This window comes from Zingiber officinale, chromosome 5B (genome assembly GCF_018446385.1).
Source record: "Zingiber officinale cultivar Zhangliang chromosome 5B, Zo_v1.1, whole genome shotgun sequence".
NCBI classification, from domain to species: Eukaryota; Viridiplantae; Streptophyta; class Magnoliopsida; order Zingiberales; family Zingiberaceae; genus Zingiber; species Zingiber officinale.
In genome coordinates, this window is record NC_055995.1 from 58397886 (window position 1) to 58686243 (window position 288358).

Consider the following 288358-nt stretch of genomic DNA (forward strand, 5'->3'; position numbering starts at 1 on the left):
TGTAGATCTACACGGCCTGCACTACCTCTGCCTTTGGAAACCTCACACAGTCGTGTGGTGCAGACGGCCAGGGTCTTCTTGGCCTCTGGAAACCTTGCACGGCCATGTTGATCTACACGGCCTGGTAAGACTTCAGCTTTGGATGGCTAGCATGGTCGTGTAGTGTACACGACCATGGTCTTTCTGGCTTCAAATCTTAGCACGGTCGTGTGAGGTTCACACGGCCGTGGCAACTTCCACCCCTGCTGCAGCCACACGGCCAGGGATCTCCACACGGCCTGGGCAACCCCCCTTGGCAGGGCCGTGTGAGGTTAAGGAATGGCGCATTCCTCTCTAGCTTCGCTTGCAGATTTGGCCTCAAACAAGAATCCTTCACCAAATTCGACCCCTGTGTACAGAAAATGCACAAAAGCATATCTCCGGACAAAAAGTGTAAAAATGCTAAAAGGAAAGCTGGAAGTACGAAAATACGTAGACAAAGCAAGTGCAAAGTATGTGAATGTGCGTCAAAACATGCTAAACAAAGGTATATAATCTACGCACATCACACGCACCCGCATCGGGCATATCCAACAGTGGTATCAAAGTCTGATTATGCTTCGACATGATCATAAAATTATTTTACGATTCAAAATTAGTGTTGTAATTAATTTTGAAATTTTTTGGAATTATTAATGCTTTTTCTATTTTTAGAAGATTCCTAAATTATTAGGAAATTCTATTTTTAAAAAGTTTCTGATATAATTTAAGAAAATTAAATTTAGAAATATTTTATTAATATATAAATTTTCATTTCTAGAATTTTTTGAAATTTTAAGAAATATTCTATTTTAAAAAATTTCCTAATTTGTTAGGTAATCAAATATGGAAAGATTTTGAAATTATAAGAAAATTCATATATGAGATATTCTAAATTAAATTATAGAATTAATCTTTTCTGAAAGTTTAGATTTATTAAAATATTCTATTTTTGGAAAGTTTTCTAAATTGTTAGAAAATATCAAATTTGGAATCATTTAAAAAATCATTAAATATTTATATTTGAGATATTCTAAATTAAATTATAGAATTAATCTTTTCTGTTGGAGCAATCCCAATGGTTCATGGGACCATGTGTTTTGGTGTTTGGGCAAAGGGTTTAAGTTAGATTTACCCTTGTTATTTGATATGTGTACTTGAGTTGTGCAGGACTACAGGTGACACATGTGACTCAGGTTGACAGCTTCGGGTCCGGTGAAGGATGGAGCATCCGAGGGACCATGGACAAGGCAACAAGGACAATGGCCGAGGGAAGCGACTTCGAGGCATACGCGAAGGATGGCATTGGAGACAAGCCGCGGGCTTGGATGCATCCGAGGGACGAGAGCCAAAGGAAGTAGGCTTGAAGGCAAGAGGCCAAGGCTGCAAAGAAGAGTCAAATGAGTCGTGAGGGTACTAGTGCATGAGAGATTGTACTCGGAGTAAAATCCTAGTTTTAGGGTTTTATTGTAGCGACACTGTAGCAGTTACTGTAGCATACTGTAGCAGTCGACTGGTGTATGTACCAGTCGACTGATGCACTATAGCAGATAGCCGTTGAGAGAGTCGTTGGACTGGCATCAGTCGACTGGTGCAAGGACCAGTCGACTGGTAACGGGCAAATCAAGTTCTGATTTGTTCCAAGCTTTATAAGAAGGAGCTTGGTATGGCCGGCCAAGGCGACGAAATTAGACTTGGTTAAAGCCTAATTAGTAGTCACCAAAGTGCTCAAGGTTCCCTTGTGTCCAAGTGTTGTTGGTGAGTGTTGTGGTGAGGTTTCTCCACCCACAAGGAGGTTGAGCTAGCCGGAGTTTGCCGGGGACTAATCCACCGACGGATTGAGGGATCGTCCACCTTACGGACACGCCGTGGAGTAGGAGCAAGTTATCTCCGAACCACGTAAACGAACGTGTTAGCGGTTTGCATTTCCATTCTTGTATTTGGTGTTTAGCTTTCTATTTGTGTTCGTTTGTATTCTGCTGCGCTAACATCGTAGGAAGCAAGGATTTGGGGGCGCCGTCTATCCAATCCCCCTTCAAGCCGACCACCGATCATCCAACAAGTGGTATCAGAGCGAGGGCGCACTTCATCGGACTAACCGCCGAGAAGAGCAACGCATAAGAAGATGGTCGGGTTGATTGTCCCTCCAAAGTTCGAAGGAGGAAGCCTTGGGGACATCACCTATTGGATGATGAAGATGGAGATCTTCTTCAATACGGATTGGGACATAATGATTGTGGTCAAAGAGCCATTCAAAGTCCCAAAGGACAAGAAAGGAAAGAAGCTCCGAACACGACATTGGACGGAAGAGCAAACCTCACGATCGGAGGCAAACTCAAAGGTAATAGCAATTTTAATTGATTTATTGCCTCCTAATGTGATAAGTGATGTAGGTAAATATGAGAACGCCCATGATTTGTGGAGCAAGGTGAAGATGGTTCTACGGGAAGAACCTAAACCTACACAAGAAGAAGAAGAACCCAAGGAGATGGGTTTAATTGCTCAAGTTGAGGACGAGCAAACGGAAGTTGAGCCATGCTCAACATCCGAGGAGGAGAAGGAAGATGTAGCATCATCGACATCCTCAAGGGTTGAAGAAGAATCCAAGACGGATGAAGAAGAGGTCTTGGAGGTCAACCTAGTGAGCACCTCCACCGAAGCTAAGTCAAAGGACCACATTGTGTGTGAGATCTCGGAAAATTTAAATAAATAGGGTTATTTCATAAATAGCCTTATAGAATTTTTCCAGAATTTTTAGAAATTTTCTGGGAATTTTTTGGAACTCGTACGACGAGGTTTGAGGGGATTAATTCCGGGTTCAGATAAAGCCTATTTGGGATACCGTTTAATTGAGGAAATGTTTTATTTATAAAACCTTTTCCCTTTTATTTCTTTCCCCAAACGGCGACCCCGATCCTCTCCTCACCCGAACCTTCTCCTCCTTCCCCGATCATTTCTTCTCCCCTTCCTCTATTTTCTCTTGCGGACGAAGCAAAGCCTAGGGTTCCGGCGAGTGTCGACCTCAACGGAAACCAGTGGAGTCACCGGAGCTTGTTGGAGCACGACGGGACTGGTGGAGTACAGATCTTCTTCGGTCGAGGGGTTGTGGCTCGGTGGATTCAGCGACCGATCGTCGGCGATACGGTGGCTAGGGCATGGTGAGGAACGAGATTCGCTTCGTCTTCCAACCTATCGACTCCCTCATACGTCTTCCTCAAGCTTTCCTCCCGGTTCTACTGATCCTTTCTTCCTCGATTCGATGCCCTAGGTCGATCCTTTGCCATTCAATCGCCGGCTTGAAGATGCCCTAGGGTTTCGAGGGTAAGCAACCGAAACACTTCTTTCCTCTTGAGTCAATTGTTAGGTTCTTGTTGATTCACGGATTGGGACCTTTTTCTGGTTAATCCTTCTTGTTTGATCTTGGATCTCCTCTGCCTTGCTGTTGATTAGGGCTACGGGATTGAAGAGAAGGAGGGAGGTTTGTTCTGCTTGTTCTGATCGAGAGGTGAATCCAACAGTGAGGTTCTGGTTTGATCAGTGAGGTGTGCTCGGGATCTCAACAAGGTTGAGTGCTGAGGATTAACAAGCATGGCTGTGAGCTAAGAGGCACTGTCTTAGGGATGTAGATCTTGGGTTGATCTTGCCGGCAGCATTCAAACCAGCATCATCAGTGGCTTTGGATCAAGAACAGAGGTTTGAATTTAAGGATTAGGTGTTGTAGATCATGTTTTGAATTTGGATATTTGTTAGATGATTAGGTATGATCTTGATACCTATTGATGATTAATCATCATTAGGTTGTGTAGATTAATTAGGTTATATGGATTTAGGTTTTGGATTTCTATCTAAAGGGTTGTTTGGGGTTAAGGTAATTAACCCTAATTAACCGTTATAAAAGTTGAGGGATATCGTTTAGGGTTTATCCCTAAATTTCTATTTAGGATTTATTTAGCTATTTGTTTGTATTCTAGCTAAATAAAAGTAAATGTATTTGTTTGACACAGGACTCTGATTCGAGATAGACGTCTCGACGTTGGATTTGGCGTGATACTGTACCTTCTATTTGAGGCGGGTACCCTTTGACTTATCTTTTGATAATGTCTTATGATATCTATAGCTTATATATATTTACTAGTGGTAGATAGTAGATTATTTCTTCCCTGGTCTTAGCTAGTTGATACCTATCACATGCTTCATCTGCTAGTTGCTTTACTTCAGGATTGGATATTTTATCTCTTGCCATGTGTATATATGTTCATAGAGATGCATATCTATAGTGCTCTACTCTACTGGATTAGTTGCTTTACATGTGTGATACATGCTCTTGGATTCATGATACTTACATCATTGTTATATGTGATGTCTTTGGATTTATACTGTTTATATCATGGTTATATATATGCGTTTACCTTTTGGGCACACACATATATGGAGGAGGCTATGTTCAGGTATGACATACTGTAGCCGCATGCACCATATTGCATGATTGCATGCTGGGCGATTAACGACTCCATTATTGTTGAGCTCGTCGGCTGGCTACATGGACCCGCACACAATGTGTTCACTACATGGGTAGTGGCACAGCACTCAGGGTGTGTAGGGTAGATTGCCCGGTAGTGCTCTGCTAGGACGCTCATGGGTAGCGTGACAGGAGCGTGGTAGCACACCGGGGTCCCTCCCCGTCATTGCGTACCGGGAGATGAGAGCGTTACGCTCCCTCACTATGTTTGAGGCAGGAGGATAGGTGTACTCCGACAGCATCCCGTCCACTCGGTCACTCATCAGGGGTAGTGACGGCAGAGTGCACGGTTGTCACAGCCCTACCCACTCGGTCTCACCATTGTGTGTGAGACGGCTGAGCATGGCAGTAGGGGTGGCCAGGACATGTCATTTGCATTATATGCACAGATTGCATTATTTATGATTGATGCATTTTGGTGATTGCATATGATTGACATACATACAGGTTATATGCTTTTGCTCTGACAATTTTTATCTGTGTATGTTCACAGTCAGTTGCACAAGCCTCGCAGGTGAGTACAGTTTATTTCAGTTATGCATTTTCTTATTCTTCATGCTATAGACTGTACTTTATGCCTATTGCGGGTTATTACAGTTTATTTCAGCTATGCATATCTGTTATACTGTTAGGAGACTGTACCGTAGGTTGTACTGTTAGGAAACTGTAGTGTAGGTTGTATGATTAGAGAACTGTACTATTGATCCTATGGTTTAGGAGACTGTACCTTAGGTTTTTACTGGTGAATATATATTGTTGTACATGTCTATTGGTTTACATGCTGAGTTCTTGAACTCACCCCGTTGTTACTATTTTTCAAGTTGAGGCCGTCAGGAGAGATTCCAGTCGCTAGCCCCTTGGTCGCGAGGATTTCTAGATATCATTTTCTGTATTCGCTTTTATACGTATACTTGTGATGTGGGTTTGTATTGTGGACTTTATGACGCACATTGGGTTACTACTTTTATTTTCCGCTGCAAATATTTCATTACTTCGTGGATTTCGTTTCTTCGTTGTAGTGGAGTAGGGTGTGTACGTATATCTTCGTTGATTTCTATATCATCTTTTCTTTATATAACTGCGTGGATTGTTCATATTATATCTGTGTAGAAATGTTGAATATAACTGCGTGGATTGTTTACTATTTGTATGTATTGTTCCGGCCGAATGTGGCCGAGGTATAGATATATGTATACTGAGCTTCATATTGTCACCCGTACAGGGGAGATGCTGCCGAAATTTCTTCGGACAGGGACTACCTGGGGCTTGACATTGTGTGCTTCGGGTGCAATAAAAAGGGACACTACAAGAGTAGGTGTCCAATGGGTAAGAAGAAGGTATCTCCTAAACTCAATTCAATCTCTTTAGAATCTAATTTGAGTTGTAGGAAGAAGAAGCAGAAGAAGCACATTAGATGCTTCACGTGTGGAGAACTTGGACATTACCACACAAGATACTCGAGGAAGGGAGAGTTCAAGAAGTTGGAGCATCTAAAGAAGTGGGAGAAGAAGAAGAGGAGCTCAAGTCAAGGGGGAGCTTCAAGGGTAAGGGAGGTATACCCTAATTTGAAGTATAATTCAAATTCAAATTCTTATGTTCCCATGCATGCTAGGAAAAATAATGATTATCATTATGTAGTAATACAATATTTTGGTTTCAAATATCATGATCGGAATAGGGTAAATGTAGATCATAACCCTAGGAAATCTATGCATGAAAAACCTAGAAATTGTAGACCTAAGGAGACCCAAGGTATTAATCCCAAGAAGGGGAGACACATGCCTAGAAAGGGTAGAACTAGGAATGTCCAAGGTGTACATGTTGACTCTAGGGTTAGGAACCTAGAATGGGAGAATCAAGCTTTGAAGGCAAAGCTTGATGGTTTAGAGAAATTCCTTAAGAGATTCACTATTGGATCTAAGGGATTAAGTATGGTGTTGGGGAGTCAAAAACCCAACAATGATAGATCGGGTTTGGGATACCGATCTAGTCCCTCCAAGGCCAAAAGGAGACCATGTGATAGGGTGGCACATGATAAGGGCAAGGGAGAGTCATCTAAAGCCAATGAGAAGAAATATGCTAGGGTTGCATATGATTATGGCAAGGATGATGTGTCCAAGGTGCACCACTGTGGTTTAGCCATAATGGAGAAAGCATCTAAGAAGATGGCTAAGGTTAAGAGCTCTAGGGGGAGTTCAAAGAGTCAAATTGGGACCCATGGCCAATGGATCTTAGGTGGGTTCTACTTGGGGGGTCTAGAGGAGCCATGGAGTGTGCCAAATGGTTTAGAGACGGACTTGAGTCTCAAACCTAGGAATTTGGCACACATGGATTATGTTTCATGCAAGGAAATATGACATTAAGGGTCATATTACATGATAATTGATTTTGGATGTATAGATGCCATATAAACCAATGCTAGGGATGCATTGTGGGTTGGTATGGGCAAATACATCAAAAGGAAGCCAAAACTAGGACTTTAGGTCAAGGTTCAATTGAACCATTTAGCTAGTTTTGAATTTTGTGTCAATCTTGGGATTGGTGATAGATACATTTTGTAATGTATTTTTCCCAAGTAGACAAGGGTACAATAGACCTCTCCACAAAATTTGGAAATTTTTGGAGGTCTAAGGAATTTCTGGTGCATTTCTGAAGTTGGCCTAAAAAGGCTAATTTTTTCAGAAATAGGGTACCAATCGACTGGTACAGATACCAGTCGACTGGTAACAATGTTTTTTAGCATAGAATGGTTCTGTAAGCTCATTTTGACGAGGGCAGTCGACTGGTACCGACACCAGTCGACTGGTAACAGTAGATTTCGACCACAGAATGCTTCTGTAAAGTTCTGTCGAAGGGGGCAGTCGACTGGCACTTGGGGCAGTCGACTGATACCAGTCTGAAACTGTTTTCAGCATTGGTTTGTGACCATGTCAACTCACTTAGATGTATGGGATCCAAGGGGGATTAATACATGAGTTTAGGGTCAGTTTGGATGAGAAATTTTCAATAATTGGGATATTGTTGGAGAACTTTTTGGATGTTAGGCAAAGGGGGAGAATTAAGGTTTAGTTGGGAAAACCTTTAGTGCATTTACGTAGGGGGAGCCTTGGGATTGGTTCTTAAAAAGCCATGTGATAAAATCCTAGCTCAATGGGCAGCGTAGGTGTAGGGAGAGCCTTGTGATAGGTTCCAATGCATGTTTGCATTTTGTTTCGGCGGAGTAAGTCCAAGTGTGTAGCCTTGGCATCGTAAGTCCATTGTATTAGCATGTTTATTTGCTATTTATTTTCCCTAACTTAAACGTATTGCCAAACACCAAAAAGGGGGAGATTGTTGGAGCAATCCCAATGGTTCATGGGACCATGTGTTTTAGTGTTTGGGCAAAGAGTTTAAGTTAGGTTACCCTTGTTATTTGATATGTGTACTTGAGTTGTGCAGGACTGCAGGTGACACATGTGACTCAGGTTGACAGCTTCGGGTCCGTTGAAGGATGGAGCATCCGAGGGACCATGGAAAAGGCAGCAAGGACAATGGTCGAGGGAAGCGACTTCGAGGCATACGCGAAGTATGGCATTGGAGACAAGACGCGAGCTTGGATGCATCCGAGGGACGAGAGCCAAAGGAAGTAGGCTTGAAGGCAAGAGGTCAAGGCTGCAAAGAAGAGTCAAATGAGTCGTGAGGGTACGAGTGCATGAGAGATTGTACTCGGAGTAAAATCCTAGTTTTAGGGTTTTACTGTAGCTGCACTATAGCAGTTACTGTAGCGCACTGTAGCAGTTACTGTAGCGTACTGTAGCAGTCGATTGGTGTATGTACCAGTCGACTGATGCACTGTAGCAGATAGCCGTTGAGAGAGCCGTTGGGCTGGCATCAGTCGACTGGTAACGGGCAAATCAGGTTCTGATTTGTTCCAAGCTCTATAAGAAGGAGCTTGGTATGGCCGGCCAAGGCGACGAAATTAGACTTGGTTAAAGCCTAATTAGTAGTCACCAAAGTGCTCAAGGTTCCCTTGTGTCCAAGTGTTGTTGGTGAGTGTTATGGTGAGGTTTCTCCACCCACAAGGAGGTTGAGCTAGCCGGAGTTTGCCGGGGACTAATCCACCGACGGATTGAGGGATCGTCCACCTTACGGACACGCCGTGGAGTAGGAGCAAGTTATCTCCGAACCACGTAAACGAACGTGTTATTGGTTTGCATTTCCATTCTTGTATTTGGTGTTTAGCTTTCTATTTGTGTTCGTTTGTATTTCGCTGCACTAACATCGTAGGAAGCAAGGATTTGGAGGCGCCGTCTATCCAACCCCCCTTCAAGCCGGCCACCGATCATCCAACATAGAATTTTTGAATTTATTAAAATATTCTATTTTTGAAAAGTTTTGGAAAGATTTAGAAAATTATAAAAAATCCATATTTGAATTATTCTGTAATAAATTAAGAAATATTAATTATTTATTTCCTAAATTGTTAGAAAATTAATTCAAAAATTTATTTCCAAAATAATTAAAGATTATTTATTGATAGAAAGATTCTAGATGAAATATGCTAATTAAATTTAGAAATTAGTTTCCTAATGATTAGATAAATCTTGATTTATTAAAATTAGATTTATAACATATTTTTATTTCCAAAATAGAATTATAACATATGTAAATTTATGTCTTATTTATACCATATTGTATGTCATGTAGATGCATTAATTATGATATGATAATTTATGTCATGTGTGTGACGTGTCATGTCATCATTTATGCTATGCGTGTAATATCATGTAGATAGAATATTTGCATGATGTAGATGAGACCAAATCCTTTACTCAATATTAAAACCTACAAATTTCGTTAATATGTTAAGAATCACCAAAGTCAAGCTCAAACTTTAAATTAAATATGTTCAAATCATAGAGACACAATCTCATGATTAATGGGCCGATTTTAAACTTGAAGCGTTGATTTGTTGTGCCAAATCCATGATCAATGTGGATAGATGTGAAGTTGGGTGATATGCATTTGATATATACTTGTTAATGTATTAACAACCCGATGTTTATGCCAAGATCAATCAGTTCCTAGTATAATGTGATAGTTGCATATAAGTGATATGCAATTGGTAAACTTGTTACCTACCGCTATAGCTAAGAATGACTTGTTGGCCAAAGTCAAGATTATTTTTATCTGTAGTAGATATCAACCCACTTGGAGAAAACCTATTATCTCCCGAATTCAAAAATAAGGGTATTTGAATTTGATAAATAATTGGGCTTTTATGTAAATTATTTACATAAATAATATCATGTCTCTCATACATTCTCATTTTTATATTTCTAGGTTAACCATTTAATTATGACTTCTATTAATCTGCATTTGATTTTGGATTTGAATAAACTAACTGAGCCGAACTTCTTAGACTAATTTCGAAATTTGAGAATTGTTCTCAAAGCTGAAAAACTAGTTTATGTCCTTGATCAGCCTCTTCTCACAAGTCTTGATGTCAATGCAACTCCAGACCAATTGTTGGCTCTTTAGAAATATAAGGATGATTCTATACTTGCAAGTTGAATCATGCTAGTTGCTATGACTCCTGAACTATAGAAACAACATGAGCATTTGGATGCTTATGATATTGTCTATCATCTAAATGAGTTATTTGATGAGTAAGCTAGATCCAAAAGGTTCGTGGTCTCTAAGCTTCTCTTTTTCTCAATGATACTGGAGGGTTCTGTTGGAGTGTATACTGAAAGCCTAAGCTTTGTAAACATTCATTATGAATAAAGAATCACATTTGGTCTAATTATCTACATTTGTTTGTAGTTGTTCATTTAATTTATATTGTAGATAACATAGTATGTGGTGTCACATACAGAAGATGATGTTATCAGTACCTTATAAATTATAAACAGTAGCTCACGACCAGAATGGATAGGAACAAACCATTAGAAGGTCGTAGTGTAATTAGGTATTAGTTTATCTTGACTATATAATTACACTAGTACACTCAGAGTGTATTGAGTAGGACCATTTGAGGTCGTTCCTTTTATACTGACTTTATAAAGGAACAAAGACCTCAGTTATTATGGAAGTGTGTGCTCTTAATCCTAATATAATAACAAGCACATATATTTGATATTTATTTCTTTAATTTATCAATGGGTGAGATTTAGTTCGATGAATCAATAAACCCGATAAGTTGGGAAATGGTATCACTTAAAGTGTGTGTTGTTGATTGTAGAAGGAAACTGTGTCCTAGAGATACTAGGTTGATAATGTCCCCAAAAGGAGCTCAAAAGGATTGTCATGTTAAACCCTGCAGGTGGACTTAGTCCGACATGACGATAAGGTTGAGTGGTACTACTTTTGGACTTAGATATTAATTAAATGAGTTGTCAGTAACTCACTTAATTAGTGGACATTCGATATCTTAAACACAGGGAGACTGACACACTCATAATAAGAAGGAGCCCAAAAATGTAATTTGGGATTGGTGCGGTAGTTCAATGATAGTTCTCTAGTGGAATGAATTATCATTGATAAAATTAAGTTGTGTGTTCGGGGCGAACACGGGATGCTTAATTTTATCGGGAGACCAAAACCAATTCCTCCTCTCGGTCCCTATCGTAGCCTCTTATTTATAGAGTACTATACCCACCTATATCCACCTTCTATACCCACCAATAGGGGGCCGGCCAAGCTGGCTTGGGAATCAAGCTAGAATCCAAGCTAGTAGGGCCGGCCAAGTAAATTTAAAAGGGATTTTAATTTTAGTTTTTATTATGTGGAAGAAATAATTAAAGAGAATTAAAATTAAAATATCTCTCTTGTAAAAGATCTACAAAAGATTAAGAAAGAGATTAAATCTCTTTCCTAATTTGTAGATTGGTAAGATATTTTATTTTCTCTTTAAAATTATCCACATGATTGATAAAATTAAAATTATAGAAATTTCCTTTTATTAACCATGAAGAGATTTTAAAGAGAAATTTTATTTTTTAAAAATTTCCGGAAACAAATTAGGAAGTTTTAATTGTTGATTGAAACTTGTCCTAATTGGCTTCCAATGATGTGGCCGGCCACTTGAAGTTAATTGGGGAAATTTTGTTTTATTTTTCTCAATTAAATCAAGTCAAGGAAATTAAGGAAAATTTATTGTAATTAAATTTCCTAATTTACCTAGGCCAAGGAATATAAAAGAAGGGGTGAGGGTGCCTTCACAAGACACAACATCTATTATTCCTCTCCCTCTTTTGTTCCTTGGTGTGGCCGGCCATCATCTTCTTCTCTTCCTCTTGTGGTGGCCGAACCTCTCCCTCTCCCTTGGAGTTCTTGTGGTGGCCGGATACTACTTGGAGAAGAAGAAGAAGAAGGAGAGAAAGCTAGCATCTCTTGGAGCTTGGTTAGTATTTTGATTTTCTTCTTTGGTAAAGTTCTTCCTTTGTGGCCGAACCTTGCTTGGAGGAGAAGAAGGTGGTTGGTGGTTTCTCATCTTGGAAGATCGTTGCCCACACAACGTCCGAGGTTAGAAGAGGAATACGGTAGAAGATCAAGAGGTTTTTCTACAAGGTATAACTAGTAATTTCTATTTCCGCATCATGCTAGTTATTTATGGAAATAATACCAAATACAAGAGGCTTACGTTCTAGTATTTCGAATATGGTTTTCGAAGTTGTGTTCTTTTGTTTCTTTCTTTTCCTTGTGATTTGATTGTTCTCTTTGGTTAACCTAAAGTTATTTTAGGAAATTAAATATTAGCTTTCTATTAAAGGTTTTGTCTAGTCGGTGGTGGTTGCTCCCATATCCAAGAAGGCCATGTGCCTCGCCACGTCAATATCGGGAACCTTTTATGGAAATTAATATTTAATGGAATTAATAACTTAAGGAGACTTGGGTCGAACGTGTTAAGTTCCGCAGGAGATCCAAGTCAAAACCTAAAAGAACAAATAGATTAAGTTTTGGATCAAACGTGTTAAGTTCCGCAGGAGATCCAAAATTTAATTTAAAAGAACACATGGTAGCTAGGAAAAGGTTCAGACCTTTGTACAAAATTTTTGTACAGTGGAACCTATAGGCTTTCCGAGTAGCAACCAACAGTAAGATAGCCTCTGTGTATTTGGTATTTAGTTTAATTATGCACATGTCATACATAATTTAGGCAGGATAATAGTAGGATGTGCTAACTTTGTGGATGCAGGATCCAACTATTATGGCTTTTAGTTAATTATGTGTGTGATTGGACCCTTGGACATGTCAAGGGCAATTTATATGTGTGTGCATGATTGTATTAAAATACAGCAGGAGCTGTATTTAGTTTTATTAGGATTTTATTTTTGATCTAGATACATGTACATTCCTTTTATGGAATATAGGATCAAAATGTAAAATTCTATTTATGTCGCGGATCGAATCTTGCAAAGCGTGGAACCTTCTAAGGACCAGAGGCGCAGCGGAACTAGGAGCAAGATGGATGCGACTGCTAGACCCGTGGCGGTGGCCAAATATGGCAGCAGCTTGGGATGACAACACACGGAGGACAATTAAAGATAAAAGCCATAATAGTTGAAAATTAGATTTTCTATTTATTGCTTTTATATTGTGTGTGCATGTTAGTTTACAAGTTTAGTAGGCTAGCATAGTTAAAATTCCTCATTTGTAAATAACTAAGTGGGAGAGGATTTTAAGTAAATTCCATGGTCTCCATTACTGGTTTGTAAGTGATGCAAACAAGCTTGCGTTGGCTCGAGTGCCTTCCTCCATAACGGATGAGCTTGTTTGCGGATCACTAGAATAGACTTCCATTTATGGATGACTATAGGAAGTTAATTAAGAGCGTGTGATCTTCCCCAACGGAAGGGGCATAATCTTATTAATGGACTTAGTGTCAAGTAATGGTATACACTTAGACACGTCTAATAGTATCCTCCCCAACGGAGTCACTGCTATTAGTTGTGTGACCAAATGATACCAACTATTAATTTTATTTGTCAAAAAGTTAGGTTGACAAGATAATAAAATTAATGGGTTAAAACCCTCTTTTTACAAATGTTGAATTTGTATACGTCCACACTAACGTGGCATACAAAATTCACGGTGTTATGAAGTGTTGGTTAATTTTAAATAGTATTGTTTGAGGAATCAATATTATTCTAAATTTAAAGTTCTGACCAAAAGTTGTTTGTGATTCTTAGGATGACTTTCAACCCACTGTCCATCATACTTCAACAAAATAGACTTACTGGACCTAACTACATAGATTGGAAAAGGAACCTGGACATTGTTCATCACCAAAGCTATAAATTTGATCGACTGAGCATTGCCTGATGCACTCATGGTGAATCTACCCAAGAGGAGATTGAATATCATAGGAAATGGGTAAGCAGATGAGATGGCGCGGTGTTACATTTTGGCTTCAATGTCAAATGTATTGCAACATCAACATCAAGATTTACCAACGACCTATGATATCATGAACAATCTCAAGGAACTCTTTGGTCATCGGGATAGGGCTTCTAGGCAAGAAGCCATGAGAAAGATAATGACGACCACCATGCAAGAAGGTACTCGTAAGGGATCATATTCTAAAGATGATGGCTTATCCGAACGAAATACGATACTTGGAGGAGAAATTGATGGGAAACCCGGATCGATATGATCCTCCAAACGCTACCTAGAAGTTTTGAGCGGTCCACTGAACTATAATATGAATAAAAGGATTTATTCATTAGGGAAACTACTGAAGAAGCAGAAGGATTATTTCGTCACAATGCTCAAATTCACTATGCTGAAAATGGTTCTACTTCTAAACCGAAAGGAAAGAAGAAGAAGAAACAAGATGGTTCAGCAAAGAAAGTGAATAAATCTCAGAGTACGGGATTTAAAGCTGGAATGAAGAAGCCGAAGGGCAAGTGCTTCATCTGCAAGCAGGCAGGACATTGGAAGGCGGACTGTCCTCGTAAGAACCAAAACAAAGGTATATCTCATACTCTAGTTGTTGAAACATGTTTAGCGGTGTTATCTACCAGCACCTGGTGTGTAGATACGGGAGCCACTGATCATGTCTGCAATTCCTTGCAGGGGTTCCAGGAAACCCGACGACTATCTGAAGGGGAGATTACCGTCTACATGGGCAATGCTACTAAGGTGGCAGCTGTTGCAGTGGGAGACGTCTACTTGTCTTTTAGTAGAAATAGAAATTTGGTTTTAAGAAATTGTCTTTATGTACCCAGTTTTAGAAAGAATTTAATTTCAGTTTCTAAACTGTTTTTAGATGGATATTCAGTTTCTTTCAGTAACGATGTAGTTATTAAAAGAAATAAAGTGATTATCTGTTCTGGTACATTGGTTGGCAATTTGTATACTTTAAATCCAAATTCTTCCACAAAGCAAAACATGGAAATTTATAACTCATCTTCTAATTCTAATAAGAGAAAAGAACCTTCAGAAATGAATCAAGCATATCTTTGGCATCTAAGGCTTGGTCATATTAACTTAAGTAGGATTCAGAGGCTTATAGCCGATGGACTTTTGAGTTCATTAGAGTTGGAAAATTTTCCAACTTGTGAATCTTGCTTAGAAGGTAAAATGACCAAAAGGCCGTTCAAGGCCAAGGGGTATAGAGCCAAAGAAGTGTTAGAGTTGGTTCACTCTGATTTATGTGGTCCTATGTCTGTCCAGGCAAGAGGAGGTTTTGAATATTTTGTCTCTTTCATAGATGATTATTCAAGATATGGATACATTTACCTAATGCGCCGCAAGTCCGAGTGCTTTGACAAGTTCAGAGAATACAAGGCTGATGTGGAGAAACGATTAGGTAAAAGTATCAAGACACTACGATCAGATCGTGGTGGCGAATACCTCTTAGGAGAGTTTAGGAATTACTTATCAGAGGCTGGGATTCAATCCCAATTGTCTGCACCTGGAACACCCCAACAGAATGGTGTAGCAGAACGAAGGAATAGGACTCTTATGGAAATGGTTAGATCGATGATGAGTTATTCAGAATTACCAAATTCGTTTTGGGGATATGCTCTGGAAACAGCAGTATACGTTCTGAACTTAGTACCTTCTAAATCAGTTTCTTCTACTCCCATAGAATTGTGGAATGGGCGAAAACCCAGTCTAAGACATATTCGGATTTGGGGTAGTCCAGCACATGTGCTGAAACCAGATGCTGATAAGTTAGAATCTCGTACAGAAGTTCGCGTGTTTGTAGGATATCCCAAAGGAACGAAAGGTGGTTTATTTTATAGTCCTAAGACCGTAAGGTCATTGTTAGCACCAATGCCCGCTTTTAGAAGAAGACTATATAATGGATCACAAGCCCAGAGTAAAGTTGTTTTAGAAGAACTTAGAGAGGACATGTCTACTTCAGCAACAAGACAAGATGAAGTACCACAAGAGACTGCAACACGTGTCACACATGATACACAACCACGGATGCCTCGTCGTAGTGGGAGGGTTGTGAGGCACTGAAGATTCATGTTTTGGGAGAGTCTTGGACTTGATCCCGGTAAACATGAACCTGATCCCCATACATGAAGCACTCCAAGATACAGATGCAGATCTTGGCAAAAGGCAATGAATTCAAATAGAGTCCATGTACTCTAATAAGGTTTGGGAGCTTGTAGAACCACGATGGTGTAAAAGCCGTTGGATGCAAGTGGATCTACAAAAGGAAAAGAGGGATGACGGGAAGGTAGAAACCTTCAAAGCTAGGCTTGTTGCGAAAGGCACTCGTAAAGAGGGAATCGACTATGAGGAGACCTTTTCACCGGTAGCCATGCTTAAGTCTATCCGGATACTCTTATCCATTGCTGCTCATATGGATTATGAGATTTGGAAAATGGATGTCAAGACAGCTTTCCTTAATGGAAGTCTTGAAGAGAACATCCATATGAAGCAACCAGAAGGGTTTATTGAAAAAGGCAAAGAGCATCTAGTGTGCAAGCACAATCGGTCCATTTATGGACTGAAGCAAGCTTCAAGGTCTTGGAACATCCAGTTTAATGAAGTAATCCAGTCATATGGATTTATTCAGTGTCCGGATGAGTCTTGTGTATACAAGAAGTGTAACAGAATCGTGGTGGTATTTCTTGTACTATACGTAGATGATATTTTGTTAATTGGCAACAATGTCAAGGTATTATCAGACGTAAGGGTATGGTTGTCCAAACAATTTGATATGAAGGACTTAGGAGATTGTGCACACATTCTTGGGATCAAAGTCATAAGGGATCGTAAGAAAAGAATGTTGTGTCTGTCCCAAGCTTCATATATAGATACAATCCTTGCTCGTTTTAGCATGCAAGATTCCAAGAAAGGTTTCTTACCTTTTAGGCATGGAGTAGCTCTATCTAAAGAGATGTCTCCAAAGACATCAAAGGAGATAGAGGACATGAAAGCAGTTCCTTATGCTTCGGCTGTAGGAAGCCTAATGTATGCAATGCTATGTACGAGACCTGATATCTGTTTTGCCGTGGGCATGGTCAGCAGATATCAGAGTAATCCTGGACAAGGACATTGGACTGCGGTAAAGCATATATTAAAATACCTGAGAAGGACTAGAGATTATATGCTAGTTTACCAAGCAGACGATTTGCTCCCAGTGGGTTACACGGATTCAGATTTCCAATCAGATAGGGACAATAGTAAGTCTACATCAGGCTATGTGTTTACTTTAGGAGGTGGAGCCATTTCATGGAGGAGTGTTAAGCAGAAATGCGTATCGGACTCAACCATGGAAGCTGAGTATGTAGCAGCCTCTTAGGCAGCTAAAGAAGCAGTATGGCTCAGGAACTTTCTAATGGACTTAGATGTAATTCCTGGTTTGCCCAAAATCATCACAATTTATTGTGATAATAGTGGAGCAGTTGCAAACTCGAAGGAACCACGAGCTCATAAGGCAAGTAAACATATAGAGCGCAAGTACCACCTGATACGAGATATCGTGAAGTGAGGAGAAGTTGTCATCGCCAAGATTGCATCAGCGGATAACCTGGCAGATCCTTTCACTAAGGCCCTTCCGGCGAAAGCTTTCGATCGGCATGTGGAGGGAATGGGAATCAGATGTATGGTAGAAGATATGGCAGCTTAGTCATTAGTATAAGTGGGAGATTGTTGGAGTGTATACTGAAAGCCTAAGCTTTGTAAACATTCATTATGAATAAAGAATCACATTTGGTCTAATTATCTACATTTGTTTGTAGTTGTTCATTTAATTTATATTGTAGATAACATAGTATGTGGTGTCACATACAGAAGATGATGTTATCAGTACCTTATAAATTATAAACAGTAGCTCACGACCAGAATGGATAGGAACAAACCATTAGAAGGTCGTAGTGTAATTAGGTATTAGTTTATCTTGACTATATAATTACACTAGTACACTCAGAGTGTATTGAGTAGGACCATTTGAGGTCGTTCCTTTTATACTGACTTTATAAAGGAACAAAGACCTCAGTTATTATGGAAATGTGTGCTCTTAATCCTAATATAATAACAAGCACATATATTTGATATTTATTTCTTTAATTTATCAATGGGTGAGATTTAGTTCGATGAATCAATAAACCCGATAAGTTGGGAAATGGTATCACTTAAAGTGTGTGTTGTTGATTGTAGAAGGAAACTGTGTCCTAGAGATACTAGGTTGATAATGTCCCCAAAAGGAGCTCAAAAGGATTGTCATGTTAAACCCTGCAGGTGGACTTAGTCCGACATGACGATAAGGTTGAGTGGTACTACTTTTGGACTTAGATATTAATTAAATGAGTTGTCAGTAACTCACTTAATTAGTGGACATTCGATATCTTAAACACAGGGAGACTGACACACTCATAATAAGAAGGAGCCCAAAAATGTAATTTGGGATTGGTGCGGTAGTTCAATGATAGTTCTCTAGTGGAATGAATTATCATTGATAAAATTAAGTTGTGTGTTCGGGGCGAACACGGGATGCTTAATTTTATCGGGAGACCAAAACCAATTCCTCCTCTCGGTCCCTATCGTAGCCTCTTATTTATAGAGTACTATACCCACCTATACCCACCTTCTATACCCACCCAAAGGGGGCCGGCCAAGCTAGCTTGGGAATCAAGCTAGGGCCGGCCTAGGTATACTTTGGGGTGGCCGGCCCTAGCTTGAATCCAAGCTAGTAGGGCCGGCCAAGTAAATTTAAAAGGGATTTTAATTTTAGTTTTTATTATGTGGAAGAAATAATTAAAGAGAATTAAAATTAAAATATCTCTCTTGTAAAAGATCTACAAAAGATTAAGAAAGAGATTAAATCTCTTTCCTAATTTGTAGATTGGTAAGATATTTTATTTTCTCTTTAAAATTATCCACATGATTGATAAAATTAAAATTATAGAAATTTCCTTTTATTAACCATGAAGAGATTTTAAAGAGAAATTTTATTTTTTAAAAATTTCCGGAAACAAATTAGGAAGTTTTAATTGTTGATTGAAACTTGTCCTAATTGGCTTCCAATGATGTGGCCGGCCACTTGAAGTTAATTGGGGAAATTTTGTTTTATTTTTCTCAATTAAATCAAGTCAAGGAAATTAAGGAAAATTTATTGTAATTAAATTTCCTAATTTACCTAGGCCAAGGAATATAAAAGAAGGGGTGAGGGTGCCTTCACAAGACACAACATCTATTATTCCTCTCCCTCTTTTGTTCCTTGGTGTGGCCGGCCATCATCTTCTTCTCTTCCTCTTGTGGTGGCCGAACCTCTCCCTCTCCCTTGGAGTTCTTGTGGTGGCCGGATACTACTTGGAGAAGAAGAAGAAGAAGGAGAGAAAGTTAGCATCTCTTGGAGCTTGGTTAGTATTTTGATTTTCTTCTTTGGTAAAGTTCTTCCTTTGTGGCCGAACCTTGCTTGGAGGAGAAGAAGGTGGTTGGTGGTTTCTCATCTTGGAAGATCGTTGCCCACACAACGTCCGAGGTTAGAAGAGGAATACGGTAGAAGATCAAGAGGTTTTTCTACAAGGTATAACTAGTAATTTCTATTTCCGCATCATGCTAGTTATTTATGGAAATAATACCAAATACAAGAGGCTTACGTTCTAGTATTTCGAATATGGTTTTTCGAAGTTGTGTTCTTTTGTTTCTTTCTTTTCCTTGTGATTTGATTGTTCTCTTTGGTTAACCTAAAGTTATTTTAGGAAATTAAATATTAGCTTTCTATTAAAGGTTTTGTCTAGTCGGTGGTGGTTGCTCCCATATCCAAGAAGGCCATGTGCCTCGCCACGTCAGTACTGGGAACCTTTTATGGAAATTAATATTTAATGGAATTAATAACTTAAGGAGACTTGGGTCGAACGTGTTAAGTTCCGCAGGAGATCCAAGTCAAAACCTAAAAGAACAAATAGATTAAGTTTTGGATCAAACGTGTTAAGTTCCGCAGGAGATCCAAAATTTAATTTAAAAGAACACATGGTAGCTAGGAAAAGGTTCAGACCTTTGTACAAAATTTTTGTACAGTGGAACCTATAGGCTTTCCGAGTAGCAACCAACAGGTTCATCCACAGTACAATATGTAATAAAGATGAATGACTATATAGAGCATTTAGCATCATTCAGTTTTACAACGGATCATGAGTTAAGTATTGACGTAATTCTACATAGTTTACCGAAAAGTCATTCACAATTTGTGATGAACTATCGGATGAACAATTTGGAGTTGATCATTCCAAAGATGACTAATATGCTTAAGACTGTAGAGTCTTCTATTAAAGGTGAACAGAGAACTATGATGTTAGTAGACTTCTCCAAGAAAGATTCTAAAAGGAAACCAAAACATCAGGCTATGGGGAAGAGCAAAAGGCCAAGACAGTAGAACCAGTACAAAAGGGTTCATGCCATCATTGTGGAAAGATAGGACACTAGTGAAGAAATTGCATGATCTATCTTAAGTCTGTGAAGAAGAATAAGGCATCTAATGCTCCATCCTCTTTAGGTATTTTCATTATTGATTGTCATGTTATTTCCTCAGACACTTGAATTTTGGTTACTGGCTATGGCTCACATATATGTAATGACATACAGGGGCTAAAAATAGCAGAAGAATCTTCAAGGGAGAAACAAGTTTGTGAGTTGGGAATGGAGCAAAGGTTACTACAATTGTCATCGGAACACACTTGTTACAACTTCCTAGTGGACTTGTCTTAGAACTAGATAATTGTCATTTTGTTCCCGCATTAATAAAGAACACAGTTTCTATTTCTTGCTTAAAAAGAAAAGGTTTTCATTTGATTTTTAGTAATAATTGTTGTTATATAGCATTAAATGGTATTCTTTATGGCACTGGAACTTTATGCAATAATATATATGTGTTAGATACATCAAGCGACTCATTTAATATTGATACTAGCAATAAACGTGCCCGATTAAATAATCAATTAACCGCTTACTTGTGGCATTGTTGCCTTGACCATATAAGCAAGAAATGTATGTCCTAATTGCAAAATATTGTAGTTCTCAAATCATTTGAATTAGATACATTTGATACATGCAATTCATGTTTAAAAGGTAAGATGACAAAGTTACCTTTTTGGAAAGGGTGATGAGTTGATGAGTTGCTTGGGCTCGTACATACTGATGTATGTGGATTAATATCAACTCATGCATTAGGAGGTTATAGCTACTTTATTACTTTTATTGATGATCACTCTCATTCTGGGTATGTGTATCTAATGAAACACAAGTTAGAAGCCTTTGAAAAGTTTAGAGAATTCAGAAATGAAGTAGAGAAATAACTTGGTAAAAATATTAAGATACTTCAATCCGATCGAGGTGGTGAGTATTTAAGCCAAGAGTTTCAATATTATCTAAGGGACAATGATATATTGTCTCAATGGACTCCGCCATATACGCCACAGCATAATAGTGTATTGGAAAGGCGTAACCGAACATTGTTGGACATGGTTAGGTCAATGATAGATCATGCAAATCTTCCCAAAAATTTTTGGGGTTATACACTCATGACAACTGTTTACTTGCTAAACAGAGTCCCGACAAAGGCAATCTCAACTACTTCATATGAAGTATAGACTAGTAAGATGTTGGGACCGAATTCAAAATTTGGTGATCATGTTTCTACACTCCTATGTACAGTGAAAAGTTAAAATTTTATTTGTGATTTAACAACTAAATAAAAGGAGTGTTTGTATGGTTTTTAAAATAAACATAAGCATGATCTTTATCTAAGCATACATTATAATCTAATTATATTAGTAAGATCCTAAAAGCATAAGAAACATACACTATTATGTGATTGATTTATATAATGTTAATTTAATTATTATATTTATACATGCTAAACTATCTAAAATAAACATATTAGATCATTTAAATATAACATAAATAAAACTATTAACATGCATTAACATACATATGAATCATAGTACAAGCATAAACATACATTCCAAACGGTCTGTGTTTGGGGATGCCTCCAACTATTCTGGTTGTAGCGAAATAACTCTTTGTTGTTGTCACGAGTTCATACTTCCTTCATCTAATCCGGTCCACAATCGAAGCCCTCTTTCCAACACTTGATCACACTAGAGATCAAGTATCGTTTTTTGTTGAGACGGTCGAAACATCTTCCTCATAGATGATCAGGAAGGGGTTGCACACTTATTCCTTCACAAGGGAATATCTAATAGCTCTCAAAAAGGGGCTACATCTTCTAAAATTCTACAAGAAGGTGGGTGGCAACAATGATTCTTGAAGAGGAGAAGCAATGACAAGGAGATGAAACTTTTCGATGGAAGAGAGTGAAGAAGATCTCTATCTTCTGCTTTGGAAGTGGCGGCCGAAATTCTCAAGAAGAAGATGAAGATGTGGCTGTCAAAACTCCCAAGAAAGGAAAAATGATTGCTATCCGAATTTTGCAAGCACTGAACAAATTTGTTTCTACCGTATCTCTCATCAAAGACGAAACTCAACACTACCGAAGACCCTTGCCGTCCAAATTCACCAAAATTGATGCTACCGTATTTTTCAAGGAAAGGAAGAACAATACTCCACCCAAGACCAATCTCTATTCGTTCTTATCCAAAAAGAAAAGAAACAAACGTGGAGTTCATTCATGTGTTAGTGGAATTAATGGGTGAGTGGGAAAGTGGAGGATAAGGGAAAAAAGAAAAACAAAATTTTCTTTTCCTTTTCATATCACGTTGAAAACCAAATCCCATTTGCTTTTTTTTAAATTTATTTCATGATGCAATATTTAATGTATTGTATTTTCTATTGAGTTTGAATTTTCATGGTCCAATATCTCTTCCATTTTAGTCTATTAGATTTTTAGAATTTTTTTAGAATCTAATAATACAAATTCATTGTAATCATATCAATAATCCAATATCGTTGATATGGCAAATGTATTTACTCGTTATTACAATAATATAAATCTAATTTATAGACTTTGTGTGGAACTCTTTCACTCTCCTTATTTCTATTGATTGGAAATCAATCTAACATTTGTTCCTATCAAATTTTGTCTGTCAACTCACAATTTGATCATATCAAACTTTATTCACCATATTCAACTCCTTGAATTTGACTTTCTCAACGGGAAATAGAGAAACCAATACTTGTTTGACCTTCAATGGATCAAGGATACGGCTAGCCGTGGGTTCAAAACTCTTTGTGATTCAGGACTATACTTGTCTTTTATTCGGGTATATCCTTAATAGCATTATCCTATAATTAACTCAATTATAGGATGTCAGAATTAATTCTAATTAACACCCAACGAATCATGTTAAGAGCGTCTAGCAGCACCGCCTCATGATTCCCTAGGTATCACTGAATAGGGTCTGCAAGAACCAGTCGATCATGGTTAACGTACAGTCCGGTCCCTTCATCTCATATATCCCGGTCAAATCTACAACCATTGGTACATCAAGGATTGTATATTAATTCGATAATCATGTGATATATCTTATAGTGATATTGCATGTGTAATTAGGAAACTCCTTTCCTAAAATACATCTTACAACTCTGATCAGAGACTTCATTCACTATAAAATAATATATTACATAGGATATCCACACCTGTGGGTGTGTGGTGAATCCCTGACTACAATACACTGACTCCTATATGTTTCGTTACTACACCCAATCTCACCTCCTGATGACCATAATAGAGTCAACAAATGAGTTAAAATGTAGCCCCAGCATATAAAGTCTCAATGTTGTCTCAGATCATAAGGACTACTAGTGTACAACTACAATCAAAGAATTTTCCACTCGATAAATGATAACCACTTAGAAAGTCTGTGTGAGGGATGTTCGATGAACTCATCATATGATCACTCATCTGTATGTTTGAACATTTCTATGTCCTTACCAATAAAACATGGTATACTACATCACAGATGCTAGTCTCTAACTTAAGCAGTCTTTTATCCTTATTTATTAGGCGACCCAATTAACTAGGAACAAATTTAAAATATATAGTAAATATTGATGTATTTCATGATGATCATCATATGTACCACCACATCTCACTATAGTATATTCAAGGACTTTATCTATGCATAACTGAATTGAATTATATTAAAATAAAGGTTGTTTATTTACAAGAGTCAATAAAGCCCTAACCAACAGTTGACTTTACATGGCACCTACTCTAACATAAGAAACGCCTCATATCTTATTTGAAGACATAGGGATTGTTAGTTAGAGCCCTAGAGCCAATCATATGATGATTGTTGTATGGACTCATTGTATCATATTCCTATGTATATAAAGCATTTGTTTTGGATATTATACTTACTTGTAATAGTGCCAAATAACTAAGTATAATAGCATCCTTGAATAGAAGATTCTTATCTATATCAATCAATTGGTTGAATCGATAGTGAGATGATATAGAGAACACTACTCTTAATCATTCATAGTCAAGTATTAACATTCAGGGACAATGTTAAAGAAATGAGACAAGCATGTAGGTCAACTCGATGACTTGATCTCACAAGTCATGGATATAGAGATATCAAGTTGACACATGGGTATGCATTGGAGAATGTATACTGAATGACCCTCCATGAGAAAGTATCATGGATCGTTAGATGAGTGTCATATACTTTCTCATGTGGCTATTAGTATGACTATTAGTCCTTGGACCTGAAGTCACCATGGATCCCTACATAAGGAGTTATGTACTTTAGTTTCGTCAAACGTCACCCGTAACTGGGTGGACTATAAAGGCGATTACTGGGTATATAACGAATTATGTAGAGGGATGTGAGTGATGTAGATGGAATCTATCCCTCCCATATGACGGGAGCGACATCGGTATTCTTGATAGAGTAAGACCACTAAGTGCATGGCCATGCCCAAATGAGTCAACATTAGAGTCGACATCGGTATGTAACAAATTATGCGGAGGGATGTGAGTGATGTAGATGGGATCTATCCCTCCTATATAACGGGAGTGACATCGTTATTCTTGATAGAGTGAGACCACTAAGTGCATGGTTATGCCCAAATGAGTCAATATAAGATATTGAGCTTATTTGATTATAGTGAGTCTACTTGAAATTCAAGATTTAGATTGATCAGAGGATGACACCGTCTATGCCTCAAATTGATTAATCTAGATGTCAAGGATAGAAGGACATTATCATATATTGTGAAGGGTCACAATTAGTAGTCACAAGGTGATGTTGGATCTCAGCATTCTTGTAACTTGGGTAGTAATAATGTGTTGCTAGATACCGCTCATTACTTATGCTTCTAAATGGTTTTAGGAGCATTGCCAACGTTACAAGAACCTATAAGGTCACACACACAAAGGGCAATTAGATCGAGATTATGTTCATTTGATGAACCAAGAGGATTAGGTTCATGTGATGAACCAAATTGGATTAAGAGTAATCCTAATTAAACCAATTGAGTTGGACTCAATTTGGTTCGTGTGTTAAATGAGTTAATTAGATTTGGATTCATTGAGTCAATTTAATTCAATGGATATAGATTCATTAAATTAAATTAGTTTGAATCAAATGGTTAGATTTGATCAACCATGGGAGAGAAGAGGTCAAGTTTGACTTGACTTGAGAAGGGAAGATGAAAAGTCAAGTTTGACTTGACCAATGCCACCTCATTTGTGAGTTGGCATAGAGTGGGCTAATGATGATGTTCCACATCATCAAGGATAGTACATGTGTGTGCCACCTCATGACGGAGATCAAGAGTTGTGACTCTTGGTATTCCATGAAGTTTAAAAACCCCTCTTGAAGTGGCCGACCACTTTAAGTGGTGTTGAATGTTTTGTGTGCTCATTCACTCCTTCTTCTTCCTCCTCTCATCTTCTTCTCTCCCTCTCCTCCACCCTGGCCAAAACCTTCAAGAGTGCTAGCACACTCTAAGGTTTCTTCTCCATTTCTTTGCTCGTGTGGATACACACAGAGGAATGTTCACTTGACACCCTTGAGATCCGGCAAATTTTGGATGAGCGGGATAAGCGAAGGGCTTCGCATCAAAGGTATAACTTCTCTACCATGTAGATCTAGGATTAGAAAATATGTACATGAAAATTTTAATCTTCGCACGGATCTGGTGACATGGAACTTCGGGGTTTCTGCAACGCAAAAAGCGATTTTTGCGGCCCAAAGTCCCAACAGTGGTATCAGAGTCACGTGCGAAGTGTGTACTTGTTTTAATTTTAATTTTTATGAAAAATTATAGTTCTGTAAGTTTCTGTGATTTTATTAATTTTATGGATTTTAAGAGTATTTTTCTCATAGAAGCGAAGCAACAAGTGTTTGAACACTTGTAGGCTTCGACTACTAAGAAACACCTTCCGTAACGGTAAGGTCTCGCCCAAAATGTTTTGGGACAGCAGCTAAAGGTGTTGTAAGATCATCGTGTGACACTCGTGAGACTCATTTTACGAGAATAGACACTGCCCCTAACCCCGCAAGGGGCATTGTCCTGCGATTGCGCCCGAAAATCGCTAAACGGGACCGCCGAGAAGTTGCGACTCATAAAATCATAAAAACAGTAATAAAATTATAGAAATTTATATAAAATACATAATTTAGAATTATGTATGATTTGTGATGGTCATGGCCCAAAAAAAAACCCCAATTGGATTGGTTACATGTGTTGTAATTCATAATATGGCCTGCGCGCCATTTTTGTGTGATTGTGCGTGTTATATATGTGATACGCGACCTGCGCGTCATGCCTTTCTATTTTATTTCCTGTTGTAAAATAGTTTAGACTCGAATATAACTTGAGTTACATCTTTGTAATGTACAAAATGGAGCTGTGGAAGGTCCACTCGAGGAGGAGTTACGAGGAGGGTGCGAGCAACACATGGTTGTCAAAGGGAGGATCTTGGAGAAGTTGTTAACCTTAGGTTGACCGTCCAATCTTCTCATTGGCTTGAGAAGATCGTAGTAGGATCATGACCTAATCACAGTTTAATTAATTGCTTGTGTGTGTGTATGTGATGCATGCTAGAGTAGAGTAATTAATTAGTGTCTTGACGATTAGATTAGATCTTAATCGCGTATATGATACACATCAACGATTAGATTAGATCTTAATCGCGTCAACTCAAAATGCCTACCATGTCGTGATACCCATCACTACCTCGATCACATGTTGTTGTTGAATCTGCCAAAGCAGAACAACGCATATTATCTTGGTAGGGTGCGGAGGGACAATCTTGGTCCCGCCTATCAACGCCTGGGTGAGTACAAACTCAATCAGATTGAGTAAAACTCGTTAACCTCAATTGGATTGGGTTTAACTATAGGCATTTTCCAATATTTGGTAGATAGGTCAAAATCACATTTATATTAACACTTGGGAGATTTAACCAAAGCTAACTCAAGTTTTAATATACATGCGGATCTTGATCCTATAAACAAGAGTTGCATAGAGATGTAATTGGTAATTAGTTATCTACCGATCATACTAAGTCTTGGGTGATTTAGCCAAAGCTAACTCAAGGCGTAGTATGATGTAGATCTTGTCCCACAAGAATTATAGCTAGTTGGTTAGAATCTAGTAGGTGTGGTTTGACCACATCCATGACTTGATTCTACAAAAGTTCTATAATTCAGTGGGAGCATCATTTAGTTAAAGGCCTAATTAAATTATTAGTGGAATATGATATTTATTTTCTGCATTTTCTGTTGTAGATTGTCATGTCGTCAAACACGAATAGCTTCTCCCTGCGTTCTGTCCTTGATAAGGATAAGCTCAATGGAGCTAATTTCCTGGACTGGTACAGGAACGAATTGTTCTCACTCAGGAAAGGAAACTGTACATCCTGGAGACACCCATTCCCGAGGCACCTCCTACCATTGCCACGCGAGCTGATCGTGATGCTTATAAGAAGTATCAAGATGACGCATTAGATGTGTCCTGTCTCATACTCGCGACCATGAACTCTGAACTTCAGAAGCAACACGAGTTGATGGGTGCTTATGATATGGTTGAACATCTTCGTCAACTATATCAAGGACAGGCTAGGCATGAGAGATTCGAGATCTCTAAGGCACTGTTTCAGTGCAAGATGCAAGACGGGACTCCTGTAAGTCCATATATACTCAAGATGATTGGATACATAGAAAACCTATAGAGGTTGGGATTTTTCCTTGGCCAAGAGCTGGCCACTGACTTGATCTTGCAATCCTTGCCAGAGAGCTACAGTCAATTTGTCATGAATTACAACATGAACGAAATTGGCAAGCCACTGCCCGAGCTGCATAGCATGTTGAGAACTGCTGAGCTCAACCTTAAGAAGGTTAAGCCCAATTCCATTTTGATGGTACAAAAACATAAGGGCAAGGGCAAGCCTAAAGGTAAGGGAAAGTTCCAAGCCAAGGGCAAAGGCAAGGCACTGAAACCCAAAGGAGGGGTTGCCAAGGATGCTACTTGCTGTTGGTGCAGTAAGCATCCGACGATCGAACCTCAGTTTTGATAATGACAAAGGGATTCAAAGTTAAGACTCCTTGTTATCTAACGTGGTTAAATAAGGTTTCAGGAAAGTCCTAACTGCGGTTAGGCAAGAGAAAATCCTAGGGGGTGGTAACCCTAGGTGAAGGAAAATCCTAAGGGGGGGTAACCTTAGGTCCTAGGGGGTGGTAACCCTAGGTGAAGGAAAATCCTAAGGGGCGGCAACCTTAGGACCTTAGGTCCTAGGGGGCGGTAACCCTAGGTGGAGGAAAACCCTAAGGGGTGGCAACCTTAGGTCCTAGAGGGCGGTAACCCTAGGTGGAGAAAAACCCTAGGGGGTGGTAACCCTAGGTCCTAGGGGGTGGTAACCCTAGGCGGAAAGTCCAGTCGGTCTGGAGGACCGGACTGGCAACAGGTAAATCTCCTGAGTGGAGTAGGTGAGGACGCGTTCCCCGTAGAGGGAACAATAGGCGTCGGGTCGACCTAGGGTTTCCGGTTGGAAACCTGAAGTCAGACCCGGACAGTTCGAATGCTGTCAAAACCTTTATTATCATTCATTATGTTTCTGTGCTAACTTTGTTTTGCAGGGTATGTGTTTGGGACTAACACATTTTGCAGGAACAAAGGAGCAAGTTACAACTCGGATGAACAGTGTCCGAGGCGCCTCCATGGAGCTTGGAGGCGCCTCGAGTGCGAACCAGGAAAAGCCAGCGCAGAAGGTTGGAGGCGCCTTAGATGAAGTTCAAGGCGCCTTGGGTCGAAGGTTGAAGGTGCCTTGGGTATGCTGAAGGCGCCTTGAACTGGATGAAGTTCGACCAAGCGGGTGACTCGGCCTGTTTAAGGCGCCTTGAAGGGCTTCAAGGCGCCTTAAACATCCTTTATAAGGGGTCTCGAGCAGCAGCACCAGAACAACGAATTCCAAGTCTTCTCTCTTCAACGTGCTGCTCCGAAAGACGCCCGGAAGTGCTGCAACAAGTCTCCGACGACCCGAAGCTTCAATATTCTACTGTTGTCGTCGGTATAACTAGTTTTTCCAGTTACTTGTACTTCATCTTGTAATCATTTTATCGAGCTTATAGTTGTTGCCCACCGGAAGCGATCAAGGATCGCGGGCCTTCGAGTAGGAGTCGATCAAGGCTCCGAACGAAGTAAAAATCCTCCTGTCTCTGTGTGTTTGTTTTGTTTTATTCCGCTGCTTAATTACTCTGATAATTCTTACGTTTCCGATAATCGAAAAACGATTTAGCCACGAGTGCTATTCACCCCCCCCCCCTCTAGCACGTCTCGATCCAACACTTGCTTCCACTGCGGTTAGACCGGGCACTGGAAGAGGAACTGCAAAGTGTACTTGGAAGATCTTAAAAAGAAGAGAAGTGAGACTTCTACTCCATGTATATATGTTATAGAAGTTAATCTCTCTATTTCTTTATCATGGGTTTTAGATACCGGATGTGCTTCTCACATTTGTACTAATGTGCATGCGTTGAGAAATAGCAGGGCATTGACGAAGGGCGAGGTGGACCTACGAGGAAGCAATGGAGCACGGGTTGCTGCTATTGCTATAGGGACTTACTATCTATCTCTACCCTCTGGGCTTGTACTAGAACTAGATGAATGTTGTTATGTGTCTGCTCTTACTAAGAACATAATTTCAGTTTCTTGTTTGGACAAGAAAGGTTTTTCTTTTATAAGAAAGAACAAATGTTGTTCAGTTTATTTAAATGATATGTTCTATTGTAGTACACCTCTGATGAACGGAATCTACATTCTAGACTTAGAGAACCCCATCTATAACATAAATACCAAGAGGTTCAAATCAAATAAAATGAACCAAACCTATCTCTAGCACTGTCGCTTAGGTCATATAAATGGCAAATGCTTATCCCAGCTCCATAAAGATGGTTTGCTGGACTTATTTGATTTTGAATCATATGAGACATGCGATTCATGCCTACTAGGCAAGATGACCAATACTCCCTTTAGTGGACACAGCGAAAGAGCGACTGACTTGTTAGGACTTATGCATAGTGATGTATGTGGCCCTTTCAATGTCGCTGCCAGAGGTGGTTATAGGTACTTCATTACCTTTACTGATGACTTCAATAGATATGGTTATGTGTATTTGATGACACATAAGTCAGAATCCTTTGAAAAGTTCAAACAATTCAAGAATGAAGTACAAAACCAGCTTGGCAAGAGTATTAAGATACTACGATCAGATCAAGGTAGTGAATACCTTAGCCATAAGTTTCATGACTATCTAGCTCAGTATGGGATTCTATCCCAACTCACTCCTCCTGGAACACCATAGTGGAATGGTGTATCTGAAAGGAGGAATTGTACCCTATTAGATATGGTACTATCTATGATGAGTCACAAAGATCTTTCTATATCTCTTTGGGGCTATGCTCTGGACACAGCAGCCTTCATACTCAACCGTGTTCCATCCAAGGCTGTGATAAAGACACCATATAGGATATGAACTGGGAGAGATGCCTAGGTGTCTTTTATGAGGATTTGGGGTTGTGAGACTTACGTTCGACATCAAGTCTCAGACAAACTGGGACCCAAATCTGATAAGTGTTATTTTATAGGATATCCCAAGGAAACGAAGGGATATTACTTCTACATTCCCAGTCAGCACAAAGTAGTTGTGACTAAGACTGGGTATTTCTAGAAAGGGACTTTGTTTCTAGAAAAACTAGTGGGAGTACGTTCAATCTTGAAGAAGTTCAAGATATAGACCATAGCACTGAAACCTTGATGGAAGTTGAACTGGAACTACAAAGTGTTGTGAATGATGAGATTGTTCCACAAGGAGTTGAGGAACAACAACCAGTTCAAGTAGACATACCTCTTCGCAGTTCTGATAGGGTACGTCGTCAACCTGAGAGATACTCATTTCTTTTGTCTGACCATGATGACGTTATGCTCGTTGAGAATGAGCCTACCTCCTATCAGGAAGCTGTGATAAGACCAGATTCTGAGAAATGGCTAGAGGCCATGAGATCCGAGATGGAATCCATGTACACCAACCAAGTATGGACTTTGGTTGATCCACCTGAAGGGGTCAAACCCATTGGGTATAAGTGGGTCTTTAAAAGAAAGACTGACATGGATGGACTTATATATAAGGGTCGTCTAGTAGCTAAAAGTTTCAAACAAATTCATGGTATAGACTATAATGAAACCTTTTCTCCAGTAGCGATGTTTAAGTCCATTCGGATCATGCTTGCTATTGCAGCATACCATGATTATGAGATCTGGCAGATGGATGTCAAAACCATGTTTCTGAATGGAAACTTGCTCGAGGATGTGTACATGACACAACCTGAGAGTTTTGTAGATCCATAGCATATTGGCAGAGTATGCAAGTTGCATAAGTCAATTTATGGACTAAAGCAAGCTTCTCGGAGCTGGAATCTTCGATTCGATGATGTGATCAAACAGTTTGGTTTCATCAAGAATGAAGATGAACCCTGTCTACAAGAAGGTTGTTGAGAACACAGTTGTCTTCCTTATATTATATGTGGATGACATACTACTCATTGGGAATGACATTCCTTTGCTGCAGTCTGTCAAGACTTGGCTGGGGAATTGTTTCTCAATGAAGGACTTAGGTGAAGCAGCCTGCATTCTAGGCATAAAGATCTATAGAGATAGATCTAAGAGATTACTTGGCTTAAGTCAAAGTACATACATTGATAAGGTATTACTATGGTTTGCCATGCAGAAATCCAAGAAAGGTTTTCTGCCAATGTCACATGGTGTGAGTCTTTCGAAGACTCAAAGTCCCTCTTCTAGAGAGGAGAGAGACCGCATGGATAAGATCCCTTATACTTCAGCCATAGGATCTATCATGTACGCCATGCTATGTACTCGTCCTGATGTTTCGTATGCTTTGAGCATGATGAGCAGATACTAGTCAGATCCAGGTGAAAGTCAATGGATAGCAGTCAAGAATATTCTTAAGTATTTAAGAAGGACTAAAGAATATTTCTTAATATATGGAGGCGATGATGAGCTAGCTGTAAAGGGTTACAATGATGTTAGCTTCCAAACTGACCAGGATGATTATAGATCGCAGTCTGGGTTCGTGTTTTGCTTGAATGGTGGTGCTGTGAGCTGGAAGAGTTCGAAGCAGGACACAGTTGCTGATTATACAACAGAGGCTGAGTATATTGCTGCATCAGAAGCAGCAAAGGAGGCAGTTTGGATCCGCATACTGAGCTTGGGGTGGTTCCTAGCATTGCAGATCCTATTGAGCTATATTGTGACAACAATGGAGCAATTGAGCAGGTTAAGGAACCTCGCTCACACCAGCGGACAAAACACATACTACGGCGGTTCCATCTCATTCGAGAGATCATCGATAGAGGAGATGTGAAGTTTAGCAGAGTACCTACAAAGGCTAACATTGTTGATCCCTTGACCAAGGCTTTGGCACAGAGAAAGCATGATGGTCACACTAGGTCATTGGTCCTTAGAGTCTACACTGATTGGCACTAGTGCTAGTGGGAGATTGTTAGTTAGAGCCCTAAAGCCAATCATATGATGATTTTTGTATGGACTCATTGTACCATATTCCTATGTATATAAAGGCATTTATTTTGGTTATTATACTTACTTGTATTGGTGCCAAATAACTAAGTATAATAGCATCCTTGAGTAGAAGGTTCTTATCTATATCAATCGATTGGTTGAATCGATGGTGAGATGATATAGAGAACACTACTCTTAATCATTCCTAGTCAAGTATTAACATTCAGGGATAATGTTAATGTGACAAGACTAGCATGTAGGTCAACTCGATGACTTGATCTCACAAGTCATGGATATAGAGATATCAAGTTGACAAATGAGTATGCATTGGAGAATGTATACTGAATGACCCGCCATGAGAAAGTTGTTAGCTAGAGCCCTAAAGCCAATCATTTGATGATTGTATTATGGACTTGTTGTATCATATTCTATATAAATAAAGGCATTTAGTTTTTGGTTATTATACTTACTTGTATTGGTGCCAAATAAACTAAGTATAATAATGTCCTTGAGTAGAAGGTTCTTACCTATATCAATCGGTTAGCTGAACCGATAGTGAGATGATATAGGAAACACTACTGTTAATCATTCCTAGTCGAGTATTAACATTCAGGAACAATGTTAATGCAATAAGACTAACATGTAGGTCAACTCGATGACTTGATCTCACAAGTCATGGATATAGAGATATCAAGTTGACACATGGGTATACATTAGAGAATGTATACTGAATGACCCGCCATGAGAAAGTATCATGGATCGTTATATAAGTGTCATATACTTTCTCATGTGGCTATTAGTATGACTGCTAGTCCTTAGACCTGAAGTCACCATGGATCCCTACATAAGGAGTTATGTACTTTGATTTCGTCAAACGTCACCCGTAACTGGGTGGACTATAAAGGTGATTACTGGGTATGTAACGAATTATGCAGAGGGATGTGAGTGATGTAGATGGGATCTATCCCTCCTATATGACGGGAGTGACATCGATATTCTTGATAGAGTGAGACCACGAAGTGCATGGCCATGCCCAAATGAGTCAATATAGGATATTGAGCTCATTTGATTTAGTGAGTCTACTTGGAGTTCAAGATTTAGATTGATTAGAGGATGACACGGTCTATGCCTCATATTGATCAATCTAGATGTCTAGGATAGAAGAACACTTGTCATATTTTGTGAGGAGTCACAATTAGTAGTCACAAGGTGATGTTGGATCTCAACATTCTTGTAACTTGGGTAGTAATGATGTGTTGTTAGATACCGCTCATTACTTATGCTCCTAAATAGGTTTAGGGGCATTGCCAACATTACAAGAACCTATAGGGTCACACACTAAGGATAATTATATGGAGATTAGGTTAATATGATGAACCAAGAGGATTAGATTCATTTGATGAATCAAATTGGATTAAGAGTAATCCTAATTGGGCTAACTTGAGTTGGACTCAAGTTGATTCATGTGTTCAATGAGTATAATTTAGATTATGACTCATTGAATCAATTTAATTAAATGAATTAGATTCATTATATTAAATTGGCTTGAATTAAATGGTTAGATTAGATCAACCATGAGAGAGATTAAGTCAAGTTTTGACTTGACTTGAGAGGAAGAGAAAGAGTCAAGTTTGACTTGACTTTTTGCCACATCATTAGTGAGATGACAAGATGTGGACCAATGATGATGCTCCACATCATCATGATTAATTAAGTGAGATGCCACCTCATGGAGGTTACAATTTTTCACTTTAATGGCTACACAATAATTGCACTTAATGAAAAATGGGAGTTACATTCTTTTGAATGTGGCGGACCACTATGGTGTGGTGTGGAATGAATTTTTCATTCATGTGTGCATTCACTCTCTCTTCTTCCTCTCAAGCTCTCCCTCTCCCTCTTCTCCTCTCTTGCCGTGACCTATCAAGGTGCTAGCACACCTTCGTTTAGGTCTTCTCCACCTAATTAGTTCGTGTGGATACTTCTAGAGGAGTATCTATTTTTGATACTCTTGAGATCCGGCACCGTTTGGACGAGCGGGAAAGCGAAGGGCTTCGCTTCAAAGGTATAACCCTTTTTCATGTAGATCTAGGAGTAGATCTCGGTAGAAACTCGTATTCATAGTTTTTCAAAAATTTTCTTTGCACGGATCCGTTGGCTTTGGGGCTTTCGGGGTTTCCGTGACGCGAAAACGCGGTTTTCGCGGCCCGAAAAACCCAACAGTGGTATCAGAGCCACGTGCAAAGATGAATACGAGTTTATTTTGTGTTTTATGAAAACTTTTCAGTTCTGTAATATTCTGTAAATTTATGTTTTTTATAGTTTTTATGGGTATTTTTCTCGTAGAAGCGAAGCACAAGTGTTTCGATACTTGTAGGTTTTGACTACCGAGAAGAATTTTCCAAAACGGCCATGTTTCGCCCCAAAACTTTTTGGGACAGCGGGCTAAGGCGCTGTTAGATCGCAATGGAACCCTCGCGATGGTTAGATCGCGGGTAGGGGCGCTGCCCCTGGCCCCGCAAGGGGATTCGTTCCGCGATTGCGCCCGAAAATCGCTAAACGGAACCGCCGGGAAATTATACTCGTAAAAATTATAAAAATTATAGAAAAATTACAGAAAATTATCAAAATATATAATTTTGAATTATATATTATTTTTGTGATAGTCATGACCCAAAGACCCAATTCGATTGGATAATTCGTGTTGTAATTCATAATACGGCCTGCGTGCCGTGATGTGATGTGCGTGTTCTTGCGCGTCGTGCCTTTCTCTTTTATTCTTGTTGTAAATTAGATTTAGACTCGAATGTAACTCGAGTTTCAAAATGTAATGTAAATTTTGAGGTGGTGGAAGGTCCACTCAAGACGGAGTTACGAGGAGGGCGCAAGCAACACGAGGTGGTCAAAGGAAGGAGCTTGAGAAGCTGTTGACCTTAGGTTGACTATCCGATCTTCTCATTGGCTTGAGAAGATCGTAGTAGGGTCATGACATAATCACAAAATTATTTAATTAATTGCTTTTGTGTGTATGTGATGCATGCTAGTCAATTAAGTAATTAATTAGTGTCTAACGATTAGATTAGATCTAAGTCGTGCACATGATGCACCCTTCGATTAGATTAGATCTATCGAGTATATGATACGCATCATCGTTTAGATTAGATCTAAATCGCGTCAACTCGTAATGCCTACTATGCCGTGATACGTACCACTACCTCGATCGCATGTTGTTGTTGAATCTGCCAAAGCAGAGCAACACATACTATCTTGGTAGGGTACGGAGGGACAATTTTGGTCCCGCCTATCAATGCATGGGTGAGTACAACTCAATTAGATTGAGTAACTAGTGAACTCAATTGGATCGAGTTTAACTATAGGCATTATCCAATGGTTGGTAGATAGGTCAAAATCACGTTTATATTAACTCTTGGGCGTATTAGCCAAAGCTAACTCGAGTTTTAATATAAATGCGGATTTTGATCCTATAAACAACAGTTACATAGAGATGTAATTGGTAATCGTTACCTACCGATCATACTAAGTCTTGGGCGTATTAGCCAAAACTAACTCAAGGGTTAGTATAATGTGGATCTTGTCCCACATGAATTATAGAATTCAGTGGGAGCATCATTTAGTTAAAGGCCTAATTAAATGATTAAAAATATGATACTTATTTCTGCATTTATTTCTGTTGTAGATTACCATGACGTCGAATACGAACACCTTCTCCCTGCGATCTGTCCTCGAGAAGGATAAGATCAACGGAGCAAACTTCTTGGACTGGTACAGGAACCTGAGAATAGTTTTCACCCAAGAACGTAAACTGTACGTTCTGGAGCAGCCCATTCCGGAGGCTCCTCCTGCCACTGCCCCGTGAGCTGACCGAGATGCTTTCAAGAAGAATCAAGATGACACATTAGATGTGTCTTGTCTAATGCTCGCGACCATGAACTCTGAGCTTCAGAAGCAACACGAGTTAATGGGCGCTTATGATATGGTTTAACATCTTCGTCAACTGTATCAAGGACAAGCGAGGCATGAGAGATTTGAGATCTCAAGGGCACTGTTTCAGTGCAAGATGTCAGATGGGGCTCCTGTAGGCCCATATGTACTCAAAATGATTGGGTACATAGAGAACCTACAAAGGTTGGGGTTCCCACTTGGCCAAGAGCTGGCCACTGACCTGATCTTGCAATCCTTGCCGGATAGCTATAGTCAATTCGTTCTAAACTACAATATGAATGAGATTGACAAGCCACTGCCCGAGCTGCTTAGTATGTTGCGAACTGCTGAGCTGAACCTTAAGAAGGCTAAGCCCAACACTGTTCTGATGGTTCAGAAACATAAGGGCAAGGGCAAGCCCAAAGGTAAGGGAAAGTCCCAAGCCAAGGGCAAAGGTAAGGCACTGAAGCATAAAGGAGGGGTCACCAAGGATGCTACCTGCTTCCACTGCGGTCAGACCGGGCACTGGAAGAGGAACTGCAAGGTATATTTGGAGGATCTTAAGAAGAAGCGAAGTGAGACTTCCACTTCAGGTATATATGTTATAGAAGTCAATCTATCTTTTTCTACATCATGGGTATTAGATACTGGATGTGCTTCTCACATTTGTACTGATGTGCAGGCGCTGAGAATAGTAGGGCATTGACAAAGGGCGAGGTGGACCTACGAGTAGGCAATGGAGCACGGGTTGCTGCTGTTGCTGTAGAAACTTACTTTCTATCTCTGCCCTCTGGGCTTGTACTAGAGTTAGTCGATTGTTGTTATGTGCCTGCATTAACTAAGAACATTATATTAGTTTCTTGTTTGGACAAGAAAGGTTTCTCGTTTACAATAAAGAACAAATGTTGTTCCGTCTATTTAAACAATATGTTCTATTGTAGTGCACCTCTGATAAACGGACTCTATATTCTAGACCTTAAGAGCCCTATCTATAACATAAATACCAAGAGGTTCAAGTAAAATGACATGAACCAAACCTACCTCTGGCACTGTCGCTTAGGTCATATAAATGACAAGCGCTTATCCCAGCTCCATAAGGATGGTTTGCTGGACTCATTTGATTTTGAATCATATGAGATATGTGAGTCATGCCTACAAGGCAAGATGACCAAGACTCCCTTTAGTGGGCACAGCAAAAGAGCGACTGATTTGTTAGGACTCATACATAGTGATGTATGTGGCCCTTTCAATGTCGCTGCTAGAGGTGGTTATAGATACTTCATCACATTTACTGATGACTTCAGTAGATATGGTTATGTGTACTTGATGACACATAAGTCTAAATCCTTTGAAAAGTTCAAAGAATTCAAGAATGAAGTACAAAACCAGCTTGGCAAGAGTATTAAGATACTTCGATCAGATCGAGGTGGTGAATACTTTAGCCATGAGTTTCGTGACTACCTAGCTGAGTGTGGGATTCTATCCCAACTCACTCCTCCTGGAATACCACAGTGGAATGGTGTATCCGAAAGGAGGAATCGTACCCTATTAGATATGGTACGATCTATGATGAGTCACACAGATCTTCCGACATACCTTTGGGGCAATGCTCTAGACACGGCAGCTTTTATACTCAACTGAGTTCCATCCAAGGCCGTGATAAAAACACCATATAGGATATGACTGGGAGAGATGCTCAGGTGTCTTTCATGAGGATTTGGGGTTGTGAGGCTTACGTTCGACATCAAGTCTCAGACAAGTTAGGACCCAAATCCGACAAGTGCTACTTTATTGGATATCCCAAGGAAACTAAGGGATATTACTTCTACATTCCCAGTCAGCACAAGGTAGTTGTGGCAAAGACTGGGTCTTTCTAGAAAGGGACTTTGTTTCTAGAAAGACTAGTGGGAGCGCATTCGATCTTGAAGAAGTTCAAGATGCGTACAATAGCACTGAAGCCTCGATGGAAGTTGAACTGGAACCACAAAATGTTGTGGATGATGTTGTTCCACAAAGAGTTGAGGAACGACAACCAGTTCAAGTAGACATACCTCTTCGCAGGTCTGATAGGGTACGTCATCAGCCTGAGAGATACTCATTTCTCTTGTCTGACCATGATGACATTGTGCTCATAGAGGATGAGCCTACCACCTATCAGGAAGCTGTGATGAGACCAGATTCCAAGAAATGGCTAGAGGCCATGAGATTCGAGATGGAATCCTTGTACACCAACCAAGTATGGACTTTGGTTGATCCACCTGAAGGGGTAAAACCCATTGGGTGTAAGTGGGTCTTTAAGAGAAAAACTGACATGGATGGACTTATCTATAAGGGTGACTTGGTAGCTAAAGGTTTCAAACAGATTCATGGTATTGACTATGATGAAACCTTTTCTCCAGTAGCGATGTTTAAATCCATTCGAATCATGCTTGCTATTACAGCCTACCATGACTATGAGATATGGCAAATGGATGTCAAAATCGCGTTTCTAAATGGGAACCTACTCGAGGATGTGTACATGACACAACCTGAGAGTTTTGTAGATCCACAGCATACTAGCAGAGTATGCAAGCTGCATAGGTCCATTTATGGACTAAAGCAAGCTTCTCGGAGCTGGAATCTTTGATTTGATGATGCAATCAAACAGTTTGGTTTCATCAAGAACGAAGATGAGCTGTGTGTCTACAAGAAGGTTGTAGGGGATATAGTTGTCTTCCTCATATTGTATGTGGATGACATACTACTCATTGGGAAGGACATCCCTATGCTTCAGTCTGTCAAGACCTGACTAGGGAGTTGCTTCTCGATGAAGGACTTAGGTGAGGCATCCCACATTCTAGGGATACAGATCTATAGAGATAGATCTAAGAGATTGCTTGGCCTAAGTCAGAGTACATACATTGACAAGGTACTCCTACGGTTTGCCATGCAGAACTCCAAGAAGGGATTTCTGCCGATGTCACATGGTGTGAGTCTTTCGAAGACTCAAGGTCCCTCTTCTAGAGAGGAGAGAGACTGCATGGATCAGATCCCTTATGCCTCAGCCATAGGATCGATCATGTACGCCATGTTATGTACTCGACCTGATGTCTCGTATGCTTTGAGTATAACGAGCAGATACCAGTTAGATCCAGGTGAAAGTCATTGGATAGCGGTCAAGAATATTCTTAAGTACTTAAGAAGGACTAAAGAATATTTCTTGATATATGGAGGCGATGATGAGCTAGCTGTAAAGGGTTATAGTGATGCTAGCTTCCAGACCGACCAGGATGACTATAGATCACAGTTGGGGTTCGTATTTTGCATTAATGGTGGTGCTGTCAGCTGAAAGAATTCGAAGCAGGACACAGTAGCTGATTCTACAATAGAAGCCGAGTACATTGCTGCATCAGAGGCAGCAAAGGAGGCAGTTTGGATTCGCAAGTTCATCACTGAACTTGGGGTGGTTCCTAGCATTGCTGACCCCATTGAGCTCTATTGTGACAACAATGGAGCTATAGCACAGGCGAAGGAACCTCGCTCACACCAGCGGACGAAACACATACTACGGCGCTTCCATCTCATTCGAGAGATCATCGAGAGAGGAGATGTGAAGATTTACAGAGTACCTACAGAGGCTAACATCGCAAATCCCTTGACCAAGGCTTTGGCACAGAGGAAGCATGAAGGTCACACTAGGTCATTAGGGCTTAGAGCCTACACTGATTGGCACTAGTGCTAGTGGGAGATTGTTAGCTTGAGCCCTAGAGCCAATCATTTGATGATTGTATTATGGACTTGTTGTATCATATTCTATATAAATAAAGGCATTTGGTTTTTTGGTTATTATGCTTACTTGTATTGGTGCCAAATAAACTAAGTATAATAACGTCTTTGAATAGAAGGTTCTTACCTATATCAATCGGTTAGCTGAACCGATAGTGAGATGATATAGGGAACACTACTCTTAATCATTCCTGGTCGAGTATTAACATTCAGGGACAATGTTAATGAAATAAGACTAGCATGTAGGTCAACTCGATGACTTGATTTCACAAGTCATGGATATAGAGATATCAAGTTGACACATGGGTATACATTAGAGAATGTATACTGAATGACCCCACCATGAGAAAGTATTGTAACACCCACGAAATTATAAGATAGGTGTATGAATATTATTTTTCCTTAGAGCATAGAAATGAAAAGAATAAGAGCAAATGGAAAATAAAGACAAAAAGAAGAAATATAGAATAAGAAGAGGTGAGGTCAAGGATTGAACCTTGAACCTCCCACAAATGATGGAGATAGATTTATGAATGATAACCATTAGGATAAGAAGAAATAATTGGAATGAAAGGAATGAAAAATTTAGTTAAAGGAGAAAAGAAAACTAAGCAAAAGAGCAAGAGAAAACCAAGTTGCTTACCTCCTTTTTCCCTCTTGGTTAAGAAAAGAGAGCAAGCAAAAGAAGGATTGACTACTTCCCTTCCCCTCTCTATTTTCATGGGAATTAATGGAGTGAGGGAAAAGAGGAGTTGGGGGGAAGAATAGGGACATGTCTCATTGGCAAGGGATAAATAGGATTAGAGAAGAAAACAAAGGGATTTAATTCATTTTCTTCTTCCTCCTTCTTCCTTCTCCATTCTCACCGAACCAAGAAACTCCTTTCCTCTCCTCATACCAATTTCTAAGTTAAGTTCTTCTCCAAGAAAGCTAACTACTGAGAAGGAAACTTCAAGTTCTAGCCCTTACAAGCAAAGGAAACAAGAGAAGATACAAGAAGAAGAAGCTTCCACCTTCCTTATCACTAGAACACCTTTTTCTCTAAGGAAAACCACAAGCGAAAGGATGTAAGTTCCCCTCACCTGTGGTACAATAGCTCTTATTTTGCTATGAAGATTCGGTTGCATATAAAAAGAAAGAGAAAGCTAAGGAAACATCATGAAGGAATTCTAACCAAGATAAGATCAAAGGAAGGATATAGAGAATGAAAGGATCTAGATTAATATGTTTGAATAATTCTCTTGTAGCATGTATTTTATGGTAAGGACTTATCTATGTTAAAAATGTTTGGTAAAACCTAGATCCATGAGTATTCGGCCATGGTAAAAACTAAGGGCCTAGGAGAACTTTAAGTTAAAACTAAGTATGCCAAGATCTCCTTAAGATAAGTCATGAAACTATTATGATATGCCATGATTATATGTTTAGTTAAACTCTATTTATGTCCATGAAGGTTCGGTTATGTTTGGATTTTTTTTAAAAGCCTAGGAGAATTTAAAGCAAAATCTAAGATGCTCATGATCTCCTTGATGAAATGTTATGTAGCTAATCTAGTGGGCTCATGTTACTCCTTGATATATATGCTATGAAAGTTGTTTAAGATTTCCATGCTTTTAGGACACTTGAACCCAAATTTTTAGTCCTATAGTATTCGGCCATTACATGATGTATAACTTAGGAAACCTAGAACCTAACTCAATTATGCTCATGTTATTCCTTAATATTTTTGCTATGAAAGTTGTTTAGGGTTCTCATGTTTTTAGGGCACTTGAACCCTAATTTTAAACCCTACATGTTTCGGCCACATCAAGATCTAGGGCTTAGGGAACTTAGAACCTAACCCAACTATACTCATGTTATTCCTTGATATATATGCTATGAAAGTTGTTTAAGGTTTCCATGCTTTTAGGACACTTGAACCTAAATTTTTAATCCTATAGTATTCGGCCATGTCATGATGAAGGACTTAGGGAACCTAGAACCTAACTCAACTATGCTCATGTTATTTCTTGATATTTTTGCTATGAAAGTTATTTAAGATTCTCATGTTTTTAGGGCACTTGAACCCTAATTCTAAACCCTACATGTTTCGGCCACATCAAGATCTAGGGCTTAGGGAACTTAGAACCTAACCCAACTATGCTCATGTTATTCCTTAATATATATGCTATGAAAGTTGTTTAGGGTTTCCATGCTTTTAGGGCACTTGAACCCTAATTTCAAACCCAACAAGTTTCGGCCAATACATGATGAAGGACTTAGGAAACTTAGAACCTAACTCAACCATGCTCATATTATTCCTTGAAATGTTTGCTATGGAAGTTGTTTAGGGTTCACAAGCTTGAATGATAGTCTTTAACCCAATGCATGCTTGATAAGGTTCGGCCATGATAAGTTGTAAGTCTAAGTAACCTAGAACTCTACCTAAACTTGCTTATGATAGTTCTTATGGTATAAGAAGTGATGCTTGCTTAGGGTTCACATGTTGGGATGAAGTTTTCACCATAAACCCAACCTATATGGTTCGGCCACAAAGAGACATTAGGGTTAGAGATCTAATTATGTTTTCCATGTATCTTATATGCCATGATTTTAAGTTTTCCATGCTTCTATGTTTAATTATGCACACTTATGATCTATACATGATGGAAACCCTTATGCTATGGTGTGTATTATTTATGATGAAGCTATGTGCAAAAATTTATGCATGAAATATATGATGTGTTGTGTGCCCAATTTATGCATGAAATATATGATGTGATGTGTGCCCAATTTATGCATAAAATATATGATGTGCTGTGTGCCCAAATCTTTACATACCATTAAGATGAGCTGTGTGCCCAAAAGTCTATATGGTATGATATGATAAGTGACACGATGTACAAGAAGAGATAAGAACCATGATATGTAAGAACATGCTATTTTACTTTATGTATGGCTTGTACCAAGGGTGGGCTCCATAAGCGCCCCGGGGTCGATGGACTAAGAAACGGGCCTCGTTAGGGATGGGCTCCTAAGTGCCCCTAGGTCGATGGACTAAGAAACGGGCCTAGTATGTATGCCTTGTAGGGTTCAAGACTTGCTACCTTGGATCTACATAGGACGCGCGCATTTATGTATGTGGTATAAGCCAGGGCCCTAATCATGTTAAGATTATGTTTAAGTATGTATAGTATAAGTTTTCAAAGGACATATTGCATATGTTTTCATGATACATGGTTAGGAATTTACCTTGCATATACCTTATGATTATGCCATGATATTTATGATGATGTTATGATATGTCAGGGTGAAATTGATGATTATGTTATGTTATGCCATGATACCTTACGCTTATGTTATGATATGCTATGATATGCTGCATGATATAATGAATTGCCTTCATGTGTTATGTCTTGTGATTTTGATATATGTCATACGGTTTTTGTGAGTAGGAAAGGAACTTACTGAGCCATGAGTGCTCACAGCTTACTTTCTTGTACCACAGATAAAGGCAAGGAATGGATGAACTAGGGGAGCAGCAGGAGGGGCTGGAAGGATGTGTGTGGTAATGTCCTGGCTAAAGGAGAAAGAACTGCGCTTTTTGTTTAATAAGAACCATGCCTAGTTATATTACTGCTTTATGATTCCATGACATTTAATTTTGTGCTTGGGCATTATGACTTACAAATCATGTTAAGTATGCTATGTGATTTCTATATGTCCAGGTGATTAGTCATGTTGATTCATATAGGGAAAAAAAAAAAGAAATGTTTCTAACCTTTATAAATAAGACTTCCGCTGTAGTAAGTAGGTATGTATATGTATGTGTAAGTAACCCCCGTCTCCTTAGCAGGAGGGGTGGGGCGTTACAAGTATCATGGATCATTATATGAGTGTCATATACTTTCTCATGTGGCTATTAGTATGACTACTAGTCCTTAGACCTGAAATCACCATGGATCCCTACATAAGGAGTTATGTACTTTGGTTTCGTCAAACGTCACCCGTAACTGGGTGGACTATAAAGGCGATTACTGGGTATGTAACTAATTATGTAGAGGGATGTGAGTGATGTAGATGGGATCTATCCCTCCTATATGACGGGAGTGACATCGATATTCTTGATAGAGTGAGACCATGAAGTGCATGGTCATGCCCAAATGAGTCAATATAGGGTATTGAGCTCATTTGATTTAGTGAGTCTACTTGGAGTTCAAGATTTAGATTGATTAGAGGATGACACGGTCTATGCCTCATATTGATCAATCTAGATGTCTAGGATAGAAGGACACTTGTCATATTTTGTGAGGAGTCACAATTAGTAGTCACAAGGTGATGTTGGATCTCAACATTCTTGTAACTTGGGTAGTAATGATGTGTTGCTAGATATCGCTCATTACTTATGCTCCTAAATAGGTTTAGGGGCATTGCCAACATTACAAGAACCTATAGGATCACACACTAAGGACAATTAGATGGAGATTAGGTTCATATGATGAACCAAGAGGATTAGATTCATTTGATGAATCAAATTGGATTAAGAGTAATCCTAATTGGGCTAACTTGAGTTGGACTCAAGTTGATTCATGTGTTCAATAAGTCTAATTTAGATTATGACTCATTGAGTCAATTTAATTAAATGAATTAGATTTATTATATTAAATTGGCTTGAATTAAATGGTTGGATTAGATCAACCATGAGAGAGATTAAGTCAAGTTTTGACTTGACTTGAGAGGAAGAGAAAGAGTCAAGTTTGACTTGACTTTTTGCTACATCATTAGTGAGATGGCAAGATGTGGACCAATGATGATGCTCCACATCATCATGATTAATTAAGTGAGATGCCACCTCATGGAGGTTACAATTCTTCACTTTAATGGCTACACATTAATTGCACTTAATGCAAAATGAGAGTTACATTCTTTTGAATATGGTCAGCCACTATGGTGTTTTGTGAAATGAATTTTTCATTCATGTGTGCATTCACTCTCTCTTCTTCCTCTCAAGCTCTCCCTCTCCCTCTTCTCCTCTCTTGCCGTGACCTATCAAGGTGCTAGCACACCTTCGTTTAGGTCTTCTCCACCTACTTAGTTTGTGTGGATACTTCTAGAGGAGTATCTATTTTTGATACTCTTGAGATCCGGCACCGTTTGGACGAGCGGGAACGCGAAGGGCTTCGCTTCAAAGGTATAACCCTTTTTCATGTAGATCTAGGAGTATATCTCGGTAGAAACTCGTATTTGTAGTTTTTTAAAAAATTTCTTTGCACGGATCCGTTGGCTTTGGGGCTTTCGGGGTTTCCGCGACGCGAAAACGCGATTTTCACAGCCCGAAAAACCCAACAAAAGTATCATGGATTGTTATATGAGTGTCATATACTTTCTCATGTCGCTATTAGTATGACTATTAGTCCTTGGACCTGAAGTCACCATGGTTCCCTACATAAGGAGTTGCATACTTTGGCTTCGTCAAACGTCACCCGTAACTGGGTGGACTATAAAGGCGATTACTAGTTATGTAACAAATTATGCGGAGGGATGTGAGTGATGTAGATGGGATCTATCCCTCCGATATAATGGGAGTGAAATCGTTATTCTTGATAGAGTGAGACCACTAAGTGCATGGTCATGCCCAAATGAGTCAATATAAGATATTGAGCTCATTTAATTATAGTGAGTCTACTTGGAGTTCAAGATTTAGATTGACCAGAGGATGGCACCGTCTATGCCTCAAATTGATCAATCTAGATGTCAAGGATAGAAGGGCATTATCATATATTGTGAAGGGTCACAATTATTAGTCACAAGGTGATGTTGGATCTCAACATTCTTGTAACTTGGATAGTAATGATGTGTTGCTAGATACCGCCCATTACTTATGCTTATAAATGAGTTTTGGAGCATTGCCAACGTTACAAGAACCTATAGGACCACACACAAAGGGCAATTAGATGGAGATTAGGTTCATTTGATGAACCAAGAGGATTAGGTTCATGTGATGAACCAAATTGGATTAAGAGTAATCCTAATTAAACCAATTGAGTTGGACTCAATTTAGTTCGTGTGTTAAATGAGTCTAATTAGATTTGGATTCATTGAGTCAATTTAATTCAATGGATATAGATTCATTAAATTAAATTAGTTTGAATCAAATGGTTAGATCTGATCAACCATGGGAGCGAAGAGGTCAAGTTTGACTTGACTTGAGAAGGGAAGATGAAATGTCAAGTTTGACTTGACCAATGCCACCTCATTTGTGAGTTGGCATAGAGTGGGCCAATGATGATGTTCCACATCATCAAGGATAGTACATGTGTGTGCCACCTCATGAGGGAGATCAAGAGTTGTGACTCTTGGTATTCCATGGAGTTTAAAAACCCCTCTTGAAGTGACCGGCCACTTTAAGTGGTGTTGAATGTTTTGTGTGCTCATTCACTCCTTCTTCTTCCTCCTCTCATCTTCTTCTCTCCCTCTCCTCCACCTTGGCCGAAACCTTCGAGAGTGCTAGCACACTCTAAGGTTTCTTCTCTATTTCTTTGCTCGTGTGGATACACATAGAGGGGTGTTCACTTGACACCCTTGAGATCCGGCAAATTTTGGACGAGCGGGATAAGCGAAGGGCTTCGCATCAAAGGTATAACTTCTCTACCATGTAGATCTAGTGTAGATCTGGGATTAGAAAACATGTACACGAAAATTTTAATCTTCACACGGATCCGGTGGCATGGAACTTCAGGGTTTTCGCAACGCAAAAAGCGGTTTTTGCGGCCCGAAAGTCCCAACAGGGATGTCCTGCTTTTGTGAAGAGGACTATATCAGATAAGTTGGATGCTAAGTCTGATAAGTGTTTATTTATTGGATATCCTAAGGAAACTAAGGATTACCCATTCTATCACCCCTTGGAACAAAAGGTGTTTGTTTCAAAGCATGCTACCCTCCTAAAGAATGAATTTCTCTTACAAGAAGCAAGTGGCAGTATGGTTGAACTTGATGAAGTTCAAGAGACTTCAATAAACACTAACGAGATGTCTAGTCAAGAAACACAACCAATGATGACACAACATCCTTGCAGATCAGGTAGGACACGCAATATTTCTAAGAGATATGGATCTCTTGTAAAAGAATTGAATGATGTGTTACTCATTGAAGATGAGGAACCTACTAATTAAAAAGAGGCTCTGAATAGTTCAAAAAGGACAAATGGCTTATAGCCATGAAATTAGAAATGGATTCCATGTACGAAAACTAAATTTGGATTTTGGTGGACCCACCTGAAAATATAATACCTATAGGGTGCAAGTGGGTTTTCAAAAAGAAACTGACATGGGTGGTAATGTAATTACTTGGCATGGTTGGTAGCAAAAGGCTATCCTCAAAGGTAAGGCATTGACTATAATGAAACTTTCTCATCTGTAGACATGCTTAAATCCATTCAGATACTCTTGTCCATATCAGCTCATCATGATTATGAGATATGGAAAATGGATGTGAAAAAGCTTTCCTTAATAGAAATCTGCTTGAGGACATGTATATAACACAACCCAAAGGTTTCACATCTGTTAACAGAAATAAAGTATACATCTTCAACGATCTATTTATGAACTGAAGCAAGCATCCAGGAGTTGGAATATCCATTTTAATAAGGTGATCAAAGAATTTGATTTCTCACAAAATCTAAATGAACATTGTGTGTATCAAAAGATTAGTAGAAGTGTGGTCGTATTCCTAATATTATATGTTAATGACATATTGCTCATAGGAAATGATGTGCCAATTTTATAGTTAGTTAAAGTTTTGTTGTCCAAAATATTCTCCATGAAAGATATGGAAGAAGCAACTTACATCCTCAGGATGAAAATCTATAGAGATAGATCAAAAATGTTGCTTGGTCTTTCACAATTAACATATATAGACAGAGTGCTAAAACGATTTAGCATGTTTAAATCCAAAAAAGGTTTTATACTAATGAGGCATAGAATTCACCTTTTGAATTCTATGTGCATGGATAAGATACCTTATGTGTCCGCAATATAATCTATCATGTAGGCTATACTATGTACAAGGCCTGATGTATCGTATGCTCCGAGTGTTATGAGCAGATACCAATTAGATTCAGGATTAGATCATTGGACGACTATCAAGATGATCCTTAAGTGCTTAAAAGAACTAAGGATATGTTCTTAGTTTATGAAGATGGTGATATGATCATACGCAGATATACGGATGCTAATTTCTAGATGGACAAGGATGATTCCAAGTCCCAGTCTAGATTCATATTCATATTAAAGGGAGATCGTTAGTAGGAAAAAAATACAACTCGAGAAAATTCCCATCGAAAGGAACCTAGTGGATCCTTTGACAAAGATTCTACCACAAAGTAAGTTTGAGAGTCACGTTTATTCTTACGGTTTAGGACACCGTAGTGATTGGCATTAGGCCAAGTGAAAGTATTAGATTTTGGGGATGTCCTAAGCCAATCGCCTTACGATTTTTATTAAATATAGATTCACTATTTGAGTGCATATTATATGTTTGATTGCCTTAAACTCATTCACTGAATGTGTACAATACAATTCTTAGCATAAGAGAAATTGTGATTGGATCACAACTAGTGATTATCTCTGCATGTGTAATTATGAACGTATTGGAATTTCCCTAGTCGTCGAATTGATACATTTGGACATCATCAATTCTATAAGACTAGCATGGGTTATACTCCTTAGTTGCCAAAAAGTTATTTTCTCACTAGCTTGGGACATTGGGGGTGTCAAGAGTTAAACGTGAATGCTAGTTATGGTAACTAGTTTATTGGAGTGACTCGCTTTAAGACTTTATATGGTTATCTACATATATGGATTTGTTTGTGAAGCTCTTACTATAGCTCGAGTGTAAGTTTCCTTCAACTTGAGGTATATAAGTCATCTTGGTCATGGAGACTTATACTTTGACATCTTAAGCAAGCACCTCATTGAGGTATGGACCCGGGATGACTGGGTGTAAGTCAAAATGCCCGAAGATGTTTGCATAGCCCACAAAGAATTCATCGCTCCTTGCGAGGAGACGTATACCCTATGACCACTCGTTAGAATTATTATTCAAAGTCTTTGGTCAAAGCATCACATGTTAAGAGTACGAGACTCTTATACACATATATAAGTAATTTGAATCAATAGAACGAGGAAGTATTACTTAGGCTAGGTATGATGTAGTCAGTCTATTAGCGATTGACACATAGACCATGTCCTAAACTAAGTGGGTATAAGATGAGTGAAAGGAACAAAGCACGACTCACTGTATCTGCTGAAGGGTTTAGAATTAGTTTTAAGATTAACTATGATTTTCCATCTAATTGGAGATCATAATATACTACTAGGTGACACTCATGATCATTCTATAATTAAGTAGTAAATTATTTGCAGCCAAGATAAATCAGAAACATATTGGGTCACACGCACTACAAGTCTCTAAAAGATGTAAAACAAGTTAAAAAATAGGATTCTTAGATCAAGATATAAATGTTTGGTTGGACCATACATAAGATAAACATAAAAATATTTGTCATGATGGAAGTGCAGATGGGCTACATCTCTTATGGTAGAGTTGAACCATATTTGGTTTAATCATGAATTAGTCATGAACCAATTTGGCTTAGTTGTGAACCAAACCAATGGGTTAATGGGCTAATTTTTAGTTAAGAGATAATGGATTGGATTTGGGCTTTCTAATCCAACTCATTAATGAGGATAATATATAGATGTAATTAGGAGACAAGTAGACACAAGTTTCATTATTTGATTTATTGTCTTTTGGAAACTCAATCCTCCTCTCCCTCTCCTCTCTCTCCCATCGTCAACAAGAGTCGTGACCACCACAAGGGAGAAAAACTCTTCCTTGTGTGCTTCTCTTCTTCTTCCTCTTGATCCCTCTTCTTCGCTCGTGGCTAGTAACTTCTAAATGAGAGGCATGTACTCAAGGAGTTGTCTTGAGGAGATCGGCGTAGATACGAATAGAGGTGACGTTCGACAATGTCACTACGGTTGATGCCCTTCTCATTACAGGTCATCCGTAAGGTATACCTAGTATAAATTTAATTCTCATAAAATTTTAATTATGTGATAATATTTGACATGTTGTATCCTTGTATACGTGTGATGTGTGTGATGTAATAATTAGAAATTATTATTATTATTTTATTTTCTATTGAGAATGTTTATAAAATGTGTTCTAGCAGACAACCGCATTGAGCATATCCCAACACAATCATCTCTATTTGTTAAGTGTAAATAGAGGTAAGACTGTTACTTATGGGACAACTTATGTAGTTGTGAATAGAGACATATCTATAAGTTAAGGTCACCTTGATAATTATGTCAAAATGAGATCATTTATGTAATGATCAGAGTAAATGTACCCACCATTTACTGAATTTACTTAAGACCATATTGGACTTCATATGTTGAATTCAGGATTAGATATTAGGTATGTCTAAATTGAAATTTGTACAATGTAAAATTTAAGAAAAATATATGCTCTTTTTAGTAAAGAGAATAATATCGTAACATGTGATTCATATTACATGTGCTATGGCGATAAGAAGGGTAGTAGGAGAATGGATCCCTGCTTCTCTACTATGTGAGACCCTTGTGATTATAAGTAAATCTTAATTTTACTCTAAGTGACCATTTAGCTGTCTACTTGAAGTTATAATTAGTGTTCGCTACTTTAGCATGTTTCCTATTGCCTATGGATGATTCAGTCTATAGAGCATAACTAGGAAAATGACTAATTAGAATGAATATATTCTAGCTAAAAAGGAAGATTAAATAGATTTATATATTTTTTTATGTTATTCACTAATCTATCCATTTCTGTTAAGTATAGAAATGATTGCGAATATTGAATATGGAATATGCTCTTGATATAATAGTCATTATGAGGGATCAAATGTAACACCCACGAATTTCTTAAGCTAAGTATGTGAAGATTTTCTCTTAGAATAAAAGGAAAAGATAGAGCTAAAAATATATATAAAAGAAAAAGAATTGGTCAAGGATTGAACCTTGAACCTCTTTAAGCTAAGGATTATGGATTGACCACTAGGCCATCATAAATTATTGTTGATAGAGAATGGAAATTGTAGATAAAGGTAAAAATATGATTAAGAGAAGGAAGCAAGAAAACATCAAGTAGCTTTCTTCCTCCTTCTCATGATTAAGAAGAAAGCTAGCAAAAGACAAGTTGTCTTTCCCCTCTTCCTTCTCTTCCATTTTCGTGGAGATGCATGAGGAATGAGATGAGAGGAATTAAGGGAATGAATGGGGGCATACTTCATCATTAAGAAAATAAGAAATGAGTTAATAAGGAAGGGAAAGCAAAACTTATCTTTGTTTCTTCCTCCCACTTAGCATAAGAGAGAAAAAGAGAAAGGAATTTTATTTTCTTCTTCCTTTCCTCACCATTGCCGAACCTAGAGCCTTCCCTCTCCCAAATTTTCGAGATCCAATCTTAGTTTTCTCCCTAAGGAAAACTAAACCTCAAGAAGAAAGCCTCAAGACCTACTTCTTACAAGCAAGAGAAGCGAAGGAAATACTAGAAGGAGGAGCTCTCTTCTTCTTCTTCTCAAGGGTATTTTTATCTTAAGAAAAGACCAAGCAAGAGGATGTAAGTATCCCCTCACCTGTGGTACAAGTTGTTATGTGGTTTTTCTTCAAGTATAGATGGCTTAAAAACCTAGGGTTTCTCTTGAAACTTTCGGCCATGATGAATTGTAAGACTTATGAAAGCTTAAAATCAAAACCAACATGCTTAGGGTTTCTCTCATGATATGGTATGAATAATTCCTTGATGTTTCATGATTTTTGTTGCTTAGAACTAAGTGAATCCTCACCTTAGGGATCGTCCATGAAGAGATTAAAAACCCTAGGAAAGCTCAACTTCAAAACTAGCATGCTTATGATTTTTTTTCTCATGATATGTTATGAATGTTTCTTTGATGTTTCATGCTTGTATGGTGTTTAGAACTAGGTGAACCTTACTTAAGAGTTTCGGCCATGAAAGGAATAAGAACCCTAGAGAAGCTTAAAACTCAAACTAACATGCTTATAATCTTTCTCATGATATGTTATGAATGTTTTCTTTATGATTGCATGCTTGTATGTTGTTTGGAACTAGGTGAACATTACCTTAGGGTTTCGGCCATGAAAGGATTAAAAACCCTAATGAGGCTCAAACTTAATTCTAAGTTTCTTATGATCTTCCTCATGATATAGTATGAAGATAACTTGATGTACTTAAGATTTCATGTTGTTTAGAATTAGGTTTCCATCTTGGAAACTTTCGGCCAAGCAAGAATTTAAGGTTTAGGCAAGCTCAAACTCAACTCTAACATGCTTATGTCTTTCCCCTTGATATGATATGAAATTAACATGATGTTCTTATGCTTGTGTTTGGTTGAGAACCTAGCTTCACATTTAGGACATTCGGCCACTTATGGTTTGTAGACCTAGGAAACTTGAAACCTAAATTCAATATGCTCATGTTGTTGCTTAGAATAAATGTTATGAAAATTGTTTAGGGTTCACATGTGATTATGCTATTTGTAACCTAAACCTAGGCCTTGCATGTTTCCCCCACATTATGAAGTTTAGACCTAGGAAGCTTAGAACCAAAAATTTAATATGCTTATGATGTTCCTTAGGATAAATGCTATGAAATGGATTTAGGGTTTGTATGCTATTATGATTGCTTGCAACCTAGGTGGACCCTTACATGTTTCGGCCACCTTTAGTAGGTTGATATTGAGACCCAATTTTTGACTCTCTATGTGCTTCACTTTGCCATGATATGAATTAGGGATGCTACCTTATGTTCCATGCATTCTTATGTTTTCCATGTTACGTTCAATGCTCATTTATGTATGCTTATGAATCATGCATGAAAATGTCTTCTATGATATGTAAAATGTTCAAGTATGTATGCTTTATGAAATGAAAAGAAAAGGCCTAAGAGATGCTTCCCTGTTGTTGGGACTAAGAGCACTCTTTATGACAAGCTAAGTGAAAGGCCTAAGAGTTGCTTCCCTATCAAGTGGGACTAAGAGCACTCTCCATGTTATGAAAAGTTATGAATGACATATACATGATATGTTTGAATGACATGAATATGATATGTTATGAATGACATGTACATGATATATATGAATGACATGAATATGATATGTTATGAATGACATGTATATGATATGCTATGAATGACATGAATATGATATGCTATGATATGATATGTATATGACATAATATTTTACTTTGTATGGCTTGTACCAAAAGGGTGGGCTCCTTATGCGCCCCTAGGTCGATAGACTAAGAAACGGGTCTAGTAAAGGGTGGGCTCCTTACGTGCACCTTGGTCGAGCTACGGGCCTAGTTTCCTAGTAGGTTCAAGACTAGTTACCTTGGGTCTACTTAGGATGCGCGCATTTATGTATGTATGTGGTACTAAGCCGGGCCCCCTCATGTTGAGATTATTTTTTAAGTACTATATGATATTGTTTTTAAGACATTGGCACATGACATGAAGCATGTTTTTGAAAAGCATCTTGCTCATGACATCATCCATGATTTAAAGGACATCTTGCATTTATGTTTATGATATGGAACGATATGATATGTTGCTTACTCACATGCTATGATAGGATGTTCTTCATACGATGATAAGATATGTCATGATGCTTATTCTTTTTACGATATGACATGATATGTTATGATGCTTACTTTACATTATGATATGAATGCCATTTATGCCATGATAAGTTTAGGTCATGATATGATGTTTACTTTATGCTTGATATGATAAGTTTATGCCAAGATATGATGCTTACCTTATGCCATGATATGATTGTTATTTATGCCATGCTATGATTTCCATTTATGTCATGATATGAGTTTCATTCATGCTATGATACTGATATGATTACCTTTACATTATATGTACAGTTTTTTGAGTAGGAAAGGATCTTACTGAGCCTTGTGTGCTCATAGCTTACTTTCCTTGTACCACAGATAAAGGTAAAGGATGGATAAACTAAAGGAGCAGCAGGAGGGGCAAAAGATGTGTGTGGTGGTGGCTTGGCTAAAAGGAATAAATGACCTGCTTATGCTTATTTTATGTTGATGACTTGAATGATTATTTTTACATACGCTTATGTTAGAAATGGATGATTATGATTCCTTAAGTTTATAACCATGCTGAGCATATTGGTATGATTAGTTATGATTTAAATACTTCCGCTGTTTTGAAAAGAAAAAAAGTGAAAAGAAAACTATTTGTACGTAGGCTATGTAAAGTAGTTAAGAAAGTAACCCCGTCCTCGCTAGGCAGGAGCAGAAGGGCGGGCGTTACAGGTTGGTATCAGAGCCAGGTTAGTCATCTCACTACGCACACATCAAGCCTCTACCATGCCGCTCCAAGTAAGAATTTCTATGCTTACTTTATTCCTTTTATGCATGATAAGTAATGTTTTAATCTAATAGTGCACGTTTATTTTTATTTTTTTTTATTTTTTATTTTTTATGATGATTCACCGTTTTAGTCTAGGGATACATGAAGGTAGGATAGAATTACTATAACATAGGTTAGGACTTGTTAAGAATAATAATCACCTTAGGTTAGTCTGGTTAGAAACTATGATGACTTATGCTAGCCTTGTTGTCATTTATGAAGATAAACATGGCTACTAGAAGATGCGGTAACAGGACCGAGGAGACAGTGCCTCCACCAGATCTGACCCAAGTGGTTACAGACCTCCAACGTCAGATTACGGAACAACAATAAGTGATCACTGCTCTGATGAATCAACAAGGAAATCCGGTCACCCCACCGACAAACCCGAATACACCACCTGTCATACCTGCAGCTGCACCAGTACTACCGATAGCCCCTGCCCCAGTGGTCCGACAAGAAACCTACTTGATACAGTGGCTAAGGCTGAAGCCGGAAAATTTTTCGGGGACTTACGAACCATGGGACGCCCAGGCCTGGTTCAAGACAGTGGAAAATATCGTAGAGCTGCTGGATTGGCCGATATTAGAAAAGATCATGTGTGTATCATTCTGTTTCTCCGGAGATGCACAAATGTGGTGGGAAAGAGTTAAGACTAAAAGACAAGTCAACCTAATGAATTGAGCAGATTTTGAAGCAGAATTCTTGGAGGAGTATTTCCATATGCAAGTGACGAATCGACATTACGACGAGTTCACCGAGTTCCGGCAAGGTGACTTATCTGTCAACGAAGCAGTAAAATGCTTCAACCGCCTCGCACGCCTATGTCCAGAGTTGGTCAGCACAGAAAGAGAACGGGTCAGACTAATGTTGAAGATGCTCCGACCTGAGATAGCTTTGAATGTGGCCAGCGGAGTTAATAGACCACAAACCACAGAAGAGCTAGTCAGCAGTGCCTTGATCACCGAACATTATCAGAAGGCGATGAACGAGGGAAAGAATCCGGCACAGACGGAAGGACAGAAACCGCAGAGTACCAAGACGAACTGGAAAGGAAACTCCACTGGAAAGAGAAAACAATGGAACAACACTAAAAGTGGTCCAGCAAATAAGTAGCCGGGGTACCCTCTGTGTACCACTTGTGGAAAGCAACATTCCGGAGTATGCCACCAGGGTACGAGAAAGTGCTACAATTGCGGACAGGAAGGACATATGGTCAGAGACTGCCCTACCCAGTTCCAGGTACCATCTCAGCAGTATGATCAGAATAGGAGTACCCCCGCACAGTTACATCAGATGCAAACGGCTCTGGAAGGGACTTCGATTAGCCAAGGGAGATTAGAAGCCCCACCAGTGACGACGAATGCCAGGGTTTTCTCTCTCACCAAGGAGGACGTGGCGAGTGCTTCTACAGTTGTCACAGGTCAGCTATCTATTTTCAGTCAGTATGCTACTGTGTTATTTGATACTGGAGCAACTCACTCGTTTATCTCCACACCCTTCACGAAAAAGTTAGAAGTGCCACCACAAGTTGTAAATGGCAAATTCTTAACAACCTTGCCTTCGGGAGAAGTGATGTCATCCGATCAGATGCTGCAAGTCGTGCCTATCCGAATCGCAGACAGAGAACTCTACTGCGATCTGATAATATTCGACATGCAGGATTTTGATATTATACTAGGCATGGATTTCCTGAGCAAGTACAGCGCTTCGATCGAGTGCCGTAAAAGAAAAGTAGTCTTCCAATCGGAAGCCGAACTAAAGTTCGAGTTTATTGGGGAGCAACGGGAAAAGATGTGTTACAGGGTCGGAATTATTTCAGAAAGGCTCTCTACTCTGATGATAGCACCAACGCTGTTTGACAACATATTAGAGAAGCAAGGTCACGACCCGAGCACCCAAAAGATCAAGCAGGAGGTCCTAGAAGGAAAGGATAATGGGTTTCGTATCGCTGATAATGGAGTACTCTATCTCCGAGATCGGTTATGTATTCCCGAGGACCCAGAGTTGCGGAAAAGTATATTTGCAGAATCTCACGCAACACCTTATGCGATGCATCCGGGATCCACCAAAATGTACCAAGATTTGAAGAAGAAATTCTGGTGGTTTGGTATGAAAAGAGATGTGGCTCAATATGTCAGTTCTTGCCTGACTTGCCAGAAGGTCAAAGCAGAACATCAGAGACCTGGAGGGTTACTACAGCCAATTCAGATTCCTGAATGGAAATGGGAAGACATTTCTATGGATTTCATCTCGGGACTACCCAAGACAACAAATGGGTATGATGCTATATGGGTAATCGTGGACCGACTGACGAAGTCCGCACATTTCTTAGCAATCAAGATGACTTATTCAACGGAGCAATTGGCCCAATTATATGTTAAGGAAGTCATCATATTGCATGGGATTCCTAAGACCATTATTTCTGACAGGGATGGTCGCTTTATCTCACATTTTTGGGAATGTGTTCAGAAGGCTCTTGGCACAAGGCTATTGTTCAGTACTGCCTTCCACCCTCAGACTGACGGACAAACAAAAAGGGTGAACCAAGTGCTAGAAGACATGTTACGAGCTTGCGCTTTAGATTTCAAAGGAAGTTGGTGCCGATATTTATGTTTGGCAGAATTCGCTTATAATAATAGCTACCAAACTACCATAGGAATGGCGCCTTACGAAGCTCTGTATGGAAGGAAATGTAGGTCACCTATATGTTGGTACGAAGGTGGTGAAAAGAAAGAAATGGGGCTCCGAACGGATTTTATCGATGACACCACCCGAGCTATACAGAATATTCGTCAGAGAATAGAAACTGCTCAGAGCCGAAAAAAGAGCTATGCCGACAAACGACGTAGGCCGTTAGAGTTCAGTATCGGAGACTCGGTATTTCTCAAGGTAGCTCCGATGAAAGGAATAATGAGATTCGGGAAGAAGGGCAAGCTAAGTCCGCGATATGTGGGACCATATCGGATACTGAAAAGAGTGGGCCAAGTGGCGTACGAGTTAGAACTGCCTAAAGAGATGGCGGCTATTCACAACGTATTCCACGTCTCAATGCTCAAGAAGTGTATCTCCAGTACAGATCAAGTGATTGAGCCACAGACAGTACAAGTTCAGGAGGACCTAAGTTATGAAAGTAAACCCATCCAAATACTGGATAGAGGAGTCAAGAGATTAAGCAACAAAGAAGTACCTTTAGTAAAAGTTCTATGGCAAAACCAACGATTCGAAGAGCCAACCTGGGAACGTGAGAACGATATGAGACAAAAGTACCCAGAGCTATTCTAAAGTTCAAGGACAAACTTTCTATGAGGTATGGGGTACTGTAACACCCATAAATTTCTTAAGCTAAGTATGTGAAGATTTTCTCTTAGAATAAAAGGAAAAGATAGAGGTAAAAATATATATAAAAGAAAAAGAATTGGTCAAGGATTGAACCTTGAACCTCTTTAAGCTAAGGATTATGGATTGACCACTAGGCCATCATAAATTATTGTTGAATAGAGAATGGAAATTGTAGATAAAGGTAAAAATATGATTAAGAGAAGGAAGCAAGAAAACATCAAGTAGCTTTCTTCCTCCTTCTCATGATTAAGAAGAAAGCTAGCAAAAGACAATTTATCTTTCCCCTCTTCCTTCTCTTCCATTTTCATGGAGATGCATGAGGAATGAGATGAGAGGAATTAAGGGAATGAATGGGGACATACTTCATCATTAAGAAAATAAGAAATGAGTTAATAAGGAAGGGAAAGCAAAACTTATCTTTGTTTCTTCCTCCCACTTAGCATAAGAGAGAAAAAGAGAAAGGAATTTTATTTTCTTCTTCCTTTCCTCACCATTGCCGAACCTAGAGCCTTCCCTCTCCCAAATTTTTGAGATCCAATCTTAGTTTTCTCCCTAAGGAAAACTAAACCTCAAGAAGAAAGCCTCAAGACCTACTTCTTACAAGCAAGAGAAGCGAAGGAAATACTAGAAGGAGGAGCTCTCTTCTTCTTCTTCTCAAGGGTATTTTTATCTTAAGAAAAGACCAAGCAAGAGGATGTAAGTATCCCCTCACCTGTGGTACAAGTTGTTATGTGGTTTTTCTTCAAGTATAGATGGCTTAAAAACCTAGGGTTTCTCTTGAAACTTTCGGCCATGATGAATTGTAAGACTTATGAAAGCTTAAAACCAAAACCAACATGCTTAGGGTTTCTCTCATGATATGGTATGAATAATTCCTTGATGTTTCATGATTGTTTGTTGCTTAGAACTAAGTGAATCCTCACCTTAGGGTTCGGCCATGAAGAGATTAAAAACCCTAGGAAAGCACAACTTCAAAACTAGCATGCTTATGATTTTTTTTCTCATGATATGTTATGAATGTTTCTTTGATGTTTCATGCTTGTATGGTGTTTAGAACTAGGTGAACCTTAAGAGTTTCGGCCATGAAAGGAATAAGAACCCTAGAGAAGCTTAAAACTCAAACTAACATGCTTATAATCTTTCTCATGATATGTTATGAATGTTTTCTTTATGATTGCATGCTTGTATGTTGTTTGGAACTAGGTGAACCTTACCTTAGGGTTTCGGCCATGAACGGATTAAAAACCCTAATGAGGCTCAAACTCAATTCTTAGTTGCTTATGATCTTCCTCATGATATAGTATGAAGATAACTTGATGTACTTAAGATTTCATATTGTTTAGAACTAGGTTTCCACCTTGGAAACTTGCGGCCAAGCTAGAATTTAAGGCTTAGGCAAGCTCAAACTCAACTCTAACATGCTTATGTCTTTCCCCTTGATATGATATGAAATTAACATGATGTTCTTATGCTTGTGTTTGGTTGAGAACCTAGCTTCACATTTAGGACATTCGGCCACTTATGGTTTGTAGACCTTGGAAACTTGAAACCTAAATTCAATATGCTCATGTTGTTGCTTAGAATAAATGTTATGAAAATTGTTTAGGGTTCACATGTGATTATGCTATTTGTAACCTAAACCTAGGCCTTGCATGTTTCTTCCACATTATGAAGTTTAGACCAAGGAAGCTTAGAACCAAAAATTTAATATGCTTATGATGTTCCTTAGGATAAATGCTATGAAATGGATTTAGGGTTTGTATGCTATTATGATTGCTTGCAACCTAGGTGGACCCTTACATGTTTCGGCCACCTTTAGTAGGTTGATATTTAGACCCAATTTTTGACTCTCTATGTGCTTCACTTTGCCATGATATGAATTAGGGATGCTACCTTATGTTCCATGCATTCTTATGTTTTCCATGTTATGTTCAATGCTCATTTATGTATGCTTATGAATCATGCATGAAAATGTCTTCTATGATATGTAAAATGTTCAAGTATGTATGCTTTATGAAATGAAAAGAAAAGGCCTAAGAGATGATTCCCTATTGTTGGGACTAAGAGCACTCTTTATGACAAGCTAAGTGAAAGGCCTAAGAGTTGCTTCCCTATCAAGTGGGACTAAGAGCACTCTCCATGTTATGAAAAATTATGAATGACATGTACATGATATGTATGAATGACATGAATATGATATGCTATGAATGACATGTACATGATATGTATGAATGACATGAATATGATATGTTATGAATGACATGTATATGATATGCTATGAATGACATGAATATGATATGCTATGATATGAAATGTATATGACATAATATTTTACTTTGTATGGCTTGTACCAAAAGGGTGGGCTCCTTATGCGCCCCTAGGTCGATGGACTAAGAAACGGGCCTAGTAAAGGGTGGGCTCCTTACGTGCCTCTAGGTCGAGCTACGGGCCTAGTTTCCTAGTAGGTTCAAGACTAGCTACCTTGGGTCTACTTAGGATGCGCGTATTTATGTATGTATGTGGCACTAAGCGGGGCCCCCTCATGTTGAGATTATTTTTTAAGTACTATATGATATTGTTTTTAAGACATTGGCACATGACATGAAGCATGTTTTTGAAAAGCATCTTGCACATGACATCATCCATGATTTAAAGGACATCTTGCATTTATGTTTATGATATGGAACGATATGATATGTTGCTTACTCACATGCTATGATAGGATGTTCTTCATACGATGATAAGATATGTCATGATGCTTATTCTTTTTACGATATGACATGATATGTTATGATGCTTACTTTACATTATGATATGAATGCCATTTATGCCATGATAAGTTTAGGTCATGATATGATGTTTACTTTATGCTTGATATGATAAGTTTATGCCAAGATATGATGCTTACCTTATGCCATGATATGATTGTTATTTATGCCATGCTATGATTTCCATTTATGCCATGATATGAGTTTCATTCATGCTATGATACTGATATGATTACCTTTACATTATATGTACGATTTTTGTGAGTAGGAAAGGATCTTACTGAGCCTTGTGTGCTCATAGCTTACTTTCCTTGTACCATAGATAAAGGTAAAGGATGGATAAACTAAAGGAGCAGCAAGAGGGGCAAAAGATGTGTGTGGTGGTGGCTTGGCTAAAAGGAATAAATGACCTGCTTATGCTTATTTTATGTTGATGACTTGAATGACTATTTTTACTTACGCTTATGTTAGAAATGGATGATTATGATTCCTTAAGTTTATAACCATGCTGAGCATATTGGTATGATTAGTTATGATTTAAATACTTCCGCTATTTTGAAAAGAAAAAAATGAAAAGAAAACTATTTGTACGTACGCTATGTAAAGTAGTTAAGAAAGTAACCCCGTCCTCGCTAGGCAGGAGCAGAAGGGTTGGCGTTACATCAGATATGTTCATATTGATGTAAATGAAGATTATTTAATCTAGGTAAATAGTAACACATGGATATCTATAAGATAATAGTTGTGTGTCATTGAGAGATTGGATATTTTCTATATAACAGATATGTACCGCCAGGAGAGAGGCTATGTGTCATTATGAGAATATCTCTGATTCATTCTATAGAGTAGCTATATAAGGCGTAATGATCTTCTTAGCAATAATTACTCAGTGTGCTTGTTGTTGCATGAATCATTTTCCCTAGAGTATGGATTGGATGTTCTTATTTGGTCTTGTGACTAACTAGTGTTTTGCTCTATTCTTTATGACTTGATTATAATATAGTGTATGTGACTTACATGGTCTTTATGACTAGATGACCTTTAGGGATTAACTTGGACGAGTAGGAGATGTTGGTGTTAAGAAGGTGACAGGGTGTCCTTCCCCTTCATCTTCCAACCCTTTCACCTTCCTCCATTAGTTAAAGGAAGAGTCATCTTCCTCTATAAAAGAGCGTCCTAGGCAATTGGTGCAAGAGAGAAAGAGGGGTGCATGCATCAGGGAAAGGTTACTGCGTTATGTACGCAGATGAGATCGAAGCACAACAGAAATGCTACTGGAATGTTGCCAAGACTATGTCTTGTAGAGAATAAGAACATCTTAGGCTTGGGATTTGGTTCATGAAATCATGAAGAGCTTTTTGATTCGTTCATGATCGCTTTTCCTATGGCAAGTTATTCTCGATATCTTCCCCGATCTTCTTCTCCGAGCATCACTGTGAGTTTTTTCGTTTTGTACGAAAAGCAAAGATTGAGATCTACTACTGGAGATCACTATGAGTTTTATAGTTTTTATATTTATGTATTTTTCATGCTTTAGAACTATTAACAAATTGAACCGGACTTGGGTACAAGGCTAGACATCGATTTAAATCTTACTTGTTTTTAGCGAATCAATCAACTAAGAACCTAATCCAAGCATGGGTCCCCAAGTATAACTTGGTTAATCAAGTTGGACTTAATTGATATTAGATTCCTAAGGATCAAATTCACTAGCTTAATAGACATCATCGAGGCTATGATCTAGGGAGAGTCAATAGAAAAACTATTTTCATTAGATAAACCTGATTAATGCTTGATTTATTGCTTTTTCTTATTAATGCTTAGATTAGGATAGATAAGGAATTAGGCTTGATCGACACTTGATTAGTTAGACTAAGGATTTTCTGAAAGAAAATTAAATATTTAATTTCTTTAAAAGATTTTGTGTAGAAGTAGTTGTTACTCCAATAACCAAGAAGGTCTAGTGCCTCGCTATAGCATGAAAGTCAATTATTAAAATGGATGTTTAATTGACTAACTATTAAATCTTAGTCTAACTCAAATATAAATCAATCCTTAGAATTTTATCTAAATTGGAGATAAAATATAATTAACCATCTCACAAAACAGATAAAGTTTTCTGAGATGGATTTATATTTAAAATTAGTTAATAAAACATAACTAAATTTAAATTTAATCAAACTAAACCAAACTTAAACTGAATCAAATTAAACTTAATTAAATCTTCAGAACTTATTTTCAAATCATAATTAATTTTTAAATTTTAATTAATTTCAAAATCTTAATTATTTTCAAATGTTAATTAATTTTTAAATTTTAATTAATTTTTAAATTTTAATTAATTTTTAAATTTTACTTATTTTCAATGCAAATTAAATTTTAAATATTAATTATTTTCAAATCTTGATTAAAAGTTTCAAAATTCAAACTTAAATATTTTTTTAATTCAAATTTTAAATTAAAATTTAAATATTTTTTAATTCAAACTTAATTTTTGTTAGCTTAAATATATCAAAATTTAATCTTAAATATTTTCAATTTTCAAACTTAAATTTTTTCAAAATTGAAATGTAAATATTCAAATTTAAATAATTTTTAAAATTCAAAATTAAATATTTTTCAAATTATGAGATAATATTCTCAAACTTAAAAATCAACTTCAAAAAATTAACTTCATCTCACACAAACTCATAATCTTAATATGTTTGATAACTTAGAAAGGGTTAGAAGGAAAATTAGAAAAATAGATATGTTTTTGTTACTCATGCTTAGACCCTAGGGTTATATTGTTAGTCTTGCCTATTTTAAAAAAAAAAATTGGGTTTTTTTTTAAAAAAAAAAAGAGAGAGAAAGAGGTTTTCAAAAGTTAAGTCTTTTGAGAACTATGTTTTTTCTTACAAATTAAAAAAAATAAACAAAACTAATTTCACTTTAAGCTCTTAGGTATTTACAAGCTAAGTTATTTTTCGAAGCTTTTTTGAAAATACTAAGTATTTTTAAAAGATAGTTCATTTGAGACCTAATTTGTTTCTTCAAGCAAGTTTTTTTAAAATAAAACTAAGTACTCTAGTTAAACTTTCTACTTAAAAATTTTTTGGTCCTTCTCAAAATCTTTCAAAGTAAAATTCTACTATTTTAAAAAGAGAGTTTGTTTCAAATTATTTTTTCAAAGAATAAGTTTTTTCAAGTTTAATTTTGAAAAACTTGAAAATATTTAATTTTCAAATTAAGAAATTATTTTTTTCTCCCTAAATTATATTTGATAAATGGAAAAGGGGGAGTTTTTAATCAAAAGTTGAGGAGAGAAAGTTAAGAAGGAGTGATAAATTAAATGGGAGCTAAATTGAAAAGATTATTTTCATAATCTTTCCTTTAAAATTTACTGTAACACTCAAACTTATAAGATTTTTGTTTAAATTGATTTAGTATTAAATTACTATATTTTTTCCTTGAACTGCTATATTGTTTTACTTAACTTTTGAACCAAATTGTTATAATAAAAAAGGGAGAGATTGTAAGTATAGGGAACGATCGAACCTGTGTTTTGATAGTGGCAAAGGGGTTAAAAGTTAAGTTGTCTTATAATCTAACAAGTGTGACTGAATTTGCAAGAAAATCCTAAGTGATCTTAGGCAAAGGAAAAATCCTAGTTGAGGCTAGATAGATGGAAAGTCCTAGCTGTGGTTAGACAATGAAATCTTGGTCTAGGGGACTGAGCAAAGTCTTGGTGGGTCGAGGACTTTGGTTGAAATTCTAGAGACGAGGACTCTAGATGAAAATCCTGGGGGTCGTAGACATCAAGTGGAAGACTTGACAGGTCGTGGATCAAACGTTAAGCATAAAGTCCTAAAATCTCTGACGTTAAGCAAAAGTCTAGATGGTTTGGAAGACCGGTCTGGCAAGAGGTAAACTCTCCTAAGAGGAGTAAGTGAGGACGCGTTCCCCGAAGAGGGAACAGTGGGTGTCGGTTCGACCTAGAGTTTCAACGATACTTAAAGTCAGGACTGGATAGCCTAGAGGCTGTCAAAATCATACTTTATATATATTGTTTATTGCTTGGACTAACTCTTTTTTGTAGGAAAACTTGCCTGGACTAACTCTTTTCCACAGGAAAAGAGTTGCTGGAAAAAGTGGTCTGGGCGCCCGAGAGGGCTCCAAGCACTCGCAAGTGGTCCGGGCACCCGAGAGTAGTTTGGGGCACCCCGAATGGAACTGATCAGGCGCCTTCAACGGTGAGATGGTGCACTCCAGTTGGTTGGGCTATATCATGGTCCAGGCACTCGAGGGTGATCTGGGCGCCCAAAGGTTGATAAGTTTTGCCAAATCGAGTTTCGATAAGAGCATACCATGTTAGTCCCGTGGGGGCGTCCGGAGAAGGTTCTAGGCACCCGGAGTGAGATATAAAAGAAGGATTCAACCAGTACCTTAGACATAATATTATGAACATCTTCTAATTCTGTGTACTACTCTGAAAAGGTCTCTATGATACCCAAAAGTTGCTTCGACGACGACTATATTAAAGATCTGATTCTCCAAGTCGTTATTGCTTTTATTAAACACTTGCACTAAAATTGTAATTATTCTTGTAATTTTTGGATTGATTAGTATTTGTCCACTGAAAGAACTCTCATATGCAGGTCTTGGAATAGGGGTCGTCATAGACTCCGAACCAAGTAAATCTTAGTCATGTTAGCATTGTTTCTTTCTTTATGTCTTTATTCCACTCCCTTATTCTTGAGTTTTAAAATGAATGTGAAAGTCACAAGTACTATTCATCCCTCTCCCACTACAACGATCCTACAATTAGTTTCTACACTTAGTTCATGGATATTTTCATGAAATCTGTGTAACAAAGCATAGATTTTAATTATTCACAATTAAATTAAATTTTAGTCAGCTCCTGTTGAATTGGCAAGCGCATGTAGCCCAGCAAATCAATTAGAATTGATAGGAATAGAAATGTATTATGAATTAATCTCAATTAAACCATTCTATAATTTGTCATACATGTATTTTATGTTTTATTTAGGTCATTGATATCGTACGAAAAAAAAAATCCCCCTTCTCTCTAGTTTTTGTGTTCCTCTGCGCACTGTTTAACTTGTATAAGTTTCCAAACGATGCCTTCCTTCATGTCAACATCTAGGGAATGACAACAAAGAAAAAATTATCCACATTATGACAGCGACCAAAATTTTAAACGGCTATGTAAAACTCTTCCTCAGGACCATTATGTATCTAGTTACTTAAAATCACTCAATATTGATTTGACAGTCATGAAGCTTCCCTTGTCTTTTTATGTCATGCTTCAAACAATTAATGGGCTTTGTCTCATATGACTCCAACTCTGAACACCTGCGTGACCGCACCAATACCCATAAAATAATGGCTTAAGGATAAAGCCACCTTAGATCTTGCTTTACATATTAACAATACGTGTTAACGAGTGCCTGCACATGGAACTCTTGAATGTTATATATATATATATATATATATATAGATAATTTAAAATTTGAGATTCATTGAGATAAATATTTTCTTCGTGTATTAGTCATTATTTCAATAATTAATAATTATTCATGATTTATTTATTCCACCTTGATCACATTCATCTTTTACCAACTATATAAGTTAATTAATGTGACAACTAATTTAGTTAGCAATTATAATGAGATTTTTTTTTTTTGGATTTATTCCTTCAAGATTTAACTCACTTGTTTGGATGAATTAAAGAGATTAAAATAGCAGGAAAAGATCAATAAAAGTTTATCTAGCTAACAAGTCCTTTTCATAACTAAATTGACACACGAGACAAGTGATCATATGTATTATGCCCAAAGAAATTCTCTCTTAAGAGGATCCTGCGCAATGTTGCCGGAGGATGAGGAGGAGGAGCCAAAGTTCATCATCTGAGGCACGGCACCAAGATTGTCGTTAACGACAAAAGGATTGTTATGATCGGCGTCCACCATCTGTTGGTCGCTAGCCAAGGTGGGTGGCTCTTGCTGCATTTGGATACAGAGGATCTCAGTTTGCGCCACTGCAAGCTGCATCTGCAGCTGCGACACCTGATTCTGCAGGTAAGAGATGGCCCCAACACACCCATACACTGGATCCCTCATCCTCGCAGTGGCCTCATACACAAGGCTGCTCACTGCGTCTGCCCTTTGATGAGCCGGAAGCTCCTGTTTGATTCAGAAACAAGGAAGAAGCTAAGCGAAATTATCATATGCGAGGTGCAATTAAAGTTCCCTGAGAATTGAACCCCAAGTACAGGAGTGAGTTAGTCGGGGACCTGCAGCATCTTGCTAACGTTGCTAGCACCGAACACTTTGTGGACGATCGCAAACTTGTGGGGATCGTCGGAGGGGAAATAGGGAGCAAAGATACAGTCCTTGGTGCAGCGCCTCCTCAGCAGCTTGCATGAGGCGCAAGGTGAGTTGCCACCCATTACCTTCCTAATTAAAGAGGGGAAGACAGCTAAGTGTGGCAAGAGCGCGCAGTAAGGCCGATGAATGAGAGCGTGGCTATTTAAAGCAGTAACAGGGAGTGGTTTTAGTAGAGGGAAGAAATGAAAAATGAGCTTTATCGTTGACTCAGAGAAGAAACAAAGCCTGATAACATCGTGGAATTCATCATTAGGAATCTTAGCTCCAACTCAAACCTTGAGTCGAGTTTCATCAATCGCATTTTAAATCAAATGTTGCAGTGTCTGTGCCTGTACCTCAAAACACGTGACCATGTGATGGCATTACAAACAATATGCATGCTTTAATTGCTATTTACCCATGAATGTCTCCGCAACTGCACTGCCACAGTGACCTAAAGAAAACTTAGGTGTGTATATATATATATATATATAATCCATCTAGAACCATCATTTGAATCTTGGCAGAAAGTTTAGATTCTTCACTCGATCTTAGCCCAAAGGGCAACAGAAGCTCAGGTTGATAATTGCTAGGTTATGAAGATCATGAATTATAGCTGCTCAAGCTACGTACCATAGCATGTCATAAATTAACGAGACCATACAATGACCAAGAAGATGAATATTTTGCCAGATAACGTATTGATTCAAATTTGTTCATGACCATTTAATTTCTAAGCATCAAACAACGATAACTTTTAGTCATCAATAGTCAAATCTTTTTTGGATTCAAATTCATGCGAGATATACATATGGCTACCTATCTGTTTATGTTATGAAATTTCAGATATGCAGCATATTGACTCATATGTAATACTGAATCTGGAATACGGCAGATGTAATAAATGAGTCTATTGCCATTGCTCTTGAGATGTCTTACTTGTAAATTACATTCTGATCTAGAGGTCTAACGTATAACATCCGTTAGGGCTGGTTATCTGTCGATTGTATGATCTTACAAAATATTGTTGGGGGGTTATGTGTGTAGGATTGGATAGGAAGGGAGAAAGTGATAGCAGAACGTAGATTCTGTAGAGCTGCTGCACCTACAACTACCAGGAGTATTATTTTTTCTCAAAACTTTTCACTTGCTTCCTTTTTTAGTTCTCATTAATATGAAATGTCTACACGTCCCTTATTTATAGGGAGGAGTAAGAAAATCAAAAGACAATAGAAACCGACATATTCAATGACAGATTTAATAGCCTGCTTTAATAACCCACTTAAATGACTTTTCCGCTACTAAATTTAACAACCATTAATGATGATCATAAATTACCTTCAACACCCCTTCTTAATTTATGATCTTCAAGAAGTCTTTGAATGTCTCGAACTTTTCAGAAGGCACTGCCTTTGTAAGAACATCTGCGGGTTGATCATGGGTGTTGATGAATTCTAGAAGAATCCCCTTCTGCAAAACCATCTCTCTGATGAAATGATGACGAAGTTCTATATGCTTCGATCTTGCATGGAAAACTGGATTCTTGGTCATAGCAATTGCAGATTGGTTATCACAGAAGACTGTTGTTGGCTCATCCATCTTCTGTTGTAACTCTAGAAGTAATCTTCAGAGCTAGACAACTTCTCTTGTTGCTTCATTTGCTGCGATGTACTCAGCTTCTGCAAATGAGAGTGCAACAGTGTTTTGCTTCTTTGAACTCCATGAAATAGGCTTTGTTCCAATGCAGAACAAGTATCCTGATGTGCTTCTACGATCATCCAAGCTTCCTGCCCAAGCACTATCTACATAACCCACTAGATCATCCTTCTGCTCTTTTGTATACTTCAGTCCAACCTTCTGTGTGCCTTTTAGATAGCGTAGAACTCTTTTTGCTGCTGTGAAATGAGTCCTGCTGGGGTTGCTCATGAATCTAGACAGCAAACTCATAGAATGAACAATATCAGTTCTAGTGTGAGTGAGATAAATAAGAGAACCAACTAGGCTTCTGTAGATCTTCGAATCAAAGCCTTCTGTAGAATCCTCCTTCTGTAACTTCTCATTGAGTGACATTGGAGTAGAAATTGACTTCGCACTCTCCATACGAAACTTCTTCAATAAATCTGCTATGTACTTTTCTTGAGAAATGAAAATCTCTCCTTTCTTCTGCTTCACTTGAAATCCGAGAAAGTACTTCATTAAGCCAAGATCTGTCATCTCAAACTCTTCCATCATTGCTTCCTTGAACTTCTGCAGCAAGCTTCTGCTGGTGCTAGTGTAGATCAAATCATCCACGTAAAGACATGCTATTAGAAAATCAAGACCAACCTTCTGTATGTATAACGAAGGTTCTACTGAGCTTCTAGAGAATCCTTTCTTTTGTAGATAGGAATCAATTCTGCAATTCCACGCTCTTGGTGCTTGCTTCAACCCATATAGAGCCTTATGTAGTCTGTAGACTTTGTCTTCTGTGTCTTTCATCACGAATCCTTGTGGTTGTTCTACGTAGACTTCTTCTTCTAGTACTCCATTAAGAAATGTTGACTTGACATCAAGCTGAAATACTTCAAGCTCCTTCTGTGCTGCAATGGCTAGAACAGTACGGATTGTCTCCATCCTTGCTACAGGAGCAAAAGTTTCTGTAAAATCAACTCCAGGCTTCTGTGAATAGCCTTTTGCTATGATGCGAGCTTTATGCTTCTCCACACTTCCATCTTCATTATACTTGGTCTTATAGACCCATTTCAAGCCGATAGCTTCTTTTCCTTCTGGGAGATCGACCAATGACCACGTGTCATTCTTCTCTATAGAAGTCATCTCCTCTTTCATGGCATTTCTCCATTTTTCTTCTTTGGCTACCTCCACAAAGTTCTGTGGCTCAAATGTAGCAAGGGCAAAATTAGCTTGCTCATAAATTTCAGTGAATGATCGATACCTCCTTGGTGGTGTATCTCCAATAGGACCCTTTTCTTTTGGAATGGTTTTAGAGGAACTAGCTTCTGTTGTTCCGATGGGATTTTGTACTGTAACTTCTGCTGTTGTTTCTGTATATTGGAACATCTGAGTCATAGAAGAATCTTCCTGCCACTTCCAAGTTGTATGTTCATCAAAGATAACATCTCTCGACAAAACTAACTTGTCAGTATTCGGATTATACAAACGATATCCCTTCGATTCATCACTATATCCGATGAAAATCAATTTCCCACCTTTCTCATCAAATTTGTCTCTTCCTTGATAAGGTGTAAGTGCATATCCAATACACCCAAATACTTTCAAATGATTTACCACGGGCTTCCTTCTGTGTCATGCTTCATATGGTGTTTTGTCCCTAACTGCTTTTGTAGGGGATCTGTTCAGAAGGTAGGCAGATGTGTTAACAGCTTCTGCCCAAAACTTGTTGGGTAGACCTTTGCCTTACAGCATGCTTCTGGCCATCTCCACTATGGTTCTGTTCTTTCTTTCTGCGACTTCATTTTGCTGTGGAGAATACTGCACAGTCAACTACCTCTGTATCCCCTTCTGTTAACAATAGTCCAAGAATGGTCTCGACAGAAACTCTCCTCCGCGATCTGTCCTCAAGGTCTTAATCCAACATCCACTTTGATTCTCTGCAAGTGCTTTGAACTTCATAAAGGTGGTGAAAGCATCTGATTTCTTCTCAAGAAAATAAATCCAAATCATTCTAGTATAGTCATCTACGATCAACAGAAAGTATCTTCTGTTACCGAGAAACAGAGTCTGAGTCGGTCCACAAATATCAACATGAACCAGCTCAAGAGGGGCTTGAGCTCTCCATGATGTGTTTGGAAATGGAAGACGATGATGCTTTCCGAAGACACATCCTTCACAGACGTCACCTTCTACAACTTGTATAGAAGGTAGTCCTACCACCATACTCTTCTGCTTCAGTAGAGCTAGACCTTTCCTGTTCAAATGTCCATACCTGAGATGCCAAAGATGAGAATCATCTACAACCTCAGTTTTGAGAACCACATTGCTGTAAGGAGTCATCTTTAACGGGAACAAATTGTTGGACGTCATCTTCACGATCGCGACTTTTTGTCCGTTTCTGTATGTTATCTCATATTGACCTTCTGCAAAAACCAACTTGTAGCCATTTTTCATCATCTGTCCCACACTTAGTAGGTTCTGTGCAATTTCTGGAGTGTAGAAGACGTCGTGCATCCTCTTCTGTTGACCTTCTGCACTGAAAACTGAAACAACACCTTTACCTTCTATCTTTAACTTCTTTCTAGCTCCAAGTTTCAAGAGAGAGTTGTAATTCTCATCAAGCTCCACAAAGTTTTTCTTGATCCCTGTGACATGGTTACTACACCCACTATCGAGGAACCATATCTCATTCATATCTTGCACGGTGTTAGAGGAAGAATAGAAAACTTTAGAAGGTTCATCTTCCTTAGAGAAATTTACCGAGCTTCTGTCCTCCTGCTTCTGCTCTTTATTTTTTTACCAGCAATCACGATCTGAATGAGTTGGGAACTTGCATCTCCTGCATCGAAAATGACAATATTTTGTTTCATGATTATTCTTTCTGCAGATGCGACATCCTGCTTCTGCTTCTCCATGACCGCTTCTGTGTTGACCTTTTGGTCGTCCTTCTGCATAGCTTCTATCTCTGCCACGAGACCTGCTTCCACGTCCTCTGCCATAGGACCTTCTGTTGTTTTCAGAACGTTCTTGCTTTTGCTCAAAAACATTCAACTTCGCTTGAAATGCTTGCTCTACCGGGGTTGTATACTTGCTGACCCGCTTCTCATGAGCTTCTAGGGAACCCATCAATTCATAGATGGAAACTTCTGCAAGATCCTTCATCTCTTCAATCACGGTTACCACATGTTCAAACTTCTGTGGCAAACTTCTGAGGATTTTCTCCATGATTTTTCGATCCGAGACGACTTCTCCGCAACTCTTCAATTGATTGAGGATCTCCATGATCCTTGAGAAGTAGTCTTTGACGTTTTCTGTGTCTTTCATGTCTATATTGTCGAAGTCTCTCCAAAGGTTCTGCAGCTTTATAGAGATCACCTTCTGTGACCCTTTGAACTCCTTCTTTAGGACCTCCCATGCCTCATTCACCTTCTTCAGCCTGAATATCCTTGGGTAGATGGTTTTGCTCACAGACTGTTGCAGAATCCGCAGAGCCATGGCATTCTTCATGATGTTCTCCTTGTACGCCTTCTGCTCATCTTTTGTGGGATTGATGACACCTTATGCGGAAGTGTTGTCACCTTCTGGGAGAGAGATTCCTTCTGGAACTTCTTCGTAGCCTTCCTCCACAAGTTTCCATAGATCTTGCGAAAGGAAAATGGTCTCCATTTGAGAACTCCAATAGTCGAAGTGCTCACCGTCGAAGATGGGGATTTGGTTGGGAGAAAAAGTGAAGAACATGTTGCCAGCGGATGCAGACATGACCTTCTCTGCTCTGATACCAAATTTGTTTGGGGGTTATGTGTGTAGGATTGGATAGGAAGGGAGAAAGTGATAGCAGAACGTAGATTCTGTAGAGCTGCTGCACCTACAACTGCAAGGAGTATTTTTTTTTTCTCAAAACTTTTCACTTGCTTCCTTTTTTTCTTCTCATTAATATGAAATGTCTACACGTCCCTTATTTATAGGGAGGAGTAAGAAAATCAAAAGACAATAGAAACCGACATATTCAATGACAGATTTAATAGCCTAATTTAATAACCCACTTAAATGACTTTTCCGCTACTAAATTTAATAACCATTAATCTTGATCATAAATTACCTTCAACAAATAATACAACGAAAATAAAGACTAAGAAAATAATTATTTAAATATTTAAAATTATTGTTTTTAACGCATGTTAGTTAGTAAGAGAAACTTATCTCATGAACAATTACCCATATTATTTATTTATTTATTTATTTTAATTTTGATTATGAGGTGGTTTTTCTACTAGGATGGCAATTTTCCCCGCGGGTTCGAGGCCCCGCGGGGAAAATTCGAAATGGGGATAGGGATCCTCAATTTTTTCGAGGATAGGACGAGTTTGGGACGGGTATGGGAATACTATCCCCATCCCTGAACCCGCCTCGAATATTATTATTATTATTATTATTAATAAATAATAATAAGATTTTTTAAAAATATTAATAATAGTGTTAATATTAATATTAAATTTTTGAAAATATTAATAATATTATTATTATTAATATTGATATTAATATTAATATTATCATTAATAACAATGATAAAATAATAATAATAATAATAATAATAATAATAATAATAATAATAATATAAATTAAATTTGGGGATGGGACGGGGATCGAGATTTGATCCCCGTGAGTTCGGGTTCGGGGAATCCCCGAACCCGAAAAAAAGAGGATGGGGTGGGGATGGGGATGACAAACCCGCTCCCACCCCACCCTATTGTCATCTCTATTTCCTACTATATTGGATTGAGGTTATGCTCTATTCAATATGAGACCTACATGGTTAAGCTCCTCCTAATAGAGTCATCATATATTCATAGTTGCTCCTAAGGGCGTAATGCAATTGGTACTCGGATGATGATTTATCACATTAGAATGAGAGATCAATTCTCGTAGGATTCATTGCCCATAAGAAAAAAATTTTCATCCACCTAGAAGCTAAGACCGTTGCATACCTTAATTTACATGCCTATATTTTGATGTGGGACTAGTGATACAGGATCACCTTGGGTGACTGGATTACTTTTTTTATGCCACATGATATATTCATAGTTAAACTTTTGAATATTTAGAAGAATCCCTTTGGATTTTTAAGACAGTTAAAGTATTTTGATAACTTAAGTAAAGAGTTTAAGTTAAATTTGTAGTTGTGTATAACTTGTGTGACAAGTTGCATAGGATTTACAGTACATACAAGTTGACTTAGCATGACCAAGATGTTTGATGACTCAATGGCTAGACTACCCCTATAGACTAGTGAAGGATGACATATCTGAGAGATCAAAAATGAGGAGTATTGAAGCATGTCGGTTGAAGTATTGGACTGTGTAAGCAAAGACATGAAGGATGTCATGAGAAAGAGTCAAGAACTCAAAACATTTGAGGGATGCAACTTGATGTAAGAGTACCTCAAGATTTTGTAGGTCTCGTATGATCGATAAGAGGAGAGTAAGTTGCCCTGTAAGGAATTTTAAAACTTTATTTTGCTTTCTTATTTAGCAAAGATGAACACAAGTTAAGTAATTAGAAAAATAAAAATAAATTAAAGAATAAGAAGTAGAAAACTTACTTGGTTTACAACCATGGAAGTTGCTAATCCAAGGCAAAATAAGATTACTAAATGACTCATTCGGTGAAGGATAGCCTCTTACAAATATTGAAAGCTTAGAAAAGTAACTATAAAGAAAGAAATTGATAGTACAATGTTCGTTGTGAAGTCGTGTACTAAACTAAGAGGACCAGAGCTTTATTTATAGTCTACTGGTTAAAATAGTTGTTTTAATGATATGGCATCTCCGGGTGCCTAGATGGGGATCTGGGCGCCTCCAATGTGGCGGTTTATCCATTATGCAATGACTCGAGGATAAAATTTTATCCCCTCCCTGGTGCCTGGACCGATTCGAGCACCTGGACTAGTTCGGGTGCTTGGATCGTTGCTGATGTGGACCCAAAAGTGATCTACGCTGCAACAGCCTGAAAGGGCGGCTAGCTAGTGCCAATGCGGTCTAGGCACCCAGACTATTTTGGGCGCATAGACGTCTAGGCTCTTGGATTTTGTCCAGGCGCCCAGACAAGTCAGCTTCATGTTGACTCATCCGGCTTCTTCTCTAGTTGCTCTAGTGATCCTCTAGCCATCCAGAGTTTAACTCACCCTAAACCCAACTTCGGCCTTCTCCTCGAGCAGTCTTCCATCCAACTTCTCGTCCCTTGAAAGCGCCGCACACATCTTTCTCGTCCTTCGATATACTCTTCCACAGCATCTCGTCTCTTGGATGCACCGAGCCCGTCGACTTCCTTTTTGTTCCATCATTCTTGTTAGTTGCGTCTTCCACTCAACATCTTGTATTCCTAAGTTCTTGTACACTTAGACACAATGATCGAATATAATATGACCTAATTTAACCTGATTGATCACATCAAAACTCAACCAGGGTACTTACAATCTCTTCTTTTTTGGTGTGAATCAACTCAAATTAAAGTTAGAGTAAAATAAACATACAATTTTTTTGAAAAATAAATTGACAAGAATAATGTAATTTAGTATAACTAAGATATTGCAAATAATTGACTCCACTTTAATCCCCTAAATTTTTCTCTCCCTCTGACCACATAAAAAATTAGGGGTAAATCTCGAAAAAAATCTAAAAAAATTCTAAGGGTGATTAAATAATACCCAAATATTCGAAAATTTTTTAAGAATTATTTTTTGAATATTCAAATTTATAAGAATTAAAAATCGGATTTACAAAAATAATTTAAAAATTATTTTAAAGTGTAAAAAATTCATTAAAATTTTTGTAAAAAATAATCATCATAATTTGAAACCATAATAAATATTTCAAGTATAAAATATTTTTAAGTTAACTGAAAAAAATTAAACTAGATTGAGTCATTTTCAATAAAATGAAATTTAAAAATAGTTTTCAATGTCTAAAAATCTGGCTAATTTTTTTTTTATCAATATTCATTATACAATGATAATTCTTCAAAAATAAAAAAACTTTCAAAATTAGTACCTGAAGAAATTTTAAAATTTAAATTATGTTTTAAATTAAAGATTCATACAAAAATATATAAAAGTTAAAAATTCCAAAAAATTTTATACTAATATATATTATCATTGTTTAATAAAAAATAAATTTTAATCAATTTAAACATGTTTTGAAACCCACAATAAGTTCTTCCTACTAGATTTATTAGAAGTTTTTGTGGTATATAATTTTTAGAAAATTTTCTAATTTGGCTCTTGTAAAATCTAAAATACCAATTTAGTTCTTGAAAATTTCTTGAATTCACATTTGAACATGCATTGTTCCTTTTCAATTTTTCTAGTTGATCTTTTAATTTTCCCTTTTCATTCTTAAGTTTGTTAAGATTTTCTTGTAGGCATTCAAATTCTTCCTTTGATTTTAGATATTTAGATCTAGTTTTACACAAATATCTACTTAGTATTTTAATACACTCAAACAATTGACCTGGAGGAAGCTTACATACCTGACTTATCATATCGCATTCGTCGATAAATGCTCCCCCATCATCAATGCTCTCCTCGAAAGTGGCTTCATCTTTGAGTAGGTATTCGGCTATTAGTACTATGTCGGTAATCTCTTCGATCTCAGATTCCTCTGACGACGAGATGATGCCCATTGAAGAGTCAGATAACGAAGCGATGTCCATCGAAGAGTCAGATTCTTCTTTTCTTGATTCTTCATGGAGTTCCAAGAACTTTTTTTAAAGTTCTTTTGCATATTTGTAGGGGTCAATTCTTCCAAGTTCTTGAGTAGGTAGCATACTCACAAGATGAACTCAGCCTTAACATTTGCCAAAATTTCTTCCCTTTGCTTATTTGTCCAATAATGTTCTTCAAGTTCTTTTCCTCTTTGCTTTTGAGCACTTCAAAATCAAATTTAATTGTTAATAAAATATCGAAGTCTTTTTTGAAAAATATCTCCATGTGTCTCTTCCAAAAAGTGGACTCCCCCTTGAACACTGGTGGATAGATGCTAGATTCGGTCATTTCTTATTGCTTTAGTTGGCGGTTAGTTCTTTTGAAGCGTCTTCGCTCTGATACCAACTGTAGGTCCCATATGACCAGCAAGAGGAGGTGAATTACCCTATAAAGAATTTTAAAACTTTCTTTTGCTTTCTTGTTTAGCAAAGACGAACACAAGTTAAGTAGTTAGAGAAATAAACATAAATTAAAGAATAAGAGGCAGAAGAGTTATTTGGTTCACAAACAGGGAGGTTGATAATCCAAGGCAAAGTAAGCTCACAAAATGACTCCTTTGGTGAAATCAGAGTAGCTTCTTATAAACATTGAAAGCTCAGAAAAGAAACTATAGAGTAATAAATTAATAGTACAGTGTTCATTGTCAAGTTTTGTACTGAAATAAGAGGACCAGAGCTCTATTTATAGTACACTAGTCAAAATAACTATTTTGGTGATGTGGCATCTCCGAGCGCCTGGATGGGGATATGGGTGCCTCCAGTGTGGCGGTTTATCCACTGTGCAATGGCTACACAATGGTGTGGGGATAAAATTGAAGGATCGAAAGATGCGATAAAGGGGGGAGGGGGTGAATATCGCACGTTAATTTTTTGTTTGAATTGTTGAAACAAGAGTAGTGCAGCATAAAATAAATAACTCGATTCGGTTACTTGGTTCAGAGCCTAGGTCGACTCCTACTCCAAAACCAGCGATCCTTGATCACACCGTTGGATAATCCACTAAAACTCTTCATTTTGAAATCTTTGGAAGAAACAATGCTTACAATATGAAGACGGTAAGATATATATGACTACTGTCTTTTGGAAATTAAAATAATGCAAGCTTAAACAAAAGTTATTATGATACTAGTTAGAAGCTGAAGTTTGGTCAACACTTCTGGATGGAGTAGCTTGCTTTGTGAAGGTGAAGCACATAGTAGTAGAATGAATAAGATCTTGGCACAATGTTGACTTGAAAATCGATACCTTACCTCGAACCTTGAGCTCTGCTTATATAAGTCTTGATCGGTCGATAGATAAATAGTTCTATCAACTGATCCATTCGGTTGACTGAACCTCCTATCGGTCGATCGAACTCGTGCCCTTCCTTCTTTGCTCAGATCCGATCTTCGCACATTTATGAGCATTAATGGTTCAGTTGACCGATTACCTTGTTAAGTCGACTGAATAGTAAACTGTCCCTGTTCACCAAGATTCACACTTAATTCACCATTGATGAGGTGATCGTTTGGTCGACTAATCTCTGGGTTCGGTTGACCGATCAGACTACCTTCCTTCTTTGCTTTGGCTTGATCTGATGTATGCTTAGTGTCATATCATCAAGGTTTGGTTGACTGATCTACTAGTTTGATCGACTAATCATGCTTTGATCAGACCCCACTTTATTCTGCTCTAGTCTGATCTTTGGTCTGAGTCGATCGACTCCTATAAAATAGAGTTAAACAGTATATATATCCCTGTAAAATAAATGTTAGCATAGTTATATGATGCATGAGTAGTATTTGACAGTAATACTATCTTGATCTCAACTTGAAAACCTTCCTGGTTTCTTTAGTTGGATTAGTGACCTAGGGTTTGTTCCTTTATGAAACACGACCTCACTATCGCTCCTCTCCGGTTACTTACCTCACCCTACCTATCAAACATTGGTCCTCTAAACCTGTTTGGACTTTGGCTCTTGGCATCAAATTGACTCACCATGACTTTCCGTCGATCTTTAGTCCTCCAGACTTATCAAGCTTCCCTGCCAAGTGTTGGGTCCTCTCGACCAACTTGGACTTTTTGCCTGACTTCCACGATTTGCTAAGACTTTTTCAATTGAGAAAACATCCTGTACACTCAGTCAACTTATTAGATCACAACATGACTTAATTAACTTGAACCTTTGACAATATCAAAACTCAAGTTCGATTCTGGTGCACCCTACACTAACAAAAATTTTATCTCTTCTCGGGTATCTAGATCGTTCTGGGAGACCGAACCATTGTTGACGTGGATCCAAAAGTGATATGTGTTGCAATGTCCTGAAAGGGCGCCTAGCTGGTGCCAAGGCAGTCTGGGTTCCCTGATGAGTCAACTTCGTGCTGACTCATCTATATTCTTCTCTAATTGCTCCGGTGATCCTCTAGCCATCCAAAGTTGAGCTCACCCTAAACCCAACTCTGGCCTTCTCCTCGAGTAGTCTTCCACTTGCAGCTTCTCATCCCTTGGAAGCGTCGTGCACGTCCTTCTCATCCGCTGGTGTACTCTTCTGCAGCACCTCATCCCTCAGATGCATCAAACCCGTCAACTCACTTTTTATGTCATCCTTCTCGTTAGCTAAGTCTTCCGCTCAACTTCTTGTATTTTTAAGTTCCTGCACACTTAAACACAAGGATCAACACACAATAGGACATAACTTAATCTGGTTGATCACATCAAAACTCACCTAGAGTACTTACAAGTTTGAGAGAAAAACTTCATAAGAGATGTGAGTGAAGCGATCTATATACATGGGAAGAAAATATATAACAACTTAGTATTAGTGTAAATCCTAAGAGCCAATCAAGAGTTGATTGACTTAGGACATATCGTATTATATTTATCAATAAAATATAATGTTATGGTTATTATATCTACTTCAAATATATGCTAGATGAATAAGTATAATAATGTCCTAGGATAGTAGGTTCTAGTCTACAATATATCAATTAGTTAAATTGATAGTGGAAAGCTGTAAATATATATAGAATACTACTTTAAACTATTTCTAGTCAAATATTAATATATAAGGACAATATTAATGCATTGAGATTAGCATGTAGATCAATTGATAAATAATCTCATAAGTCATGAATATAAAATATCAAGTTAACACATGAGTATATATTAGAGAATATGTACTGAATTGACCCGCTATAAACATATTTCATGGATTGTTATATAAGTGTTATAAACATTCTTATAGTGACTGATCCTATTTGAAGGCTAGCGAGATATCGCACTAGCTCTGGTGGATAATTTGTTGACAGGAAGAAGACTTATTTAGCTTAGAACGAAACATTCCTCCGATCCTGTACATAGTCAAATGATTTGTTGTCAGGGAAGGGATCCCTGACAAGGCCCTTCGATGGCTAAGTTAGCACACTTTCTGGTGTGTGGGAAAAGAAGAAGAAGAACAGTAGAGGATATGCATCAGAGTAAGGTCTAGATGATGCAAATTGCATATCTTACCATTGGAGAGGATCCCCCTTTATATACCACCTCTCATAACCTTCATGATCATGAGGTGACCCCTTGTGTCAGAGTTTGTTATATGATAGAAAGAGTACAATCTGAGTGATTGACAATGATAGTCCAAGGAATCTTTTTTCTATCAACAAATGTACCTCTTTTGTCACTTATGCATTAGTCCTTTGATGAGGTTGTTGAGATATACTATTGTAACAGATCAATTAGTGAGGAAATCCCCAAGGAATATTCTTCGACAACTTTGACAGCCTATCAGAATGTTGTCTACTACTTGTCTGCTAAATATATCTCGGTCGGTCTTTAAACCAATCACTTAATTGGAATGCCTTTTATTGAATCTATTTCAGGCTAATCTTTTATTTGGCAGGGCATTTATAGTAAACCCTATGAAACGAAGCACCTTTAACTTGCATTGGTATCAATTTACTCTGTTGTGTGCTAAATACTACAAAGATTTATTCAGAGACTAGTATGATACCCATAGCATGCCAAAGATCTATTCAAGGAACCATATGATAACTTAAACTCAGCTAACCTTTGCTCGGTTGACCTTTGCCCAGTCGACCATATATGTAGAATTTTTTAAGGATAAGTGTCTTTAAGCTCGCCCGGTCTTTGACCAATCGGGTGTACACATAGAACTTTTTGTTCGACCAACCTTTATCCGACCGATCTAGTTTAAAGATATTTGTAAGGCTAAGTGTCTTTAATCCCTCCTGTCTTTATCCGGCTGAGCATACACATAGAGCCTTATGTTCAACCAGCCTTTATTCGGCCAATCATATATTAAGACCTTTGTGAGGCTGTGCCTTTGAGCTTGAACAGACTTTGCTCAAGCGAGCATACATAGAGAGCCTTATGTTTGACTGGACTTTATCCGGCATATCGTATATTAAGATCTTTGTGAAGCTAAATGTCTTTGAGCCCAGCCAAACTTTTGTTGGTGTGAGAAGCATTCGACGATCGAACCCAAGTTTTGATAATGGCAAAGGGATTCAATGTTAAGGTTATTTGTTATCTGATATGTTGAATGAGTTTGCAGGAAAATCCTAACTGCGGTTAGGCAGTTGGAAAACCCTAAGGGGCGAGAACCTTAGGTCCTAGGGGGTGGTAACCCTAGGTGGAGGAAAACCCTAAGGGGCGGCAACCTTAGGTCCTAGGGGGTGGTAACCCTTGGTGGTGAAAAACCCTAACGGGTGGCAACCTTAGGTCCTAGGGGTTGGTAACCCTAGGTGGAGGAAGTCCTAAGGGGGGGGGGGGGTAACCTTAGGTCCTTGGGGGAGGTAACCCTAGGTGGCGAAAAACCCTAGGGGGTGGTAACCCTAGGAGAAAAGTCCAGTTGGTTTAGAGGACTGGACTGCCATCAGGTATGCTCTCCTAAGTAGAGTAGGTGAGGGTGCATTCCCCGAAAGAGGGAACAGTAGGCGTCGGTTTGACCTAGGGTTTCTGATTGGAAATCCGAAGTCAAAATCGGACAGTTCGGAGACTGTCAAAACTTTCATATTATTATGTTTATTATATGTGCTAACTTTGTTTTACAGGTTATGTGGTTGTGTTGTGGACTAACATGTTGTGTAGGGACAAAGGAGCAAGATTAGCCTCGGATGAACAGTACCCAAGGCGCCCTAATGGAGCTTAAGGCGCCTTGGGTGCAAAGGTGAGATGGCTGCGCAGCGGGCCTGGAGGCGCCCTCAGAGATAGCTGAGGCACCCTAGACGCTTGGTTGGAGGCACCCTCAGTGGTTGATTGAGGCGCCTCCAGGCGGATAATGGGCAGGCAGCGAAGACTCATTGCAGCGCTCAAATCGGGATAAAACTTCACCTTTGAGGCGCCTCCATGAGGACTTGGAGGCGCCCTCAACAGCCTATTTAAGGCTTCTTCAACTAGCAGCTAACAACAACAAATTCCATGTGATCTTCTTCGTGTTGCTGATCAAAGAAACGTTTCGAGAAAGCCTCAACCTGACGCAGATGACTTGGAGCTTCGAGACTGCTATTTCTAGTTTGTCGTTGGTATATTTTACTACTGTCGATTGTACTTTGTTTATAAACACTTTAACACTATTATAGTTGTTGCCCAACGTAAACGCTTAACGAGCGTGGGCCTTGGAGTAAGAGTCGCCCTAGGCTCCGAACCAAGTAAATAACTTGTATTCGCGATTGTAAATAAACTCAACCCTTTCTTGACTTATAGCTTAATTATGTAACTTGTATTAAGAATTAAGAGACTAATTAAAAAGATAAAGACACAAAGAGAATTACTTGGTTAGCAATCAGAAGATTGCTAATCCAAGAAAAATGAAACAAACTTATGAAGATCTCTTTCGGGCAAAGAAGCCTCTTTATAGATATGGACGCATAGAAAAAAATGAAGCTAAACTAACAAAGAGAAGCGTACAAGTGTTGTTTATCAAAATTCTTGTTGTTCTAGCTTCTGAGATCAAGGTTGTATTTATAGCCTTAGTCAAGGCGCCTGGAAGGGTTCCAAGCGCCTGGAGTGGGATAGAATTCTATCCCCAACGCGTCGGCCAAAGCCCACGTCGATGGAGATACAATTTAGGTTCCGGGCACCCGGACTCTGGGAGCCCGGGCCCACAAAGTCAGCACGGTTGACTTTTTCATTCCAGACCCTTTGCTCCGGTTCTACTCGCCTCAGTCCGGGTCTTCCGCTCCAGCTCCGCTCGTTTGGATGATTTCGGCCACCGGAATAGTGCTCACCCGAACTCAACTTCTGATCTTCTCGAGTAGTCTTCCACCCCGGCTTCTCATCCCTCAGAAACGTCGCACGCTTCCTTCTTGTCCGCCAGCGTACTCTTCTGTAACACCTCGTCCCTTGGACGTATTGAGCCCGTCGGCTCTCTCCCATGTCGTCCTTCTCGCTAGCTGTGTATTTCACTCGACTTCTTGTGCTCCTAAGTTCCTACACACTTAGACATAAGGCATCAAATAATAATAGGACCTAACTTGACTCGGTTGATCACATCGAAATCTCCACGGGGTACTTGTAATCTTCCCCTTTTTGATATGAATCAACTCTAGTTAAGTTAGGGTAAAATAAGACATGAAATTAAAGACATGAAATAAATATTCAAATTTTAAGAGTTTTAGATATGTAATAGTTTGAAAAATATACCTCCCCCTTAAACTTAACTTCTAATTCTCTCCCTTTGATCACATTCAAAATAGGGGTAAGCTTAAAATGACTAAAAAAATTTACATTTAAGTCTAGTTGGTGAAAAATTCAATTAATTATGAGAACGATTAATCAGAGTCATTCAAACATAGTGATAAAATTTACACGAGAATATAAAACAAATTTAAGTGGTAAAAAAATTAGAGGTTTAAATAAATTTATAGGTTAAAAAAACAAAATTAAGTTAAATTATTTTTTAAGTTAAAATAAATTTTAAGTAGTCATGCAGAAAAAACTTTCAGAAGCTTAGTGATCGAGAATTTTAAATATTAAAAATTGGCATGGGTATAAAAAATTCACAAAATTTTGAAATTATTTTTCTTGGAACAAAAACAATGAGTTTTTTTTAAAAAAAATAGTATAGAAAAATATTTTTAAATTAAAAAATATGATTTTTGTTCAGAAATTCATAGAAAAAGTAAACAAAAACAACTTTAACTTTTGTCGATGCTGTGTAATGAAATCTTATTTTTCAGAAAATTAAATTCTAACAGAACACATGCTAAGAAATTTATTTCACACTAAAAAAAATTAGAGCATGCGAATAATTTAATTTAGACATGATTTTGAAACCCAATATAGGTCTCTACTTACTAGGTTAATTAAGTATTTCTAGGGATATAAGTTTTTGTCACTTTTCTGATTTGACCTTTGTGAAATCTATAGTACCAATTTAATCCTTTATAGTTTCTAACATTTAAAACTGAAATATTTGAACATGTAGAATTTTTTAAGTTTTCTATTTGTTCCTTTAATTTAGCATTTTCAAGTTTTACTTTTTCAAAATCTTCTATTAGACCTGATTTTGCTAAAATTCTTTTTATTTCTAAGTTTTTATTTTTTTTAATTTATCATTTTTACTTTTTAACTTGCACATTGATTTTTCCATAGATTTAATACAAAAATAAAGTTGATTGGGAAGTAAGAGGCATACCTCACTTACCATATCAGACTTGAAGCCTGAGTCTCCCCCTTCTTCACTACATTCATCTGAAGTCGCTCTCCCTTCATCGATGCTGACTTCTGAGATGCTTTGCTCTTCATGGCTCGCCATCAGTACTAGTCTGGCATATTCTTATATTTCTGACTCAGATGATGAGCTTTTGTCCCAAGTAGCTTTTAGATTCTTGCGCTTGTTTTGCTTGGGCATCTTGTCTTTTTCCTTTTTGAGTTCTCGGTAGTCCTTTTTATGTGTCCTTCCTTTTGACACTGGTAGCATCGAACCCTTCTTCTATTTCTTGAATTTTTCCTGTTCTGCATTTCTTTAAATTTGTTAGATCTAAAGAATTTTCTAAATTTTCTTACCATATAAGCTTCTTGATCTTTTTCTGAGTCTGACTCGGGTTCATCCTTCTTGGTTGCATTTAGTGCTAGAATCTAGCTTGACCCTTTTATTGTACCTGCATATCTAATTTAATGTAATTCTAAAGTAGAAAAGAGTTCCTCTAGGGTACTTACCTCCAGGTCCTTTAAGATGTAATAGGCATCGATTATCGAGGTCTATTCTAGAGTCCCGGGAAAGGCATTAAGTGTGTAGCATACCGAGTCCCGGTTGATTACCGTTTCACCAAGGTTTTCGAGTCCGGTGATAAGTTCTTTGACCTTCGTGTGTAGATCAGCTACCTTCTCAAATCTTTCTAGAAGGATATTCGTCAGTTTATTCTGAAGTATGTCTCATCTTGTGAGCTTGACTTCGGATGTGCCTTCATGGAGTTCTAGGAATTTTTCCCAGAGTTCTTTGGACGACGAGTAGCTTCCGATACAGTTGACTTCTTGAGGTGACAACACACTCAGCAAGTGATACTCTGCTCTGTTATTTGCAATGGAATCATTTTGTTCTTTCTTTGTCCAAAAACTCTCCTCCTTCTCCTCTCCATTTTGATTCATAGGAACTACAAAACCATACTTGATTATTAAACAAATCTCAAAGTTAATTTTTAGAAATACCTCATTCGGCGTTTCCAGTGTACGAATTCTCCCTCGAATTTTGGTGGAACGATGCTTGGTCTGGCCATTGGTTTCTTTGCTTCGGTCATCGGTTAGTCCTTCTGAAGCGTCCTCGCTCTAATATCAATTGTAGGTCCCTTGATTGCTGGTAACAGGGGGGGGTGAATTGTCCTACAAAAACAAACTCAACCCTTTCTCGACTTATGGCTTAATTATGAATACTCGTATTAAGAATTAAGAGACTAATTAAAAAGATAGAGACACAAAGAGAATTACTTGGTTTACAATCAGAAGATTGCTAATTCAAGGAAAATTAAATGCACTTATGAAAATCTTCTTTGGGCGGAGAAGCCTCTTTACAGAAATTAATGCACAGAAAAAAATGAAGCTAAATTAACAAAGAGAAGTGCACAAGTGTTGTTTATCAAAATTCTTGTTGTTCTAGTTTCTAAGACCAAGGTTGTATTTATAGCCTTGGTCGGGGCGCCTGGAAGGATTCCAGGAGCTTGGCGTGGAATATATTTCTACCCCCGATGCGTCAGTCAAAGTCCACGTCGATGGTGATAAAATTTAGGTTTCGAGCGCCCGGAATGGGTCCGGGCGCCCTGACCCACAAAGTCAACATAGTTGACTTTTTTGGTCCGGCCCTCTGCTCTGGTTATGCTCGTCTCGGTCTGGGTCTTCAACTCCAGTTTTGCTCGCTTGGGTGATTTCCTCCATCCGGAATAGGGCTCACCCGAACTCAACTTCTGACCTTCTCGAGCATTCTTCCACTTCAGCTTCTCGTCCATCAGAAACGTCGCACGCTTCCTTCTTGTCCGCCAGCGTACTCTTCCATAGCACTTCATCCCTTGGACGCACTGAGCTCGTCGGCTCTCTCCCATGTTGTCCTTCTCACTAGTTGTGTCTTTCACTCGACTTCTTATGCTACTAAGTTCCTGCACACTTAGACACAAGACATCAAATAACAATAGGGCCTAACCTGACTCGGTTGATCACATCAAAACCTCCACGGGGTACTTACACCCATGTGTGTTCCTTATGAAATATAAATTAGTCTGTATAAAAGACTAGGCGAGGCAACAACACCAAGTAGAATAACCTAGCTAAGTAGATAAATGGCATTATAAGGGATTCTTGGACTGAATACATTGCAGAGCGAATTATTCATGCCAAGATGAATAGTCAAGCTGAACAATAGTATCTTCCATATATTGCCATGTATTTTTCATAATGAATTCTCAGACGAGATAATAGTCCGGTCAAGCACACAATGCTGAGCAAAATAAATAGACCAGACCTTTATAAAAAATTTTCATAATGAATTCCTGGACGAAATAATGGGTCAATCAAGCACATAATGCCGAGCGAAATAAATAAACTAGAGCTTTATAAGAAATTTTTATAATGAATTCTTAGAAGGAATAATGGGTCGGTCGAGCACATAATGCCGAACGAAATAAATAGGTCGGATATTCATAAACAACTTTCATAAAATATTCTCGGACTGAATAATGAGCCAGACGAGCATATAATGCCAAACAAAATAAACATGCTAGATATTCATAAACAACTTTTATAAAGTATTCCTGAACTGAATAATGAGCTAGATGAGCACATAATGCCGAGTGAAATAAATAGGTCAGATATTCATAAACAACTTTCATAAAGTATTCCTAGACTAAATAATGAGTCAGATGAGCACATAATGTTGAACGAAATAAACAGACCGGATACTCATACTTGGGTTTAAAATCACTGTTTGATTGTATAGAGTGTTAAGTCACAGTTTGACTATATAGAGTTTAAAGTCATCATTTGACTGTATAGAGTTTAAAGTCGCCACTCGATTGTATAAAGTTTAAAGTCACAATTCGATTGTATATAGTTTAAAGTCTTCATTTGATTGTATAGAGTTTAAAGTCGTCATTTGACTGTATATGGTTTAAAGTCACAGTTTGATTGTATAGAGTTTAAAGTCATAATTCGACCATATAGAGTTTAAAGTTATAGTTTGATTGTATAGAATTTAAAGTTTCCACTTGACTATATAGAGTTTAAAGTCGTAGTTCGATTTTATAGAGTTTAAATCGTAGTTCGACTATATAGAGTTGAAAGTCGCAGTTCAACTGTATAGAACAGATCCAATTACTCGGGATGCTAAATAAATTTCTCAGATGAATCTTCCTGCATTTTCATTAAGTATATAAAAAGTTAAACAAAATACAAGAGTAAGTTACAAGTGTACTTATCAAGATCTATAAGGCTGGAGATGGTTGACGCTCCAAGGTCTTTCTAATTTTCATCCCTCTGTATCTTGGAGATAATAAGAGCCTGAGGTGAGTTTTTGTATCATCTTGTATGGTCCTTCCCACTGCGGCTCTAGTTTATTAACATTTCCAACCGACTTGATGCATTTTCAGACCAGATTGCTCATCTGAAAAATCTAGGGATAACTCTTCTATTATAATTTTGTCTCATTCTTTGGTGATATGATATAAGCAGAGTTGTTGCCTTGTCCCACACTTCTTCTATTAAGTCGAGCTTCATAAGACGTCGATCGACATTATCCTCATCATATAAGCATCTTCGGTTAGATTCCATGCCAATTTCGACTGGGACCACTGCTTTACCATTATAAACTAGATGAAAAGGAATTATACCTGTTGATTCTCGGGGAGTTGTATGATATACCCATAACACACTGGGTAATTCGTCTATCCAACTACTTCCAACATGATCTAATTTAGTCTTAAGCCCTTTGATAATTTCTCTGTTTGTTACTTCAACATGATCGTTGCTCTGTGGATAAGCCATAGAAGTAAAGGCTTGCTTGATACCATATCCCAAACACCATTCTTAAATCCTTCTGCCTTGGAACTATCTTCCATTGCCGGAAACCAGCTTATATGTAATACCAAATTTGTAGATAATGTGTTGCCATAAGCATTTGAAAACCATTTGCTCAGTTATTTTAGCTAAGGGCATGGCTTCCACCCATTTTTAAAAATAATCCATAGCTATCAATACAAATCTCTTTTGAGCAGGTACTAAGGGAAAAGGCCCTACTATGTCTATATCCTATCGATCGAACGGGCAAGAAATAATAGAGCTTTTAAGCAACTCTGAAGGATGATGTAGGATATTCTAATGCTTTTAACAAGATAAACAAGTCCTTACTAGTTGAGCTACATCAGTCTGTAAAGTAGGCCAAAAAACCCTACCAATAATATTTTACAAGCAAATGATTGGCCTCCTACTTATTTCCACAAGAACCTTGATGCTCTTTCTGTAAAATGTGGCCCAATACACTTGAGTAAAGGGTAGGAGAAGGCTCTCCTATAAAACTGATCTTCAATCATAGTGAACAACCTGCCAACCCTTTCTTGAAAAAATGTGCTTGTTCCCCGTCAATTGGTAGAGTACCTTGCTGTAAGAATAAGATTATTAGCGTTCTCCGGTCACTTTGGAGCTCTAGATCAGCTTGTCACTCAATGCAAGATACTAATAGTGTTTGCTCAACTGGCTTATCCAAATTGCAGAGAATTATGATGGAGGCTAATTTAGCTAACTCATTTGTTGTTTGATTGTCGAAATGAGGAATCTTCTATATAATTACTTCCTGAAATTCAACCTTCAATTTATCAAATGCCTTTGTATATAATTTGAGTTGTTTATTGTTGATCTCAAAATTACTGGATAGTTGTTGAGCTGCTAGCTAAGAATCTGAATAGATTAAGACTCAGGCAGCTCCCACGTGTCGAACAACTTGTAATCCAGCTATTAATGCCTCAAACTCTGCTTCATTATTAGTGGCCTAATAATTTAACCAAACAGATAATTACATTCGATCCTCCCTGGGTGATATAACAAGAATGCCTATCCCACTACCCTGCTAGATAGAGGATCCATCAACATATATCTTCCAAGTCTCCTCAGTTTCAGGACCTTGCACTTCTATGATGAAATCGACTAGGGCCTATGCTTTGATGGCTGCTCAAGGTTGATATTGTATGTCATACTCACTTAGTTCAGTTATCCATTTAATCAATCTTCTAGACGTCTCAAGGTTGATAAGCACATGATCCAAAGTGCCATTAGTTAATGTAACGCCCGCCCTTTTCACCACTCAGAAAGGGGGAAAGGACGGGGTTACTTGAAACATACATACATGCATATAAGGCAGCGGAAGTAAATAAGTCTTTTTTTTTCTTTTTTTTTTCCTTTGAAACAAATTAAACTAACTAAAGCATATGATCATGTTATCATAGAAGCATGTTCATTATAATAGAGCACATATCCAAACATATCATGTGAACCATGTATTAACATTCATAACTTGATCTAACATCTACTACTTGCTACGTGATGCATGACATTTTACTTGAATAAAGCATACTATCAGGGAACATGAAAATATAAATTCATAGTGAGTAAACACCAAAAAATATCATCCATCAAATGTTATGTAGCAAAATGAGATCACACGTAAAATTTTAGAACATAGAAGCAATAAGCAGATCTATTCCACCATGCCACTGCCACACACATTCATGCCCTTCCTACTGCTCCCTTTTAGTTCAACCATTCTTTTCCTTTGTCTGCAGTACAAGGGAAATAAAACTACAAGCACATAGGCTTAGTAAGATTCTTTCCTACTCACAAAACATAAATCATGCATCTAAACATAAAGTGGTGACATGTTCATTTAACCAAACATCTAGATATAAATTTGCATGCTAGCATAAAGTAGAGTCATACTCATGTAAGCAAATCATAACATAGCATGTGAGAGCTCATACATAAAGTAGTAGCATGATCATCTAGGCATCATACACATATTTTTTTCAAAAATAAACATCTTACTAAAACATAAAGAAAACATTTAGCATGAATAAACATATGCAAGATGTCCTTTGAAAACAAGTATCGTGAAATGAGTATATGCAAGATGTCCTTTGAAAACATATATATCATATAAATACTTAAACATAATCTCATCATGAGGGACCGACTTTGTACCACATACATGAATTTGTGTGCATCCTAAATAGATCCAAGGTAGCTAATCCCGAACATATTAGGAACTAGGCCCGTTTCCTTGACCATCGACCTAGGGGCACTTAGGAGCCCATCCCTTACTAGGCCCGTTTCTTTGACCATCGACTTAGGGGCAACTTAGGAGCCCATCCCCGGTACAAGTCATACAAAGTAAAATAACATATCATGTTTCATATCATATCATAGCATATCATGTTCTTATCATATCATGGCATATCATATTCTTGTCATATCATGAAGAGTGCTCTTAGTCCCAACTTAAGGGAAGCATCTCTTAGGCTTTTTCATCATACATAAGCCTTGCATAACATAATGACATAAAGTGCACATAACATATAGCATTTCCTAGAGAAAACATGCATGATGGCATAAGTGCACATAACATTTATCATATCATGGAGAAAACATAACATGATGGCACAAGTATACATAACATATAACATGGCGACATAAAATCCATATCGCATCATAATAAGTCATTATCATGCATGTTTGGGGTTTTGATCTTCCTACAAAACCTAAATCATAACTTAACTGAAACCTAGAGGTAGGATTCTAGGTTTTTAACCCAACATGAAGAATGGAAACTTAAACTAACCATATATCAAGAATCATACATCATGAGGAAACATAAACAAGCATAGTTAGGTTTTAAAACTTTTCCCTAAACCTTTCATTCAATCCTGGCCGAACCCTAAGGGTAAGGTTCTCAAACTTTTAATACAACAAGAAGCATGAAAACTTAAACTAACCATATTAAAGGATCATACATCATGAGGAAGCATAAACAAGCATGGTTAGATTTCAAGACGTTGCTCTAAGCCTTATATTCAATCTTGGCCGAAACCTAAAGGTAAGGTTCTAAGTTTTTTTTATACAATATGTAGCATGAAAACTTAAACTAACAACATAAAAGAGATCATACATCATGAAGAAGCATAAACAAGTATGATTAGATTTCAAAACTTTGCTCTAAGCCTTATATTCCATCTTGGCCAAAACCTAAAGGTAGGGGTCTAAACTTTTTAATACAACATGTAGCATGAAAACTTAAACTAACAACATATAAGAGATCATACATCATGAAGAAGCATAACAAGCATGATTAGGTTTTAAAACTTATCCCTAAACCTTGTATCCATCCTTGGCCGAAACCTAAAGGTAAGGTTCTAAACTTTTTATACCACATGTAGCATGAAAATTTAAACTAATCACATATAAGAGATCATACATCATGAAGAAGCATAACAAGCATGATTAGGTTTTAAAACTTATCCCTAAACCTTGTATCCATCCTTAGTCGAAACCTAAAGGTAAGGTTCTAAACTTTTTATACCACATGTAGCATGAAAATTTAAACTAATCACATATAAGAGATCATACATCATGAAGAGGCATAAACAAGCATGGTTAGATTTCAAAACTTTGCTCCAAGCCTTATATTCAATCTTGGCCGAAAACTCAAGGGTGAGATTCTAGACTTTTTAATACTACATGAAGCATAAATTGAAAACTTGACAACCATAAGTGACCACAAATCCTTATCTTGGCCGAAACTTGCAAGGAAATCCCTAAGTTTTTCAAACAACCTTTAAACATAAAGCATACGAGAACTACTTGTACTACAGATGAGGAAATACTTACATACACTCGCTTGTTTTACTAAGAGAAGGGACCTTGCTTGTGAAGTTTTCCTAAAGAGAAAGCCCTTAGCTTGGATTCGGCAAAATGAAGAGGAGAGCTTTAGGGTTAGGTGGAGGAAGGAAGGAGGAGGAAGAGAGAAGACAAAATGAAAATTTTCCTTCCTTTCTCTTATTTATGCCAAAATAAAGGAAGAAGGCAAAACCATTTTCTCATTGGGAAGGAAGAAGAAAACTCAAACTTCTCCTTCTAAGTCTCCTTCTAAGTGAAAGGGCCTTCACCTTAACTATAATCTCCCTTCTTTTCCTAACAGCATACCCCTGCTGGGGCTACTGGTTATCACATACATGCATCTAACAAGAGGTCCAAGGTTCAAACCTTGATTATGCCTCTTTTTGGTTCTATTTCCTTTATTTTCAAAAATCTACATAAAGCCTATTTTAATCATGGGAAAATAATTCATAAAATTACTAGGGTTCCTATGGGCGTTACAATCCCCCATACCTCATAAAAGTTCGTCCTCGAACTTAAAATAACTCCGGGTACTTTTGGGTTGGGATAATACCTATAGTGATATTAAGGCGGCACAGGACTTCCTGCTGAGCGCATTGGCCACTTTGTTGGCTTTTCCCGGATGGTTGAAGATTTCGCAATCATAGTCCTTGACTAGTTCGAGCCATCTGCGTTGTCTCATGTTCAGGTCTTTCTGTGTGAAGAAGTATTTCAGACTCTGGTGATCTGTATAAATCTTACACTGAGCTCCATATAGGTAATGTCTCCATATTTTAAGAGCGAAGACCATGGCAGCTAGCTCTAGATCGTGAGTGGGATAATTTTTTTCATGCTCCTTGAGTTGCCTAGAGGCATAGGCAATGACCTTGCCATCCTGCATGAGTATAGCTCCGAGTCCTAATCTGGAAGCGTCACTGTACATATCGAAGCTTTTGTTACTTTCTGGAAGAGTGAGAATTGGAGCACTGGTCAGTCTCTATTTCAACTCCATGAAACTCTTCTCACAGTCGTCGGTCCATTCGTACTTCTTATTCTTCCTGGTGAGAACGGTCATTAGGGCTGCAATTCTAGAGAACCCCTCCACAAATTTCCTGTAATAACCTGCTAACCCAAGAAAACTTCTGACTTCACTAGCATTCTTTGGCCTGTTCCAGTTACTCACATCTTCGATCTTTATTGGGTCCACCATCACTCCATCCTTGGAGATAATATGACCCAAGAATGATACTTGATCGAGCCAGAACTCGCATTTGGAGAATTTCACATATAGCTGCTTCTCCCGAAGAATCTGTAATACCATATTCAGGTGCTCGACGTGCTCGTCTTGGTTTCTCGAATAGATAAGGATATCGTCAATAAAGACGATTACGAATTTGTCGAGGAATGCCGAGAATACCCGATTCATCAGATCCATAAACAAAGCAGGAGCATTCGTCACTCCGAAGGGCATAACTACGAACTCATAGTGTCCATATCTTGTTCGAAAAGCTGTCTTTGGTATATCATCCTGTTTCACTTTTACTTGATGATATCCAGATCTCAGGTCAATCTTAGAGAAGACGGTGGCACCTTTTAACTGGTCAAACAGGTCGTCAATCCGTGGTAGCGGGTACCTGTTCTTGATCGTCACTTTATTTAACGCTCGGTAGTCTATGCACATTCGCATAGACCCATCTTTCTTCTTTACAAATAGTGCCGGAGCTCCCCATGGAGAGTGACTAGGGCGTATAAGTCCCTTGTTGAGCAACTCCCGTAGCTATTCCTGAAGTTCCTTCAATTCCGCTGCCGCCATACGGTACGGTGCTTTAAAGATCGGTTTAGTACTAGGAATCAGTTCGATCTCAAATTCCACTTCTCTATCGGGGGCTAACCCAGGTAGTTCCTCGGGGAATACCTTTGGGTAGTCGCATACAACTCTGACATCTTCTCGCTTTTGGTCCTCTGCTTGACTGGTATCGACTACATGTGCTAGAAATCCAGTGCATCCGCGGTCTATCATCTTTTGTGCTTTTAAGGCTGACAAGAATTCCTTAGTCTCCTTCCTTGGTTCTCCCATAAACTCAAATGTCGGTTCTACTTCGGGCTGAAAAATCACTTTTCTTTTATCGCACTCGATCGAAGCACCGTATTTGCTCAAGAAATCCATGCCCAATATCACGTCATAATCCTGCATGTTGAGCACTATCAGATCACAATAGAGTTCTCTGTCTGTAATTCTGATAGGTGCGTGGCTCGCAGCATATGAGTAGAAGGCATCACTTCTCTCGAAGGCAGGGTTGTTAAGAACTTGCAATTTAAAACTTGCGGTGGCATGTCTATCTTCCTTGTGAAAGGTGTAGAGACGAACGAGTGTGTTGCCCCAGTATCAAATAATACAGTAGCATGCTGACTGAAAATAAATATCTGACCTGTGACAACCGTAGAAGCATTCACCACGTCTTCCTTCGTGAGGGAGAAAATCCTAGCATTTGTTGTAACTAGTGGGACTTCCAATCTCCCTTGGCTTATCTGAGGGCCTTCTATCGCAGCTTGCATCTGATGTAGCTGTGGGGAACACCCTTATTCTGGACGTACTGCTGGGGAGGTGTCTGAACTTGAGTAGGGCAGTCTCTGGCTCTATGCCCTTCCAGTCCACAATTGTAACACCTATTTGTGCCCATTCAGCATACTCCAGGATACTTCTTTCCACATATAGTACACTGAGGGTACATCGGTTGCTTGTTCGCTGGCCCACTCTTGGTGTCGTTCCATTGTTTTCTCTTGCCACTATTGTTTCCTTTCCAGCTGGCTCAGGTGCTTTGAGATTTCTGTCCTCCCGACTGGGCTTGACTCTTGCCCTCGTTCAGCGCCTTCAAATAGTGCTCGGTGATCAGGGCACTGCTGATTAGATCTTCGGAGGTCTGCGGTCTATTAACTCCGCCGACCACATTCAGAGCTATCTCGGGTCTGAGCATTTTCAATATAAGTCTGACCCTTTTTCTTTCTGTACTGACCAGCTCTGGGAATAGGCGCGATAATCGGTTAAACCTCTTCATAGCTTCATTGACTGATAGGTCACCTTGCCGGAACTCGGTGAACTCGTCATAGTGCTTGTTTGTCACACGTATGTGGAAGAATTCTTCAAAAAAATCTGTTTCGAAGTCCGTCCATCGCATTTGATTCACTTGTCGTTTTGCTTTAACTTTGTCCCACCACATTCTGGCATCTCCCGTAAGGCAGAACGATGCACACTTGATTTCTCGTGTTCAGGCCAGTCTAATAGCTCTACTATACTTTCTACAGTCTTGAACCAGGCTTGAGCGTCCCATGGTTCACAATTACCAGAGAAGGCTTTCGGCTTCAATCTTTGCCACTGAATCAGGTACACCTCCTGTCTAACCACTAGAGCAGGGCCCATGGGTGGTACGGGTGCTGGTGGTACTGGCACAGCCGTAGGTACGACTGGCATCGTATTCTGATTTCCTGGTGGGGTAGCAGGGTTCCCCTACTGATTCATCAGAGCATTAATCACCTGCTGTTGTTCTGTAACCAGACGCTAGAGCTCGGTAACTACATACATCAAATCAGGTGGGGGTACTGTCTCATCAGTTCTGGTATTGCATCTTCTAGACATTCCTTATCTTCATCAACAACAACAAGGCTAGCATAAGATCACCACTCTAACCTATATCCATGCATACTTAGACTAAAGTATTTCTTATCATAATTAAAGAAGAGAGTAAGCTTGCATACTTATACTAAAGCATTCCTTATCATAATTAAAATAAATAGGGTAGGCATAGAAATTCTTACTTGGAGTGGAAGGATGGAGACTTGATATGTGTGCAGTGGAAAGGCAAACCTGCTCTGATACCAAACTGTAACGCCCGCCCTTTCCACCACTCAGAAAGGGGGAAAGGACGGGGTTACTTGAAACATACAAACATGCATATAAGGCAGCGGAAGTAAATAAATCTTTTTTTTTCTTTTTTTTTTCCTTTGAAACAAATTAGACTAACTAAAGCATATGATCATGTTATCATAGAAGCATGTTCATTATCATAGAGCACATATCTAAACATATCATGTGAACCATGTATTAACATTCATAACTTGATCTAACATCTACTACTTGCTACGTGATGCATGACATTTTACTTGAATAAAGCATACTATCAGGGAACATGAAAATATCAATTCATAGTGAGTAAACACCAATAAATATCATCCATCAAACGTTATGTAGAAAAATGAGATCACACGTAAAGTTTTAGAACATAGAAGCAATAATCAGATCTATTCCACCATGCCACTGCCACACACATTCATGCCCTTCCTGTTGCTCCCTTTTAGTTCAACCATTCTTTTCCTTTGTCTGCAGTACAAGGGAAAATAAACTATAAGCACATAGGCTTAGTAAGATTCTTTCATACTCACAAAACATAAATCATGCATCTAAACATAAAGTGGTGACATGTTCATTTAACCAAACATCTAGATATAAATTTGCATGCTAGCATAAAATAGAGTCATACTCATGTAAGCTAATCATAACATAGCATGTGAGAGCTCATACATAAAGTAGTAGCATGATCATCTAGGCATCATAGACATATTTTTTTTCAAAAATAAACATCTTACTAAAACATAAAGAAAACATTTACAATGAATAAGCATATGCAAGATGTCCTTTGAAAACATGTATCGTGAAATGAGTATATGCAAGATGTCCTTTGAAAACATATATATCATATAAATACTTAAACATAATCTCATCATGAGGGCCCGACTTTGTACCACATACATGAATTTACGCGCATCCTAAATAGATCCGAGGTAGTCAATCCCGAACCTATTAGGAACTAGGCTCGTTTCCTTGACCATCGACCTAGGGGCACTTAGGAGCCCATCCCTTACTAGGCCCTTTTCTTTGACCATCGACCTAGGGGCAACTTAGGAGCCCATCACCGTTACAAGCTATACAAAGTAAAATAACATATCATGTTTCATATCATATCATAGCATATCATGTTCTTGTCATATCATGGCATATCATATTCTTGTCATATCATGAAGAGTGCTCTTAGTCCCAACTTAAGGGAAGCATCTCTTAGGTTTTTTCATCATACATAAGCCTTGCATAACATAATGACATAAAGTGCACATAACATATAGCATTTCCTAGAGAAAACATACATGATGGCATAAGTGCACATAATATTTAGCATATCATGGAGAAAACATAACATGATGGCACAAGTATACATAACATATAACATGGTGACATAAAATCCATATCACATCATAATAATTCATTATCATGCATGTTTGGGGTTTTGATCTTCCAACAAAACATAAATCATAACTTAACCGAAACCTAGAGGTAGGATTCTAGGTTTTTAACCCAACATGAAGCATGAAACTTAAACTAACCCTATATCAAGAATCATACATTATGAGGAAACATAAACAAGCATAGTTAGGTTTTAAAACTTGTCCCTAAACCTTTCATTCAATCTTGGCCGAACCCTAAGGGTAAGGTTCTCAAACTTTTAATACAACAAGAAGCATGAAAACTTAAACTAACCATATTAAAGGATCATACATCATGAGGAAGCATAAACAAGCATGGTTAGATTTCAAGACCTTGCTCTAAGCCTTATATTCAATCTTGGCAGAAACCTAAAGGCAAGGTTCTAAGTTTTTTTTTTATACAATATGTAGCATGAAAACTTAAACTAACAACATATAAGAGATCATACATCATGAAGAAGCATAAACAAGTATGATTAGATTTGAAAACTTTGCTCTAAGTCTTATATTCCATCTTGGCCGAAACCTAAAGGTAGGGGTCTAAACTTTTTAATACAACATGTAGCATGAAAACTTAAACTAACAACATATAAGAGATCATACATCATGAAGAAGCATAACAAGCATGATTAGATTTTAAAACTTATCCCTAAACCTTGTATCCATCCTTAGCAGAAACCTAAAGGTAAGGTTCTAAACTTTTTATACCACATGTAGCAGGAAAATTTAAACTAATCACATATAAGAGATCATACACCATGAAGAAGCATAACAAGCATGATTTGGTTTTAAAACTTATCCCTAAACCTTGTATCCATCCTTGGCCGAAACCTAAAGGTAAGGTTCTAAACTTTTTATACCACATGTAGCATGAAAATTTAAACTAATCACATATAAGAGATCATACATCTTGAAGAGGCATAAACAAGCATGGTTAGATTTCAAAACTTTACTCCAAGCCTTATATTCAATCTTGGCCGAAAACTCAAGGGTGAGATTCTAGACTTTTTAATACTACATGAAGCATAAATTGAAAACTTGACAACCATATGTGACCACAAATCCTTATCTTGGCCGAAACTTGCAAGGAAATCCCTAAGTTTTTCAAACAACCTTTAAACATAAAGCATACAAGAATTACTTGTACTACAGGTGAGGGAATACTTACATCCTCTCGCTTGATTTACTAAGAGAAGGGACCTTGCTTGTGAAGTTTTCCTAAAGAGAAAGCCCTTAGCTTGGATTCGGCAAAATGAAGAGGAGAGCTTTAGGGTTCGGTGGAGGAAGGAAGGAGGAGGAAGAGAGAAGACAAAATTAAAATTTTCCTTCCTTTCTCTTATTTATGCCAAAATGAAGGAAGAAGGCAAAACCATCTTCTCATTGGGAAGGAAGAAGAAAACTCAAACTTCTCCTTCTAAGTCTCCTTCTAAGTGAAAGGGCCTTCACCTTAACTACAATCTTCCTTCTTTACCTAATAGCACACCCTTGCTGGGGCTACTGGTTATCACATACATGCATCTAACAAGAGGTCCAAGGTTCAAACCTTGATTATGCCTCTTTTTGGTTCTATTTCCTTTATTTTTGAAAAATCTACATAAAGCCTATTTTAATCATGGGAAAATAATTCATAAAATTACTAGGGATCCTATGGGTGTTACAGTTAACATGATGATTGAATGCAATAAAAAATAAGGACGTAACCTTCGAGCAGCTAAGACCAATCCATATACTAATTTCTCGAGTGCGGTGTAATGACCCTCTGCTCCTTTTAATAAATGACTCAAAAAGTATACAGGTTGTTGCTCTTTTCCCTCCTGTCTCACCAACACTGAACCAATAGCATGCTCATTAGCTGATAAATAAACCCATAAAGTTTCACCCACTATTGGTTTAGCTAATATGGGCAAAACAGCTGGATAATTCTTCATCTCCTTGAACATCTTATCACAATCAGCATCCCATTGAAACTTGGTCACTCGACGAAGTATCTTAAAGAAGGTCAAACTCTGATCTACTGATCAAGAGATGAAATGAGACAGAGCGGTGATTCAACTGGGCAGTCTTTGTACCTCATTCATATTGAGTAGGGGAGCCACATTCTGTAGATCTTGTACTTTCCTAGGATTGGTTTTGATCCCTCGCTCGGTGACTATGTAGCCCAGAAATCTTCTACTCCTGACCCCGAATAAGCATTTACAGGGATTAAGCTTGAACCCGTACTGTCTCAAAGTTTTGTAGGTTTCTTTTATGTCTGCGTACAAGTATGCAACTCAAAGAAATTTGATGAGGATGTCATCCATGTAGACTTCCATATTTCTTTTGATTTGCTTTTGAAAGATCTTGTTCATAAGTCATTGGTAGGTAGCCCCTGCATTCTTTAGTCTGAACAACAAAACATTATAATAATAAATACCCTCAGTGGTTATGAAGTTGACCTTTTCTTGGTCCTTATTGGAGAGCGACACTTGGTGGTATCCTTGATAAGCATCAAGCAAACAAATGAATTCATAGCCGGTAGTGGAATCAACTGCTTGATCGATCTAGGGTAGAGGATAAAAATCCTTCTGATAGGCCTTGTTGAGATCCTTGAAATTAATGCAAACCTACCATTTGTTTAGATACCAGGATGACATTGGCCAGCCAACTAAGGGAATTGAACCTCCCAAATATAGCCTGCCTCTAGTAACTTATCCACCTCCTCCTTGATGATCTTGTTCTAGTTGGCCCTGAAGTCTCGCTTCCTTTGCTTGACCGAACAAGTATTGGGGTATACATGGAGTACATGCTCCATGATTGTTAGAGACATGTCCATTACTTCTTTGGGCATCTAGGCAAACACATCAATGTTGCGTATCAGACATTCCATCAGCTTGGCCTTAAGCTCAGGAGCCAGGTAGGCGGCTATCAAAGTGGTGGCTTCTAGCCGACTGACTTGAATTTTTAATTCTTCTTTCTCTTCATATACTAGGATGGGTGACTTCTCTTGAATAGTATTGATCTCCATCCTTTGAATTTTCTAAGCGGCATTGGCCTCTGTCTTACCTATCTCTACGTAGCATTTGCGTGCTACCCATTGATCGCCTTTAACTTCCCCTACTTAATCATCCATGGGGAATTTTATTTTCTGATAGAAGGTTCAGATGACCGCCTGGAATTTATTTAGGGTTGGTCGGCCCAAAATAACGTTGTAAGCGGAGGGGGCATCCACAACTATAAAGATTGATCGACGCATTATCATAAGAGGCTAATATGGCCAACTTTATTTGGCTAAGCGACCGAACTTTGTTGCTAGTGAACTCGTACAATAGAGTCACCATGGGCAGAAGCTCACTCAGGTCTATTTGTAGCTGTTAGAATGCTTGCTTGAAGATATTATTAATTAAGCTATCTGTATCGATAAAAGTGAGAGCAATGTTATAATTAGTCATAACAACCTTTATTATTAAAACATCATCATGGGGGACCTCCACCCCCTCTAAATATTTGGGCCCAAAACTAACCTTGGATCCTTGTACCTTCTCTCGGTTGTAGCCAACCTTATGGATTTTCAGCCTGTGAGCATGTGACTTCCTTGCTCGGTTAGAATCCCCATTAGTCGACCCTCCGACGATCATGCCGATATGGCCCCAAGGTGCATTGTTATGATTCTTCTCTTACTGAGTTAGCAGTTGCTCTTGTTGAACTCTGGTGGGTGCTTGAGCTTACTTAGCCTGGGGTTGAAGTGCTCCCTGTTGCGGCTTAGTTGCTCGGTACTCAATCCTGAGTGGACTATTTTGTTGCTGATTCAGTCAGTGATTTGAAATTAGAGAATGCCGACGGTATTTTGGGTTTTCATTTTATTGATTTCGTAGAGTATAACAATCCTCAATATTATGAGTAGATATCCAATGGTATGTGCACCACCTTTGGGGAGCTTTCCGATGAACTTCCACATGCTTCACGGCTTGAAGCCGTGGTTATGGATGATTGTATTGAGAACCTACCCGGGGTCCTTTAGGTGGAGGGGTAGGTAATGCTGGGCACTCGGTGGCTAGAGTGGGAGTAGGTGTGGTGCCTCCTTCTTTCGGGTAGCATGTGCTTCTTCAATATTGATGAATTGAGTTGCCTGCTCAATCAACAGGTCAAAGTTTGTTGGAGGTTTTCTAACTAAATCAATAAAAAAATTATTGTCGATGAGCCCTTGACAAAAGACACTCACTAAAATCTCTATGGTAACCACGGGGGCATCCATAGCCACCTAATTATACCTCTTCATGTATTCCCAAAGTGTCTCTTTGGGCCCTTGTTTGAGCGAAGAGAGGCTCCAAGGGGTTTTGTAGTAGCATCGGTTACTGGAGAAGTGATGAAGAAATACTTTACGAAAGTCCTTGAAGCGGCGAATGGAGTTGTCTGGCAACCGTTTAAACCATCGCTGGGCTACCCCGCCGAACGTGGTGAGTAACATTCGACATTTCACATCGTTTGTAAATTGTTGGAGAAGGGAAACATTCTCAAATTTGAGGAGATAATCCTCCAGGTCAGTTGTCCCCAAATACTCTCCTATGTTCAGACTTTGATAGTGCTTTGACAATGGATCGCCCAACACCCGTTGAGAGAATGGGGTGACAATTCGCTCAGGAGAACTATCACTGGCTATGACTTTTCCTTTGCGCCTGTCCTGGACAGGTGCCTCTCCAGAAGATTCTTAGAGTACTCCTCCTTGGCTCAACTACTTTGGTTATGTGTGAAAGAGTACTCAAGGGCATTGGATTGGTGAAAGAGGCGTAGGAAGCAAACGAGCAAGGCATTTCTCTTGAACTCCTCTTTCTCTTTGATGTGTTGTCGTCGATGCCACAGGATTTGGCGGTGGTAGCTACTTGGCATTTGTCGTTGTTGCAATACTTTTTGCACTCGAGCCTCAACAATCATCTTGAATTCCTCCAGCGTTAAAGCAACAGTTATGAGTTTTCCAGCCTCTTCCATCTTAAAGCTTAAAATTTAGGTGAAGATTCCCACAGACGACGCCACATTTGATCTAGTATGAAGGCTAGAGAGATGGTGCGCTGGCTTTGGTGGATAATTTGTTGATAGGTAGAAGACTTCTTTAGCTTAGAATGGAACCTTCCTCTGATCTTGCACATAGTTAGATGATTCGACAAAGGGTTAGTGACCAAAGACTAGGGAAGGGATCACTGGCAAGGCCCTCCAACGCTCAAGTCAGTACACTTTCCGATGAGTGGGTGAAGAAGAAGAAAAACAGTAGAGGATATGCGTTAGCGTAAAGTCTAGATGATGTAAATTGTGTACCTTGTCAACGAAGAGGATCTCCGTTTATATACTACCTCTCACAACCTCCATGATGGTGAGGTGGCCCCTTGTGATATACTATTGTAACAGATCAATTAGTGAGGAAATCCCCAAGGAATATTCTTCGACAACTTTGATAGCCTGTCATAATGTTGTCTACTGCTTGTTATTTAAATATATCTCGGTTCGTCTTTAAGTCGGCCGCTTAACTAGAATGCCTTTCATTGAATCTATTTCAGGCTGACCTTTCATCTGGCTGAGCATTTAGATTAAACCCTATGAAATAAAGCACCTTTAACCTGTATTAGTATCAATCTACTCTATCTTGTCCTAAATATAGGGGTGTAAATGAACCAAGCTGCTCATGAGTTATTCAAGGCTCTATTCGATAAAAGCTCATTTGACTTCGTTTAACGAGACTCATTAAGATAAATAAACCAAACTCAAGCTTTACAATATTCGGCTCGTTAGCTCGTGAACATGTTCGTTAAGCTCATGACTCAATTTTTAAATAAAAAAATAATAGTTTTAATATTAAATTTATAGATTTTATACTCTACTTATGAAATATATAGACAAATATATTAAATTTATTTATTAGAATAAAATTATAAATTTTAATAAGAATATTATAATTTTCTTTAAATATATAATTTAGTTTTTAATGAATATTTAAAATTATAATTTATATTTATTAAGCTCGTTTAGGCTTGATAAAAGCTCAAATAAGCTTGTGAGCCATGAATATATTCATTAAATAAAGCTCGAGCTCGACTCGATTATAAACGAGCCAAACTCAAATATTCAAGAGTTCAGCTCGGCTCGGCTCGATTACACCTCAACCTAAAAACTACAAAGATCTGTAGAGACTAGTATGATACCCATAGCATACCAAAGATCTAATCAATGAACCATATGATAAATTACGTATGTTAGAGTCTTTATTTTAGGAACAATATAACATTATGTAACTTAAACCCAGTCGGACTTTGCTCGGTTAACCATATATGTAGAATTTTCTAAGGATAAGTGTCTTTAAGCCTGCTTGATCTTTGACCGGTTGGGCGTACACATAGAGCCTTTTGTTCGACCAACCTTTATCGAGTCGATCTAGTATAAAGAGATTTATGAGGTTAAGTATCTTTAAGCCCGCCAGGTCTTTGCCCGGCCAGACATACATATAGAGCCTTTTGTTCGACAAGCCATTACCTAACCGATCGTATATTAAGATCTTTGTGAGGCTAAATGTCCTTGAGCCTGGCCAGACTTTGCCAGGCCAGGCGTACACAGAGAGCCTTATGTACGACCAGCCTTTATCCTGCCGATTGTATATTAAGATCTTTGTGAGGCTAAGTGTCTTTGAGCCCGGCCGAACTTTGCCTGGCCAAGCATACATAGAGAGCCTTATGTTTGACCGAGCTTTATCTGATTAATCGTGTATTAAGATCTTTGTGAGGCTAAGTGTCTTTGATCCCGGTCAGACTTTGGTCGGTCGGATGTACACAGAGAGCCTTATGTTCAACCAGCCTTTATCCGATCGATCGTATATTAAGATCTTTATGAGGCTAAGTGTCTTTGAACTCGGCCGACCTTTTCCCGACAGGGCGTACGCATAGAGGCTTATGTTCAACCGGCCTTTATTCGGTCGATCATATATTAAGGCTTAGTGAGGCTTAGTGTCTTTGAGCCTGGTCGAACTTTACCTAGCCGGGCGTACATAGAGAGCTTTATGTTCGACTGATCTTTATCCGGTCGATCGTATATTAAGATCTTTGTGAGGCTAAGTGTCTTTAAGTTCGATTGGACTTCGCCCAGCCGGGCGTACACAGGAAGCCTTATATTTCTACCGGCCTTCATCTAGCCGATCGTATATTAAGATCTTTTTGAGACTAAATTTCTTTGAGCCCGACCGGGTGTACACAGAAAGCCTTATCACTACAAGAATTTTTGCATTCAACAACACCCAATAGACAACGCTTTTTAATAAAAACGTTGTCGTTCTTTGTTTTACAACGCTTTTAGTGAAAAGCGTTGTCTATGGTATTTACTTTTTACTAAAGACAACGGTTTTTAATGAAGTGTTGTTTTTAGTGTTGTTGTTTATGGTCAAAGACAACATTTTTTTAAAAAACGTTTTTTAAAGTGTTGTGTATGTTTCCCCTAAACTCACTTAAAATAAATTCGCAGCCCTCGCTTTGCTAAACTCTAAACCCTCAACGCGCGCGCGCCTTCTCCTCACCACTCCTCTCCACGAGTTCTCCTCTCCACTCCTCTCCACGAGTGCCTTCTCCTCTCCTTCTCCTCTCCACGAGTGCCTTCTCCTCTCCTTCTCCTCTCCACGAGCGCCTTCTCCTCTCCACTCCTCTCCACGAGCGCCTTCTCCTCTCCTTGCCGCGTGATCTCCTCTGAACCCTAATCTCGACCCAAACTCCTCACGCAAAACTCCTCACGCCGGCCCAACTCCTCCAAGTCGAGATCCCTAATCTCGCATTTCCCCATCTCCTCAATCAAAGTCAGCTTACCCTTCCTAATCTTCTCACGGCTCCTCAACTCCTCTGAACCCTTCGATCTTAGTTCCTTCCTCGCAGAGCAGATTCGAGAGTAGGAGGAACGGAAGAAAGAAAGGTAAAATTTCTTCCATCCCTCTAGAATAAGATTTTGTTTATTTTTGATTATTTTCCGAACTAGCCATTTTGCCGGATTCATACTGCATCAATTTTCCCCCTCCCCTGATTGTATTTTCTCATGATTTAATCTGGAATTTTTAAACGTTTAGCTATAGACTTTGGCAGTAGGTATTAATCCTTAAAAATAGCATGAAGCATATAACATGCTATCCTTTTTTCTCAAATTCAGTGTGAAGTTGTTGGCCAAGTTGCAGATATTATTCACATTCCAACCTTTCTTTGTCGTCAGGTATAATGTGCAACTTGAAATTAATCAATCTCTAGTGTTATTCTACTATTATTTTTATTGTGTACCCTTAATGCGCAGAGAATATCTCTCATTTTTATTGTATCTAAAACTTGTGTTCTGCATTATCTCATCTTAATTCTGGGCAGTGACTTGTGCCTACTCAGTTTGTTGAATTTATATCAACTACTATTGTTATATTTATGTCACTTGCCTTCTAAGAGCTTAATGGCTTAAGTATGATTTAATACATCATGCACTATTGCATTGAGTTGCTTATGTTGATGTCCCTTTGAGGAAGTTGCAGATTCTCAAGTGCTAAAGAAACAAAGTTGCTTATTATAAGTTATAATTCAAGCATTTTCCTGGAATGGTTTCATTTTTCAACTAAAGGTTAACATGTTTCAATAGAGAATATGTTTTGGTGAATGCTCCAATATTATATGACTCTACAATTTATACCAAGGCAAAAGTACCTAACTACCTATACGTAGACTCTAACAAACATGTACATATGGATAATATAGATAACTAGGTTATCTCCCCAAGTGAGAAATTTGCTATTGGGATTGCATTTTGATGAGAAACCTGTATGGTCAAAAATTTTCAGGTAGAAATACAATTTTGATTAATTGTTTAAATATTTTGTTATAGTTTCACACTATTGTTTGTGTTAATATTTTTAGGTATTAGCTCATTGTTGATTGATTAGTTATAAAGAATGGACAAAGATTGGATGTCAAAGGATAGACTATCACGTGAATATGAGAATGGAGTTGAGTCTTTCTTGCAATTTGCAATGGAAAACACTAATGATCCGAATATGGGAATATCTTGCCCATGTGCAAAATGTGGCAATCTAAAGAAGAAAAATATACAAACTATCAGGGCACATCTGTATTGTAACGGTATAGATATGACATATCATACATGGATATGGCACGACGAAAGATCTACGATAGGGATTTCACAAAATGAAAGTGACCAAGTAGGGCCAAATGAATATGTTCGTGAGGAACCAATAAATATGGTTCATGATGCATATGATAGTTATGCTGAGAATCCAACCCAATTCAATAAGCTTCTTGAAGATGTCGAGACACCTTTATATCCGGGATGCACTAAATTTATAAGGTTATCTGCAATTGTGAAATTATTCAACTTGAAGGCCAAATATAGTTGGAGTGATAAAAGTTTCACTGACCTACTCAGTTTGTTAGGAGAAATACTTCCAGATGACAATAAATTGCCTTTATCTCTGTATGATGCAAAGAAAAGCTTATCTGCATTAGGGATGGATTATGTAAAAATTCACGCTTGTCCTAATGATTGTATCTTATACCGGAAGGAGTATGAGGATTTAACTAATTGCCCTACTTGCGGGATGTCAAGGTGGAAGTTGGGAAAAAAAATAGTATGTCGGGTAAGCATACTATTTTTAAACTAATTGCCCTAATTGCCCTATCTGGTATGTTTAATATGCAAGACTGTTCATAGTAAGTTCTCATGTATGGATGTTACTATCATCAGCCATAACTTAGTGTTATGAGTGATCATTATTTTTTCCAACTTATTATGAGTGTTTTGTATCTAAATTTTATTATTTAGTATCTAAATATTTTTTTTCTTTGCAATGATAGGTGTCTGTATAAAAAGATGGTGAAAGATACCAAGACAAAGAAATTCAGATTTATGAATCCTCACAAACTCCCATATCTGGCAAAAACGGCACAAGACAAATCAGTTAAGCTTGAAACCCTGAATCAAAGGGCAACTCTTTTAGCAGATAAGCTGACAAGTGCATCAACAGATCAACTAGTGTTAGTGCCATGTAATGTCGGGTAAGCAAGAAGTAAAACATCACTTTCAATTGCTTCCTTTCGATAATTTATTCAATTTTATGATCTAATCCTATGTATTTGCCTAGTTTCCATTGGAATCTTAGTGTTATTGAACCTTACAAGGATGCTATTTACTTTTGGATTCCCTAAGTTGCCGCATTCGCGATGATGATTCAAAATACGTAATGGAAATGTGAGTTCAGATTTCTTTTAGTAAATATTTATTATAATAAAAATCTTATTTAACAAATATTCTTAACGTATGAAGGGCCTTAAAATTGTTTAATTCAACCAAGGGAAGGAAAGGTAGGAAAAATGTTAAGTGGGAAGTAGTTAAGGTATGTGTACTTTTGTTTAACATATATTGTAATGTGTATAATTTTCATTAACAATTTGACTCTAATTACTATATATAGGCTCCTCAACAACCGGATGTGAAACAATGTGGTTTTTTTGTGATGCGATTTATGAGAGAAATTATTGAAGAAGTTGAGACTATTGAGAGAGATTCGCTGCAATCAATAGTAACATTATTTAGCTTATCTCAAATTATTTGACATAAACTATTTAAAATTGCAAAGTGATCAGTGTTGATTATTTTTTCCATTAACATAAATTGTGTATGCTCACAGTTCACAAAAATAGGGTACTCTCGTGAACAAATTGATGAGGTTCGGTCCGAGTTGGCGGAGTGCATACAAGATCATATTTATGAATAGGTATGGAATGATAGTTGCCATAATTCTATTTAGATTTAAGTTCATGGAATGGTGGTTTTTTTGGTGGAATCATAGTTAATGCCAATTTTTTTGATGCAGTGCATAGTTACCAGATCGACCTTGAGCAGTTGACCCCAAAGAAAAGTTGTCACTGAAGTTTAAAAACTTGTGAAAATTTTTAGTGAATGATGATGTTTTGTGAATGATGATGTTTTGGAAAAATTGTCACTTAGGTGAAAGGATGTTTTCTGGATTAATATGCAAGTACAAAGCACTGTATTATATGTTATTCTGTAAAGTTCTGTCCGTGTAAATTATCTAGTTTCTTTATCTAGCTTTTGTTCCACTATTGGGTTTGTTTTTCTAATAATTACTCGTGCAGCAAAATACTGAGCAAGAAGCTGTAGATCTTATAATCAGGTAAAGTAGAAAAAGTTAACTACTTCATTATGCTTTCATCTTAGTATTTGTATATTTGATTTGTCTTCTTTGAACCAACTTCAAGTCAAAAAGCCAGATCCTCTAGATAGCTGTTAAAAATAAGGTATTATTTGGTTTGTCAGTGATCTTAATATTTGGTAATATTTGGTCTTTGATGCTCACGACAGAGTTCCAACGCTGCATGATTACCTTGTTCAAGCAGATTGCTCGCTGCCTCAGTAGCTCGCATTTTCAGGTTTGTTTCATCATTGATATTCCTTCTTTTTAGTGTTCTATATTAAAAGGAAATACTAACTGTCGATGAGATTGTTATCCTCTTGCTTGAACATGAACCAAAGTATATAAATTTGACCTTTTGATCTGAAAGTATAAAAAAAGTTAATTGGATACTAGTTTTTTATTTTTTTTTGCAGTTGCATTTGTTGTATTTTCATATGTTTCTCAGTGAACTTCTAAACAATTCTTTTTTCATTAATTTATTAAGGCTTATTATAAGTTTCAGTTTGATGGTGCAAATTGTTTTCTTTTGTAATCCATCTGTTTCTTCTTTGGTTTAGGAAAGTTGAAGTGAATCCCTTGATAGCTGTTTCATAGGTTTGTTCCATTATTTTCCAGTACGTACTGGAATCACTATCAATAGCCCTCAAGGACTGTTTACAACCTTGCAATCAAATTAATTGGACTTATAATCTAATGTATGGTCATCTGGAGCATGAATATTGGAGGATTCATGAATGACTCTTCGGATGATGAATGTATGTCATTTAATATTGGTTCATGTATTTATTTAGATACATCTTGAGTATTCCTATAAATACCCTATGTATTTAACAATTCAAAGATGAAGAAAATCAGAAGTAGTTGAACACTAACACTTGGACGCCAACATTTTTGAGTTGGCGCCTAGATTTGACCATCTAACAGACACGGCTAAAGGATCAACTTCTATGAACACCCTTAATAACTTATACAGATATTTGTGAACAATTAGGTTGGTGGCTATCATTTATCCTCCCTTTTTGTTGTTTTTTCCATGTACCCAATGCAGCTTTCATTTCAAAGGTTCCAAGCTGATGAACAAGGATGGGTGGACACAATCAAGTCAGTGCGATTTGGAGGAGCTGTCAGGATTAGTACCATGGATTGGCTTGGGCAATCTCAATATTTGCGTCAAACTGTCTTCTGGCCTTCCCTATCATCTGCAGTATCTGAGGTATACTATGCACATTTACCGTGAATTTTCCTTATTGAGCTTGGGCTAGTGACGGTTACGAATGTATTTTATTTCAAGAACCGTATAAGCAAGTGTTCGTGCATCTAGTTTTATAACAATGCACTTCGTATCTTTGATCTAAAAAGCTTCTGAAACAAGTCATCTTCTCCAAGCATGCCCTGGTCAACATGCTAGTCACCTACTGGAGTCATTTCCTCGATGGCAAGGATGAATACCTGAAATCCATCCTCTACTGCACCATTCTTTGCCACTCCTCAAGCCGAAACAACTGCAAAGGTAGAGTCAACATCAAGTATTACATTGTGCCTGGCTACAAGAAGACCGGGGCCGCAAAATCCAATAAAGACAGGTCAAACATTAATATGCTTGGTTAATATATCCATCTACAGCACTCCCGCTTTTTCCTCTAAATATGTTTTTCATTTAGCACAGAACTAATGCCAATTTTTTTATTTTGATGCAGTGTTTAAAGAGCTTGAGTAGAAGTTGGCCCTAAAGAAAACTTGTCAGTTACGATATAAACACACTTACGGTATGAATTACATGTATATATAACATTGACATATTATTTAGTACGAGATTTACATGTATGAAAGTTTTCATACAAAATTTCTTGATTGCCTACAACCCCAGGTGTGCTGATGACAAGTTGAAGAAGATGGCTCTAAGAGTGATAGCTGAAAGCCTTTCAGAAGAAGAGATTGCTGGACTTAAAGAAGCAATTCCAGGCGATGGACACCAACAACAGCGGTTAGTCAATGATGAGGTTTTGTAAAACTTGTGTGTTTGAAAAATTATTGTCATGAAGTTAAGGATAACTTGTATGATACAAATTTAATTTGTGGATCAATATGTATACATTTTGTTTGTATAATATAAAGTTTTATTTATTTGTTAAATAGTCTTATTATAAAAATGATTGTGGTTGTGGATATTCAATTATATGTAAATTTTGAGTATTTTTATAATTTTGCTATTTAATTAAGAAAAACACTATTTTTTATAAATTTAAAAAGACAACGTTTTTAAGTAATAAAAGACAACGCTTAAAAAACAATATCTTTGAGACCAACCACAACGCTTTTAAAGCGTTGTCTTTGATATGTGCATTTTTACAACAGCATCTTTAACAACGCTTTTTAAGAACGAATAGACAACGCTTAAAAAGCGTTGTCTTTGTGACCAACCACAACGCTTTTAAAGCGTTGTCTTTGATATGTGCATTTTTACAACAGCATCTATAACAACGCTTTTTAAGAACGAAAAGACAACGCTTAAAAAGCGTTGTCTTTGTGACCAACCACAACGCTTTTAAAGCGTTGTCTTTGATATGACTTTCTACAACACCATCTACAACATCACTTTTTAAGTACATACGACAACGCCAAAAAAGCGTTGTTGTTTAGCTTTTTTCTTGTAGTGTATGTTCGACCTACCCTTATTCGGCCGATCGTGTATTAAAATCTTTATGAGGCTCAAATGCCTAGAGTCCGGATAGTCTTTCATCTGGCCGCGCTCCTTTGAACCCGGTAAGCTATTTACTGACCTAGCACATTATTTCTTCAGTTTCAGAGTAAAACTCTAGAGTTCTTATACTTAACCGAATGTATACCAGGCCAGCCTTATCCGAACACCATGCTTCTGAGCTGTACAGGCAGGACCTGAGAATTTTCAGGCTAGGTGATCTACAGGACCAAATGTAGAATGCCCCTCTATCCTGACTTTGATCGCCACATCACCTTGACTTTGACTACCACGTAATCTTCTGGATTCGCTCGCTATAACCCATATCAGTGACTATTGGTTTGAATAGTCCTTAGACCTGAAGTTACTACAGTTCCCAACATAAGAAGTTGTGCACTTTGCTATCAGTAAACATCACCTGTAATAAAGTGGACTATAAAGTCGATCACTAGTATACAATAAGTTATGCGGAGGAATGTGAGTGATGAAGATGTGATCTATCCTTTCAAATAATAGAAGTGATATCTATGAGCCCCTTGATTAAGTATGACTACTAAAATGCATGGTCATGCTCAAATAAGTCAATATGAAATATTGAGTTCATTTGGTTAAGTGAGTCTACTTGAAGATCAAGAAATACAAAGATTCATAAGAGGATGACACGGTTTATGCCTCATTGATCAATCTAGGCATTGAAGATAGAAGGACCAAACTATACAATATAATAAACACAAAGATGTTAAGTTGGATCTCGACATTTATTGGTTAGTCCTAGGAAGATCGTACCGGTTCTACTGTATAAAAATTTTGTACAAGTGTCGAACCTTTCCTAAACAACCTATTGTGTTCTTTAGAAGTTAAATTAGGAATCGCAAACGGAACTTAACATTATTGATTCCAAATTTAACTTATCTGTTCTTAATGGTTTAGACTTGGATTGCAAGCGGAACTTAACACTATTGATCCAAATCAACCTATGTTATAAATTCAATTAAATATTAATTTCTAAAATTAGCTTCTAGGACTGCATGGTGAGGCACATGACCTTCTTGGGTATGGGAGCATCCACCACCGCCTAGACAAAGCCTTTTAAGGAAAGCTAATATTTAATTTCCTTATATAACTCTAGGTTTAACCAAAAAGAACAATCGAATCATAAATTCAAAAAATAAAACAAAAGAAACAAATCTGAAAACTCTAGAATCATATGCCTCTTGTGTTTGGTATTTCTAAAAATAACTATACAAAGAAAATTAGTATGATGCGGAAAATAATTACTAGTTATATCTTTCTTTGTAAGCAAATAACCTCTTGATCTACTACCGTATTCCTCTTCTAATCTCGGACGTTGTGTGGGCAACGATCTTCCGAGATGAGAACCACCCAAGCCCTTCTTCTCTAAGCAAGTTTCGGCCACCACAAAAACTCCAAGTGATGTGAGGTTCGGCCACCACCACCAAGCTCCAAGGGATGCTAGAAACAAAGCCTCCTTTCTCTCATTCTTCTCCTAGCTAGAACCGGCCACCATCAAAAGCTCCAAGAGAAGGATGAAACCGGCCACTAAAGAAGAAGAGAAGAGGAGAGGGAAAACCTCTAGGGCCAACCACAACCAAGGAAGAAAAGAGAGGAAGAAAATAGAATAGAGTCGTTCTCATGAAGGCACCTCTACCCCCTTTTTATAATCCTTGGTCTTGGCAAATAAGGAAATTTAAATAAAAACTTTCTTAATTCTTTTGCCATGAAAAGGAAAATTTAATTAATTAAAATTAAAATTAAAATTAAAATCCTTTTCTTAAACCATATGGCCGGCCACTTTTAAATCCGGAGAGTTTTAATTAACACAAGAATTAAAACTTCCTAATTTTTTCTCAGAAATTTATAAAAATTTCTCCAATAATTTTTCCCTTCATGGTGGATTGTAAAAGGAAATTTTATAAATTAAAATCTTTCTTTTAAACATGTGGATGATTTCCAAAAAGGAAAGTTATCTCTAAAAATTAAAATCTCCTTTCAATCTACAAATAAGGAAAGATATCAAATCTTTTCTTAATCTTTTGTAGAAACTTATAAAAGAAATATTTAATTTTTAAACTCACTTTTAAATCATGAACATGGTTAAAAAAGAAAAGTTTTCTTAAAATTAAAATCCACCTTTCAATCTACAAATAAGGAAAGATTTTAAATCTTTTCGTAATCTTTTGTAGAAAGATATAAATGGAAAGATTTAAATTTTAACTTCTCTTTTAAAACCATGATATCCACATTAAGAAAAGATTAAAAATAGAATCCCTTTTAATATGATGTGGCCGACCACACCAAGCTTGGGTTCAAGCTAGGGTCGGCCACACCAACTCAACTCAACTTATTTACTTGGCCGACCCAAGCTTGGGTTCCAAGCTTGCTTGGCCGGCCCATTAGGATGGGTATAAAGGTGGATAAGAAGTGGGTATATGGTGGGTATAAATCTCTATATACAAGAGGCTACGATAGGGACCGAGAGGAGGAATTGATTTTGGTCTCCCGATGAAATTAAGCTTCCTGTGTTCGCCCCGAACACACAACTTAACTTCATCAATAATAATTCATACCACTAAAGAATTATTATTGAACTACCGCACCAATCCCAAATTACATTTTGGGCTCCTTCTTATTATGAGTGTGTTAGTCTCCCTGTGTTTAAGATGTCGGATGTCCACTAATTAATTGAGTTACTGACAACTCATTTTAATTAATATCTCAGTCCAAGAGTTGTACCACTCAACTTTATCGTCATGTCGGACTAAGTCCACCTGCATGGTTTAACATGACAAACCTTATGAGCTCCTCTCAACCTAGATTACTAGGATACAGTTTCCTTCTATAATCAACAACACACACTATAAATATCATTTCCCAACTTATCGAGCTTATTGATTTATCAAGCTAAATCTCACCCTTTGATAAGTTAAAGAAATAAATATTAAATATATGTGCTTGTTATTATATTAGGATTAAGAGCACACACTTCCATAATAACTAAGGAGTTGTTCTTTTATTAAGTCAGTATAAAAAGAACTTTCCTTAAATGATCCTACTCAATACACATAGAGTGTACTAGTGTAATTTATTAGTCAAGATAAACTAATACCTAATTACACTACGACTATTCCAATGGTTTGTTCCTTTCCATCTTAGTCATGAGCTACTGTTTATAATTTATAAAGAACTGATAACACGATCAACAATATAAATTAATTGAACGACTACACTCAGTATATATAAATGTAGACACTTGACCAATGTGATTATTATTTCTAAATAAATGTTTATACAAAAAACTAGGCTTTTAGTATACACTCTAACAATATTCTCATCAATTGGGTAGTAATGATATATTGTAAGATGTCACTCATTGCTTATGTATCTAAAATATTATTTTAGAGACTTTGTCAACATTATAAGAACTTATTGGATCATACACAAAGAACATGTTGGTTTGGAAATGAGTATATTTTTGTTTGACTAAAATATGATGGAATCTAAGGTTATAAGGTTAAGTCTAATCTGAATTAGACTTATTGAATTAGACTCATATGAATCCAACCATTGGATTATTGGATTGAGTCTAATCTGAATTAGATTCATTGGATTAAACTCGACCACTAAAGAGAATTTGATTTATTAGGATTAATGTCCATTAAAGAGATTAATGGAACACTAATGAGAGGAAGACCAATGGGCAAAAACCTTTTGTATTCATTGGATGAATACAAAAGGCCTTTGACATTGCATTTTCAATGATGAATTGGATCCTCTTCTTCTTCTCTTGGCCGAATAATCTAAGTAGCTAGCACCACGAAGGTGATTTTTTTCCGAAGTCTGAGTTCGTGAGACGAATGAAGGACATATTCATGTGGATATCAAAGAGGCATGTCCACTCTGATCGTGCTGGGAACCAACGAATCACAATTGTTGTCAGGATTGTACCATTCATAGAAGAAAGATAACTATTCTATCTTGATAGAGTAAAATAACATATATATAATCTTCACTTGAATCTATGGAGAAATCATTTTTCTGCTACGTATATTATTATTATTATTATTATTATTATTTTTTTATTTTTTTTTTTTTTATTTATGTAAAAGATCCTTACACTTAGATGCACTCAACTATCGGTGTAGTTGAAATCAGAGGAATTAATTAACTGGTGTTGGGATCAAGCTGATTGGTGGTTGAAAAACTCACACCTCAAATATTAGAGTTTTATGATTTAACTAGTTGACTAATAGTTATTGGTCAAATAGTAGTCGAGAGAGTCAATAGTTGATTGGAGAATTATGAGCCGTATTAAATAATATTCTAATTTAATTTTTATATTTTCTAATATATATATATATATATATATATAAGAATTATGAACCGTATTAAATAATATTCTAATTTAATTTTTATATTTTCTAATATATATATATATATATATATATATATTAGAAAAATATAAAAATTAAATTAGAATATTATTTAATACGGCTCATAATTCTCCAATCAACTATTGAGAATATGAACAATGCAAGTTGAAAATGGTAATTCACCCTTCACACTCAATCCAATACTCAACTATCAAATTTAGAGATTATGTAAGAGAAAAAGAAAGTTAAATCATTAAGTACTAAAACCAACCAATATAATTAACTTTAATAAACAGGAGCGGGCATAAAGGGGCAAGGGGGGTCATGCCCCCCACCCCCTCATTTTTTTGAAAAATAATTATTAGTGTCGCCTTAAAAATAAAACCCTATTTTGAATCCTTTTCACATAACCTCTTGCCTTCTTTTTATAACCGACAACCTCTTTTTACTTCTTGTGATTTATGAAGGTATCACATTTTCTTTTATTTTCCTCTCCTTTTTGACCTTTCAATTTTGATCTTTTAAAAATATATATTATATTTATTTATTGTTTTTTTGTTAATTGTTAATTTGATGCTTTTGAGTTTTCATCTATTTTGATAATATGAATTTTAAATCTTTTCTATTGTTTTGAAGTATTGATTTTAAATATTTGTTAGTTTCATCATTTAGAATTGATTCTAAGTATTCTTATTTCTTGATATATGCCTTGATTTTTTTTTTTTTAGAAAAATATATAATCTGTTAAGTTATATTTCAAGAAAATTAAATGTTCAAGAATCATCATCTTCAAAAAAAAAAAAAAAAATATTGATCAGTCTACTAAAAAAGTACTTATTAAGGTTGTGTTGAAAAAAAGTTTGAAGGATTTTCTGATAAACTTTATATTAGCTTATATGTAATTGATCTTCCTCGGATCTAAGATTAAGATTTAGGATTATGGATTATGAACATAATATCCATGAAAGATTTGAATAAAGTATTATCTAAGAGGTCTATGTCAATATTTTAACTTCTTTGCTTGTTTTTAGTTAATATAAATTATATTTTATGATTTTATATAAATTGGGTCCCTAAGTAAAATTCCTGGGTCCGCTCCGGTTAATAAGATTGTTAAATCTCCGAGACTCAAGAGGCAATTATGAAAAATGGATAAAGTTGGTAAACATCACGTGTCCCCGTGAGATAATTTGACAAGATACATAACAATTTAGAATAATGGAAATGAAATGTTATAAGCATCATGAAACAAACAAAGGGAAGATAAATAGTTTTAAAGAGAATTGAGAATAGGACTGATAGAATCAAGTAAAAACATAGATCAGCATTGTTAATTACTGTTGAAACCCAAATCATGCCTGCATGTGTGTAAGGTGAGTCCACAGCATTACAGTGTTATCTCAAATCCTAATAGCGACTGACAAGAACGGTTCATGTTAATACTGGTAGACGGAGTAACAGTGCTACGTACAATGGGTGTTATCTTTTATTTGATAAATTATTTAAACAATTCAAGTGGAGATTTTTTTTTAAAAAAAGAGAGGATATATCAAATACGGTAGCTAGTTACTTGTGCATATACTTTTTCTTCTATAAATTATGATCAGGTGATAAACTATACATTGATATAATATTCTTAAATGCAGTGGGAGGTGTTGACAACCACCGAGGCTCTGAGAGCCCTAATGTTCTACCTTTATGTTGCAAAGCATTGTTCTCTTTAATCTATTGTCACGTAGATTGAGAGATGGGAATCTCAATTAATGACAACGTCCAAGCGATGCCGGAAAAAACCCTAACCCTAGAAACATAGAGGGCTCTACGTGAATGTTTGTTGGCAGACATTCACGTGGCAAAAGTCTACTTCCCCTTACTTCAAGTGTGCACCATTCCTCTCCACAACAATGTACAGTGTTCTATTAATACTTTAGTTATCAAGAATGATCGATCTACTACTGGAACAGCAAATAAATATAGCTAGGATACGATCCATTGACAATGTGTTACGGTTTCACTTAAAAAATATATAATTTTAATAATTGCTACACCTCGCGAATCACGTCATCTCTATTAATTATAATGACCAATCAATTAATTGAAGAATCTATCATAACACGAGCTCTGCAGTGGCATGAGCAAGGTCTTCTACTTGTTGGAATACAAGGTAATGCTCTTAAAAGTAAACATTAGAAATAGTCAGTTTATTAGTCATGTAACAAAACTTTTTGTTTCTAAAAATGAGAGAAATCTTAAGAAATATGTGTTAAAATTTCCAACTGGCCTGAAAACTTGCCCAATAAATGGAGATTAAAGGGAAATTAAACTAAGAAATAGAAATACATCCGGCAATGTCAAGATAAAATAAAGAATTAATACATACAATAATATATATAAGAAACATTGTGTAGATGAGAAGTGACAAGTAACAACGGAGCTAGCAAATTAATTGCACGCACAGCGTTTAGAGAATCCGCACAAGAGAAAACAAGAGCAAACTACGAGTTTGATTAAAAAAGAAGCAAAAGAGAATAGTTTAGATGAGAGCATATGAATCCTGACGTGTATATATATATATATTAAGATGGTTAGAGAAAGTTGAAATAACAAGTTACGCTAAACCCAAGTCATACGCCCAATATCCATGCATTTAATGCTCTCACATGACTGCCTTCAAAAATACTCTTCTTCGTCCTTGTCATGTTCTTCCTCTATAGTATGAACTCTTGCACTAAAAAAATTATTATACTAATGGGACTGCAACATAAATGAGACTGAGACTTGGTTTCTTTTGTAATGTTGCAGTTATAAACACAAGGAAGAAGGGTCCAACAAAAGAGAGCAACAGACATCTTGCTCCTGATTGCTTAGAGGAAAAGAAATCATACGATCACCGATGTAGCATTTAATGCAGTCGTTGCTGGGAGATTCGTTTTGAATGAAGCGCGCAACCACTTGTTTTTGTGAGCTTCGGTTCAGGTTTGTGCAATATTGGGAGTTGAACTGCAAATTATATTATATTGAAGTTGTTTGATTGCTGGCCTTTTGTAAATCAGCTACTTGAGCTCCGGCATGTAATTAAGTTTAAATATATAGATGTAGCTAGGTAAGAAGAATTTCTCAAAAAATAATGTTATTGTTGTTATGGTGGCAACCTTTATGCATTATAATCATCATATATTTATTATTGTTCTTTTATTTAGTTATTTATTTTGGTTTGTTAGGAAAATTTAAAATTGATGCACACTAATTGATTCAAAAGATGGGCGTATAACAGAAGACTTTGAGGACTACCTTGGACATAAAATTTGTAATTTTAAGTTTGCATTTATATATATATGACTCAACTCAAAGATTATGAGCTCATATTGTAGTTAAATTGGAGGTAATATGGTTGAATAATCAAGATCACACCATATTAACCTTGTGTTTTGGTCGATTTTGATTTATTTTAAGTGTGATAGAAATGTATCTCACTTAATTATCTTATCCTTCTTACACAAACTAGCTATTCCTGTTTCGTGTTTTTCAATCCTTTGTGGTTCCTCCTTCATCTCCTCCAACCCTACAAGGGTCCAATAATTCCTTTTGGAGTTTTTAGGAAAAAGAGCTGAAGTAACATGGGATTACTAATACAACTTCTAAAATTTTTAACCCTCCAACATGCATCAAATCTTTTTGATCACTCTAATTTCCCAGAACATAGAGTTTATCACACCAATTGGAATAATTTTGAAATCACATCTAAACTACGTCATGTAAGTCAAATATTAAGTTGAATATCTTTTATGAAGGTGAATACTTTCATGTCTCTTAAGTAAGGTGGATTCCTTCATCGTTACCCCTTTCATTCATCTTAGTGTATTTTAAGTAAGAAGACAAATTTTCTTTTGTGGTTGTCATATTCATTGTAGTATCAAAAATTATCTTGTCGATTACTTAATCTTTTTCCATCAAATATCAATTTGGTATTAGAGCCTAGATTGGAATGGCTAAGAATCATGCTCTTGACACCAACCTTTTTCACTAATCATTAATGCAATTTAGGTGACGCAGAAATAGTGGCACTAAGAAGAAAAGTTGAGCTACTCCAAGAGTTCCAAGCAAGCAAAGAGAGTTTGAGACACGATAATTTTGAACAACTTTTTTAGAACATGCAGATCAAAGTATTGAAGATAAGGAGGTTAACTCCATCTATGGTCCTTGAAATCAAGCATAGAGCAATGAACACTACTAGAAAAACTGCATTTAACAATGAAATATTAACGAAACTGTTAGGACCGATGGTCGTGGCTAGAGAGGGGGGGGGGTGTGAATAGCCGACCCCAAATCGTTCGTTTCTTCCTACGAATTAGGTTAGCGCAGCAGAAATAAACAATAGAAACGAAAATGAGAAAGACAAACCTCAAACAAACCGATGTAACGAGGTTCGGAGATGATGCTCCTACTCCTCGGCGTGTCCGTAAGGTGGACGAAGCCTATCAATCCGTCGGTGGATGAAACCCCGGAAAACCGGCTAATGAAAACTCCTTCTGGGTGGAGAAACCTCACCACAAATCCTTTGCAACAGCAATAAGGAGTACAACAAAATAAAACAAGAAGAACAAGACTAACAGAAATGTGAACAACACTTGCTTGCCTTCTCGTCGGAGTTTGTTGATGAAGCAGTAGCTTCACGACTCCTAGAATCGCTAGAAAACCAGCACGAAAGCTCACCCGAAGCTTCAGCACAATGAGAGCTCAGCAAAGCTCTAGAGAAACAGTAGCAGCAACCAGGAACGAAGAGGAAGAAGAAGTCACTGTAGAAACCCTTGAACTCCTTTTATAACCTAGAAGACACAGAAACTAGCCGTTGCTACACATCGGCTAGGACTCGACCGATCTGATCGGTCCAAACTCTGGACCGATCGGGCATGCTCCGATCGGTCCGGCTCATCCTGATCGGTCGGGGACTGATCGAGCTTTCGACCGGTCCTGATCATCCCTTCCTTTCTCCCGAGCTTTTGCCTTCGATCGTTGTTTCGATCGGTGCGGACCGATCGATAACACTCGATGAGGCTCTTGTTTATCACCGATCGGTCACCGATCGATCCGATACCAGTATCCGGATCGATCCATTGATCGATCCGAGCTTGGTTTTTGCCCAAATCAAGTCCCAAGCCTTCCAAACCAATATCCGGTCAACCTTGACCTATTGGTATCTCATGCTTAGCATCTGGTCACTCCCTTGACCTGCTAAGACTCCCTACCAAGTGTCCGGTCAATCCCTTTGACCCACTTGGACTTTTCTCTTCGTGTCAAGTATCCGGTCACTCCCTTGACCTACTTGACCTTCTCAACACCAGATGCCCGATCACCCTTGATCCATCTGGATTTTCCCTTGCCCGGCTTCACTCACCAGGACTTTCACCTAGCTTCTCTCACTAGGGTTTTCACAACTGCCTGGCTTCACTCACCAGGACTTTCCCGTCTGCCTGGCTTCACTCACCAAGACTTTCCCGTCTGCCTGGCTTCACTCACCAGGACTTTCCACATCCGGTTCAGAGAACGAGCTACCGAGCCCTCTCTGACCTCAGTTCGGAGAACGAGCTACCGAGCCCTCTCCGACTTCCATCCGGTCCAGAGAACGAGCTCCCGAGCCCTCTCTGACCACAGTCCGGAGAACAAGCTACCGAGCCCTCTCCGACTTCCCATGTGCCAAGCTTCCATACTTGGACTTCTTCGTGCCAAGTCTCCATACATGGACTTTTCCCATGCCAAGCTCCCTGCTTGGACTTTTCCCGTGCCAAGCTCCCTACTTGGACTTTTCCGAGGCAGGTCAACTCACCTCGGGTCAACCTTGACCACGGGTTGCACCCACAATCTCCCAAGCTTGTATCCTTGTCAAACATCAAGATACAACCATTGTCAAACACAACTCGTCAAACATCAAAACACAACTCGAGTCAAATCAACTCGAGTCTGGTCAACCAGGTCAACCTTGACCTAAGGTTGCACCAACAATCTCCCCCTTTTTGATGTTTGACAAAACCCATAATCAAGTTAGGTTAACCCGATAACCTAACTTAGGTTTTCCAATGTTCTTCCCTGAACATTCTCTAGACATTCTCCATTCTCCTTTCTACTCTCCCCCTTTTTGACACACATCAACAAGAGTGAATCAAGGTCAAGAGTTTCTTCTTAATGAAAGTCCCATACCTTTCATTGAAACTCTTAATCTCCCCTTGACACTAGAGTTAATAATTAACTTAGTGATAATCTCATATCACTCAAGTATTTTAGGAGTAAAAACTCCCCTAAAAGTCAACTCCCCCTTGACTAATAGGTAAAACTCCCCCTAAAGGTTAACTCCCCCTTGACCATTGCACCAATAATGTCTTGGTGAGTTTCAAACCTTTAGAAATCCAAAACACCAACTCCCAGCTGAAATTTTGGACAAAACAGTCGAAAAATCAGCATTTGGCACGCCCTGATCGGTCACCAGACCGATCAGGGATTCCCTGGATCGGTCAGAGTGACCGATCCATCCTTCCCTGGATCGGTCCAGTGACCGATCCAGCCTTGGACAGACTCGAGTTCTGATTTCCTTCTCCCGAAATTCAGAAACTCACAACAAATTCCAGAAAATTCCAAAAATTGTGAAATTTTGAGGGTACATCCCTCATAACATATACTATCATGGAGAAATAGTTTTCTATGAAAATAACTTCCATTTTTCAAACTTTGAAATAGTTTAAGTTTAACTCAACTTTGTATCACAATGTTCAATGATGAATGCAATCACTAAGATGGCTTCATCAAGGTTTTCCAAATCAATTTCAAAATGATTTTAAACCTTTTAATTTAGGACCATAATCTTAGGGCTAAATGTACATGACTTGTACACAAGCTTTCCCTATGATCCTCCATTTCTTGAATTAGGCTCATCTAGGTACAAGAACTATGCACCTTGATCCTAATTCATGATCCTAATATCTCACACACATCTAAAGTGTATCAAACACATCCATGGCAATTTTGATGTGAGATATGAGTTTAGGTATCTTAGACTAAGGTCTCATGCATTTTCTAAACACAAATTTGATCTCAATATCAAAATGTGTTTTTCATCCTTAAATCAATTCAATTGATTATTAATGCAAGAGATGATGACATGGCATAAAATGGTATCATAAATGAAAACATGTGCCAACGTCATGATGTCATGGCATAAAGTTTGAAACTTAAATAAACATGACATAAAAACTAGCCTGAGCATTATCATGACATTTCAAATGATAATAAAACTAAACATGATGTCATGACATGTGAGGACAAACAATCATGGCAAGATTTAGCATAAATAAATATACCTAGATTACCTATCTAAGTATCCTTAACCACTTGGCTAACTTCAAATTTAATCCTAGATTGCCCCAAAATGCCAAAATCCTAATTTTGACACTTCTTGAACTCTAGATTAATTTATGCCACTTAAAGATCAAATTTATCCTCAAAAATTGGCATGTTTCATTTTTTTTTCTTCGAGAGTTCTCTAGATTTTCCCAAATTGTGCCAATTGAGATTAAAAATGAAATTTCCAATCTTTAGGCACATTTAACTCTTCAAAGGAGTAAATGATAATTCCATTTCATTTTCAAAAGTTCTCAAAACCTTGAAAATGCTCCTTGAGTGTCAATTTCCTCAAAGTTGGGTTAACTACCCTTCTAATCGGAGTTGGCACTTTCTAACCCATCTATGGGGTAGAGAAGATGCTCCTAGGAACCCAATACCTATTAGAGCTCATTGGGTTCACTAAATATTCACTAGGGATAACTTCCCTAGCAACCCTCCTAATGACCCTCTTAGGCTTTAAAGCCTTGGTCATTTGGGTCTCATCAAGGTCAACTATAGGGGTGACTCCCCTTGTGACCTTGGTAATGGTCTTCATAGCCCTAGGTTTTGTTCCATAATCGAATGAAACATTATGATAAGTGGGCTTGACCAATTGGGACTTAGGTTTGTGACCCAAACCTTTCTTGTCCTTGGACTTGGGTTTTTGACCCCTAGACCCTAGAGTCAAATCCTTAAGAGCCTTTTCTAGAGAGTCAAGTCTTGACCTCAAGACTTGATTTTCTTTCTCTAATACCTCAAGTTTTGATTTATCATTTTTCTTTGAGGTATTCCTAGGCATGTGTCTAGATGATTTGGGATTTCTATCTAGATTTTCCTTAGCCTTAGATGAGTTAATTCTAGGGTTAGCATTTCTAGAATTGTTCTTATCTAGGCTAACATGCTTGGCTCCTAAGCACATGTATCGATTTCTAGTGTTAACATGCTTATCATTATTGACAATGGCAATAAGACTACTAGCATGCATCCTACTAGAATTGCAAGAATGAGCTTTAAATGTTACCTTAGGGTTTGCCTTAGCTCTCCCTTTACACGTGTTTGGCCTCTTGTCCTTGTGAGGTTGCCTCCCCCTTGGACATTGACTCCTATAGTGTCCCCGTTGCTTGTATTGGAAGCACACCACGTGCTTCTTTCTCTTGCATGTCGGGACTCCGGCTTCCTTGACCTTTGGTGCCGGTGGAGTCTTTCTAACCCTCTTTGGACACTTACTCTTGTAGTGCCCAAACTTCCTACACTCAAAACACATTATGTGTAATTTGCTTGAAATCATAGTGTTTGAGTTACCTAGGGTTGTGGATGTAGATGAGCTTTCTTCTTCATCCCTTCCGGAGGTAGATGCCTCTTCTTGCTCCGATCTTGAACAAGAGCTCTCCTCCTCTTCTTCCTTGGATGTTGAGTAACCCTCAACTCCCAATTCGCTTCCTCCATGATGTGAGCTACTTGGCTCACTAGGCTCCTCTTCATGGAATTTTGCCAAATTGTTCCACAATTCCTTGGCGTTGTTGTACCTATCTATCTTGCACAAAACATTATTAGGTAAAGCAAATTCAATAATTTTTGTTACCTCGTCATTGATTTCGGATTGTCGGATTTGCTCTTTCGTCCACTCCTTCTTCTTGATAGGTTTTCCTTCCTCATCCATCGGAGGGGAAAACCCTTCTTGTACACAAAACCAATTTAACATATTAGTCCTAAGAAAATACATCATCCTTACCTTCCAATATGTGAAGTTGTCGTGAGACTCGTAGAAGGGTTGAATCGTGACATCTTCTCCATAGAGATCCATCTCTAGCCCGTGCTCCCCCGGGTGTTGATCCGTCGAAGAGCGGCCTCGCTCTGATACCACTTGTTAGGACCGATGGTCGCGGCTAGAGAGGGGGGGGGGTGTGAATAGCCGACCCCAAATCGTTCGTTTCTTCCTACGAATTAGGTTAGCGCAGCGGAAATAAACAATAGAAACGAAAATGAGAAAGACAAACCTCAAACAAACCGATGTAACGAGGTTCGGAGATGATGCTCCTACTCCTCGGCGTGTCCGTAAGGTGGACGAAGCCTATCAATCCGTCGGTGGATGAAACCCCGGAAAACCGGCTAATGAAAACTCCTTCTGGGTGGAGAAACCTCACCACAAATCCTTTGCAACAGCAATAAGGAGTACAACAAAATAGAACAAGAAGAACAAGACTAACAGAAATGTGAACAACACTTGCTTGCCTTCTCGTCGGAGTTTGTTGATGAAGCAGCAGCTTCACGACTCCTAGAATCGCTAGAAAACCAGCACGAAAGCTCACCCGAAGCTTCAGCACAATGAGAGCTCAGCAAAGCTCTAGAGAAACAGTAGCAGCAACCAGGAACAAAGAGGAAGAAGAAGGCACTGTAGAAACCCTTGAACTCCTTTTATAACCTGCGAAGAAGACACAGCAGAAACTAGCCGTTGCTACGCAACGGCTAGGACCTGGACCGATCAGGCTTCAGCCTGATCGGTCCACAGAGCTCCTGGACCGATCAGGCATGCTCCTGATCGGTCCAGCTTCATCCTGATCGGTCCTGGGGACCGATCAGAGCTTTCTCTGATCGGTCCAGGGACCGATCCCCTTCCTTTTCTCCCGAGCTTTTTGCCTTCTGATCGTTGTTTCCTGATCGGTCTGCAGACCGATCAGATAACACTCAGTAGGCTACTGTTTGGTCACTGATCGGTCACCAGACCGATCCAGATACCCAGCGTATCACTGGATCGATCCACTGATCGATCCAGAGCTTGGTTTTTTTGCCCAAATCAAGTCCCAAGCCTTCCAAACCAATATCCGGTCAACCTTGACCTATTGGTATCTCATGCTTAGCATCTGGTCACTCCCTTGACCTGCTAAGACTCCCTACCAAGTGTCCGGTCAATCCCTTTGACCCACTTGGACTATTCTCTTCGTGTCAAGTATCCGGTCACTCCCTTGACCTACTTGACCTTCTCAACACCAGATGCCCGATCACCCTTGATCCATCTGGATTTTCCCTTGCCCGGCTTCACTCACCAGGACTTTCACCTAGCTTCTCTCACTAGGGTTTTCACAACTGCCTGGCTTCACTCACCAGGACTTTCCCGTCTGCCTGGCTTCACTCACCAAGACTTTCCCGTCTGCCTGGCTTCACTCACCAGGACTTTCCACATCCGGTCCAGAGAACGAGCTACCGAGCCCTCTCTGACCTCAGTTCGGAGAACGAGCTACCGAGCCCTCTTCGACTTCCATCCGGTCCAGAGAACGAGCTCCCGAGCCCTCTCTGACCACAGTCCGGAGAACAAGCTACCGAGCCCTCTCCGACTTCCCATGTGCCAAGCTTCTATACTTGGACTTCTCCGTGCCAAGTCTCCATACTTGGACTTTTCCCATGCCAAGCTCCCTGCTTGGACTTTTCCCGTGCCAAGCTCCCTACTTGGACTTTTCCGAGTCAGGTCAACTCACCTCGGGTCAACCTTGACCACGGGTTGCACCCACAATCTCCCAAGCTTGTATCCTTGTCAAACATCAAGATACAACCATTGTCAAACACAACTCGTCAAACATCAAAACACAACTCGAGTCAAATCAACTCGAGTCTGGTCAACCAGGTCAACCTTGACCTAAGGTTGCACCAACAGAAACATCAAATATCGTCGTTATTGGTGGTTCAATAGTGACTGGATTTAGTGTCCATCGTTGATATATACACATTAACGATGGTATTTTCTCCTATCGTTGATGCTTTATCATTAGCGACTGTGTGTTATGTTTCGGTCGTTAATGTCATGCCTTTAACGATGAAATTTTCTCCCATCGTTATTACAAGACTTTCAACGGCATTTTTTTTTCTATCGTTGTTACTTTTTAAATTTTTTCACTACTAGAAAATAAAACTATCGAGATATTTTCTTATGGACAATTTGTTTACAAATATCATTATAAATATCTTAGAATGACATTTATTAAAAAAAATATTAATTTCAAAATTTAAAATTATATTAGGCTATCTATACGGGCAATTTTAATAAATGCCATAATTTCTATAAGTCAATTAATTTTTCCCTTAATCTTATTAACCTTTTTTTTCTTTTAACTTCAAATCCCTTTCCCTTTAGTCGTTAACCTATGTTAGAGTGTCCCTTTTCCACAAAATCACTTTCCAACCTCTAGATAGCCTAATCTCATAATTCCTTGAGATTTTCTCATCGATGACGCCATCAAGACTTGCGACCTCGAATGCTCTACCACTCGTGGCATCATGTGTGCCACTTGTGGCCTAGCTTGCGCCACTCATGGCCACACGAGTGTTGTAGCCTGTTGCTCGAGGCCTCGCGTGCTCTGTTGCTCGAGGCCTCGCGTGCTCTATTGCTCGAGGCATCGTGAGCGCTGTTACTTGTGAGACAACCACTCATGAGTCTGCTAGCATTAGTCCTTAGAGTCAATTATGAAATAGTTGATATGAGAATTTTTATATCATATTTCATTAATAAAAAATAGAGTTTATAGTTATTATATTACTTCAGATCTGTGCTAGATGAATAAGTTTAATAATGTCTTAGGATAGTTGGTTCTAGTTTACAACATATCAATTGGTTGAATTGAGTATATATATAGAACACTATATTTAACTATTCTTGATCAAGTATTAATATATAAGGGAAATATTAATGCGTTGAGACTAGCATATAGGTTAATTGATGACTTAATATCACAAATCATGGATATAAGATATCAATTGACACATGCATATATATTATAGAATATATACTAAATTGACCTGTCATAAGAATGTTTCATGGATCGTTATATGAGTGTTATAAACATTCTTATAGTGACTATTTGAATGAATAGTCCTTAGACCTGAAGTCACTTCGGTTTCCTATATAAGGAGTTGTATACTTTGGTATTGGCAAACATCACCTATAATAAAGTGGACTATAAAGACGATCACTGGGTATGCAATAAATTATGCGGAGAAATGTGAGCGATATAGATGAGGTCTATCCCTTCCATATGACATAAGTGATATTTGTAGGTTCCTTGATTAAGTAGGACTACTAAAATGCATGGTTATGCTTAAATAAGTCAATATGAGATATTGAGCTCATTTGGTTAAGTGAGTCTACTTGGAGATTATGAAACACAAAGATTGATAAGAGGATAATACGGTCTATGCCTTATGGATCAATTTAGATATCGATGATAAAAGGACCAAGTTATACAAGGTAATAGATACAGAAAGGTTAGGTCGGATCTTGATATTCTCGTCACTTGGGTAGCAATAATGTATTACTAAATATCACTCATTACTTATGTATCTAAAATATTATTTTAGAGACATTGCCAATGTTATGAGAACCTATTGGGTAACACACAAAGAATATATTGATTTGGAGATGTATTTATGTTAGTTTGAATAAAATATGATGGACCCTAAAATTATAAGGTTAAGTCTAGTCTGAATTTTACTCATTAAGTTAGACTCAAATGAATTTAGATTAGACTCATTGGATTAATAGGTTAGACTCATTAGCTTATTAGGTTAATGGCTTATTGGGTTAATGGCTAATCCAATAGATTAAAATCCAACTCATTAAGAAGATTAATGGAAATAATTCATCATTAATGGAAGAAAACTAAAAGGCAAACCCTTGATATTTATTGAAGGAATATAAAAGGTCTTTTGAGTGAAATTTATTGGTGTAGAGTGCACCAGAATTCAACTTAAGTTTTGATGTTGTCAAAGGCTCAAGTTAAGTCTTGTTGTGATCTAACAAGTTGACTAAGTGTGCATGCTATTTACTAACCAGTGAAAGCCTTAGTCGTGGCTAGGCAAGGAAAGTCCTAGCAGATCGTGGAAGCCAGGCAGGAAGCCCAAGTGGGTCTAGAGGACCCGAAACTTGGTAGGGAAGCTCGATAGGTCTGGAGGACCGAAGATCGAGATGATGTCCTGTGAGCCAATCCGATGCTAAGCGGGAAAGTCCAAACAAGTCTGGAGGACCAATGTTGGTAGGTAGGTTGAGATATGTAACTAGAGAGGAGCGACAGTAAGGTCATGTTCCGGAAAGGAACAAACCCTAGGTCACTACTGAAGAAACTCAGAAGGTTCCAAGTTGAGATAAAGACAGTTTACTATCATTTATGACTCATGCATCTTATAATTGTGTTAACCTTGTTTTGCAGGAGCATTTGTTCTAACACTGTTTTGCAGGAATCGAAGGGATCGGTCGACCAAACCCATAGATTGATTGACCTAACCAATTAGTACATAACAAATAAGATCGAGCTAATGCAAAAATGGAAGCAAGGCCGATCAGTCGACCGAACCTAGGGATCAGTCGACTGAACGATTACTACATTAATGAAGACTTAATGGTGAATCTCGGCGAACATGGAAACTACACTGTTCGGTTGACTGAACAAGGTGACTAGTCGATCGAACAATTAATGCCCATAAATGTGTCAAGATCAAAACTCAACAAAGAAGGAAAGCATAAGGTTCAGTCGACTGATAGGAGGATCAGTTGATCGAATGACTTTTTGGTCGACCGAACCATGCTTATAAAAGGGGAGCTCAAGGTCTGAGGCAAAGAATTAGTTTTCGGTTCATCTGTGTTCATAGTCTCTGTTCGTGCTACTGCTCTGCTACTCATCATCAAGCAATCTACTGCTCCGACCAAGTGCCAATGATCTTCATCGATATTCTTTTCGGTATATTTACATTTATCTTTACTATAACAAAAAAGCTAATAGAAAATATATTTTATCCATTGCCTTTGTCCTTCCAAAATCATTGTAAATGATGGTATTGTTAAAGATCCCCTTCAATGACAACTATTTTTAAACCGTTATCTTTTAATACTAACAACAATAGTTTTACAACGTTTAAAAATCGTTGTCCTTTAAATGCAAGAGATAATAGTTCTGCAATGATTTTAAACTATTGTATTTCAATACCATAGACAAATAGAAGATGAATGAAAATAAAATATACTTTAATCAATAACATATTATTAAATAAACAACCAATATAAGTATATAAATTATCATCCTTACACTTCTATAACAAATATAATTATTCGCACACAAAGAAATTTTAATTAGAAGACACTCAAAACTAATCCTCTCGACTACATCTTATTGTATAAACTTAAAGGATCTTGGTAAATGCTATTTATCCTCTTGCCTTGATTGTTTTTTGCTTATTGGCATTAACCATCTTCTTGTTAAATCCCAAAGCTTTCTTGCTAGTTTTTCATACTTGGCGTGGTTACTCGTATCCTCCTCATTGCAATCGCCAAATTACTTGCCATTCACACCCTTAAGGTTAGATGCAATCCTTCATGTCAACTCCATTATAGCCAGTGCACTCAGTAAGTTTCTTTCTCTACAAATTAAAGAGAGTTTAGTTCTTGACACAATATAATTATGACATAGATCTATCTCAAATAGTACCCCAAGGATTGCTTTTTGCATCAATGGTGTATCTAGAAACAAAGACAACTAAAGAAGCAGCTAGAGACGACAAGAATATGAGACATCCATAATCTTGCAAGCTCAACTAGAAAATGTCCTAGAACAAGGAACTAGATGATTATTACAGTCAACTAGCTGTGATTTAGAAGTATCAAAAGAAATGCAATATAAATCAAACATTTGTATCCATAAATAATAATTATTCATAATAAAAATACACATTACACCTCAACCAATCGGAGAGTAACAAGGAACAAGTTCAACATAATCTTAAGCATTAATGTGAACTTGTGGAGTACATATTGTTTGAAGGAATGTATAATGAGTTAAAAATGTAAGAAATTCCAATAAGAATGAAATGTTAGCTAAAAAATATAGTTTATTTAGAAATTACGTTTGAATGGGAAAAATGATTACTATCTGTATAAAGCATTGAAGATCATCTTTCTATGTGGTAGCAGTTTTGATAATGCCTTTAGCACACCTGAATTCCAAATCCTTGCCTTTAGGAAGATCTGAGCTTAAGATTTAATTAATTGAGAAGATCAGTGATAAGATTTTTGATATATAAAATACCTTCATAAACTTTTTCAAAAACCCTATGAACCCCAGTGAAGAGAGTTGGCTCCAGCTCCATAAGGTCATCCCTCAAAGCATGTATATCATTGCATTGAAAGTCCATCAACATAATAATCAATCAAAAGGAATATACAAAAATATATTTCCATACCTCTTGATAATAGTCAACAGAAGCCCGATGGTGAAAAAAATATACTTCAATTGCTTGGTCAAGAATGTGAGCAAGGGGAAGAAAGGAGAGGTAGACATCATCTGTTATCATCTATAACATACAAATCAAGACATATATCATAACTTATACTTAAGCACCATTAGTAATAAACTAAACAACAGATATGAATAAAGGAAAGAATATTACCTTATCTTCAAATTGATTTAGGAATAGGTCAGTTCCCATTACATATGTTGCGATGCATTCATGAGTCAATACAACACCTTTCGGATCTCCTCTCGTCCCTCTCGTGTACATTATCGTGCATATATCAAGAGGTTTAGGAGGTAATGGATCTGATGTGTTCTCTTTCCCCTAAAAAGCAATATATAATTATTAAGCTAACAATCTGACATGTATGTTTTCATTAACTTAGTAATAAACTAACCATCTCAAGAATTTCATCCAAAGAGTACAGTTTCATTCCGATGTTGGCAGCAGTAGCATTTTATTCTACAGTAGTAGAACCCAATGAAACAATTACTGCATAATCAAGCAACACTATGAGTGAAAGTTAAATATTGGAACACTTAAAAGATGATCATCCCCACCTTTGAGATGCACAGCAGATGTGTAGTTGGAGGGCAGGATCTGCAAAATGAAAGACACATATTATATATGCTAAACTTAAACTTGACTTCCATTAAATTAAGTCCATTTAAACTTCCCTTCACTCTTTTTATTTTCATCTCCTAGACAAAAGCAACAATAATTTCATCATGGTCTATGCCGTAACGAACAACTTCTTCACTTGTTAACATATCATATAACTCACATATCATATGCATATTACGTTTTAAAACTCCAAAGGTCATTTACATACCTAGTGTATCATAGAGTGGAACACAAACATAACTGTATCCATTGCAAGCCTGTGCACAAATTCCTTACAGAGGATCAAGTTTACATAGTTGAAAAAATGCAAGCAATTTGAAGTACATCTTCTGGCAGCGGAGTTCGCGAGAGGCGAGTAATCACTTCCTTAACAGAGATGGCGAGCAGCGACGACAAGGGAGAGGAGAGGCGGAGGGGCTTAGAGTTAGAGGAGCAAAGCACGCCATTACGAGGAGCGCCATCAGGGCAAAGCGAAGGAAGGTGAAGGTAGATCAACTGACCGTGAGAGGAGTCTCGTCAGTGTTGGGGCCAAGAAGTCAAAGAATGTGAGAGGAGTCACGGTGAAGGGTTGAATGCCTAACTGTCGATTTATCGGAGAAGCGTCGGGGGCGATGGAGACAAGTCTTTGATAAAGGAGGCAGGTCTTTGATGAAGGAAGGGAGGGTCTTTTTAGTGTCGAGACTTTGTGAAATATTTAGCTTTAAGAAAATTAATATTTTAACCAAAATATCTATTGTCTTGAAACCTAAAATGGAGGAAAAAGACAACGGCCGAGAAAACTATTGTCATAGCCCTTGTAATAGTTGTTAAACACAACAATTTCAAAAATCTGTTGTCATAGCCCCTCCAAACAATGCTAAAAGACAACGGTTTTTCAAAAACTATTGTCTTTGTTAAAAAAGTGCAAAAAGACAATGGTTTTTGTTAAAACCGTTATCTTTTAACTGTTGTTGATTGCAAATTTTCTTGTAGTGCTCGCACTTGTTGATAGTTCTAAAGTATGAAAAATACATAAATACAAAAACTATAAAACTCACAAGGATCTCCCTTAGTAGATCTTGGTCTTCGCTTTTTGTATAAAACGAAAAAACTCACAGCGATGCTCAGAGAAGAAGATATAAGAAGATATCGAAAACTAACTTTCCATAGGAAGAACAATCACGAATGAATCGGAAAGCTCTTCATGATTCCATGAACCAAATCCTAAGCTTCAAATGTTATTCTTCTCTGCAAGATATACAGTCTCGGTGGAATTCTGATAGCACTTCTGTTGTGCTTCGATCTTATCTGTGTACACAACGTAGCAACCTTTTTCGAAAGCATGCACCCCTCTTTCTCTTCTTGCACCAATTGTCTTGGACACTCCTTTATAGAGGAAGATGGCTCTTCCTCTATCTCCATTAATGGAGAAAGGTGAAAGGGTTGGAAGATGAAGGGGAAGAGGCACCCTTTCACCTTCTTAACACCAACATTTCCCACTCGTCCAAGTCAATCCTTAAAGGTTGACTAGTCACAAAGACCATGTAAGTCCCATAGACTATTGATGTGTGTAGATTATATACACTCGTTTAGCATGTTTTGACGCACATTCACATATTTTACGCAGGCTTTGTCTATGCACTTTTATACTCTTTGCCTTAGTTTTAGCATAAATACTCTTCTTTATTCGGAGATCTGCTCTTGTGTATTTTCTGTCTTCAGGAGTTGAATTTGGAGAAGAAATGATGTTCGTGGTTGATCCAGCCAACAAGTAAAGGAAGACAACACTGGCCATGTGAGCCACACGACCAAGCCAAAGGAGCAGGGAGGAAAATGACCTTAGTCGTGTAGAGCAGGCAAGCCGTGTAGCTTCAGCAGAGGAGGAGCTTGACATGGCCGTGTGGAGCAGGTAGGTTGTGTAGCTTCAGTAAAGGAGGAGCTTGACATGGCCTTGTGGATCAACACGGCCGTGTCACCCCAGTAGCATGACACCATGTAGATCTACACGGCCTAAGCAGCATCTCCAAATGGTTGTGCAACATTTCCAGAGAAGAGGCAAGCCCTAATCGTGTGGCACACACGACCGTGTAAGGTAGTCTGAGCAGAAGATTTGCCAAGCCATGTGCCACACACCGACCGTGTGAGCTAGCCAGTGGTAGAGCAGTGCATGGCCGTGTGAAGGCCACACGATCGTGTAACCTTGGTTGAGAGTAAAACAGTTGGGGCCGTGTGTGCCACACGGCCATAGCACGGGTCGTGTGGTGCTCGTGCCCTGCTCTATATAAGGGGGCTTCTCCCCCTTTCAAAGGGGAGGAGGCTCTCCCTGTTGGTTCTACTCGGAATTCCATTCTGTTTCCCCTGTATAAAAATTTGTACAAGCACAGAATTTTTCCTAGCAACACATGTGGTTATCAGAAGTTAAACTTGGATTGCAAATGAAACTTAACATTATTAATCCAAGTTCAACTCATGTGTTCATCAGAAGTTAAATCATATTACAGAAGTTTATTAAATATCTATTTCAAGGATTGACTTCTAGGTCGTTGGCGAGGCACTCGGCCTTCTTGGGTATAGGATCATCCACTACTTGCTAGACAAAGTCTTTCAAAGAAATTAAATATTTAAACTCCTTACAGGAACCTTCGGTTTAACTAAAGAGACCACAATCTAAGCACAAGATCATTGGCCTCCTGTGTGGGTATTTCAGGATCCATACAAAGAAAATAAACTAACTAATATGCAGCAGAATAATTAACTAGTTGTGCCTTTCCTTTGTTTCAATAGACCTCTTGATCTTCTACTGTATTCCTCTCCTCCTCTTGGACATCGTGTGGGCGATGATCTTCCAGGACAACACCAGCCGAACCAATTCTTTGCCTCCAAGACTTTCGACCACCAAGGGATGCTAGAATATGGAGCCTCTTGATGCCGCCATCCCTTGGTAAAGGCAACAAGGGGAGAATAGAAAGGGAAGAGGGCTAGCCAAAACAAGGATTAAAAGAAGAGACTTAGGTTGTGTTGTTCCATAAGGCATAATCTACCTTTCTTTTATAATCCTTGGTGAATACAAAAAAGGAAAGATTTAAAATTTAAAACTTCCTTTTAATTCCTATTATGTGTGGCCGACCCTTATTTGGGCAATAATTAAGGAAAAATTTTAAATTAAAATCTTTCTTTTAAACCATTGTGGATGGCTACAAAAAAGGAAAGATTTTAAAATTAAAATATTTCTTTTAAATCTCTTTTATAACGCCCGCCCTCCCTGCTACCCAAAGGGACGGGGCTACGATACTCTACGTATAAATTTTTCTTTTTAAAACAGCGGAAGACTTAAAATAATTTTCATAGTTTTAATAAAAACTTTTCTTTTAAATTTCTTTTGAACTATACTATCACATGGAATCAAAATCATAACATCAAATCCAGTGGAACCATAATGTCCAGCCACACATGTTTAGGTATCACAAGTCATAAAATACCAATGCATAGTTCTTTAAAGAAACTTTAAGCAGGTTCTTAATTAGTTGCCTAGCCACCGCCACACACATCTTCGTTGCCCCTCCTGCTGCTCCTTTAGCTCATCCAGCTTTTCCCTTTATCTGTGGTACAAGGAAAGTAAGCTGTGAGCACTCATGGCTCAGTAAGTTCCTTTCCTACTCACTAAAGCCAAAAATCAGCACATACTCAAGAATGCATCAACAAGTCATAATCTCAACTAATCATGGCATAACATAGCATTCTATTCAAGCATATCATGCATCATAATATAATCACAACTAGTCATAGCATATCAAGCATCACCATGGCCGAAACATATACATAGTGCATTGCATAAAACATAGCTAGACATGGCATAACAAACAAGTATCATGGTATATCAAAGCATGGCCGAAACATGTATATCAAAGCATCATACTATGGCCGAAACATGTACATCAAGGCATCATCATATCTATGGCCAAAATCTATATATCAGGCATCAACAAATCCATGGCCGAAACATGTCTATAAGGTATAGCATGAACATAACATAATCATACCTTATCATGGCATATCATAATCAAGAGCATAACATGAAACATAGCATAATCATAAGGTGTATGCAATATGATTTTGGAAAACATGTATCCGAAAAATATGTGTATGTCTCATGATCTTTAAAACCATTTTCTTTTACATATATACTTGAAAGTAATCTCAACATAAGGGGGATCCCGGCTATGTACCACTTACATATTGCGCGCAACCTTGTAGGTCCAAGGTAGCAAGTCTTGAACCCTACGAGGCAAACATACTAGGCCCTTAGTCCTAGGGGCACTTAGGAGCCCATCCCTAACGAGGTCCTTAGTCCCCGGGGCGCTTATGGAGCCCACCCTTGGTACAAGCCACTCACATATAAAGTAAAGTACATGTCATACATATCATGTATCATAAAAGCATGCATCACTTAGGCACACATCATATCGTAAAAGTATGCATCACTTAGGCATACATCATGTCATAAAAGTATGCATCACTTAGGCATACATCACATCATAAAAGTATGCATCACTTAGGCATACATCACATCATAAAAGTATGCATCACTTAGGAATACATCACTTCATAAAAGTATGCATCACTTAGGCATACATTACAGCATCAAATCATGCATTTTTAACCACATATCATAACATAAAGCATGCATTCTTTTAAACACTTAGCATATCATCAAAGCATGCATATATTAACCACATATCACATTCTAAAGCATGCACATTTTTAAGCACTTAACATATCATCAAAGCATGCATATATTAACCACATATCACATTTTAAAGCATGCACATTTTTAAGCACTTAACATATCATCAAGCATGCATATATTAACCACATATCACATTTTAAAGCATGCACATTTTTAAGCACTTAACATATCATCAAGGCATGCATATATTAACCACATATCACATTTTAAAGCATGCACATTTTTAAGCACTTAACATATCATCAAGCATGCATATATTAACCACATATCACATTTTAAAGCATGCACATTTTTAAGCACTTAACATATCATCAAGCATGCATATATTAACCACATATCACATTTTAAAGCATGCACATTTTTAAGCACTTAACATATCATCAAGGCATGCATTTTTAACCACATATCATATCATAAAACATGCATGTCTCTAAGCACGTATCATATCATAAAAGCATGCATATTTCTTAAGCACATATCATATCATGAAAGCATGCATATCTCATATCATAAGTCATAAGTCACAAGCATACATATTAAGCATAAAGGTGTATCTTGTGAATATCCTATCATAGGAAACATGGTATCATATTTATCTTGGTTGTAAGCTTCCTAAACCCTTGTGGCCGAAACCCTTTAGAGCTCAATTTAGGTTAAACACAACATCCAAGCATGTGGCACCTAAATTATCATCATAACATTTTCATAGGAAGCATTATAACCATGATTAACTTAATTTCTAAGTTCCTCAAGTCCCTAATTTCATATGGCCGAAACCTTAAGGTGTGAAACAAGGTTCCATATGACATAAAAGCATGGACAACTTTAAATCATATTTATAACATTTTTACCAAGGAACAAGGTAAACACATTTGACACATTTGAATTAGTTCCTAAGTTCTTTAAGCCCTTAACATATGTCATGGCCGAAATTTAACAAGTTCTCATTAGGGCTACAAACAAGCATACAAGCATGTGAACTTGGACTAACATTATGTATAAATTCATACAAGGCATCATACAATAGTTATGGCCGAAACATACCCTAGCATCATTTTAGGTCAAAAAACAACATATAGCAATTGAACCTTGGCTTTCTACTTATCATATTTCATGTAGAGTGACATGAGCATATTTAATTTAAGTCCTAGGGTTTCTAGGGCATCTAAACCTTCATGACCGAAACATTCAAGGGTTCATTTAGGTCATGGAAAAATCATACAAGCATGTGAAACAATCAACACATTATCCTATTTTCATAAGAAGTACTTTTAACACATTTGGTTTCATTTCTAAGGCCTCTAGGTCTTTTTAACCCTACTTGGCCGAAACTCACAGAATATAAACTTGTTTCAAATAGCCTAAAAGCATGAGAATTTATACAAGTTTTCATAGCATGTATAAGGACAAGCATAATGAGTATACATATGAATTGTGTCTTAGGCTTTCTAGGTTTCTTTTTCTCTTTTTCTTTTATTTTCTTCTCATGGCCGAAACCTACCATTCTTTAGCTAGGTTCTTAAGTGGCCTAAAGCATGAAAAACCTAAGTAAATTTCATGGCAAAAGTTACTAAAAAAAAACATATATACAAATTGGTTCATGAATAAGCTAGGACCCCTTGTGGTCATACATGTTATATGTCATGCAACTAATTTTTCTACACCCTAATCAAGCATGAGGGTATTAAACAACTTTCATATCTAAATAGTACAGAGGTCTTGAGCACATTAAAATTTTGTTTAAGCTTTTCTAAGCTATCCATCTCATCATGGCCGAAAAACCCTAAGAAGGAGTTCATGAAATTCTAGCAATATTCAAGCATACAAATCCTTTAAGATCTTTGTATTCTATCACATGAGCATGGTTATTTAAATTTAAAGGTCTTCCTAACCCCAAACCATTTCTTGGCCGAAACATATAAGAGGTTTTCTTTTAGTTTCAAATATCTTTTAAGCAAGAAAACTAATACGAGATCCTTAATATTTCATAGGGAGAATCTTGTACTAATTTGGTAAAACAATAATTTCCCTAGCCTCCTTAAAATATTTTTGGCCGAAATTCTAGGGTTAAGTACCCCACTGATCAAGTATCATATAGGTATAAAAACATGAAGAAAAACCCTTCTACATAGCATAGAAAATCTATCATGAAATGAAGACTAGTTTTAAACATCACTAGATTTTGAAAGCTCTTCTTGGACGAATTTTCTCAAACTTGTTTCTAGGTTTTAAAATCCTCATAAAATCCGAAAAGCACATAAAAGCCTTGTACCACAGGTGAGGGGAAGCTTACATCCTTTTCGCTTGTGGATCTAAGGTATGGTGAAGAAGAAGTAGCCTCTTCTTCTAGTTCCTTTCCCTTGATTCCCTTGCTAAGTCCTCCTTGTATCTTAGGTTTTCTTAGGAGAAAACCTTGGCTTGGGGCCGAAAATGGAGGAGAGGGGGAACTGAGGTTTCGGTGAGGGAGAGGGAGAATGAGAAAATGAGAGAAAATAGAATTTTCCCTTTACATATTCTCTTTTATGTTAAGGGGAAGAGGTAGCAAACTTAGTTTTGCTTTCCTTCTCCCTTAGCCTTTTTCTTCTATTTTATTTTTATTTTTATTTGTTTATTTATCCTCATCATTCATGGTGAAATAAGGGGGAATGAATCCCCTTAATTAACCTCTTTTATTTTCGGCAAGAGAAGAGAGAAAGAGGGAGAGAAAGGGAGGAAGGCAAGTTGCCTTTCTCTTGCTCTTTTCTTATTTTCTTTTGGTTAGCTTTTACTCTTACCTTTATCATAAGTTTCCCTCCTTTGCTATCAATATCTTCTCTCTATCCCAATTGGTTTCTACTAATTAATTCTATGAATTATCATATAAGAGGTTCAAGGTTCAATCCTTGACCTCTCCCTATTTTTATTTCTTTTTATTTCCTTTTTGGTTCAACTCACTTCCTATTATTTCCTAAGGCAAAATCCCACATTCATATATTTATCCTACAAGCTTAGTGGGTATTACATCTTTGTGGATGGCTATAAAAGGAAAGTTTTAAAAATTAAAATCTCTTTTTTAAATCCTTTGGAGGATGGCTATTGTAACGACCCAACCTCTCTACTACTCATTAGAGGTGGACGCTACTTAACTACTAACTCTACTTAACTGGTATGATCACAACCCAGAGAAGTCCCTACCGAAAAAATTCTGACAGCATCTCCCCTGTACCAGTGACCATAAACTTTAATACATACACAGTATACATCAGCCACAGGTGGCTGGAATATATATCAAACACCCACGCAGTTAAATGGAAGAATTTTAAAGCATAAAAACATTCTATGAACACATCAGCAACATAAAAGGATAATTCCAACAATACAAGTAGGACTTAATCCACCTAATTTCACTAACAATCTAAATACAAAAATCTTAATGAAATTCTTAGCAAATCCCCAGATCTCTCTCTATAGTCTAGGCATCACACACTTCTCATGCATCTCCTTGTCGCCTTCCTTCTGGCTATAGCTTTCCTTTACCTTTATCTGCAGTAGGAGGAAATGCAAACTATAAGCGAATCGCTTAGTAGGCGCTATCTAACTCACAAAACTAAAAAGTGCATGTAAATACAAAAGATACTGAAACTGAAATGCTAAAAAGAAGGCTACTCATGCTCATCTAATAATAAAGAACTAGAAATAAGAATCTATACTGCTCATGCTAGAATCAATAGCAAATGGAATAGAACTAAGAACTCAATACTGCTCATGCTCGAAATAGCAAAGAAAAGCTTAACAAGAAAGGAAAGACTAAACAACAAAGGAAAGTCTAAACAGCATAGGGAAGTCTAAACAGCATGCTAGAAATAAGACTAATCATGCTCAATAAACTAATAAGGGAAACAAATAAAACTAATACTGAATGCTTAGAATTCTAAAGAACTAAACTTACTGATTCTAAGCATCTTTGAAGCTTGTTTCATTTGTTCCAAGAACTTATACTTTAATACTTCAAAATAATAATAAACTTCTTCTTGGGCCCAGGCGTAGTACCATCTTATGCTCGCTCCCTAATAGAGACTGTGGTAGCTAGTCACCAGTCCTACGAGGGTAAAGACCTTGGTCTTACCAGGGCCAAGACCTTGGAATTGGTCACCTGAATTTGTTTAACGACAACCTTGGAAGTCGGGTACTAGCCTCTTCAAAGTAAAATATCTTAATTACTTCTTCTTTAAATGTCTTGACATTTTAACAAGCACCTTGTGTGCCAAAATCCCTAAAGTCTTGATTTTGGGATCTACTTAAGGCCTTGGCATTTTTCTTTCTTTTCTTTATCTTTCTTATACTTTTCTTAAACTCAAAATACTGTTAGGGTATTTTTCCATATGCATTTATAAGTGAAATCAACTAGGTAACATACAATCATGCATATTTAAGGGAAATCTAAAGCCTTGTTCTACAATGCTATCCATAAACTATCTATTAGCAAATCTGCGCTACTAAAGAAACTAAATACTTAAAGCAAATCTACACTACAATGCTTAAGAAAATTCTGTACTACAATGCTTAACAGAAATCTGCATTGCAATGTTAAATAAAAATCTGCACACTAATGCTTAATAAAATATGCACACTAATACTTAATAAAAATCTGCACTAAAATGCTGCACTACAAGGAGATCTAAACTGTACTAAAATTCTACACTAGAAGGAGATTTCAACTGCATTAAAATTCTGCACTTCAAGGAGATCTAAACTGTAGTAAAATTCTCACATGGCAATTATAAACCTAGAATTTCATATTCTAGTAACCGGCTGAGACCAAATGGAATCCTTGATATTGACACATCCAAGTTCTTTAATTTTGAACATTAATTATGCCATTAAACTTATGGCCAAAAAGGAATTCTTAGTATAAAATCTATATTGATCAACATATAAATCTCTTTTCTCATCTTCTAAACTAAACTTTTACTCTGAACTTACTACTTGCATATCTAAATTACTCACATACTTCTCACCTGTTAAATTCATTACATCAATTCAAATCATCTTTAGTCTTAATACATGTTACTCACCAAAACAACATATTACATATGCTCATCTTCACTCTTTCATCCACACTTCTGCACTAAAGAGATTACACTACCTACTTCATCATAAAATAAACCAAAATCACTGCCGGATCAACCTCCAATTAGACTAATAAACCAATACTTAATCCAAGCCATTCTATGTTCATTGCCTAATAGCAGAACAATGGGAAACTAAAATCTTAAAGAAAAATCTGTTGGAGCAATCCCAATGGTCCGTGCGACCATGTGTTTTGGTGTTTGGGCAAAGTGTTTAAGTTAGGTTCACCCTTGTATTTGATATGTGTACTTGAGTTGTGCAGGACTGCAGGATACACATGTGACTTAGGTTGATGGCTTCGGATCCGGTGAAGGATGGAGCATCCAAGGGACCGTGGACAAGGCAGCGACGACAAGGGCCGAGGGAAGCGACTTCGAGGCATACGCGAAGGATGGCATTGGGTACGAGCCACGGGATTGAATGCATCCGAGGGACGAGAGCCAAAGGAAGTAGGCTTGAAGGCAAAATGTCAAAGCTGCAAAGGAAGCGTCAAATGAGTCATAAGGGTGAGGGTACGAGTGCATGAGAGATTGTACTCGGAGTAAAATCCTAGTTTTAGGGTTTTACTTTAGCAGTACTGTAGCGTTACTGTAGCGCTACTGTAGTAGTACTGTAGCAGTCGACTGTATGTTTTAGCAGTCGACTGGTGCAGTCGATTGGGGCAGTCGACTGCCAGTGTGGAATCGAGCCGTTGGGATGTAACGGTCGAATTTCTATAGAGGGCAGTCGACTGCATGTTTTAGCAGTCGATTGGTAGGCGGGATTTTCCAACCCGCGACCTATATAATCAAGGCTTGGAAGCTTGGTTATCCCTGACGAAATTAGACTTGGTTAAGGTCTAATTAGTAGTCTACAAGTGCTCAAGAGTTTCCCTTGTGTCCAAGAGGTCTTGGTGAGTTTGTGGTGAGGTTTCTCCACCCACAAGGAGGTTTGAGCTAGCCGGAGATCTTCCGGGGAGTAATCCACCGACGGATAGGGATCGTCCACCTTACGGACACGCTGTGGAGTAGGAGCTTTATCTCCGAACCACGTAAATGATCGTGTAGCTTGGTTTGCATTCTTTCCTTTAGTATTTAGCTTTCTACTTGCTTTGTTTGCATTTCCGCTTGCGCACTAACGTTGTAGAAAGAAGCGATTATTTGGGGGTGCCGTCTATCCAACCCCCCTTCAAGCCGGCCACCGATCCCCAACAAAATCTAACTATATACTTGGAATAAAAGGCAGTTCATTGCATAGATATATATATAAACTCAAACTGAAAATCTACATCAGAAATGTTTTCATGAAATCTGAAACTAACATGCTAAACTTAAAACTATAACTGCAGGTTAAAGGATCACTAACAAAGAATCTAGTAGCATGTTAAATAATTGATAACAAAAGGGTCTAATTAAGCCATAGGGAACCAACAGAGCACTCCCAAAGGTAAAGCTATTCATGCCTTTTGCATAACACGACTCAAAGCTCAAAACTCCTGTTCAGTGCCACTGTAAGAAAACAAAAAGGAACCGAGAAGGCTACATACTCAAACAACTATACCCTTCCATCTTAAAATCCCAAACCTACTAATCTGGATTAGGTTTTCATGGCAACAAACTCCAAACAAACTGAACCACTACTCTTCCTCCCTTAACTGATCAGTGCCACGCAAGGAAACCAAACAAGGAACTGGATACTACACTACATACAATGACTCCAAACCGTATGTATAAGGAGACTAATAACAAAAGATAACCATATTTCAAACTAAGCCATCCCCTTTCATTTCCTTCATGAAACTCACGGCAGTAAGCACAACATCTTTACTGCATGCTTCAAAATCAAGAAGAAAGCAAAACCCGAAATAATACGAGGCTACATAGACTAAACTAAAGCACTTCCATAATTGAAACATGCACCTTTCATTAAAATTGAAATATCTTAACAAGGAAACAAACTTAAATCCCTTCAAGCTTCCAATTCTTTAAGCATGCTACTGCCGAATTAAAAAGGAGAAAGTAAATCTCAGAATTTCTCTTAAATCCCTAGCAACAATTCTTAAAGCATGCTACTGCCGAACGCAAGGAAGAAAAACCAAAACCACAACTAATTCTCTTATTCTATGCCACGGCAAGGAAACCAAAAGGAACCAAAACTAGTCGAAAACCAATCGAAGGAACTACTCTTATTGCAGGTGAGAGCACTTACCTTGCGTTCTTGAACTCACAGCCGAACAAGAAGCTTCTAGGGTTTCGGGTGAGCTCCAAAACTCGGCGATTCCTCTGTGTTCGCGTGTTCTCTTCGACGGGAGGGCTCGTATCTGAGAAGAGCTTGTGGAGAAGTCCCTTTGGCAGGCCACCGGAGAGGCCCTTGCTTCCCTCTTTTCATTTTCGCCCAAGCAGCCGTCGCCGACGCCGTTCGTGAGGGAGAGGAGAGAAAATTAGGTCACGACAATTAACACCTAAGTTCTCCTTTTAATACTCTAATGTTTCTGTTAACTAGTACTACTTAAATATATTTTGCTCTCTATTTAATCAGCACCGCCTGCTTGGGCTCCTGGTCAGCTGAGACAACTTAAGGCTTTGCTTAACCGGAGGTCTCCGGTTCGAATCTCGGCTGAACCTCTTTATTTTTTTTAAACTTCTTCCTTTTGGTAAAAATACCAAACGAACTCCAAAAATTATGTAAAAATACTCTAAAAATTTCTAAAAATCTCTACAATATTTCTATGGCATTTCTAAGTTTTTATAAGCACGTTTAAAACTCCAAATGATGAAATTTGGGGTGTTACAATTCTCCCTACCTTATAAAAAGTTCGTCCTTGAACTTAGAATAATTCTGGACATTTCTGTCTCATGTTGTCCTCATGCTCCCAAGTAACTTCCTCGTGCTTCTGGTTCTGTCAGATGACCTTCACTAGTGGCACTTTTCTATTTCTTAGTCTCTTAACTTCTCTGTCCACTATCTGTGTAAGTCTACTCTCATAGCTAAGGCGCCTTTTTATTATAACGACCCGACCCATTTGGCGACCCTCGGGTCGTCGACCGTCGACCATCGGCCGTGCCATTACTCCTTGGTCTATTTTAGAGAAACTATTGCCCCTTTTAGCTGATCAAATAGATCATCTATCCTGGAAAGAGGGTACTTGTCCTTAACTGTTACTTTGCTCAGCACTCTAAAATCTATGCACATCAACATAGATCCGTCTTTCTTCTTAACGAACAACTCTGGAGCTCCCCAGGGTGAATGACTAGGGCGGATGAAACTCTTGTCAAGTAGCTCCTAAAGTTGTTCTTGTAACTCTTTTAGCTCCGCTGGAGACATTCGGTACAGAGCTTTTTGAAATTGGACTAGTGCCAGGAACTAACTCAATTTCAAACTCCACTTCTATGTTGGGAGGTAGTCCAGGTAGCCCTTCTGGAAATACTTTTGGATACTCACTGACTACCCAAACATCTTCCTGCTTGGGTCTTTCTTGTTATCTTTGTCCTCCCAGTTCCGATTACTTGACTGGGGTCTCTGTCTCCCCACTGTCTTGTCTTCTATCTTGACTGGCTTGTGTTGCATTTGTTGTGCCTTGATGCTGTTCAGATAGTGCTCAACGACTAATGCCCTGCTGACCAGCTCTTCAACAATCTGTGGTCGATGAGTTTCACTACTCACATTAAGTGCTATTTCTGGTCTCAGCATTCGGAGCATCAGTCTGACTCGTTCTTTCTCTGTACTTACTAACTCTAGGCAAAGACGAGAGCTAGCCTGTTGAATCTTTTGACCGCTTCTCCTACTGGTAGGTCACCTTGTCTGAATTCTATAAACTCCTCATAATGTTTATTAGTGATCCGTTGATGGAAAAATTCTTCGTAAAACTCTGTCTCAAAGTCAACCCAGCTCATCTGGTTGACTACTCTCTTACTCTTAACTCTCTCCCACCACATACGAGCATCTCCAGATAAGCAGAAAGAGGCACACTTAACCTTCTCGACTTCTGGCCAGTCAAGAAGCTCCATTGTGCTCTCTAGTGTCTTGAACCAAGCTTGGGCATCCCAGGGCTCAGTCGTGCCTGAGAAGCTTTCTGGCTTCAGCTTCAGCCACTGTATGAGATAAGCTTCTTGTCTCTGAGGTGATGTGACACCTCCCAGGGCAGCTGGTGGAACCTTGGTTACCACTGGGGTCTCCACAGTTACTATTGGAGGAGTGGAAGGAACTGGTTGTTGATTTGCCATCAGATTGGCAATCACTTGTTGTTGCTCTTCTACTTGTTTCTGGAGTTGAGCCACAACTTTAGAGAGATTGAGCTCAGTTGATCTAAACCCTTCGTTCTCCTGATCTTGGTTCTCAGTACGAATGGTACGGGGACGCCCTCTTCTTGACTTCTAGTTATGCAGAGAAAAAGACTTGATATCTTCTCTATCCTTTCTAAACATACTTATGTATATAAATAAAAGAGAAACGAAACATCTATCTTACTAAAGCGCATATAAGCAATTACTCCATACTGCAAATAATAAGGAAAGCATAAAAGGAAAAACTTAAATACTTTCTTACTTGAAGACGGCAAGGCTGATGCTGATGTGTGTGTGATGCTGGAGAATGGGAACTGCTTTGATACCAACTGTAACAACCCAACCTCTTTACTACTCTCTAGAGGTGGACGCTACTTAACTACTAACTCTACTTATCTGGTATGATCACAACCCAGAGAAGTCCCTACCGAAAAAATTCTGGCAGCATCTCCCCTGTACCAGTGACCATAAACTTTAATACATACACAGTATATATCAACCACAGGTGGCCGGAATATATATCAAACACCCACGCAGTTAAATGGAAGAATTTTAAAGCATAAAAACATTCTATGAACACATCAGCAACATAAAAGGATAATTCCAACAATGCAAGTAGGACTTAATCCACCTAATTTCACTAACAATCTAAATACAAAAATCTTAATGAACTTCTTAGCAAATCCCCAGATCTCTCTCCATAGTCCAGGCATCACACACTTCTCTTGCATCTCCTTGTCGCTTTCCTTCTGGCTATAGCTTTCCTTTACCTTTATCTGCAGTAGGAGGAAATGCAAACTATAAGCGAATTGCTTAGTAAGCGCTATCTAACTCACAAAACTCGAAAGTGCATGTAAATACAAAAGATACTGAAACTGAAATGCTAAAAAGAAGGCTACTCATGCTCATCTAATAACAAAGAACTAGAAATAAGTATCTATACTGCTCATGCTACTCATGCTAGAATCAATAGCAAATGGAATAGAACTAAGAACTCAATACTGCTCATGCTCGAAATAGCAAAGAAAAGCCTAACAAGAAGGGAAAGACTAAACAACAAAGGAAAGTCTAAACAGCATAGGGAAGTCTAAACAACATGCTAGAAATAAGACTAATCATGCTCAATAAACTAATAAGGGAAATAAATAAAACTAATACTGAATACTTAGAATTCTAAAGAACTAAACTTACTGATTCTAAGCATCTTTGAAGCTTGTTTCATTTGTTCCAAAAACTTATACTTTAATACTTCAAAATAATAATAAACTTCTTCTTGGGCCCAGGCGTAGTACCATCTTATACGCGCTCCCTAATAGAGACTGTGGTAGATAGTCACCAGTCCTACGAGGGTAAAGACCTTGGTCTTACCAGGGCCAAGACCTTGGAATTGGTCACCTGAATTTGTTTAACGACAACCTTGGAAGTCGGGTACTAGCCTCTTCAAAGTAAAATATCTTAATTACTTCTTCCTTAAATGTCTTGACATTTTAACAAGCACCTTGTGTGTCAAAATCCCTAAAGTCTTGATTTTGGGATCTACTTAAGGCCTTGGCATTTTTCTTTCTTTTCTTTATCTTTCTTATACTTTTCTTAAACTCAAAATACTATTAGGGTATTTTTCTATATGCATCTATAAGTGAAATCAACTAGGTAACACACAATCATGCATATTTAAGGGAAATCTAAAGCCTTATTCTACAATGCTATCCGTAAACTATCTATTAGCAAATCTGCACTACTAAAGAAACTAAATACTTAAAGCAAATCTACACTACAATGCTTAATAAAATTTTGTACTACAATGCTTAATAGAAATCTGCATTGCAATGTTAAATAAAAATTTGCACACTAATGCTTAATAAAATTTACACACTAATACTTAATAAAAATCTGCACTAAAATGCTGTACTACAAGGAGATCTAAACTGCACTAAAATTCTGCACTACAAGGAGATTTCAACTGTATTAAAATTCTGCACTTCAAGGAGATCTAAATTGCACTAAAATTCTCACATGGTAATTATAAACCTAGAATTTTAGATTCTAGTAACCGGCTGAGATCAAATGGAATCCTTGATATTGACACATCCAAGTACTTTAATTCTGAACATTAATTATGCCATTAAACTTATGGTCAGAAAGGAATTCTCAGTATAAAATCTATATTGATCAACATATAAATCTCTTTTCTCATCTTCTAAACTAAACTTCTACTCTGAACTTACTACTTGCATATCTAAATTACTCACATACTTCTCACCTGTTAAATTCATTACATCAATTCAAATCATCTTTAGTCTTAATACATGATACTCACCAAAACAACATATTACATATGCTCATCTTCACTCTTTCATCCATACTTATGCTCTAAAGAGATTACACTACCTACTTCATCATAAAATAAACCAAAATCACTGCCGGATCAACCTCTAATTAGCCAAATAAACCAATACTTAATCCAAGCCATTCTATGTTCATTGCCTAATAGTAGAACAAAGGGAAACTAAAAGCTTAAAGAAAAATCTAACTATATACTTGGAATAAAAGGAAATTCGTTGCATAGATATATATATAAACTAAAACTGAAAATCTACATCTGAAATGTTTTCATGAAATCTGAAACTAACATGCTAAACTTAAAACTATAACTGCAGGTTAAAGGATCACTAACAAAGAATCTAGTAGCATGTTAAACAATTGATAACAAAAGGGTCTAATTAAGCCACAGGGAACCAACAGAGCACTCCCAAAGGTAAAGCTATTCATGCCTTTTGCATAACACGACTCAAAGCTTAAAACTCCTATTCAGTGCCACTGTAAGAAAACAAAAAGGAACCGAGAAGGCTACATACTCAAACAACTATACCCTTCCATGTTAAAATCCCAAACCTACTAATCTGGATTAGGTTTTCATGGCAACAAACTCCAAACAAACCGAACCACTACTCTTCCTCCCTTAACTGATCAGTGCCATGCAAGGAAACCAAACAAGGAATCAGATACTACACCACATACAATGACTCCAAACCGTATGTATAAGGAGACTAAGAACAAAAGATAACCATATTTCAAACTAAGCCATCCCCTTTCATTTCCTTCATGAAACTCACGGCAGTAAGCACAACATCTTTACTGCATGCTTCAAAATCAAGAAGAAAGAAAAATCTGAAATAATACGAGGCTACATAGACTAAACTAAAGCACTTCCATAATTGAAACATGCACCTTTCATTAAAATCGAAATATCTTAACAAGGAAACAAACCTAAATCCCTTCAAGCTTCCAATTCTTTAAGCATGCTACTGTCGAATTAAAAAGGAGAAAGCAAATCTCAGAATTTCTCTTAAATCCCTAGCAACAATTCTTAAAGCATGCTACTGCCGAACGCAAGGAAGAAAAACCAAAACCACAACTAATTCTCCTGTTCTGTGCCACCGCAAGGTAACCAAAAGGAACCAAAACTAGTCGAAAACCAATCGAAGGAACTACTATTACCGCAGGTGAGAGCACTTACCTTGCGTTCTTGAACTCACAGCCAAACAAGAAGCTTCTAGGGTTTCGGGTGAGCTCCAAAACTCAGCGATTCCTCTGTGTCCGCGTGTTCTCTTCGACAGGAGGGCTCGGATCCGAGAAGAGCTTGTGGAGAAGTCCCTTTGGCCGGCCGCCGGAGAGGCCCTTGCTTCCCTCTTTTCATTTTCGCCCAAGCAATCGTCGCCGACGCCGTTCGTGAGGGAGAGGAGAGAAAATTAGGTCATGACAATTAACACCTAAGTTCTCCTTTTAATACTCTAATGTTTCTGTTAACTAGTACTACTTAAATATATTTCGCTCTCTATTTAATCAGCACCGCCTGCTTGGGCTCCTGGTCAGCTGAGACAACTTAAGGCTTTGCTTAACCGGAGGTCTTCGGTTCGAATCTCAGCTGAACCTCTTTATTTTTTTTAAACTTTTTCTTTTTGGTAAAAATACCAAACGAACTCCAAAAATTGCGTAAAAATACTCTAAAAATTTCTAAAAATCTCTACAATATTTCTATGACATTTCTAAGTTTTTATAAGCACGTTTAAAACTCCAAATGATGAAATTTGGGGTGTTATAGCTATAAAAGGAAAGATTTTAAAATTAAAATCTCTCTTTTAAATCCCTTGAAGGATCGCTATAAAAGGAAAGATTTTAAAAATTAAAACTCTCTTTTAATTCATTGTGGATGACTATAAAAGGAAAGTTTTAAAAATTAAAATCTTTCTTTTAAATCCTTTGGAGGATGACTATAAAAGGAAAGATTTTAAAAATTAAAACTCTCTTTTAATTCCTTGTGGTCGGCCCCTTGCTTGGGCACCAAGCAAGGCTTGGCCGACCACCTCTTGGGCTCTAAGCAAAGCTTGGCCGGCCCTTGCTTGGGCACCAAGCAAAGATGTGGCTGGCCCATTACTTGGGTAAGAAATGGACTTGGTTGGATACAAGGTTTTTTTTTTATAAAGAGGCTACAACAGGGACCTAGAGGAGGAATTGGTTTTGGACTCCTGATGGACTTGGGCTTCCCGTGCTTACTCCGAACACCTAACTCAAGTCCATCAATACTAACTCATACCACTAAAGGGTTATAATTGAACTACCGCACCAATCCCATATTACAATATGGGCTCCTTCTTATCATGAGTGTGTTAATCTCCCTGTGTTTAAGATATCGTATGTCCATTAATTAAATGAGTTACTAACAACTCACTTAATTAACATCTAACTCCAAGAATAGTGCCACTCAACTTCATTGTCATGTCGGAACTAAGTCCACCTGCAGGGTTTATATGACAATTCTTATGAGCTCCTTAAGGGGACATCATCATCCTAATAAATATGACACAGTTTTCTTCTATAATCAATAACACAGCATATAAATAATATTATTTCCAACTTATCGGGCCTGTTGATTTAATGAATAAATCTCACCCATTGATAAATTAAAGAAATAAATATTAAGTATATGTGATTGTTATTATATCGGGATTAAGAGTATGCACATTCATAATAACAGAGGTTCTGTTCTTTTATGCAGTTAGTATAAAAGGAACAACCTCAAATGGTCCTGCTCAATACACACATAGTGTACTAGTGTAATTTTATAGTCAAGATAAACTAATACCAAATTACACTACAACCATTCCAATGGTTTGTCTCAATCTATCTTGGTTGTGAGCTACTATTTATAATTTATAAGGAACTGATAATATGATTTTCTGTGTGACATCACACACCATGTTATCTACAATATAAATTAAATAATAACTGTATTTAACTAAATGCAGACATTTGACCAATGTGATTCTTATTTCAAAATAAATATTTCTACAAAAAGCTAGGCTTTTAGTATACATTTTAACAATCTCTCACTTATACTAAAAGACTATGCTGTCATATATGCTACCATACATCTGATCCCCATCCCCTCAATATGCCCATCAAAAGCTCTCACCAGAAGGGCTTTAGTGAAAGGATCTGCCAGGTTATCTTCTGATGCAATGTTGGCGACAACAACTTCTCCTCGCTTTACGATGTCTCGTATCAGGTGGTACTTACACTCAACGTGTTTACTTGCCTTATGGGCTCGTGGTTCCTTCGAGTTTGCTACTGCACCACTATTATCACAATAAATTGTGATAATTTTGGGCAAACCAGGAATCACATCTAAGTCCATCAAGAAGTTTCTAAGCCATACAACTTCTTTGGCTACCTCAGAGGCTACCGCATACTCAGCTTCCATGGTGGAGTCCGAAATGTATTTCTGCTTAACACTCCTCCATGTTATGGCTCCACCTCCTAAAGTAAATGTTAGTTAGAGCCCTAGAGCCAATCATTTGATGATTGTATGGACTCATTGTATCATATTCTTGTATATTAATAAAGGCATTTGTTTGGTTATTATACTTATTTGTATTAGTGCCAAATAGACTAAGTATAATAGCGTCCTTGAGTAGAAGGTTCATACCTATATCAATCGATTAGTTGAATCGATAGTGAGATGATATAGGGAATACTACTCTAAATCATTCCTAGTCGAGTATTAACATTCATGAACAATGTTAATGCAATAAGACTAGCATGTAGGTCAACTCGATGACTTGATCTCACAAGTCTTGGATATGGAGATATCAAGTTGACACATGGGTATGCATTGGAGAATGTATACTGAATGACCCGCCATGAGAAAGTATCATGGATCGTTATATGAGTGTCATATACTTTCTCATGTGGCTATTAGTATGACTATTAGTCCTTGGACCTGAAGTCACCATGGATCCCTACATAAGGAGTTATGTACTTTGGTTTCGTCAAACATCACCCGTAACAGGGTGGACTATAAAGGCGATAACTGGGTATGTAACAAATTATGCAGAGGGATGTGAGTGATGTAGATGTGATCTATCCCTCCCATATGACGGGAGTGACATCAATATTCTTGATAGAGTTAGACCATGAAGTGCATGGCCAGGCCCAAATGAGTCAACATTAGATGTTGAGCTCATTTGATCGAGTGAGTCTACTTGGAGTTCAAGATTTAGATTGATTAGAGGATGACACGGTCTATGCCTCATATTGATCAATCTAGATGTCTAGGATAGAAGGACAATGTCACATATTGTGAGGAGTCACAATTAGTAGTCACAAGGTGATGTTGGATCTCAACATTTCTTGTAACTTGGGTAGCAATGATGTATTGCTAGATGCCGCTTATTGCTTATGTTTCTAAAGGAGTTTAGAAACATTGCCATCGTTACAAGAACCTATTGGGTCACACACAAAGAACAAGTGGATGGAGATTAGGTTCATATGATGAACCAATTGGATTAGGTTCATATGGTGCACCAAAGATTGGATTCAAATTAGACTTATTGAGTTAGACTCAATTAGATTCAATTGTTGAATGAGTCTAATTTAAATTTGATTCATTGAGTCAATTTATATTAATGAATTGAGATTCATTAAATTGAAATTGACTTGAATCAAAGGTTGGATTTAACTCAACAAGGAAGAAAATTGGTCAATTTTGACTTGACCAAATAGATGTTGAAACATCAAGTTTGACTTGATGTATTGCCACATCATAAGGATGACTCATCCTTGCCACATCACATGCCACCTCATGGAGGTTACAACACCTCCCATTCCATTTAATGTGGCCGGCCACATTAAATGAGGGAGTTATGTGTGTGGCCGGCCACACTAAAGGATGAAAGGTTTTCATTTAGTGTGGAATTGATGTGTGGTAATTAGTTCTTCTTCTTCCTTGCTTCTTCCCTCTCTTGGCTGGTAGTTGCCGTGACTTTTCATGGAGGAGAAGATGGTTGAGTGAATCTAAGAGCAAAGGAAGAGTGAAGGTCACAAAGGAAGGATACTACTAGTGAGTGTATAAGATTTTATTTATACCATCTTCTTTTCTTCCTTTCCAATCCCATTCGAGAGCTCTAGAAAGTGCTAGCACACTTGGGGCTCTCTTCTCCATCTTTTGAGTGTGGGAGACACTCCTTGTTCGTGTGGATATCATTAGAGGAGTGTCTACGTTGACACTCTCGAGATCCGGCGTACCTTGGACAAACGGGATTCGCGAAGGGCACGCTTCAAGGGTAAAATTCTATACATGTAGATCTAGGAGTAGATCTAAAATTTTTTAAACTCGTACTCATAATTTCATTCGGTTTTTCTTGCACGGATCTACGGTTTTTGGGTGATTCGGGATTTCCGCGATGCAAAAAGCGGTTTTCGCGGCCCGAAAAACCCAACAGTGGTATCAGAGCCACGTGCAAGGCTTGTACGAGTTTAATTTTTGGTTTTATGAAAACTAAAGTTTCTGTAATTTTCTGTAAAATTATGATTTTATAGTTTTTATGGGTAATTTTTCCGTAGAAGCGAAGCACAAGTGTCTTCGCACTTGTAGGCTTCGGCTACCGGAAAGATTTTTCCAAAACTGCTTCGTTTTGCCCCAAATCCGTTTGGGACAGTGGGCTTGGGTGCCATTAGATCGTAAAGGAGCAACTCACGATGGTTAGATCATGGGTAGGGGTATTTCCCCTAACCCCACAAGGGGATTTGCTCCGTGATTGCACCCGAAATCGGTAAAAACGAACCCGCCGGGAAGATTTTTCCGAAACGGCAATGTCTCGGCCCAAATCGTTTTGGGACAGCGGGTTTAGGCGCTGTTGGATCGCAAAGGAACCCTCGCGATGGTTAGATCGCGGGTAGGGGCGCTGCCCCTGGGCCCCGCAAGGGGATCCGTTCCGCGATTGCGCCCGAAACCGCTAAACGGGACCGCCGGGAAATTTTACTCATAAAAATTGTAAAAATTAATTTTAAAATTATAGAAAAATTATGAAAATATATAATTTTGAATTATATATTAATTTTGTGATAGTCATGGCCCAAAACCCAATATGATTGGTTGTGTTATAATTCATAATACGGCCTGCGTGCCGTTACGTGTTTGCGAGTGTTGTATTATATTCGCGACCTGCGCGTCGTGCCTTCTCTTATATTCTTGTTGTAAATTAGATTTAGACTAGAATGTAACTCGAGTTTCAAATTGTAATGTAAAAATTGGAGCGGTGGAGGGTCCACACGAGACGGAGTTCTGAGGCGGGCACGAGCAACACAAGGTGGTCAAAGGGAGGAGCTTGGAGAAGCTATTGACCCTAGGTTGACCAATCGATCTTCTCATTGGCTTGAGAAGATCGTAGTAGGGCCATGACTAAATCACAAATAGATTAATTAATTGCTTGTGTATGTGATGCATATTTAAAAAGTAGTTAATTAATTAGTGCCTTACGATTAGATTGGATCTAAGTCGTGCACATGATGCACCCTTGCGATTAATTAGATCTATGTCGTGCACAAGATGCATCCCTTTCGATTAGATTAGATCTTAATCGACTCAACTCTAATGCCTAACCGTGCCGTGATACCTATCACTACCTCGATCACATGTATTGTTGAATCTGCCAAAGCAGAGCAATACATATTATCTTGGTAGGGTACGGAGGGACAATCTTGGTCCCGCCTATCAACGCATGGGTGAATACAAACTCAATTAGATTGAGTATTCCTAGTTACTCGGTTGGATCGAGTCAACTATAGGCATTCTTCCAATAGTTGGAAAGGTAGGACAAAATCACGTTTATATTAACTCTCGGGCGTATTAGCCAAAGCTAACTCAAGTTTTAATATAAATGCGGATATTGATTCTATAAATAAGAGTTGCATAGAGATGTAATTGGTAATCGTTACCTACCGATCATACTAAGCCTTGGGCGTATTAGCCAAAGCTAATCAAGGGTTAGTATGATGTGGATCTTGTCCCACAAGAATTATAGAATTCAGTGGGAGCATCATTTAATTAAAGGCCTAATTAAATGATTTTAAGAATATGATATTTATTTCTGCAAATTTTCTGTTGTAGATAACCATGACGTCGAATACGAACTCTTTCTCCCTGCGTTCTGTCCTTAAGAAGGACAAGCTCAACGGAGCAAATTTCCTGGACTGGTACAGGAACCTGAGAATTGTTCTCACTCAGGAACGTAAACTGTATGTTCTGGAGCAGCCCATTCTAGAGGCTCCTCCTGCCACTGCCACGCGAGCAGACCGAGATGCTTACAAGAAGCATCAAGATGACGCATTAGATGTGTCCTGTCTTATGCTCGCGACCATGAACTCTGAGCTTAAGAAGGAACATGAGTTGATGGGCGCTTACGATATGGTTGCGCATCTTTGTCACCTATATCAAGGACAAGCAAGGCACTGGAAGAGGAACTCCAAAGAATACCTGGAAGATCTTAAGAAGAAGAGAAATAAGATTTCTACTTCAGGTATACATGTTATAGAAGTCAACCTCTCTATTTCTTCATCGTGGGTATTAGATACCGGATGTGCTTCGTACAATGTACAAGCGCTGAGAAATAGTAGGGCATTGATGAAGGGTGAGATAGACCTACGAGTAGGCAATGGAGCACGAGTTGCTGCTATTGCTGTAGGAACTTATCATCTATCTCTTCCCTCTGGGCTTGTACTAGAATTAGATGATTGTTGTTATGTGCCTGCCTTGACTAAGAACATTATATCAGTTTCTTGTTTGGACAAGAAAGGATTCTCGTTTATAATAAAGAACAAATGTTGTTCTGTCTATTTAAACGATATGTTCTATTGTAGTGCACCTCTGATAAACGTACTCTATATTCTAGATCTAGAGAGCCCTATCTATAACGTTAGTACCAAGAGGTTCAAATCGAACGATATGAACCACACCTATCTCTGGCACTATCGCTTAGGTCATATAAATGACAAGCGCTTATCCCAACTCCATAAGGATGGTTTGCTGGACTCATTTTATTTTGAATCATATGAGATATGCGAGTCATGCCTACGAGGCAAGATGACCAAGACTCCCTTTAGTGGGCACAGCGAGAGAGCGACTGATCTGTTAGGACTCATACATAGTGATGTATGTGGCCCTTTCAATGTTGCAGCTAGAGGCGGTTATAGATACTTCATCACATTTACTGATGACTTCAATAGATATGGTTATGTGTATTTGATGACACATAAATCTGAATCCTTTGAAAAGTTCAAAGAATTCAAGAATGAAGTACAGAACTATCTTGGCAAGAGTATTAAGGTACTTCGATCAGATCGAGGTGGAGAATACTTAAGCCATGAGTTTCGTGACTACTTAGCTGAGTGTGGGATTTTATCTCAACTCACTCCTCCTGGAACACCACAGTGGAATGGTGTATCCGAAAGGAGGAATCGTACCCTATTAGATATGGTATGGTCTATGATGAGTCACACAGATTTTCCGACATATCTATGGGGATATGCTCTAGACACGACAGCTTTCATTCTCAACCGAGTTCCATCCAAGGACGTGATAAAGACACCATATAGGATATGGACTGGGAGAGATGCCCAGGTGTCTTTCATGAGGATTTGGGGTTGTGAGGCTTACGTACGACGTCAAGTCTCAGACAAATTAGGACCCAAATCCGACAAGTGTTATTTCATCGGATATCCCAAGGAAACTAAGGGATATTACTTCTACATTCCTAGTCAGCACAAGGTAGTTGTGGCAAAGACTGGGGTCTTTCTAGAAAGGGACTTTGTTTCTAGAAAGTCTAGTGGGAGCGCGTTCGATCTTGAAGAAGTTCAAGATGCGAATAATAGTACTGATGCCTCGATGGAAATTGAACTAGAACCACAAAGTGTTGTGGATGATGTTGTTCCACAAGGAGTTGAGGAACAACAACCGGTTCAAGTAGACATACCTCTTCGCAGGTCTGATAGGGTACGTCGTCAGCCTGAGAGATACTCATTTCTCTTGTCTGACCATGATGACGTTATGCTCATAGAGGATGAGCCTACCACCTATCAAGAAGTTGTGATGAGACCAGATTCCGAGAAATGGCTAGAGGCCATGAGATCCGAAATGGAATCCATGTACACCAACCAAGTATGGACTTTGGTTGATCCACCTGAAGGGGTAAAACCCATTGGGTGTAAGTGGGTCTTTAAGAGAAAGACTGACATGGATGGATGTAACGCCCACCCTTGTTACCCTAGGGCGGCGCTACGTTCGTACATGCTTCAGTTATACTATGGCAGCGGAAGAACAAAATTTTTTTTTTCTTTTTAAACATTCATTTTATAAGCATGATATCACAGATTAAATGTGCATATGTTGATTCTATAACTAATCATATTAATTTGTCCGGATCGTTCTTTGCCGAGCCACCACCACACACATCACTATCTGCTCCTCCTGTTGCTCCTCTAGCTCATCCAGCTTCTTTATCTGCGGTACAAGGAAAGTAAGCTGTGAGCACTCATGGCTCAGTAAGTTCCTTTCCTACTCACTAAAACCGAAAATCATCGTATATTAATATCATGCGTAGTATCATAAGCATACGACATACAAGGGTATCATATTCATATCATGACATTATATCATCAGATAATTCAAGCACATATGTAGGCAATGCATCATGAATTTGAAAGCTTATACTTATAAGTACTTGAAATTCATATCATCATTAGAGGGGATCCCGGTTTGTACCACATACATAATGCGCGCGCTTCTTAAGTAGGTCCAAGGTAGCAAGTCTTGAACCCTACCATACATACATACTAGGTCCGAGTCTTACTCCATCGACCTAGGGCATTCAGAAGCCCATTTCTGACGAGGCCCGAGTCTTATTCCATCGACCCCGGGGCGTTTACGGAGCCCACCCTTGGTACAAACCATACAAAAATAATTTATCATGCATAACTATCATATCATATCCCTAACAATCTTTCATGCATTTCATTTTTCATTTCTTTTCATTATGTATAGCATTTCCTATGCTATCACATATCATGGCATTTACATAACATAAATTTCATTCTTTTCTCATTATGTATAGCATTTCCTATGCTAACACATATCATGGCATATACATAACATAAATTTCATTCTTTTCTCATTATGTATAGCATTTCCTATGCTATCACATATCATGACATATACATAATATAAATTTCATTCTTTTCTCATTATGTATAGCATTTCCTATGCTATCACATATCATGGCATATACATAGCATAAATTTCATTCTTTCTCATTATGTATAACACTTCCTAGGTTCCTTTCCCTTTTTTTTTTCTTTTATTTTCAATTATCTTCTAAACAAGAAAACAAATACATGATCCTTAACATTTCATAGGGAGAACCTCGTACTAGTTGGGTAAAACAATAATTTCCCTAGCCTCTTAAAACTATTTTTGGCCAAAATTCTAGGGTTAAGTACTCCTTTGATCAAGCATCATATAGGTGTAAAAACATGAAGAAGATCCCTTTTCCATGGCATAGAAAATCTATCATGTAGTGTAGACTTAGTTAAACCTCACTAGATTTCGAAAGCTCTTCTTAACCGAATTTTCTCAAACTTGTTTCTAGGTTTTAAAATCCTCATAAAATCTGAAAAATATATAAAAAGCCTTGTACCACAGGTGAGGGGAAGCTTACCTTCTTCGCTTAAGTTTCCTAGAGTTGAGAACTTGCTTGGACCTTTCTTCCTTGCTTGCTTTGCTCGGCACCAATGGAGGAGAGGAGTGGCTAGGTCTTTTGGTGGAGAGGAGGAGGAAGAAGAGGCTTCTCTTTCCTCTTGTGTTGCTCGGCAACAACAAGAGAGAAAGAGGGAGAGAGTGAAGAGGAAGAAGAGGTTCTTCCTCTTGTGTTGCTCGGCAACAAGAAGAAGAAGAGAGGAAGGGTGAGTCTCGGCACAAAGGGAGGAGAGGAGGAGAATGAGTGGGGATGAAGTTGAAGTCACCCTCCATGCCTATTTATACTAAAATGAGGGAGGAAACTTGACTTGATTCATCCTCCTATTCATTTCTCCCTTAAATGACAAGAATATTCTAGAGAAATGCCTTTTGAGTTCTCTCTTTTCTTTCCTTTAATTTCTCTCTTTTCTCTCCTTTAATTAAAATTCCTATCTCTCCTCTTACAATATCCTCTCCTATCCCACTTGGTTAACACATGCATGCATCCACAAGAGAACCAAGGATCAAAACTTGTTTATGTATATTTTTATTTCTTTTACTTCCTTTTCCTTTTAAGTAGAAAGAATCCTTTCTTATTCTTAACTACTTAATCCTTTCTCTCCTTATCAATAATTCTCCTATCCCCTTTGGTATCCTATACATGTTCCTTACAAGAGATCCAAGGTTCAATCTCTCTTCTAACATTTTATTTTCTTTTGTACATAATAATTCGTATATTACTATATTATGCATTATGCATAAATATTTCATACATATATATATTATCTCATATTTCTTCCTTTTGTCCATATTAATTCCATACATTTTAAATCATGCATAGATGATTTATATTCTCAACTTTATTTTTCTTTCATAAAGTTTTAATCATCTAAATCCATCTTAATATTTAACTTAGAATATTTACACATTCTTTTCATTCGTACTCTCATTATCCTTACTTTCTTATCTAGGCTTTCTAGGGGTGTTACAATGGACTTATCTATAAGGGTCGCTTGGTAGCTAAAGGTTTCAAGCAGATTCATGGAATTGACTATGATGAAACCTTTTCTCCAGTAGCGATGTTTAAGTCCATTCGGATCATGCTTGCTATTGAAGCCTACCATGACTATGAGATATGGCAGATGGATGTCAAAATCACGTTTCTGAATGGAAACCTACTCGAGGATGTGTACATGACACAACCTGAGGGTTTTGTAGATCCACAGCATACTAGTAGAGTATGCAAGCTGCATAGGTCCATTTATGGACTAAAGCAAGTTTCTCGGAGCTGGAATCTTCGATTCGATGATGCGATCAAACAGTTTGGTTTCATCAAGAATGAAGATGAGCCTTGTGTCTACAAGAAGGTTGTAGGGTGTTGGAGGATCGGTGGCCGGCTTGAAGGGGGGTTGGATAGCTAGGCCACCCCCAAATCGATTTCAGAATACAAATGCTAACACGCTCGATGTAACGTGGTTCGGAGATTGCTTGCTCCTACTCCACGACGTGTCCTTGAGGTGGACGAGCCCTTGATCCTTTGGTGGATCAATCCCCGGCAATCTCCGACTAAAGCTTCTCCTTCTCGGTGGAGCAAACCTCTCACAAGATGGAGTTAGAATTAGGAGGAAGAGAATTGTCTTGGGAGCTTTGGGCAAGATTCAGAAGGTTTACAATGAGTATGAGTGTCCTACTCAATGCCCCAAAGCTCCCCTTAAATAAGAGGAAAGAGTTGATCATCAATCAACTCAAACCCTGACACCAGTCGACTGGTCCATGCACCAGTCGACTGGTGCTAGCCGTTAGGCAACACCAACGGCTCTCTTTAGAGCCCGTTTTCTGCCAACGGTCATGTACCAGTCGACTGGTCTTAGGACCAGTCGACTGGTCCCCTTAGTCGACAAGCACAGAATGCTTCTGTGCATTCTGTGAAGCTGGATCAGTCGACTGGTCCCATGACCAGTCGACTGGTCCCATGACCAGTCGACTGGTCCCAGTACATTCACTCCTCTCATCCTTTCCGGAGTTGCCTTTGAAGTCCTCTTCCTCGGCCTTCATCCCTCAGATGCACCCGAGCCCGCGGCTCCTCTCCGTGCCATCCTTCACGCTGCCTTGAAGTCCACTTCCTTCGGCCCCACTCCATTGCTCCTCGTCCGCGCGGTCCCTCGGATGTCTTCCACACCATCCTTCACCGACTCAACGATCCGAGCCCTTGGATGAGCTTCCCACACTTGGCCGCACCAAGTTCTCATGTGTTCCACAAAGTCCTGCAAGACTCAAACACATATCAAATACATATGAAAGCCTAACTTAAACTCTTTGACACACACATCAAAACCTAGGTCGATTGCACCAACAATCTCCCCCTTTTTGATGTGTGGCAATATGTTTAAGTTAGGCATAAATAACAACTTTGAAAATTTTGAAGCAATATGTAAACATGAAGCATAAAACCCAAGCTCCCCCTTAACACATGCTCTCAACCTTAATTTTCAAAGATTTGTACACAAGTAAACCAAGTAGATTTCTAACTTAAACCTACCCAATTCTCCCCCTTTGACACCATCAAAAATATTGTACCAGACACGTACACATACTATGGTATCAGTTATAACCAAATTTGAACCGAAAATTTGATTTTAAAGACCAACAGAATGCTGAAAGGCTGGTACCAGTCGACTGGTATCTGCACCAGTCGACTGGCACAAACTGAACATCAATTTCAGCCTATGGCAGCCAACTTCAGAAATCCATAAAAAATTCCAGAAAATTCGAAAAATCATGAAATTTTGAACACATATTTCTTATAATATTCTTTAACTAAGAAAAATATGTTTTCATGAAAAGTCAACCTATTTTAAAAATTTTGACCAAGTTTCAAAAATATCGAAAACATGCAAGTTTGTATCAATTTCAAGCTCAGTTTTGAAATAATATGTTTTAAAATAGCTAGACCACAGTAAATAAAATATAGAATTGTTTTCAAAACATTTGAAATGTCCAACTATGATCTATGGGCAAGATGTCCATTAATTAAACATTTGCTTTCCCCATAATTGGTCTATGATCACTAAAAATTGATACATTTCATAACTCATCAAAATGCCATAAGCATATGTGAATTATTTGTATCATCCTAGTATCTCACATTTATTGTTAGAAAATAATGCAAATCATTGTGACATAAAGGTAATCTCTACTTAGCCCTTTTTATCATGAATTTCTATCAAGGCTAAGTACTCCCCCTTAAGGTCTCAAGTCAACCAAAAAAAATTGGAATTATTATTTCTATGGTTGACTTGACCTAAAATCCTCTAACCCTTGAGGATTGATTTTGGCACCCAATAGAAGTTCTCTCTAATTGGGTTGACCAAGTACTCCTTAGGGATCCATTTCCTATCTATGGTCTTTCTCTTTGATTTCCCCCTAGCAAGTAGACAATGATAAGTCTTTTCATTATTGGGTTCATTGTATCCTAGCCCATTTTTCTTAAAACTTGCCCTTTGGCTCCCAATAATCATGTTTAAGGTATTTGAGCCAATTTCAAATTTTCTAAGGGCATTGGTAAGGTATTCTACCTTTTCCCTTAATTTCCTATTTTCCTCTTCTAAACATGAATCATTTGAACTTGTAGAGGAAGCATGCAAATCATCATCCCTAATAGGCATGGATTCTAATTTTTCTTTAAGCATGCAAATGTCATGTTTCAAAGACTTGTTTTTCCTTTTTGCCTTGAACAAGTCATCATTTGTGCTTGAAATAATTTTAACTAAGATATGGGAAGGAAGATTATGTACCTCACTTACCGAGAAGTCCGAATCCGAAGTTTGACCTCCCCCTTCACTTGAGCTCCCCTCTTCATCTTCACTTGAGCTCCTTCCTTCTTCTTGTTCGGATGAGGTGGAGGCTACATCATCAATCCCCATGAGAGCAAAATTGACTATGTGATGCTCTTCTTCCTCCGATGATGATGAAGGATCATCCCATGTTGCTTTTAGGTTTTGAGCCTTCTTCCCCTTTTCTTTTGTCTTCTCCTTCTTCTTCTTTCCTTCCTTCTTTTTCAAGAGAGGACAATCATCTCTTATGTGTCCTTCTCCTTGGCAATTGTAGCAAATTATCTTCCTTGTCCTACTTTTGCTTCTTGAGCTTCTCCTAGCATGAGATTTGTTAGATGAAAATTTTCTAAAAGCTCTTCTCATTTTCCTTACCATATACGCCTCTTGATCACTATCCATTGAGGCGCTTGATTCTTCGGAGTCGGAGGATGGTGGGGATGAAGACTTCTTCTTCTTACCCTTTCCCTTGTTTGCCACAAGGGCTACTCCTCTCGATCTATTTGCTTCTCCCTCTAATCCTTCAACCCTTGTTTCATGAAGCTCCATGGTTGAGAAGAATTCATCTAGAGAGCTCTTCTCTAGATCCTTTGAAATGTAGAATGAATCTATAATGGAGCTCCATGTCGAGGATCTTGGGAAAGCATTGATAGCTTTCATTATGATGTCCCGGTTGGAGAGTTTCTCACCTACACTTGTTAGTCCACTTAAGATTTCTTTAAATTTAGCATGAAGTGTAGATACCTTATCTCCCTTCTCAAGCTTTACATTGTTGAGTTGAGTTCGGAGGAGATCTCTTCTTGCCAATTTAGCCTCCGATGTGCCTTCATGAAGCTCCACTAGCTTCTCCCACAACTCCTTGGCACTTGAGTAGGTTCCAACTCTTGTTACTTCTTGTTGGGGAAGAACATGTAGTAGATGATGGATGGCTCTCGAATTTGCTAGATGTTCTTCCCTTTGTTTCTTGCTCCACCTTGTTTTCTCAAGTATCTTGTTGTCTTGATCCCTAGGTACTTCGAAACCATTTTCCATGATTAGCATAATATCAAAATCGGTTTCGAAGAATACCTCCATTTTCTTCTTCCACCAAGAGAAGTCTCCTTCGAATTGGGGTGGATGAATGTTTGAGCCGGCCATTTGATGATTTCGTTCTTCTTGGCGATTAGTCCGTTGAAGAGCTTCCTTGCTCTGATACCAATTGTTGGAGGATCGGTGGCCGGCTTGAAGGGGGGTTGGATAGCTAGGCCACCCCCAAATCGATTTCAGAATACAAATGATAACACGCTCGATGTAACGTGGTTCGGAGATTGCTTGCTCCTACTCCACGACGTGTCCTTGAGGTGGACGAGCCCTTGATCCTTTGGTGGATCAGTCCCCGGCAATCTCCGACTAAAGCTTCTCCTTCTCGGTGGAGCAAACCTCTCACAAGATGGAGTTAGAATTAGGAGGAAGAGAATTGTCTTGGGAGCTTTGGGCAAGATTCAGAAGGTTTACAATGAGTATGAGTGTCCTACTCAATGCCCCAAAGCTCCCCTTAAATAAGAGGAAAGAGTTTATCATCAATCAACTCAAACCCTGACACCAGTCGACTGGTCCATGCACCAGTCGACTGGTGCTAGCCGTTAGGCAACACCAACGGCTCTCTTTAGAGCCCGTTTTCTGCCAACGGTCATGTACCAGTCGACTGGTCTTAGGACCAGTCGACTGGTCCCCTTAGTCGACAAGCACAGAATGCTTCTGTGCATTCTGTGAAGCTGGATCAGTCGACTGGTCCCATGACCAGTCGACTGGTCCCAGTACATTCACTCCTCTCATCCTTTCCGGAGTTGCCTTTGAAGTCCTCTTCCTCGGCCTTCGTCCCTCAGATGCACCCGAGCCCGCGGCTCCTCTCCGTGCCATCCTTCACGCTGCCTTGAAGTCCACTTCCTTCAGCCCCACTCCATTGCTCCTCGTCCGCGCGGTCCCTCGGATGTCTTCCACACCATCCTTCACCGACTCAACGATCCGAGCCCTTGGATGAGCTTCCCACACTTGGCCGCACCAAGTTCTCATGTGTTCCACAAAGTCCTGCAAGACTCAAACACATATCAAATACATATGAAAGCCTAACTTAAACTCTTTGACACACACATCAAAACCTAGGTCGATTACACCAACATAGGGGACATAGTTGTCTTCCTCATATTGTATGTGGATGACATACTACTCATTGGGAAGGACATCCCTATGCTTCAGTCTGTCAAGACCTGGCTAGGGAGTTGCTTCTCAATGAAGGACTTAGGTGAGGCATCCCGTATTCTAGGGATACAGATCTATAGAGATAGATCTAAGAGATTGCTTGGCCTAAGTCAGAGTACATACATTGACAAGGTACTCCTTCGGTTTGCCATGCAGAATTCCAAGAAGGGATTTCTGCCGATGTCACATGGCGTGAGTCTTTCGAAGACTCAAGGCCCCTCTTCTAGAGAGGAGAGAGATCGCATGGATCAGATCCCTTATGCCTCAGCCATAGGATCGATCATGTACGCCATGCTATGTACTCGACCTGATGTCTCGATGCTTTGAGCATGACGAGCAGATACCAGTCAGATCCAGGTGAAAGTCACTGGATAGCGGTCAAGAATATTCTTAAGTACTTACGAAGGACTAAAGAATATTTCTTGATATATGGAGGCAATGATGAGCTAACTGTAAAGGGTTACAGTGATGCTAGCTTCCAGACCGACCAGGATGACTATAGATCGCAGTCGGGGTTCGTATTTTGCATTAATGGTGGTGCTGTCAGCTGGAAGAGTTCGAAGCAGGATACAGTAGCTGATTCTACAACAGAAGCCGAGTACATTGCTGCATCAGAGGCAGCAAAGGAGGCAGTTTGGATCTGTAAGTTCATCACTGAACTTGGGGTGGTTCCCAGCATTGCTGACCCCATTGAGCTCTATTGTGACAACAATGGAGCTATAGCACAAGTGAAGGAACCTCGCTCACACCAGCGGACCAAGCATATACTACGGCGCTTCCATCTCATTCGAGAGATTATTGATAGAGGAGATGTGAAGATTTGCAGAGTACCTACAGAGGCTAACATCGTAGATCCCTTGACCAAGGCTTTGGCACAGAGGAAGCATGATGGTCACACTAGGTCATTAGGCCTTAGAGCCTATACTGATTGGCACTAGTGCTAGTGGGAGATTGTTAGTTAGAGCTCTAGAGCCAATCATTTGATGATTGTATGGACTCATTGTATCATATTCTTGTATATTAATAAAGGCATTTGTTTGGTTATTATACTTATTTGTATTATTGCCAAATAGACTAAGTATAATAGCGTCCTTGAGTAGAAGGTTCATACCTATATCAATCGATTAGTTGAATCGATAGTGAGATGATATAGGGAACACTACTCTAAATCATTCCTAGTCGAGTATTAACATTCAGGGACAATGTTAATGCAATAAGACTAGAATGTAGGTCAACTCGATGACTTGATCTCACAAGTCATGGATATGGAGATATCAAGTTGACACATGGGTATGCATTGGAGAATGTATACTGAATGACCCGCCATGAGAAAGTATCATGGATCGTTATATGAGTGTCATATACTTTCTCATGTGGCTATTATTATGACTATTAGTCCTTGGACCTGAAGTCACCATGGATCCCTACATAAGGAGTTATGTACTTTGGTTTCGTCAAACGTCACCCGTAACAGGGTGGACTATAAAGGCAATAACTGGGTATGTAACAAATTATGCAAAGGGATGTGAGTGATGTAGATGGGATCTATCCCTCCCATATGACGGGAGTGACATCAATATTCTTGATAGAGTTAGACCACGAAGTGCATGGCCATGCCCAAATGAGTCAACATTAGATGTTGAGCTCATTTGATCGAGTGAGTCTACTTGGAGTTCAAGATTTAGATTGATTAGAGGATGACATGGTCTATGCCTCATATTGATCAATCTAGATGTCTAGGATACAAGGACAATGTCACATATTGTGAGGAGTCACAATTAGTAGTCACAAGGTGATGTTGGATCTCAACATTTCTTGTAACTTGGGTAGCAATGATGTATTGCTAGATGCCGCTCATTGCTTATATTTCTAAAGGAGTTTAGAAACATTGCCAACGTTACAAGAACCTATTGGGTCACACACAAAGAATAAGTGGATGGAGATTAGGTTCATATGATGAACCAATTGGATTAGGTTCATATGATGCACCAAAGATTGGATTCAAATTAGACTTATTGAGTTAGACTCAATTAGATTCAATTGTTGAATGAGTCTAATTTAAATTTGATTCATTGAGTCAATTTATATTAATGAATTGAGATTCATTAAATTGAAATTGACTTGAATCAAAGGTTGGATTTAACTCAACAAGGAAGAAAATTGGTCAATTTTGACTTGACCAAATAGATGTTGAAACATCAAGTTTGACTTGATGTATTGCCACATCATAAGGATGACTCATCCTTGCCACATCACATGCCACCTCATGGAGGTTACAACACCTCCCATTCCATTTAATGTGGCCGGCCACATTAAATGAGGGAGTTATGTGTGTGGCCGGCCACACTAAAGGATGAAAGGTTTTCATTTAGTGTGGAATTGATGTGTGGTAATTAGTTCTTCTTCTTCCTTGCTTCTTCCCTCTCTTGGCTGGTAGTTGCCGTGACTTTTCATGGAGGAGAAGATGGTTGAGTGAATCTAAGAGCAAAGGAAGAGTGAAGGTCACAAAGGAAGGATACTACTAGTGAGTGTATAAGATTTCTTTTATACCTTCTTCTTTTCTTCCTTTCCAATCCCATTCGAGAGCTCTAGAAAGTGCTACACACTTGGGGCTCTCTTCTCCATCTTTTGAGTGTGGGAGACACTCCTTGTTCGTGTGGATATCATTAGAGGAGTGTCTACGTTGACACTCTCGAGATCCGGCTTACCTTGGACAAACGGGATTCGCGAAGGGCACGCTTCAAGGGTAAAATTCTTTACATGTAGATCTAGGAGTAGATCTAAAATTTTTTAAACTCGTACTCATAATTTCATTCGGGTTTTCTTGCACTGATCTACATTTTTTGGGTGATTCGGGGTTTTCGCGACGCGAAAAGCGGTTTTCGCGGCCCGAAAAACCCAACAGTAAACACATACCCTGAGGTTGACTTACTATTGTCCCTATGTGATTGAAAATTCGAATCCGTGTAACCCACAGGGAGCAAATCATCTACCTGGTAAACCAGCATATAATCTCTAATCCTTCTCAGGTACTTCAATATATGCTTTACGACAATCTAATGCCCCTATCCTGGATTACTTTGATATCTGCTAACCATGCCCACGGTAAAACAGATATCTGGTCTCATATATAGCACAACATACATTAGGCTTCCTACAGCCGAAGCATAAGCAACTGCCTTCATGTCCTCTATTTCCTTTAATATTTTAGGAGACATCTCTTTAGATAAAGGTACTCCATGCCGAAAAGGTAGAAAACCTTTCTTGGAGTTTTGCATGCTAAAACGAGGTAGAATAGTATTGATGTATAAAGCTTGGGATAAGCACAACATTCTTTTCTTGTGATCCCTTATTACTTTGATCCCAAGAATATGTTCACATTCTCCCAAATCCTTCATATCAAACTGCTTAGATAACCATACCCTTACATCTGACAACACTTTGACATTGTTGCCAAAGAATAAAATGTCATCTACGTATAGTACAAGAAATACCACCACATTTCCGTCACTCTTCTTGTATACACAAGACTCATCCGGACACTGAATAAATCCATAAGACTGGATCACTTCATTAAACCAGATGTTCCAAGATCTTGAAGCTTGCTTCAGTCCATAGATAGACTGATTAAGCTTACATACAAGATGCTCTTTTCCCTTCGCAATGAATCCCTCTAGTTGCTTCATATGAATATTTTCTTCAAGACTTCCATTAAGGAAAGCTATCTTGACATCCATTTGACAAACCTCATAATCTATATGGGCAGCAATAGATAAAAGAATCTGGATAGACTTGAACATGGCTACCTGTGAAAAGGTTTCCTCATAATCGATTTCCTCTTTTTGAGTATACCCTTTTGCAACAAGCCTTGCTTTGAAGGTTTCCACCTTCCCATCTATCCCTCTTTTTCTTTTGTAGACCCATTTACATCCAATGGCGTTTACACCATTTAGTGGATCTATAAGCTCCCAGACCTGATTAGAGTACATAGATTCAATTTCAGAGTTCATTACAATTTGCCAAGATGCTGCATCTTTATCTTGGAGTGCTTCATCATATGTCTAGGGATCAGGTTCATGTTCACCAGGGATCAAGTTCGAAGATTCTCCCAAAAATATGAATCTTTCAGGTTGCCTAACATCCCTCCCACTACGACGAGGCACTACTTGCAATTGTGCATCATGTTGGTTGCTACTTGGAAAGCCTAATGGTTCCACTGCACAAAAATTTTGTACAAATGTCTGAACCTTTTCCTAGCTACCATGTGTTCTTTTAAATTAAACTAGGATCGCCTGCGGAACTTAACACGTTTGATCCAAAGTTTAATCTATTTGTTCTTTTAGGTTTAGACTTGAATCTCCTACGGAACTTAACACGTTCGATCCAAATCACCTAGGTTATTAATTCCATTAAATATTAATTTCCAAAATTAGCTTCCTGGACTGCATGGCGAGGCACATGGCCTTCTTGGATATGGGGACAACCACCACCGCCTAGACAAAGCCTTTTAAGGAAAGCTAATATTTAATTTCCTTAAATTACTTTAGGTCAACCGAAAAGAACAATCAAATCACAAGGAAAAGAAAAAACAAAGAACACAACATCGAAAACAAATTCGAAATACTAGAATCACATGGCTCTTGTATTTGGTATTTTTATATAAAGATAAAACTAGTATGATGCGGAAATTAAATACTAGTATACCTTTTCTTTTGCAAACAAAAACCTCTAGGTCTTCTACCATATTCCTCTTCTAACCTCGGACGTTGTGTGGGCAACGATCTTCCGAGATGAGAAACCACCAAAGCACCTTCTCCTCCACCTTGCAAGGTTCGGCCACAATCAAGAGCACCTCCAAGGATGAAGAGAAAACACCAACCAACCTCCAAGGGATTAAAGCTTTCTCTCCTTCTTCTCCAAGCTAGAAACCGGCCACAAATTATTCTCCAAGAGCAAGAGGAATTTCGGCCACAAAGATGGAGAGAAGAGAAAAGATGAGGCCGGCCACACCAAGGAAGAAAAGAGGGAGAAGAATAATAGAAGTTGTGTGTCATGAAGGCACCCCAACCCCCTCTTTTATAATCCTTAGCTTTGGTAAATTAGGAAATTTAATTACAATAAAATTTCCTTAACTTTCCTTGACATGAATTAATTAAGAAAAACTAAACAAAATTTCCTTAACCTCCATGTCATGGCCGGCCACATCAATAAGAGCAAACAAGGAAATTTCAATCAACAACTTAAAATTCCTTATTTGTCTTCAGAAATTTTAAAAAATAAAATTTCCCTTTAAAATCCCTTCATTGTTGATAAAAAGAAATTTCTATAATTTTAATTTTTCAATATGTGAATAATTTACAAAGAAGAAAAATAAAATATCTTTCCAATCTACAAATAAGGAAAGAGATCTAATCTCTTTCTTTAATCTTTTGTAGATCCTTTTAAGAGATATTTTAATTTTTAATTTCTCCAATTAAATTATATCTTTCACATAAGAAAAATTTTTAAATTAAAATTCTTTTTAATTTAATGGGGGCCGGCCACCTAAGCTTGGGTTTAAGATAGGGCCGGCCACCCATGAACCAAGGCTTGGCCGGCCCTAGCTTGATCCACAAGCTAGCTTGGCCGGCCCCTACATCATGGGTATGAAGGTGGGTATAGGTGGGTATAGTACTCTATAAATAAGAGGCTATGATAGGGACCGAGAGGAGGAATTGGTTTTGGTCTCCCGATAAAATTAAGCATCTCGTGTTCGCCCCAACACACAACTTAATTTTATCAATAATAATTCATTCCACTAGAGAACTATTATTGAACTACCGCACCAATCCCAAATTATATTTTTGGGCTCCTTCTTATTATGAGTGTGTTAGTCTCCCTGTGTTTAAGATGTCAAATGTCCACTAATTAAGTGAGTTACGACAACTCATTTAATTAATATCTTCATCCAAGAATAGTACCACTCAACCTAATCATCATGTCGGACTAAGTTCACCTGCAGGGTTTAACATGACAATCTTTATGAGCTCATATTGGGGACATTATCAACCTAGATTACTAGGACACAGTTTCCTTCTATAATCAACAACACACACTATAAGTGATATCATTTCCCAACTTATCGGGCTTATTGATTTATCGAACTAAATCTCACCCATTGATAAATTAAAGAAATAAATATCAAATATATGTGCTTGTTATTATATTAGGATTAAGAGCACACATTTCCATAATAACTGAGGTCTATGTTCATTTATAAAGTCAGTATAAAAGAAAATGACCTCTGATGGTCCTACTCAATACACTCTAAGTGTACTAGTGTAATTATATAGTTAAGATAAACTAATACCTAATTACACTAAGACCTTCCAATGGTTTATTCCTTTCCATTTTGATCATGAGCTACTGTTTATAATTTATAAGGTACTGATAACATCATCTTCTGTATATGACACCACATACTATGTTATCTACAATATAAATTAATTGAACAACTACAAATGGATGTAGATAATTTGACCAAATGTGATTCTTTATTCAAAATAAATGTTTACAAAAGCTTAGGCTTTCAGTGTACACTCTAACACATCATTTGTAACACGTGTTGCAGTTTCTTATAGTATCTCATCTTGTACCGTTGGTACTAAAGTAGACGTGTCTTCTCTTATTTCCTCAATAATAATTTTACTCATGGGCTTGTGGTTCATTACATAGTCCTCTTCTAAAAATCGGGCATTTGTGCTAACAATGACCTTCTAATCTTTAGGACTATAAAATAAACCACCTTTCGTTCCTTTAGGATAACCCACAAACAAGTGAACTTTTATACGTGATTCCAACTTATCAGCATCTCCCTTCAGCACATGTGCTGGACTACCCCAAATCCGAATATGTTTCATACTAGGCTTACGCCCATTCCACAATTCTACGGAAGTAGAGGTTACTGACTTAGAAGGTACCAAGTTCAGAATGTACAATGTCGTTTCTAGAGCATATCCCCAAAATGAATTTGGTAATTCTGAATAAGTCATCATTGATCTAATCATTTCCATAAGAGTCCTATTCCTTCGTTCTGCCACACCATTCTGTTGGGGTGTACCAGGTGCAGACAGTTGGGATTGAATCCCAACCTCCGATAAGTAACTCCTAAACTCTCTTAAGAACTACTCGCCACCATGATCAGACCATAGTGTCTTGATACCATGACGTTTCTCCACATCAGCCTTGTATTCTTTGAACTTATCAAAGCACTCAGACTTATGGCGCATCAAGTAAATGCACCCGTATCTCGAATAGTCTTCTATAAAATAGACAAAATATTCAAAATCACCTCTTGCCTGGATAGTCATAGATCCACACAAATCAGAATAAACCAATTCCAACACATCTTTGGCTCTATATCCCTTTGCCTTAAAAGGTCTCTTGGTCATTTTTCCTTCCAAGTAAGATTCGCAGGTTGAAAAATTTTCCACCACTAATGAACCCAAAGGTCCATCAGCTATTAGCCTTTGAATCCTACTCAAGTTAATATGATTAAGCCTTAGATGCCAAAGATATGTTTGGTTTATTTTCGAAGGTTGCTTTCTCTTATTAGAATTAGAAGATGTGTTATTAATTTCCCTTTGTTGTATCATGGGAGTTATTGGATTAAGAGTATACAAATTGCCAACCAATATACCAGAACAGATAACTACCCTATTTTTCTTGACCACTACTTTGTCATCAAAAGAAACAAAATATCCATCCATAAATAGTTAGAAACTGAAATCAAGTTCTTTCTAAAACATGGTACATAAAGATAATTTCTCAAAATCAATGTTTTATTTCTATCAAAAGATAAATAAACATCTCCCACTGCAACAACCACCACTTTTGTAGCATTGCCCATGAGACGGTAATCTCCCCTTCATGTAGTCATCGAGTTTCCTGGAACCCTTGCAATGAATTGTAGACATGATCAGTGACTCCCGTATCTACACACCAGGTACCGGTAGATAACACTACTAAACATGTTTCAACCACTAGAGAATAAGATATACCTTTATTGTTTTCCTTTCTGCGAGGACAGTCCACTTTCTAATGTCCGGACTGCTTGCATGTGAAGCACTTGCCCTTCAACTTCTTCACACCTGCATGCGACCCAGTTCCTAGAGATCGATTCACTTTCTTTGCTGAACCAACTTGTTTCTTTTTCTTCTTTCTGCCTTTCGACATAGAAGCAGAAACATTTTCAGCAATGTGAATTTGAGAACTTTGATGAAATAGCCCTTCTGCTGCTTGAAGTTCTGTCAGAAGTTCCGCCAATGAATAAACCCTTTTGTTCCTCAAAACTTTTAGGCAGCGTTTGGAGAATAATATCGACCTAGGTTTCCCCATCGATTTCTGCTCCAAGGACTTCCATCTCATTCAAAAGAGCCATCATTTTGAGGATATGATCCCTTATGGGTGTTTCCTCAGTCATGGTGGCTGTCATCAAGTTTCTCATAGCTTTCTGCCTAGCAGCCCTATTCTGGTGTTCGAAGAGTTCCTTGAGATTGCGTATCATGTCATAAGCGGTAAGCATGGCCTGATGTTGATGTTGCAGCACATTTGACATAGAAGTCAAAATGTAACACCGCACCATCTAATCTGCCCTGACCGATTTCTTATGATACTCAATCTCCTCTTCACTAGAATCACTATTATGTAGGCTTGGATAGATCTTAAAAAGTACGAACTTGTAACCTTCAGCAGTTAAGACAATGTCCAAGTTTCATTTCCAATCAATGTAATTGGGACCAGTAAGTTTATTTTCTTTCAATATAACATCAAGAGGATTGAAAGTCATTTGAAATCCTAAGAATCACAAAATATTTGGTCAAAACTTTAGAATTTGAAATAATATTGATTCCTTAAATAATATCATTTAAATTTACCAACACCTCAAAACACCGTGAATTTTATATGCTACGATAGTGTGGACGTATACAAATTCAACCATTTGTAAGAGGGGGTATTCCCCATTAATTTTATTATCTTGTCAACCTAACTTTATGACAAATAAAATTAATAGTTGATTTTTCTTCGGTCACACAAATAATAACAGTGATTCCGATGGGGAGGATACTATTAAATGCGCTTAAGTGTATACCATTATTTGATACTTAGTCCATTAAATAGGATTGTGCCCCTTCAGATGGAGAAGATCATACAAAACTAAATAATTTCCTATAATCATCCATAAAGGGAGTTTGATCTAGTGATCCGCAAACAAACTTATCCGATGTGGAGGAAGGCACTCAAAGCCAACGCGCAAGTTTGAATGCATCACTTACAAACCAGTAATGGAGACCACGAAATTTAAATAATTCCTCTCCCACTTAGTTATTTAAAATGAAGAATTTTAATATGCACACACACACATAACACATATAAATAGCATAAAAGGCAATAAATATAATTTTCTAACTACTATGGCCTCATCCATAGCTGTCTTCCGTGTGCCCCCAACCCTAGCCGCCGCCAACGGGTCATGTCATCGCATCTATCTTGCTTCCTTTTCCGCTACACCTCTAGTCCTCAAATAGCACCAAGCCTCGCATGGATACAATCCACGACAAAAATAAAATTTTACATTTATTGAACCTATATTCCACAAGGGAATGCACATGTAATTGTTGGTTTCTACTCGGAAAACCTAATGGTTCCACTGTACAAAAATTTTGTACAAAGGTCTGAACCTTTCCTAGCTACCATGTGATCTTTTAAATTAAACTTGGATCGCCTGCGGAACTTAACACGTTTGATCCAAAGTTTAATTTACTTGTTCTTTTAGGTTTAGACTTGGATCTCCTGAGGAACTTAACACGTTTGATCCAAATCACCTAGGTTATTAATTCCATTAAATATTAATTTCCAGAATTGGCTTCCAGGACTGCATGGCGAGGCACATGACCTTCTTGGATATGGGAACAACCACCACCGCCTAGGCAAAGCCTTTTAAGGAAACTAATATTTAATTTCCTTAAATAACTTTAGGTCAACCAAAAAGAACAATCAAATCACAAGGAAAAGAAAAATAAAAGAACACAACATCAAAAACAAATTCGAACTACTAGAATCGCATGCCTCTTGTATTTGATATTTTTACATGAAGATAAAACTAGTATGATGCGGAAATTAAATACTAGTATACCTTTTCTTTTGCAAGCAAAAACCTCTAGGTCTTCTACCGTATTCCTCTTCTAACCTCGGACGTTGTGTGGGAAACGATCTTCCGAGATGAGAAACCACCAAAGCACCTTCTTCTCCTCCTTGCAAGGTTCGTCCACAACAAGAGCACCTCCAAGGATGAAGAGATTCAACCAACCAAGCTCCAAGGGATGCAAGCTTTCTCTCCTTCTTCTCCAAGCTAGAAACTGGCCACCACTTGATCTCCAAGGGGGACGAAAGGTTCGGCCACAAAGATGGAGAGAAGAGAAAGGGAAGAGGCCGACCACACCAAGGAAGAAAAGAGGGAGAAAATAATAGAGGTTGTTCACCTTGAAGGCTCTCAAAACCCCCTCTTTTATAATCCTTAGCTTTGGCAAATAAGGAAATTTAATTACAATAAAACTTCCTTAACTTTCCTTGACATGAATTAATTAATAAAAATTAAACAAAATTTCCTAATCCCTCATGTCATGGCCGGCCACCTCATGGAGAGCAAACAAGGTAATTTTCAATTAACAATTAAAATTCCTTATTTGTCTTCGGAAATTTTAAAAAATAAAATTTGTCTTTAAAATCCCTTCATGGTTGATAAAAAGAAATTTCTATAATTTTAATTTTTCAACATGTGAATAATTTACAAAGAAGAAAAATAAAATATCCTTCCAATCTACAAATAAGGAAAGAGATTTAATCTCTTTCTTTAATCTTTTGTAGAGACTTATAAAAGAGATATTTTAATTTTTAATCTCTCTAATAAACTATATCTTTCACATAAGAAAATTTTAAAATTAAAATTCTTTTTTAATTTTATAGGGCCGGCCACCTAAGCTTGGGTTCAAGCTAGGGCCGGCCACCCATGAACCAATGGTATGGCCGGCCCTAGCTTGATCCACAAGATAGCTTGGCCGACCCCTACACTATGGGTATGAAGGTGGGTATAGTACTCTATAAATAAGAGGCTACGATAGGGACCGAGAGGAGGAATTGGTTTTGGTCTCCCGATAAAATTAAGCATCCCGTGTTCGCCCCGAACACACAGCTTAATTTTATCAATAATAATTCATTCCACTAGAGAACTATTATTGAACTACCGCACCAATCCCAAATTACATTTTTGGGCTCCTTCTTATAATGAGTGTGTTAGTCTTCCTGTGTTTAAGATGTCGAATGTCCTCTAATTAAGTGAGTTACTGACAACTCATTTGATTAATATCTTCATCCAAGAATAGTACCACACAACTTTATCATCATGTCGGACTAAGTCCACCTACAGGGTTTAACATGACAATCCTTATGAGCTCTTCTTGGGGACATTATCAACCTAGATCACTAGGACACAGTTTCCTTCTATAATCAACAACACACACTATAAGTGATATCATTTCCCAACTTATCATGCTTATTGATTTATCAAACTAAATCTCACCCATTGATAAATTAAAGAAATAAATATCAAATATATGTGCTTGTTATTATATTAGGATTAAGAGCGCACACTTCCATAATAACTGAGGTTTTTGTTCCTTAATAAAGTCAGTATAAAAGAAACGACCTCTGATGGTCCTACTCAATACACTCTAAGTGTACTAGTGTAATTATATAGTTAAGATTAACTAATACCTAATTACACTACGACCTTCCAATGATTTGTTCCTTTTCATTTTGGTCGTGAGCTACTGTTTATAATTTACAAGGTACTGATAACATTATCTTCTGTATGTGACACCACATACTATGTTATCTACAATATAAATTAATTGAACAACTACAAACAAATGTAGATAATTTGACCAAATTTGATTCTGTATTCAAAATAAATGTTTACAAAAGCTTAGGCTTTCAGTATACACTCTAACAATCTCCCACTTATACTAATGACTAAGCTGCCATATCTGCTGCCATACATCTGATTCCCATTCCCTCCACATGCTGATCGAAAGCTTTTGCTGGAAGGGCCATAGTGGAAGGATCTGCCAGGTTATCTGCTGATGCAATCTTGGCGATGACAACTTCTCCTCGCTTCACGATATCTCGTATCAGGTGGTACTTGCGCTCTATATGTTTACTTGCCTTATGGGCTCGTGGTTCCTTCGAGTTTGCAACTGCACTGCTATTATCACAATAAATTGTGATGATTTTAGGCAAACCAGGAATCACATCTAAGTCCATTAGAAAGTTCCTGAGCCATACTACTTCTTTAGCTGCTCCATACTCAGCTTCCATGGTTGAGTCTGAAACGCATTTCTGCTTAACACTCATCCATGCAATGGCTCCACCTCCTAAAGTAAACACATAGCCTGATGTAGACTTACTGTTGTCCCTATCTGATTGGAAATCTGAATCCGTGTAACCCACAGGGAGCAAATCGTCTGCTTGGTAAATTAGCATATAATCTCTAGTCCTTCTCAGGTACTTTAATATATGTTTTACCGCAGTCCAATGTCCTTGTCCAGGGTTACTCTGATATATGCTAACCATGCCCACGGCAAAACAGATATCAGGTCTCGTACACAACATTACATACATAAAGCTTCCTACTACCGAAGCATAAGGAACTGCTTTCATGTCCTCTATCTCCTTTGATGTCTTTGGAGACATCTCTTTAGATAGAGCTACTCCATGCCTAAAAGGTAAGAAACCTTTCTTGGAATTCTGCATGCTAAAATGAGTAAGGATTATATCTATATATGAAGCTTGGGATAGACACAACATTCTTTTCTTGCGATCCCTTATAACTTTGATCCCAAGAATGTGTGCACAATCTCCTAAGTCCTTCATATCAAATTGTTTGGACAACCATACCCTTACGTCCGATAATACTTTGACATTGTTGCCAATTAACAAAATATCATCTACGTATAGTACATGAAATACCACCATGTTTTCGTTACACTTCTTGTATACACAAGACTCATCCGGACACTGAATAAATCCATATGACTGGATTACTTCATTAAACCGGATGTTCCAAGACCTTGAAGCTTGCTTCTGTCCATAAATGGACCGATTGAGCTTGCACACTAGATGCTCTTTGCCTTTTTCAATGAACCCTTCTGGTTGCTTCATATGGATGTTTTCTTTAAGACTTCCATTAAGGAAAGCTGTCTTGACATCCATTTACCAAATCTCATAATCCATATGAGCGGCAATGGATAAGAGTATCCGGATAGACTTAAGCATGACTACCGGTGAAAAGGTCTCCTCATAATCGATTCCCTCTTTTTGAGTGTACCCTTTCGCAACAAGCCTAGCTTTGAAGGTTTCTACCTTCCCGTCTGTCCCTCTTTTCCTTTTGTAGATCCACTTGCATCCAACAGCTTTTACACCATCAAGTGGTTCTACTAGCTCCCAGACCTTATTAGAGTACATAGACTCTATTTCGTAATTCATTGCCTTTTGCCAAGATACTGCATCTATATCTTGGAGTGCTTCGTCATATGTTTGGGGATCAGGTTCATGTTTACCCAGGATCAAGTCTGAAAACTCTCCCTAAAACATGAATCTCTCTGGTTCCCTCACAACTCTCCCACTACGATGATGCACTGCAGTCTCTTGTGGTACTTCATCTTGTACTGTTGGTACTAAAGTAGACGTGTCCTCTCTAAGTTCTTCTAGAACAACTTTGCTACTGGGCTTGTGATCCATTATATAGTCTTCTTCTAAAAACTGGGCATTGGTGCTAACAATGACCTTCTGGTCTTTAGGACTATAAAATAAACCACCTTTCATTCCTCTGGGATAACCTACAAACACGCGAACTTCTATACGAGATTCTAACTTATCAACATCTTGTTTCAGCACATGTGCTGGACTACCCCAAATTCGAATATGTCTTAGACTGGGTTTTTGCCCATTCCATAATTCTGTGGGAGTAGAAGAAACTGATTTAGAAGGTACTAAGTTCAGAATGTACACTGTCGTTTCCAGAGCGTATCCCCAAAACGAATTGGTAATTCTGAATAACTCATCATCGATCTAACCATCTCCATAAGAGTCCTATTTCTTCGTTCTGCCACACCATTCTGTTGGGGTGTACCAAGTGCGGACAGTTGGGATTGAATCCCGGCCTCTGATAAGTAATTCCTAAACTCTCCTAAGAGGTATTCACCACCATGATCAGACCGTAGTGTCTTGATACTTTTACCTAGTCGTTTCTCCACATCAGCCTTGTACTCTTTGAACTTATCAAAGCACTCGGACTTACAGCGCATTAGGTAAATATATTCGTATCTTGAATAATCATCTATAAAAGAGACAAAATATTCAAAACCACCTCTCGCCTGGATAGACATAGGACCACACAAATCAGAATGAACCAATTCTAACACTTCTTTGGCTCTATACTCCTTGGCCTTAAAAGACCTTTTGGTCATTTTACCTTCCATGCAAGATTCACAAGTTGGAAAATTTTCCAACTCTAATGAACCCCAAGAGTCCATCGGCAATAAGCCTTTGAATCCTACTTAAGTTAATATGACCAAGCCTTAGATGCCAAAGATATGCTTGGTTCATTTCCGAAGGTTGTTTTCTCTTATTAGTGTTAGAAGATGTGTTATAAATTTCCATATTTTGCTTTCTGGGAGAAATTGGATTTAAAGTATATAAATTGCCAAATAATGCACCAAAACATATAATCACTTTATTTCTCTTTATAACTACATTGTTATTAAAGGATACAAAATATCCATCCAAAAACAGTTTAGAAACTGAAATTAAATTCTTTCTAAAACTGGGTGCATAAAGATAATTTCTTAAAACCAATTTTCTATTTCTATCAAAAGATAAGTAGACGTCTCCCACTGCAACAGCCGCCACCTTAGTAGCATTGCCCATGTAGACAGTTATCTCTCCTTCATATAGTCGTCGGGTTTCCTGGAACCCCTGCAAAGAATTGCAGACATGATCAGTGGCTCCTGTATCTACACACCAGGTGCTGGTAGATAACACCGCTAAACATGTTTCAGCAACTAGAGCATGAGATATACCTTTGTTGTTTTGATTCCTACGAGGACAGTCCGCCTTTCAATGCCTGACTGCTTGCAGATGAAGCACTTGCCGTTCGGCTTCTTCATTCCAGCTTTAGGTCCTGTACTCTGAGATTTATTCACCTTCTTTGCTGAGCTAACTTGTTTCTTCTTCTTCTTTCCTTTCGGTTTAGAAATAGAACCATTTTCAGCATAGTGAATCTGAGAACTATGATGAAACAAACCTTCTGCTACCTGAAGTTCTGTCAGTAGTTCCGCCAATGAATATACCCTTTTATTCATGTTGCAATTCAGATGGAATTGCTCAAAACTTCTAGGTAGCGTTTGGAGGATCATATCGATCTGGGTTTCCCCATCAATTTCTCCAAGGATTTGTATTTCATTTAGATAAGCCATCATCTTTAGGATATGATCCCTCACGGGAGTACCCTCTTGCATGGTGGTCGTCATTATCTTTCTCATGACTTTTTGCCTAGAGGCCCGATCCTGGTGACCAAAGAGTTCCTTGAGATTGTTCATAATATCATAGGTTGTTGGTAAATCTTGATGCTGATGTTGCAATACATTTGACATTGAAGCCAAAATGTAACACCACGTCATCTCATATGCTTTTACCCATTTCCTATGATACTCAATCTCCTCTTGGGTAGATTCACCATTGGGTGTATCAGGGCAAGGTTCAGTCAGTATAAACTTATAGCTTTCAGCAGTAAGAACAATGTCCAGGTTCCTTTTCCAATCTATGTAGTTAGGACCAGTAAGTCTGTTCTCTTTTAGTATGATGGCCAGTGGGTTGAAAGTCATCCTAAAAATCACAAATAACTTTTGGTCAGAACTCTAAATTTAGAATAATATTGATTCCTCAAACAATATTATTTTAAATTAACCAACACCTCAAAACACCGTGAATTTTGTATGCCACGATAGTGTGGACGTATACAAATTCAACATTTGTAAAAGGAGGGTTTAACCCATTAATTTTATTATCTTGTCAACTTAACTTTTTGACAAATAAAATTAATAGTTGGTTTCCTTTGGTCACATGAATAATAGCAGTGACTCCGATGGGGAGGATACTATTAGACGTGCCTAAGTGTATACCATTACTTGAAACTAAGTTCATTAATAAGATTGTGCCCCTTCCGATGGATAAGATCACACGCTCTTAATTAACTTCCTATAGTCATCCTAAATGGAAGTTTGTTCTAGTGATCCACAAACAAACTCATCCGATATGGAGGAAGACACTCAGAGCCAATGCGCAAGTTTGTTTGCATCACTTACAAACCAGTAATGGAGACCATGGGATTTATTTAAAATCTCTCTCCCACTTAGTTATTTAAAATGAGGAATTTTGACTATGCTAGCCTACTAAACATGTATACTAACATGCACACACAACACAATATAAAAGCAATAAATAGAAAAACTAATTTTTAACTATTATGACTTTTATCTATTGTTGTCCTCCGTGTGTTGTCATCCCTAGCTGCTACCATCTTTGGCCACTGCCACCAGGTCTAGTTGTCGCATCCATCTTGCTCCTTGTTCCGCTATGCCTCTGGTCCTCAAAAGGTTCCACGCCTCGCAAGATTCGATCCACGACATAAATAAAATTTTACATTTTTCGATCCTATATTCCTCGAAGGAATGTACATGTAAACTAGATCGAACATAAAATAAAATTTACATCCATCGATCCTATATTCCATAAAAGGAATGTACATGTAACTAGATCAAAAATAAAATCCAAATAAAACTAAATACAGCTCCTGCTGTATTTTATAATATAATCATGCACACACAATAAAATGCCCTTGACATGTCCAAGGGTCCAATCACACACATAATAACTATAAGCCATAATAGTTGGATCCTGCATCCACAAAGTTAGCACATCCTACTATTAACCTGCCTAAATTATGTATGACATGTGCATAATTAAACTAATACCAAATAAACAGAGGCAAAACCCTAGCTCTGATACCAATTGTTGGTTTCTACTCGAAAAATCTAATGGTTCCACTGTACAAAAATTTTGTACAAAGGTCTAAACCTTTCCTAGCTACCATGTGTTCTTTTAAATTAAACTTGGATCGCCTGCAGAACTTAACACGTTTGATCCAAAGTTTAATTTACTTGTTCTTTTAGGTTTAGACTTGGATCTCCTGCGGAACTTAACACGTTTGATCCAAATCACCTAGGTTATTAATTCCATTAAATATTAATTTCCAGAATTGACTTCCAGGACTGCATGGCGAGGCACATGACCTTCTTGGATATGGGAACAACCACCACCGCCTAGGCAAAGCCTTTTAAGGAAAGCTAATATTTAATTTCCTTAAATAACTTTAGGTTAACCAAAAAGAACAATCAAATCACAAGGAAAAGAAAAATAAAAGAACACAAGATCGAAAACAAATTTGAAATACTAGAATCGCATGCCTCTTGTATTTGGTATTTTTACATGAAGATAAAACTAGTATGATGTGGAAATTAAATACTAGTATACCTTTTCTTTTGCAAGCAAAAACCTCTAGGTCTTCTACTATATTCCTCTTTTAACCTCGGTCGTTGTGTGGGCAACGATCTTCCGAGATGAGAAACCACCAAAGCACCTTCTTCTCCTCCTTGCAAGGTTCGGCCACAACAAGAGAACCTCCAAGGATGAAGAGATTCAACCAACCAAGCTCCAAGGGATGAAAGCTTTCTCTACTTCTTCTCCAAGCTAGAAACCGGCCACCACTTGATCTCCAAGGAGGATGAAAGGTTCGGCCACAAAGATGGAGAGAAGAGAAAGGGAAGAGGCCGACCACACCAAGGAAGAAAAGAGGGAGAAAATAATAGAGGTTGTTCACCTTGAAGGCTCTCAAAACCCCCTCTTTTATAATCCTTAGCTTTGGCAAATAAGGAAATTTAATTACAATAAAACTTCCTTAACTTTCCTTGACATGAATTAATTAAGAAAAATTAAATAAAATTTCCTAATCCCTCATGTCATGGCCGACCACCTCATGGAGAGCAAACAAGGTAATTTTCAATCAACAATTAAAATTCCATATTTGTCTTCGGAAATTTTAAAAAATAAAATTTCCCTTAGGGATAAAAATAAATTTCTATAATTTTAATTTTTCAACATGTGAATAATTTACAAAGAAGAAAAATAAAATATCCTTCCAATGTACAAATAAGGAAAGAGATTTAATCTCTTTCTTTAATCTTTTGTAGAGACTTATAAAAGAGATATTTTAATTTTTAATCTCTCTAATAAATTATATCTTTCACATAAGAAAAATTTAAAATTAAAATTCTTTTTTAATTTTATAGGGCCGGCCACCTAAGCTTGGGTTCAAGCTAGGGCCGGCCACCCATGAACCAATGGTTTGGCCGACCCTAGCTTGATCCACAAGATAGCTTGGCCGACCCCTACAATATGGGTATGAAGGTGGGTATAGGTGGGTATAGTACTCTATAAATAAGAGGCTACGATAGGGACCGAGAGGAGGAATTGGTTTTGGTCTCCCGATAAAATTAAGCATCCCGTGTTCGCCCCGAACACACAGCGTAATTTTATCAATAATAATTCATTCCACTAGAGAACTATTATTGAACTACCGCACCAATCCCAAATTACATTTTTGGGCTCCTTCTTATAATGAGTGTGTTAGTCTTCCTGTGTTTAAGATGTCGAATGTCCACTAATTAAGTGAGTTACTGACAACTCATTTAATTAATATCTTAGTCCAAGAATAGTACCACTCAACTTTATCATCATGTCAGACTAAGTCCACCTGCAGGGTTTAACATGACAATCCTTATGAGCTCGTCTTGGGGACATTATCAACCTAGATCACTAGGACACAGTTTCCTTCTATAATCAACAACACACACTATAAGTGATATCATTTCCCAACTTATCGGGCTTATTGATTTATCAAACTAAATCTCACCCATTGATAAATTAAAGAAATAAATATCAAATATATGTGCTTGTTATTATATTAGGATTAAGAGCACACACTTCCATAATAACTGAGGTCTTTGTTCCTTTATAAAGTCAGTATAAAAGAAACGACTTCTGATGGTCCTACTCAATACACTCTAAGTGTACTAGTGTAATTATATAGTTAAGATAAACTAATACCTAATTACACTACGACCTTCTAATGGTTTGTTCCTTTCCATTTTGATCGTGAGCTACTGTTTATAATTTACAAGGTACTGATAATATTATCTTCTTTATGTGACACCACATACTATGTTATCTACAATATAAATTAATTGAACAACTACAAACAAATGTAGATAATTTGACCAAATGTGATTCTTTATTCAAAATAAATGTTTACAAAAGCTTAGGCTTTCAGTATACACTCTTACAGTAATCTAGATCGAACAGAATGTAAAATCCTAAAACTAATATATCTCCTGCTGTATTTAATAATTACAATCATGCACACACATTAAATTCCCTCGACATGCCCGAGGGTCCAAATCACACACAAACACAATAGGGCCATAATAGTTGGAACTAGGATGCCTACAACCACAGAGTTAATATATTTGCACATCCTACTATTATCCTACCGAAATTTATGTATGAAAAGTGCATAATTTAAATGAAAACCAAACACATAGAGGCAAAAGAAACTAGCTCTGATACTAATTGTTGGCGCTACTCAGAATTCCGTTCTGTTTCCCCTGTACAAAAATTTGTACAAGCACAGAACTTTTCCTAGCAACCCATGTGCTTTTTAGAAGTTAAACTTGGATTGCAAATGAAACTTAACATTATTAATCCAAGTTCAACCCATGTGTTCATTAGAAGTTAAGCCATATTATAGAAGTTGATTAAATATCTATTTCAAGGATTGGCTTCCAGGTCATTGGCGAGGCACTCAGCCTTCTTGGGTATGGAATCACCCACCACTTACTAGACAAAGTTTTTCAAAGAAATTGAATATTTAAACTCCTTACAGTAACCTTAGGTTTAACTACAGAGACCATAATCGAAGCACAAGATCATTGGCCTCTTGTGTGGGTATTTCAGGATCTATACAAAGAAAATAAACTAACTAATATGCAGCGGAATAATTAACTAGTTGTACCTTTCCTTTGTTTCAATAGACCTCTTGATCTTCTGCTGTATTCCTCTCCTCCTTTTGGACGTCGTGTGGGCGATGATCTTCCAGGACAACACCAACCGAACCACTTCTTTGCCTCCAAGACTTTCGGCCACCAAGGGATGCTAGAATAGGGAGCCTCCTTCTCTTCTTCTTCTCCTCCAAGTAACCGACCACAAGAAGATGGAGCCTCTTGATGCCGCCGGCCCTTTGTAAAGGAAACAAGGGGAGAATAGATAGGGAAGAGGGTCGGCCAAAACAAGGATTAAAAGAATAGACTTAGTTTGTGTTGTTCCATAAGGCACCATCTACCTCTCTTTTATAATCCTTGGTGAATGCAAAAGAGGAAAGATTTAAAATTAAAACGTTCTTTTTAAATCTTATTATGTGTGGCCAACCCTTATTTGGGCAACAATTAAGGAAAAATTTTAAATTAAAATCTTTCTTTTAAACCATTGTGGATGGCTACAAAAAAGGAAAGATTTTAAAATTAAAATATCTTTTTTAAATCCCTTTGTGGATGACTATAAAAGGAAAGTTTTAAAATTAAAATATCTCTTTTAAATCCTTTGGAGGATGGCTATAAAAGGAAAGATTTTAAAATTAAAATCTCTCTTATAAATCCCTTGGAGGATGGCTATAAAAGGAAAGATTTTAAAAATTAAAACTCTCTTTTAATTCCTTGTGGATGGCTATAAAAGAAAAGTTTTAAAAATTAAAATCTCTCTTTTAAATCCTTTGGAGGTTGGCTATAAAAGGAAAGATTTTAAAAATTAAAACTCTCTTTTAATTCCTTGTGGCCGACCCCTTGCTTGGGCACCAAGCAAGGCTTGGCCGACCTCCTCTTGGGCACCAACCAAAGCTTGGGCGACCCTTGCTTGGGCACGAAGCAAGGATGTGGCCGACCCATTACTTGGGTAAGAAGTGGACTTGGTTGGATACAAGGTTTTTTTTATAATGAGGCTGCAATAGGGACCTAGTGGAGGAATTGGTTTTGGCCTCCTGATGGACTTGGGCTTCCCGTGCTCATCCCGAACACCTAACTCAAGTCCATCAATAATAACCCATATCACTAAAGGGTTATTATTGAACTACTACACCAATCCCATATTACAATATGGGCTCCTTCTTATCATGAGTGCGTTAATCTCCCTGTATTTAAGATATCGTATGCCCATTAATTAAATAAGTTACTGATAACTCACTTAATTAACATCTAACTCCAAGAGTAGTACCACTCAACTTCATTGTCATGCTAGAACTAAGTGTTTGTGCGGTTAGCACTAACGATTTAACCCAGGTTTTGATGAATGACAAATCAGGTTAAGTTAGTTTGTTGTTGTCTGACACTTTGATCGAGTGTGCAGGAGAAGTCCAGATAGGTCGACGGGCTGACCGGATGTCTGGCACGAAGCCCAGCTAGGTCGACGGGCTGACCGGATAGCTGGCACGAAGTCCAAGCGGGTCGACGGGCTGACCGAACGCTTAGGCATGAAGTCCAGCTAGGTCGACGGGCTGACCGGATAGCTGGCACGAAGTCCAGACGGGTCGACGGGCTGACCGAACGTCTGGCAGGTAAGTAAGGTAAGTCACTGGAGGGGAGTGACTGCGAGGACGCGTTCCCAGGAAGGGAACATTAGGCGTCGATTCGGCTTAGATCCATTTCGGATATCTAAGTCGAGATCGTGACTAGATTCCGGTCTCAGAAAGATGGAATCTAAGTCATACTCCTTTTTGCTAATTCATACTCACTTTGCTTTTGCTAACAATCTGTGTTGCAGGGTAAATTTGCCTCCGGACTAACGTTTGTCTTGCAGGACGGATTTTGCGGGAAAACAGGGTCCGGGCGCCCGGAAGGGATCCGGGCGCCCAGGAGACAAGTTTTATCCCGATTGCGCGTCGCCACGTGAAGCTCACTGGTTGGACCTGCCACGTCTCACCAGGGTGCCTGGAAGGGATCCGGGGCGCCCTGAGCTTCATATAAAAGAAGGGGCAAGGGTAGAGCTTCTATATGAACTTAGAATCCAAGATCTGCTGCTCTGTGCTCTTGCGACGCCACGAAAAGCTCTCCGACTCAGTGCTGGTTTTGTTTTAATTCTATTGTCGGTATTTTATTTATCTGTCAATTCTTGTACTTAACTCTGTAATATTTGAATTGATAGTGATTGCCCAACGAAAGTACTCACGGAGTACGGGCCTTCGAGTAGGAGTCGTCACAGGCTCCGAACGAAGTAAAATTCATTGTGTCCAATTTTTATTCCGCTGCGTTTATACTCACTGTTTTTCGAATCGATATTCACCCCCCCTCTATCGCTGTTAGAACTAAGTCCACCTGCAGGGTTTACATGACAATCCTTATGAGCTCCTCAAGGGGGCATCATCATCCTAATAAATAAGACACAATTCCTTCTATAATCAACAACACACCTTATAAATAATATTATTGTTGGAACCCCAATATTGTTTTGGTGTGATCAACAAGTTAAGTTAGGTCTTGTGTGTTTTTAACCTGGTGTCTAAGTGTGCAGGAGCTTAGGAGCACAGGTAGTCGAGCGGAAGACGCAGCTAGCAAGAAGGACGACACGCGGGGCGCCCAAGGGATGAGGCGTTGCGGAAGAGTACACCAGCGGACGAGAAGGAAGCATGCGGTGGTTCCGAGGGATGAGAAGCCTGAGCGGAAGACTGCTCGAGGAGCAAGAGACGCAGCTAGCGAGAAGGTCGGCACGGGTACGACCGAGAGACGAAGATTGCGGATGAGTATGAGGAAGCACGCGGCGATTCCAAGGGACGAGAAGCTGGAGCGGAAGCTTGCTCGAGAAGACTGGAAGTTGGGTTCGGGTGAGCCCTATTCCGGATGGCAGAGATCATCGAAGCGAGCGGAAGACTCGGTTTGAGGTAAACGGAGACGGAGCAAAAGACCCAAGTTGGAAAAAGTCAACGGGGTTAACTTTTCCCTCCAGGGCGCCTGGAACTGTCTGGGGTGCTCGGACCCCTCCGGGGTGCCCGAAACCCTTTCGGGCACCCGGAGTTGACTTTTTGACCAGATCACATCAAACACGATCTGAACATTGGGGGATAAAGTTTTATCCCCCTTAGGGCGCTCGAAATCCCTTCGGGGCATCCCGACCAAGGCTATAAATATAACTTTGGTCCAGAAGCTTTTCAACAATTCCAAGCAATTCATTTCAGACACTTGCGCACTTCTTTTTAGAGTTAAACTTCTGTTTTTTGTACGTGAACGCTGTAAGATGCTTCTCCGCCTAGAGGAGATTTGTTAGTACGCTTTTCATCTTCCTTGGATTAACATCCTCTCCGATTGTAACCAAGTAAATTGTGAGCCTCGTCCTTTCTGTTTTATTTACTTATTCTTTATATGCAAGTATTAGTTTAAGAAGTCGAGAAAGTTTTTCCTTTTGTTTTTGCAGGCTATTCAACCCCCCTTCTAGCCGGCTGCCGCGATCCAACAAGTGGTATCGGAGCCAAGGCCCTTTAGGAGGACTAACTGCCAATCAAAGCAAAGATAATGGCCGGATCAAGTATCTACCCATTGAAATTTGAAGGAGATTTCTCTACCCTGAAAAAGCGAATGCAGGTATTTTTTACAACAGATTTTGAGTTAATTCTAATAATGGAATTTGGTTTTGTATCTGCAGAGGGCAAAGAAAAATACTAATAGATGAAAAAGGAGTAGGCCGACTACGTGGCGAATGGAAAATCAGAATACCATCTGCTAAGCATTCTTCCGCCACAAGAAGTCAACCGAATCGGCAACTACAACTCCACAAAGGAACTTTGGGAGAAGTTCCTCGAACTTAACGAAGGGGCATCCGAAGCCAAGCTCACTAGATGAGATCTACTTCGCAATCAACTCACCACCCTGCGACTTGGGGAAGACGAGACAATTGCACATCTACACTCGAGAATTAAAGAAATCATCACCGGACTTTCAAATCTTAGAGAAAAGGTAAGTAACTGAGATTCACTCAGGTACGCATTAAATTCTTTTCCAAGAAATTCAAAATGGGCATCACTAGTAGATGCCTTTTACATTTCGAAAGATTTAGAAAAAATTTCATTAGAAGAATTCTTTTCTACATTTGAAGTGCACGAATCAAGATGTGCAGGTATGAAGGAGCCCAAGAACAACGTCGCCCTCAAAGTATCAAGAGACGAACCTGAGTCGGAGTCTTCTCTCGACGACGAGGAAATGATAATGATGGTAAGATGATTTAAGAATCTTTGTAAATCTAGGAAATCTAACCATCCGTAGGTGAAAAAGAAAAAAACCATCCGCTGCTACCACTACGATGAAGAAGGGCACGTCAAGGACAACTACCCCAAGCTAAAGAACAAGGATAAGGATAAAGGTAAGAAGCCTGTTCAAAAGCGCAAGGCCCTAAAGGCGGCGTGGGACGATACGTTGTCTGAATCAAAAGTCGAGGCATTCTCCGGGCTTGCATTAATGGCAAGTCATCAAGACGACGACTGCGATTCAAGCTCTTCCAAAATGAGCATCAAGAGCATTGATGAAGGAGGAGCTACGTCAGAAGAAAGCAGCAGTTCAGGGGGGGACACGGACAATGAGATCGACAAGGTAAGTCAGGTACGATCTCTTCCTCCCGATAAACTCTTTAAATTTGTTAAATTGTAAACAAAAGATTGCTGCAAATTAGAAAAAGAAAATAAAAGTAGAAAAGTAATACTAGCTAAATCTTGCCCTCTAGAAAATTTAGACAAATCAAAATTAGAAAATGAAAAATTGAAATCAGAAAATAAAAATCTGAAAATTCAAGTAGATAACTTGAAAACCGTGCATGCTCAACTAATACAAATTTTAGAAGATTTAATAATTTAAATTGGTATTTTTGATATCATAAGGGACAGATTAGAAATATTTCAGAGAAATAAGTACCTAAGAAATTTTTAGTCAATCTAGTAGGCTGGAACCTATATTAGGTTCCAAAGTCCTGTCTGACTTGAACTTGAATTAATCAGATTTAGATCTTTCAGCGAGAAAATTAGACATTAAAATTTTTTTATGAGGCTTTGTCTAAAGAAGTGGTTGTTGCTCCAATAACCAAGAAGGCCTAGTGTCTCACCACGACCTGGAAGCCAAAATATTGAAATAAAATATTTAATTAAATTTCTAATAAAAGCATTAAGGTGGAAACTTAATAATGCTTTAAAAAGATTTTTTAAATATTTTTTTAAAAAGTTTTCAAATTTTTTTTACTTAGAATTTTTTTCATAAAACTTTTACATAAAAGTTAAAAGTTTTTTCTGAAATTTTTGCTTAAAATCTTTACTTAGAAAAAATTTCAAAAATTTTTTAAGTCAGAATTTTTTTAAAAATTCTCTTACTTAAAGCTTTACTTAGAAGTTTTTTTTACTTAGAAAATTTTCTTACCTAAAAAGTTTTACTTAGAAACTGTTTAACTTAGAATATTTTTTGCCTAAGTTAAAAATTTCTTCTGAAAATTATATATTGGTTCGAAAAATTTTTTTTGTTAGAATTTTTTTTTCAAAAGTATTTTTTTTGCATATTCTCTAACTTAGAGCTTATTCAACTTAGAATTTTTTAAGAAAGTTAGAAATTTTTTTTAACCTTAGACTTTTTCGGAACCCTATTTTTTTTTTGTGATCAAATGGGGAGAAGGAAAATTATAAGTTTAGGGGGAGGTAGATCAAAATTTAAATTTTTTATCTTTTTGTACTTTATTGCAAAAATAGTTAGTTTATTTTATTATGTCTATTTACCATAGCTTAACTTAGGTTGCTCACATCAAAAGGGGGGAGATTGTTGGAACCTCAAGGTTGTTTTGGTATGATCAACAAGTTAAGTTTGGTCCTGTGTGTTTTTAACCTTGTGTCTAAGTGTGCAGGAGCTTAGGAGCACAGGTAGTCGAGCGGAAGACGCAGCTAGCGAGAAGAACGGCACGCGGCGTGTCCGAGAGATGAGACACTGTGGAAGAGTACACCGGCGGACGAGAAGGAAGCGTGCGGTGGTTTCGAGGGATGAGAAGCCGGAGCTTAAGACTGCTCGAGGAGTAAGAGACGCAGCTAGCGAGAAGGTCGGCACGGGGTGCGACTGAGGGATGAAGACTGCGGATGAGAGCGCTGGCGGACGAGAAGGAAGCACGCGACGATTCCGAGGGACGAGAAGCCAGAGCGGAAGCCTGCTCAAGAGGACCGGAAGTTAGGTTTGGGTGAGCCCTATTCCGGATGGCAGAGATCACCCAAGCGAGCAGAAGACTTGGTCTGAGGCAAACGGAGCCGGAGCAGATGACCGGGCTAGGAAAAGTCAATGAGGTTGACTTTTCCCTCCGGGGCGCCCAGAACAATCCGAGGCGCCCAGAACCTTCCCTCCGGGGCGCCCGGAACCTTCCAGGGCACCCGGAGTTGACTTTTTGACCATATCACGTCAAACATGATCTGAACATTAGGGGATAAAGTTTTATCCCCCCAGGCCGCCCGGAATCCCTTCGAGGTGGCCCGACCAAGGCTATAAATATAGCCTTGGTCCAGAAGCTTTTCAACAATTCCAGGTAATTCATTTCATACACTTGTGCGCTTCTTTTTAGAGTTAAGCTTCTGTTTTTTTTTACAACAATGCTGTAAGAGGCTTCTCCGCCTAGAGGAGATTTGTTAGTACGCTTTTCATCTGGCTTGGATTAACAACCTCCCCGATTGTAACCAACTAAATTGTGAGCCTCGTCCTTTTTGTTTTTTTACTTACTCTTTATATGCAAGTGTTAGTTTAAGAAGTCGAGAAAGATTTTCCTTTTGTTTTTCTAGGCTATTCAACTCCCCTTCTAGCCGGCCACTGCGATCCAACAAGTTCCCAACTTTTTGGGCCTGTTGATTTAACGAATAAATCTCACCCATTGATAAATTAAAGAAATAAATACTAAGTATATGTAATTGTTATTATATCGGGATTAAGAGTACGCACATCCATAATAACAGAGGTTCTATTCATTTATGCAGTCAGTATAAAAGGAATAACCTCAAATGGTCCTACTCAATACACACAGTGTACTAGTGTAATTTTATAGTCAAGATAAACTAATACCAAATTGCACTATAACCATTCCAATGGTTTGTCCCAATCCATCTTGGCTTTGAGCTACTATTTATAATTTATAAGGAACTGATAACATGATCTTCTGTATGACACAACACACCATGTTATCTATAATATAAATTAAATGGGCAACTACATTTAACTAAATACAGACATTTGACCAATGTGATTCTCATTTCAAAATAAATGTTTATACAAAAAAACTAAGCTTTTAGTATACATTCTAACAATCCCTTTTGGAGAGATCAAGTTTGGAGCCAACCTTCACCTTTCACAACCTTGATCTAGCGTTCCAAAGCCATTTCCATCTCCGATTCAACTTCAGAAGCTACGGATTGGTTCCAAAGACCACTTCTTGTTGCTAGATAAGTATTTCTAATCTCTTCTCTTGATTGGGATTGAAATGTTTGTGATCTCTTTGTCTTCGGATCTCTATCCTTATATTATGGAGTAGATTCATTGTTCTAGCACTAAGGGAGTATTTGTGGTGTGATTTGATATAAAAATCTCATGGATATGCCAATTTCCTATCTCAATGATGTTGTTATGTTTTGTATCTATTTGATATTGTGTGGATTGTTATGTTTGCATCTAATTACCATGCTTGATTGGATGTTTGTGATACTTGTGGATCTTGTAGGGGGATTCCCTAGATCGTATGACTGAGGGGCACTAGTGACAAGCTGCCCTACTAACGGACATCTAGGGGATCACCTTGAAAGGTGAAGCTAGTCTCTACAAGGAGGTGGAATAGTTGAGAGCATTTATCACCTATGCCTTTATGTGGATTAAATGGTGATGTGTTTCTATGTTGTATGATCGAGGGGAGTTGGTGACAGGCTGCCCCACTAACGGACTTCATAGGGATCATGACTATTAAATTACTAGAGGTATAGATAAAAGTTCCTTGCTGGTTGACTTATCCAGGAGAAAACCGGTAACTTCTTGCAAATGCATGGCAATTAAGGATAAGAATTGGTAGATCATTTTACATTGATAAATATCACAATGAAATCAAACTCCTAGAACTCTCATAAAACCCAAGTTCTTACATTTGCATTTCTATTTCTATTTCGAGTTGCTACTTAGTATATTCGCTTCCTTTGTCAATTGTTTAGCTAATTCGTTAAGATATATCTTTATTGTTTATAATCAGCCCCTGTGGGATCGATAATCTTTTTATTACTGATGATGAAACTGTGCACTTATGGTTGTGTAATAAGTTTTTGGCGCCATTGCCGGGGACTGCGTTTATAACATTAGACATAATCATTTGAGTTAGACTAGACTTTTCTTTTCTATTACATGTAACTAATCTTAAAAATTCTGTTTCCTCAATCTTATCTTTTATTTTTGATTACTTTTCCTACAATTTATCTTGGTGAAATTTAAATTTTGCATTTTATATTTTCATAATTTTAGTTCAATTTTTCCTTGCCTTTCAGGCAAAGAGAAAATTGTGTTACTTGTGATCTTGTTCTTTGCATGCGAAGATCTAACCTTGCAGGAATTTTGTTACCTCTTGATCTAGAGATTGATAGAACTTTTCATAGGAGGAAGATCTTGCGAAGAAATCAAGAAGAACAAGAACATTCTAATATGGCAAACAAACCATTGAAAGATTATGCAACACCGTATGCCAGAGGGCTTCATTCTAGTATCACAAGACTATCTATTGAAGCCAACAATTTTGAGATCAAGCATGCAATAATCACTATGGTACAACAAAATCAGTATGGAGGTGGATCACACGAAGACCCAAATCAACATCTTGAAACTTTCTATGAAATTTGCAGCACCATGAAGATGAACGGTGTTCCATCAGAAGCAGTGAGATTATTATTATTTGGGTTTTCTTTAAGAGATAGAGCAAAATAATGGTTGAACTCTTTACCAACTAATAGCATAACCACTTGGGAGCAATGCGAGCAACAATTCCTTGATAAATTCTATCCTCCAAGTAAGACTGATCATATGAGAAATCTAATTGTAAGCTTCAGACAATCAGACTCAGAATCTTTATTTGAAGCAAGGGATAGATACAACAATATGCTCAGACAATGCCCACATCATGAGTTATAAAAATGGCTAGTTCTACATACTTTTTATAACGACATCAACTATCATACTAAGGTGTCTTTAGATTCTACAGCTGGAGGAGTACTTATGAATAAAAGTTTAGATGAGGCCGAGGACATTATTGAGAGTGTAGTGCAAAGCTATCATCAATAGGCAATAGAAAGAAGTGGAGGCTATTCCTATCCAAACCCAGTTAAAGCATCAAGAAAATTTGATGTAGATGCAATTACTTTGATGTCTTAAAAATTAGATGCTCTTACTAAAAAATTGGAAAATATGGGAACAAATTCTGCATCAGTCAATGCTATAGTATGTGTTTGTGAAACCTGTGGAAACTCGGATCATTCTCAAGACTCATGTCTTTTAGGAGCTATTTCTACACAAATGAATCAATTAGAACAATGTGATGCTATCATGAGTTACAATCAGAAACAGAATAATCCATACTCCAACACATACAACCCTGGTTAGAAGAATCATCCAAGTTTCTCTTATAGAAATAGACAAGAACAAGGACCATCCACGGGGGTTAGACCGATCTATCAGCCTGGACAACAAGGCTATCAAAGACAATCTTCTCAAGGCTATCAATTTTCTAAATTGGAGAAAATGATTGAAGAAGTTATTTCCAATCAAAATGAAATGAAGCAAGAGATTAAGCTACTCACTCAGAGAATGGATAATGAAGAGAAGCTCTAGGAAATATAAGATAGCCAAATTGCCTAGATAGCTTCATCACCTTCAAGAGCATTAGGACAATTCCCAGGTAAACCTGATGTCAACCCAATGGAACACTGCAATAGAATTGAACTAAGGAGCGGACGGACCTTGGGAGATCCTCAAGTGACTACTCCAAAAGGGATTAATATTCAAGAAGAGATCTCTCCTCCAACACTTGAACAAATTCAGATTCAAGATGAAGAGGAGAGTCCAAGAAGGTTGAAGAGACTCTTCCACTTTACCCTCAAAGTTAAGTAATCCCTTTTCCTCAAAGATTAGTCATGATGAAGAAAGATGAAGAGTTCGGTAGATTTCTGGATAAAGATAAAGATATTTGTGTTGAGGTACCTCTGATTGATGCAATTCAACAAATACCAAAGTTTGCCAAAATTTTATGGATATTATGTCCAACAAAAGAAAAAAAAAAGGAGACATTGAGACCGTAGCTCTTACTGAAGAATGTAGCGATTTATTGGAGAAGAACACTTCCCCAAAGCTCCAAGATCCAAGAAGCTTTTATATACCTTGCACTATAGGAGCTGAATTTATAGAAAGGCTTTTTGTGATTTGGGGGTAAGTGTTAGCTCCATTCCATACTAAATTTGTAATAAGCTAGGGCTCAAAAACTTTAAACTTACTACCATGGCACTGCAATTAGCTGATCATTCTTGCAGGCACCCTATGGATATTGTGGAAGATGTGCTAGTAGAGGTTGGTGGGAGCATTGTTCCCACAGATTTTGTGGTACTTGACATGGAAGAAGACTCAAAAATTCCAATCATGTTGGGAAGACCCTTCCTTGCAACAGCTGGAGCAATAATTGATGTGAAAAACCATAAACTTTCATTGGTAATAGGTAAGGAAAGGTTGGAATACAGTCTATCTAATTCTTCTAACCATGTCTCTTCTTTTCTAGTGAGTGTTTGTAGCAGGGCAGATGCTTATAGATTTGAGGATTGGAACTTCCATCCTCATGGGAGGCTGCTAGACGAAGAACATGATCCGACAGGCATTGGGAGAAGGCCTCCCTTTAAAAATGAAAAGTGCATCTGCCCTCCGAGGGCAAGAATGAGGGAAGAAGGAGCACACTTAACCCTAGGAGAGAAATCCGTATCTCCTTGTGTATAGCCGTAAAAATGGAAATGGGGTCGAGCTAATAACCTTAAACAAGCGCTTCTTGGGAGGCAACCCAAGGGTTCTTTTATTAGATTCAATTTTGAGTTTTCTTTTTCATTAGTTAGTGTTTTTAATCCATTGTTGTTTTTGTCTTTAGGTTGAACATTACTTCCATAAGCTGTCCATGATTATTTCATGGGCATGGAGGCATTGGAGAAGTCAGAAAAGAGGAAATGTAGCATTTTTTGGTTTTGACAGAGCCCTACCATGTACCGAACATGACCATGTGACATTTCTAGAGAAGGAGGAGAACTCGTACGTGTGACATGCACGGTCATGTGACACTTACAGAGGTGGAGATGCACAAGGCCATGTGACTCACACTGTCCATGTGAGTTCACCTGAGAAGAAAAATGACATGGTCGTGTTATTCTACACGGGCATGTGAAAATTCTAGAGGAGGAGAAGAAGGAGGCCGTGTGAAGCACACGACCGTGTGAGGAAGACAGAGATGAAAATGAATATGGTAATACGACACACATCGGCCATGTGAGCCCAGCCGAGGAAGAGATGACACTGCCTGTGCCATTTAGCACGACCGTGTGAATCTGACTAAAAGGAGGATTGCTTGGGCTAGGTAGATCTACATGGTCGTGTGGAGCATCTCAACCTAGCTATGTCTATAAGACACGAGTAACTTACAGGACAGAAGTTACCCTTTTCTGTATATCTAAATTTCAACATCCTTACCTATTATATGCTGCTCAGCCCATAGATATATTCTAACTTGTTACGACTGGTGGGACATGACTTGGAGCCAAGCAGAGCCTAAAGGGAGTCTAAAGCTTCTAACGGGCCTGGATCATGTGGCCCTGACAGGTAGTGTACTCCCAGCTGGCACAGGGCACGACCGTGTGAGGGTCGCACGGTCATGACCCTTGGCAGAGGAGAGGAGGGGCATGGCCATGTGAACCCACACGATGTCACTTTGGCTGAGAGGAAGAGAGACACGGCCGTGTGGAAGCACACGGGCGTATAGCTTTGGCAGAGAGGAAGAGGTGCACGACCATGTAATTCCACACAACCGTGTGATTCCACACGGTCGTGTCACCAAGGCCGAGAGGAGGAAGTGCACGGCCGGGTGCTTCCACACGACCGTATCACCTTGGCCGAGAGTAGGCAGTGGAAGGCCGTGTGAACCTGCACGACCGTGCCACGGGCCGTGTGAACCCGCACGGCCATGCCACGGGTCGTGTGAACCCGCACGGCCGTGCCACGGGCCGTGCGAAGGGTCACCCCCTACTCTACCAAAGAGCTTGTTCTCCCCTTTTCCACATATCCTTGCTATTCTAAATCCTGCCAAACTGATAAATTCATCCTAAACAACTAGTGACAGTATTTTATGTAAAGAGGAGAGGAGAAAATACTCAAGTTCTAACATGTTCCCCACAATAACAACTTCTCTGATCTCCTTCCATTGTTCCATCACACACACACACAAACACTGCTCCTGCTGCCTCCTCCTACTCAAGCTTTCATTTTCCTTTATCTGTAGTATAAGGTGTTGGATCGAGAAGCGCTAGAGGGGGGGTGAATAGCGCTCGCGGCTATTTCTTTCGATTATCGGAATCATAAAACAATCGTCGAGCAATTAATGCAGAGGAAATGAAATAGAGAAAACACAGACACGAAGGATTTACTTCGTTCGGAGCCTAAGGCGACTCCTACTCGAAGGCCCGCGATCCTTGATCGCTTTCGGTGGGCAACAACTATAAGTTCGAAATAATTACAAACTAAAGTACAATAATTGACAATAATTAATTATACCGACGGCAATTAAGAAATGAAGATTCGGAGCTCCGGGTCGTCGGGTGGTTGTCGCAGCACTTCTGAAGCAATACTTTAGCAGAACACAGCACGAGGAAGCTTTTTCTTTCGTTGTTAATTGTTGTTTCTAAGTGCTGCTCGAACCCTGCTTTTAAACAGAGTTTAAGGCGCCTTAAACCCCTCCAAGGCGCCTCCAGGCTGGCCGCGTCACCCGCGTGGATCAGAACTGACCTGGTCAAACTTTATCTTGTTTAAGGCGCCTTCAACCTCTCCAAGGCGCCTTCATTAACTTGTTCAAGGCGCCTTCAGCCTATCCAAGGCGCCTTGAAGCTTGCTTCGCAGCCAGCTCAGGTTTTGCACCCGAGGCGCCTCCAAGCTCCATGGAGGCGCCTTGGACACTGTTCATCCGAGGTTAATCTTTGCACTTTGGTCCCTGCAAGATACATTAATCCCAAATATACCCTGCAGCACAAAGTTAGCACAAAAAACATAATAGAAGTGATAATGACAGTCTCCGGACTGTCCGAGTCTGACTTTGGGTTTCCAACCGGAAACCCTAGGTCGACCCGACGCCTATTGTTCCCTCTACAGGGAACGCGTCCTCACCTACTCCACTCAGGAGATTTACCTGCTGCCAGTGCGATCCTCCAGATCGACTGGACTTTTGCTCAGCACTTGACGCTTCCGGACTTTCTGCTGGACATCCGCTTCCCGGCTAGTCCAGTCTTTCATCTAGTTCGCGACACCAGGACTTTCCACCTAGGGTTACCACTCCCTAGGACTTTTGCCTGAAGCCATCGACCTGCCAAGACTTTTCGCATAGGGTTACCGCCCCCTATGACCTAGGGTTACCACCCCTTAGGGTTTTCCCTTTTCCTAACCGCAGCTAGGACTTTTCTCCACCTAGGGTTACCGCCCCCTAGGACCTAGGGTTACCACCCCCTAGGGTTTTCACCTGCCTAACCGCAGTTAGTACTTTCCTGAAACACTCATTCAACATGTTAGATAACAACAAGACTTAACTTTGAACCCTTTGCCATTATCAAAACTTGGGTTCGATCGTCGGATGCTTCCCGCACCAATATAAGGAAATGAAAATCTATAAGCGATTGCTTAGTAAGTACCGTCTACTCACAAAACAATACATTAAAAGAGGATATGCTTTTTAAAATTTCTTGTCGAAAATGCCACAATGTAAACATGCTTTTAAAACTATGTAGGGAAAACACAAACATGCACTTGACAGTAACTCACGCTAAAACTATTCTTCAGAAATATGTACATGACATGTATTTTTAAACCAGTTTATCGTGTAAACCATCAACTTAAAAATCATGCTAGTAATGTAAGGAACACATGATTCTTGGCATATCATAGAGTTCATCAATGCTACACAATATAACTTAAATTCCCCACTTAGGAAACTTCCACTAAGACAAACCATGAAGTTTGAAAACTCTATATTACATAATTAGTGAAAATAATAATCATCTTGCTTTGGGCCCGACATTGTACCACTTTGCGCGCATCCTTAATAAGATCTGAGGTAGCTAATTCCGAATCTATCAAGGTACTAGTAGGCGGTCTAGGAGCCTAGGGGCAATCTAGGAGACCACTCATGGACCTTATGTCCAGTACATGCCTTTCTAAAGAAAAATACTTTCTTGTACTTGCACTTGCTTGCCATTTAACGAAATACCTTATGTGCGCTTAATCCCCTTACACTTATAGGGAAGCACTTTCAGGCACTTGAATATGCTTCTTAGCCCCAAAACTAAATGGGAAGCAACTCAAGACACACTAAACATGCTCTTAGTCCCCAAAACTTTAGAGGTCATCATACATTTCATAATGTGCATCTTCTTTAACATGCATAAACATAACATCTTATTTATGTGCGTAAAAACATGATATCTTCTTTACATGCATAAAACAATAACACAAGATGCATCATCGAACAACTTATACTGCAGGTGAGTAGTACTTACATCTTCACGCTAGGTCTTACTATGATAAGGTGTAGGGAGCACAACCTCCCTCTTGCATGCCTTAATTCCCCAAAACTTTGCCCACGCGTACAACCTCCTTGGGAGGAACCCTCCCCTTAGATTCCCTCCTTGAAAAGCTTTAAGACTTGGAGCCCTATGATTCTTGGCCGAAACTTGAAAGAAGGAAGAAGAAGTTTCGGCTAGAGGAGAAGAGAAAGATGAAATTTAGGTTTTGATCTCATCCATCCCCTTTTATACTAAGTGGAAATTGAAGCATCTCTTCGCATATAATCTACGTATAATGAATTGTTTCATATTGCTCATGTGATGCTTTACCACCACCTAATGGCTACTTAAACCAATCTCAACTAAGAGGTCTCGGGTTCGAATCCTAGCCCGGACCATTTATAAATATTTTTTTTTCTTTTCTTCTATTCCTCTTTGCTCTTTTTTGGAAGAAAGGAAATTTATGGGTGTTACAATGCCCATACCTTATAAAAAGTTCATCCTTGAACTTAGAATTTCGTCTCATATCATCCTCGCATTCCCATGTTGCTTCTTCATATTGTTGACTTTGCCACAACACTTTTACTAACTGTGTCTCTTTGTTCCTCAACTTCTTAACTCCTTGATCTATTATCTGAATAGGTCAACTTTCCTAACTGAGGTCCTCTTGAACTTATACCATCTATGGCTCAATCACTTGATTTGTATCGGGAACATGCTTCTTCAGCATTGAGACGTGGAATACATTATGGATAGCTGACATTTCCTGAGATAGTTCCAGCTCATAGGCTGTAACACCCATAGGGTCCTTAGCAAAATTCTAGAATATTCTATCGTGAATAAAGAAAAATATATATGCTTTAGTTGAATTTTGCTCCTAGCCGAACACTTAAACAAACAAAATAGAAATAAAAAAAAATACATAAGATCTAGGACTTGAACTCTAGATCTCTCATTAGATGCCTGAATAAGATAACCACTAGACCAAGAGAAATTATTATTAGGAAATAGAGGGAAACCATAATTAAATATAAGAAGAAAAGACTCTTCTCTTAGAAGGAGAAGTAAGAGTTGTCTTCTCCCTCTCTAATGAAGAGATGCTCTAGAATATTCCTTTCTTACTCACCAAGAAGGGATGTATCTAGACTTTCTCTTAATTATGAGGAGAGTAAAAGAAAGGAGGAAGAAAAATATATTTTCCTTCCTCCTCTCATAATGAATAAAAGGGAGAAATTAAAGATGAGTTGTCATTTTTGCTCTCATTCTCCTCCTACTCTCCCTCACCGTGACCTCTCTCTCCCTCTCATCCTCTTGCCAAGACCAAGGAGCAAGGAAGCTCTCCTCTAGGAAGGATTCACAAGCAAGGTTCCCTCCGTAGAGAATTTAGCGAAGGATGTGAGTATTCCCCCCACTGCAGTACAAGTTGTTGTCGAATCGATCGTTAAGTTTTTTTTCAAGAGTTTTCAAAACCGTAAAATTTTCTTGTGGGTTTTGATGGATGATCTTTTAGGGTCAACAAGTTTCAAGTTATGTTTTATGAAAAAAAAAAAAGAAGAAATCTAAACCCTCACTATGAATATTTCGGCCAAGAGACAAAAGAGGGTTAAAGCTAGGTTCTTTTTCTTGTGAGAACATGCTTGATTTCATACTTATATAATATGTGAATTTTATGTGTTGATAGTTAAGTTCTCATTCTTCATGTTGTGACAAAAACAAGGAGATTTCTATACATATGTTTCGGCCAAGTTGAGATAAATAGGTTAGGTTTAAAGTTTTGAACTCAAATAGGCTTATTCATGAAGTATAATGCCTTGTATATGCTTGTATAGTGTCTTGTATATGCTTAGATCAAATTTGCATGTTATATGGTTAAGTTGTATGCTTCATATGGAATGAAAGGATATGAAACCCTACTGATATGTTTTGGCCAAATTGAGATAAATAGGTTAAAGTTAGAGTTTTGAACTCAAATAGGCTTATTCATGAATTATAGTGCCTTGTATATGCTTGTATAGTGCCTTGTATATGCTTAGATCAAATTTGCATGTTATATGTTTAAGTTGTATGCTTCATATGGGATAAAATGATATGAAACCCTACTGATATGTTTCGGCCAAATTGAAATAAATGGGTTAGGGTTAGAGTTTTGAACTCAAACATGCTTATTCATGAAGTATAATGCCTTGTATGTGCTTAGGTCAAGTTTACATGTTATGTGGATAAGTTTTATGCTTCATATGGAACCAAATGATATAAGAACCCTACTGATGTGTTTCGGCCAAATTGAAATAAATGGGTTAGGGTTAGAGTTTTGTGCTCAAACATGCTTATTCATGAAGTATAATGCCTTGTATGTGCTTAGGTCAAGTTTACATGTTATGTGGATAAGTTTTATGCTTCATATGGAACCAAATGATATAAGAACCCTACTGATATGTTTCGGCCAAATTGAGATAAATGAATTAAGGTTAGAGTTTTGAACTCAAACATGCTTATTCATGAAGTATAATGCCTTGTATGTGTTTAGATCAAGTTTACATGTTATGTGGGTAAGTTCTATGCTTAATATGGAATGAAATGAGGATGAAACCTACTGATGTGGTTCGGCCAAGATGGATTAATTGGGTTAGGAAAGATTTTAAACCTAACTAAACATGTTATGTATTCTCATGATATGTAGCCTTTGATATATGAGTAGATTAAGCTTTCATGCTTCATGATATGATGAAAATATGCCTTATGATATGTTGCATTGTTATGTCTTATGATATGATATGCCATGTTCATGATATGATATGATAGACTTATGACATGATATGCCATGTTAATGATATGATATGCTAGACTCATGATATGATATGCCATGTGCATGATATGTATGCTAAGTTCATGAAATGATATGCCATGTTTGATGATATGAAAATGACATGTTATACTTTATGTTATGATAAGAACATGTTATGTTTCATAATGCATGTATGAATGGCTTATGTAAGAAGAAAAGCCTAAAGAGTTGCTTCCCTTAAGCTGGGACCAAGAGCACTCTTCATGTTATGGAAAAGAGTTGCTTCCCTTAAGTTGGGATCAAGAGCACTCTTCATGCTATGGTAAAGAGATGCTTCCCTTAAGTTGGGATCAAGAGCTCTCTTAATGATATGACAAGAATTATGACATGTATGATATGATGAGATATGATATGCATGATATTTTACTTTGTATGGCTTGTACCAAGGGTGGGCTCCATAAGCTCCCCGGGGTCGACGGACTATGAACGGACCTCGTTAAGGGATGGGCTCCTCAGTACGCCCCTAGGTCGACGGACTATGAACGGACCTAGATCCCTAGTAGGTTCGGGGCTAGCTACCCTGTCCTAGGGATTGCGCGCATTTATGTTTACATGTGGTACAAGCCAGGGCCCTTCTCATGATGATGATATGATATTCAAGTATGTATACTATATGTTTTGAAAGAAGCATGATGCATATGTGCATTCCATGATACATGTTTTAAAAATATACATATTGCATCTACATGCACATATTTATGGAATTATGTTTATGCACCCTTATGAACAGGTATGAGTTATGATACATGTTTACATGATATGATAGGCTTCATGATATGTGCTTACAGAATGTGATATGAATCATGATATGCACTCACATGATATACTTTGATATGTTATGCTCCTTATGTGATATGATATATTATGTTCTGTTTTTTTCTACATGTTATGTTATGTTATGTGTTTTTCGGATTTATGGGTAGGCAAGGACCTCACTAAGCCTTTGGCTTATAGCTACACGTTTTCCTTGTACTGCAGATAAAGGCAAGGAATGTATCAATTAAGGGGAGTAGCAGGAAAGGTGATGGATGTGTGTGGAAGTGCTCGGTGGATAGATCTACTTAAGTTTTGGAACTTATAATTAGTTAAGCTATGCATGTGAACTAAGTTGGACCCTATGCTTATGATGATGATTTCAGCTAGTATTTCATACACTTATGATATTTTACTCATGTTAGAATGATGATGATATGATGAAATGTTCAGTATGCTTTGATTCACATGCCATGATAAGTAAACTAAATGCATATGATAAAAGAATAAAAATTTAAATAAGTCTTCCGCTGCCATGAATCCATATGCATTAGGAATTGATGTCTATGTTTCAGTGACGTCCGTCCCTCCGGGGTGGCCTTAGTGCTACCTGGAAGGGCGGGCATTACATAGGCTACCTTTCCAACCCTTCTGGTGATCAGGTATGACCCCACATAACGTGGACTCAACTTTCCCTTCTTTCCAAACCGCATCACTCCTTTCATAGGATCCACTTTAAGGAGCACTAAATCCCCAACTTCAAATTCCAGTGGTCTACGACGCACATCCGTATAGCTCTTCAGCCAGCTCTGAGCAGTTTCTATTCTCTGACGAATGTTCTGAATGGCTTTAGTGGTGTCCTCTATAAGATATGTCTGGAGTCCCATTTCTTTCTTCTCACCACCTTTATACCAGTAGATAGGAGATCTACATCTCCTCCCATATAGAGCCTCATAGGGTGCCATTTCGATAGTAGCTTGATAGCTATTAATATATGCGAATTCTACTAAGCATAGTTATCGGCACCAGCACCCTTTGAAATCTAAGGCACAAGCCCTAGTATATCCTCTAGAACTTGATTTACTTGTTCTGTTTGCCCATCAGTTTAAGGATAAAATGTGGTGCTAAACCACAACTTAGTGCCAATTGTTCTTTGAACACACTCCAAGAAGTGTGAAGTAAAGCGGATATCTATATATGAAATTATGGTCTTGGGAACTTCATGCAATCTGATAACCTCTTTCACATACAATTGTGCTAACTGCTTAATAGAGTAGGATATTCTGATAGCTAGGAAATGAGCAGACTTGGTCAATCTGTCCACTATTACCCAGATAGCATCATAACCATTCGTGGTTCTGGGTAGTCCTACTATGAGGTCCATAGATATATCCTCCCACTTCCACTCTGGAATCTAGATAGGATGTAGAACTCTGCCCGGTCTCTGATGTTCTACTTTAATCCGTTGGCATGTCAGGCAGGTACTGACATATCTTGCAATATCTCTTTTCATTCCAGACCACCAGAAGTGTTCCTTTAAGTCTTGGTACATCTTGGTGGAACCGGGATGTATAGAGTAGGTTGTTCTATGGGCTTCATCTAGGATTTTTCATCGCAGTTCTTCTTGATTAGGGACACAAAGGCGATCACCATAATATAGTATCCCACCGTCTGATACTCGGAACTCCCCATTTTCACTTTCCTATATTCCCTGCTTGATCTTCTGAATATTAGGGTCTTCCTCTTGCCCTTCCTGTATCTCGTCAAGTAGGGTTGACACTAGTGTTAAAGTGGAGAGCTGTCTGGTAACAATTGCAAGCCTAAAATTTTCTATTTCTTTCTGTAAGGGATGGGACAAACCAAATATAGACAATAACGTTGCACAAGATTTCCTACTTAGTGCATCTGTCACTTTGTTCGCTTCCTCTAGATGATAGAGAATTTCACAGTCATAGTCTTTGACTAGCTCCAGTCATCTCCGTTGTCTTAAGTTCAGGTCTTTTTGAGTGAAGAAATACCTCAGACTCTGGTGATCTGTGTAAATCTTGCACTGAGCTCCGTATAAATAATGCCTCCAGACTTTGAGAGCGAAGATTACTGCTGTTAACTCAAAGTAATGAGTAGGATAGTTCTTCTCATAATCCTTGAGTTGTCTCAAGGCATAGGCAATGACTTTTCCATTCTGCATCAGTACAACTCCGAGCTCCAATTTAGAAGCATCGTTTGTATATATCAAAGCTCTCACCATTTTCTGGAAGAGTCAGGATTGGAGCACCGGTCAGTCTCCTTTTCAGTTCAGTGAAATTCTTCTCACAATCCTCTGTCCACTAAAATTTTCTATTCTTACTGGTAAGTACCGTCAATGGAGAAGCGATCCTTGAGAAGTTCTCTACGAATTTCCTGTAGTAGCCTGCTAACCTAAGGAAACTCCTCATTTCACTGCCATTCATGTGTCTATTTGTTAGAGTGTATACTAAAAGTCTAGCTTTTTGTATAAACATATAAGAATCACATTGGTCAAATACTTATATTTATGCTAAGTGTAGTTGTCCATTTAATTTGTATTGTAGATAACATGGTGTGAGGAGACACACAGAAGATCATGTTATCAGATCCTTATAAATTATAAATAGTTACTCACAACCAAGAAGGAATGGGACAAACCATTGGAGTGGTTATAGTGTAATTAGGTATTAGTTTATCTTGACTAATAAATTACACTAGTACACTATGAGTGTATTGAACAGGACCAATTGAGATAGTATCTTTTTATACTGACTATATAAAAGAACAATATCTATGCTATTATGGAAGTGTGTACTCTTAATTATGATATAATAACAAGCACGTATACTTAGTATTTATTTCTTTGATTTATCAAAGGGTACAATTTAGCTCGTTAAATCAATAGGCCCAATAAGTTGGGAAATGATATTATTTATATGGTGTGTTGTTGATTATAGAATGAAACTGTGCCCTAGTAATCTAGGTTGATGATGCCCTCTTGAGGAGCTCATAAGGATTGTCATGTAAACCCTGCAGGTGGACCTAGTCCGGCATGACAATGAAGTTGAGTGGTACTACTCTTGGAGGTAGATATTAATTAAGTGAGTTGTCAGTAACTCATTTAATTAGTGGGCATTCAATATCTTAAATACAAGGAGACTAACACACTCAAGATTAGAAGGAGCTCATATAGTAATATGGGATTGGTGCGGTAGTTCAATAATAACTCTTTAGTGAATGAGATATTATTGATGAACTTGATTTGAGTGTTCGGGGCGAACACGGGAAGCTCAAGCTCATCGAGAGACCAAAACTAATTCCTCCTCTCAGTCCCTATTGTAGCCTCGTGTTTATAAAGTCTTATATCCACCCAAACCCAACTTCTTACCCACCTTAAGGTGGTCGGCCAAGCCAATCTTGGAGCCCAAGCTAGGGCCGACCAAACCAAGGTTAGATGGGTTCAAGTTGTGGTCGGCCCTAGCTTGGAGCCCAAGCAAGGGTGGCCGACCACATTGAATTCAAAAGGAAGTTTTATTTTGTAAAATCTTTCCTTTTATAGAGATCCATTAAAAGGGTTTAAAAGGATGATTTTAATATAAAACTTTCCTTTTTTAGATCGGTCATAAAAGGAAATAAAAGGAAGTTTTTATTTTGTTGAAAACTTTCCTTTTATGTTGGTTTTAAAAGAGAGTTTTAAAATTTTAAAATCTTTCCTTTTATAGCTTTCTACAAAGGAATAAAAGAGAGATTTAAAATCTTTCCTTATTTGTAGTTATCTATAATGTGAAAGAAAGATTTTAATTTTTTGATAAAACTTTCCTTTCTTGAAACCATATTTTATTTTAAATCTTATCTTTTATAGATATCTATAAAAGGATTTAAAAGAGAGATATTTTAATTTATAAAACATTCCTTTTAGAACTATCCACGAAAGGGATTTTCAAAAGAGAGATTTTAATTTTTGTTTAAAATCTTTCCTTGCTTGGAGAACAAGCATGTGGCCGGTCATGACAAGAAGAAAAGGAAGTTTTAATTTTTTGTTTTAAAACATTCCTTTTTAGCCATTACCAAGGAATATAAAGAAGTTTTAATTATGTTTAAAACATTCCATATTTGACAAGACCAAGGAATATAAAAGAGAGGGTAGAGGTGCCTCACCTCACAACAATGCATCTTCTATTCCTCTCCTCTCTTCCTTGGTGGTGGCCGGCCCTTACACTTTCTCTCTTCTCCTTTATTTTCCCTCTTGGTGGCCGGCGGCATATTGGTGTGGAGATCCATTGATGGCCGGTTGCTTGATGGAGAAGAAGAGAAGGAGGTTCTCTTGTCTAGCATCCCTTAGAGGAAAGTTGCTAGCCGAACTTCATCATCTCTTGGAGAAAGTTGGTGGCCGAAACTTGAAAGGAAGTAGAAGGCTTGGGTGGATTCTCATCATAGTAGATCATCGCCCATACAACGTCCGAGATAAGAAGAGGAATACAATAAAAGATCAAGAGGTATATAGGTTACAAGAGGTATAAATAGTTATAGGTTTCTGCATCATAACTAGTGCATCCTTTTGTATAGATCTTGTAAAACCAAACACAAGAGGTTATCGATTTTAATTATCATTTTTGTTATCGATTTTCATTTCAGTTTCATATTTCGATAATGTGTTTCTATTGAGGTCTCTATTGTTAAACCTAATTTACTGTGAGAAGTTTAAATATCCGATTTCTTCGAAAGCCTTTGTCTAGGCAGTGGTGGATGATCCCATACCCAAGAAGACCTAGTGCCTCACCACGTTTGACCTGGAAGCCGATCCTTGAAATAGATATTTGATCAACATCTGTAATATGGTTTAACTTAGATCACATCGGTTGAACTTGAAGTAAGAATGTTAAGTTTTATTCCCAATTCAAGTTTAACTCCTAAAGGAAAAATTTGGATTAATAATGTTAATCATCTGTGAAATCCAAATTTAACTTTAGTAGAACACATGGGTATCTAGGATAGTTCTATGCTTGTATAAATTTTTGTACATGGGAACTAGGACGACATTCCGAGTAGTAACCGATAATTGGTATCAGAACTAGGTTTTAACCTCAGTGTGTTTGGTTTTAGTTAATTATGCACATGTCATACATATTTTAAGTTGGATAATAGTAGGATGTGCAAATAGATTAACTATTTGGTTGCAGGCTCCAACTATTATGGCCTATTGTGATTGTGTGCGATTGGACTCTCGGACATGTCGAGGGCATTTTATATGTGTGCATGATTGTATTTATTAAATACAGTAGGAGCTGTATTAGTTTTAGGATTTTACTTTTTGTTCGATCTAGATTACATGTACATTCCTTCGTGGAATATAGGATCGATAAATGTAAAATTCTATTTTTGTTGCGGATCGTTTCTTTGCAAGGCATGGTACTTTTTAAGGACCAGAGGCGCAGCGAAAAAGGAAGCAGGATAGATGCAACAACTAGACTTGATGGTGGTGGCTAAAGATGGCAGCAGCTAGGGTTGGCAACACATGGAGGGCAGTGATGGAAAAAGGCCATAATAGTTGGAAAATTATTTTTCCATATTTATTGCTTTTATTTACTGTGATGTGTGTGTGTGTGCATGATAAAATCCTCATCTTAAATAACTAAGTGGGAGAGGGATTTATAAATAAATTCCATGGTCTCCATTACTGGTTTGTAAGGTATGCAACAAACTTGCGCGTTAGCTCTGAGTGCCTCCCTCTACATCGGATGAATTTGTTTGCGGATCACTAGATCAAATTTCCTTTATGGATAATTATAGGAAATTATTTAGGAGCGTGTGATCTTCTCCAACTGAAGAGGCACAATCCTATTTAATAGACTAAGTATCAAGTAATGGTATACACTTAGGCGCATTTAATAGTATCTTCCCCAACGGAGTCACTGCTATTATTTGTGTGACCGAAGAAAAACCAACTATTAATTTGTCATAAAGCAAGGTAAAAACCCCTCTTACAAATGTTTGAATTTGTATATGTCCACACTATCATGGCATAAAAAATTCATGGTGTTTGAGGTAATTTTATTTGTCATAAAGTTAGGTTGACAAAATAAAATTAATGGGTAAAACCTCCTCTTTCAAATAATTGAATTTGCATACGTTCACACTATCGTGGCATACAAAATTCATGGTGTTTGAGGTAATTTAAGGTTGACAAGATAATTAATGGGTAAGACCCTCCTCTTACAAATTTTTGAATTTGTATACGTCCACACTAACGTGGCATACAAAATTCACGGTGTTTGAGGTGTTGGTGAATTTAAATGATATTGTTTTGAGGAATCAATATTATTTTAAATTCTAAAGTTTTGACCAAATATTTGATCAAAGATAGACCAACTATTAATTTTATTTGTCATAAAGATAGGTTGACAAGACAGTAAAATTAATGGATAAAATCTCCTCTTACAAATGTTTGAATGTGTATACGTCCACACTAACGTGGCATACAAAATTCACGGGGATTTTGAGGTGTTGGTCTTGACAAAATATTTTTGTGATTCTTAGGATTTCAAATGTTTTTCAATTCCCTAGATGTTAGAGAAAACACTTACTAGTCTCAATTATAATTATTAGAAACAAAACTTGGATACTAAGATGGGTTGTCCTCTCAGAAATGAGAACAATAAAGGTGTATCTTATTCATTAGTTGTTCAAACATGTTTAGAGGTGTTATTTACCGGTACCTGGTGTATAGATACGGGAACCACTGATCATATCTATAATTTATTGCATGGGTTCCAGGAAATCTGACAACTACATGAAGGAAAAATCACTATTTACATGGGCAATGCAACATTAGTAGCAGCTGTTGTAGTGGGAGATGTTTATAGGAATAAAATATTGATTTTGAGAAATTATCTTTATGTACCAAGTTTTAGAAAGAACTTGATTTCAGTTTCTAAACTATACAAGGATGGATATTCTATCTATTTTGATAACAAAGTTATCAAGAAAAATAGGGAAGATATCTATTCTGGTACGTTGGTTGGCAATTTGTATACTCTAAATCTAATAACTCTCACGATGCAACAAATGGAAATTAATAACACATATTCTAATTCTAATAAGAGAAAGCAACCTTCGGAAATGAACTAAACATATCTTTGGCATCTAAGGCTAGGTCATATTAACTTGAGTAGGATTCAAAGGTTAAAAGCCAATGGACTTTTGGGTTCATTGGTGGTGGAAAATTTTCCAACCTACGAGTCTTGCTTGATAGGGAAAATGACCAAGAGACCTTTTAAGGCCAATAGGGTACATAAACAAAGATGTGTTAGCATTGGTTCATTTTGATTTGTACCTATGACTATCCAGGCAAGAGGTGATTTTGAATATTTTGTCTCTTTTCTAGACGACTATTTGAGATACGATTACTTTTACTTGATCCGCCGTAAGTCATGGTAAAAGTATCAAGACACTACGGTCTGATCGTGGTAGAAAGTATCTCTTAGGATAGTTTAGGAGTTATTTATCAGAGGTCGGGATTCAATCCCAACTGTCTGCACCTAGTACACCCCAACATAATGGTGTGTCAGAAAGAAGGAATATGACTCTTATGGAAATAGTTAGATCAATGATGAGTTATTCAGAATTACCAAATTCATTTTGGGGATATACTCTGGAAACGGTAGTGAACATAGTGTTAGTTAGAGCCTTAGAGCCAATCATTTGATGATTGTTGTATAGACTCGTTGTATCATATTCTTGTATATAAATAAAGGTATTTGTTTTTGGTTATTATACTTACTTGTATTGGTGCCAAATAACTAAGTATAATAGCGTCCTTGAGTAGAAGGTTCTTACCTATATCAATCGATTGGTTGAATCGATAGTGAGATGATATAAGGAACACTACTCTTAATCATTCCTAGTCAAGTATTAGCATTCAAGGACAATGTTAATGCGACGAGACTAGCAGGACAACTCGATGACTTGATCTCACAAGTCATGGATATAGAGATATCAAGTTGACACATGGGTATGCATTGGAGAATGTATACTGAATGACCCGCCATGAGAAAGTATCATGGATCGTTATATGAATGTCATATACTTTCTCATGTGGCTATTAGAATGACTATTAGTCCTTGGACCTAAAGTCACCATGGTTCCCTACATAAGGAGTTACATACTTTGGCTTCGTCAAACGTTACCCGTAACTGGGTGGACTATAAAGGCGATTACTGGATATGTAACAAATTATGAGGAGGGATGTGAGTGATGTAGATGGGATCTATCCCTCCTATATGATGGGGGTGACATCGATATTCTTGATAGAGTGAGACCACGAAGTGCATGGTCAATGCCCAAATGAGTCAATATGAGATATTAAGCTCATTTGATTGAGTGAGTCTACTTGGGATTCAAGATTTGGATTGATTAGAGGATGACACGGTCTATGCCTCACATTGATCAATCTAGATGTCAAGGATAGAAGGACACTTGTCATATATTGTGAAGAGTCACAATTAGTAGTCACAAGGTGATGTTGGATCTCAACATTCTTGTAACTTGGGTAGTAATGATATGTTGCTAGATACCGCTCATTACTTATGCTTCTAAATGGGTTTAGGAGCATTGCCAACATTGCAAGAACCTATAGGGTCACACACAAAGGGCAATTAGATGGAGATTAGGTTCATTTGATGAACCTAAAGGATTAGGTTCATGTGATGAACCAAATTGGATTAAGAGTAATCAAAATTGAGCTAATTGAGATGGACTCAATTTGGTTCATGTGTTAAGTGAGTCTAATTTGGACTTAGACTCATTTAATTAATTTAATTCAATGAATATAGATTCATTAAATTAAAATTGACTTGAACCAATGGTTAGATTAGATCAACCATGGGAGAGAAGTGGTCAAGTTTGACTTGACTTGAGAGGAAGATGAAGGGTCAAGTTTGACTTGACCATTAGCCACCTCATTGGTGAATTGGCATTAAGTGGCTAATGGTGATGTGTCACATCATCAAGGCTAGCACATGTGTGTGCCACCTCATGAGGGAGATCAAGAGCCTTGACTCTTGATATTCCTTGGGGTTTAAAAGCCTTTCATGAAAGTGGTCGGCCACTTAATCATCTTGGGAGTTTTCATTTTGTGGAGTAACTCTCTTCTTCCTCCTCATTGCTCTCTTCTCTTCTCTCCCTCTCCTCCTCTTTGGCCAAGACTTCTTGGAGTGCTAGCACACTCAAGATTTCTTCTCCATCTCTTGCTTGTGTGGATACACATAGAGGAGTATCTACCTTGATACTCTGGAGATCCGGCGAACCGTGGACGAGCGGGATTAAGCGAAGGGCTTTGCATCAAGGGTAAATTCTTATATTGTAGATCTAAATAGATCTAGGCTTAGAAAACTCGTACGTGAAAGTTTTACGAAATTTTATTTCTTCGCACGGATCCATGGCATGGGGATTTCAGGGTTTTCGCAACACAAAAAGCGATTTTTGCGGCACGAAAAACCTAACAGTGGTATTAGAGCCACGTGCGAAGTGCGTACGAGTTTTAATTTATATTTTTATAAAAATTATAGATCTGTGAATTTCTGTAAATTTACTGTTTTTAAAGATTTTATGGGTATTTTTCTCGTAGAAGCGAAGCACAAGTGTTTAGACACTTGTAGGCTTCGACTACCGAGAAAATATTTTTGAAACGGTAAGGTTTCACCCCAAATCATTTTGGGACAGTGGGCTAAGGTGATGTAGGATCATTTAAGAACACTCGCGATGGTTATATCACGGGTAGGGGTACTGCCCCTGACCCCGCAAGGGTCTTCGTTCAACGATTGCGCCCGAAAATCGCTAAACGGGACCGCCGGGAATTTTTACTCATAAAAATTGTAAAAATTGTAAGAAAAATTACAGAAATTTATAGAAATTACATAATTTAGAATTATGTATTATTTTGTGATGGTCATGGCCCAAAAGACCCAATTTGATTGGATATTGTGTGTTGTAATTCATAATACGGCCTGCGTGCCGTCATGTGATTGTGCGTGTTGTATATTTGATACGCGACCTGTGCGTCGTGTCTTTCTATTTATTTAATACTGTTCTAAAGAGTTTAGACTTGAATGTACCTCGAGTTTCACTTTTGTAATGTACAAAATGGAGCGGTGGAAGGTCCACTCGAGACGGAGTTACGACGAGGGCGCGAGCAACACAAGGTGGTCAAAGGAAGGAGCTTGAGAAGCTGTTGACCTTAGGTTGACCATCCGATCTTCTCATTGGCTTGAGAAGATCGTAGTAGGGCCATGACTAATCACAAAATATTTAATTAATTGCTTGTGTATGTACATGTGATGCATGCTAGATTAGTAATTAATTAGTGCCTTAACGATTAGATTAGATCTAAGTCGCGCACATGATGCACCTCCACGATTATATTAGATTTAAATTGAGTATATGATATGCATCGTCGATAAGATTAGATCTTAATCGCGTCAACTCGAAATGCCTACCATGCCGTGATACCCATCACTACCTCGATCGCATGTTGTTGTTAAATCTGCCAAAGCAGAGCAACGCATACTATCTTGGTAGGGTGCGAAGGGACAATCTTGGTCCCGCCTATCAACGCATGGGAGAGTACAACTCAATTAGATTGAGTAACTAGTTAACTCAATTGGATCGAGTTTAACTATAGGCATTTTCCAATGGTTGGTAGATAAGTCAAAATCATGTTTATATTAACTCTTGGGCGTATTAGCCAAAGCTAACTCGAGTTTTAATATAAATGCAGATCTTGATCCTATAAATAAGAGTTGTATAGAGATGTAATTGGTAATTAGTTACCTACCGATCATACTAAGTCTTGGGCGATTTAGCCAAAGCTAACTCAGGACATAATATGATGTGGATCTTGTCCCACATGAATTATAGAATTCAGTGGGAGCATCATTTAATTAAAGACCTAATTAGATGATTAATAGAATATGATATTTATTTTTCTGCATTTTTCTGTTATAGATAACCATGACGTCAAATACGAACTCTTTCTCCCTGCGTTCCGTCCTTGAGAAGGACAAGCTCAACGGAGCTAATTTCCTGGACTGGTACAGGAATCTGGGAATCGTTCTCACACAAGAACGTAAACTGTACGTTCTGAAGCAGCCCATTCCGGAGGCACCTCCTGCCACTGCCACGCGAGCTGACCGTGATGCTTACAAGAAGCATCAAGATGACGCATTAGATGTGTCCTGTCTAATGCTCGCGACCATGAACTCTGAGCTTCAGAAGCAACATGAGTTGATGGGTGCTTATGATATGGTTGAACATCTGCGTCAACTATATCAAGGACAAGTGAGGTACGAGAGATTCGAGATCTCTAAGGCACTATTTAAGTGCAAGATGCAAGATGGGATTCCCGTAGGCCCATATGTACTCAAGATGATTGGGTACATAGAAAACCTACAGAGGTTGGGATTTCCCCTTGGCCAAGAGCTGGCCACTGACTTGATCTTGCAGTCCTTGCCAGAGAGCTACAATCAGTTTGTCATGAACTACAACATGAACGAAATTGACAAGTCACTGCCCGAGCTGCTTAGCATGTTAAGAACTGCTGAGCTCAACTTTAAGAAGGTTAAGCCCAACTCTATTCTGATGGTTCAGAAACATAAGGGCAAGGGCAAGCCCAAAGGTAAGGGAAAGTTCCAAGCCAAGGGAAAAGGCAAGGCACTGAAACCTAAACGAGGGGTCGCCAAGGATGCTACCTGCTTCCACTGCGATCAGACCGGGCACTGGAAGAGGAACTGCAAAGTTTACCTGGAAGATCTTAAGAAGAAGAGAAGTGAGACTTCCACTTCAGGTATAGAAGGCAATCTATCTCTTTCTTCATCATGGGTATTAGATACCGGATGTGCTTCTCACATTTGTACTAATGTGCAGGCGCTGAGAAATAGCAGGGCATTGACAAAAGGTGAGGTGGACCTACGAGTAGGCAATGGAGCACGGGTTGTTGCTGTTGCTGTAGGAACTTATCATCTATCTTTGCCCTCTGGGCTTGTATTAGAATTAGATGAATATTGTTATGTGCCTTCTTTAACTAAGAACATCATATCAGTTTCTTGTTTGGACAAGAAAGGTTTTTAATTTATAATAAAGAACAAATGTTGTTCAGTTTATTTAAATGATATGTTCTATTGTAGTGCGCCTCTAATAAACGGACTCTATATTCTAGATCTTGAGATCCCTATCTATAACATAAGTACCAAGAGGTTCAAGTCAAATGACATGAACCAAACCTATCTCTGGCATTGTCGCTTAGGTCATATAAATGACAAACGTTTATCCCAGCTCCATAAAGATGGTTTGTTGGACTCATTTGATTTTCAATCTTATGAGACATGCGAGTCATTCCTACTGAGCAAGATGACCAAGACTCCTTTTAGTGGACACAATGAGAGAGCGACTGACTTGTTAGGTCTTATACATAGTGATGTATGTGACCCTTTCAATGTCACTGCTAGAGGTGGTTATATATACTTCATTACATTTCCTGATGACTTCAGTAGATATGGTTATGTGTACCTGATGACACATAAGTCAGAATCCTTTGAAAAGTTCAAAGAATTCAAGAATGAAGTACAAAACCAGCTTGGCAAGAGTATTAAGATACTTCGATCAGATCGAGGTGGAGAATACCTTAGCCATGAGTTTCGTGACTATCTAGCTGAGTGTGGGATCCTATCCCAACTCACTCCTCCTGGAACACCACAGTGAAATGGTGTATATGAAAGAAGGAATCATACCTTATTAGATATAGTACGGTCTATGATGAGTCACATAGATCTTCCCATGTATCTTTGGGGCTATGCTCTAGACACAGCAGCCTTCATTCTCAACTAGTTCCATCAAAGGCTATGATAAAGACACCATATAGGATATGGACTGGGAGAGATGCCCAGGTGTTTTATGAGGATTTGGGGTTGTGAGGCTTACGTAAGATGTCAAGTCTCGGACAAACTGGGACCCAAATCCGACAAGTGTTATTTCATTGGATATCCCAAGGAAATGAAGGGATATTACTTCTATATTCCCAGTCAACACAAGGTAGTTGTGGCTAAGACTGGGGTATTTCTAGAAAGGGACTTTGTTTCTAGAAAGATTAGTGGGAGTACGTTCGATCTTGAAGAAATTAAAGATGTGAACCATAGCACTGAAGCCTCGATGGAAGTTGAACTTGAACCACAAAGTGTTGTGGATAATGTTGTTCCACAATGAGTTGAGGAACAACAACTAGTTCAAGTAGACTTACCTATTCGCAGGTCAGATAGGGTACGTCGTCAGACTGAGAGATACTTATTTCTCTTGTCTGACCATGATGACGTTGTGCTCATTGAGGATGAGCCTACCTCATATCAGGAATCTGTAATGAGTCCAGATTCCGAGAAATGGCTAGAGGCCATGAGATCCGAGATGGAATCCATGTACACCAACCAAATATGGACTTTGGTTGATCCACCTGAGAGTGTAAAACCCATAGGGTGTAAGTGGGTCTTTATGAGAAAGACTGACATGGATGGACTTATCTATGAGGGTCGCCTGGTAGCTAAAGGTTTCAAGCAGATTCATGGTATTGACTATGATGAAACCTTTTCTCCAATAGCGATGTTTAAGTCCATTCGGATCATGCTTTCTATTGCAGCATACCATGACTATGAGATATGACATATGGATGTCAAACAGCGTTTCTAAATGGAAACCTACTCGAGGATGTGTACATGACACATCTGAAGGGTTTTGTAGATCCACAGCATACTGACAGAGTATGCAAGCTGCATAGGTCCATTTATGGACTAAAGCAAGCTTCTCAAAGCTGGAATCTTCGATTCGATGATGCATTCAAATAGTTTGGTTTCATCAAGAATGAAGATGAGCCTTGTGTCTACAAGAAGGTTGTAGGAAACACAGTTGTCTTCCTTATATTGTGTGTGGATGACATACTACTCATTGGGAAAGACATCCCTTTGTTGCAGTCTGTCAAGACTTGGCTAGGGACTTGCTTCTCAATGAAGGACTTAGGTGAAGCATCTCGCATTCTTGGCATACAGATCTATAGAGATAGATCTTAGAGATTGCTTGACCTAAGTCAGAGTACATATATTGATAAGGTACTACTACGATTTGCCATGCAGAACTCCAAGAAGGGATTTTTGCCGATGTCACATGGTGTGACTTTTTCGAAGACTCAAGGTCCCTCTTTTAGAGAGGAGAGAGACCGCATGGATCAGATCCCTTATGCTTCAGCCATAGGATCTATCATGTATGCCATGCTATGTACTCGTCCTGATATCTCGTATGCTTTGAGAATGAAGATCAGATACCAGTCAGATCCAGGTGAAAGTCATTGGATAGCGGTCAAGAATTTTCTTAAGTACTTGAGAAGGAATAAAGAATATTTCTTGATATATGGAGGCGATGATGAGCTAGCTGTAAAGGGTTACAGTGATGCCAGCTTCCAGACCAACCAGGATGATTATCGATCGCAGTCAGGGTTCGTGTTTTGCATATATGGTGGTGCTGTGAGCTGGAAGAGTTCGAAGCAGGACACAGTTGTTGATTCTACAACAGAGGCATAGTATATTGCTACATCAGAAGCAACAAAGGAGGTAGTTTGGATCCGCAAGTTCATTACTGAGCTCGGGGTGGTTCCTAGCATAGCTGATCCCATAGAGCTCTATTGGGACAACAATGGAGTAATAACACAGGCTAAGGAACCTCGCTCACACCAGTGGACTAAACACATACTACGACGCTTCCATCTCATTCGAGAGATTATAGAGGGAGGAGATGTGAAGATTTGCAGAGTACCCACAGAGACTAACATTGCAGATCCCTTGACCAAGGCTTTGGCACAGAGAAAGCATGATGGTCACACTAGGTCATTAGGCCTTAGAGCCTACACTGATTGCCACTAGTGCTAGTGGGAGATTGTTAGTTAGAGCCCTAGAGTCAATCATTTGATGATTATTGTATGGACTCGTTGTATCATATTCTTGCATATAAATAAAGGTATTTGTTTTTGGTTATTATACTTACTTGTAATAGTGCTAAATAACTAAGTATAATAGAGTCCTTGAGTAGAAGGTTCTTACTTATATCAATCGATTGGTTGAATCGATAGTGAGATGATATAGGGAACACTACTCTTAATCATTCCTAGTCAAGTATTAGCATTCAAGGACAATGTTAATGTGACGAGACTAGCATGTAGGTCAACTCGATGACTTGATCTCACAAGTCATGGATATAGAGATATCAAATTGACACAAGGGTATGCATTGGAGAATGTATACTGAATGACCCGCCATGAGAAAGTATCATGGATCGTTATATGAGTGTCAAATACTTTCTCATGTGGCTATTAGTATGACTATTAGTCCTTGGACCTGAAGTCACCATGGTTCTCTACATAAGGAGTTACATACTTTGGCTTCGTCGAACGTCACCCGTAACTGGGTGGACTATAAAGGTGATTACTGGGTATGTAACAAATTATGCGGAGGGATGTGAATGATGTAGATGGGATCTATCCCTCCTATATGACTGGGGTGACATCGATATTCTTGATAGAGTGAGACCACGGAGTGCATGGCCATGCCCAAATGAGTCAATATGAGATATTGAGCTCATTTGATTGTGTGAGTCTACTTGGGTTTCAAGATTTAGATTGATTAGAGGATGACACGGTCTATGCCTCACACTGATCAATCTAGATGTCAAGGATAGAAGGACACTTGTCATATATTGTGAAGAGTCATAATTTGTAGTCACAAGGTGATATTGGATCTCAACATTCTTGTAACTTGGGTAGTAATGATGTGTTGCTAGATACCGCTCATTACTTATGATTCTAAATGGGTTTATGAGCATTGCCAACGTTGCAAGAACCTATAGGGTCACACACAAAGGGCAATTAGATGGAGATTAGGTTCATTTGATAAACCTAAAGGATTAGGTTCATGTGATGAACCAAATTGGATTAAGAGTAATCCAAATTGAGCTAATTGAGTTGGACTCAATTTGGTTCATGTGTTAAGTGAGTCTAATTTAGACTTAGACTCATTTAATTAATTTAATTCAATGAATATAGATTCATTAAATTAAAATTGACTTGAACCAATGGTTAGATTAGATCAACCATGGGAGAGAAGCGGTCAAGTTTGACTTGACTTGAGAGGAAGATGAAGGGTCAAGTTTGACTTGGCCATTTGTCACCTCATTGGTGAGTTGGCATTAAGTGGCTAATGGTGATGTGCCACATCATCAAGGCTAGCACATGTGTGTGCCACCGCATGAGGGAGGTCAAGAGCCTTGACTCTTGATATTCCATGGGGTTTAAAAGCCTTTAATGAAAGTGGTCGACCACTTAATCATCTTGGGAGTTTTCATTTTGTGGAGTAACTCTCTTCTTCCTCCTCATTGCTCTCTTCTCTTCTCTCCCTCTCCTCCTCTTTGGCCAAGAATTCTTGGAGTTCTAGCACACTCAAGATTTCCTCTCCATCTCTTTCTTGTGTGGATACACATAGAGGAGTATCTACTTTGATACTCTCGAGATCCGGCGATCCGTGGACGAGCGGGATTAAGCGAAGGGCTTCGCATCAAGGGTAAATTCTTATCTTGTAGATCTAGGCTAAGAAAACTCGTACGTGAAAGTTTTAAGAAATTTTATTTCTTCGCACGGATCCGTGGCATGGGGATTTCGGGGTTTCCGCAACGCAAAAAACGGTTTTTGCGGCCCGAAAAACCCAACACATAGTACCTTCTAAGTCAGTACCCTCTACTCCCATAAAATTATGGAATGGGCATAAGCCTAATCTGAAGCATATTCGAATTTGGAGTAGTCCAGCACATGTGCTGAAGGGAGACACTGATAAGTTGGAATTATGAGCAGGAGGTTTATAGTCCTAAAAATCATAAAGTCATTGTTAGCACCAATGCCCGATTTTTAGAAGAGGACAATGTTATAAACCACAAGCTCATGAGTAAAATTGTTCTTAAAGAAATAATAAAGGAAACGTCTAATCTAGTACCAACAGTACAAGATGAAATATCACAAGAAACTGCAACACGTGTCACAAATGATGCACAATTACAGGTAGTACCTCGTGATAGTGGGAGAATTGTTAGGCAACTTTAAAGATTCATAGTTTGGGAGAGTCTTTGGACTTGATCCCTGGTGAACATGAACCTAATCCCCGGATATATGACGAAGCACGCCAAGATAAAGATGCAACATCTTGGCAAAGAGCATTGAATATAGAAATAGAATCTATGTATTCTAATAAAGTCTTAGAGCTTGTAGAACCACCAAATGGTGTAAAATCCATTAGGTATGAATAGGTCTACAAAAGGAAAAGAGGGACAGACGGGAAGGTGGAAACCTTCAAAGCAAGGCTTGTTGCGAAGGGGTATACTCAGAAAGAGGGAATCGATTATGAGGTAACCTTTTCACCAGTAGCTATGCTTAAGTCTATTCGAATACTCTTATCTATTGCCGCTCATATGAATTATGAGGTTTGGAAAATAGATGTCAAGACAGCTTTCCTTAACGGAAGTCTTGAAGAAAACATCTATATGTAGCAACCAGAGGGGTTTATTACAAAGGGCAAATCGCATTTAATATGTAAGCTCAATCGGTCTATTTATGGACTAAAGCAAGCTTCAAGGTCTTGGAACATCTGGTTTAAAGAAGTAATTCAGTCGTATGGATTTATTCAGTGTCCGGATGTGTCTTGTGTAAAGAAGAAGCGTGATGGAAACGTGGTGGTATTTCTTGTACTATACGTAGATGACATTTTATTAGTTGGAAACAATATCAAAGTGTTGTCGGAAGTAAAGGTATTGTTGTCCAAGCAATTCGATATGAAGGGCTTGGGAGAATGCACACATATTCTCGGGATCAAGGTAATAAGGGATCGCAAGAAAAGAATATTGTACTTATCCCAAGCTTCATATATCGATACGATCCTAGCTCGTTTTAGCATGCAAAACCCAAAGAAAGGTTTTCTACCTTTTAGGCATTGAGTATTTTTATCTAAAGAGATGTCTCCGAAGACATCAAAAGAGATAGAAGATATGAAGGCAGTTTCTTATGCTTCAACTGTAGGAAGCCTAATGTATGCTATGTTATGCACGAGACCGGATATCTGTTTTTCCATGAGCATGGTTAGCAAATATCAAAGAAATCCTGGACAGGGACAGTGGACTACCGTAAAACATATATTAAAGTACCTGAGAAGAACTAGAGATTATATGCTGGTTTATCAAGCAACTGATTTGCTCCCTGTAGGTTACACGGATTCAGACTTCCAATCTGATAGGGACAATAGTAAGTCAACCTTGGGGTTTTGTGTTACTTTAGGAGGTGAAGCCATAACTATGGAGGAGTATTAAGCATAAATACTTTTTCGGACTCCACCATAGAAGCTGAGTATGTGGCAGCCTCTGAGGCAGCCATAGAAGCTGTATGACTTAGAAACTTCATGATGGACTTAGATGTGATTCCTGGTTTACCCAAATATTATTACAGTGTATTGTGATAATAAGCGATGTAGTAGCAAACTCGAAGGAACCACGAGCCCATAAGGCAAGTAAACACATAGAGTGCAAGTACCACCCAATACAAGAGATCGTATAAATAGGAGAAGTTGTTGCCACCTAGATTGTATCAGATGATAATCTGGGAGATCCTTTCACTAAGGCCCTTAAGGAAAGAGCTTTTGATGGCATCTTGAAGGGTTGGGAATCAGATGTATGGTAGGGTATGTGGCAACATAGTCTTTTAGTATAAGTGGGAGATTGTTAGAGTGTATACAAAAAGTCTAGATTTTTGTATAAACATATAAGAATCGCATTGGTCAAATGCCTACATTTATACTAAGTGTAGTTGTCTATTTAATTTATATTGTAGATAACATGGTGTGAGGAGACACACAGAAGATCATGTTATCAGATCCTTATAAATTATGAACAGTTGCTTACAACCAAAATGGAATGGGGTAAACCATTGGAGTGGTTGTAGTATAATTAGGTATTAGTTTATCTTGACTAATAAATTACACTAGTACACAATGAGTGTATTGAGCAGGACCAATTGAGGTAGTATCTTTTTATACTGACTATATAAAAGAACAATACCTCTGTTATTATGGAAGTGTGTACTCTTAATCATGATATAATAACAAGCACGTATACTTAGTATTTATTTCTTTGATTTATCAAAGGGTGCGATTTTGCTCGTTAAATCAATAGGCCCAATAAGTTAGGAAATGATAATATTTATATGGTGTGTTATTGATTATAGAATGAAACTGTGTCCTAGTAATCTAGGTTGATGATGTCCCCTTAAGAAGCTCATAAGGATTTTCATATAAACCCTGCAGGTGGACCTAGTCCGGCATAACAATGAAGTTGAGTGGTACTACTCTTGGAGCTAGATATTAATTAAGTGAGTTGTCAGTAACTCATTTAATTAGTGGACATTCAATATCTTAAACACAAGGAGACTTATAAACATATGATAAGAAGTAGCCCATATAGTAATATGGGATTGGTGTGATAGTGCAATAATAACTCTTTAGTGAATGAGAAATTATTGATGAACTTGAGTTGAGTGCTTGGGGCGAACACGGGAAGCTCAAGCTCATCGGGAGACCAAAACCAATTCCTCCTCTCGGTGCCTATTGTAGCCTCTTATTTATAAAGTCTTATATCAGCCGGCCAAGCCAAGCTTGGAGCCTAAGCTAGGGTCGGCCAAACCAAGGTTAGATGGGTTCAAGTTGTGGCTGGCCCTAGCTTGGAGCCCAAGCAAGGGTGGTCGGCCACATTGAATTCAAAAGGAAGTTTTATTTTGTAAAATCTTTCCTTTTATAGGATTTAAAAGGATGATTTTAATATAAAACTTTCATTTTTTAGATCGGTCATAAAAGTAAATAAAAGGAAGGTTTTATTTTGTTCAAAACTTTCCTTTTATGTTGATTTTAAAAGAGAGTTTTAAATTTTTAAAATCTTTTCTTTTATAGCTTTACAAAGGAATAAAATAGAGATTTGAAATCTTTCCTTATTTGTAGTTATCTATAATGTGAAAGAAAGAATTTAATTTTTTGATAAAACTTTCCTTTCTTGAAACCATGTTTTATTTTAAATCTTATCTTTTATAGATATCCATAAAAGGATTTAAAAGAGAGATATTTTAATTTATAAAACATTCTTTTTAGAACTATCCACAAAAGGGATTTTTAAAAGAGAGATTTTAATTTTTGTTTAAAATCTTTCCTTTCTTGGAGAACAAGCATGTGGCCGACCATGACAAGAAGAACAGGAAGTTTTAATTTTTTTTTTGCTTTAAAACATTCCTTTTTAGTCATTGTCAAGGAATATAATGAAGTTTTAATTATGTTTAAAACTTTATTTATTTGTCAAGACCAAGGAATATAAAAGAGAGGGTAGTGGTTCCTTACCTCACAACAATACATCTTCTATTCCTATCCTCTCTTCCTTGCTGGTGGTCGGCCCTTACTCTTTCTCTCTTCTCCTTTGTTTTCCCTCTTGGTGGCCAGCGGCATATTGGTGTGGAGATCCATTGATGGCTGGTTGCTTGAAGGAGAAGAAGAAGAGAAGGAGGTTCTCTTGTCTAGCATCCCTTGGAGGAAAGTTGGTGGTTGAACTTCATCATCTCTTGGAGAAAGTTGGTGGCCAAAACTTGAAAGGAAGAAGAAGACTTGGGTGGATTCTCGTGTTGATAGATCGTTGCCCACATGACGTCCGAGATAAGAAGAAGAATACAATAGAAGATCAAGAGGTCTATAAGTAACAAGAGGTATAAATAGTTATAAGTTTCCACATCATAACTAGTGCATTTTTTTTATAGATCTTGTAAAACCAAACACAAGAGGTTATTATTTTTAATTATCATTTTTGTTATCAATTTTTGTTTCGATAATGTGTTCCTATTGAGGTCTCTATAGTTAAACCTAATTTACTGTGTGAAGTTTAAATATCTGATTTCTTCGAAAGGCTTTGTCTAGGCAGTGGTGGATGATCCCATACCCAAGAAGACCTAGTACCTCGCCACGTTTGACCTGGAATCCGATCCTTGAAATAGATATTTGATCAACTTCTGTAATATGGTTTAACTTAGGAAGATCACATCGGTTGAACTTGAAGTAAGAATGTTAAGTTTCGTTCCCAATTCAAGTTTAACTCCTAAAGGGAAAATTTGGATTAATAATGTTATGCATCATTTGCAATCCAAATTTAACTTTAGTAGAACACATGGGTAGCTAGGATAGTTCTATGCCTACAAATTTTTGTACAGGGGAACTAGGACGGTATTCCCAATAGCAACCAACACTATTCCAGTTACTCACAGCTTCCATTTTTGTCGGATCTACCATAACCCCATCCTTGGAAATAATGTGTCCTAGGAAGGACACTTGGTTGAGCCAGAACTCGCACTTGAAAAACTTTGCGTACAGCTGGCTCTGCAGAAGAATTTGTAATACTGTCCTCAGATGTTCACCATGTTCTTCTTGAGTTCTGGAGTATATAAGGATATTGTCGATGAAGATGATTACGAACTTGTCCAAATATGCTTTGAATACTATGTTTATCAGATCCATAAATGTAGCAGGAGCGTTCGTCACTCCAAAATGCATAACTACAAACTCGTAGTGCCCATACCTCATTCGGAATGTTGTCTTCGGTACATCATCCGCTTTCACTTTCACTTGATGATATCCGGACCGCAAGTCTATTTTGGAAAAGACTGTGGCTCCCTTTATCTGATCAAATAGATCATCAATTCTCGGCAGGGGATACCTATTCTTGATTATTACTTTGTTCAACGCTCGGTAGTCCACACATATTCGCAAGGACCCATCCTTCTTCTTTTCAAACAACACCGGAGCTCCCCTTGGTGAGTGACTAGGGCGAATAAAACCCTTGTCAAGTAGCTCCTGTAGTTGTCCCTGAAGTTCTTTCAATTCTGCAAGAGCCATACGGTAAGGTGCCTTTGAGATTGGATGGGTACCAGGGATGAGTTCAATCTCAAATTCAATTTCCCTATCCGGAGCTAAGCCTGGCAACTCATCCGGAAACACTTCTAGGTAATCACATATGACTCTAGCTTCTGTAATGCCCGCCCTCCCACTGCTTAAGGAGGGACGGGGTTACTTACTTACATACGTGCATACATATAAAATCATGGCAGCGGAAACAGTTATTTAATTTTTTTCTACACTAATCATCATGCTTATCATACTGAACATGTAGACATACTAGTATTCATGCATACAATTTAATTAATACTAACGACTTGAAACATGATTCATGATATCATAAGCATACTAGCATGAAACATGAAGAACATAAGTGCATAACTATCCATACTAGTTAAAGTACTATCAAAGCATAAAGACAACACATGGTTCATATGCAAACTTAGAACATAAAAACATATAGCAGTTTTCTTCCACCGTGCCACTGCCACACACACTCTTGCCCTTCCTGCTGCTCCTCTTAGTTTAGCCATTCCTTTCCTTTTTCTGCAGTACAAGGAAACATAAAAACTATAAGCCCATAGGCTTAGTAAGTCCCTTTCCTACTCACAAAAACCATGATTCATGCATGAACATAAAGTGATAACATATTCATTTGGTAAATCATAACATAACATGTGAGAGCATAACATAAAGTCATATCATATCATGTGAGAGCATAAACAATAAGTCATATCATATCATGTGAGAGCATAAACATAAAGTCATATCATACCATGTGAGAACATAAACAATAAGTCATATCATATCATGTGAGAGCATAAACATAAAGTCATATCATACCATGTGAGAGCATAAACATAAGTCATATCATATCATGTGAGAGCATAAAATCATATCATAACATGTGAGAGCATAACTTAAAGTAGTAACATGATCATATAAGCATCATAGACATATTTCAAGAGCATCTTAAAGAAGCATAAAGGAAACCATATATCATGAACTTGTTGATGCAAGATGTTCTTTTGAAAACATGTATCATGAAATGAGTATATGCAAGATGTCCTTTTGAAAACATATATCATATACATACTTAAACATAATCTCAACATGAGGGCCCGGCTTGTACCACATACATACATAAATGCGCACATCCTAAATAGATCCAAGGTAGCTAATCTTGAACCTACTAGGAACTAGGCCCGTTTCATAGACCATCGACCTAGGGGCAACTTAGGAGCCCATCCCTTTTACTAGGCCCGTTTCATAGACCATAGACCTAGGGGCGCTTGTGGAGCCCACCCTTGGTACAAGCCATACAAAGTAAAATAGCATGTCATATCATGTCATATTATAACATATCATGTTCTTGTCCTATCATAACATTTCATGTTCTTGTCATATCATGAAGTGTGCTCTTGATCTCAACTTAAGGAAGCATCTCTTAGGATTTCATCTTACATAATCCTTGCATAAAAGTAGCATGATGGCACTAAGTGCACATAACATATAGCATATCATAAAAACATAACATGATAACATGAAGTGCACATTATATAGCATCTTATAAAAACATAACATGATAACATGAAGTGCACATATCAATTAACATGGTGACATAAAAATTCATATCATATCATAAGAGTCAACATCATGCATAATTATGGTTTTGAAACTTCTTACAAGCCCTAAATCATGCTTGGCCGAACCATATAAACATATATCATAGATTTTTCAAACAACATGGATACATGAAATCAACTACCTAAGTCCTCATAATCATTAATCATAACATGTAAGACCTTAGGAACCCTAGGTAGCTTCTTAACCTCATATCTTGGCCGAAATATGAAGGCATGTTTTAAAATTTTCCTTTAATCAATTTAAAGCATGAAACTTTTGCAACCTATATAGCATAGCAAGTGAGTCCTTTGGTAACCATAAGTGAGGTTCTAACTCTAATATTCAACCTTGGCCGAAACCTCAAGGTGGTATTTCTAGGTTTTTCATGCAACATAAGCCCTGGAAATTTAACCTAACATTGCATAGGAAATCATACATCATGAGGAAGCATAAAAAATGTATAGTTTAGGTCTACAACTTTCTCTAAGCCTCTAATTCAACCTTGGCCGAAACCTAAAGGTAAGGTTTCTAGGTTTTTCATGCAACTTAAGACATGGAAATTCAATCTAACATTGTATAGAAAATCATACATCATGAGGAAGCATAAACAAGTATAGTTTAGGTCTACAACTTTCTCTAAGCCTCTAATTCAACCTTGGCCGAAACCTAAAGGTAAGGTTTCTAGGTTTTTCATGCAACTTAAGACATGGAAATTCAATCTAACATTGTATAGAAAATCATACATAATAAGGAAGCATAAAACAAGTATAGTTTAGGTCCACAACTTTCTCTAAGCCTCTAATTCAACCTTGGCCGAAACCTAAAGGTAGGGTTTCTAGGTTTTTCATGCAACTTAAGACATGGAAATTCAATCTAACATTGTATAGAAAATCATACATCATGAGGAAGCATAAACAAGCATGGTTAGATTTCAAAACCTTCCCTAGACCTTGTGTTCATCCTTGGCCGAAACCTAAGGTAAGACTCTAGGTTTTGTTTATACATCATGTAGCATGAAAACTTAACTAACAACATGTAATAGATCATGTATCATGAAGGAGCATAAACAAGCATGTTTAGATTTCAAAACTTTGCTCTAAACCTTATGTTCATCCTTGGATGAAACCTAAGGTAAGGTTCTAGGTTTTGTTTATACATCATGTAGCATGAAAACTTAACTAACAACATGTAATAGATCATGTATCATGAAGGAGCATAAAGAAGCATGTTTAGATTTCAAAACTTTGCTCTAAACCTTATGTTCATCCTTGGCCGAAACCTAAGGTAAGGTTCTAGGTTTTGTTTATACATCATGTAGCATGAAAACTTAACTAACAACATGTAATAGATCATGTATCATGAAGGAGCATAAAGAAGCATGTTTAGATTTCAAAACTTTGCTCTAAACCTTATGTTCATCCTTGGTCGAAACCTAAGGTAAGGTTCTAGGTTTTGTTTACACAACATGTAGCATGAAAACTTAACTAACAACATGTAATAGATCATGTATCATGAAGGAGCATAAACAAGCATGTTTAGATTTCAAAATTTTTCTCTAAGCCTTGTATTCCATCTTGGTCGAAACCTCAAGAGTGAGGTTCTAGACTTTTTTGTTACAACATGAAGCATAAATTGTAAACTTGACAACCATAAGTGACCACAACTCCTTATCTTGGCCGAAACTTGCAAGGAAATCCCTAAGTTTTTTTCAAACAACTTTTAAACATAAAGCGTACGATAACTATTGTACTGCAGGTGAGGGAATACTTACTTCTCTCGCTTAATTCTCTAAGAGAAGTAACCTTGGTTGTGAAGCTTTTCCTATAGAGAAAACCTTTTTTCTTGGTTCAGCAATGGTGAGGAAGAAGGAGCTTGGTTTCGGTGGAGAGGAGGAGGGAGGAGGAAGAGAAGAAAATGAAATTTTCTCTTTCCTTTTCTCCTTTTATTCCAAATGAAAGAAAGAAGGAAAAATGAACTTTTCCTTCCCTTTTCTTTTACTCATCCTAAATGAAGGGAGAGAGCAAAACTCTCTTTTCATTGTGAGAAGAAGAAGGAAACTTGGACTTCTCCTTCTTAGTGAAGAGAGTCTTCACTTTACTTACCTTTAACCATAATTTCCCTCTTTTCATATCAGCACACCCCTGCTGGGGCTACTGGTTATAACATGGAACCACTTACTAAGAGGTCCAAGGTTCAATCCTTGGTCATGCCTCTTTTTGGTTCTTTTTGTTTTATATATATTTTTTAAAGAAGAATCCACATGAAACCTATTTAATCATGCATAAATTCATGTAAAATTTCTAGGAATCCTTTGGGTGTTACAGCTTCCTCTATCTTTTGGTCTCTTTCTTGTTGGGTATTGACCACATGAGCTAGAAACCCGACACATTCATCGGCTAACATTTTCTGAGCTTTTATAGCCGATAAGAATTTCTCGGTTCTCTTCTTTGATTCTCCGATGAAACTCAAACTTAGACTCTGCCTTGGGTTGAAATAGGACTCTTCGCTTACGACACTCGATGGAAGTACCATACTTGCTTAGAAAGTCTATCCCAAAAATAACATCATAATCAGACATATTCAGCATTATCAGATCGCTGTACAATTCTCTGTCTGAAATTTTGATTGGCACAGCTCGTAGCCAGTGCGTAGATGTCATTATCTCTCCCGAGGGTAGTGTTGTCAAGAATTGTCCGCTTAGGACATCCGTAGGTATACCTATTCTTTCAGCAAATGACATGGAGACAAACGAATGGATTGCCCCAGTATCAAATAACACAATTGCATATAGACTAAAAATGCGTATCTGACCTGTGACAACAGTGGAGGTATTTGCTACCTCCTCTCTGGTAAGGTAGAAAACCCGAGCATTTGTAGCACTAGGTGGAGCCTCCAGTTTGCCTTAACCAACATAAGGACCCTCCAACGCGGCCTACATCTGGTGTAATTGTGCATGCTTGTCTTCATAGTGAACAGGTTGTGCTGGAGGTAGGTGGATCTTGGTCGGGCAATACTTGGCTATATGCCCCTCTTGACCACACGTATAACAGTCACTAGTGCTCTTGCGATAGATTCCAGAATGCATCTTTCCACATGTGGGACATGTAGCATACTTAGGATGCTTGCTTACGGATCCTCCCTATTTATTGCTCCACTGCTTTCTCTTGGAGCTCCCCTTCCAGGTTGAACCTTGGCCCTGGGATTTCTGAGTTCCAGAACTCCCTTGACTTTTATTCTCAATCAGTACTGGCTTCTGCTGCTTGATGCTGTTCAGGTAATGCTCCATGATCTGGGAACTACTAATCAGCTCTTCTGCGGTCTGCAGTCTGCGGTCTATTAATTCTGCCAGTTACATTTAGAGCTATCTCCGGCCTCAGCATTTTGAGCATTAGCCTCACCCTTTCTCATTCCGTGCTGACTAGCTCGGGGCATAGGCGAGCTAGTCTATTGAATTTCTTCACGGCTTCGTCCACTGATAAATTTCCTCGTCGAAATTCCATGAACTCGTCATAATGTTTATTCGTGACTCGCATATGGAAGAACTCTTCGAATAACTCAGTCTCAAAGTCAGACCAGGTCATTTGTTCCACTTTTCATTTTGCCTTGACCCATTCCCACCACATTCTTGCATCTCCAGTGAGGCAGAAGGAGACACACTTTATCTTTTCTGTTGGTTAATCCTAGGAAAATCATACCGGTTCCACTGTATAAAATTTTGTACAAGTGTCGAACCTTTCCTTAAAGAACCTATTGTGTTCCTTAGAAGTTAAATTAGGAATCGCAGACGGAACTTAACATCATTGATTCTAAATTTAACTTATCTGTTCTTAATGGTTTAGACTTGGATCGCAAGCGAAACTTAACACTATTGATCCAAATCCACCTACGTTATAAATTCAATTAAATATTAATTTCCAAAATTAGCTTCTAGGACTGCATGACGAGGCACATGACCTTTTTGGGTATGGGAGCATCCACCACTGCCTAGACAAAGCCTTTTAAGGAAAGTTAATATTTAATTTCCTTATATAACTCTAGGTTTAATCAAAAATAACAATCGAATCACAAATTTGAAAAACAAAGAAAAACACAAACATGAATTACTAATTTGAAAAACTAGATATAATGTCTCTTGTGTTTCGAATTCATACAAAGAAAAATAACTAGCATGATGCGGAAAACAATTGCTAATTATACCTTTTCTTTGCAAGCTAATGACCTCGAGATCTTCTGTCGTATTCCTCACCTCGCCTTTGATGTCGTGTGGGCGACGATCCTCCAAGATGAACACCACCCAAAGCCTTCTTCTCCTTCTTCTAATTTTCGGCCACCACCACCACAAAAGAAAAGAGAGCAAAGGGAAAGGGAGAAGAGAGAGGGCCGGCCACACCAAGAGAACCACCAAGCAATAGAATAAGAGTTGTGTCTCATGAGGCCTCCTCACCCCTTCTTTTATATTACTTGCCCAAGGCAAATAAGGGAAGAATTTTTACAAAAAATAAAATCTTCCTCTTGTTTTTCCTTTTCCCTTTTTATTTTTCCTTTTCTTTCCTCTTGATTGTATCAATCACCAAATCATTAGATGATGATTTTATTTTTATTTTTATTTGGCCGGCCCCCTTGCTTGGGCACCAAGCAAGGGTGACCAACCCTCTTCAAGAGGAAGGAAATATATTTTTTTATAAAATTTTACAAGAAGAAATCCTCTTATAAAATTTTACAAGCTCTCTTTCCTAAAGTGGATGTTAAAAAAGAAAGTTTTAAAAATTAAAACCATATATTTTCAAATTTAAAACTTCTCTTCAAAAATTTCCTTTTTTAACATGAATAGAAAATTTTAATTTTTTAAAACTTCTTTTCCTTTTTTCTAAAACCATGAGGATGGTTAAAAAAATGAAAGTTTTAAAACTTTTAAAACTCTCTATTCAACCATGTGGCCTAATTCAAATAAGGAAAGTTTTTTTTAAAATTAAAATCTGTAACGCCCCGCCCCTCCTGCTAAGGCGACGGGGGTTACCTTGCTACGCATACATACTTAACACAGCGGAAGTCTTACTTAGAGAATTTAAAAAATCTTTTCTTACTTAAAACTCACCATAGACATAAAAGAACCACATAACATACCTATCATAAATTTTAAGTCTTAATACCCAACACATACTTAAGGTCATGGAGTCATAAAGTAAAAACATCAACATGGTAAATTTCTTATTAAACAAAGGCAGGTCTTTCTTTTAGCCAGTCCACTACCGCACACATCATTCTAGCCCCTCCTGCTGCTCCCCTAGTACATCCATTCCTTGCCTTTATCTGTGGTACAAGAAAGTAAGCTGTGAGCACTCATGGCTCAGTAAGTTCCTTTCTTACTCACAAAAATCGTAAAGCATATTAAAATCACAAGTCATAAGGCATAAAGATAAAAGTATCATGTCAAGAGCATATCATGGATAATCGTAACATAGCATAAAGTATCATGGCATAACATAACATGATCATCAAACGTATCCTATCATAGCATAACATCATCATAACTATCATGACATAATCATAAAGTATAAGCATGGTAAATTCCTAAACATGTATTATGCAACATATGCAACATGTCTTTTGAAAACTTTATACAATACATACTTAAACATAATCTCAACATGATTGGGGCCCCGGCTTGTACCACATACATAATGCGCGCGTCCTATGTAGGTCCAAGGTAGCAAGTCTTGAACCCTACAAGGCATACATACTAGGTCCGTTTCTTAGTCCATCGACCTAGGGGCACTTAGGAGCCCATCCCTAACGAGGCCCGTTTCTTAGTCCATCGACCCCGGGGCGCTTATGGAGCCCACCCTTGGTACAAGTCATACATAAAGTAAAGTAGCATGTCATACATATCATAGTTCTTATTCTTTCATGCATATCATATTTCTTGACATATCATAAAACATGCATTTTTTTTAGGCACACAGCACATGCATGAATCATAGCATACAACATGAACATATCACTTATCATATCATAAAGCATGCATATTTGGGCACACAGCACATGCATGAATCATAAGCTTGCATAATGAACATATCATTTTATCATATCCTAAAGCATGCATGATTGAACACATAGCACATACATGGATCATAAGCTTACATAAAAGAGCATATCACTTATCATAAAAAGACATAACCATTCATGGAATCATTAAATAACATCTCTTGATTCATTCATAGCATGTGAGGTACATCTAGGTCACTAAACCCATATGGCCGAAAGTCATGAGTAGAGGCATGATCTCTAGACAACATACAAACATAAAAATCTCCTGCTATCTTCACATACTAGCATAAGAAAGGTCATAAGCATGTTAACCTAAATTTTTAAGCCCTCCTAGGTTTCCAATTCTTCCATGGCCGAAACCTTTCATGAAGAGAAATCAAGTTCTAAGCAACATGCAAACATGTATACCCTAAACCCATATCATATCATATTTCATAAGGAACTACTTAAGAATATTTAGTTTGGGTTCTAAGTTCCTTAAGCTCCTAATCTTATCATGGCCGAACCCTAGCGTGTCTCATTCTAGGTTACAAGTAGTATGGAAGTGTTGAACCTTAAGCCAATATCTTATACATTTTCATGAGGAACAACATAAACACATTTGTTTTAAATTTCAAACTTCCTAGACCCCTTAACTTGTAGTGGCCGAACCATATCTATCATGGAACTAGGTTTTTAGTGGCATAAGAGCATGGAAAACACAACTACATTTCATAGCATACATCACAAGACATCATAAGCATATATAAGTTGGGTTCTAAATTTTCTCTAGGCCTTTAAACTTGTAGTGGCCGAAACACATCAAGCATGAAACTAAGTTTCTAGTGGCATAAGAGCATGGTAACCACAACTAAATTTCCTAGTACTTATCACAAGAAACATCATGAACATATGTAAGTTGGTTTCAAAATTTCTCTAGGCCTTTACACTAGTATTGGCCGAAACCTATCAAGCATGAAGCTAAGTTTCTATTGGCATAAGAGCATGGAAACCACAACTACATTTCATAGTACTTATCACAAGAAACATCATGAACATATATAAGTTGGGTTCTAAGTTTTCCTAGGCCTTTAATCCAAAGGTGGCCGAAACATGTGAGCTTGGTTTTGTTTTTCATATGGCCTAAAAGCATGGAAAACCCTACACAATTTTCATGGCATCATAACAAGGAACAACATGAGTAAACTTAGTTAAAAATCTACACATCCTAGCTTTAAAACTTAGTGTGGCCGAAAGTTACATGGAACCAAAATTCTATGTAACAAGCAACCATAAAAATATCAACTAGTTTCATATCATTTATCAAGAAGGTCATGAGCCTCCTAGCCTTGGTTTAAAATTTCCTAGACTTCAAATCTCATCATAACCGAATCTTCATAAGCATGAAATAAGATTCATAACTAACATACAATCATGGCATAACATTTTAGCTTCATGTCTTGTCTTAGGAGAAATCTTAGCATGCTTAGTTTTTAGGTTTAAACTCTCTTAGGCCTTTAGTTCTTCTATGGCCGAACATTCATGAGCATGGAAATGGAGTTTCAAATAACATACAAGTAAGAGGAAAGGTTAACAACATCATTATCATAGGGTACATAATACAAGAATAAGGAAACATGCTTAGTCGAGTCTTAAGCTTACCTAGTCCTCTTGTTCATGCTTGGCCGAGAGTCTAAGGTTCATGGATCTAAGTTTTCATTATTGACTCTAGTATGGAAACCTTAGATTAACCTCTTACATAAAATACATGTCATAAGAAAAATCATAAGCATAAATAGTTACAAATTTCTTAGACTCTTCTTCTTGTTTTTGGCCGAATTTTCATAAAGCAAGTCCTAAGTTTTTAAGCTATCTCTCTTCATGGAAAACCATATAAACTATTGTACCACAGGTGAGGGGAAGCTTACCTAGTGTTCACTTGTTAATCTTTAAAGAATTGGTACCCTTGGTGAAGAGGAAGAAGGGAGCTTCTTCTTCTAGCACTCCTTTTGATTTCTCTTGCTTGGAAGGGTACACCTTGAAGGCTCCTTCTTGTAGTTTAGTTTTCTCTTAGGGAGAAACCTAAACTTGGCTTGTGGAGATGAGGAAGGAGGCTTCTAGTCTCGGCAAGGGTGAGGGAGAAGAAAAAAAATGAAATCCTTTAGTTCCTTTCCTTTTTATGCTAAGTGGGTGGAAGTTACAAAGGTGAACTTTGCTTCCTTTCCTCCTTAATGCATGCATGTATTTTCTAATGAGAATGTGTCTTCATTCCTTCCCCTTAACTCTTCTCTTCATTATTCCCTTAACCCCACGAAAATAGAGGAGAAAGAAGGAAGGAAAACAACTTGTCTTTTGCTACTCCTTTTCTTAACCAAGAGGTAAACAAGAGGAAGGAAAGCTACTTGATTTTCTCTTGTTCCCTCACTTAATTATATCTTTACTTTTAACTACAATTTCCATCATTTCCCATTCACATGTTATTCATTATCCTAGTGGTTATCATACATAATTTTATTTCTATTCTTTATGAGAGGTTCAAGGTTCAAACCTTCACCTCTTCTTTTATTTCTCTTATTTCTTTTCGATTCTTCTAACCTTTATGCTCTAAAGCAACTAACACCCATATACTTATCTTATAATTTTGTGGGTGTTACAAAATCTCTCTTTTAAAACTTATAGTTTTCTACAAAGAGAAGATTTTAAAAATTCAAAACACCCCTCCTATTTGAATTTATTTTTACCGGCTCCTACTTGCTTGGTCACCAAGCAAGAGGGTCAGCCCTCTTAAGGAGATGGTGGCCGGCCATTGCTTGGTCACCAAGCAATGGGACGGCCTCCTTTCTTGGACACCAAGAAGGGCTTTTAATGAGTGGTTTATAAGGCACTAATGAGGCTATGACATGGACCTAGAGGAGAAATTGGTTTTGGCCTTCCAATGAGCTTGAGTATCCCATGTTCGTCCAGAACACACAACTCAAGTTCATCAACAATAACTCATTCCACTAGAGAGATATTGTTGCACTACCGTACCAATCCCAAATTACATTTATGGGCTCCTTCTTATCATCAGTGTGTTAGTCTCCTTGTGTTTAAGATAACGAATGCCCACTAATTAAGTAAGTTACTGTCAACTAACTTAATTAATATCTAGCTCCAAGAGTAATACCACTCAACTTCATTGTCATGTCGGACTAAGTCCACCTGCAAGGTTTAACAAGACAATTCTAATGAGCTCCTCTTGGGGACATTCTATGTTAGTTAGAGCCCTAGAGCAAATTGATAATGGGTATTTTTGTATATTATTTTGACTCTTATACTTAGCATTTTATACCTTTTCGCATACTTAATATTGTGTTTATATCATGATTTGCGAATAGGGATTCATTTTGGACTTAATTGTAAATTTCCTACAATTTATAGAATTTAATTTCATATTTTTATGTGATTTTCTAGGAAATTCAAAGAGCCATGGATTAGGGTCGAGCCGGATCGAATTGGGCTTAATTTGGAGGTCAAACGGAGGAGATCAAGCTGAATTAATGTGGACCGTTGATCAAGATCCAATGAGATCCTCCCCCTTCATTTAGATCTAAGTGATCTAGCCTTTTATCATGATTTAAAGTGATCTAGACCGTTGATCTAGAGCTTAAGGCATTCAAGGGTTCATCCAAGAAGTGGAGCTCCAATTCAAACCCAATCCAAAAGTCTACTCTTCAAGCCAAATTTCAAAAGCCCAATTTCATCCTCTTAATGGATCCGGATCCTATTAACCCGAAACCTCAACTTCTCAACCCAATATCCAAAATCCAAAAAGCCCACTTTTAATCCTATTGGTTAATGGATTCAGATTCCTCTCCTTAACCCAAAACCCGAACCCATTAAGAAAACCCACCTTCCCTTTTCTTCCTTACGCACGGAACAGAACCCGCAACACCTCTTCTCCACGCGAGTTCTTTCCCATGAGCTAGGGTTCGCGACACCCTCCACAGCGGCACCACTTCTTCCCTTCTCTTTGGCCGGCGGCTTCTCCTTTGCCTTTACTGCCGCCGACCGGCCAACCACAGCCATACTTCTTCTCAGATTCTAGAGGCGAGTGGCAGCAACAACTCGGTAGGGAGCGGCGAGCTTTGGCAGCGATTTTCGACCAACTCGACCTCACCGGAGGTGTTTTCCGGTGTGTCCTCCACCCTCCAGCATCCTTCTGTAACACCCACTAAGCTTTTAAGATAAATATGAGAATGATGAATTTGCCTTAGAAAAATATTAGTAGAATGTTGAACCAAAAAGAAATAAAAAGAAATAAAAATAGGGAGTGGTCAAGGATTGAACCTTGAACCTCTCATGATGTAAATGATAGGATTAATGGGTAATAACCAGTTGGGATAGGAATGATATATTGATAGCAAAGGAGGGAAACTCATGATAAGGATGAGAGTAAAAGCTAGCCAAAAGAAAACAAGAAAAGAGCAAGAGAAAGGCAACTTGCCTTCCTTCTTTTCTCTCCCTCTTCCTCTCCCTTTTGCCGTGACTTAAAGAGGACAATTAAGGGGATTCATTCCCCCTTGTTTCATCATGAATGATGAGAACAAATAAATAAATAAAATAATAATAATAAAAAAAAAGGGGGCTAAGGGAGAAGGAAAGCAAAAACCAATTTTGCAACCTCTTCCCCCTTAACATAAAAGGGAGCAAGTAAAGAGAAGATTTTATTTTTCTCTCATTTCTCTCATTCTCTCCTCTCCACCACCGAGAGCCTCAGCCCCCTCTCCTCCATTTTTGGCCCCCAAAACAAGGTTCCTCCTAGGATACAAGGAAGGCTACCAAGGGAAATCAAAGGAGGAGAACAAGAAGAAGAGACCCTTTCTTCCATCACCACACTTTAGAACCACAAGAGAAAAGGAAGTAAGTATCCCCTCACCTATGGTACAAGTGGTTTTAATGTGTTTTTGGATTTTATGAGGATTTTAAAACCTAGAAACAAAGTTGTGAAAATTTGGCCAAAGAAAGGACTTGTTGATCTTAGGAATGTTTAATATAAGCCTTGATTCATGATAATTTTTCTATACTTTGTAAGAAGGTTTTCTCTCATATTTTTATATATATGTGATGCTGGATTAGAGATGTACCTAACCCTAGAGTTTCGGCCAAAAAGGTTTTATAAGGGCTAGGGAATTTATTTGTTTACCTAACTTGCACAAATCCCTCTAAATAAATGGTTAAGGATCCATTATTGTTTTCATACTTGAAGGTTACTTGGAACCAAAAGTACCCCACTCACAAGTTTCGGCCAAGGAAGGGTTTAGGGTTAGGAAGACTTTGAATTTAAACTCACCATGTTTATATGATAGAATATAGAGTTTCTTAAAGAGTTGCATGCTAGTATGTTGATAGAAACTCATGAACCTCACTTTTAATGTTTCGGCCATGGTAAGGTGGATGGTTTAGAATAGCTTAAACATATTTTTTTTAACATGCTCAAAACCTCCATGACAATAAGATATGAAAGTTGTTTGATGCTCCCATGCTTAATTAGAGTATAGGAAAATTGGTTGCATGATATATGATAATTATGACCACAAGGGTCCTAGCTTGTTTGTGAACCAAACTTTTATGTATAGTTTCTTTGATAATTTTTGCCATAAAACTTGTTTAGGTTTTCCATACTTTAGGCCACCTAAAACCTAGTTTAAATACTTAGAAGGTTTCGGCCAAACATATGCTATGAGATAAAGAAAGGAAAAACCTAGGAAACCTAAGACACAATTTAAATGTATGCTTATAGTGCTTGACTTTGATACATGTTATGAAATGTGTTACGACTTTCTATGCTTTTATGCCATTTGAACAAATTCCATGCTTGATGAGGTTCGGCCATGTAGGGTTTAAAGACTTAGAAACCTTAAAATTTAGACCTCATGTGTTAAAGATGCTTCTTATGAAATTGAGATAACATGTTGATTGTGTTCACATGCTTATACAATTAACTATGATTCAAATGGACACCTTAAAGTCTCGGCCATGAAGGGATACATGCCTTAGAAACCCTAGAACTTACATTGAACATGCTCATGTCACTCTCCATGGAATATGAAATGTAGAAAGCTAAAAATTCACATGCTATATGTTGTTAGCGACCTAAATTGATGCTAAGGGAAGTTTCGGCCATGACCACTTGTACGATGCCATTTATAAATTTATACATGATGTTAGAGTAAGTTCACATGCTTGTATGCTTGCTTGAAAACCTAAATGAGTACTTGTAAGTTTCGGCCATGACATAATTTTAAGGGCTTAAAGGATTTAGGAACTAACTCAATTGTGCTTACCATATTCCTTGAAACAAATGCTATAAATATGGTTAAGGTTTCCATGCTTTATGTCATTTAGAACCTTGTTTCACACTTGTTAAGGTTCGGCCAAATGAGGTTTAAGGACTTGGAGAACTTAGAGTCCAAGTAAATCTTGTTTATAATAGTTCCTATGAAAATGATATGTGGATGAATTAGGTTCTACATGCTTGGATGTTGTTTAAAACCTGAATTGGCACCTAAGAGGGTTTCGACCAAGATAAGAACCCAAAGGATTAGGAAGCTTAGTACCCAAATTAATCATGTTACATTGTTCCTTATGATTGGATGAGCACATGATACACTTTTATGCTTAGACATGTATGCTTGTGAGCTATACAAGATGGGAATTTATACGATATGTTATGAGTTCAAAATATGCATGCTTTATGTTATGATATGTGGGAAAATTTTACATGCTTTGATGATATGATATGAGCTGAAAATATGCATGCTTATGTTATGATATGTGGTTAAATTATGCATGCTTTGATGCTATGTTTAGTGCTTAAAATATGCATGCTTTCATGATATGCTATGTGGTTAAATTATGCATGCTTGATGATATGCTTTATGCTTAAGATATGCATGTTTTTATGATCTATGCCTAAGTGATGCATATTGTTATGATATGATGTATGCCTAAGTGATGCATACCTTTATGACATGATGTTTGCCTAAGTGATGCATACCTTTATGATATGATGTATGCCTAAGTGATGCATACTTTTATGACATGATGTATGCCTAAGTGATGCATACTTTTATGATAGGATGTGTGCCTAAGTGATGCATGCTTTTATGATGTATGATATGTATAAGTATCACATGTACTTTACTTTGTATGGCTTGTACCAAGGGTGGGCTCCATAAGCGCCCCGGGGTCGATGGAATAAGACTCGGGCCTCGTTAGGGATGGGCTCCTAAGTGCCCCTAGGTCGATGGAGTAAGACTCGGGCCTAGTATGTTGCCTTGTAGGGTTCAAGACTTGCTACCTTGGACCTACATAGGTTGCGCGCAATATGTAAGTGGTACATATCTGGGATCCCCTTTAAGTTGAGATTATGTTCAAGTATATATGTAAGAAGAAATGGTTTTAAAGATCATGAGACATACACATATTTTTCGGATACCTGTTTTTTTTCAAAATCATATTGCATATACCTTATGATGATTTATGATATGCCATGGTTAGATATGATTATGTTATGTTCCATGATATGTCCATGTGTAGGATATGCCATGACTCCTTATGACGATATGCCATGATTAGATACGATTATGTTTGCTTCATGCTATGCTTTACGCTATGATATGCCATGACTAGTTATGATTTCTTCATGTTGCATGATATGCTTAAAAGAGTATGTTACATTATGTCATGACTAGTTGAAATGATGCCATGTTGAGACATTCTTTGATTATACTATGATTTTCGGTTTTAGTGAGTAGGAAAGGAACTTACTGAGCCATGAGTGCTCACAGCTTACTGTCCTTGTACCACAGATAAAGGAAAAAGCTAGATGAGCTAGAGGAGCAGCAGGAGAGGCAAGGAGATGTGTGTGGCAGTGGCTAGGCAACCAAATAAGAACCTGCTTTAAAAACTTTTAAAGAACTATGCTTTGGTATCATGAATTGTAGTACCGTATGTGTGACTTGATGTTATGTTTCTACTAATTTTGATATCATGTTATTGAGGCCATGATAGTGTAGTTCGGATTTGATGAAAGGGAAAACAAAAGAAAAGTTTTTATTAAACTAAGAGAATTATTTTAAGTCTTCCGCTGTTTTAAAAAGAAAAATTTGTACATAGAGTATCGTAGCCCCGTCCCTTAGGGTTAGCAGGGAGGGCGGGCGTTACAGGTTGGTATCAGAGCCAAGTTTTTGCCAGCTCACTACACACACATCAAGCCTCCGACCTGCCGCTCCAAGTAAGAATGTTTATGCTTAATTTTCTTGTTATATGCTTATGCTTAGTTTCATGTTATATGACTTATGCTTTATTTTTCTTCCTTGTTATATTGCCTATGCTTTATTTTCTTTGCTATATTGCTTATGCTTTATTTCCTTATGTTATATTGTTGGTCACTCTATTCTTTATTTTTTCTTATGTTGCTTATGCTTTAGTTTCATGTTTTGCTTGCTTATGTTTGATGCTTTATTCTATGCTTTTAGTTATATTTTAGATTAGGATTACATATTAGTAGGTTAGGAATAATACCAGAACAAATAGATAGAAACAAAATAGTATGTTAAATTGGCTAAAAACGATAATCACTTACACTAGTCTATTTGTCATTATTTAGATAAACATGGTTAGGACACGCAATGGCCGAACCGAGGGGACAGTGACTCCACCAGACCTGACACAGGTAGTCACAGACCTCCAGCGTCAGATCACAGAACAACAGCAGCTGATCACTACCTTAATGGGTCAGCAAGGCAACTCAGTTACCCCACCAGCAAATCAGCATACACTACCGGTTATACCTACAGCCGCGCTAGTGCCCCCGGCAGCCCCTATTCCGATGGTCCGACAAGAGACCTATCTGATTCAGTGGCAAAGGCTTAAGCCGGAAGCCTTCTCGGGAAACTGCGAACCATGGGATGCGCAAGCCTGGCTCAAGACCGTGGAGAGCATAATGGAACTACTGGACTGGCCTGAACACGAGAAGGTCAAATGCGCGTCGTTCTGCCTTACCGGAGATGCCCGGATGTGGTGGGACCGAGTAAAGGCGACAAGACAAATAAACCAGATGCAGTGGATGGATTTTGAGACAGAGTTCTTAGAAGAATTCTTCCATATGCAAGTGACCAACAAGCACTATGACGAGTTCACTGAATTCCGGCAAGGTGATCTGTCAGTTAACGAAGCCGTCAAGAAGTTCAACCGCCTAGCATGTCTGTGCCCAGAACTGATCAGTACTGAAAAAGAAAGGGTCCGGTTAATGTTAAAGATGCTCCGACCCGAGATAGCTCTGAACGTAGCCGGCGGAGTTAATAGACCAGCAGTGCCCTGATTACCGAGCACTACCAGAAAGCAATGAACGAGGGCAAGAACCAAGCACTGACCGGAGGACAAAAATCGCACAATACCAGAACTGGCTGTAAAGGAAACTCAGGTGGAAAGAGTAAACAGTGGAACAACACAAAAGGTGGTCCGGCCAATAAGCAAACCAAGTACCCTCAGTGTGACACATGTGGAAAGATGCATTCTGGAGTATGTCTTCTAAGCACCAGAAAGTGCTACAACTGTGGAAAGGAAGGACATTTGGCAAGAAATTGCCCTACTCAGTCTCAGGGAGTACCTCCACAGAATAACCAGAATAGGAGTACCCCCGCACAGCTTCATCAGATGCAAACTGCCATAGAAGGGACTTCGATCAGCCAAGGAAGATTGGAAGCCCCTCCAATTATGACGAACGCCAGAGTCTACTCTCTTACCAAGGAAGACGTGGCGAATGCCTCTACTGTTGTCACAGGTCAGCTACTTATTTACAATCAGTATGCTGTAGTATTATTTGATACTGGGGCAACACACTCGTTCATCTCAATATCTTTTATGAAGAAGCAAGATATACCACCCCAAACTCTAGAGGACACATTCTTAACAACCTTACCATCCGGGGAGATTATGCCATCGGACCATATGCTGCAAGCAGTACTCATTCGATCGCAAACAGAGAACTCTACTGCGATCTGATAGTACTTGATATGCAGGATTATGACATAATACTGGGTATGGATTTCCTGAGCAAGTACTGCGCTTCGATCGAGTGTCGCAAAAGGAAAGTGATTTTTCGACTCGAAACTGAACCAGAATTTGAGTTTTACGGGGAACCGAAAGGAACGGAGAAGTTATTGTCATCTATTAAAGCACAAAGGATGTTAGATAAAGGATGTATGGGGTTTCTAGCACACGTGGTTGATACCAATCAAGTCAAAGACCCGAAGCTAGAAGATGTCAGGGTAGTATGCAACTATCCAAAAGTATTTCCTGATGAACTACCAGGGTTGGCCCTTGACAGAGAGATAGAATTCGAGATCGAATTGATTCCTGGTACTCAGCCGATCTCAAAAGCACCTTATCGTATGGCTCCGGCTGAATTAAAGGAGCTTCAGGAACAGTTATCCGAATTACTCGACAAGGGACTTATTCGTCCTAGTCACTCTCCATGGGGAGCTCCAGTGCTGTTCGTAAAGAAGAAGGATGGGTCTATGCGAATGTGTATAGACTACCGAGCGCTGAATAATGTGACAATCAAGAACTGGTACTCACTTCCATGGATCGACGACCTGTTCGACCAACTGAAGGGTGCGACCGTTTTCTCAAAGATAGACCTACGATCCGGTTATCATCAAGTGAAGGTGAAACCAGATGATATACCAAAAAACAACATTTCGAACCCGATATGGACACTATGAGTTCATAGTTATGCCTTTCGGAGTAACCAATGCTCCTGCAGTATTTATGGACCTAATGAATCGGGTATTTAGGGTATATCTTGATAAATTTGTAATCGTCTTTATTGACGATATACTTATCTACTCGAGAACCCCAGAAGAACATACTGAACACCTGAATACTGTACTACAGATCCTTCAAGAGAAACAACTATATGCAAAATTCTCCAAATGCGAGTTTTGGCTTGACCGGGTAATATTCCTAGGTCATGTCATCTCCAAAGATGGAGTTATGGTGGATCCAAGCAAAATCGAAGCTGTAAATAACTGGAACAGACCAAGGAATGCCAGCGAAGTCAGGAGTTTTCTCGGACTAGCAGGCTATTACAGGAAATTCGTAGAGAATTTCTCCAAAATTGCAGCCCCTATGACAGCCCTCACCAAGAAGAATACAAAGTATGAATGGATAGAAGCTTGCGAGAAGAGTTTCGCGGAATTAAAAAGGAGACTGACCAGTGCTCCGATTCTTACTCTCCCGGAAACCAACAGAGGCTTCGATATGTACAGCGATGCTTCCATCTCAGGACTTGGAGCTGTACTCATGCAAGACGGCAAAGTCATTGCCTACGCTTCTAGACAACTTAAAGAGCATGAGAAGAATTATCCCATTCACGACTTAGAACTAGCAGCCGTGGTCTTCGCTCTCAAAATATGGAGACATTATTTATATGGAGCTCAGTGAAAGATTTATACCGACCATCAGAGTCTGAAATATTTCTTCACACAAAAAGACCTGAATATGAGGCAACGCCGATGGCTCGAGCTAATTAAAGATTACGACTTCGAGATTCTTTATCACCCAGGAAAGGCGAACAAGGTGGGCGATGCACTCAGCCGGAAGTCCAGTGCCACCTGATGTAGCTATTTTAAAATTCGAGGACGAACTTTTTATGAGGTACGGGGTACTGTAACACCCACTAATCTTTTAAGATAAATATGAGAATGATGAATTTGCCTTAGAAAAATATTAGTAGAATGTTGAACCAAAAAGAAATAAAAATAGGGAGTGGTCAAGGATTGAACCTTGAACCTCTCATGATGTAAATGATAGGATTAATGGGTAATAACCAGTTGGGATAGGAATGATATATTGATAGCAAAGGAAGGAAACTCATGATAAGGATGAGAGTAAAAGCTAGCCAAAAGAAAACAAGAAAAGAGCAAGAGAAAGGCAACTTGCCTTCCTTCTTTTCTCTCCCTCTTCCTCTCCCTTTTGCCGTGACTTAAAAAGGACAATTAAGGGGATTCATTCCCCCTTGTTTCATCATGAATGATGAGAACAAATAAATAAATAAAATAATAATAAAAAAAAGGGGGCTAAGGAAGAAGGAAAGCAAAAACCAATTTTGCTACCTCTTCCCCCTTAACATAAAAGGGAGCATGTAAAGAGAAGATTTTATTTTTCTCTCATTTCTCTCATTCTCTCCTCTCCACCACCAAGAGCCTCAGCCCCCTCTCCTCCATTTTTGGCCCCCAAAACAAGGTTCCTCCTAGGATACAAGGAAGGCTACCAAGGGAAATCAAAGGAGGAGAACAAGAAGAAGAGACCCTTTCTTCCATCACCACACTTTAGAACCACAAGCGAAAAGGAAGTAAGTATCCCCTCACCTGTGGTACAAGTGGTTTTAATGTGTTTTTGGATTTTATGAGGATTTTAAAACCTAGAAACAAAGTTGTGAAAATTCGGCCAAAGAAAGGACTTGTTGATCTTAGGAATGTTTAATATAAGCCTTGATTCATGATAATTTTTCTATACTTTGTAAGAAGGTTTTCTCTCATATTTTTATATATATGTGATGTTGGATTAGAGATGTACCTAACCCTAGAGTTTCGGCCAAAAAGGTTTTATAAGGGCTAGGGAATTTATTTGTTTACCTAACTTGCACAAATCCCTCTAAATAAATGGTTAAGGATCCATTATTGTTTTCATACTTGAAGGTTACTTGGAACCAAAAGTACCCCACTCACAAGTTTCGGCCAAGGAAGGGTTTAGGGTTAGGAAGACTTTGAATTTAAACTCACCATGTTTATATGATAGAATATAGAGTTTCTTAAAGAGTTGCATGCTAGTATGTTGATAGAAACTCATGAACATCACTTTTAATGTTTCGGCCATGGTAAGGTGGATGGTTTAGAATAGCTTAAACAGATTTTTTTTAACATGCTCAAAACCTCCATGACAATAAGATATGAAAGTTGTTTGATGCTCCCATGCTTAATTAGAGTATAGGAAAATTGGTTGCATGATATATGATAATTATGACCACAAGGGTCCTAGCTTGTTTGTGAACCAAACTTTTATGTATAGTTTCTTTGATAATTTTTTCCATAAAACTTGTTTAGGTTTTCCATACTTTAGGCCACCTAAAACCTAGTTTAAAGACTTGGAAGGTCTTCTAAAACCTAGTTTGATAATTTTTCCACCAGCAGATTGTGCACTGTCCACCGGCTTTGGGGGTTCCGAGCCGGGTCCTCGTGTGACGGCGAGGATAGCCATTGGTATTAAGGAAGTGGATGTGTGAATTGTGGTTGGATTAGAGTCGATTTTCTTAGTTTAATTCTGTTAATTTTGTTAATTTGCTTGTGTTGAAGTTCTATTGTTGAATGCTTGTAGCTAATTTGACCTTTCATATTTAAATTGCACTTACTATGCTTAATTAGTTACACGCTTACAATGTGTTCGATGAAATGCTTCAACCAATAGTTAGGTTTATTTTGATGCATTTTAACTTGTTTAATTCTTGCTGGTCTTGTTCTTCCAATTTCTTTAAGTTTTAGTTTTGATTAAATGCAATAAGGATAGATTAGCTTAGGGTTCCTTTAATGTTTTGGGTTTTGTTACATGCTTTAGGTTTCATTACATTCTTAGTTTCGTTAATGTTTTACTTCATGTTATACCCATTGATAGATAATATTATATCGTAGTGTGACAATGCGATGTAGGAAAATCTTCAATGGTTAGTTAGGGTAAATATAGTTTTCATTACTTGCATTGTCTTTCATTATTTAGATTAGATTTCATTTGATGCTTCGCTATTTCGATCCTTAGTTTAATTGCGTTGATAGTTAACCCATAGCGTAGAGTGATAATGCGTTGTGGATTAATTATTGTCACCTAATTAAATTTCATTCCTGCATTAGATTAGTTTCTTTCTTGTTCTGCTTTTCATTTCTTAAATTTAGAATCAAAAACCCCAAAAAATAGAAATAATATACAATCCTAAGTTTACCATCCTATCGTTACTTTCGTTGGCGGACGACCCGAGTCATTCCTATGCTACATTAGTATAGGAGGGGTTTTGTACTTCATTGTTTGATGCCCAATTCACGACAAAATTGGGTCAAAATCAAATTGGCGCCGTTGCCGGGGAGAAGTAGCGGTGTTTGGTGATCTTAGGATTGTTTTTCTGTTTTCTCTCTTATCTATTTTCTTCTTTGGTTGTAAAAATTCAAAAATTCAAAAATATTGTTAGGGGCTTAATTATTTCTTCTCTTGTATGCATGTGTGCTATCTTGTATATTTTTCTATGTCTTTTGATGGTATTTGCATGAGTGTTTCAGGAAAGATCAGGAAATCTGTGTATTATCAACAGTTTTAGAGTTTCAGTGTGTTCAGAACCTCAGACTTAATGAGCAATATGGAGGACACTGAAAAGACTTTCAGAGAGCTTTGGGCACCAGATTTTTCAATTGATTCATTCTGCATTCGGTATTCTGATTTAGAGACTGACTTCGAGTTATGGAAAATTGTTCATTTACTACCGAAGTTTCATGGACTTTCTGGTGAAGATCCCAACAGACATCTGCATGATTTGGAGATGGTTTGTTTTTCATGGAACCCACACGGTGTATCAGATGAAGATGTCAGACTTAGAGCATTTCCTTTTTCGTTATCAGATTCAGCAAAAGATTGGTTATATTGTCTCCCACCCAATTCAATCACCAACTGGATCGAGATGAAGAAATTATTTCTTGCGAAGTTCTTTCCTGCTTCTAGGATCGTAGATATTCGGAGGAGTATTTGTAGAATCCAACAATTCACAGGATAACCGTTTCAAGATTATTGGGATAGATTTAAAAGACTTGTTGCTAGTTGCCCTCAGCACCAAATAAGCGATCAACTATTGATTGTGTACTTCTATGAGGGATTGTGTCCCATGGACAGGAGTATGGTTGATGCGGCTAGTGGAGGGGCTCTAGTTAACAAGACATCTACTCAGGCCAAAAAATTTATCGAGATTATGGCTACAAATTATCAGCAGTATGGGACTAGATCGTTGATTACCGAAGATGTTCATTCCTTTGCTAGTGTATTCCCGACCAGAACCCAGTATCACCAGCTTGATCCTCAGTATTATTAGACTCATCAGTAGGACAGGTATAATTTAATTGAAGGATTCAGGTGTGGGAATATACAACAAGGGATTTCTATGTGGCCCCAGTCTTACCAGCCTTACTTTCAGCATCAGCATGAGTAGCATTTTAGGGAGCAGTTACAAAAATTATGTCAACATCAAGAAACACAATTCCAATCAAGGACATATTTATCAACACAGTTACAGTTGCATTCAGATCAACCTACTGCATCAATTTCTGAGGAGATGGATTGTAGAGTTTGTGATATTCCTGACTTTGATTTTGTAACTCTACATGCTTATTCTAGTATTTTGTATCGTGATGTTGTAGTTGATCCCGATAATATTTTTGTTGATGATATTGTTGTTCCAAATAGTCTTGATGTTGCAGGTGATATTGATGATGGGAGTGTAGGGGAGACCCAAGAATCGCTTCCAATGATTATTCTACCACCGGTTGAGCCTTTTATTGTACCTAGTGACGATGGAAGTGTAAGGGAAACTCAAGAATCACTTCCATTGGTTGTACCTGATCCAGAGCCAGTTCTTTCACCTGATCGAGATGATGCCACATTCACTATACTAGAGCCTCTAGGTATCTTTCAGGATGGTAAGGATGATATTTCTTTTGAATTTTTAGGAAATACCATGGTGGTAGTTCATTTTGATTGTAGTGGATGTGACATGTCTTTTGATTCATGCTCTATTTATATTGATATTGTTTATAGTATATCTCACATAGTATGCATGCAGGAATTGCATCCTTTTCTTTTTAGTGTGCAGGATTTCTACAGATATTTCATTTACAGTCAGTCATGCAAGGATGCATTGTACCGATTTAATAAAGCCCTAACATTTTATGCAATAATGAAGCTTCTGGAGTGGACACTCCAACTGAACCGTCTTCGGCCACCGGAGAAAATTTTTAAGGAGTTAAAGGTGGAGGGAGCGATCCTCACTTCATCTACATTCATTCCACTTCCAGATTGGCTTCTGGACCTGAATCGACTCCGACCGCCAGAATTTCAGGGGAGTCTGATCCATCTTTTTTTTTTCTTTTTCTTTCTGCTTACATATATTTCTTTACTTTGTTTGCTTGGTTTGCTTTTACTTGGTAGTTCATTTTTAGTTTGTCTAGTCGTGCTTTCATAATAAATTCCTATGCATTCTTTTTATCATTTTAGAAATTGTGAAAGTTAGTTAAATTTGATTGTTGAATTTGATGATTTATTGTCATGATTGGATTCTTGGATTGCATGTGATTACAACTTGATGATGGATTCTATGTCAATAGATTGAGATGATAATTTTGATATACCTAGTGAGGATATTTTTGAGCCTATTATTCCTATTGATGTGTGATGCACTTGTGGTTAATGCTACTCTAGAACTTGCTTAATTCTTTCAAGACCACATTATCATAGCTTTGCATGATTTTTATGAAGGCTATCTCACTTTCTTTTATCCATTCCTTTTGTTATCACATGTTTCTTGAATAAATTCATATCATTTGGTCATTTCATTTTTTTTTCTCTCTTCCATTTATTTCCCTCTATTCTTCTTTTGGATGCGGATATCTTGGATGTTACATGATGAGTATTTTACCCAGGGCGGACAAAAATTTAAGTGTGGGGGGAGAGAAATAGCTTAGTGGAATTTAAGGAAAGCATAGGTGAACCATGCTTGATCACCATAGGTAAACCATGCTTTATCTTTTTATTTAAGCTATTAATGATATTGTATAGTGATGCACAACATGTTGAAAAAAAAAAGTTCAAAAAGAAAAAAAGTGAAATCAGAAAAAAAAACAGCAAATGAAAAAAAAAACAAAAACAGCAAAAAAAAGAAGAAAAAAAATATTTTGACATGTCGTGTCATTTTTATTCATTTGTGGTAGAATTTTTGTGTGTGACAATTTTTATTTTAGCGATATTGAGATATTATTGCATATCATGTGTAGATTTTTAGTGTGAAATGCTAGAGTAGGAGTTGTTCACATTTTTATTGTATTGGTGAAAGGTGGTAGAACTTTTTGGTAGTGACAATCTTTATTGTAGCAAAATTTAGATTTTATTGTATATCATGAGCGGATGTTAATTGTAAAAGCTATCGTAGAGATTGTTCACATTTTTATTATTGAGTTGTGGAAACCTAGCTTGGGAGTTTGGATGAGATATATTTTTGGGCATTGTTCTATTGTACTCATCTATGTAACATTCCATTATGTCCATATCTTCCACCAATAACTTGCTTTATCTTCATTACTTCTTCTCTTATACTACATTTGCTTGATTCAGGTTTCCCTTACATTTCAAATCATGTCTTCATTATTTTATTGTGCACTCTTATGTATATAGTGGTGGAGAGTAGAAGAAAATCAAGCTTATGGTAGTGCATAATCCATGAGTAGCTTGAGTGAGCTACACTATTGTATTTATATGAGAGGAGAGCCCACCATTACTTTCCTTGTGATGGTATTTTATTATCATTCTCAATTTATTGATTATGGATTGAAGTTATCATGTTTGTTAATTAGTGTATGAATTTAATTCATGATTGCTTTGGTCACTTGAATTGGACAATCCTAGATAACTTTCTTTCACTATTTTCTATATATGATTGAGAATTGCTAGAGGAATGCATTTTTAGTTATCTTTCTTGTTTTATTTTACTTGCTCGAGACGAGCAAGAATAAGTGTGGAGGAGTTGATAATGAGTATTTTTGTATATTATTTTGACTCTTATACTTAGCATTTTATACCTTTTCACATACTTAATATTGTGTTTATATCATGATTTGCGAATAGGAATTCATTTTGGACTTAATTGTAAATTTCCTACAATTTATAGAATTTAATTTCATATTTTTATGTAATTTTATAGGAAATTCAAAGAGCCATGGATTATGGTCGAGCCGGATCGAATTGGGCTTAATTTGGAGGTCAAACGGAGGAGATCAAGCTGAATTAATGTGGACCGTTGATCAAGATCCAATGAGATCCTGCCCCTTCATTCAGATCTAAGTGATCCAACCTTTTATCATGATTTAAAGCGATCTGGACCGTTGATCTAGAGCTTAAGGCATTCAAGGGTTCATCCAAGAAGTGGAGCTCCAATTCAAACCCAATCCAAAAGTCCACTCTTCAAGCCCAATTTCATTCTCTTAATGGATCCGGATCCTATTAACCCGAAACCTCAACTTCTCAACCCAATATCCAAAATCCAAAAAGCCCACTTTTAATACTATTGGTTAATGGATTCGGATTCCTCTCCTTAACCCAAAACCCGAACCCATTAAGAAAACCCACCTTCCCTTTTCTTCCTCACGCACGGAACAGAACCCGCAGCACCTCTTCTCCGCGCCATTTCTTTCCCACGAGCTAGGGTTCGTGACTCCCTCCACAGCGCCACCACTTCTTTCCTTCTCTCCGGCCGGTGGCTTCTCCTTTACCTTTACTGCCGTTGGCCGGCCAACCATAGCCATACTTCTTCTAAGATTCCAGAGGCGAGCGGCAACAACAACTCGGCAGGGAGCGGCGAGCTTTGGCAGCAATTTTCGACCAACTCCACCTCACCGGAGGGGTTCTCCGGTGTGTCCTCCACCCTCCGACATCCTTCATACCTCTCCTCTCCTTCTGGGGTTCGGACGGACAGGGGACGAAGAGGGTGACGGCAGTTCACCATTTCCAGCAGCCACCACCATTTCCAACTTCCAGTGAAGGGGTTCTTCGGTGGAAGATTCGTCTCATCCATTGTCATTGGCAAAGTTTGCAGCCAGCAGCAGATTGCGCACTGTCCACCGGCTTTGGGGGTTCCAAGCCGGGTCCTCGTGTGACGGCGAGGATAGTCATTGCTATTAAGGAAGTGGATGTGTGAATTGTGGTTGGATTAGTTTAAATTTTCTTAGTTTAATTCTGTTAATTTTGTTAATTTGCTTGTGTTGAAGTTCTATTGTTGAATGCTTGTAGCTAATTTGACCTTTCATGTTTAAATTGCACTTACTATGCTTAATTAGTTACACGCTTACAATGTGTTCGATGAAATGCTTCAACCAGTAGTTAGGTTTATTTTGATGCATTTTAACTTGTTTAATTCTTGCTTGTCTTGTTCTTCCAATTTCTTTAAGTTTTAGTTTTGATTAAATGCAATAAGGATAGATTAGCTTAGGGTTTCTTTAATGTTTTAGGTTTTGTTACATGCTTTAGGTTTCATTACATTCTTAGTTTTGTTAATGTTTTACTTCATGTTATGCCCATTGATAGATAATATAATATCGTAGTGTGACAATGCGATGTAGGAAAATCTTCAATGGTTAGTTAGGGTAAATATAGTTTTCATTACTTGCATTGTCTTTCATTATTTAGATTAGATTTCATTTGATGCTTCGCTATTTCGACCCTTAGTTTAATTGCGTTGATAGTTAACCCATAGCGTAGAGTGACAATGCGTTGTGGATTAATTATTGACACCTAGTTAAATTTCATTCTAGCATTAGATTAGTTTCTTTCTTGTTCTGCTTTTCATTTCTTAAATTTAGAATCAAAAACCCAAACCCCAATTCTATATTAAAAACCCCAAAAAATAGAAATAATATACGATCCTAAGTTTACCATCCTATCGTTACTTTCGTTGGCGGACGACTCGAGTCATTCCTATGCTACATTAGTATAGGAGGGGTTTGGTACTTCATTGTTTGATGCCCAATTCGCGACAAAATTGGGTCAAAATCACCAATCATTTGATGATTATTGTATGGACTCATTGTATCATATTTCTTATGTATATAAAGGCATTTGTTTATGGTTATTATGCTTACTTGTATTGGTGCTAAATAACTAAGTATAATAGTGTCCTTGAGTAGAAGGTTCTTACCTATATCAATCGAATTGTTGAATCGATAGTGAGATGATATAGGGAACACTACTCTTAGTCATTCCTAGTCAAGTATTAACATTCAGGGACAATGTTAATGCGACGAGACTAGCATGTAGGTCAACTCGATGACTTGATCTCACAAGTCATGGATATGGAGATATCTAGTTGACACATGGGTATGCATTGGAGAATGTATACTGAATGACCCACCATGAGAAAGTTGTTGGGTTTTTCGGGCCGTGAAAACAGCTTTTTCGCGTCGCGAAAACCCCGAAACCCCTTAGCCATTGGATCCGTGCGAATAAACTTTCGAAAATATGAGTACGAGTTTCAAACTATGATCTATAGTAGATCTACAAAGGAAAAACATTTTATACCTTTGAAGCGTGCCCTCGCAAATCCCGCTCGTCCAACGGTATGCCGGATCTCGAAGTTGTCAACGTAGACAACTCTCTAGTGATATCCACATGAACAAGATGTGTTCTCTAACACACAAGGATGGAGAAGAGAGCACCACAAGTGTGCTAGCACTCTCTAGGGCTCTCGGGTAGGATTGGAAGAAGAAGAAAGGAAAAGAAGAGAACACACTCCTCTAAAATCTCTATGTGACTTTCACTAACCTTTCTTCTTGAATTAGATTCACTCTCCTTTCTTCTCCCTTGCTTGAAACCCACGATCAAGAGAAGAGAAGGAGCAAGAAGAGAGCTTAGGAGGAGGAAGATCACTTGAATGAGAGTTACACTTGCAAAATGAAACTCTTTTCATCTAATTAAGTGGTTTGTAACCTCCATGGGATACCAAGAGTCACAACTCTTGGTAACTCCCATGAGGTGGCACTTCACTTAAGTAACCATGATGATGTGGAGCATCATCATTGGTCCACTTAATGCCAACTCACCAATGAGGTGGCATAAAGTCAAGTAAAACTTGACTCTTCATCTTCCTCTCAAGTCAAGTCAAACTTGACTTAATCTCTCTCATGGTTGATCTAATCCAACCATTTAATTCAAGCCAATTTAATATAATAAATCTAATTCATTTAATTAAATTGATTCAATGAGTCATAATCTAAATTAGACTCATTGAACACATGAATCAACTTGAGTCCAACTCAATTAGCCCAATTAGGATTACTCTTAATCCAATTTGATTCATCAAATGAATCTAATCCTCTTGGTTCATCATATGAACCTAATCTCCATCCACTTGTTCTTTGTGTGTGACCCAATAGGTTCTTGTAACGTTGGCAATGCCCCTAAACTCATTTAGAAACATAAGTAATGAGCGGTATCTAGCAATACATCATTACTACCCAAGTTACAAGAATGTTGAGATCCAACATCACCTTGTGACTAATAATTGTGACTCCTCACAATATATGACAAGTGTCCTTCTATCCTAGATATCTAGATTGATCAATGTGAGGCATAGACCGTGTCATCCTCTAATCAATCTAAATCTTGAACTCCAAGTAGACTCACTCAATCAAATGAGCTCAATATCTCATATTGACTCATTTGGGCATGGCCATGCACTTTGTGGTCTCACTCTATCAAGAATACCAATGTCTCTCCCGTCATATAGGAGGGATAGATCCCATCTACATCACTCACATCCCTCCGCATAATTTGTTACACACCCAGTAATCACCTTTATAGTCCACCCAGTTACGGGTGACGTTTGACGAAACAAAAGTACATAACTCCTTATGTAGGGAACCATGGTGACTTCAGGTCTAAGGACTAGTAGTCATACTAATAGCCACATGAGAAAGTATATGACACTCATATAACGATCCATGATACTTTCTCATTGTGTGTCATTCAGTATACATTCTCCAATGCATACCCATGTGTCAACTTGATATCTCTATATCCATGACTTGTGAGATCAAGTCATCGAGTTGACCTACATGCTAGTCTTATTGCATTAACATTGCCCCTAAATGTTAATACTCGACTAGGAATGATTAAGAGTAGTGTTCCCTATATCATCTCACTATCGGTTCAATCAATCGATTGATATAGGTAAGAACCTTCTACTCAAGGACGTTTTTATACTTAGTTTATTTGGCACCAATACAAGTAAGTATAATAACCAAAAACCAAATGCCTTTATTTATATAGAATATGATACAACAAGTCCAAAATACAATCATCAAATGATTGGCTCTAGGGCTCTAGCTAACAAAAGTATCATGGATCATTATATGAGTGTCATATACTTTCTCATGTGGCTATTAGTATGACTATTAGTACTTGGACCTGAAGTAACCATGGTTCTCTACAAAAGTAGTTACATACTTTGGCTTCATCAAACGTCACCCGTAACTGGGTGGACTATAAAGGCGATTATTGGGTATGTAACAAATTATGGGGAGGGATGTGAGTAATGTAGATGAGATCTATCCCTCCTATATGACGGGAGTGACATCATTATTCTTGATAGAGTGAGACCACTAAGTACATGGACATGCCCAAATGAGTCAATATGAGATGTTGAGCTCATTTCATTGAGTGAGTCTACTTGGGATTCAAGATTTAGATTGATTAGAGAATGACACGGTCTATGCATTATATTGATCAATCTAGATGTCAAGGATAGAAGGACACTTGTCATATATTGTGAGGGGTCACAATTAGTAGTCACAAGGTGATGTTGGATCTCATCATTCTTGTAACTTGGGTAGTAATGATGTGTTGCTAGATACCGCTCATTACTTATGCTTCTAAATGGATTTAGGAACATTACCATGTTGGGTTTTTCGGGCCGCGAAAACTGCGTTTTCGCTTCACGGAAACCCCGAATCACCCTAGCCAACGGATCTCGTGCGAAGAAAAGATTTCAAAACAAAATTACGAGTACGAGTTTCTACTTAGATCTACTCCTAGATCTACATGAAAATATTTATACCTTCGGTGCGTGCCCTTTGCGTATCCCGCTCGTTCAAAATGCCGGATCTCAAGAGTATCAAGATAGATACTCCTCTAGAAGTATCCACACGGACTCGTAAGTGGAGAAAAACACACAAAGAGGTGTGCTAGCACCTATGTGTGGTTCGGCCAAGTTGAGGAGGAGAGGGAGAGGGAGAGAGCTCCAAGAGGAAGAAGAAGGAATAATGCACTTGAATGAGGAAAAATCAATACCATTCCCATTCAAAAGTGGCCGGCCACTTTCAAAGTGTAACTCCCAAAAATTGCATTAAGTGCAATTAATGTGAAGCTATTAAAGAAAATAGCTTTGTAACTTTCATGAGGTGGCACCCATGATGATGTGGAATAACATCATTGGTCCACATCAATGCCAACTCACCAATGAGGTGGCATAAAGTCAAGTCATACTTGACTTTTTATCTTCCTCTCAAGTCAAGTCAAACTTGACCAAATCTCTTCCATGGTTGATCTAATATAACCATTTGATTCAAGCCAACCTAATATAATGAATCTAATTCATTAAATTAAGTTGATTTAATGAGTCATAATCTAAATTAGACTCATTGAATACATGAATCCACTTGAGTCCAACTCAAGTTAGCCCAATTAAGATTACTCTTAATCCAATTTGATTCATCAAATGAATTTAATCCTCTTGGTTCATCATATGAACCTAATCTCCATCTAATTGTCCTTAGTGTGTGACCCTATAGGTTCTTGTAACGTTGGAAATGCCCTAAACCCATTTAGGAGCATAAGTAATGAGCGGTATCTAGCAACACATCATTACTACCCAAGTTACAAGAATGTTGAGATCCAACATCACCTTGTGACTACTAATTGTGACTCCTCACAATATATGACAAGTGTCTTTCTATCCTAGACATCTAGATTGGTCAATGTGAGGCATAGACCGTGCCGTCCTCTGACCAATCTAAATCTTGAACTCCAAGTAGACTAACTAAATCAAATGAGCTCAATATCCTATATTGACTCATTTGGGCATGGCCATGCACTTCGTGGTCTTCCTCTATCAAGAATACCGATGTCTCTCCCGTCATATAGGAGGGATAGATCCCATCTACATCACTCACATCCCTCTGCATAATTTGTTATATACCCAGTATTCGCCTTTATAGTCCACCCAGTTACGGGTGACGTTTGACGAAACCAAAGTACATAACTCCTTATGTAGGGATCTATGGTGACTTCAGGTCTAAGGACTAGTAGTCATACTAATAGCCACATGAGAAAGTATATGACACTCATATAACGATCCATGATACTTTCTCATGACGGGTCATTCAGTATACATTCTCTAATATATACCCATGTGTCAACTTGATATCTCTATATCCATGACTTGTGAGATCAAGTCATCGAGTTGACCTACATGTTAGTCTTATTGCATTAACATTGTCCCTGAATGTTAATACTCGACTAGGAATGATTAAGAGTAGTGTTCCCTATACCATCTCACTATCGGTTCAACTAACCGATTGATATAGGTGAGAACCGTCTACTCAAGGACATTATTATACTTAGTTTATTTGGCACCAATACAAGTAAGTATAATAACCAAAATCCAAATGCCTTTATTTATATAGAATATGATACAATAAGTCCAAAATACAATCATCAAATGATTGGCTCTAGGGCTCTAGCTAACAATCTCCCACTAGCACTAGTGCCAATTAGTGTAGGCTCTAAGCCCCAATGACCTAGTGTGACCATCATGCTTCCTCTGTGCCAAAGCCTTGGTCAAGGGATCTACGATGTTAGCCTCTGTAGGTGTTGGGATGTATACTAAAAGTCTAGCTTTTGGTATAAACATTTATCTAGAAATAAGAATCACATTGGTCAAATGTCTACATTTATGATAAATGTAGTTGTTCAATTAATTTATATTGTAGATAACATGGTGTGTGGTGTCACACACAGAAGATCATGTTATCGGTTCCTTATAAATTATAAACAGTAGCTCACGACCAAGATGGAAAGGAACAAATCATTGGAAGGTCGTAGTGTAATTAGGTATTAGTTTATCTTAACTATATAATTACACTAGTGCACTTAGAGTGTATTGAGTAGGACCATTTGAAGTCGTTCCTTTTATACTGACTTTATGAAGGAATAAAGACCTCAGTTATTATGGAAGTGTGTGCTCTTAATCCTAATATAATAACAAGCACATATATTTGATATTTATTTCTTTAATTTATCAATGGGTGAGATTTAGTTCGATAAATCAATAAGCCCGATAAGTTGGGAAATGATATCACTTATAGTGTGTGTTGTTGATTATAAAAAGAAACTGTGTCCTAGTGATCTAGGTTGAGAATGTCCCCAAGAGGAGCTCATAAGGATTGTCGTGTTAAACCCTGCAGGTGGACTTAGTCCGACATGACGATGAAGTTGAGTGGTACTACTCTTGGAGCTAGATATTAATTAAGCGAGTTGTCAGTAACTTACTTAATTAGTGGACATTTGTTATCTTAAACACAGGGAGACTAACACACTCATAATAAGAAGGAGCCCAAAATGTAATTTGGGATTGGTGCGGTAGTTCAATAATAGTTCTTTAGTGGAATGAATTATTATTGATGAAATTAAGTTGTGTGTTCGGGGAGAACACGGGATGCTTAATTTCATCGGGAGACCAAAACCAATTCCTCCTCTCGGCCCCTATCGTAGCCTCTAGTATATAGAGATTTATACCCACCGCATACCCACCATCTTACCCATCCAATGGGGCCGGCCAAGCTAGCTTGGAACCCAAGCTAGGGATGGCCAAGACCAAGTGGATGAGCCATGTAGGTGGCTGGCCAAAGCTTGGGTCCCAAGTTTAGGTGGCCGACCACTAGAATATTAAAAAGGATTTTTATTAAAATTATTTCTTATGTGGATATCATGATTTTAAAAGAGAGTTTAAAAATTAAAAATTTCCTTTTATAACTTTCTACAAAAGATTAAGAGAAGAGATTAATCTCTTTCCTAATTTGTAGTTTAAAAGGATGGTTTTAATTTTTGGTAAAAACTTTCCTTATTTGTAAATCATCTACATGTTTAAAAGAGAGTTTAAAATTTGAAATCTTTCCTTATTTGTTGATTAAAGGAGGATTTTAAATTTTAAGAAAACTTTCCTTTTTAACCATGTTCATGATTTAAAGGAGAGTTTAAAATTAAATATTCTCTTTTATAAGTTTCTACAAAAGATTAAGAAAAGATTTGATATCTTTCCATATTTGTAGATTAAAAGAGATTTTAATTTTTAGAGATAACTTTCTTTTTATCCACATGTTTAAGAGAAAGATTTTAATTTATTAAATTTCCTTTTTATAAACCAATCATGAAGGGATAAAAATTATTGGAGAAATTTTTATAAATTTCCGGAAGCAAATAAGGAAGTTTTAATTGTTGTTTAAAATTTTATTTGCTTGGAAAATTTATGTGGTGGCTGGCCATTACAAATTAAAAATAAAAATTATTTTTAATTAAATAAATTTTCCTTTTTAATGGAAAAAGAATTAAGGATGTTTTTATTAAATTTTCCTTATTTGCCAAGACCAAAAATTATAAAAGAGGGGGGTAGAGGAGGCTTCAAGGCTAATGATCTCTATTCTTTTCCTTCCTCTCCTTTTTGGTTTTGGTGGCCGGCCCTATTTCTCTCCTCTCCTCTTGTTGGCCGAAACATATCTCTTGGTGGAGCTTTTGTTAGTGGCCGGATCAAGGAAGGAGAAGAAGGAGAGAAAGCAAGCCTCGTTTCTAGCATCCCTTGGAGCATGGTAGTGGTAGCCGAACTTCTTCATCCTAGAAGATGTTTTGATGGCCGAAACATGCAAGGAAGAAGAAGGTGATTGGTGGTTTCTCATCTCGGAAGATCGTTGCCCACACAACGTCCGAGGTTAGAAGAGGAATACGGTAGAAGATCAAGAGGTCTTTCTATAAGGTATAACTAGTAGTTTTTCCTTTTCCGCATCATACTAGTTATTTATGGAAATAATACCAAATACAAGAGGCTTACGATTCTAATATTTCGAATATGTTTTTCGAAGTTGTGTTCTTTTGTTTTATTTTTCCTTGTGATTTGATTGTTCTTTTCAGTTAACCTAAAGTTATTTTAGGAAATTAAATATTAGATTTCTATAAAAGGTTTTGTCTAGTCGGTGGTGGTTGCTCCCATATCCAAGAAGGCCATGTGCCTCGCCATGCAGTCCTGAACCAATTATGGAAATTAATATTTAATGGAATTAATAACTTAAGGTGATTTGGGTTGAACGTGTTAAGTTCCGCAGGAGATCCAAGTCAAAACCTAAAAGAACAAATAGATTAAGTTTTGGATCAAACGTGTTAAGTTCCGCAGGCGATCCAAAATTAAATTTAAAAGAACACATGGTAGCTAGGAAAAGGTTCAGACCTTTGTACAAAATTTTTGTACAGTGGAACCTCTAGGCTTTCCGAGTAGCAACCAACAATTGGTATCAGAGCTAGGGTTTTGCCTCTGTGTATTTGGTATTAGTTTAATTATGCACATGTCATACATAATTTAGGCAGGATAATAGTAGGATGTGCTAACTTTGTGGATGCAAGATCCAACTATTATGGCTTATAGTTATTATGTGTGTGATTGGACCCTTGGACATGTCAAGGGCATTTTATTGTGTGTGCATGATTGTAATATAAAATACAGCAGGAGCTGTATTTAGTTTTATTAGGATTTTATTTTTGATCTAGATACATGTACATTCCTTTTATGGAATATAGGATCAAAAATGTAAAATTCTATTTATGTCGCGGATCGAATCTTGCAAAGCGTGGAACCTTCTATGGACCAGAGGCGCAGCGGAACTAGGAGCAAGATGGATGCGACAGCTAGACCCGGTGGCAGTGGCCAAATATGGCAGCAGCTTGGGATGACAACACACGGAGGACAACTAGAGATAAAAGCCATAATAGTTGAAAATTAGATTTTCTATTTATTGCTTTTATATTGTGATGTGTGTGCATGTTAGTTTACATATCTAGTAGGCTAGCATAGTTAAAATTCCTCATTTATAAATAACTAAGTGGGAGAGAGATTTTTAAGTAAATCCCATGGTCTCCATTACTGGTTTGTAAGTGATGCAAATAAGCTTGCGCGTTGGCTCTGAGTGCCTTCCTCCATAACGGATGAGCTTGTTTGTGGATCACTAGAACAGACTTCCATTTTTGGATGACTATAGGAAGTTAATTAAGAGCGTGTGATCTTCCCCAACGGAAGGGGCATAATCTTATTAATGGACTTAGTGTCAAGTAATGGTATACACTTAGACACATCTAATAGTATCCTCCCCATCGGAGTCACTGCTATTATTTGTGTGACCAAATGATACCAACTATTAATTTTATTTGTCAAAAAGTTAGGTTGAAAAGATAATAAAATTAATGGGTTAAAACCCTCCTTTTACAAATGTTGAATTTGTATACGTCCATACTAACGTGGCATGCAAAATTCACGGTGTTTGAGGTGTTGGTGAATTTAAATAATATTGTTTGAGGAATCAATATTTTTTAAAATTCAAAAGTTTTTGATCAAATATTTGATCAAAGACAGATCAATTATTAATTTTATTCGTCATAAAGTAAAACTGACGAGATAATAAAATTAATGAATAAAAATCTCTTCTTTGATTTTGTATACGTCCACACTATCGTGGCATACAAAATTCATGGGGATTTTAAGGAGTTGATCTTGACCAAATATTTTTGTGATTCTTAGGATTTAAATATTTGTCAATCCCCTAGTAGTCATACTATAGAAAAGGCTTAGTAGTTCCAATTGTAATGATTGGAAATAGGACTTGGACATTAAGGTAGACTGTCTTCTTATAACTAAGAACAACATAGGTGTATTTAATTCATTAGTTAAAACATGTTTAGTGGTGTTATCTACCAGAACCTGGAGTGTAGATACAGATGTCATTAATCATGTCCGCAATTCATTGCAGGGTTCCAGGAAACCCGGCAACTAAATGAAAATTAAAACACCGTCCACATGGGACTACTGTAAAAATTATAGCTGTTGCAGTGGGAGATGTTTATCTTTTGATAAGAATAAAACATGGATTTTTGAGTAATTGTCTTTACGCACCAAGTTTAGAAAAACTAGTTTTCAGTTTCTAAACTATTGAAAGAACTTGATATTCTGCCCCTTTTAATAACAAAGTTGTTATTAAGAAAAAGAGGGAAGTTATCTGTTCTGGTATGTTGGTTGACAATTTATAAATCCAATAACTCTCACGATGCAACAAATGGAAATTAGTAACACATCTTCTAACTTTAAGATAAAGTAACCTTCGGAAATGAACCAATTATATCTTTGGCATCTAAGGCTAGGTTATATTAACTTGAGTAGAATTCATTGGTAGCTGATGAACTTTTGGGTTCATTGGTAGTGGAAATCGTTCCAACCTGTGAGTCTTACTTGGAAGGAAAAATAACCAAGAAGCTTTTAAGTCTAAGGGGTTTGGAGCCAAAGATATATAGGAATAAGTTCATTCTGATTTGTGAAGACTTTTGACTATCCAGGCAAGAGGTTGTTTCAAATATTTTGTCTATAGACAACTATTTGAGATACGGATACATTTACTTGATGTACCGCAAGTCTAAGTGCTTTGATTAGTTCAAAGAGTGATGTGGAGAAACAACAAAGTAAAAGTATCAAGACACTATGGTAAGATCGTAGTGGCAAGTACCTCTTGGGAGAATTTAGGAGTCACTTATCAGAAGTAGGGATTCAATCCCAACTAACTGCACCTGGTACATCCCTACAGAATGGTGTAGTAAAAAGAAGGTATAAGACTCTTATAGAAATAAGGAGATTGATGATGAATTACCAAATTCATTTTAAGGATATGCTCTGGAAACGGAAGTGAACGTAGTACCTTCCAAAGTCATAACTCTCTACTCATATAGAATTGCTGAATAGGCGTAAGCCTATTTTGAAGCATATTCGGATTCAGGTAGTCCAACACGTATGCTGAAGAGAGACAATGATAAGTTGGACAAGAATTCACTTGTTTATGGGTTATCCTAGAGAAATGAAAGTAGGTTTATAGTCTTAAAAATCAAAAGGTCATTATTAGCATCAATGGTCGATTTTTAGAAATGGACTATGTAATAAACCATGTGCCCATAAGAAAATTTATTCTTAAGGAAATAATAAAAGACATGTCTAATCTAGTACTAACTGTACAAGATGAGATACCACAAGAAAACTGCAACACGTATCACAAATGATACACAATTGCAGAAAGTGCCTTGTCATAGTGGGAGGGTTGTTAGGCAACCTAAATAGGTTCATGTTTTGGGAGAGTTTTTGGACTCGATCCCTGGAGGACATGAACCTGATCTCTCGTCATATGATGAAGCACTCCAAGATAAAGATGCAGCATCTTGCCAAAGAGTAATGAATAACAGAATTAGAATATATGTATTCTAATAAAATCTGGAAGCTTGTAGAATCACCAAATGGTGTAAAAGCCGTTGGGTGTAAAAAGGTCTATAATAGGAAAAGAGGGATAGACAGGAAGGTAGTAACTTTCAAAGCAAGGCTTGATGAAAAAGGAAACTTTTTCACTGGTTGCTTAAGTCTATCCAGATTCTTTTATCTATTTGGCAAGTGGATGTCAAGACAGCATTCCTTAATGGAAGTCTTGAAGAAAGCATCCATATAAAGCAACCAGAAGGGTTCATTGCAAAGGGCTAAGAGCATCTTGTGTGCAAGCTCAATCAGTCTATGGACTGAGGCAAAGCTTCAAGGTCTTGGAACATCCGGTTTATCAAAGTAATCCAGATCTATGGATTTAGTAACCGGATAAGTCTTGTGTATACAAAAGGTGTGATGGAAGCGTGGTGGTATTTCTTGTACTATACGTAGATAACATTTTTGGTAGTTAGAAACAATATCAAAATGTTGTCAGAAGTAAGGGTATGGTTGTCCAAACAATTCGATATAAAGGACTTGGGAGAATGTATATATTCTTGAGATCAAAGTAATAAGTGATCACAAGAAAAGAATATTTTACTTATCCCAAGTTTCATATATCAGAAAAATCCTTGCTCGTTTTAAGCATGCAAAACTCCAAGAAAGGTTTCTTACCTTTTCAGGATGGAGTAACTTTATCTAAAGATATGTCTCTGTAGACATCAAAGGAGATAAAGGAAATAAAGGCAGTTCTTTATGCTTCGGCTGTCGGAAGCTTAATATATGCTATGCACGAGATCAGAAATCTGTTTTGCCAAGGGCCTAGTTAGCTGATATCAAAGTAACCCTGGACAAAGATAGTGGATTGCAGTAAAGCATATATTGAAGTACCTTAGAGGCACTAGAGATTATATGCTAGCTTACAAGGCAGTTAATTTGGTCCTTGTGGGTTGCATGGATTTTGACTTCCAATCGGATACGGACAATAATAAGTCAACCTTGGGGTTTTGTGTTTACTTTAGGAGGTAAAGTCATAACTATGGAAGAGTGATAAGCATAGGTGTTTTTCTGGACTCCACCATAGAAGATTAGTATATGGCAAGCCTCTGAGGTAGCCATAAAAGCTGAAAGACTCAATAACCTCAAGATAGACTTAGATATGATTTCTGGTTTGTCCAAAGATTATTACAATTTATTGTAATAATGTTGGTGCAGTAGCAAACTCGAAGAAACCATAAGTCTATAAGGCAAGTAAACATAATAGAGCGCAAGTACCACCCAATACGAGAAATCGTATAAACGAGGAGAAGTTGTTGCCGCCTAGATTGCATCAGGTGATGACCTATAGATCCTTTCACTGAGGTCCTTAAGGCAAGAGCTTTTGATGGGCATGTTGAAGGGTTAGGAATCAGATGTATGGTAGCAGATATAGCAGCTTAGTCTTTTAGTATAAGTGGGAGATTATTGGGATGTATACTAAAAGTCTAGCTTTTGGTATAAACATTTATCTAGAAATAAGAATCACATTGGTCAAATGTGTACATTTATGATAAATGTAGTTGTTCAATTAATTTATATTGTAGATAACATGGTGTGTGGTGTCACACACAGAAGATCATGTTATCGGTTCCTTATAAATTATAAACAGTAGCTCACGACCAAGATGGAAAGGAACAAATCATTGGAAGGTCGTAGTGCAATTAGGTATTAGTTTATCTTAACTATATAATTACACTAGTACACTTAGAGTGTATTGAGTAGGACCATTTGAAGTCGTTCCTTTTATACTGACTTTATGAAGGAACAAAGACCTCAGTTATTATGGAAATGTGTGCTCTTAATCCTAATATAATAACAAGCACATATATTTGATATTTATTTCTTTAATTTATCAATGGATGAGATTTAGTTCGATAAATCAATAAGCCCGATAAGTTGGGAAATGATATCACTTATAGTGTGTGTTGTTGATTATAAAAGGAAACTGTGTCCTAGTGATCTAGGTTGAGAATGTCCCCAAGAGGAGCTCATAAGGATTGTCATGTTAAACCCTGCAGGTGGACTTAGTCCGACATGACGATGAAGTTGAGTGGTACTACTCTTGGAGCTAGATATTAATTAAGCGAGTTGTCAGTAACTTACTTAATTAGTGGACATTTGTTATCTTAAACACAGGGAGACTAACACACTCATAATAAGAAGGAGCCCAAAATGTAATTTGGGATTGGTGCGGTAGTTCAATAATAGTTCTTTAGTGGAATGAATTATTATTGATGAAATTAAGTTGTGTGTTCGGGGCGAACACGGGATGCTTAATTTCATCGGGAGACCAAAACCAATTCCTCCTCTCGGTCCCTATCGTAGCCTCTAGTATATAGAGATTTATACTCATCGCATACCCACCTTCTTACCCATCCAATGTGGCCGGCCAAGCTAGCTTGGAACCCAAGCTAGGGCCGGCCAAGACCAAGTGGATGAGCCATGTAGGTGGCCGGCCAAAGCTTGGGTCCCAAGCTTAGGTGGCCGACCACTAGAATATTAAAAAGGATTTTTATTAAAATTATTTCTTATGTGGATATCATGATTTTAAAAGAGAGTTTAAAAATTAAAAATTTCCTTTTATAACTTTCTACAAAAGATTAAGAGAAGAGATTAATCTCTTTTCTTATTTGTAGTTTAAAAGGATGGTTTTAATTTTTGGTAAAAACTTTCCTTATTTGTAAATCATCTACATGTTTAAAAGAGAGTTTAAAATTTGAAATCTTTCCTTATTTGTTGATTAAAGGAGGATTTTAAATTTTAAGAAAACTTTCCTTTTTAACCATGTTCATGATTTAAAAGAGAGTTTAAAATTAAATATTCTCTTTTATAAGTTTCTACAAAAGATTAAGAAAAAATTTGATATCTTTCCTTATTTGTAGATTAAAAGAGATTTTAATTTTTAGAGATAACTTTCTTTTTATCCACATGTTTAAAAGAAAGATTTTAATTTATTAAATTTTCTTTTTATAAACCAATCATGAAGGGATAAAAATTATTGGAGAAATTTTTATAAATTTCCGGAAGCAAATAAGGAAGTTTTAATTGTTGTTTAAAATTTTATTTGCTTGGAAAATTTATGTGGTGGCCGGCCATTACAAATTAAAAAGAAAATTATTTTTAATTAAATAAATTTTCCTTTTTAATGGAAAAAGAATTAAGGAAGTTTTTATTAAATTTTCCTTATTTGCCAAGACCAAAGATTATAAAAGAGGGGGTAGAGGAGGCTTCAAGGCTAATGATCTCTGTTCTTTTCCTTCCTCTCCTTTTTGGTTTTGGTGGCTGGCCCTATTTCTCTCCTCTCCTCTTGTTGGCCGAAACATATCTCTTGGTGGAGCTTTTGTTAGTGGCCGGATCAAGGAAGGAGAAGAAGGAGAGAAAACAAGCCTCGTTTCTAGCATCCCTTGGAGCATGGTGGTGGTAGCCGAACCTCTTCATCCTAGAAGATGTTTTGATGGCCGAAACTTGCAAGGAAGAAGAAGGTGATTGGTGGTTTCTCATCTCGGAAGATAGTTGCCCACACAACGTCCGAGGTTAGAAGAGGAATACGGTAGAAGATCAAGAGGTCTTTCTAGAAGGTATAACTAGTAGTTTTTCCTTTTCCGCATCATACTAGTTATTTATGGAAATAATACCAAATACAAGAGGCTTACGATTCTAGTATTTCGAATATGTTTTTCGAAGTTGTGTTCTTTTGTTTTATTTTTCCTTGTGATTTGATTTTTCTTTTCAGTTAACCTAAAGTTATTTTAGGAAATTAAATATTAGATTTCTATAAAAGGTTTTGTCTAGTCGGTGGTGGTTGCTCCCATATCCAAGAAGGCCATGTGCCTCGCCACGTCAGTACTGGGAACCAATTATGGAAATTAATATTTAATGGAATTAATAACTTAAGGTGATTTGGGTCGAACGTGTTAAGTTCCGCAGGAGATCCAAGTCAAAACCTAAAAGAGCAAATAGATTAAGTTTTGGATCAAACGTGTTAAGTTCCGCAGGCGATCCAAAATTTAATTTAAAAGAACACATGGTAGCTAGGAAAAGGTTCAGACCTTTGTACAAAATTTTTGTACAGTGGAACCTCTAGGCTTTCCGAGTAGCAACCAAGAGTAGGTACTCTACAAATCTTCACATCTCCTCTCTCGATGATCTCTCGAATGAGATGGAAGCGCCGTAGTATGTGTTTGCTCCGCTGGTGAGAGCGAGGTTCCTTCGCCTGTGCTATAGCTCCATTGTTGTCACAATAGAGCTCAATGGAGTCAGTAATGCTAGGAACCACCCCAAGTTCAGTGATGAACTTGCGGATCCAAACTACCTCCTTTGCTGCCGCTAATGCAACAATGTACTCGGCTTCTGTTGTAGAATCAGCTATTGTATCCTGCTTCGAACTCTTCTAGCTGACAGGACCAGCATTAATGCAAAATACGAACCTCGACTGTGATCTATAGTCATCCTGGTCGGTCTGGAAGCTAGCATCACTATAACCCTTTACAGCTAGCTCATCATCGCCTCCATATATCAAGAAATATTCTTTAGTCCTTCTTAAGTACTTAAGAATATTCTTGACCGCTATCCAATGACTTTCACCTGGATCTGACTGGTATCTGCTCATCATGCTCAAAGCATACAAGACATCAGGTCGAGTACATAGCATGGCGTACATGATCGATCCTATGGCTGAGGCATAAGGGATCTGATCCATACGGTCTCTCTCCTCTCTATAAGAGGGACCTTGAGTCTTCGAAAGACTCATGCCATGTGACATCGGCATAAATCTCTTCTTGGAGTTCTGCATGGCAAACCGTAGGAGTACCTTGTCAATGTATGTACTCTGACTTAGGCCAAGCAATCTCTTAGATCTATCCCTATAGATCTATATCCCTAGAATGCGGGATGCCTCACCTAAGTCCTTCATTGAGAAGCAACTCCCTAGCCAGGTCTTGACAGACTGAAGCATAGGGATATCCTTCCCAATGAGTAGTATGTCATCCACATACAATATGAGGAAGACAACTATATCCCCTACAACCTTCTTGTAGACACAAGGCTCATCTTCGTTCTTGATGAAACCAAACTGTTTGATTGCATCATCGAATCGAAGATTCCAGCTCCGAGACGCTTGCTTTAGTCCATAAATGGACCTATGCAGCTTGCATACTCTGCTAGTACGCTGTGGATCTACAAAACCCTCAGGTTGTGTCATATACACATCCTCAAGCAGGTTTCCATTCAGAAACGTGGTTTTAACATCCATCTGCCATATCTCATAGTCATGGTAGGCTGCAATAGCAAGCATGATCCAAATGTACTTAAACATCGCTACTGGAGAAAAGGTTTCATCATAGTCAATACCATGAATCTGCTTGAAACCTTTAGCTACCAAGCGACCCTTATAGATAAGTCCATCCATGTCAGTCTTTCACTTAAAGACCCACTTACACCCAATGGGTTTTACCCGTTCAGGTGGATCAACCAAAGTCCATACTTGGTTGGTGTACATGGATTCCATTTCGGATCTCATGGCCTCTAGCCATTTCTCGGAATCTGGTCTCATCATAGCTTCCTGATAGGTGGTAGGCTCATCCTCTATGAGCATAACGTCATCATGGTCAGATAAGAGAAATGAGTATCTCGCAGGCTGACGACGTACTCTATCAGACTTGCGAAGAGGTAGGTCTACTTGAACTGGTTGTTGTTCCTCAACTCCTTGTGGAACAACATCATCTACAACACTTTTTGGTTCCAGTTCAATTTCCATCGAGGCATCAGTGCTATTGTTCGCATCTTGAACTTCTTCAAGATCGAACGCGCTGCCACTAGTCTTTCTAGAAACAAAGTCCTTTTCTAGAAAGACCCCAGTCTTTGCCACAACTACCTTGTGCTGACTGGGAATGTAGAAGTAATATCCCTTAGTTTCCATGGGATATCCAATAAAGTAGCACTTGTCGGATTTGGGTCCTAATTTGTCTGAGACTTGACGTCTAACGTAAGCCTCACAACCCCAAATCCTCATGAAAGACACCTGGGCATCTCTCCCAGTCCATATCCTATATGGTGTCTTTATCACGGCCTTGGATGGAACTCGGTTGAGTATAAAAGCTGCCGTGTCTAGAGCATAGCCCCAAAGGTATGTCGGAAGATCTGTGTGACTCATCATAGATCACACCATATCTAATAGGGTACGATTCCTCCTTTCGGATACACCATTCCACTGTGGTGTTCCAGGAGGAGTGAGTTGGGATAGGATCCCACACTCTGCTAGATAGTCACGAAACTCATGGCTAAGGTATTCTCCACCTCGATCGGATCGAAGTATCTTAATACTCTTGCCAAGCTGGTTCTGTACTTCATTCTTGAATTCTTTGAACTTTTCAAAGGATTCAAAATTATGTGTCATCAAATACACATAACCATATCTACTGAAGTCATCAGTAAATGTGATGAAGTATCTATAACCGCCTCTAGCAGCAACATTGAAAGGGCCACATACATCACTATGTATGAGTCCTAACAAATCAGTTGCTCTCTCGCTGTGCCCACTAAAAGGAGTCTTGGTATCTTGCCTCATAGGCATGACTCGCATATCTCATATGATTCAAAGTCAAATGAGTCCAGCAAACCATCCTTATGGAGCTGGGATAAGCGCTTGTCATTTATATGACCTAAGCGACAGTGCCAGAGGTAGGTTTGGTTCATGTCATTTGACTTGAACCTCTTGGTATTTACGTTATAGATAGGGCTCTCAAGGTCTAGAATATAGAGTCCGTTTATCAGAGGAGCACTACAATAGAACATATCGTTTAAATAGACGGAACAACATTTGTTTTTTATAATAAACGAGAAACCTTTCTTGTCCAAACAAGAAACTGATATAATGTTCTTAGTTAATGCAGGCACATAACAACAATCGACTAACTCTAGTACAAGCCCAGAGGGCGGAGATAGACAATAAGTCCCTACAGAACAGCAGCAACCCGTGCTCCATTGCTTACTCGTAGGTCCACCTCACCCTTTGTCAATGCCCTGCTATTTCTCAGCGCCTGCACATCAGTACAAATGTGAGAAGCACATCCAATATCTAATACCCACGATGTAGAAATAGATATATTCACTTCTATAACATATATACCTGAAGTGGAAGTCTCACTTCGCTTCTTCTTAAGATCCTCCAAGTATACCTTGCAGTTCCTCTTCCAGTGCCCGGTCTGACCGTAGTGGAAGCAGGTAGCATCCTTGGCGACCCCTCCTTTCGGCTTCAGTGCCTCGCCTTTACCTTTGGCTTGGGACTTTACCTTGCCTTTGGGCTTGCCCTTACCCTTATGTTTCCTCGGGCAGTGGCTTGTCAATCTCGTTCATATTGTAGTTTAGAACGAATTAACTGTAGTTATCCGGCAAGGATTGCAAGATCAGGTCAATAGCCAGCTCTTGGCCAAGTGGGAACCCCAACCTTTGTAGGTTCTCTATGTACCCAATCATTTTGAGTACATATGGGCCTACGGGAGCCCCGTCTGACATCTTGCACTGAAACAGTGCCCTTGAGATCTCAAATCTCTCATGCCTCACTTGTCCTTGATATAGCTGACGAAGATGTTCAACCATATCGTAAGCGCCCATTAACTCGTGTTGCTTCTGAAGCTCAGAGTTCATGGTCGAGAGCATTAGACAGGACACATCTATTGCATCGTCTTGATGCTTCTTGTAAGCATCTTTGTCAGCTCGCGGGGCATTGGCAGGAGGAGCCTCCGGAATGGGCTGCTCCAGAACGTACAGTTTACGTTCTTGGATGAGAACTATTCTCAAGTTCCTGTACCAGTCCAGGAAGTTTGCTCCGTTGAGCTTGTCCTTCTCGAGGACAGATCGCAGGGAGAAGGTGTTCATGTTCGACGTCATGGCAATTCTACAACAGAAATAAATGTAGAAATAAGTATCATATTCTTAATCATTTAATTAGGCCTTTAACTAAATGATGCTCCCACTGAATTCTTTAATTCATGTGGGACAAGATCCACATCATACTAACCCTTGAGTTAGCTTTGGCTAATACGCCCAAGACTTAGTATGATCGGTAGGTAACGATTACTAATTACATCTCTATGCAACTCTTGTTTATAGAATCAAAATCCGCATTTATATTAAAACTCGAGTTAGCTTTGGCTAATACGCTGAAGAATATATGTGATTTTGACCTAACTTTCCAACCGTTGGAAGAATGCCTATAGTTATACTCGATCCAACCGAGTTAACTAGGAATACTCAATCTAATTGAGGTGTACTTACCCATGCGTTGATAGGCGGGACCAAGATTGTCCCTCCGTACCCTACCAAGATAGTATGTGTTGCTCTGCTTTGGCAGATTCAACAACAACATGCGATAGAGTAGTGGTAGGTATCACGGCATGGTAGGCATTACGAGTTGACGTGATTTAGATCTAATCTAAATGATGATGCGTATCAAATACTTGATTTAGATCTAATCTAATCGTGGGGTGCATCATGTGCACGGTTTAGATCTAATCTAATCGCTAGGCACTAATTAACTACTTAATTAAACATGCATCACATACATATAAGAAATTAATTAAATTATTTTGTGATTGTGTCATGGCCCTACTACGATCTTCTCAAGCCAATGAGAAGATCGGATGGTCAACCTAAGGTCAATAGCTTCTCAAGCTCCTTCCTTTGACCACCTCGTGTTGCTCGCGCCCTCCTCGTAACTCCGTCTCGTGTGGACCTTCCACCGCTTCAAAATTTACATTACAATTTTGAAACTCGAGTTAAATTTGAGTCTAAATCTAATTTACAACCAGAATAAAAGAAAGGCACGACGCGCAGGTCGCGAAGAAAGGAAAAAAAAAAGTACAACACGCACATCACATCACGGCGCGCAGCCGTATTATGAATTACAACACAGATTATCCAATCAAATTGGGTCTTTGGGCAATGACTATCACAAAATTAATATATAATTCTAAATTATATATTTTTCATAATTTTCTGTAATTTTTTTTATAATTTTTTACAATTTTTACAGGTACAAAATTCCCGCCGGTTCCGTTTAGCGGTTTTTGGGCGCAATCGCGGAACGAATCCCCTTGCGGGGCCAGGGGCTGCGCCCCTACCCGCGATCTAACCATCGCGAGGGTTCCTCTATGATCTAATAGCGCCTTAGTCCGCTGTCCCAAAAATATTTGGGACGAAACCAAGCCGTTTTAGAAATATCTTCCCGGTAGCGGAAGCCTACAAGTGCCGAAACACTTGTGCTTCGCTTCTACGAGAAAATTACCCATTAAAACTATAAAAACATGAATTTACAGAAAGTTTATAGATCTATATTTTTCATAAAAATATGAAGCTAAACTCGTACTCGCTTCGCACGTGGCTCTGATACCACTGCTGGGTTTCTGGGTCGCGAAAACCGCGTTTTCGCGTCGCGGAAACCCCGAATCACCCTAGCCAACGGATCTCGTGCGAAGAAAAGATTTCAAAACAAAATTACGAGTACGAGTTTCTACTTAGATCTACTCCTAGATCTACATGAAAAGAGTTATACCTTCGGTGCGTGCCCTTTGCGTATCCCGCTCGTTCAAAATGCCGGATCTCAAGAGTATCAAGATAGATACTCCTCTAGAAGTATCCACACGGACTCGTAGGTGGAGAAAAACACACAAAGAGGTGTGCTAGCACCTATGTGTGGTTCGGCCAAGTTGAGGAGGAGAGGGAGAGGGAGAGAGCTCCAAGAGGAAGAAGAAGGAATAATGCACTTGAATGAGGAAAACTCAATACCATTCCCATTCAAAAGTGGCCGGCCACTTTCAAAGTGTAACTCCCAAAAATTGCATTAAGTGATATTAATGTGAAGCTATTAAAGAAAATGACTTTGTAACTTTCATGAGGTGGCACCCATGATGATGTGGAATAACATCATTGGTCCACATCAATGCCAACTCACCAATGAGGTGGCATAAAGTCAAGTCATACTTGACTTTTTATCTTCCTCTCAAGTCAAGTCAAACTTGAACAAATCTCTTCCATGGTTGATCTAATCTAACCATTTGATTCAAGCAACTTAATATAATGAATCTAATTCATTAAATTAAGTTGATTTAATGAGTCATAATCTAAATTAGACTCATTGAATACATAAATCCACTTGAGTCCAACTCAAGTTAGCCCAATTAGGATTACTCTTAATCCAATTTGATTCATCAAATGAATTTAATCCTCTTGGTTCATCATATGAACCTAATCTCCATCTAATTATCCTTAGTGTGTGACCCTATAGGTTCTTGTAACGTTGGCAATGCCCTAAACCCATTTAGGAGCATAAGTAATGAGCGGTATCTAGCAACACATCATTACTACCCAAGTTACAAGAATGTTGAGATCCAACATCACCTTGTGACTACTAATTGTGACTCCTCACAATATATGACAAGTGTCCTTCTATCCTAGACATCTAGATTGGTCAATGTGAGGCATAGACCATGTCATCCTCTGACCATTTTAAATCTTGAACTCCAAGTAGACTCACTAAATCAAATGAGCTCAATATCCTATATTGACTCATTTGGGCATGGCCATGCACTTCATGGTCTTACTCTATCAAGAATACCGATGTTTCTCCCGTCATATAGGAGGGATAGATCCCATCTACATCACTCACATCCCTCTGCATAATTTGTTATATATCCAGTAATCACCTTTATAGTCCACCCAGTTACGGGTGACGTTTGACGAAACCAAAGTACATAACTCCTTATGTAGGAATCTATGGTAACTTCAGGTCTAAGGACTAGTAGTCATACTAATAGCCACATGAGAAATTATATGACACTCATATAACGATCCATGATACTTTCTCATGACGGGTCATTCAGTATACATTCTCTAATGTATACCCATGTGTCAACTTGATATCTCTATATCCATGACTTGTGAGATCAAGTCATCGAGTTGACCTACATGCTAGTCTTATTGCATTAACATTGTCCCTGAATGTTAATACTCGACTAGGAATGATTAAGAGTAGTGTTCCCTATATCATCTCACTATCGGTTCAACTAACCGATTGATATAGGTGAGAACCGTCTACTCAAGGACATTATTATACTTAGTTTATTTGGTACCAATACAAGTAAGTATAATAACCAAAATCCAAATGCCTTTATTTATATAGAATATGATACAATAAGTCTAAAATGCAATCATCAAATGATTGGCTCTAGGGCTCTAGTTAACATGCCAATGTTACAAGAACCTATAGGGTCACACACAAAGGGCAATTAGATGGAGACTAGGTTCATTTGATGAACCAAGAGGATTAGGTTCATGTGATGAACCAAATTGGATTAAGAGTAATCCAAAATAAACTATTTGAGTTGGACTCAATTTGGTTCATGTGTTAAATGAGTCTAATTTGGACTTAAACTCATTGAGCCAATTTAATTCAATGAATAGAGATTCATTAAATTAAAATTGACTTGAACCAATGGTTAGATTTGATCAACCATGGGAGAGAAGTGGTCAAGTTTGACTTGACTTGAGAGGAAGATGAAAGGTCAAGTTTGACTTGACCATTGCCACCTCATTTGTGAGTTGGTATTAAGTGGACTAATGAAGATGTGCCACATCATCAAGGCCACTTATGTGTGTGTACCACATCATGAGGGAGATCAAGAGTTGTGACTCTTGATACCCCATGGAGGTATATAACCTCATTTCAATGTGGCCGACCACTTTATGTCATTGTGGGAGTTTCATTTTGTGTAGTGTAACCTCTTTCTTCTTCCTCTCTACCTTTCTTCTCTCCCTCTCCTCCACCATTGCTGATCCTCTAAGGTTGCTAGCACATCTTTAGAGGTTCTCTCCATCGATTTGTTCGTGTGGATACGCATAGAGGGTTGTACACTTGACAACCTTGAGATCCGGCGAACCTTGGACGAGCGGGATACGCGAAGGGCTTCGCTACAAATGTTTAAGACTCTTCCTTGTAGATCTAGTGTAGATATAGGCTAGAAAACATGTACACGAAGTTTTTACAAAATTTAATAACTTCGCACGGATCCGGTGGCATGGGAATCGGGGTTTCCGCAACGTAAAAAGCGATTTTTGCGGCTCGAAAATCCCAACAGTGGTATCAGAGCCACGTGCGAAGCATGTACGTGTTTTATTTGTATTTTTATGAAAAATATCAGTTCTGTAACTTTCTGTAAATTTATGATTTTTATGTATTTTATGGGTATTTTTCTCGTAGAAGCGAAGCAACAAGTGTTTGAACACTTGTAAGCTTCGACTGCCGAGAAACACCTTCCGAATCGGTAAGGTCTCGCCCAAAATATTTTGGGACAGAGGGCTAAGGCGCTATAGGATCTCTTAGGAACACTCGCAATGGTTATATCGTGAGTAGGGGTGCTGCCCCTAACCCCGCAAGGGGCTTCGTTCCGCGATTGCGCCCGAAAATCGCTAATCGGGACCACCGAGAAGTTGTGACTCATAAAATCGTTAAAATATTAGAAAAATTACAGAAATTTATGAAAATCACATAATTTAGAATTATGTATCATTTTATGATGGACATGGTCCAAAGAACCCAATTTGATTGGAAATATGTGTTGTAATTCATAATATGGTCTGCGCGCCATTTTGTGTGTTTGCGTGTGTTGTACTTGATTCGCGACCTGCGTGTCATGCCCTTCTATTTATATTCCTATTATAAAATATTTTTTAGACTCGAATGTAACTCGAGTTTCACCTTTTGTAATGTACAAAATTGGAGTGGTGGAAGGTCCACTCGAGACGGAGTTACAAGGAGGGTGCGAGCAACACATGACGGTCAAAGGGAGGAGCTTGGAGAAGTTGTTGACCCTAGGTTGACCATCCGATCTTCTCATTGGCTTGAGAAGATCGTAGTAGGGCCATGACTAATCATAAAATTTAATTAATTGCTTGTGTGTGTGTATGTGATGCATGCTAGAATAGTAATTAATTAGTGTCTTAACGATTAGATTAGATCTAAATAGCGTACATGATGCACCTCCACGATTAGATTAGATCTGAATCGCGTATATGATACACATCGTCAATTAGATTAGATCTCAATCACGTCAACTCGAAACGCCTACCATGCCGTGATACCCATCACTACCTTGATCACATGTTGTTGTTGAATCTGCCAAAGCAGAGCAACGCATATTATCTTGGTAGGGTGCGGATGGATAATTTTGGTCCCGCCTATCAACGCATGGGTGAGTACAACTCAATTAGATTGAATAACTAGTTAACTCAATTGGATCGAGTTTAACTATAGGCATTTTCCAATGGTTGGTAGATAGGTCAAAATCATATTTATATTAATTCTTGGGCGATTTAGCCAAAGCTAACTAAAGTTTTAATATACATGCGGATCTTGATCCTATAAACAAGAGTTGCATAGAGATGTAATTGGTAATTAGTTATCTACCGATCATACTAGGTCTTGGGCGATTTAGCCAAAGCTAACTCAAGGCGTAGTATGATGTGGATCTTGTCCCACTTGAATTATAGAATTCAGTGGGAGTATCATTTAATTAAAGGCCTAATATGATGATTAATTGGAATATAATATTTATTTTTCTGCATTTTTCTGTTATAGATTGTCATGTTGTCAAACACGAACTCCTTCTCCATGTGTTTTGACCTCGATAAGGACAAGCTCAATGGAGCTAACTTCCTGAACTAGTACAGAAATCTGAGAATAGTTCTCACTCATGAAAGAAAACTATACGTCCTGGAGCAGCCCATTCCCGAGGCACCTCCTGCCACTGCCACGTGAGCTGATCGCGATGCTTACAAGAAGCATCAAGATGACTCATTAGATGTGTCATGTCTTATACTCACGACCATGAACTCTGAGCTTCAGAAGCAACATGAGTTGATTGGCGCTTATGATATAGTTGAACATCTTCGTCAACTATATCAAGGACAAGCGAGGCACGAGAGATTCAAGATCTGTAAGGCACTATTTCAGTGCAAGATGCAAGATGGGACTCCCGTAGGCCCATATGTACTCAAAATGATTGGGTACATAGAAAACCTACAGAGGTTGGGATTCCCGCTTGGCCCAGAGCTGGCCACTGACTTGATCTTGCAATCCTTACTAGATAGCTATAGTCAATTCGTTCTAAATTATAACATAAACGAAATTGACAAGCCACTGCCTGAGCTACGTAGCATGTTAAGAACTGCTGAGCTCAACCTTAAGAAGGTTAAGCCCAATTCCATTTTGATGGTACAAAAGCATAAGTGCAAGGGAAAGCACAAAGGTAAGGGAAAGTCCCAAGCCAAGGGCAAAGGCAAGGCACTGAAACCCAAAGGAGGGGTTGCCAAGGATGCTACTTGCTTCCACTGCGGTCAGACCGGGCACTGGAAGAGGAACTACAAAGTGTACCTGGAAGATCTTAAAAAGAAGAGAAGTGAGACTTCCACTTCAGGTATATATGTTATAGAAGTCAATCTATCTATTTCTTCATCATGGGTATTAGATACCGGATGTGCTTCTCACATTTGTACTAATGTGCAGGCGTTGAGAAATAGCAGGGCATTGACGAAGGGAGAGGTGGACTTACGAATCGGCAATGGTGCACGGGTTGCTGCTGTTACTGTAGGAACTTATTCTCTATCTCTGCCCTCTGGGCTTGTACTAAAATTGGATGATTGTTGTTATGTGCCTACTTTGACTAAGAACATCATATCAGTTTCTTGTTTAGACCAGAAAGGCTTTTCATTTATAATAGAGAACAAATGTTGTTCAATTTATTTAAATGATATGTTCTATTGTAGTGCACCTCTGATGAATGGACTCTATATTCTAAAACTTGAAAACCCTATCTATAACATAAGTACCAAGAGGTTCAAGTCAAATGACATGAACCAAACCTATATCTGGCACTGTCGCTTAGGTCATATAAATGACAAACGCTTATCCCAGTTCCATAAAGATGGTTTCCTGGACTCATTTGATTTCAAATCTTATGAGACATGCGAGTCATGCCTACTGGGCAAGATAACCAAGACTCCCTTTAGTGGACACAGCGAAAGAGCGACTGACTTGTTAGGACTTATACATAGTGATGTATGTGGACCTTTCAATGTCGCTGCTAGGGGTGGTTATAGGTACTTCATTACATTTACTGATGATTTCAGTAGATATGGTTATGTGTATATGATGACACATAAGTCAGAATCCTTTGAAAAGTTCAAGGAATTCAAGAATGAAGTACAAAACCAGCTTGGCAAGAGTATTAAGATACTTCGATCAGATCGAGGTGGTGAATACCTTAGCCATGAGTTTCGTGACTATCTAGCTGAGTGTAGGATTCTATCTCAACTCACTTCTTCTGGAACACCTCAGTGGAATGGTGTATCCAAAAGGAGGAATCACACCTTATTAGATATGGTACGGTCTATGATGAGTCACACAGATCTTCCCATGTATCTTTGGGGCTATGCTCTAGACACAGCAGCCTTCATTCTCAACCGAGTTCCATCTAAGGCTATAATAAAGACACCATATAGGATATGGACTCGGAGAGATGCCTAGGTGTCTTTTATGAGGATTTGGGATTGTGAGGCTTACGTTCGACGTCAAGTTTCGGACAAATTAGGACCTAAATCCGATAAGTGCTATTTTATTGGATATCCCAAGGAAACAAAGGGATATTACTACTACATTCCTAGTCAAAACAAAATAGTTGTGGCTAAGACTGGGGTATTTCTAGAAAGAGATTTTGTTTCTAGAAAGACTAGTGGAATACGTTCAATCTTGAAGAAGTTCAAGATGTGGACCATAGCACTGAAGCCTCGATGGAAGTTGAACTGGAACCACAAAATGTGGTGGATGATATTGTTCCGCAAGGAGTTGAGAAACCACAACCAGTTCAAGTAGACCTACCTCTTCGCAGATCTGATAGGGTACGTCGTCAGCCTGTGAGATACTCATTTCTCTTGTCTAACCATGATGACGTTGTGCTCATTGAGGATGAGCCTACCTCCTATCAGGAAGCTGTGATGAGACCATATTCTGAGAAATGGCTAGAGGCCATGAGAACCAAGATGGAATCCATGTACACTAACCAAGTATGGACTTTGGTTGATCCACCTGAAGGGGTCAAACTCATTGGGTGTAAGTGGGTCTTTAAGAGAAAGATTGACATGGATGGATTTATTTATAAGGGTCGCTTGGTAGTTAAAGGTTTTAAGCAAATTCATGGTATTGACTATGATGAAACCTTTTCTCCAGTAGCGATGTTTAAATACATTCGGATCATGCTTGCTATTGCAGCATACCACGATTATGAGATCTGGCAGATGGATGTCAAAACCGTGTTTTTGAATGGAAACCTGCTCGAGGATGTGTATATGACACAACCTGAGGGTTTTGTAGATCCGCAGCATACTGGCCGAGTATGCAAGCTGCATAGGTCCATTTATAGTCTAAAGCAAGCTTCTCGGAGCTGGAATCTTCGATTCAATGATTCAATCAAACAGTTTGGTTTCATTAAGAATGAAGATGAACCTTGTGTCTACAAGAAGCTTGTTGGGAGTACAGTTGTCTTCCTTATATTGTATGTGGATGACATACTACTAATTGGGAAAGACATCCCTTTGCTGTAGTCTATCAAGACTTGGCTAGGGACTTGTTTCTCAATGAAGGACTTAGGTGAAGCATCCCGCATTCTAGGCATACAGATCTATAGAGATAGATCTAAGAGATTGCTTGGCCTAAGTCAGACTACATACATTGACAAGATACTACTACGGTTTTGTTAGTTAGAGCCCTAGAGTCAATCATTTGATGATTGTATTATGGACTTATTGTATCATATTCTTATATAAATAAAAGCATGTGTTTTGGTTATTATACTTACTTGTATTTGTGCCAAATAAACTAAGTATAATAGCGTCCTTGAGTAGAAGGTTCTCACCAATATCAATCGGTTAGTTGAACCGATAGTGAGATGATATAGGGAACACTACTCTTAATCATTTCTAGTCGAGTATTAACATTCAGGGACAATGTTAATGCAATAAGACTAGCATGTAGGTCAACTCGATGACTTTATCTCACAAGTCATGGATATGGAGATATCTAGTTGACACATGGGTATGCATTGGAGAATGTATACTGAATGACCCGCCATGAGAAAATATCATGGATCGTTATATGAGTGTCATATACTTTCTCATGTGGCTATTAGTATGACTACTAGTCCTTAGACCTGAAGTCACCATGGATCCCTACATAAGGAGTTATGTACTTTGGTTTCGTCAAACGTCACCCGTAACTGGGTGGACCATAAAGGCGATTACTGGGTATGTAACGAATTATGCAGAGGGATGTGAGTGATATAGATGGGATCTATCCCTCCTATATGACGAGAGCGACATCGATATTCTTGATAGAGTGAGACCACGAAGTGCATGGCCATGCCCAAATGAGTCAATATGAGATATTGAGCTCATTTGATTTAGTGAGTCTACTTGGAGTTCAAGATTTAGATTGATTAGAGGATGACACGGTCTATGCCTCACATTGATCAATCTGGATGTCTTGGATAGAAGGACACTTGTCATATATTGTGAGGAGTCACAATTAGTAGTCACAAGGTGATGTTGGATCTCAACATTCTTATAACTTGGGTAGTAATGATGTGTTGCTAGATACCGCTCATTACTTATGCTCCTAAATGGGTTTAGGAGCATTGCCAACGTTATAAGAACCTATACGGTCACACACAAAGGGCAATTAGATGGAAATTAAGTTCATTTGATGAACCTAAAGCATTAGGTTCATGTGATGAACCAAATTGGATTAAGAGTAATCCAAATTATGTTAATTGAGTTGGACTCAATTTGGTTCATGTGTTAAGTGAGTCTAATTTAGACTTAGACTCATTGAATCAATTTAATTCAATGAATAGAGATTCATTAAATTAAAATTGACTTGAACCAATGGTTAGATTTGATCAACCATGTGAGAGAAGTGGTCAAGTTTGACTTGACTTGAGAGGAAGATGAAGAGTCAAGTTTGACTTGACTTTATGCCACCTCATTGGTGAGTTGGCATTGAGTGGGCCAATGATGATGTTCCACATCATCATGGTTACTTAAGTGAGATGCCACCTCATGGGAGTTACCAAGAGTTGTGACTCTTGGTATCCCATGGAGGTTACAACCTCCACTAAAGTGGCCGGCCACTTTGATTTCATATGGTGAGTTTCATTTTTTTTTTTGTGGTAACTCCCATCTTCTTCCTCTCTAGCTTTCTTCTTGCTCTCTCTCTCCTCCATTACTGATCTCTAAGGTTGCTAGCACATCCTTAGAGATTTTTCTCCATCTCTTGCTTGTGTGGATACACATAGAGAAGTGTCTACTTTGACACTTTCGAGATCCGGCGAACCGAGGACGAGCGGGATTGCGAAGGGCTTTGCATCTAGGGTATAACCTTTCTTCTTTGTAGATCTACTGTAGATCGAGGTTTAGAAACTCATACTCGTAAGTTTTTCGAAAGTTTTATCTTCGCACGGATCCGGTGGCGGGGGTTTCGGGGTTTCCGCGACTTGAAAAAGCGATTTTCGCGGCCCGAAAAACCCAACAGTGGTGTCAGAGCCACGTGCGAAGACTTGTACGAGTTTATTTTTGATTTTTATGAAAAATATAGCTTCTGTGATTTTCTGTAAATTTAAGTTTTTGTGGATTTTTATGAGTAATTTTCTCGTAGAAGCGAAGCACAAGTGTTTCGACACTTGTAGGCTTCGACTACCGAGAAGATTTTTCCGAAACGGCAAGGTTTCGCCCCAAAACTTTTTGGGACAGTGGGCTAAGGCGCTGTAGGATCGCTAAGGAACCCTCGCGATGGTTAGATCGCGGGTAGGGGCGCTGCCCCTGGCCCCGCAAGGGGATTCAGTCCGCTATTGCGCCCGAAAATCGCTAAACGGGACCACTGGGAATTTTTACTTGTAAAAATTGTAAATATTGGTATTAAAATTACATAAAATTATAGAAAATTCATAATTTAGAATTATGTATAATTTTTTATATTCATGGCCCAAAAGACCCAATTGGATTGGTATATTTTGTGTTGTAATTTATAATACGGCCTGCGTGCCGTCATGTGATTGTGTGTGCTGTATTTTTGATACGCGACCTGGCGTCGTGCCTTTCTCTATTTATTCTTGTTGTAAATTAGTTTAGACTCGAATTTAACTCGAGTTTTAAAATTGTAATGTACAAAATTGGAGCCGTGGAAGGTCCACTCGAGACGGAGTTACGAGGAGGGCGTGAGCAACACAAGGTGGTCAAAGGGAGGAGCTTGAGAAGCTATGGACCCTAGGTTGACCATCCAATCTTCTCATTGGCTTGATAAGATCGTAGTAGGGCCATGACTAATCACAAATAGTATAATTAATTACTTGTGTGTGTGTATTTGATGCATGCTAGTAAAGTAGTTAATTAGCGCCTTAACGATTCGATTCGATCAATCGCGTATATGATACATCTCGACGATTAGATTAGATCTAAATCGAGTATATGATACACATCATTGATTAGATTAGATCTAAATCATGTCAACTCAAATGCCTACCGTGCCGTGATACCTATCACTACCTCGATCACATGTGTTGTTGAATCTGCCAAAGCAGAGCAACACATATTATCTTGGTAGGGTACGGAGGGACAATCTTGGTCCCGCTTATCAACGTATGGGCAAGTACAAACTCAATTAGATTGAGTATTCCTAGTTAACTCGGTTGGATCGAGTACAACTATAGACATTCTTCCAACGGTTGGAAAGATAGGACATAAATCACATTTATATTAATTCTTGGGCATATTAGCCAAAGCTAACACAAGTTTTAATATAACTGCGGGTAATGATCCTATAAACAAGAGTTGCATAGAGATGTAATTGGTAAATCGTTACCTATCGATCATACTAAATCTTGGGCATATTAGCCAAAGCTAACTCAAGGGTTAGTATAATGTGGATCTTGTCCCACATGAATTATAAAATTCAGTGGGAGCATCATTTAGTTAAAGGCCTAATTAAATGATTTAAAAGAATATGATATTTTTTTTCTGCATTTTTCTGTTGTAGATAACCATGACATCGAATACGAAATCTTTCTCCCTGCATTCTGTCCTTGAGAAGGACAAGCTCAACGAAGCAAATTTCCTGGACTGGTACAGGAACTTGAGAATAGTTCTCACCCAAGAACGTAAACTGTACGTTCTGGAGCAGCCCATTCCGGAGGCTCCTCCTGCCACTGCCATGTGAACTGACCGAGATGCTTACAAGAAGTATCAAGATGACGCATTAGATGTGTCCTGTCTTATGCTCGCGACCATGAACTCTGAGCTTTAGAAGCAACACGAGTTAATGGGCGCTTATGATATGGTTGAACATCTTTGTCAACTGTATAGAGGACAAGCAGCGCACTGGAAGAGGAACTGCATAGGATACCTGGAAGATCTTAAGAAGAAGAGAAATAAGATTTCTACTTCAGGTATAAATGTTATAGAAGTCAACCTCTCTATTTCTTCATCGTGGGTATTAGATACCGGATGTGCTTCTCACATTTATACTAATGTATTAGCGCTGAGAAATAGCAGAGTATTGACGAAGGACGAGATAGACCTACGAGTAGGCAATAGAGCACGGGTTGCTATTGTTGCTGTAGGAACTTACTATCTATCTCTACCCTCTGGGCTTGTACTAGAATTAGATGAATGTTGATATGTACCTGCCTTGACTAAGAACATTATATCAGAGTCTTGTTTGGACAAGAAAGAGTTTTCATTTATTATAAAGAACAAATGTTGTTCAGTTTATTTAAATGAAATGTTCTATTGTAGTGCACCTCTGATAAACGGACTCTATATTCTAAACCTTGAGAACTCTATCTATAACATAAATACCAAGAGGTTCAAGTCAAATGACTTGAACCAAACCTATATCTGGCACTGTCGCTTAGGTCATATAAATAACAAATGCCTATCCCAGCTCCATAAAGATGGTTTGCTAGACTCATTTGATTTTGAATCTTATGAGACGTGTGAGTCATACCTACTAGGTAAGATGACCAAGACTCCATTTAGTGGGCACAGCGAAAGAGCGACTGATTTGTTAGGACTCATACATAGTGATGTATGTGCCTTTCAATGTCGTTGCTAGAGCGGTTATAGGTACTTCATCACATTTACTTATGACTTCAGTAGATATGGTTATGTGTACTTGATGACACATAAGTCAGAATCCTTTGAAAAGTTCAAAGAATTCAAGAATGAAGTACAGAACCAGCTTGGCAAGAGTATTAAGATACTTCTATCAGATCTAGGTGGAGAATACCTTAGCCATGAGTTTCGTGACTATCTAGCTGAGTGTGGGATTTTATCCCAACTCACTTCTCCTGGAACACTACAGTGGAATGGTGTATCCGAAAGGAGGAATCGTACCCTATTAGATATGGTACGATCTATGATGAGTCACAAAAATCTTCCGACATACCTTTGTGGCTATTCTCTAGACACGGCAGCTTTTATACTCAACCGAGTTCCATCCAAGGCCGTGATAAAGACATCATATAGGATATGGGCTGGGAGAGATGCCCAGGTGTCTTTCATGAGGATTTGGGGTTTTGAGGCTTACGTTCGACGTCAAGTCTCAGACAAATTAGGACCCAAATCTGACAAGTGCTATGTAACACCCACAAAATTATAAGATAAGTATATGGGGGTTAGTTGCTTTAGAACATAGAGGTAAAAAAAATCAAAAGAAGAAATAAAAAAAAAAGAAGAGGTGAAGGTTTGAACCTTGAACCTCTCACAAAGGATAGAAATAAAACTATGTATGATAACCACTAGGATAATGAATAATATGTGAATGGCAAATGATGTGAATTGTAGTTAAAAGTAAAGATAAAAATTTAGTGAGGAAACAAGAGAAAATCAAGTAGCCTTCTTCCTCTTGTTTACCTCTTGGTTAAGAAAAGGAGTAACAAAAGACAAGTTGTCTTTCTCCCTTTTTCTTCTCTATTTTCGTGGGGTTTAAGGGGATAATGAAGAGAAGAGTTAAGGGGAAGGGATGAAGACATATTCTCATTAGAAAAATACATGCATGTATTAAGGAGGAGAGGAAGCAAAGTTCACCTTTGTAACTTCCACCCACTTAGCATAAAAAGGAAAGGAACTAAAGGATTTCATTTTTTTCCTTCTCCCTCACCCTTGCCGAGACTAGAAGCCTCCTCCCTCATCTCCACAAGCCAAGTTTAAGTTTCTCTCTAAGAGAAAACTAAACTACAAGAAGGAGCCTTCAAGGTGTACCCTTCCAAGCAAGATAAAAATCAAGAGGAGTGTTAGAAGAAGAAGCTCCCTTCTTCCTCTTCACCAAGGGTACCAATTCTTTAAAGATTAACAAGTGAACACTAGGTAAGCTTCCCCTCACCTGTGGTACAATAGTTTATACGTTTTTTTCCATGGAGATAGATCGCTTAAAAAACCTAGGACTTGCTTTGAGAAAATTAGGCCAAAAACAAGAAGAAGAGTCTAAGAAAGTTGTAATTAGATATGCTTACTATTTTTCTTGTGACATGTCTTTTATGTAAGAGGTTAATCTAAGTTTTCCATGCTAGAATAAATAATGAAAAACTAGATCCATAAGCCTTAGACTCTCGGCCAAGCATGAACAAGAAGACTAGGTAAGTTAAGACTCAAACTAAGCATGTTTCCTTATTCTTTTGTTATGTACCCTATGATAATGATGTTGTTAACCTTTTCTCTTACTTGTATGTTTTTTGAAACTCCATTTCCATGCTCATGAATATTCGGCCATATAAGAAGTAAAGGCCTTGAAGAGTTTTAAAACTAAGACTAAGCATGTTAAGATTTTTCCTAAGACAAGATATGAAGCTAAATGTTATGACATGATTGTATGTTAGTTATGAATCTTATTCCATGCCTATGAAGGTTCGGTTATGATGAGATTTGAATGTCTAGGAAAGTTGAAACCAAGGCTAGGAGGCTCATGACTTCTTGATTAAACAATATGAAACTAGTTGATGATTTTATGGTTGCTTGTTACATAGAATTTTGGTTATATAAAACTTTCGGCCACACCAAGTTTTAAGGCTAGGATGTGTAGATTTTTTTTAACTAAGTTTACTCATGTTGTTCCTTGTTATGATGCCATGAAAAATTGTGTAGGGTTTCCATGCTTTTAGGCCATATGAAAAACAAAACCAAGCTCATATGTTTCGGCCACTTTTGGATTAAAGGCCTAGGAAAACTTAGAAACCAACTTATATATGTTCATGATGTTTCTTGTGGTAAGTACTATGAAAGGTAGTTGTGTTTTCCATGCTTTTATGCCACTAGAAATTTAGTTCATACTTGATAGGTTTCGGCCAAGACTAGAGTAAGGCCTAGAGAAATTTTGAAACCAACTTACATATGTTCATGATGTTTCTTGTGATAAGTACTATGAAATGTAGTGTGGTTACCATGCTCTTATGCCATTAAAAACATAGTTCCATGAGTTATAGGTTTCGGCCACCTTGAGTTAAGGGGTCTAGGAAGTTTGAAATTTTAAACAAGCATGCTTATGTTGTTCCTCATGAAAATGTATAACATGTTGGCTTAAGGTTCAACACTTCCATGCTACTTGTAACCTAGAATGAGACAAGCTAGGGTTCGGCCATGATAAGATTAGGAGCTTAAGAAACTTAGAACCCAAACTAAATATGCTTAAGTAGTTCCCTATGAAATATGATATGATATGAGTTTAGGGTTTACATGTTTGCTTGTTGCTTAGAACTTGATTTCTCTTCATGAAAGGTTTCGGCCATGAAATAATTGGAAACCTAGGAGGGCTTAAAATTTAGGTTAACATGCTTATGACCTTTCTTATGTTAGTA

The 288358-nt window shown here is 38.1% G+C and overlaps 1 protein-coding gene and 1 pseudogene across 1 annotated transcript; both read right to left on the reverse strand.

The window, feature by feature from the left end:
• Nucleotides 1–67115: 67115 nt before the first annotated feature.
• Nucleotides 67116–67764, reverse strand: LOC121986655 (LOB domain-containing protein 12-like). The gene is made up of 2 exons (XM_042540608.1): nucleotides 67583–67764; nucleotides 67116–67472 (listed from the first exon to the last, which is right to left on the reverse strand). The coding sequence occupies exons 1-2, from the start codon at nucleotides 67736–67738 to the stop codon at nucleotides 67116–67118; spliced, it is 513 nt and encodes a 170-aa protein (XP_042396542.1). The 5' UTR covers nucleotides 67739–67764.
• A 127133-nt stretch (nucleotides 67765–194897) lies between these two features.
• LOC121988209 lies at nucleotides 194898–194983 on the reverse strand (annotated as a pseudogene).
• Between the last annotated feature and the right edge of the window lie 93375 nt (nucleotides 194984–288358).

Excerpts from the sequence above, each read along its gene's own strand:
- LOC121986655 (XM_042540608.1), bottom strand. The coding sequence starts at position 67,738 with ATGGGTGGCAACTCACCTTGCGCCTCATGCAAGCTGCTGAGGAGGCGC. Across the intron at positions 67,473-67,582 it reads ACGTTAGCAAGATGCTGCAG|GAGCTTCCGGCTCATCAAAG; the intron begins GTCCCCGACTAA and ends TGAATCAAACAG.